Source organism: Anastrepha ludens, chromosome 4 (genome assembly GCF_028408465.1).
Source record: "Anastrepha ludens isolate Willacy chromosome 4, idAnaLude1.1, whole genome shotgun sequence".
Lineage (NCBI taxonomy): Eukaryota > Metazoa > Arthropoda > Insecta > Diptera > Tephritidae > Anastrepha > Anastrepha ludens.
The window spans coordinates 5,711,721-6,000,078 of NC_071500.1; the positions used below are offsets into that span (position 1 = coordinate 5,711,721).

The window sequence follows — 288,358 nt, forward strand, 5'->3', positions numbered from 1 at the left end:
CGTAACTAGTTGGCAAAAATCTATGACATACCATCAGTGTAATTAAATAATTTACTACTAGTATGTAAATAATAGTAGCTGTAGCACGTACGTAGAAATGCTTTTCTCAATTATAAGTATAAAAAATAGCGAATGGAATTCGCTAAAAAACAAAAAAAAAAAGAAGTAATATAATTTTTAAACAAGTGAACGGTAATGAACGTGACAGTCAACGTTTGTGAGACCTCGAAAGTCAGGAATTTAACGTTAGAAAATTTGTTGAAATTTTTCAAAAACATTTTTTATTCAAATGTTAGACGTGTGTGAATTTGCATTGAAAAATATTGACAACACAAATATATTAGTGCTTATGTAGATTTGTAAGCCAGCACAAAGGAGTGTAGGTGCATTTGTGTACTCATACGACCCGTCGCACCGAAACAAGTATGAGAAAATGACTTTGATTGAAGGTGGGTGGGTGACTAGCGCAATGTGTGTTTGCGTTGTTTATTTGTTCATATTTTTACATGCGCATACTAAATAACTTAACATAAATAACCGTTACACCAGGGGCTGGATGCTAATCTAGCAAAATAGCCGAAATTAAGTCAAACTTAAACGAACTCACGCCACCTAAAAATGTCAACAGCCAATGAGTGGCGATGGGCGAGGAGGGGAAATCGGCGTAGCTTGTTAGAGCGGAGAGGAGCCGACGCTATGTAGATTACGGTCATATTATGAAAATATTCACGCTCACACAAAAATTGCGCGGCCGGTTTAATTGAAAGATTGCCAAGCTTTTTTTTCCTAAGCACTTGCATGTTTTGCATTTATGCAAATTTGGGAAACAAAATAAATAGAAAAATTAAATTTCTAGCCTGTATGATCAGTATGATTATCTTGTGTATCACTGTCAACTGCTAGGCGGGCGGCTAGACGATGGGAGTTCCCATTATGTAATTCATTTATTACACTGAGATTTCAGACTATTTTTTTTGCAATTTAGAAAAAGCTTTTTATACTAAGATCGTATTGAATTTATAAAGTTATGCGCGAAATTTCTGCATAGTAATTAAGGCGGCCGCCGTAGCCGAATGGGTTGGTGCGTGATTACCATTCGGAATTCACAAAGAGGTCGTTGGCTCGAATCTCGGTGAAAGCAAAATTAAGAAAAATATATTTCTAATAGCGGTCGCCCCTCGGCAGGCAATGGCAAACCTCCGAGTGTATTTCTGCCGCGAAAAAGCTCCTCATAAAAATATCTGCCGTTCGAAGTCGGCTTGAAAATGTAGGTCGCTCCATTTGTGGAACAACATCAAGACGCACACCATAAATAGGAGGAGGAGCTCGGCCAAGCACCTAACAGAAGTGTACGCGCCAATTATTTATTTTTTAAAGCCCCAAAAACTCTTCATAAACCTTTTTTTTATTAGACGAGATCAATAGTACCAAGGCACCAGATACTGGGACTCTTATAGAAGTGCCTTAACGGCGTACAATAAGGAGCTGAGAAAATCAAAGAGAGACTTATGGAGTAAGCACTGTGAGGAGATTGAATCCTTACCAGCGGCTAGTAGACTTCAAAAGTCACTCAGCCAAGATCACACAAATGGCTTTTCTAGTACTTTCAAGAAGGCTAACGGAAGTTTTACGGAGAGTCTGGAAGAAACGGGACAGCTTTTGCTGGACACTCACTCTCCGGACAGTGTCAGTGTTGGTGGGTGGGGACAGTGCAGACACTGGGGACATCCGGTTTTTAATGTCTACATGCAGAGAATTCTGCCTTGGCCGTAAAATTTGTACGGTGAACAAAACTAAATGGGCGATCTCTACCCTTAGTCCATTTAAATCACCAGGTGTTGATAACATACAGTCGTGTCTACTACAGCACGGCGTGAATGTATTAGCACCGGTTTTAACAAATATTTTCACGATAAGCCTGGAATTTGGCATAGTGCCTAAAAATTGGAGTAAAACCAGGGTAGCTTTCATTGAGAAAACGGGCAAAAAGGCGGACACGGCCTTTCGACCCATAAGCTTAACTTCTTTCCTGCTCAAAGCTATGGAAAAAATAGTTGATCAATATATTAGAGATGCTTATCGTAGGGACTCGCTTCTCCATGTTGAACAATACGCTTACCAGTCAGGCAAGTCGACAGAAACTGCCACACATAGCCTTACGACCAAGATCGAAAAGGCGTTGCCTGGTATGGAAATTGCCCTCTGTACATCGGTTGACATTACAGGGGCATTCGACAATGCTTCTTTCAGCTCTGTTGAGGAAGGTATGGTTAGGAGAAAAATATATCATAACGTGGGTTCTCAATATGCTGAGGAATAGAACGACAATCTTTGAAACTGAAACTGGGACAAAAAGATTATGTGTCAAGTCAATCAAAGGATGCTCCGCAAGGAGGCGTTTTATCACCGCTAATTTGCCTATTGATCATTGACGAGCTCCTACAGACTGTCGATGATCTCGGATACGAAGTCAGAGCTTTGCTGACTATCTACATAGTTATCATGGTTAGAGGTAAATTTAACTCTACTATAACTGTAACTAGCTCTCGACAGTATGGTGATTTATGACATATTTTTGCATGAATTGGGTTACATACATACACATTACTTACTCGACGGCCGCAGTCCATTCTCTTAATAAAATGGGTTCAATGGTTACTGACGATTTTTGCCTCTTTCTCTTGGCCTTAAGCACATCATCATCACCGTTTGGCACTATGGCTTAGTGCGAATTTTGGCCTGCTGAACAAAATGTCTCCATTTGACCCGATCTTTGGTTGATTCCTGCCAGTTTTTTAATTTGAGTTTCCTCAAGTCATCCTCCAGTTCGTCAATCCATCTTAATGTTTGTCTACCTTTGCTTTCGTCATTAATATTTTAGCGTTAATTATTTCTCGTTGAGCTTACGTTGAGTTCATTCTCGTGACCTAACCATCTGATTCTTAGGGCTTTGATGACGCGCACAACATTTGCGCCTTTTATTAGTTGGTTCAGTTCATGGTTCCATCTTTTGCTACATTCGCCGTTGTTGTCTTTGACTGTTCCGAAGATTTTTCTCAACAATTTTTTTTCAAATATTTGCAGTTTGGCTTTGCCTTTTTCATTTAATATTCACGGCTCTGATGCGTAGCACAAAATTGTTCGAACTAAAGATGTATACCTACATCGTAATTTTATGCGAAGAAAGTTCGAGCGCTTGCAGATTCCGGCGGAAAACAATAGGAACGAACGGCGCAAAGATAGCCGCACAACCAAATGCGCGCCAAGGTGGAACTCTCTGCGAATGCATTGGCCTTTCAAGAACTACGTGCATATTTTCTAATCGCAGTTACGGCAATTTTTTTGTAATATACTCGTGATTGCAGGCATGCAAATACATCTCCGATCTCCACTTGGAGTTGCTTTAAGCACCGAACCGACACGGTAAAACTGGCGCCAAAGCAAGTGGTCTGTTGCTTTCAAAACTAAAACATTTTATTTTTTAAATGGATAATCTGGGATCTTTGTTCAGAATTCTGACCGAAAAACAAGTTAAACTATAATTTGAAGTACCCTTTATTTATTTATTTAAAGTGAGGAGGATATATTTAGCTAATTTTTGAGATTTTATGTCAATTTAAATTTAATATATTTCGTACGTTGCGACTACATTTCCAATTTCAGCTCAGACTACAGCTTAGCCTAATATCTGTACGTATGTATGCACCTAAATACATATACACATACAAGCACACACACACATATATATATACACATACCTGCATGATCGCTTATCACATTTAATTCAATTTAATATTGTACAATTGCAAATTTTTCTAAACAATTTAGTTTACATTTTAGTTTCGTAAACTGGCACAAATTTAGCATTATGCGTCAGTGTTAGTGTGCGTTCGTCTAATTTAGAATGTGGGTAACTACTTACATACATATTTCTAATTTATTTGTGCGTAGAACTTTTTTGGTGTTATTGCTCTATTTCAAGGGCCCCCGACTTCCGTTATTATCTGTACATGTTGTTGTTGTTGTTGTTGTCGAATGCTAACATATTCTGTGGCACGTTTACACTTACACTTACACTTATTTCTACCTATACGTGCATGGGATGTGTGTTTGTGTAGAGCCATTAACGTCAAAAATAAATGACACAGTAAATATTTAACTATTTTTCGCTTTGATTTCAAGTATTTGTGTTAAAACCAATTATCAAGTGTTATGGGTTTTATTAGTGGTAATTAAAATTTATGATGGTTAATGGGAATTTTCCTCTACCATACTTACAATTTGGGTAATAACTTTAGTACTCTTCATGCCGACCAAATTCGCCGTTCAAGTCTAATCAGGTGGAATATTACCAGATTTTTTTGGAGTAGGACGTAAGAAATTAAACTTTTTTTATATCTTTTACTTTGATTTTCTAAATAAATTGGAGCAAAATTGGCGAATTTGTGATTGCTTGAGCATCCACTGCTTCAGCCCGTTTTTCCATTACCTGCGCGACTTAAAGCGTTTTTTTGAAAATTATTAATTTCGAAGTCCGTGTACGCCACAGCTTAAATCTACTCGACGCTATCCCTCGCAGCCCTTCTTCATATACAATAATTCAAAGCGATAATAATTATTATACCTACACTAACAAATTAGCTAATTTTCGATCAGAACTCTATTTTTTTGGCTTACAAGTGCCTGAAAAATTTTAAAAATCAAAAAAGGGATACCTCGAGAAACATTTTTTTGAACAACTACATTTCGATTTTTTTGTTTCAGCTTATTCTGTATTAATTTTGAGAGGATAGTAAATTCAGACATCGCGGGATATAGGCAATTCCTTCTAGTGCTGTAGAATGCAGCTTTAAAATCGACAAAAAAATGATGTGCGTCGATCCTCCCTTCAAGGGTATTTTTCAAGACTTAGTGTATTGTGAATATCTGTCCTATGCATCAGCGGGCTGGAGGAGCAGACTCTCACTCGTGGGAGCCAGGAGGACCTTATCGAGACTACAACGCACTGTGGTCATCTGTTGCACCGGAGCTTTTTCGACTACTTCAGGCTCGGCATTAGATGCTCTGATTTGTTTGCCACCACTTGCTGCTTTCATCCAAGGAGAGGCCTTGAAGGCCATCTGCAGGCTGAAACTCAATGTGAACTGGTACGGTCCCTGTCCGGCATTGGACAACAGAGAAGGCATGGACTTCGATCCAACGATTCTCTCCATGCCCCTTGACTCCATGCCATCAAGAGTCGTACTCGAAAAGAGATACAGTGTAGTGCTGCCAGTGGCTCAGTTGTGGTCAAACTCAGAAAATGAGCCTGGCAAACACTGTTTTCGCATTTTCACGGATGGCTCCAGGACCGAGCATGGCTCCGGCTCTGGTGTCTACGTGGAATCCAGCAGGACAAAACTGCACTTTGCTCTTGAAATGCGTGCATCTGTGTTTCAAGCGGAGGTGTATGCAGTTCAAGAAGCGATGAACTTTGTTGTGGAAAAGCGATGGAGAGGCAGATCTATATGTGTCTGCAGCGCCAGCCAAGCTGCGCTCTTGGCCTTAGACAGCCCTCCAACCACATCAGGGGTAGTCGAGTTCTGTAAATCTAGGCTGAACTATGTCGGTAGACATAAAAGCCTGATGCTAACATGGGCCACGGGACACATGGGTATCGGGGTAACGAGATCTCTGACTCCTTAGCTAAGATGGGCTCTGAGGCCAACTTCTTTGGCCCACAGCCCGTTTTGCCACTCCCTTCTGCGGCCATCACAGCCACGGTTAGCAAATGGGTAACTACCACCCACAAGCGAGCTTGGCAAGCTGAGAGAGGCTGCAGATGGACTAAACTGATGTTACCTGTCATGTTCGATCGACTATCGCCAATCCTCCTGTCATTAAGCAGAAGGGAGTGTAGACAGCTGGTTGGACTGATGACGGGCCACTTTCTGTGGGCGAAGCACATGGAAAAGGTGGGCATCTAAGACAGCGCACTCTGCCCAGCTTGTGAAGAGGAGGATGAGACGCTGTACCACTTCCTGTGCGCCTGCCCCGCCTTCGCTCGAATCAGGTTTGAGGTCTTTGGCACTGATGTGTTAAGAAGCGACCAACTTGGCTCCTTGGCACCACAAGATCTACTAAGATTTCTTCGGAGATCGGGTTGATTTAAAGGAAATTAAAAGGGAGTCCAAGTGTAGTACGATGGACTTAATTAATGTCTGAGTGCTGCACTTGCTAGTTGTCCCGACAAAAAAAAAGAATATCTGTCGATTGTGGATGTTTTAAGTCTACAGCCACACTGATAAGATCCAATCAGCCTTTCACACAAAACACTCGTTATCGCCTATAAGGCGATGTTTAGAAGACAAATTCCGCGATAATTGGAACAGATTGCAGGATCAGTCTTCTTATGGACCATATTTTACGTAGGAGCTAATGCATGCATCTGCTTGAATAGCTCAGCCCGAAGTCTGTCGGCTCCTATGTCTTGTTGTTCTTTAGCTGCGTTATAACATTCTCACCTCGTCATGGACGGGTAGCGGAGCGACAGTCTCGTCGTCAAAGACTGGGGTATCGGGAGCTTCACATTCTCTGTGACATACGCCGCTGTCCTCATTTAACAAATTCAAGAAGTGTTGCCTCCATAATTTAAGCACGCTCTGGATATCAGTGACCAGATTGCAGTCTTTGTTCTAACGGGGAAAAAGCATGTGACAGTGGTCATCTTCAGTGCCATCTCAACTGACCGAATTCGGTCACTGGAATTCGAGCTTCAGAAGTTTTACAGACTAGAAGTCTCTATGAGGGCATCATTTTGGCATGTTCCAAACCGTGATCTCCACTGCATCTAAATGAACTGAGTCGACAGCTAAACTCATCGCATCTACATATGTAATTCTCATGTGAACACCAGCTAAAAGCGAATTCTTTGAGGCATGCGCTAAATCTTGCAGAACTGCCAAAATTATATATATTCCACCTATACTATTCTGAAAGGTTCCAACACACTCAGGGGCGGGATGTAAACTTCAGTTTACAGTTGAGTACTGTCTTACGCGTTCTCACCCGGCCGAGCTCAGACTGCCGCAAAGTGAAGTATCTGCGCAGACATTATTGGGGGTACTCTTCAATATAGGCATTCTGCAGATCGCGATTTGTGTAGCTGCATTGAAGTATTACAATTATTTATGATCATGAAATATATTTTTCGATATTCATGTGAGTGTATTTCTACTACGAAAAGCTCCACAGAAGTGCACTCTTCATATTGTCTCGTGGCAATACTTAGAACCAGTTATGTGGTCTATGTGAGATCGTTGTGGATCAGCTAATATAACTTATAAGTCATTCCGACGCAATGTTGATGTGTTTTCTCTTGACTTTTAATACCTCGAATTTCGTTGCGAATATCGCGTTTACCCAAATAAAATTTTCTCAAAGGTTTGTTATTCCCAAATTTTGGCCTCCGAGTCCTCAATAAAGAGCATTCGAAATGGTTAAAAAGCAAGGAAATCAGTCAATGAGGAAGAAACTCTTCGTGATAACTTTGTTTCTCACTCATCTCCAGACAATCCATTTCCTTGGGATATGCGCGCTGGGCTATTCAAGTATCATTGCCAGTGCTATAATAAAAATAAAGAACGTTGAAATTCTTGACACAATGAGGAAGATACCAATGAGGAGATCGTATTTTTCAAAAGCTCACTAAAAAATTGATGGTCATTTGCCTCATTCCACATTCCTCTTACGAGAAAATACTATGTAGATTAAGCAACTGATGAATTTTAAGAGATTTCCCAGCTGCGGTATAATCATAAAATTCTACTCATTTCGTAGTTATCCGTAATCCAAGGTTTTGAGTGAGTATGAATAAAGATTAGGTTAGGTTCGCTTTTGTGGCAGTCGGCTAAGAGTAGCCAACTCAATTAGACCGTGAAGACCCGTTTAGGTACCACTGTGTAACACGGGAACCTTACGGCCTATGTCTCATGGAGCCAGTTAGATTCTCTTATGAAGCGTAGGATAGGCTTCATCTCAACACCGGATAGTTCCGTGAGAGAATCAAAATGGTATTTTCCTAACAACCTTGCTCTACTCCTAGCTAAGGCTGGACAATTACCGAGGAACTGCTCTACTGTTTCTTCTTATTCCTCGTCTCTACAATTTCTGCAGTACTCATGCGAAAAATTTCCTAGCCTAGAGGTGTGCCTACAGAACAACCAACGGCCAGTGACATAAGCCACTGCCTTCGAGACGATCTCTCTTGAGAGGTTAAGCAATCCTCCTGATCTTTTCTTACCGAATTCGCCTGGTTGTAACACAAGTATCTCCCTCTCTCCATGACCTATTGGCCTCCTCACGAATATTGTCTTTTATCCTTAGTTTGTCAGTTGCCATAGGAGTTCCAATATTGCCTCTGTTTTCAAGCAGAGGAAGATTAGTACTCTTTCCGCTCCATATAAGGCTGAAGACGGTGCTAATATTATTTATAGCCGCCCGGCATTCCTGAGTAACCTTTGATCTTAGTATAACTGCCTCCATTGATTTAATGTTTTAAGATACACAGTTACCTCTTTTATGGCTAAGTTCTTATTGTTTTTGGAGTGATTGAGTATTTCTACTGAGATAATCCTAATTAGCGACCAGCACCGGCTTACTACCACTATTCTCGTGTGATCATGTCTTGTTTTTGTTTTTTTTTTGTTTTTTCGGTAAGTCAGATCCATTTTATGATTTATTGCTAAGACTTCTGCTTGGTAGACTCCAAAACGGTAAACCGGTTAATTACGATTTGCGCTCTTATGGATGGAAATTCGAGTGGCAGAGGCAGTCGTGGTTCTTTTCGTTCTTCAAAATATTTTGATAAGAAAACGTTTCTAAAAAGCAAATCGGTTAAGGGAAATAATATTTATATTTTATTATTTATATAATAATAGTTTTATTAATTTTTTAGATTTTTATAATTTGAATTTTGGCCTTCGACTTTTGATATTTCCTCAACTGTACGAGCTCCTAAATTCGAATTTTTTTTTAAATTCAAATTAAACACAAAAGTATTCTGATTTGGAATTCCTTATCTCTTGCCCTTTAATTTACGAACTATTCCAGACGTCACCTGCGTACATTTTTACAGATGCCGATTTTTAGGCGATGAGTTGAGTCATAATCGGTTATCTTGCAAAACTAAATTTCTGTTTGGTTTATTACATAAATCTTATATTATCATTTAGAAGGTACATAAAATACTCTATATAGTCTAAACAAGACAAATTTGGCAATTAAATTGCTGCAGAAAAACGTGAAATGATTTTTTCCGGAAATCTCGTCTGCAGTAAATGGAAATAAAAGAAACTCGTACATGAAAAGCTCTGTATTTATTCCCTCCAATTAATTTTATTATTACCTACAATCAGCATAAGAAACTCTACCAAGCTCCAGCTCTCCATTTATTTTGTCTACTCTTTACTTGTCCTCAGCATATTTACGTTTTTGTTATCTCAAATTGCTTTATGACATTTTATGAGAAATATTTTACATTCTTTCGACACTATCGGCAAAGCAATAGCTGTGCCTGAGGCGTGTGATTTAGCATTTCCAACATTCTCTAATCTGAGCATCTGAAATGCCTTATCACAACTGAATGCAGGCACGCAACAATCACCTGTGTGTCGCTCCACTCAAAAAGTGTATACTTTTTTTTTAGTACAGATGTAATTAAAATAATAGTATATTTACTGTCAAACCGCAAACACATACATGCATACTTAAATGGACACGTATGTTAACATATATACACCCAGCAGGGAAAAGCCAAACTGGAATGGAAACATTCAGATGCTGGTATTTAATAGAAGAAATCATACCGGTTCCTTTTTTAGTTGATTTTTTAGATAAAAAGAGGTTGTCTGTAAAGTCGGTTTACTGACGATAGTTTAACGTGACAACGTCATAAGAAAATATTGATGGAATGGTTGCAATTTTCAAAACAAAATTTTAATTTTATTTGTTTGATAGATATTTTGTATGGATATAGAGGAGGAGGTAAATGGAATTGCAATGGAATAGGTCAAGTTACATTTACACAAACGTGAACAATGACGAAACATTTATCAAATTCATGAAAGATATCTTCAATTTCGATTGTGCATCACACGTTAATAAGTCAACAACACTAAGAGGCACCATCATCGATTTGCCTTTTTCAAGACACTTTACACTCGAAACACTCCCTTTCATTTCCTACTTTTTCTATCATCGTCCTATTCTCAACAGAGAAATGGTTCATTACCATGCACACAGGAAGAAGGCGTATGCAAATACAAGTATGTGAATTTATATACCAACATATGCGCATATACATACATATATATGCTCACTCAAGTAGGACAGAGCCAGATGTCGAACGTTGCCGAACGCGGGGGCCGATTGTGCTCTTTGTCGTTCGTTCTGCGCTCTCGCTTGCAGTTCAAGCACATTAACTTACATTTGCTTGCGTACGGAATAGATTCGTATATTTGATATGTCCATATGATTTGTATGCATCTTTACATATAGATTTGTTCTTTTTGAAAATTGCGCGAAATTGTATATGTATATGCATGTTTATATACATATATTAGTATACAACATATCTTATAAGGTATGTGGTAAATATTACCATACATTTTTTCCTTCATATATAATAAAAAAATTAATAATAATAACATTAAACAACAAACTTGGTTTTATTTTAAATTCTTCAAGTAAATTAAATTAATAATAATCAATAAGAAGGCATATGCAAATACAAATACGTGAATTTATATATGTACATATGCGCATATACATACATATACATACATCACTTAAGTAGGAGAAAGTAAGATGTCGAACGTTGCCGTTCGTTTGCTTTGTTTGCTTTGTCGTTCGTTCCGCGCTTTCGCTTGCAGTTCATTCAAGGTAACGGCAATGAGCAAGGTAACGGCAAATGAGCAAGGTAACGACAAATGAGCAAGGTAACGACACATTTTTTCGTGCGTGCAGCCGGCTAAATCGAATTATAAGACGTTATCACGTCAAAAAGTTTAAGACTCATCTGTGGACGCAGCAATGTACCACCATGAAAAGAGGATTATGTATAAGTACTTATAGATGCTAAAGATGAATATATTTATTTGAAAAATACAGTATCCAAGTCTATCAAATAAAGGCAACAATTAGTTAATATTTACACCAAATTTATTCACTTTATTCTCGTGTGTAGTCTTGCATCGCAAGTCAGTAAGATTAGAGGAATGAATTTATAATATTCTTACAACGTAGATCTCTCAACAGACTATCATTTTGGAGTAAAAGTCCAGGACTAGAAGTACATCCGGAAAAAACGGATATTGTTTAGCAGAAGACATAAAACATCTGCTCTTATACAAATACCCCTAGGGGGAAACCCATTAGAGTAACAGAAAGGGCTAAATATCTAAGCCCTTTAATGGATAGGAAGCTAAATTGGTGGACTATAGTGGCAGATAAAGTACGCAAAGCAATGACGGCGTTGTACCCTTGCGGACGGCTAATTGGGAAAAGTGGGAGTTGAAACCCAGAAAAATACTAGGTTGCTCAATAAGTTTTGCGGTTTGATAAGAAAAACACGGTTTTATGGCTTGGAATGCACTTTATTATTCAGTATAGTTTTCCTGAACAGCAATACACTACTTCCAACGAGATTCCAATTTATGAAGTGAGAAGCTGGTAGGTCTGCAAAATACGCTTCCGCAGCTGCTATGATCTCATCATTTAATGAAAATCGCTTTCCACGCCTGATTTTTTTTGAAGTCTGGAAACAGATGGTGGTCACTAGAGGCCAAATATGGTGAATACGTTGGATACTCCAACAATTCAAACTTTAATTCATGGATTTTAGTTATTGTCAAATGTCAGCCTTGAAATCCAACGTAGAATCTATGGAACGATGAGCTGTATGAGCTTTACGGCGACATAGATATAGTGCAGTGAATAAAGATCCAGCGTCTACGTTGGCTGGGTCACGTCGTATGAATGGATACAAATGCTCCGGCTCTGAAAGTATTCGATGTGGTACCAGTTGGTGGTAACAGAGGAAGATAAAATCCTTCTCTATGTTGGAAATATAAGGTGTAAAAGAACTTGACTTCACTTGGTGTGTCCAACTAGTGCCGGTTAGCACGAGAAAGAGACGACTGGCGCGATTTGTCAAACTCGGCCAAAATCGCGTAAGCGGTTATCGCGCCAATTAAGAAGAAGAAGTTATTGTCAAAATGTGCTTGTGACTAGGTGCATTGTCTTGCTGAAAAATATTTTTTTCTTTTAATGTATTCAGAATTGATTGCTTTAGCAGTGTGCAAGTAATCCCCAAACAAAATTCCTTTCGCATCCTTTCGATTTCTGGACACGAACTCGTTTCGGAGCCAAAGAACCACGTACACACCTCTCTTTAGCCTCAGTTATAGATTTACCATTTTAGGTAGAACATTTTTAAATGAATTGGAAGATCTCAGTACTATGGAAATCGGGAATCTTCTAAAATTTTTGATAAGTACACACTGGGCTTAGGTGATATAAGGACAAGTTCCCCACGCGGCATCACCATGGGCTATGAGTCTGAGTGTGTACCACAGGGGGAAACCGCTTCAACCGAGCCTCACCTACACTTGCTCAGTTTAAGTTCTGAAACGTCAAAAGAAATAATTATTTCATAACATTTGCGTATGACTTCTTTCCATAAACTTAAATAAGGATGTAATATTCACCATTTTTGGCTTAAGTTTTTGCAAATACTCGAAGTATTTTTATTCTTTACTTATTCGCAAGAAAATATTCGCATCAACTGAACAGACACTTACGAAACCGAAGTTTAACTAGCAGTTATTTTATTCTTAAAGTTTCTTAAGTTCCCAAAGTGATTACCTTAAGTTTCATTTCTGTATTAGGTTTTTTTTAAAGAATTCGTAAAGCTGTTTATTTTAGACTATAAGTGGCTAGAATTTTTTTTGGCTGATATGAACTGGTACTTTAACTGACGCATTGCCGTCTAATTGACATTTCGTGAGACAACGCCGTGTTAAAAATACCGTTTTCTAACACGGAAAAAACTGGTTGAGTTGAAAAGTGAACTGGTAGTATTCTAGCTCATAACTAGTAATTTTCCCTGCAGGGCAGGTACTCTTCTACATGAAGGCGCACACATACACATTCGCTTGGGGTGCAAACTTACTAATGACTCAAAATAGGCGCTCTAACAAATGATGTCGAATTAAATGAGTAGAAAAATTAACCCATAAATGTCAAAAGAAAACGAAAATTAACTCCAATCTGCAAAGCTTAGTTGTGAGTAAAGTTGCAGGTGTGTGTGTGCAGCGGCTCTCTCTTGCGCCGATCGCTCACTCCCAGGTGAATAACTGAGTGAATATCAATGTTTTATTTGGATTCTGATTTTGCTTAATTGTTTTAAGTAGCTTCCATGCGCTGAGGTGGCTGGTTTGTTATACCACGCGCACTTGTGCACAAAGGTATTCTAGCTCTCTTCATATAACGGTTGTATGTAACAGAATAATGGAATAGAGACAGGCAATATAGACAAATACAGTGCGTTTCATAATTATGGCACCGGAAGCTTTTGACAAGTTGTGACAATTTATTGCTTCTGATTTCATCTTCTATATATATAAAAAGAAGTTACATTTCCTTGGTAATCTTATAACTCAAGAACGGGCTCACCTATCCAAACCAAATTTTTAGGCTTTATTTGGACTATTCAGTAGATGGTTTGTGTTTTGAAATTTTAAGAATCGGATACCAGGGTCTCGAGAAATAGGCCAAAACGTGAACCCGGGTAACCCTAGGATGTGTTCGTACAATATGGGTAGCAAATGGGAGCTGCTGATGATTCTATAGTATAGAGTATTTTTGATGCCGCTCCGTGACTAGGGTCTCGAGATATCGGCCAAAATGTGGACCCCGATAACTTAAGGATGTGTTCGTACAATATGGGTAGCTGTTGTGTTTTGAAATTTTAAGAATCGGATACCAGGGTCTCGAGAAATAGGCCAAAACGTGAACCCGGGTAACCCTAGGATGTGTTTGTACAATATGGGTAGCAAATGGGAGCTGTTGATGATTGCTATAGTATAGAGTATTTTTAATGCCCCTCCTTAACTAGGGTCTCGAGATATAGACCAAAACGTGGACCTGGATAGCCCTAGGATGTGTTTGAACCACATGAGTATCCATTGTAAGTTGTTGATAAATGCTAATGAAAAGAGGACTTTTCTTTTCGCTGGGTAACTAAGGACTCCAGATATAGACCAATTGGGAACTCGCCTTCAGGTTAAGAGATTGCATTCTTATGTACTACAACCAGTTAAAATGTTTTTAAAAATTGAGATCCGTTATCTACATCTATTTCTCGAACTTTACAGATTCAAGGTCAAATATACCATAGAACTGGGTCTTTGCTACCATTCCCAGATGGTGACCATCAATTTTTGCAAATATATTTTATTGGTGATGAGAATCGTGAATTAGATCAGCGCTGTGCAATTTCGACGAATACGAGAAGATCAATCGTGAATGAATTGCAAACAATGTTCCATCAACACAATGAATTGGTGAAATTGTTCAAAGTGGCACTCGATCTGATGCCCACCGATGGCCACAAAATCATAATAAAAGCCGATAAAACACCAATTGGGAGCACGCCAGATGATTCAATGTACCAACGATTGATGAAGTAGCTATTGTTGTTACAGTTTCAGCCACGAGATATTGTTTTGAGCAATAACAACGTATTTTAGAACTCCATCGCTGTTATGATGCATTGCAATACCCCATTTTGTTTTGGAGAGGGGACGATGGCTATCATATCAACATACCAATGATAAATCCAACAACTGGTACATACACATTTTATTTTTGTTTAAATATGATTTTTAAATAATTTTCATACGCTAATTAATTTTTGCATCGCAGGTCAAAAATCAACGAAAACCGTCAGTGCGATGAATTTTTATTCGTATCGATTGATGATTCGCCCTCAAGAAAACAATTTTATTTTGCGATGCAATCAACTTTCGCATTAATTTTTTATCGAATTGCAAGTCATTTTGGACGCAAATATAATAAAAATTTGAATTCTCCAGGAGGAACTGGAAAAACATTTTTAACTTTATTTATTTTAGCATAATTTATTTAGCGTAAAAAATTGAAATGGAAATTAAAGAGTCAAAGTTCAATTACAAGTTTTTATCGGCTATTTCATTTATATGTAGGTGACCACCACAATCAAATTTTAAAAAAGTACAGAAAAGGCTATTGTGACATCTTTAGAAAGTATGTTGAATGAAAAAAATCAACTAATTCAACTGTTTAAACATTTTACGAATTCTATAAAGAAAACTTAATATGAAAAATTTCTTGCGATATAAAAAAACATTTTATGTATGGTGGTGCGAAGCCCACTGGGAAATGCTAGTTTTTTATAAAAAATATTTTTATTAACTTATTAGTTATTTAATGAAACTATAGTTCATTCTGTTACGAAAACCATTTAAAACCTAGTTTCCAACTTTGTGGAATTAAAAACAAATCTACAATATAATTTTCAGCAAAAGTTCAATCACTGCAATTCATCATCATCATCATCATCATCTTTTGACGCTACAGCTCTTTGTGAGCTTCGGCCTGCTGTACATGCGACCTCCATACATCTCGATTGCTTGCGACATTTTCCAATTCCTCATCCCAAGTTTATTGATGCCCTCCTCTAGTTCGTCGGCTCATTTAGTTCTCGGTCTTCCTCTTGCTCTAGTGTTGTACGTTTTGGCTTCTACAATTTTCTTCTGCGCCCTCGTACTGTCCATTCTTGTTATATGACTCGGCCATTTTAACCGGTGCGCTTTGATGAAACTTATAAAATGTTCGCCATTTATATCCTGGTCTAGCCCGTCGTTCCAGCTTATGCGCCACTCGCTGTGATCTTTGATTGCTCCAATCATTTTAATTAGTATTTGAAAAAATTTGAGTATGCAGTTTTATAGTCTATTGAATATTTGTGCAGTAAAGTGCAAGTTGGAACTGGCTCAAAAATGGCCCTGAGTTTTTGGATTTTTTTTCATCTGACGGGTGTTTTCTTGTCTAAAAAAGTGGCGAGCCTTTTTAAATCGGGAAAATTTGAAAAATTAGCACTTCCATGCACACTTTTGGGTAAATGCGTGCAGCGAAAGCGATTTACTAAAAAGTGTCCAAACTTGGTGCACGTGTCCCCCATCGCATTTACACCCGACTCAAATATTTTGGAGTTCGGATAAAAAACAACGCCCACTTTTTATATTTCAAGTCTAAGTTTCCGTTCACTCGACCCAACATTAAATTTTACTTAAATATGCGCGGGTATATAAAGTTCGTTCCGTGCCGTGTTAAGCACTTCCTTACTTGCTGTATTATTATGTTTTGTTTTTTGATTATCTTTCTGTTAACTTTGAGTGGAATGTGCAATGGGGCGGCAGGTTTGTAAGATTTGCTAGAAATTAAATTTATTCTACTTTAGAAGTGCAAACAATAAACATCACACTGTGCTATTTAGTAACTCTGGCCAACCCGTTTGGCAAAACGTTTGAGTGACAACCAAAAACCAAAGGAAAAAGAAGTAGTGACTTAATTAAAAAAAAATTTAAAAGAGGCGGGCGAACTCGGGCGAAATTCGTTATATGCATTTTTTGTTTTCGGGTGAATTTTTTGCTTTTTCGTGTTTTGAATGAAATAATTGCGCGCGAGTTGAACGTACCTTAGTAAACAACAGGATGACTGTGGTCGCGACGAAAACGCAGCACAACAACACAACTAATGGCAGTGCACGAGTGGAGAATGTAAGTCGAACTTTGACAGTTAGAGCCAGTTGCATTTTTGACAGATAGATGGACAATTGCTAAAAGATGCCAGCCTTTGTGCATGTGTATATATGTGTGGGGAATGGGGCGTACACAACGTTGTTGCAAAATTATAAGACTGAAAATTTTAACAAATATCGGCTGCGAATGCCAACCGGTACGTGCTTCGATGAAACTTGATTCAATACTCGAGGGCCATGCAACTCTGGTATTGGCCAAACAATTTTAATAAAATAACGGTAAAACTTTGGAAAGTGAAAAGCGAAATGAGCGAAACGAATGTAGCAAAATTATAAAACGTTTCGAGTTTGTGCTATTAATTACCAGGGCAGAGCATTTTGCACTACCACTAATTTTTCAGGGGTAGTTAAAATAAGGGTTTCATTGTCACTTAATCTTGAGTTTCTCAGTGTTTTAACTATCCGCTTATTGCTTTAATTATTTAGTGCACTATGCCCAACCCTGTTAATTAGGCAGGATTTATTATTTTTGTTTGAATAATTTATTTCAGCTCTCTTAATATATGCACATACATAGCAGTTGGCACAAAATTAATCATCCAAAGTTGTTTTTGAATAACTTTTTTGCTAATAAAAAAATACATCTTCAGTAATGGAAATATTTATTTTGACATTTACGTGCTTCTGTTATATTGCAACTGTTCAGTTCAAAAGCGTCAAATATGAGGACTATGAATAAGTTCGTGCGGTTTTTTTCGAAATTTGAAACTTTATTGACGTAAAATGGTTACAAATTTAATATTCAAAATATTGTCCATCGCTTACTACTACTTTTTCCCATCTTTCTGGCAATTCACGGATTCCCTTTGTGAAAAATTCGGTCGGTTTTGCCGCAATCCACGAATCGATCCATTTTTTGACTTCATCGTAATTACGGAAGTGCTGGTCAGCCAGGCCATGTTGCATCGATCGGAAGAGATAGTAATCGGATGGCGCAAGGTCTGGACTATACAGCGGGTGGGGTAGGACATCCCATTTGAGCGTTTCTAAGTATGTTTTGACCTCTTGTGCAACATGTGGCCGAGCATTGTCATGTTGCAAAATAACTTTGTCGTGTCTATCGGCGTATTGCGGCCGTTTTTCTCGCAGTGCTCGGCTCAAACGCATCAATTGTCGTCGGTAGACATCCCCCGTAATCGTTTCATTCGGTTTCAGTAGCTCATAATACACAACACCCAGCTGGTCCCACCAGATACACAGCATAACCTTCAGGCCATGAATATTCTGCGCCGACGTCGATGTTGAAGCATGGCCAGGGTATCCATACGTTGCCCGACGTTTTGGATTGTCGTAATGGACCCACTTTTCATCGCCAGTCACAATTCGATGCAAAAAACCCTTTCTTTTGTGCCGTTGAAGCAGTTGTTCGCATGCCATAAAACGGCGTTCAACGTCTCTTGGCTTCAATTCATACGGCACCCAATGGCCTACCTTTCGGATCATTCCCATGGCTTTTCAACGTTTGGAAATGGTTGATTGATCAACTCCCAAAGTTTTTGCAACCTCTTCTTGCGTTTGAGCCGGATCTTGATCGAGCAATTCCTCCAATTCGGTATCCATGAACTTTGGCGGCGCACCCTCGCGTTCTTCGTCTTCCAAGCCAAAATCACCACTTTTAAAGCGTGCAAACCACTTCTGGCACGTTCGCTCAGATAGAGCATGCTCACCATAAACTTCCACCAAGATACGATGACTTTCGGCTGCTTTTTTCTTCATATTAAAATAATGAAGAAGAATTCCCCGCAAAAACACATTATTTGGCACGAAATTCGACATTTTCAAGTGTGGTAAAAATATTGTTGTTTACGCTTCAAATAAAAAACTTATACTGACGTTTGTGCCTTACGACAGTAGCTCTCCAATGAATGTTTGGAAATGTGGATCGATGGAATAATAATCAAGTTACGCCATCTGTTGTAAAACCGCACGAACTTATAAATAGACCTATTACGACGGTACTTACAATATAAAAAACTATAAACCTTTCGTTAGCGTGAATAATTTGTTTTAAATAACCTCTTTTACTAAATGAAAAAAACTGATTTTGAGTGATGGAATTCCTGGCGCATGCACCTCTTACGACGTGTTTGGACGAGCTGCTCCCGCTTTTTATAAAGTGCATCCTTATATTTTTCTACGAATAGCGGGATCTGCAGTTTTATGCCGCCTCCGAATGGCAGTTGGTTTTTTATGAAGAGCTTTTTCGTGGCAGAAATACACTTGGAGATTTGCCATTGCCTGGGCGAGAGGGGCGAACAAATCTTTTTTGTCATTTGGTGTTTCATGGGCGAGGTTTCGAACCCGAGTACTTCTAAATGTTAGTCACACACCAAACCATTCCGCTGCGATAGTCCCACATTCCTCCTAATTAGACTTAAAAATATGATTTTTTTAGAAAATTTTTCAAAAAATCACGAATTTTGCGTTATGTTGTTCTTAAATACCGACCATTTTCATAATAAGTTTATATCGTTTAAATCTATACATCTGTCTACCTTACAAATGCGAAGATGATATAAAGAAAGGTACCGTCAAGGAATCACTAACTACTGACAATTAGCCGTCACTTTTGAAAGACCCTTTATACTTATAAATGTAGGTATATGAATTCGTTTGTACGTATAATTTCACTTGTCAGTGCAACCAAATACAAAAGGCTGTGCTGCCACACTAGGAACGAAAAGCAAAGCGAACAGAACGGATCATAAATTGAAACAGATCGCTATCAGGATCACATCATTGTTGTTGCATTTGTATGCAATGATATGGATCCCGATCATTGACCAATGACCTAACGCAGCTATTATTGTTGTGTTGCTAATTGTTTTCACCTCTTTTTGCAAAATATTATTATTTTTTATTTAAAACATAACCTACATTTCTTTATATTACTTTAAAAATACAGAATTAAGAACAAAAATAAATTTGTATTCAGAATTAACATAGTCAAAATTCTTCATTATATTGTTTTGACAGAGAATACAAATTTCCAACCCAAACGAATTTTGAGCTATTCAGAATTTATTTCACATTTTTGCCGCAATTTTTACCCAATTGAATGTCCTAATACAGAATTTAGCACCTCTTTTATTACAGTATGTATATACATATGTACATAGCAGCTCGATCAAAAAGTTCCCTGGAATATATTCAGAAAATTCAAAATACAAGTTTATTCCCTCTAAAGGGATATTATCGTCTTGAAATACTCCCCATCAACTCCAACGCACTTATACCAGCGTTTGATCCAGCTCTCGAAATATTTCTCGAACTCTATTTTTGGTGTAGCCATCAGAGCCGCCTTGCATTTTTCCAAACCTTTCTTTCGGCTGTTTAAACGCATTCCCCGTAGTGGTTTTTTGCCTCTTTTAAACACAAAAAAAAATGCAGGGAGCCATATCAATAGAATCCGATGGCTGTTAGATGGCATTCATTTCATTCTTGGTAAAAAATTCACGGGTAATGATGCCACTGTGCGACGTTGCGTTATCAAAGTGCAAAATTCACGAGTTGTTTTACCACAAATTCATTCGTTTTCGGCGAATTGCTTCGCGTGAACGTCTCCGAACACCGAAATAATAGTCCTTATTAACTCTCTCACCTTCTAGCAAGTATTCGTGGTGTACAATACCGTTGTAATCCATAAAAACCATGAGCATCTCTCTGTTTTTTTATTTAAAGCGACGTGTTTTTTTTTGGTTTTCACTCATTTTGAGCTCTCCACTCCCTCGCTTGATGTCTGGATTGCATTTCGTACTCATAAACCCACGTCTCTCTTCCAGTAATGAGAGTATGACACGATTTGAATGATGGATTGAAGATGCATTTTTATTAACGAATTTCTTCAAAGCGAAATTTTGACATATTTCGAATTTCATGAAGTATAATTTCATAGTATAGAATTTCATCAGAATGTATTTGGATACAAAATATTGTACAAAAAAACTTTTATACCAAACACATATTTTATTTTTTATTCAGTGCGACTGGCATGCCATAAGGTGATATTAAAATATATATAAAATACTGCTTAGTTCTTGACATTGAAGATAAAAGATTAACATAATCAATCTGCAAGTGGAGAGACAGAGAGAGTTTTTCTACGTAGCTGCTTTTTCGAATTGCGTGAAAGCAGCGGACGCTCGTAAATGCTTACGCAGCTGCTTTATAGCAAAAAGGTTTATGAATTCTTCAGTTGTAAAAAGAAAAATCCGCATGCAAATGTCATAAACTTCAATTTTTGTTCAACTACTCTGAGTTTCAAACTCAAACAAATATTTTAAAAGCACTTAAAATATTTTAATCGTGAACATTTTCACCAGCCAAATGATGCCTACGTTTTCCTGCTTATCAGCGATAAGATGAGTTCACACATTTTCCATTAACCTACTAACGCCGTGGCACATAATGCGTTGACGGATTTCTTTGATTCTTCTCTGCACCTGCTACTTTTGTCCTCCATATGATAAAAGTATTTTTTTTTATAATATTCCATTTTTTTCCCCACACATCCAATTCGCAAACTGCACAAAGTACAGCAAATATTCGCGCACAACTAATGAAATATAAAGCAACTTACTAAAAATCTTAGATAAAATAAATTTACTGCTGTCTTCCGGCAAATGTTTTAACTAAAAATATTTTTTGCATCAACACGATGCACTTTTTTATTACTTTACTTTTTATGTGCCTTCAAAGGCTTTGACACAGCGAAAATGTCAAAATGTAAATTTAGTGGCAGTAAACAAAGTGTAAGGCCTAAATTCGACTGCCAGTGAAACGCACAAATTGTTGCTTCATAAAAATCGGTAATAGTTTGCCGTAGAAATTTTCGGAAAGCAGCCAATTTTCCTGCAATTTCTAAAGCGCAGCTGGCGGGAATGGGTTAATGAAGATAGTTTCAGTTGACTTGGTTCAAGTGTGTCATTGTGTGTGGCATTGAATGTCAAACATTTGCATAGATATAAATACGTTTGCTTACTACTTAAGGAGCAAAAATCGTGTGCCTTATTATTAGTCAGCAGATTTTTGACACTGCAGTGCGCCAATAAAATCTCAAGACAGTAAAACAATGTACTGTGCAATAAAACTAAGCAATAAACTCATACAAAAAAATTGAAAGGTACTTATGCATATAAGTACGTATGTATGTATGTATGTATGCATGCACCTTTCTATTAAAACATATTAAATGGGTAAGGAAAAACCTTCATTTTAAAAATAAAAGTATTTAAATTTAATAATTTGTTTTCCTAAAGCATTCAAATGGTAGGTTGGTGCGCCACAACGACAAAATTTGCCACAATTGCAATTTAAGACTTTCAGTATACCAAACCTACCTCCAACTGGCTATGTACCCATAACTTCAAGCATTCAATTGATAAAATCATCGGCACTAACGCTAATGCAGTTGGCCGTAAGTTGGTTGGTTGGTTGGTTGGTTGTTCGCTTAAACATGAATGACCTTTGAATTCTTTTTTGCTTGTTCGCTCAGTGCTTTTTAAATTTGAACATAATTCAGATTTGGTAAAACAGGTTTATGGCTTGGTTGGGACTTAATTCGTTGGCGTCGACGTAACATTAAATTATCGTAAGAACAATAATTGCATGAGAAATACAACTGTCGTGCCTAAGTACCCAGCAGGAATTCGATAGTGTGCTTGTAATTATTATGAATTCACATTCGAGACTAGCTTTTCCAAGCAATAATTTTTTGTATATCCTCTGCGTGTATGTGGCGTGAAAAACGTCTTATATTCTGAGATGGTAAAACTACGGAGCAGAGAGGTTTTCAAGAAGAACGCGTGAATCTTGAAATTAAATCTAATAAGTAGTTTAAGAGGCATTGCTAACAGATTTTTCTCTTTATTTCATCTGAATTTGATTACATTACAATAAATACACTAAGATTCACCTTAGCGAAAATCAGAGCAGGTTTTCTAGGTAGGTAGATACTATTTCAATTCTCTTACGGAACAGTGGTATCAAAACGGACCTGTAAGATCTAAGTGAGTTGGTTGTTGTTGTTGTTGTAGCAGCAAAACAAGCCCTGAAAAGATAGTGTATATCACCAGCCATCTTCGTCTAACTCATCTAAAGGCAGGCCCAGGAAACATGCTGTTTCGACAAATTGGATCCAGAGGGAGAGGGAGAGGGAGAGGGGTGTTCGCTGAGTGGGTTTAAAGGGGCATGTGAAAAGATGGTTAGTGTCGTGTGGGGTGCCTTCACATGCAAGACATATGCTTAGTATGTGGGGGTCAATTCTGGATAAGTAGGAACTTAACCTGCTACAATATCCTGAACATAATTGTGCCAGTGTTAAGTGGATCTCACGGGGAAGCTGGATCTCTTCATCTGCTGTAGGTGATGGTTGGACTCCGAGTACGACATTCGGTGGTCGGGAGCTTAAGAAGGGGGTGATGATTTCCCGGTGAATGTCGTTTATTGTCTGTCTAAACACTGTCTGGTCCAGTAGATGTTTGTTCGTTTTTGTCCTGGATCTCGTCGACGTAATTGAGGAAGTATATCCTGACGTGTCTGTGAGGCGGCTCTGCAAGGAGAAACCTATTTGTTGAGTAGTTTATTGTCCTCCTTTACTGGGAGCATCTGTGCCTCGTTGTGAAGGTGTTGAAGAGGGGACATCAGGAGGCAATCCGTCGACGTCCGAATAACAATGTTTTGGCAGTAAATTAGCCCTGCCTAGTGGACGGTTTATCATAAGTGAGTTGGCCGTATAGACCGATTAACCTAACCTAATCTAATGTTTGCCAATGAGCTATTCCTCCTCTTTTTGGATGAGCGCAAGCCAGTTGTGTTGGGCTTCAGACCGGCAACGGCAATCGGTGGTTTGTCTGCATACACCACAGATTTGACATAGATCGACAGAAAATAGTCGATCGGCCACTTGAAAAAAAAGACGAAACTTTCAAACTTCTCATCCAATAAACACAACGTCTCGCGGGCAGTGAAGAAATTGACGTACATAGCACTGATTTGGATAACTAATTTTAACAATTTGGTTAAATGATAATATTACGCCATTTTTGGGTGTTTGGCAGAGCTCTTCCATCTATTTGTGCTGTGCGTCTTGATGTTATCCACAAATGAAGGGACCTACAGTTTTATACCACCTCTGAACGGTAGATGGTTTTTTTGTGAAGAGCTTTTTCATGATAGAAATTCATTCGGAGAACAACTTTTTTCTATCGATTTGTGTTTCGTGCCTGGATTTTCGAACCTGTGCACCTCCGAATGGTAATGCTTTGTATGTAATCCGCTAAATTTCCTAGGGTTCGGTTGCAGGCCGGATGCAAAATACTCCAGCTACTATCAGAATTCGAGTGCATGTATATATATTTATTACTATATAAGTATATAGTCGTAAATCTTACATTTGTATTCATAGACATGTTCGCTTATAAATCGCTCCATTCGGCAAATGATTGTGATATTTTTTTTTAATTCTTGTTTTATAAAATATTTGTAAAGTAAATCAATTTTCAAGTCCCTTGTTTGTAAAGTTAGTAAAAAAAGTATCAGAAAAATGATTTGTGGGCGTGACCAGATTCATATAGAGAAAATGTGCCTACCAAATATTTGCCACATTGAGGGTTAAATAGTAATAACAAGAATATAGTTCAGGGACCCCGCCAGTTTATTGTGTGATTTGGATTTTTCTTCAACAAGTGGGATTGCGTTAAAATATCGAACCAAAAAAATAAAAAGAGTTTCAAAGAGTGAGCGTCTTTGGAGGGCAAAAACGTAAAAATTCAATAACCGGATTATAAAATGAATTACGCGGCTCACAACTCCGTCATTGTTTAGAATACAATATAAGTAATTAACTACACCTGTGTCCACAATATTATCAGCGCGACGAAAGTTTTGTTTATTAAATTGGGATCTGCTCACATGACGAAAAATTTGCACGTGAAAGCAACAACAAAGTTATCGAACAAGATTAGCGGCTAGCGCGTTCGGTTATATCTTATAAAACTCGTATAACTCACTATTTTCAATGCTGTCAAATCTCTTTCAAGAGGTATTAATTTAACCTCTTTTATACAGGGAGGTTTTTGTTGCTTTAACTGCTCGAATTCTCTTATGATGTTGCCGTCGCGTTCACATACCTTGCAATCGTTAGTTTTTAGGCTACATTTAGAAGAACGAGAGTCCAAAGACTATTAAGGGGGTAGTATGGTATTTTTATTTTTTTTTCATTTTTTTTTTTTATTTTTTTTAAATTATTCTATAACATCTTAAGATTATTGTGTGAAAGTTTGAAGTGCATTAGAGTAAAATTGACAAAGACACAAAGGATTAAGTATCTACCTCTCCAACCGGATTTCACGCTGTAAAAATCTTCACAAATCTTTAAACGCGTTTTTCTCACACTTGCCTTTTTTACGGTCGGTGTCCACTGTAGATTCATATCTACTGCACCGATTCTTTTCAAATTTATTGGGAGGTTGAATTAGTTTTAAAGGTGACACACAGATGGCGCTATTTATCACTTTATCGCGTTGGCAATACTGAATATATATTCATGACAAAGCCTCATCCCTAGGCTTTGTTTATCAGTATCTGTCATTTCGCTGAAGTATAAACAACGCAGAGTTTTCGTGCTCCGAGTATGTCAACTTTCGTGCCGTCGAAACGCAATTTGCGGGAAGCTTTGCTTTTCTGCTTCAATTTGAAAAAAAATACAGCCCAAGCCCGTGAATTGCTGCAGGAGGCCTACCCAGACCATACTCCGTCGATTTCAATATGTGAGTACTGGTTTCGACGATTCAAAAGTGGTGATTTTCACACCGAAGACAAGGAGCGTCTTGGCCAGCCCAAAAAGTTCGAGGACGCGGAATTGGGGGAATTGGTAAACGAGGACTCGTGCCAAACCCAAGAAGAGCTTGCTGAATCATTGGGCGTTGATAAATCAACCGTTTGCAAGCGTCTAAAAGCGATGGGAATGATCCAAAAGCAAGGACATTGGGCAAGGACGACTTTTTACGTGCGAATTGCTGATCGAGCGGCAAAATCGGAAGGGTTTTTTGCATCGGGTGGTGACTGGCGACGAAAAATGGATCCACTACGATAACTCAAAACGCAAAAAATCATGGGGTTTGCCCGGCCACGCATCAACGTCGACGGCCAAGCAGAATATTCACGGCAAGAAAATCATGCTCTGCATTTGGTGGGATCAGGTCGGCGTCGTATATTTTGAGCTGCTCCAACCGGGCGAAACAATCACGGGGGATCGTTACCGACTGCAATTGATGCGTTTAAGCCGGGCATTGAAAGAAAAACGGCCGGAAACGGTAAAAAGGCACGACAAGGTTATTTTGCAACATGACAACGCTCGGCCGCATGTTGCTCAACCTGTCAAAAAATACCTTGGAACGCTTGGCTGGGAAGTGTTACCCCACCCGCCGTATAGTCCAGACATAGCTCCCTCCGATTATCATTTGTTCCGGCATATGAGTCTCGATTTGGCGGACCAGCGGTTCTCCTCGTACGAGGCTACCAAAATATGGGTTGAGTCATGCATAGCCAAGCAGCGGCCAGAATTTTGGAGAAAGGGCATCCGGAAATTGCCCGAAAGATGGGCGAAAGTTGTAGCTAGCGATGGCCAATACTTCAAATAAAATATTTTGTACCGTTTTCTCACAATAAAGCCCCAAATCTTCGAAAAAAACCTTTAAAACTAATTCAACCTCCCAATAGTTTTTTTGTTTCTTTACTTTATTCACGAGGTAATGACGTCGAGTTTTTTTTTTTTTTAAATTTTGTCATATTTTAAAACAACAAAGTTTTCAAGTTTTTTTTTATGAAAAATCGGTGTTTTGACTTCAAAGCGCTTTAAAAAATTAAAAAAAAAAAAAAAAAAAAAAAATCGACGTTGTTACCTGCGAAACTTTATTAGCTGATGAAATCAATTTGGTTTTTTGATTTTAGTTGATCCAGTAATGAGTTCTGAGGGACACCGCAATAAAACTTTTTTATGAGACGTCCGCGAAGATTCGCTGCCACCAACTCATTTCTTCATAAAAATCAATGAAAATTTCACACAATATTCTTTAAATATGACTTTATAATGAAGTAATTTTAAAATTTTGAATAAATCAACTGTGTCGACAAAAAAAATTTCGAAAAATATGCTTGTTTTACACCGAATTAACCATACTACCCCCTTAACAGAGCACGAACTTCACAAGTAACGAGCTGAATCCACAAATAATTGCCGGTATGAACACAGTCGTATCAATACTCATCAAGAGTACCAAACAAATGTAATTTTTTGCAACACTTTTCCAATGCTACCAATAATAGTTTATTTATACCTGTTGCTTCAACTATTCTCCACTCGTTAATACAAGGCGAATCGCAGGAGTCTATTTTTTATTATTATTTTTTTATAAAACATAAAACATAAACATATAAAAAGCACACAAAACCCATATAAGTTACAAAGTTTGAACAAAATTAAAAATAAATCATCGAATCTTCATCAAAATTTCAAACTGTTGGGTTAGAGTTTTTAGAAAAATTCTGCAGTACTGAACTTTGACATACATACATAAGTACATATGCACTTAAACTCGCTGCTCTATTTCTAAGCTCTCATTTTATTTCTCCTTCTTCTTTGGCAAACCAGCATACAGGTAGGTGGCATCTGCACTCTCACCGGCTTAACATACCAAAGTATCACTCACTACTACATATGTATTTATAAACAGTGCTTTTTGTTGCAATAAATTATTATCTCTAACAGACTTAGCTGATTTAATTTCTTTTCTCACTATTACAAAGAAGACAAACCGCTGCATATACATACATACATACATACTTGCGTATTCAGTTAGAAAATTCTCATCCAGACGCCAGCGTGAATACATACATGCAATTAAAAAAGATTTTAGAGAGATGTTCTGAAAATACTTTTTTTTCTAAAAATTTTTCTAAACTGCTTCACCGAAATTGCAGAAATGACCCTTGTGCCAAAATTAAACTTTATACTTTTCTTTTATTTTTCTAGCGTTTGAAGTTTAATTTGGCTATAAATAAAAGGTGCTTTCACATTTTTCAATGCATCATTTTTCATTGAATAGATTGAGCTTTGCTAATATGAAAAGCAATTTCATTCAAATCACTTCTATAGCCGTACCACCTTAAGGCAACTCATATTGTTCGGCTGAGGTTTGATACTGAGCGGCAATCAGGATGTGGGAAGAAAATATGTAAAAAAATATATGATTTTAGAACAAAATTTTATATGGAGCGGAATGTAACTTTTTCTCCAGACATCTTTATCTAATCTTATTTGGCAATTACGCACATAAGTACGACTCTAAGTACTTATGGGAAATTCGAAATACTGAAAATATTTATTTAACTGTCAATTAGTATAAGTATTTATTTAATTTTCTGTAGACAGCTGATTAGCTATCGCTAGATCTGCTGAAATAAAAGGTGTGTAACATTTTAATTAATCATTTGTCAGTATAAAACATAAATATCTTACCTTGATGGCAACTGCTTATACGCAATTAAGCCGCAAACAAACTATACGCAATAACTTCCTATCTACATATGTACATGTGAATATCAAACAATCCATTAACAATTAAAATTAACTACTAATTTGGTCAACGGGTACATACAAACATACAACTGCACATATATTTGACATTAAAATGCCATTTTTGACATTTGACATTTTTATTTTTGATCAGCAGGGCGGCGTTTCTCAAACTCTCTACAGCCGAAGTATTGAATAATCAGCGTAACAAGTGGTCAGGTGGTAAATCATTTTAAGAACTGATTGCTGATACGCCACGTGACAATACTTTTGATAACTTTAGCATTGTTGCAATGCTCGAATAATTTACTACATACCATAAATATGAGAACATACGTACATACCTACATAGACATAATTAAGATATGAATGCTTTTTATAAGCGTGCGTAGCTACTGTTCAAATTTGTTGTTTTGAATATCTCGGAATTTCTTCTTGAAATTAAGGTTTGCCCTGCTTTCAATAAAAATGCAAACAGCGCAGCCTTTCTTCATTTTTTCTTTTCATTCGTATGGTAGGTATGACCAAATGTAGTAAATATGTCTCAGCTAAGCTCTCATTAAATCTCTATAGTGCAATAATAATTCCTCCCAAGTCTGCCGCTTGAACAAAAGTCATTAGAGGGAAACTACACACATTTTCCATGTGTTCCTGGTGGGCAGTGATGCTCCCAACTACATCCCTAATGGAAAGTCGGTCGAGATGAATGAGAGGCCTAAGTCTGTGTCTATGCATTTTAGACCAGATCTATCTACTGAACTCACTAGTGGACTGAATGATCCTATGACCTAATCTAGAACTTGCTTAAGGAAAAAGGAATGCCCATATACAGTGCGGAGTCGACTGATTTACGATTCGTTTTTTTCTTGGCCATCTCAGGGACCCACATAACATTTGTTATGCTCGTTCCCACGACAGTCGGCTTTACGCTATTGGAACGAGCCGTATTTATATCCGACTAAGGACTGCCACTTCAACAACATTCTCGATACATGCATGGGGAATGTTTATGCTGCTACAACAACAACTTAGTCAGCTTATTTGGAATACATGTGCAGCTCTACATTCAATATCTATTTGGTAGTAAGTTCTATTGCTCTTTTATTTCCTCATCAATTTGATTTTTAAAAGGGTCTTTAAAGTTTCAGAAGAAATTTACAAAAAAAAAGGGCGTGTAGCGTAGTACACATAACAGAAGGGGAACTTTCAAGGCAGACAAAGAAAGAGGGAGAGACCTAAGAGAATGAGAGAAAGAGAGAGAGGAAGAATATATACATATCTAAATAAATTCACAACATTTGCAGAGAATATGAATGGACAAATTTACAAAAAAAGGAGAAGGGTCGACCGGTGTAGGTAAATGCCGGACACAAACCGTGGCAACAACGCGTACTAATCCGAGCGTTTATCACCCGCACAAACGCAGCGATTCCAGGACCACAGCAACGGCACAAATTACTGCAGGGCAATACCAATAAATGGCACCGGAATGGATAGCACTTTAAGCGCCAAAAAGTAGGCACCAAAAAATGCCAAAAAAATGGGGACCAAAAAACGCCCCAAACAGTAGGCACCAAGGAAAATATAACGCCAAAAAGTAGCCACCAAAAATATATTTCCTACAAGTTTGCACCAACAAGCAAGCGTCAAAAAGTAGGCAGTGTTATTTCTCACTAGAAATTAGCAACCACAAGGAAAAACTCAGGAAAAATAGCCTAAAGTGGATCTAAGATATATATAGCTCTCTCTCTCCTTTTCCTCTACGTTATATCTTTTTTCTCCCTCGCGGAACGAAAATGCCCTAAACGTTTCATGGCCTTGAAATTTTACTCCCCATTCTCGCTCGTCCATCGACGCCTAAGAAGTTTCACTTCAAAAATTCCTGTAAATAATTTTATACACCCTATAACTTTATTTTGGATATCAAACGTGAGACAAATTTCCTGTTATTTTCATCAGTCCAAATAAATTTAAATATCCTTGGAATTTCTACTAATGAATTATTTCGAAAAAATATATTTTAAAGGCATAAACATCCTTATAGTAATTCAAACCTCGAGATCGTTCTTTTTGCCGTTCTTTCAAAAGCCGTTCAGCGCTGTGAACCAACTGTCAAAACTTCGCAGTATTTGCCATCGGGTTTTGAACTAAACTTGGCCAAAAATAAAATTTTCCGATACGCCAGAGCTGAAATTTTGCAGTCACTCTTTCATAGCCACAGTTGCTAATTACCACCTCATTGCATTGACGTAAAAAAGTGTGACAAGGCGGCTCCTGGAGCCTTGACTCAAACGACAGATGAGTGAGCGGTATGATCATAAAGCTATCACTTTGGTCAAAAACTTCCGGGAATATATTCAGAAAATTCAAAATACAATTTTATTCCTCTCAAAATGGGTATTGTCGCCTTCAAATACTCCTCATCACACTGGTATAAGTGTTTGATCCTGTCCTCAAAACATTTCTGAAGCTCTTTTTTCGGAGCCGTGCTCGATTAATCCATTACTTCCTTTGCGTTGTTAAAACGTAATGTCCGTAATGGTTTTTTTGATCCAATCAAACAGAAACAATCAGCAGGGAGCCATATCAGTTGAATCCGGTGGGTGTTAGATGGCATTTGTTTCCTTCTTGGTAAAAAATGCATTAATACTGATGGCGCTGAGCGAGGGTGCGTTATCAGGCTGCACAATTTACGAGTTGTTTTCTCACAAATCCTTTCTTTTTCGCCAGATTGCTTCACGTAAACGTCTCATAACGCCTGACCTTCTGAAAAAAATTCGAGATGTACAATACCGTCTGTTCTCATCCATGAAACCGTGAGCATCGCGGCCTCTTTTGACTGAAAATCACATGATTTTTTGGTCTTGATTCATTCTGAGCTCTCCATTCACTCGCCTGCTATCTGGATTACGTGTCGTACTCATACACCTACGTCCCGTCTCCAAACATGATGCGTTTGATGAATATTGGATAGGGTTCTGCCTTTCAAATTATGTCTTTGACGATCGCATGTATATCTCTTTTTTGCATGAATTCAGGTCTTTTGGAATCAATTTTGAAGCAACACAGCGCAAACCCAAATCATCCACTATAATGCCCTTAAGGGATCTATAATTAACGTTGAAGTCCTCTGCGAGTTTGAGGTAATTGATACATTTTTCTTTCACTTTTTTGATATTTTGATGAGTTTTCGATGCCGACGACCTGGCACTACATTCGTCATCCTCGATGGACTCACGATCTCTATTGAAGCGTTAATGCCATTCGTAAAAGGCCATTTTCTTTATAGTATCATAACCGAAACAGTTTCTTAACATTTTAAGGTTTTCGCATTATTGAATCCACTTTTAACGCAAAATTTAATACAAATTCGTTGTTGCAAATTCAAATACATTTTTAAAACTGAAAAAAATTGAAAACACGTGCAGAGGTAGATTTACGCAAGGCGGCGCAACTTTTACAAATGTCTAGCAATGGCGATAAAATTTTGTTAGGAATTTTAATCACAGATGTGTCGATCTAACCAAAAACAAAAAAACACATAGAACTCGAATTAGCTGACGTAGAGCGTCACCTGGCGTTTGTTCCAACTTTTTGCTCAAGTTGGTTTTCTGAGCGACTCTCGCATTATTGGTGGGTTAGTAGAATCAGCAGATTTTTGCTTTGTGAATGAGACTAGAAATAATGGCTTGAGTAGTTTGTTGAACTCTTCTAGAATTGCGCTTAGACGGTGGAGAAGCGTAAGGAGGCAAAACAAATATTTTATTAGTCATTCATGGCTTTAGTAACATAATGACACATAATCACAGGCAATTAAATATGTTTCGCTTTCTTGATATATAAGTAAGGTGTGTTTATTATTGTGCTGACGCTAACAATTTAATGATCAATTACATTATTTCTCTCTAGAACTATTTTAAACGAAATCAAATTCTTTGTATTGCATGACTCATAGTCGCAAAGTTATTGTCTAAAACATCCAATAGACCGACATCATTTAAGTGATAAAAATGTAAAATGAGATATGTATATTTGCACAATACCTTCTCAACGCTTGTTGCAGAATATATACCCAGCAGTAAAAATGCAGCCAATCTTAAAATAGCTGTAGCTCTACGAGCTCACCACTAATTTTCATATACAGGGTGAACGATATGAAGTGTTAGGTTCAAAACACCATAACTTTAACAAATTATTACAATTTTAACATATATTCACTTTAGCTCGATATGACACCTTTTGCCTTGATTATAGCCTTCAAACGGTCACAAAATGAGTTGCATGCTGCACGAATGTGATCTTGAGGTATTTTGGCCCATTCTCGTAAAATCGTTTTTTTGAAGTGTGGAACATGGTTTTTTAACCATTCTTGGTTCATACGAGCTTAATGCCGAGTACTGTTGGAATATCCATGGTATACGATCGAAATGTTTGCGTGTTCACGGCTCTAAAGCAGTTTCTCAAACGTTTTCCCGATAATAAGCCGCATTCACTTTGACACCAGGCTCGATAAAAACGATTGGAGAGCGTCCATCAGGGGCACTGCGGCCCAAACCATTACTTGCGATGGGAAATTGCTTCGAGTGGGCATACGTAGGCTCAAATTCTCGTATGAGCGTTCGGCCAAGTAAACACGATCGTTTTGAGTGTTTATGAACTGCTCAATTGGGAAATTTTTTTCATCAGAAATGTTAGGAAATTCGCCATGTTCGTGCAAGCGCAACAGCTCCTTTGCTCTTTCGAACCGAACTTTTTTTTGCTTGGGTGAAAGATCGTGTGCTTTTTGGAACTTGTAAGTCTTGACCTTAAGCTCATTTTTCAATATGCGTCGAATGCTGTCTTCCGATATTTTCAGTTCTTTGGCCATTTTTCTTCCACTTCGACGTGGATTTCGTTCAAGTCGAGCCTTCACTTTCCGAACCATTTCTGGCGTTGTTGCGGTTTTTTTTGGCCCACCTCCATAGCGTTTTGCAATGCTATCAGTATCATTGTAACGTTTTATAGTGCGATACACTAACATTTTATTCACTTTGAGGTGACTGCATGTATGTGAAATCTTGGTGCTTCCAATATGAGTTGTTATTTTATAATGAAACCAACTTGCGAATAAAATGAAACACTGAATGCATTTAACACTTATAAAACACTTAACAACAATACATTTTTGAAAGTGATAGACAAACATTTTCTGATATATAAATATTCGCGCAGATTAACAACTGATTCATCTATCCTAGTAGACTTCACTTAATCTCCGTGGATTTCCAGAATTATGTACGTACTTTAAATAGTTGAGTGCTCAGTTTACGGCGTCAATATAGATCGATCGCAATCATGAATCCTTCCGATAGTGGTTTTAATTTAGTAAGACTCCAATAAATGTATATAAATAAATAAATAAATAATTGGCGCGTACACTTCCGTTAGGTGCTTGGCCGAGCTCCTCCTCCTATTTGTGGTGTGCGTGTTGATGTTGTTCCACAAATGGAGGGACCTACAGTTTCAAGCCGACTGCGAACGGCAGATATTTTTATGAGGAGCTTTTTCCTGGCAGAAATACACTCGGAGGTTTGCCATTGCCTGCCGAGGGGCGACCGCTATTAGAAAAATGTTTTTCTTAATTTTGGTTTCACCGAGATTCGAACCGACGTTCTCTCTGTGAATTCAGAATGGTAATCACGCACCAACCGCCAAACAGTCGACTCATGAATATGTAATTGTTGAGAACGTCGAGATATCGATGTTGACGGCTGTCCAGCAACACTTTGCTCCATGACTTTTGCTCCATGCTCCATGCAAAAAGGTTTTTAAGGGGTGTACTATATAGCAGACCGCTATCCAGCTCTGAGCGAATTTGACAGATATGTCGACGTCATTCGTTTTGTGTTTCACTAAGCTACAGCTAAATGTTGTGAATCACAAAACGAATGACGTAGAATGCAAAGTTCCCCTTAAAATTTTAGTTTTTCAGCATACCTAATGAGCAAACATGGTATCTACATATAATATCTTCCTTGACTTTGCTCTACAGCAGCAATAGTCTCAGCAGAACGTTCAGTTTTTTGGTCTGGTAGTCCTTTTCTTATCCTCGAACGAACCAGTTTCTTGAAACCAATCCTTTGAATTGTCGACTCATTCGGATTATTTATTTCCAAAAAACAAAAAAAAGAAAACTCACGAACAAAAATACTTGTAAGGAAGGGGAAAGTGAGAACGCTAAATGACATTTCATTTTGAGCGGAAGTCGCAAAATAGCTGTTCATAAGCATAAGCTCTAACAATAAACAGATAAATAGTTGAATTAAAAAAAAATCTGTTGTGACTAATTTTTAAATAAAAACAAATTAACATAAGAAAAGGGAGCAGCTATACCCAGATAGCAGTGTAATTCACAATTCTTCATGCTTAACATTTTTGAATCGCGCTGCTGAAGACTTGCTTGTTCTTACTATACTATATTTACGTTTTGGTACTTTTTGAGAGATTTGCCTCTCTCAGACCGAATGTTGGCAAATTCTTAGTAATTTCTTTACAGGTTTTTTATTGGAAAAGTGGGAGTACAAATCTCATATTAGTTACTTAACATAATAATCAATAGTCACTAACATTAGCACTTCTATGTAGGCATACATAACTCTCTGTGCTGTATTGCGTATACATTAGCAGCAGCAGAGCGCTCTCATTTGGGATTTGCAAGTAAGCATCGCTGTTATGTGGTCGTGCAAGTTAGATTCTATAGGATTTTCGAAGAACTCGAGTTCCATTTAAAAAAAAACTTTAATTTTTTTTTTTCAAAATCCGTAACCAAAAATGAAAAACAAACAGTCGTACCGTTCTTGAGCTCTGTGAACAGAAAAAAACGACTTGCAAAATATATGAGTATATTAGTGTATAAGTTAAAGTAACACAGGCTGTTGTCCAAATTCTGCTTTGGCACTCAATTTTGTGCTCAAACTTAATTTTGTATTGATCGTACGTTTGCGTTACGATCATAGCATTGCAATAAGAATTCAGCAACAACATACCTATGTCCCCGCTTAGCGGCACCTTCGAACACGCGTTTATCGACACAGTTAATTTGCCAACAATAACTTCAGTTGCTGATCGAAGCGTCCCGCATTACAAAAACAAAATAGCTTCGGTATGCCTTTGCATTTCCCCAGCCTTTGCATTTCCCCAAAATAACGCCTCTTGTTATCCCGCTACAAGCAACGGAATGCGTTTGCACATACATACCTATTAGAGGTCTCCCAAAACGCACTTGAGTGATAGTAGGGCATTATAAGATTTGCCATAGAGCGAGTAACATCACTGTGAACTTTTAATAAATAAAAAAATAATACGAAATAAAAAGTGTTTTGTATTAATTTATATAAACGCGAATGTACCTCTATTGAATATAAATGAGGAAAAATTAATATTTAAATATGCATAGAAACATATATGCATATACATAATAAATTTGAAGTGTCTTTCTGATGATCAAAATGGTTGCTTAAGGTCAGTTACTTATTTATTGGCATGTAAACAAAACCTTAACAAATATTTTCAGCTTTTTTTTGTCTGTCTGCCAGTTTGCTCAGGCTGTTCTCCGAAATAGCTGATCCGATATCGACATGCGACATGTACGGAGTATATGAGTATTATTGGTTATCTTTTATTATGAAGATATGTCGAAAAGTTAGTTTTAAGGTCCGATTTGGCTCGTAACTAAAATATCTAAGATTTTGAGGAAATAAATACTTCTTCAATAAAGATTCGCCCTGGGGTCGGGAAATTTCGGAAAACTGTGTTTTATTTTATTTATTTATGATTTGATTTGATGCAAATTCAAAATACGCACTGCTTGTAAAAAATGGATTCTATTGGTGGCACAGATATTGAGATATGTATCTACATACATACAAAAATGCTCTAAAATTAGTATAATGCGCAACGTACTTTTGCAGTGTTGGCAATGCGTTCAGAAATGCAAATATGGCAGTACTGCAAATGCATCGCGTTCCAAAACGCCATTTTTGTATCAAATGTCACGCATTATTTGCAGGAAAAATTTTAATACTGCCGCTGATTACGCTAATATGATGTCTGATGAAAAGTGAGTATAAAACTAATTTTTTTAGCTTTTAATGCAAAGATATATTAAATATACGTTATTAAAACAATATTTTATTACATTTTGCTTGATTTTAGCGATTATCTAAGTACATCGGAAGTAAAGTTGCTTCTCAGAGTCCGACTGAGCATGGAAAGTGAATTTGCTTCAGGGAGGAGGAAAAAGAGTGTTTTGTGGAATAAGGTGGCGGAAGAAATAAAAAAAGTGAATCAAGATTTGAAAATAGACGGGCAAATCGCGCAGCGAAAATTTTCTAATTGTTTGAAAAAAATACTTTTTTTTTTTTTTTTTTTGAAAATTGGAAAAGTAATGAATTACAATCACAATAAATTAAAAAGCATTAGCGACTAGGAAAAAAAGATTTATTTTTGCGAATTTTTCGTTTTAATGAACATCTTACTATATGTGATCTTCTTTTTAGCTTTACACGTCTTTTTTCTTAAATTTACCAAAAAACTATCACTTTTTACTTCAAATATATCGTCAACAACTAAACTCAATAATACTTCCATTTTAGTGTAAAACGCGTTCATAAATGCAACAAATCTTTTTGCAAATCGTCAACAAATCTATCAATTGCATTACTTGTCACATTGGCAGTGTTGCCAGCGCTGCAATTACTGCGCATTTATAATGCGTTTCTGAATATACCCTAGCTTATCGCAAGTGGGATTTATTAACTCTAACAACGGAGAATCTCTCTTGCCAACTAGTGCTACTTGGGACTAAGTAGGCAATTGAGTGATAAAATCGTCTCTCGACGAACAAAACTAACACTCTCTGAGGCTCTCATCATGCCCGTCCTATCGTATGGCGGAGAAGCTTGGACGATGGCAACATCCGATGAGGCATTCTTTCGAGAGTTTGAGAGAAAGATTCTGCGGAAGATTTTTGGACCTCTGCACGGTGGCGACGGAGAGTGTTGCAGGCGATGGAACAATGAGATGTATGAGCTTTACGACGAGATAGACATATTGTAGCAAATAAAAATTCAGTGGCTTCGTTGGCTGGGCCACGTCGTCCGAGTGGATACAAACGCTCCGGCTCTGAAAGTATTCGATGGGGTAACAGTTGATGGTAGCAGAGGAAGAGGAAGACCGCCTCTACGTGGGAAAGATCAGGTGGAGAAGATCTTGGATTCACTTGGTGTTTCTCACTGGCGCTGGTTAGCGCGAGAAAGCAACAACTGGCACACTTTGTTAAACTCGACTAAAATCGCTTAAGCGGTTATCGCGCCAATCAGGAAGACGAAGTGAGTCATTTTTGCTCAAGTCTTAATTAAGCATATATTCTGGCCCTTCTGGTACCTGTCGCACCGGGGCTTGTTAACTTTAAAAAAAGTTTGTCCTAAGGCAATGCAATTTTAACTGCTTGATGTCAAATAAATCTTAATGAAATGGTGCCCGGCATAACATTGATATCAAATTTCACCAAGGCAGCAATTTCTATAATGCGCGTAGCAGAGGGGGGTAACAGCAAATTTATATTTTTGTTCTGCTCTTAATTTTTTGTAATTTTTTATTATTGGTTCACAATAGATTTTTTTATCAGGCTCATAAATAAAATATGTAAGAAATACTTTGCCTTTATGAAAAAATCTAGCCTAGACTTCTATAAATTTTCACCAATGCCTTTGATTTGGTATCTTTTTAAGTACAGGAGTAAGGGAGAGCTCAAACTTGGCGGTTTCAAATGGCACTGGTATGAGTAGTTTTAAATGGACCAGTTCCGTACATGCTTTGATACAGCCAGAAACTAACCACAATCAGAGTTGCAAATAATGCAATTTCAGTATTTTCGACTAATTTCAAGCTCAGCGGGTGTCCAACACACACACACATACGCTAAATCATACTTCCCCGCTATGCAAAGCGCGCGCACTATCAGCCCATCTATGTGTGTGTGCATCAATCCATCTGTGTATGTGTGTATGCAACTGCACATTTGTAAATTATTTCATTGAAATTATTTTTAATTAAATTAATAAATATTGACCTTCTGCAGCACTTCGCGGAATTCAAAGGTCTACGCGATGCAATGTGCTTTTAAGAGTCCTGAGGCCTAATCACCCAGCATTTCTTTATCTGACTGACCTATGCGATATTTTTAATTAACTGCTTGTCATATTTTAGAATTTTTCGCATTTCGGAGAAGAGTTAGCCGTTTGAAGCCTGAACTTGTAGTGGCTAATTGGGATTAGGTTTAACTTATCTGGCTGCTGACTGATAACACCTTCGCATGCCAGCAGATATCGCATTTCATTTACGATTGTCATACAAATCTCTGCGCATAATTTAAATAAATTGGCACGTCCGTGAATATAAACAAATTTAGTGCCACCACTCAAAGTGTTCTTGTCGGGTCGCGCACCTCGGCCGAAATCAGTCGCGTCTGTCAGGTTGCCGTCGAAGGTACCTGAGAAGTGCTGTCACTTTGCAAAATTAAAGAATTTCTATATCTGCAGTGATGGTGGCATGAGAATTATTTGAAGCGTATTTTCGAAATATTTTATAAAGTGATTTTTTATTTTTATTTTTTGAAGTGATTTTAGTACGAATTTCATAAAAAGCCGCATTTGCAATGGCTGAGGAGAAAGAGGTGAGTACTTTTGAATATTTGCTATTGTTGTGGGGGCAAAAAATCAACCAGCTTTCTCAGATTAATGGCAATCGCGGTATTGTGGCAACGAGAGCGGTATTGACTCAAAGCAAACTCAACAAAATGCAAGATGAAAAAGTGTGTAAACAATGAAGTTTGTTGAATTCTTAACGCCAATTGTGTGAAGCCTCATTCGTAAACATTTGTGCGGCTCATTACTGCCGTATTTGTGTATGCAGTTTACGGTGGGCGTTTAGTTGCCTGTCGCCTTGATAACATTTATAATGCAGGCACCGTGGCGCGAAATCAATCATTCAATTTTGTTTTTAAATAACTTTTTTCACTAAATAAAAAAAATATTTTGAGTGATGAGAATTATTATTTTGAACTTTACGCGTGTATACTGCAGCTATCCAGTTCACAAGAGTCAAAAAGGTGTAAATCTTCCCATAAGGTGGTTAGTTTTGTGCCACCTGTATGTGCATATGTATTATATTAAGTGAAGTAAAAAGTTTTCAAACTTTTTCGCCTTATTTCGATTAAACTAACATAGTAAATAGTTCCCCGCATTTTTCTGTTGAGTCTTCAAAATATATATATGACATAATATACTTACATAGAGACAAGAAGTGAGAGATGCTCATTTGTGTACTGTCAATCCCTCAGCTGATAGACGCAATGGCGAGGTTAGTGCAAGGTTGATAATTTAAGCTAATACATTGTATTAGGCGCCTTCTATTCGCCTCTTCTTTGCTGAAATTTGAAATTTGAAAAGGTCGAGCCAAGGAGCACCAGGAGATTTGAGGGCTCCTAAAACACTCAGGCTGAAAATCCCATTGTATTAAAAGCTCTGGAAAAGGGGTGGATAATCAAGGAGGGAAGGAGAAAAGTATCAGAGAAAGAGATAGGAAAGAATAGTGACCGAGATAGAGATAGTTAGTCCTGTGAGAATTTTCCAGATTTTTTGGCAAATCTGTAAATATTCTCCAATTTTAGAGAACGAATATTACTCATTCTCATGACATCGGAACCTAAAACTCGTAGCCGTACTCTAGCAAAGGCAGGACACTCACAGGGGAAGTGCTCAGTGCTATCCGCCTCCTCCAAGCATGACAGGCACACCGGGTCCTCAATAATTCCAATGGTGGTCATATGCTGACCCCATGGGTTGTGTCCTGTAATGATACCGACCATCAACCGAATGTCTTTTCTTCTAAGTTTTAGTAGAAAGTTTGACAGTTTTCTGTTCGGATTTGTCACAAAACACTTTGTAGTTCTGCAGCCTTCTAGACCAAACCATCGCTCTTTATGCAGATTGCCTACATAATCGCTGATATAGTTCATGATTCCTGCGGAACTGATCCCGATTATTCGCTCTGGCCCCTGTAGGGGCACCGCTGATCCACGGTTGGTCAATTCGTCGGCGATTTCGTTTCCTTGAACACCGGAGTGTCCTGGAACCCATATAAGTACAAGCCTGTTTCGTCTTGCGACAGAATTGAGCTTCTTCTTACATTCTTGAACAATCTTTGAGGTTTGCTTCGCGTTTTCCAGGGCCTTCAGTGCAGCCTGACTGGCACCGAAAACTCCAATCTGTTTCCCGCTCCATCTCCTCTCCATTATCCATTCGCCTACTTTCAGGATGGCAAAAACTTCTGTTTGGAAAACAGTTGCCATTTCCCCCATAGCATAGTGATACTTATTACTAACGTTTAAGTACCATCCGGCTCCACATCCTTTCTCATTATTGGACCCATCGGTAAAGAAAATATCCGTCAAACCTCCCTGCATGCATTCTGGATTGCTCCATTGTTCACGCAATGGAAATCTGACATTAAATTTCCTTCTAAATGAAACTGTGGGTATCAGGTCGTCTTTAGGTGCCAGAAACAGAGGATACTGCTCAGATAGCAACCTAAAGGCTTCTCTGTGTCCCGAAGTTACGTCTTCGTGCCAGAAACCATATTTATGGAGTCTACACATTGCTTTTATTGCTTCCTGTTGTATCTTCAAGTCCAGGGGGAGCAAATCAAGCATAGCATTTAGGGCATCACCAGAGGTTGTACTCATGGCACCCGTGATGCATAAACATACACTTCTTTATAGCCTGTATAGCTCCCGGATTGTGGACTTAACCATGCTCCGTCGCCACCATACCACAGAAGCGTAAGTGATGATTGGTCTAATAAGTGCTGTGTATATCCATCGGGCCACAGAAGGTTCTTCTTCTTTGCTCACTATGAAGAACAATTTGCATGTCAAAGCAACAACACAGTTATAGAATAAGCTTTACCGCTAGTGCGTTTAGTTATATCTCATAAAACTGGCATAGCTCACTATTGTGTCAATGCTATCAAACTCTCTTTTCTGAAATTAGGCAAGTGTCATATTATTTTCGATACCTGCAATTGTTTAGTTTTTAGTCTACAGTCAAAAACAACACTGAGTAGAACGAGAACACAATGTGTATTGATAGAGATAGAGTTTTCAACTTCCCATGTCAGAAGAAAGAGAGAATTGAAATGCGCTCTCCTTAATTTGTGATATTTTAGACAAATTTTAGCTCTGGAAAATTTTAGCTATGAAAAATTGTAGCAATGAAAAATATGTTAAAGCTATGAAAATTTAAAATTTATCTTTGTCTATCTTTGGCTTTGGCGGCCCACGTATCCGAATAGGTGGGTGCGTGACTGCTATTCGAGAGTGCGTAGAATTGAATCTCCGTGCACGAAACACCAAAATGATAAGCGATCGCCCCTCGGCACGCAATGGAAAACCTCCGAGTGTATTTCTGCCATGAAAAACCTCCTCATAAAAATTATCTGTCTTTCGGAGGCGGCATAAAACTGTAGGGTGACTCCATTTATGGAACAACATCAAGAGGCATACCACAAGTGGATTGAGAAGCTCGGCCAAACACTTAACCGAAGTGTACGCGCCAATTATTTATTTTTTTATCTGTTTTAATTTATTTGTTGTTTTACAAATTTGTTATTGTTACCTTCTTTTTATCTTATATATTTAAAAATAGGTTCATTATTTCTGATGTTCAATGTTTGAAAATTTAGTTTAAATCTTAATTCTTGAAGTTTTGTTAATTTATGTATTTGTATGTATATATGTATAAATATGCACATTTTGACAGCCCTCTCACAAGAAAAACCGTTTTGCAAATTGTCATGTATCGGTTTTGCGTACTTCGTTTGTTGCTTTTGGTCTATAAGCAGCACAAATTGTTTTTGTTCACCAGCTCCGACTTTTCACCTTGGCCGTTAATGGTACTGATGAATGTATCAAATTTTCTTTGAATCTGATTTTGAATTTTTGAAGCGTAATATAATATTTAAATCGCTCTATAATTCTCTTCAGTTAATATTTTGTGACAGTGGAAAAGGAGTAATTAATGAAATTGATTCCATAGATCTGCCAGAAAAGTTGGAAAGCTTGATGAATCTGTATTCATCTCTATTATAGAAAATCAAGCCGAGTTCAAGGTCATTAAGTTGTTCAAGGCCTTTCCTGAATGCATACTTCGATTTTCTTGCACTCTTTTACAAGCTTCTGCAATAGCATAATGTCAATCTGGGTGCTGGGAACTGGGTCATGGCACATCAGTATAAGGGACAGAGATAGGCCTGGATTAGCTACTCATAGCAGGCGGCCTAACATGCACAACTACAGAATACGACATTCGCTTCGGCCAACATTCGATGAACAAAGAACCAGGAAACAAACAACTGAATACTCGATATCTCACTTTACTTTTTCGGAAGACTTCCTTCTCTAGTCCCGTAATTTTTCTGTGTGTGCAGGGTATTTTTTTTATAGAGGGTGGCACAAAATTAATCACCCTATCGAAAAATTTATATTTTTGCAGATGGTGTCGTACTCATTTTTGTCACTTGTGAACTGGACAGCTGCGAAATACAAACAGACCAGCTATGGTGCGAGTAAAGGTCAAAATAAAGACTTCCATCACTGAAAATATTTTTTTAATTGACAATAGTAAAAGAGTTACTAAAAAATTGGATGATTAATTTTGCGCTACCTTGTACATACATACATATGAACATTGAGCTAGAAATTTACTCCTTTCTTTTTCACTTCATTTCGCTCATTATTTTTTATTTCTTCCTGATTACTGCGATTTGTTTGTTTGTATTTGCATCGGATTTTCTCGCGTCTATTCTTTTTTTTACTATAATAAAATTCGAGTGTCCGTTATGAGTAATGGCAGTAACAAAAAACAATAAACAAAAAATAGTTGAAGCAGAACAAGCTGATCTCATTGACAACATTCGTAAATGGTTAACAGAAATAAACAAAAACAAAAGCTACAATAAAAAGCAAATAAAACTAAAAATAAAAATGAAAGCTAGAAAAAAGTAGAATTTCCAAATTAATTATGATGTAATTTAATTGAAAATGAAAAATAAAATTATACGACAAAATGCAACCCTTGTATGGTTTCTTGGAATATTAAAATAATGCTGCCTCCTATTTGTGGCGTGCGTCTTGATAGTGTTGCACAAATGGAGGAGTCTACAGTTTCCAGCCGACTCATAACGGCAGATATTTTTTATGAGGATCTCTTCATGGCTGAGGGGCGACCGCTGTTAGAAACAACTTTTTCTTAGTTTTGGGTTTTCACCGAGACTCGAACCTACGTTCTTTCTTAATTCCGAATGGTAGTCGGCTACGGCCGCCCTTAATTTACTGCGACCTCCGATGTGGTCTATTGTGCTTGACCGAAGGCTTGTAATTGGAGGTATCCGATGTATTTGTGCACCACTTTACGCTTTTTGAATTTGGAGGCATCTATGGACTTAGAAAGCGGTCGTCGTATATGCGGCGATTTTCCGCTCCTTTTCGTATTGTTCGTTAATGACTTCAGTTCTTGCTTTTCATACGCCAAGTTTCTGTTGTACACCGACATAGTGAAAACAATTCAGAAGTTGTGGCCAAGATCCAACCGTTTACCGGCTCTCACCGATTTTGAAAGAATTAACGGATGTGATCGGTGTCATGACAGCCGTTTGATTACGAGAGAACTGAGATTGTGTTGGAATTGAAAAATTACTCGTTAGTAAACTCTGCACTCCGTTCACAATGAAAGTGCGACCTGAGTAAATCCTGCGGTACCACTCGACACATAGGAATGCATCGCTTCCAATCCGAAAAACTCATACCAGTCTTAAGAGAACTTCATTAAAAAGCAGCATTAAAAATTCGCAACACGTAACTGTAATGCTAATAATATATTAGGAGACAACAACAATAGTATTAGTTTTGATTAAATTTCCCAATTATTGAAGGAAAAAATACTCCAAATATGCAACACAAAACTTGGTTCTTCCACTCTTTTTCGACTTTCATCCAATTTTGAGAGGCGTCTGCCAGTCGAGGTTTCACTGTATTTGTATTAAAAAATAATAAACAATTTGAAAATCACTTTTCACAATTAATTGAATTTTAAATCACTGGCCCCACACACATTTTGCGAATTACAACTGATAAACAAAGTTTATTGCATTAAATTTGAATGGCCTCTACGTCACAGCCGTGTTTGGGAATTACCGAAGTACAACAACGCTTTCAAATAAGAACGTGAAATGTGTGTTTAATTGATTCGCACGTTAAATACACACACACACACATACGTGGAAAAGACGTGAGTGCTCTTACTTATTTACATAGGCACACACATACAAACATATGCACGCCAGCAGCTGTGACTTTCCAGTGTTTATGGCAATCAATCATTGACTGATTTGCGCATTTCGCTTACACACGTCCGCATGCGCCAAGGATACACTAAGTTAAAAAAAAATATTGTATATTGTTTTTATTTGCGGTTTTTAATTCAGGGGAAATGTTTTACATTTTTATTATTTTTTATTGTTAATGAATTTTTTGCTGTTCCTCGAAAAGTAGTTAACAAAATAAAGTGTAAATATGTTAATAAGTGACTGAGTGAGTAAGGCCTAATTGACAAAATTGTTCACGTTTTTGTGTCGGATTTTCAGTTATGAGTAAAAAGTATTATTCGACTAATCTAAATTCCACGCACATCGCACCCAAAATCGTGTTAATTCCCGCCTATTTGTCTGGTGTCATACTGATTTGCACACACACATGCATATTTATTTCCTATGAAATATGGTAAAACTAACTACCCAGCAGGAAAAAGTCATGGAAAATAGCATGGGAACATCCGAAATTTAACTGCCACTAATTTTATTCTCTGCACTATGTGCCCAAAGTCGGGGCTCTGGAATTTATAATAAATAATTTTATTTTATATTCATAAATTTAATAATGTAATATAATATAATACATATACTTAGCGCTTACACCCATCTTGGACGTTTGACCGAGCTCCTCCTTCTATTTGTGGTGTGCGTCTTCATGTTGTTCCACAAATGGAGGCGCCTACAGGTTCAAGCCGACTCCGAACGGCAGATGGTTTTTTATGAGGCAGAAATACACTCGGAGATTTGCCATTGCCTGCCGAGGCGCGACCGACATTAAAAACAGATTTTTTTAGGAAGTATTGTTTCGTGCCCGGGTTTTCGAACCTGTGCCTTTCCGAACCCATTCAGCTATGGTGGCCGTGAATGCCTTAAATTTTATTTCTGTAATTTTTATTTTAATACAGGGTGGCGCACGAATCGTGCTACAAAAACAAAACGTAATAACTTTTTTTCTAATCAATGTATTTAATTTTTTGTTTTTTTATTGTATAGATAATTCAATTTTATTTTATGTAACTAATTAGTTTTGAAAATAATAGAACGTAAATGACCTCCATGCTCATTCACGCATATGCGACACCTGATGAGAAAATTGTTCATTGCGCACTGAAGGGTTGAAGTCGGGATCGCCTCAATTATTGTTGTGATGGACTGCTTCAATTCAGTCAAATTACTTGGTTTTGCTTTATACACCTCTTGTTTGAGATAACCCCATAAAAAAAATCTGGTACAGTGAGGTCAGGTGACCTTGGGGGCCAGCGGAAAGTGGAATTTCTGGATATCAATTTATTTCTAAATTTTCGTTGGAGCTCCTCCATAACCGGTCTGGCTATATGTGCAGTTGCTCCATCTTGCTGGACCCAAATGCTGTTAAAAGGGATACGTCTTCGCCGCAGTTCTGGATAAAAAAAACTCCTTCAACATGTTTAAATAACGGTCCCCATTTACAGTCGCTGTTACACCGTTTTCTTCGAAGAAGTATGGCCCGACAATGCACCTTGATGAAACTGCGCACCACACTGTGACTCGTTCTGGGTGCAGTTCCATCTCATGGAGTATTTGCGGATTTGATTGACTCCATATACGGCAATTTTGCTTGTTTACATTGCCGTTTAGATCAAAATGGGCCTCATCAGACATAAACAAGCAATTTATGAAGTTGTTGTCTTCTTCGGCCATTTCAATAATTTTTTGGCAAAATTCCAGGCGAATAGGCAAATCCAGAGGGTTTAATTTGCTTGTGATTTGAACTTTGTACGGAAACAAGTTTAAGTCATCATGAACTATCCGCTGCAATGACCGTCTGCTAACTCCAATTTGCGCCGACAAGTTACTAGTCGAAACTCTTGGATTTGCCTGAATTGACGATGCTACAGCCGCGATTGTGGCTTCGACCCGAACATGGGGATCTCGATGGTACGGTCTGCGTGCGATGCTTCCAGATTCAGCAAACATGTTCACCAGCCTCATAATGGTCCATCTGCTCGGGGGAGTGCCGCCAAACTCCCGCCTAAATTCCCTTTGGACGGAAATGATGGACTGCAAAGCATGGTACCGCTGCACTATCCAAATCCTCTTTTCGGTATCCCAAGCCTCCATTTTTTGTAAATCTAAATACTAATCTGCAAAATAAAAATAAAAAAAGCCGATTACTCACACAGAAAAAAAGTTATTACGTTTTGTTTTTGTAGCACGATTCGTGCGCCACCCTGTATTTTTAGGATTTACTTATGGTGTAGGTTAGATTAGGTTAGCCAGGTTGCTTGTCTAAGACAGGACCTGCATTTGTTTTCCATTCCCTAACTAAGTAGCTTAAACCACTTAGATCTTCTGAAGAAATTAACTAAATAGTCCCTCCAGTGAGATATTTGGCAAATTTCCAGCCCTTCAAAGAGATAATCGCTAAGATATTTGACACGGCTTCTTTGTAGTGCAGGTCATTAACAGAGGAGGTGTTGTAGCGACTCAATTTCTTCTTCATCGCCAAAACTCCTGCAAAAGTCTTTGCAAGGTATACCCATTCTACAATAGTACAGCGATCCGTTATAACACCTGTGAGGGCGCTGGTATTTGATCTGTCGAATCCAAGCAGACATTTTGTTCTTTTAAGATTTAGTTTTGGCCAAAGCGCTGTGGAGACTCTGCAGTTAGTAGTCAGATACCACCTTCTATTAGTTTCCGCGATTACGCAGTGTACAGTTCATTTAGAGGAATGCTTATGCACTCGCTGAAGCTCAGGCTCAGAACCTTTCATTGCTCACTCATCCCGGATTTCATTTTCCTCCACTGGCCGGGCGTAACCGGAAACCCAACAAAGTGTGGAGTGTTGTGTTGTTGGATAATCGAGAGCGACCTCCTGCATGCTTTAACACTTCTTGAATTGATGAGCGCTGAGGTCAGTGCTTTAATTCGCTGTTTGACGATCATCAGAAATGGTAAGTTTTGTCAGAGCTAACTAAGTCCATTGGCCTTATCGTCTTTGCTGCTTTGTCTATTGCGTAGATCTCAGCTTGGAAGACGCTACACGGGTTTGCGAATTTAAGGGTGATATTTAAGGATAATCTTTCCGAGTACACACCCCACCCAGTTCCATTGTTCATCTTTGAGCCGTCAGTGTAAATATGCTGTAAGTTTGAAGCAATTTTTGAATGCTTAATCAGTTACTGTACCTGAAAGAAGTTTCACTTCATTTTAAGAATAAAAAAGTTCTGTATACACTTTTCAGGGAACTTATGAAATGGAATATTTTAAAATGATGGAATGGAAAGCGATGCATTTTTTTCATTTTAACTGGCTTAAAGCTGATTGGTTAGGGAACATATGCGACTAGAATTTTTTTGGACAGTATTAACTGGTATTTTAACTGATATTTTGCTGATGCATGACCGCCTGATTGAAATTTCGTAGGACAAAAATTCCACTCGCTAGCAAAAAAAAAAAGTGGAACATGAACTGGTTGAGCTGAAAAGTGAACTGGTATCATTTTAGTTCACAACTGGTAGTTTTCCCTGAAGGGTAAGTATTCACACACCTACATACGCAAGTGTGAGTAAGTCATTGTGCTGCATAATTGCGTGTGTGGGAGTTTCAAGTGCAACTGGTGCTGCCACCCTCCCGACCCTGCTTGCGTCAGTCTCGCCCATAGTTTTGCATATATTCTAGAGCTCAATTGCACGACTACAAATGTATTACATCACAGTTGCTGCATCTAAAAAAACGTTGTAATTGTAATGCTTAGTGGCAGCATATTGTGATAATTTAGGAATCAAGTGCAATACGAGTATAAATGCCTTTGTTAGATTTATGTAGGCGTTGGACAATTCTACTATTATTTGTTTAGCCTTCAAGGTCTAGAGAAATGCACTGGATGCCGTAGAGTGTGGGAATTCGAAAAGGCTGGTGATTTAGAAATTTCCTTACCTGACATGAAAGGTCACACATTTTTTATTGTTAATGTAGTGGCGTGATTTCTTCAACAATTCAGTTGTAATCCAGGCAATTTGCTAATAAAGGTTTTAAATGCAGGCAGAATTTCTATGCATCAAACATACACAGAGATTGTAGCGAATCAAGGTTGGATATGACACATAGATCAAAGTTGCTGCGAATAATTATAATAAATAAGACAACCGTGCCAGGAAGGCTAAAAATAGAATTTACATTATTACCTGAAATCTAATTGGATGACAATGAAATAACGCCGTATTGCCGTGGGGTATCTACTTTGTAAATTAACTGAGATTCTTAATTTGTTTTTTAAAGCTGTATGATAAGGCTCTAACTACGTCTACATATAGGAGATAGCAGATATCATGTAAATTACTATGGTACAGTGACTTATTGACCAGTTTTGACAACTTATTTGTCTCTTATTTATAATGTTAATATTTTTTTACAAACCATATAAATACAAATTTCAAAAATTTTAATATATTATATTAAATTTAAATTTTTTTAACAAATTATCATTAAAATTACATATTTATAATCAGAATTTTTAGAAAAACTTCGAATATCAGTGATGCAGCCAGCGGAGCGTTTTCCGTTAATTTGGGTAATATGAATAAAACTAGGCAATTTCGGTTTATATATTAAATTTAGGTCAACTTTATTTAACTGAAATATGCTCGCGTAAAGTAAAGCAATGGAAAAAGATGAGGAGAAGGGCATAACATATCTGTGTGTTTTGAAGCTGCACTTTTTGCAGCTATGCTAGCAGCGACTGTAACTAAAACAAAGAAGGTGGTGTGGGTGATAGAGAGAGTTTTTATAGTGTGAGTATGGAAAGTACGTGAGGAATGGAGAATGCAATGCGCAAATACCTTTGTTTTATTTCTATGCTGAGATGACTAGCAGCGAAGGCAACTGTTAGAAGGACAGATGTTGTTGAGAGATGAGTTGGTTTACAGTTTCTATTCAAAGATATAAATATGGGCAGCCAATGAGCTGCTAAGGAAACAGAAGCGCCGCTGAACATTGTTTTTGGTAGAGGTGTGGCGATGCAGTTTCATAGCCCATTGAATTTTGATATAGTAGAGCGCAAGTTTGAAGTAGCTTGAGCACATTGGTGCGTGACTACCTTTCGGTTTTACGTGTACGAAACAACAAAATAATAGAACAAGTTTTTTTAATAGCGGTCGCCTCCCAGCTAGTAATGCCCAACCTTCGAGTGTATTTCTGCCATGAAAAGACTCCTCATAAAAAATATCTGCTTTATTTTTGCTTTCTTTACTTATAAATTATACTCAGTTTCGTGGCAAATTTCGTTGGTTAACAATGGAGTGGGGAGCTAAGAAAAACCGCATTGCAGTGTTTGCACTACAAAAGTGTGGTAAAAGGGCAAGTGAAATTATTTACGAATTCCTAAAAAAACTTAATATTCCGAGAATGTTTGTTTACCGCAAGATCAATCCTTTGTTCGAAACGTGGTTCGAACCAGTTTAGCCATAAAAGCCGTTCGAGAAAGAATTCGCAGAAATCCCCTTAGAAAGCAGAAAATCTTGTCCAGGGAAATGAATGTTTCGATCAGATTCATGTCAAGACCAATTAGAGACGATCTCCTCATGAAAGTCTTCACTTGCTCCACTTATAACGCGCTTGAAGAAAATTGGATTCGACAGATGTAGGCAGGTTCGTCGGTGGCACGCGGTCAACGCAACGGCCATGAAAATATTCTTTTCACAGATGAGAAAATTTTTATTGTTGAAGAAGTTCTTAATAAGCAAAATGTCAAGATCAATGCTAAAACTTCTAAAGACGCAAAAAACGTTGTTCCAAGGGTTCATTCAGCGTGGCCACCATTTAGCCTTCGTAATGGTTTGGTGGGGAGTTTTTTGTAAATGCGTTATATCTCTTCATTTCTGCAAAAGAGGGGTTAAGACCGAGGCAAAAGTGTACCAGGAGAATGTGTTAGAATGCATTGTGAAGTGGTTGAGCAGTACTCGCTTCAATGGAGAGTGTAGATTACGCTCCAGCCCATAAGGCAAAAACCACCCAGCAGTGGCTAAAAACAATATTCCTCGGTTCATAGCCGCAGAAGATTGGCTATCTGTAAGCCCATATCTGAATCTATGGGGCTACAGTTTGTGGTCAGAATTGTAGAACATGACCTGTCGAAGACTTCACAGAAATTTGGAGAGTTTCAAGCGCTTTTTGGTTCGAGCAGCGACGCCAATATCCATGGGAAGCGTGCCTGCTGCAATAGCTGAATGGCCTAATTGTTTGAAGGCTGTAAAAGCAAACGATGATCGTTTCGAATGAAAATTGAATTTTTTTGTTTAATGTAAACATGATTATTATTTCATTAAAAAAAGTATTATAATTTCATATTCATAATGAACTTAACTTGTAAGAGAACTTATGGTAGGGCTAAGTATATATTATATAATAAAGAATTTAGTTGAGAAGAAAATTTCAATTTCGACAGTCAAATCATTTAAGAAGGTAATAAGCAATTGGAATTTGTGCACATAGTTCGTTCTGGTTCTGCTTAAATAAAATGGATGGTTGTGCTTTCTTCTATGCAAAACAAAAAAATTTAGTATTCTTTGCTACAACGAGCGCAATACAGAAATAACGGAAGAAGCGCCACATAAGAAGACTTTGTGTTCCGCGTGCCTCGTTTTTCATCCGTAGTTCCTAATCCTCTTGTTTCTCCGCTTTTGTTTCAATGTTTTCACAATGAACGGATTACTAGACATCGTTAAAGTGAGTCCTTTTCCTTCAAGGGTCAATCATCTACCCTAAGCTAACTCAATAAAATTTTTTTAATAATCTCTCGGTGTGGATGTATGGAAATTTCGCTACATGCCTGTAATCAATCGGCATTGTCGACCCATGCCCTGACTTCTACATATTTATAAAATAAAATAAAATAAATCAAAATAAAATAAAATAAAATAAAATAAAATAAAATAAAATAAAATAAAATAAAATAAAATAAAATAAAATAAAATAAAATAAAATAAAATAAAATAAAATAAAATAAAATAAAATAAAATAAATAAAATAAAATAAAATAAAACGGTACATAAAAAAGATTCGAACATCACTCATTTCGTAGTATTTAGCATTTCCCACTAAGCGTCCATCATCATTTGCTGCACTAAACAAAATCCTATTCATTCACAATTCAATTACTCTCTGGCGCTCTTGACAAATCTATAAACAAACCGAATTTATGAATGAAAACTGAGCAAGAAATAAAAGCTGTCGCCCCACATTCTATTCCAACTTGGTAATTAACCTATGAATCAAAGCATATCGCTTTGAAAGCTTGCGGTAAACGCATACATACATACATATATACATCCATTGGGTGCCTACCCAAATGCTAACAATGGCAAATTATCGTAGCACACTTTCAGGCGCAAACGTTAAACTGAGCAATCTACAAGTGAGGTGAATTTTAGCCAAAGGTTTGCTAGTCACCGTAGTGCGGAAGCGGATATGCATTGAGTGAATACATTTCATGGAATTGCACACGTAAGTTTGGACGTTTGTTGGCAGGAGTGAAAGAGGTTGATCTGAGTTTCTGTGTAGGCTCGTGGATGTGCATGCAAATACGAGTATGTAATATGTGTGAGTGATTATTTCGCTGTCCTTTGCTTACTGTGTGAAATGACTCTGTAGTGCTGCGATTACTTTCTTCATGCGGTTGCTTAGATGGTTGAGTTATGCATCAAATATTTAATTTTCTTTTCATCATCTTAGTTAACAAATTAAATTACAAGCACGATGTTTGATCGATTTAACGGTGTATTAAATTAAGCTCCCAGGATTCTTAGACGAGGTAATAGAAAATGTTAAACTCACTTAAAAATAGGTAAGGAAATGTTGGCTGCTATAAATATAAAATACTGAATTGTATCTAATTCTAATTGCCTGTACACATTGTTTTTGTTTTCTGTGTCCCGCTAATTATAACTACACTCTATTCCACTATCTTTGCTACAAATCCATACTGATTCATATGTACACGCTAAAGTTATTATTTACCTCACCTGCGCGATCTAAGTTGGAATATGTTGCTTTTATATGACGGCGCCATCATCTTTGTTACATTAATAGACTTGACCAAATTCAAAAAAAAGTTTCTTCGCTACGCACTCAGATTCCTTCATTTTGTTTATCCGATTCCATCCTTTATTAAGATGTGCCTTAATAAATTTGAAGTCTTTACAAAATAGAAGGAGTATCCTTTCACTCGCCTTTATTTTTTATCTCATCAGAGGTGTAATTGACTTCCCCTCATTTTAGAGTGCATTTGTTTACACATTCCACCATAAAAACTGCAGAGTACTAATTTAAACTTTCTATAGTGGGTTAGGACGGTTGAAGCCTTTTACACTCCGATACATAGAGTATTGAAAAAATTTAATAAAATTTCAAATTTTTTGGGTTTTGATTTTTCGTCTTCTAAACAAACTTTCAAAATGTCACTGAATGAACTGTATTTAAAAAAAAATTAATTAATATATCTTAATTCTATAAGAAATCATGTATTTCTTGATTAACAAAAAACACAAAAACAAAAATACTAAACAGCAAACGATAGTGAAGAGTTAGGATGATGCCCTCATGAGAAAGGTTATCCTTCTTCACTCTTTAGAACCTTGCCTAGAAATAATTTGTAAATTTTCTTGCTCATTCTATTGGATGTTAATAAAAACGGCCATCTATATAATTGGGTGAGTATTGTAGATGATGGAAAAGTCTTCAGTACGGACAGCCCTTATAACCGGTCAGCTGGACAAACTTCGTGCACACAGATTTTTCATTATTTTTCCACACAAATATCATCTCAATAGCCGGACGCTCTAATGACAGGGCGCGAACTATATGCTTTTCAATTTTCCATTCCATTTTCATCCAAAAATCTAATATAAACGGGGACATTTCAAATAAATCTCGAGCAAGCAAGAAAAATGCAGGCCTAGAAACGCATAATTCTCTTGTTTTAATTTAGCATAACTCCCGTATTTAAATATATTTTTTGCCTACAGATACAATGGCAGTAAGCCAACAACTTGATTGAGATGATAATCCAATATTTTTTAATTTTTATAGAAGCTAACTTTTAAAACAAGCAAGATTTTCAGGAACTAATTAGAGTATCCCCGACATTGATCCCGAATATGAACCCCACGGACAATCTACGTTAAGTTTTAGGATGTACTCGATTTCACGAATGATTTAGCCGATTTTCTCCAAATTGAAGATAATGTAGAAATTTGAAGGCGACTTAACCCGTTCCCTGTCCCAATACAAAAATGCAAAATTGACCGACAAGTCCAACAGGGGTTTTTGAATAATTTGTTTTTTTGTAGTCATAGGATAGCTTTAGTAATAATAATAATTAAAAAACAAAAAACGGATGTAGGGTATTTCTACCTGAAACACATATGGTCCATGAGCGTAGAGGGACATTTTTGCTTCTGCACGTTCATGAAACACATGTGGTTCATATACCCCCTGACGCACATATGGCTCAGGAACGTATCAGTGCTTATCAGGCGCACGTTTACTGAACCATATGTGGCTCAGCGGACAGGGAACGTGTTAAGTCATTCAGAAAAGTATGCAAGTGAGGCCATAACATGGTGCGATGAGGCGTTAAAACTTGTTGCGCGTTTGAAACAATTGGCCGACATTTTTTTTGTAGTTTTTTAACACATCGAAAATAGTCGAGAGTGATTTTAAAAATGAACGTTAACTTAATACAATCAATGTTTAAGCAATCACTATTACACAGTTTTTCCATTCAAAGTAATATTGTACAATGTGCGCTTACTTCTCTTGTTCGTTGATTGGCCGAGCTCCCTCTCAATATGTGGTACGCGTCTTGTTTTTGTTACATAAATGGAGGGATCTACAGTTTTATGCCGCTGCCGAATGGCACATGGTTTTTATGAGGAGTTTTTTTTTGGCAGAAATATACAAGCAGGGATGAGAGAGCGTGAATGCATATTCGATAATTGGGAGTACAGGTGCGGCGATGATAAACTATGAAGGAGAGGCGGGAACAGTTATTAACATTTATTACTTGCTATAACCTAATTAAATATATTCTAAAAACTGCAAAATAAAGGCATGAGATGCATATTATTGTAAAATGCAACAACTGTCAGAATAATTCATGAAATGCTGCAATGGGAAAACATAAAACAAAAAATGCATTATAATACTTTAATTATGACCTTCGAAATCAAGAATGCTAATGCGCGGCCTTATATAACAGATAAAGTTGAAAATGTAAAGGATGCACCAAAATACCACCTTAGAAATCCTAATGACTTCAGAATAAAATCAGAATAAAATTCAAGAGCACCACAGCGGCACAAATTTCGCTCTTTTAAAAGGGATTTCAGCTATTTAACAGCTTTATATAGAGAATATAAAGAATGAGCATAATATGAATATATGCAGAGAAGATTACGCAGACTATATTAAAAACTTATTAATCACACGGTCCTATCTGTATAAGGTAAAAATATTTAAGTTAAAATTGTAATATAATTAAGAATAGCTGTAAAAGAGAGTATAAAAATAATAATAAAGAAGAATAAATAATAATAATAATAATAACTATCCAAATCCTTTTCATTAACTGCCTTCAAAATGCCAATCGCCATATCCAATTGACATCGTCACACAAAGAAAATAGTTAAAATTGAATTTGCTGGAAAAAGTCCAGTGATGGCTGAAAATAAAGTGACTAGCTAATTTATATTTATTACTACTAATTAATATTTAAAGTTTTTCAGCCCATGTTTACATTATTTGCTATTGTAATTTAGTTTAAAAAATTTGTTCAAAGAATTTTCTAATATATATGTGCAAATAAATATAAATGCGCGCGACTTTCATTGAATACCAACTATAACGCACTTTTTGTGTAATCAATTGCCATTCAGGTGAAATCTAAACTTTTCTAGTTTTAATCAAGCAACGTTGTAATAAATTATGTAAAGAATTTAATTTACGTACTCACACATATACACATATTTATGTGCTCAGACTAGTGAAATCAATAAAGACAATAGAAATACCATGAAATTGAGCACATCTTTCTCTTCAATGATATGCCATTGACATTGAACCTGTAAATAGTCTCGGCAATTACAAACTGTTTATGAATTGGTTGGTGGTTGGGAGAAGTCAACAAGCGTTTTAAAAATGAGCCACTGAAAGAGATAAAAAATACAGCAATATTATTTGTTGCTCACCACTAGTGAGTGTAATTTTGTCTCACTTATCAAATATTGAAGCATTAAAACAAAAACTCTGTTTATATGCGGACCTCATGTAGGTATGTACCAAGGTGCATCTATGCAAGGTGGTACAGATTCCACAAATACAACAATTTAGTGGGCTTTTGTAAAATTCTGCTATTCTCTCTTGAAGGAAGAAGGGTAAAGAAAATTCAAATAATCTCACTTCTATCATCAGGCATCAATCAGCAGGTAAAACAACACCAACTTGTACAGATTCGCTTTGCTACTCGCATGCGCGTATATGTTTGCCATACAAGTGTGGGTGTGTACCACCTCATTGCTTACATTTGCTATTTAACAGAGTTGGACATCTTTGCACTATCACTAAATTGCGCTGCCACTGGCTAATTAAATTGCAAAAGCCATTATCACTGAAAATTTAGTCAATTCAAAAAAATTGAATTATCACAAAACTTTTAGTGCAGATTCACGCACTTGTAGTGCAGATTTTTTTCACTATCACCATATTTTCAATGAAACTCAATAATTAACTAAATGAATTTGCGTTTATATTTTATATCCGTTATTAGTTATCCAATACTTTGTTGGTGAAAATGCTTCTTGGTGTATAGGCGGTGTAATTAAAAGATGCCTTTAAACCAATCTAGCAAAATGAGTCACGACTTCTTGGTGCCAAAAGCAGAGTAATTTTTTTGGCACTCTCAAAAACAGATTAGGTGAACTATGTTATGCTTCAAGCTGGAAAGGTATACTTTTAATGAGTAATTGAAGAATATGCAACCTATCGCAGAAGCTATCGACTTCCCTCAAAGGGAACAAAATGTGTGCTTTAATTATTTTGTACCCGCTTTATTGCCCATCAAAATAAAAAGGGAACGTTTAGATTCCGAAAACTTCAAATGCAATCAAAGTTATTGCAAATGTTTGAAAAATAATAAAATTCAAATTAAAATTTTCCAAAGCCTTGCTGAAAAGTGTTGAGTCATACACTCTAGATGATGCCTGAGATAAAGTCAAAGAAAATGCGCTGGAGTTTAAACGGCAACCAGTATAAGAAGAAAGCAATTTGGTGATAATAAATAATTTCTCGAATTCGACGAGGAGCTCCCAGATTTTCGATGAAAAGAAACTAGTTCAGGACGTTTCTGTAAATAACTTTCTTCTTAGACGAAAAGCAATGTTAGACTCAGTAGCAAGCGAAATAATTTTGTACTTGAATGACTTTGTAAGGGGTGTTCGCATCGCTTTGCTATTATAAAAACAAAAAATTGTCAATCGATCGACAAGGCGAAACCTCATTGACGGTAATTTTGAAAAATTGATATTAAAAAGAGGAAATAAAAATTAATTATGTATGTCTTTCTACTTTTCTTCTTCTTCTTAATTGGCGCGATAATTGTTCAAGTCATTTTGATCGAGTTTAACAAACCGTGCCAGTCGTTTTTTTTCGAGCTAACCGGCGCCAGTTGGGCACATCAAGTGAAGCCAAACTCTTCTCCATCTGATCTTTCGAACGCAGAGGAGGCCTTCCTCTTTCACTGCTACCACCAGCTGGTACCACACTTTCAGACCCAGCCAATGAAGACGCTGGATATTTATAAAAAATAGTAAAGCGGCTCGCACGATCTTTCCAACATCAGGTTAAGAAGTCACAAGTCAGTGAGTCTCCCTGTCTTAAACCTCGTTCGGTATCAAACGGCTTAGAGAGGTCTTTCTCAATTCTGACGGCGCTGTAAGTATTAAGCAACGATATTCTGCAAAGCTATATTAGTTTCGTAACGATACTATCATAATTTCAGACATCACGGCATATAGGCAACTACTTTTCGTACTGTCGAATGCATATCGACGAAAAGATGATGTGTTTCACGTATTGCGTACAGTTCATCTTAGAACCATCGGTATAGATTTCGATATCGTATCTTCCAATCACTTTCCCTTCGTTCCATTCGGCTCTCGGTGGAAAACGTACCGTAAAGGCTTTCTTGAAGTTAAGGTCGGGGACTGTGTAGTCTGATCTGTTTTTGAGCATCGGGGATCCCTGTATCAGGATCTTGCTGTGACCGTTCGACCTTGTTGTCCAGCTTCCTATGACTCTGTGTCTCGCCGCGCTGCAGACGGCGATTGTTTTTATATGTAAATTTAATTGTAGCAGATGAGTTAGCACGTTGAGCTCTTCAGTAGGGCTGGTGCTAAGCGCTCCTGTAGTTAAAATGCACGCTGTTCTTTGTATCTTGTTCAGCTTGATTTGGTTGTATTTCTTTTCTGTTGCGGGCCACCAGACTAGTGCCGCATATGTTAGTTACTGATTTAAAATAAATATTTTTAGAATAATTAATTTTTTGATGGATGCCTGGTTTTTGACCACCGCAGCCAGTTTGATTTATGGTTATGCGGGATAACATTGGTTTACAGCCAAAGCAACCCGAGAACAAGACCATCCAATACCTTACAATATAAATCGATAAGTTTCATATTTCGAAAAAAAAAAAATTTAACTTTGTAAATATCTTGCAAACAATTAATTTTAACAAAAAATTGATGTGAGCGCAAAGGCACACATTTAATTAAATTCAATTTTATATGTATATTACTTGTTTTGATCGATATTATACGCTTTTTTGAGATATATATTTTTTTTCTAATCCAAATCCAATATTTGACGATATCTTGACAGGAAAAATGATGTGGTTTTTGAACTCAGTGCTTAATTTTTTATTTTATATTTTTGCGCTTTAATTTCAAATAAGTCACCACATGAACGGCTAAAGCGTTGCTCTCAATCTCTACCAAGGCATGCAAAGGCAGTTGGGCCGCTTGAGTACAGGCACGTGTGGGGATATCTTTGCAGAAGACTTTCCTTTTATTAGGGAAATAGAGTCTCCAAGGAATAAAACACACGACCGTCTCGTTAAAGGAAATTTTATTGTGAACGCATACTTAGAGAGAATAATTGAGAAGTCGTTAAGTAATTCCGTAGTTGAGGTGTAATGCAGAGTAATAAGTGATTAGTAACACTTATAGAACTCGTTGCCCGCACCAAAATCATTCAGATCCTTTACATTTATTGTATTTTTGACCACTTTATCAACGCCAGAGCCGACAGCCTCCAGGACGGCAACCAAGTTCTTCAAGGTCATCGCTGTATGCTCTGTTATGCGTTATGATACCAGCTTCAAAGTGTTTTTGTCCACGCCCATGCTGCTGCTATAGACTGTGCGATCGGCAACAACAGCTGGATTGTATGTCGCTACTGGTTTCGCAGCGTTGTTGGTGCTGATCAATTTTCTCACAATTCTACAGATATTGAGAGAGACATTCTAGAGAGATGGAGACTTGACACCCTGCACTTGTTAAACGTGGAGTACTGATTGAATTTTATTACGGAATTGTATGGTTTGCTTCTTGGGTAAAAAAAACTTGAATTAGTTGTTAATTTGTGTAACGAGTCGCAAAAATATTGTAATATTGAAATTTCTATTAGTTTTCATATTGTACGAGTATAAACAAAATCCAAAAATTATCAAAAATATAATTTAAATATTAAGAACTTCAATCATTGTTGTGTTATGAGGGCGAAAGGTTAAATTCCAATTATATTCAAACTTTTAAGTTTCATTTTGATGGACATACATACATACACACATATATGCTACAAGATAGTTCATTTGCAAATCGATTTTGTTACGAAACTTGGCAACTCTTTGCCTCAGACACAAACACAGTAACTTTTTGGAATTTTTGCAGTTCATATTACGGCGCATATTAATTTAACAATAAGAAATGAAGCTAAAAAAAGTAGCGAGAAATTGCAAACAATGCATAAATTGGTTTCAACTTTGTCAGCAGCAAAAGCAACAACAACGAATTAGCGCAATATGCCTTTTGCGCATCAAAATTGTCAGTTGGTAGCGTTGAAAATTGCCAAATGGCCGAATGGCACCCACTTTTTTGTTTTTGTTTTTGTTTCTGCCGCACGCGTCATACGCATTCCGAGCGTTTCAGTTTATTTCCAATACGACGATGATCAATTTATAGTAATCAAGCAATAAATTTAGAATATTTAAAAATGACAACGGCTGTGGTGGGTTGGGAGAATTCCACTTTTTGTCATATCGTCATCAACGAAAAAATAAAATAGTCAAAGCTGCGCAGTGCCATACAATCGTAACGGCATAATGACTTCGCAAATTGAGAGAAATGAGAAATGTCGGTGCTTGACATGTGCAATTGACTGTTAACGAAATTTTTATTTTAATAACTCTACGACTTACGCGAGTACATATGAACATACATACATACATTTAAATGTATTCCACACACACATACATATACATATGTATATAAGTATATTTCTTAAATAGTTCGCTATTGAAAAATTATCTATACATAAAAAAATGATAAAAATAAAATATTGAACATGCGCTTTTATATATTGTATTTTTTGATGGAGTACTAAATTAAGTACCCACAGCTATCAAATAAATCGGCAGCTTTTAGGTTGCAAAGTAATATTAGGTCATCCACTTAGTCCTAGTACCGACTCAAGTTCATGAGCATAAAATATTATAGGACACTACCACTACTACTACCTCAGCCGTATTTTACAGAAGTCGGTCGATTAACCGATAAAGAATGGTACTCCAGTTTCTTGCTTAACTGCTTGCTGCCAGACGTTCCGAATGATCTGCGAAGACGCGCGCACCGAAGATTATCTGTTGCTTGTGGCTCTGACGTATATATTTAACATAGCATCCCTGCAGGTAAATATGCTGGCGCCGAAATGTATGCAGAACTGTGACTTTTTCTCTTTGCTTCTCCTCTCTACATTCGCAGTTGGTGTTTTCTTGACAGTCACCCCTTGAACAGAATTGCAGCGAACGTGTTGAGGGGTACTCGCTGGTAAAATTAGAACACATTTGATAGCTTGAAATTGCACAGAATTGCGGGGGACGGATTTATTGCAGTCGGTTATTTTTACGGCGGCAAAATATTTAAATATTCATTTATATTTTCTCCGCCGGGTTGAATACTCAGGGTTTCTTTTCTGATCGCTTGATGACAATTTTTTTGTTTATAAGTAACAGCAGGCAAATAACAAGCAATTAATATTTGATTTGCGCAAGAATACCCACAAAGTATCAATAATTTAGAAATAAGTTGTTTGTTTTTTGCTAAATTAACTTCAATGAGTAGCTTCACAAATATAGTAAACGATTTCACTACATAATTAATTTTATTGTAACCTCAAAACGTCAGCTGAAAACCATCTCGCCGCAATAGTATTTTTCGTCTCCGTGGCATTGTGTTTAATCGACCGAATTTTCCTGCGCAAATGGATGAGCTGTTCACCATCCGTCAACCTGATATCCGCTGTCCGTTCCAATTCTGTTTCGGGACTAAAGAAGACGTTAAGAAGTTTCAATTGTACTCGGTGCATGTCTTTTTCGATAGTTTCAAACTAGCACTAAATTGATCAAATGAGATGCAGGTCTGCCCTGCTACTGCCATTTTTCTAAAATGACAAATTAGTTCTAATTAATATATTATTAAATTTTGTTTTCATTTGGTTGACTCTAAATTGTAAATTTGATAATTAATATTTTAACAAAATTTGAAAACTGACATAATAAAAGATTTATACACAAATTGGGAAACTGTTTACGGCCTCTTTCCATCACCAATGCTTCCAAAGCCATTGTAAATACACGAGACCACGTTAGTGGCAGTATTCCATTTTTTGACCAACTCTACGGACTTAACTAAGCAAGGAGTATTTTTTGAATGCATAGATCGAGGGCAGATATCGCTTTACTACTCTAGTACTGCACATTTTCTTATATAGGTATTACTAACCGTTATCTGTAGTACTAAGAGTACGGGGGGAAAAAATAAAATGTACTGCAGTGTTCTGCATTTCAGAAAGCGTCAACTGACTTTCAAATTAATGACAAGTATTTCATAAAACATTACAAGTATTTTGTAATAAACTCCTCACAGCAACCTCCTCCACAATAACCTTATTTACCTTAAAGTCCGTTAGTTATATTGAAGAGGGTGTTAAATGCATTTCAGTAGATATTTTATTTTTATACGTCAGGGGAAAAGCGCGAAACTGTCAGGGGGAAAAATTATCAAAAGTCAACGAATATTTTGAATGACCTCAAGCTTTGTACTGTTATACCAAAATTTAATGAGCTGTGCAATGAATTTTTTGAAGTGAAACTTCTTAGGCGTCGATGGACGAACGAGAATGGAGAGTAAAATTTCAAGGCCATGCAACGTTTTGAGCATTTTCGTTCCGCGAGAGAGAAAAAAGATATAACGTAGAGGAAAAGGAGAGAGAGAGCTATACCTTATATATCTTAGATACACTTAAGGCTATTTATCCTTATGGTTGCTAATTTCTAGTGAGAAAGAGAGAGTTGGTGCAAACTTGTAGGAAATATATTTTTGGTGGCTACTGCTTGGCGTAATATTTCCTTGGTGCCTACTGTTTGGGGCGTTTTTTGGTCCAAATTTTTTTGGCGTTTTTTTGTGCCTACTTTATGGCGCTTATTTCCGTTTCCTAGCTAGTGCTTGTGCGTACTATAAAGTGCTATCCATTCCGGCATCAGGTTTATTGGTATTGCCTTGCGGTAATTTGTGCCGTTGCTGCGGTCCAGGAATTGCTGCGTTTGAGCGAGTGATAAACGTTCGGAGTAGTACGCGTGTCCGGCGTTTACCTACACCGGTAGACACTTCTCTGTTTTTTGTAAATTTTATCTATTTGTATTCTCTGCAAATGTTGTGAGTTTATTTAGATATATATTCTTCCTCTCTCTCTCTCTCTCCCGCATTCTCTCTCGGGTCTCTCCCTCTTTCTTAGTGTGCCTTGAAAGTTTCACTTCTGTTATGTGTACGCTACAAGCACTTTTTTTTTAATTTTGCTTAAAAATTTTGGTGAAATTTATCGAATTTTTATAAATGTTGCACAAAGTTCAAGGGGTTGTACAATATTTCAAACTTTTCGGAGTATATGTAATGGATACTGACGTATAATGAACTATTCTGGAGTATATTTAACGTGATCTGAAACATGCGGTACTAATTTGAAGTACATTTAAACTATTCTAAAGTAAATTTAAAGGTATTCGAAATAAAATTTACCTATACTTCTGAAATACATTTCACACTTTCTGAAATATAATTCACTATTTTGAAATATATTTAATACCTTCAGAAGTAAAATGTTTTATGCTGAAATACTTTGGTCGCTTTTTGAAGTCCGCTTGAAAAAGGTTGTGGTACTGAACCGAAAATATGTGCAGCTAACTTTGTTTCCTGCAGGGATGCATGCCCGCCAATTGTTAGTGGTTGTGTGTATGGACATAATTGCAATACAAACATGGTTTCCTTTGCAGGATAATTATATGTACATACATTTCAACATCAATTTTGCGGAAAGTCTTTTATTTTACAGTAAATACTCACTTTACGTGGGTACGAAATGGCATAAAAAAGGATACTGACCAAATGAACAATGCGACAGTGGCGTATTAAAAGCAGCAGGTGTCCTTCTACTTAAACACATATATGTATACGAGTATATGTGTGCGTAGGTGTATCTAAAATCAAGAATGGTAGAATAGAAGACAATGCGGTTTGGAGATGGGAAAATGAGCGTAATTTCACCATGACATAACTGTAGGCGACCGCCTTGACCGAATGGGTTGGTGCGTAGGTTCGAATCTCTGTGCATGAAACAGCAAATTGATAGGAAGAGTTTTTTTCTAGTAACGGTTATCAACACACGCACCACAAATAGGAGCAGGAGCTCGGCCAAACACCTAATAGAAGTATAAAGAAGAACGAAAATTAAAAATTTGGTTAGGTAAATTCAAAAAATGGCAAAAATAGAAAGTAAATAGAGATAAGAAAATTGTTTGCAAGCCAAAAACAAAAAAAAACGTAAATAAAACTCCAAAATTGCGTAGGCGCAACAGTTGATTCCATTACATGTGCATTCACTGAGCGCCGCGTAGCGATCCCGCATATGCGCAATCTTCTGTATTTTCTTAACCATGGGTACCAATATGAGTATATGCACATACATTCATAAGTACAAAATATTGACGTCATCACCCAGCTAAAAATGCATTGACATTTTTGTTTAATGAGTGCTCTAAAATTGCTTTCTATCTCACATAATTAACGTAGATATATTAACCCAACACTCGTATACATACACAAAAGACGTCCGCATATACCCTGTTGGAAAATGCGCTCCACATTGATTATGCATTTTTTCCTTACTTCAGATTTACCTGCAGGGTAGATATTTGCTTCTTCAAAATAAGAAGCCGTTGGTTACGTGTATTTGCGAAATAATGCCATTGATATGAGCATGAGTAGGTGCTTCTATTTGGAAAGTTACTAATTAAATTTGATTCTATTTAATGCATGAGGCGGTTGACATTTTTTGCTCCTGCTTATTGCAGGTATGATGCATATAAGTATGTGTCTGTGCATATGCACATACACACATACAACCGTACGACATTTGCTACTCATAATTACTAACTATTGTTGTTATTGGAAGGCATTTGAGTATTCAAATTAAGTGCGATTATTTTATCGATAAGATATTGTCTGTGGCTTAGGACGGTAGCAGATAACTGTAAGGGATGACCGAGAAAAACAAAAATGACGAATAAAGATAGCTATTTTACTTAATATCAACATGACAGCTCTTAACTGGAATTGTAAAATATATGGAATTTTACCAGACATCCAGTCAGAATGTAGCAGAGAAACGTTTTAGAGAACCTAACCACTTTGCGGTCGTATATTTGGACATGTGTGTCGTATTGGTCGGAATTGATTTCCGTTGAAAGAGCAGTAATTCATGTCGTGCAGAATTATGATGGATAAACAAGATTTATTGACTCTACGCAGTATAAAAATAGGATGTTTCCTTTCGGTGGTGGCAAAGAGTAGACATACGGCGGGATGGTAAAAAGGCTTTGGTGACTGGGAATAGACATACGACCGCAAGGGGTTAATTTTTTTATATTAAATCCTTAACTTAACTTAACTTTACTAAACTTATCGTAACTTAACTGAACGTAACTTATCTTAACTTAACTCAACGTAACTGATCTTAATTTATCCTAACTTAACTTAACTTATTAACAACTTAACATATCCTAACTTAACTCAACTTAGCTTTTCCGAACTAAACTTAACGTAACTTAACTTATTATAACTTAACTCAACTTAATTTTACTAAACTTATACTAACTTAACTTAACGAAACTTATCTTAATTTATCCTAACTCAACTTAGCTTATTAACAACTTAAGATATCCTAACTTAACTCAACTTAGCTTTTCCTAACTTAACGTGACTTAACTTATAAATTATAATATAACCTAACTTTACTCAACTTAATTTTACTAAACTTATACTAACTTAACTTAACGTAACTTATCTTAATTTATCCTAACTTGATTTAACTTATTAACCTAACTTAACATATCCTAACTTAACTGAACTTAGCTTTTCCGAACTTAACTTAACGTAACTTATCCTAACTTAACTCAACTTAACTTAGCTTTTCCTAACTTAACTTAACTTATCTTATCTAAACTTAACTTAACTTCACGCTAGTTTGTCAGCAAATACAATAGTATATTTTTATGTACCATTTTGGCATACTCGTACTTTCTTACCTGCTCGTTTAATCCGTCTACTCTTTGTCTGCATAGCTTGCGTTTCCATGTATCCGAATACCTGAGTACAAGAGAAATATAAGAAACGCTTGATTCTTAGGCTTGTATGTATCTATGCAAGATAAGATTTCTTTCGATATACATATAGTACAACAATACACTTACCTTTTGTAAAAATGTGTGTATGCCTATACAAAGTTAAGATTGTTGCATTTTGGAAAACTAATTTTATTTCTTTTTTTATGCAAAATGATGCTGCACATTACATATTAAGCTAATAAAAGTACCAATACCTTTGCAATAATATTCGCAACCTTCACGATTCTGACCTTCTTTACCATTCCCATTGAAAATATTATTACTATCACTATTACTTAGTATATCGTATAATAAATATAATTTACATTACCATTACATTAACACTACTGTAAACAATAACCAATACTACTACAAATTCCAATAAAATTAGCAATATCAAAAAAGTTGCGGTTATCCACAGGAATTATAAAAATTTTTGTATTTTAAAACCACCGTGAAAATATTTCGGAACAATATTAAGATGTACACAGCTTGACTCATTTGAGAATAACTTGTAAAATAGTTTTGTTTTTTGAATAAAATTAATTTCAAAATTTTTTTTCCAAAAATTCGCGTTAGATGATGGCAGAGTTTAATGTGAAAAGATTTGTATAAAAATGTAAAAAAAATCTGTATCAACGGAACCAAAAGTTTTTCTCTTTGCAAGTGTAACTTTTTTGTTATTAGAAACATGCATACATTTGTCTGAATATACAGTTTCGCACAAAAGTTTAAGACCACTGTAGTTTATATAGCCTTCGACAATTTCAGAACAAAGTTATGTACATATACATATATAATTTTCCTGAACTTTAATGTCTCGACATTCTTGTCAAAGTATAAGTGGAGTATAAAGTGTCGTAAGTGGTTATGCATTGTGCTTGGAAGACTGTTACTCATAAAAACAGTTTTTTCTACAAGAAACGCCAAAAAGAAACTATGGTGAGTTTCTATGTTCAAGGAAAAGTGCAAGGAAAAATGTCAAAAATATATAAGTCGGAGTATCCGCTAGCAAGTCATGTGTAGTTCACCAAAGAGGAAAAGAGTAAACACAGCCTTGATCTTTTTTTTGAGTACAATTGAAATGAATTTGCTTTCGTCCGACTGAACGACATATGTATTTCCATTGATTAAAGTTGCAGGGACGATGCACACAATACTCAGCGATTTTTTGTACTTTTCTTTGCTTATGCCATAGGAAGTTCGCAAAGGTGCCTATCAAAAATGTCTTTGCCAGTGCATGTTGCGTATTGATCTTTAGGCACTAAGCAAACTTATTTTTAATCACAGAACGCAAAATCCGGCACTTATCCTAAACGCAGGTTTTGATTCATTGATCCTTTATAGTCGTATATTTTATGGTCTCATATTTGTCAAGTTTTTAAAGCTCACTTAAAAAAAATGTGTATATACATACACATGTAAGTGTATGTACATGTGAATGCATGTTTGTTATCGAATAAGTTAAGTCTGAGCTTTTCGAGTTACAGTTACAACAACATGTACGAGTATACTGCGTGAAACTCTCATTTGTAAACTCTCTCTCTATACTTGCAATGAAATGCACGCATACTTACTCGTATGTACATATATCTACTTGAAACTACAACAATATTAGATACTACGCAATTGCATTACCAACTTCTAATAACAACAGTTGTATATGAACGCGAAGGTGCAACAACAACCATGTGAGCCACCACTACTTTCACACGTGAAACAAAGTCGCTAAACACGAATAAATGAAACCTCAAACCGAATTCAGAAGGACGAAATCACAAAACAGTATTGACGTTTTGAACTGCTGACCGACTGGTCGTCCCGACCGACATTAAGGGAAGCAGAAAGCCCAACGGTGCGACAGACATGTCGATTGATGTAGCCGAAACGACAAACGACCGTTACATAAGGGAAGTCACAAACACATATACATTTGTATGTATGTTCGTGATGAAAGCAAATAGCCAAAGAAATGAATAAACGACGACGAAGAGTACAGACGCGAGTAAACGAAGGAACGAGCAGAGCGTCAGACCGTTGAACTGACTAATCAACTAACCAACCAACCAACCAACTGAACGGAGCTCTAGCGGCGGCAATGGTGCTTGTCTGTGTTGGTTAACTGACTGTGTTTGTCGGTGGTGGCGCTCCAGTCTCGGTTCTGGCTCTGGACTCTGGTTGCGGCTGGCTGGCGGGTTGAGTTCGTTCGTCGAAATGGCAATGTTGGCATTCTTGCTTTGAATGTTAAACAGTGCGGTTGTCTCTTTTCGGTACTCGTAGATTTACATGAGCAAAGCAACAGTTTTATAACAATTTTTTTTTTAAATAATAAACTACAACACTGCATAGTCTCAAACGCAAATACAAAATTTTCATGATCTGCAATAAAGCATTTCTAAATTCTAGTACTTAAAAACGTATTATCGATATAACCGATATACATATTTGTAATTTAGATATATATACATACATATATATATATATATATATATCTCACTAATCGAATTCTAAATGAGCAAAGACTGTTCGAATCGTATAACGATTGCATAGTTACCCCGTAAACGTACAAGTTTAGTCTGGAAATTTCTGAAACAGTTTGAAAAGCATTCAAAAATAAAACGTAAAGCCGACGCGTTTTCAAAAACCGTGTACGTACTTAAGTAAACGCGTAAGGAAAGCTCTGAATTGCATAGTGATATTTAGCATTTAGCAAATTATTCGATTAACCATTACGGAATTGTCGATCAACGTATAAGCAAAGGTCGGAATCGAGGTCGAAGAATATCGGATATTACTCGTGTGCGATTGAAGAGCTGTTACATTCACGATCATGAGTTTCCACAAGAGTGACTCACGCACGCCACTGGCGCCAACGGCATACACTGTAAGTACTTAGAAAATCTAAATTCGCTGGTAGTTGCTGGACTTCGCTTGGTCCAAACTGGAATCTGTTAACAAATACCCGGTTTGAGGCGATTTGGTGCGCTTTTTACAGCGTACCAATTGCCATTGGACGTAGGTAGTGCTGCAATGAGGTGTCTTGAGACAATGACTGTGGGTGGCGGGGGATGAGGTGAATGCGGCACTTCGTGCCGGTACATTAAATTAATTTTTTATGGTTTACAAGTTTGCTTCGAATGGCACTTAATGAGCGTTTTGTTCATTTGGGTTGCATAAGGAAAAGGGTGTGTGTGTGTGTGTGCAAAAAGCGTGAACGTTTATTTGATCAATGAAATGGGAAATGCTGAGTGGTGAAGTTGAATGAGGGGCAAATTTTATTACGTTAGAAAGGGGTAGGGAAATATAGTTTTTAGCGGTTTTTTATTGCTTGAAACACACCCGTTTAAGTTTACTCATTTACCTAGCTTTGCACGCAGTTGTCGAAATTTATTCAAAATCGTTCCAGTAGTAGTGAGTCATGCTATATTACCTCCCAATGGGGTCCCGACCCTTATCTTTTCCGATTTTACTGATTTCTGATTTCGTTTTTTTTCACTACCTCACTCGCCTTATCGCTACGCCCGGCACTTCCGCGCGCAAGTATCAGTCTGGTGATCTATTATATCTATAAATATATGTACATGCACGTATGCATATGTATGTATGTGTATATTGATATTGATATAATTAGCCAGGTTAATAATTGGCAAGGTCTGATTGCATGCCGTTTGTAAAAATAAATAACCAAAACACATTTGCGTTGCCGGCGCTGCCATAGCGATGTGCGCGTAATTAATAAACGAATAAGACACAAACGTGCATATGTATGTATATGTAACACACATACGTATGCACATGATATAGATGAATGAAAAAGCCACCCCTAGCGGTGCGCCGCAGCTTTTTTTCGGCTACTAACACTGCCGTGAGCGCACATCAAACCCAGTCAACCAACCGATGCGCCCAGCCACCCACTTTGAAAACGATCTATAAATTGCAAGTAGGTGTATATTTACAAACACATTCATATATGTATGTATGTGTGTATGCTTGCATTTAAAGTGTGTAGTAGGCCGCAACTACCCACTCAACATTTTGCCAACTACAACCCCCAAAAGCAAATGTCAGTCAACTTTGAAGCTACACACGCAATACCTACCCACAGCCCTTAGGCCCGCTTCGACCGAGTGTAGCTGATGCAACCACTGTGGGCTGATTGTTTCGGCAACAGCGCGAATATATGCAGTACATACACAGCTAGAAGCGCTGGATCTTTATTCCACTAACAAGTCATGCCTTATAGCTGAAAGTTTATGGAGTTCTGGCTTGAAGTTAGACGCTTCGGCAGATTGAGTTCATATTAATAAGTATATATGAATAACTATCTATTCTATTCACATTAATAGCTACCTATTTTCAGAGTGTTATGAAATAGAAGTACTACAAATAGATTCATTTGTGTCTGGGAGAAAATCAAATTTGAGAAATCAGTACATTTGACTTGGCACTGCTTACTGGCAATGCACTTATTACTGAGTTCTAAGTCAAAATTGTAAACCTAAACTGCATATTTTTTATTTATTTATTCAAATAAGTCAATAAAAAAATTAAACTCCTAATTTACTAGTTTCATTGTAATGATTGAAAGAAAAGGTAATATTTCTTATTTTTTACCGAGAAAGAATATTAGATAATGCTTAGAATTTAGTTCAATAGTTCAATAATTAATTTAGTAACCATTTGAAGCGGTTCTTGGTTGAAGAAAAATCTAGGCCACTATGATTTGAAAGCGAATTAAATTCTGTTAAGGTACTAGAAATCGGAGCATTGGAAGCACAATTAGTTTTAACCATCCCTAATCAGAAAATATCGTGATTTCGTAAGTCTAGCTGAGAAATATTGAAATTAATTTTCTCAAGTAGCAATCGGGAGTCAATCGCTTCACTTACAAATCGAAAAAGAGAGTGAGGGAGAGAATAGTCCCTCTAATGTCTAGTGTTTTTAGATTAATGAGCAAGCACCGACTTTTGGAGGGTGGCATTCTATTAGAGTAATTCAAAGAACGCAAAGCATGACGCACAACAGCTTTCTGGAGAGGCATGCCGAAAGCACTAGAGAGGTATAAAACAACTTTAGAGTATATGGATCAACAAAATCTCAAATAAAACGTCGAATGACAGCAAGTATAGAATATGACTTTGCAGAGGTGTGATTTAAATATCTTTGAAAAGAGAATTTAGAGTCAAATACCAGATCAATAATTTAAATTTAAATCACCCAGATCAATAATTTCACTGCGATTGTATAACTAGAACCACCAATGTGGTAGGAAGTGGGTATAAGAGAACAAGAACAAGAATTAGAATAAGAAACATAAAAAACCGGCTTCTATTTAAATCTAACTTATTTTTTTTACACCAAGCAACGACGTTGTCTTAATCAGATTAAAGATTTATAGAGTCTGCGATCCCCGAGTACAGTAACTACAGTATTAGGAGCTGCATATTGAATTTGAATTCTAATAAAAGACTGAAAAGTCTTACAAATACAAGCTCGTTCAAATAAAATAAAATAAAATAAAATAAAATAAAATAAAATAAAATAAAATAAAATAAAATAAAATAAAATAAAATAAAATAAAATAAAATAAAATAAAATAAAATAAAATAAAATAAAATAAAGTAAAATAAAATAAAATAAAATAAAATAAAATAAACTAAACTAAAATCAAATAAAATAAAATAAAATAAAATAAAATAAGCACATACTCCACCAAAGTATCGAAGTATGCAGCTTTGGCCATAGAACTGAAACGTATGTACAAAGCGAGGGAAGTGAATATAATTCCAATAATTATATCGTCCACTGGATTAGTGCCTAAGCATTTAATAAAAAACTTGAAGAAGTATGACTGCCAACACCTCTTAGAAGACATGCAGAAGTCGACCATACTGGACACATGTGCAATAGTTCGTAGATTTTTAAATATTTAAGCAATAGTAATCGCATGGGCGTAGAACTTGGACTACGCTCCACCAGAGCACAATCCCTTGAAAATTTTATCCGGGATGTGTAATCTCCGGCAATAGCCGAGATGGACTAAGCTCAAATAAAATCAAATAAAATAAGATAAGATAAAATAAAATAAAATAAAATAAAACAAAAAAATAAATAAAGTCAGTCAATTAACTGCTGCTTCATAATTGAGGCTAGTAGGCGTAACATTTTTGATATCAAATCACTGTGATGGCGCTTTGCTGACAAAGTCAATCAATCCCAGCTTATTTTCCTTTTCCGTATGTATTACTTTCTCACTTAATTCTGCGTGTACTCAAATTATCGGTACATAAATACTTCATTTCGTTCATTTTATTGATCTAAAAACAAATGCTGGTAATGTCCGAAAATTTGGCTTGCCAAAATTTCGCACTTATCATACGCTCGCATGCCCCAAAGTATTTTCTTTGTTATTTCACAATAATCCATATTCTAAAAGCTATAAAAACACGACACTTCAAGTAACAAAAAATAAACCAAAAAAAAAAAAAACTTTCGCTCTAACCCGTAAATAAATAAATCAAGTGTCATGAACAATTTCTAAAACAAACGCAAACAAACAAATATTCGTAAAATTTTTCCATTATTAATATTTTTTTTTACTACTGCTGTTAAATCTTTCGCATTTAGCATTTTTTCGTCGTGGTCTCACGTTACAGCTATGCATCATATCGGAACACCGCACGTTTTATTCGCTCATGTTGTACTGTATTCCACGCAGTGTAGCCATATTAACCCGCGCTCTTGCGTGTGCATGTGTGTATGCGTGTATGTGTAGCATTCATTCTATTGCATGTAGTGCTACAAAAATTGTTCTTCTTGCTTGAAAAAGCAGTGGAAATTTCCACTGTGCGCACTCTGCATTCAGTCTGTCGGTTCGTCGCACCATACCAGTTTCGTTTGTGGCTATTCGAGAGTAGTCGCTCTACTTCCTTGTCTTTTCACTATCGAAGTACAATAGTGCGAAAGAGACACACTGTTGCTGTATGTATATGGATATATGCAAGTAGAATTCTTGGTAGAAGCATGAGGCATGCTACATTTGTCATCGGGTAGTTATGTACGAGTATACCTTGCGAATATGTATATGTATGCAAACATTCTTCAATCTGATATCTCGTAATACTATATGCCGATTATAAATCAACAATTTGAATCGCATTCGCCACTGTCAGACATCTACTTGTATTCCGGCGGCAGTCGTTTTGAGCCACTGTTATTGCTAATGCTATTTTTGTAGTTGAATTTTTAGTTCTCGCTGTGCTGCCACACAAATATTCACACATGCGCACACATACACATACGCCCCAACACAGCTATGTATATACGAGTTCATCAGTGACTTTCGTTGTTCGACTACCTACCTCTCACTTTGTCAGCGATTTTGAACTACCAAAGTGCAACGTGAAGAAAAAATAAGTAAGGGAGCGCTAAATTCGGTTCGGAGCGAACTTTATATTATATACTGAACTTTGAGCACATTTAGTAACATTTATTTTGGGCTGACTGTTGATTTTTGGAATCATACTCATAGAAGATGAGTGTTAATCTTATAACATCTGACGGAATGGCGGAAATTTAGGAATTTTTAGTATATATAAATAGATAAGGGATTATTTGCATTTGGTGGTCTTTGGAGGTGTGCCGCCGAGGTCGTGGCGGCCATTTGGCCGATATTTTACTCCATACGTAATTGAGCCATACCAAGATTATCTTAATAAACAGAAATGACAACAATTTCCTAAAAAAATTGTGTTTTACTCAAAATCAACACCGGCCCACCTTTTATATAAATTTAGTCTTAATAATACTTATGTCGGATCGAAGGGAGGTGGGAAGTATCCACGTGTATCCAGTGGGCGTGGCGCCACCTAATTTCCAAAGTTTTACTTATGCCATTTTTCTTTGCTTGGGTTCGTTATTTGCAGAAAATTTTAGTAAGTTTGCTTCGTTTATAATAGAGACGTTACAATTTTTTTTAAATTACATCACATGGAAGGTATTAATGACCGAATTCGTTATCTTCAACACCAAACTATCTAGCACCAAGTGCCATTGAAATATGCATATTAATTTTTGCTCAAGTTTTCACGCGCAATGATGCACGGATCGTCCAAATCGACTCCTTTCTTCTTCGGTGGTAGTCAAACGGTGCTGGTCACTAATTAAGATTATTTGAGTGGAAATACTCAACCACTTCAACAACAACAACATACAGTGCGTTAAATAACTACAGCACATAAACTTATTAAGAAGTTTTGGCAATCTATTTGTTTGCTATTTAATTTTAATACTTTTTATAAAATTATAGTTCATTCTCCACTAAGGCAAAATATGCACTACAGTTTAAGCAGACTGATTTCAGTTATAATGGGACACTGCCTAATAGGCAGGCTCGCCTAAAGACAAGATCTAGACGTATAATTACAATGAGCTATGCGCCTAATTGTGTTCCACAGGACAACCGCTTCAACCTCACCTAACAAAAAAAAAATGTTAAAATGTCGTAAAATGTTCAAATCTCGAGCTTGCACTTTTATAGCCCATTGAATTTTTATATAATCCAGAATTTAAAGTGGCGAAAAATCGCGCTTATTAAAAAAAAAATGTTTGCTGACGGTGCTGTAAAGCATTAATTTTCATTAAAAATTATTAAAATTAAATAAGAAGCAAACGAATTGTCAAAGCTTGTCAATAAGTCACTGTGCTCTAGTTTTTTAACGCCCTGTATGTGCCTGTATCTACTAAACTCAATTATAATACCCTCTTGCACAAGTGTCCGCGGGTATAATCAGCGGCCAAGTGTAATTCAATTGTTTGCTTGCTTGGTTGGTTGGTCGGTTGGTCGGTGGCCAAAATGTCATTCGGTCAGTCGGCCGATCGGTCTGCCGTTCTGTCGGTCGAGTTGCCTTTGGGTTGCTTTGCTGCTTAGTTGGTCGACTTTAGCGTGCACATTAGAGCGCCGCACAGTTGGTTTGTTTGTTCATTTGCTCACTTCAATATTTATTTATTTTTGGTTTTTAATTTCATTAGTATTGGTGTTGTACTTACATTTATGCACGCGTGTGTATTAGCATTTTTTTTCTTTATGCCCATCCATTCTTTTCATACGTTTTTCTCCTCGTAAAACATTATGCGAATGAGTCGAAATTATTTCCATTTTTTGCTAAGTTCCGACCCGACAGTTAATATATTCGCAAGGCATTTTGAAGCAATTACTCAAAATAGGCGTCTCGTTTGCGTTTAAAAATATCCATATAAACTGAACTAAATACTTCATCATTTACTAAAATAACTACATTTACATGCCAGAAATGGATAGAATGAGCAGGAAAAAGGCAATACTGGTTTCAGCCGTAAGTAGTCCCTGGGTCACTGGTGGTGAAAGAAACAATTTGGTTTCGGGAAACGTTTTTTCGTTGCAGGGTTCATGAAGCAATAATTAAAGGTATTGTAAGATGTCTAATTTTAACTCTGTGTGGGCCATTTTGAGCTATTTAATAAATCCGTGCTGTCCCCTTGGAAATGCCTCCTTTTATTTCAAAGCAAATTGTAACGAAAAAGTACTCAAAAGCATAGAAATGAAAACGTTTGCTAAAAAGGTTAGCAGGTAATACTGTTTTTGTTGAGTCACTCAACGTAGGCAAAAGAAGGCGTTAAGTTTGTTCATGTCCCTAAAGACAAAATGGAAAGGAAAAGGTCGGGTAAAATCGTGAGGAGCTCTATTGAAACCGGGCGAGAAAGTATGCATGTATCACTTTTCAACAATCGATTTTGAGATCGGGCACATCGAAAGAGAGCGAAGTTGTCTAGTGATGCTCTTCCGAAGCCTATCGAAATTTTGCACTGCTGGAATGAACCCGGGACAGTCCATCCTTTGGCTGACGCTTCTGCGCAAACCGATAAAAATTTTTGGATTTAAAAAGTTTAGTTTTATTTAAACATTTTTTTTTATTTAAAAAGTGTAGTTGAATTTAAACGAATTTTGATTTATATCTTTACTGACTGTCGTGTGTTTCACCTGGAAAAAGAATTGACCCATCTTAAGGAACGACTTGTGAAACTGGATAAATTCAGCGACAGCCAAATACTTTCTGCGGGGCAGATTAAAAAGTTGGCATACCCAAGAAAAACAACTAATTGGGTTTGGACATAAAATTTTGTATGGCTTACATCGACCTTTTTAAATTTTTTACTATCTTTTCAGAAAGTAGATACACTCAAACTGCTTCCCTTACTTCCAAATTGCTTCAATGGATTAATAAGCATCCGAATTCAGTTGTCAAATTTTACACAACCTTTTATTATTGAATCGTGGCAGTGCACACTGGGCCAGAAGACCCGAGTGAGTGGCCAAAAATAAAAATTTTCGACTTAATTTAAACAGGAAATTTATAACATCATCTTATTTTGAGTAATTTTTTACACCAAATTATGAAGTTTCATTAGTTTTTATCAATTAGTTTTTTTTATGTAACAGTTCAAAGTCAAAGTTTTAGTTCGATTTTTAACACTTTCAAACAATGTTTATCAATAAGTTGTTGTGAAAAATACTACTCAAGATGTTATTATCGTCCATAACTTTTCTTTATGGATATCAAAAAATAATTTATAATTGAACCCATGTGTATTTATGTTGAATAAGTTTTTTTTTTAACATTTAATCAACAAAATCTGTTTTTTATTCATACATGACTTACTTTGAAAACAAAGTTTCCCGAAGTTCCCCTATCAAATGAGTTAAATTTTATGCCAAATTGTTCGTAAAGAAGTATTAAATAAGGTATATATGCGCCTTTTTGCGCCTTTTCATAAACATGTCTGAAATATCGATATTAGTGTGAGAGAAATCTCAAATAATTCTGACCCATTAATGTTTGAGCCAAAACTACCGAGGGAAAATCGAGTTTAATTCAGTGTTTGCATTTACTACTTCAGAGCAGCAGTAGTACCCCAAATAATGCTCTGCTCTAACTATGTAGTCTACAGAGTAGAGCTGATAGCGCACAAGTCAAACTAGGACTCCAAGCTATGACTCTAACTGCGCAACAGTCAGAGTCATAGTAGAAAAATAATTGCGTCGTAGTTTTACACAGGAGCTCATAGTCACTAAAATAAAATGCGCAGTAGACCAAAAACAGAGATTAAACTTTGTCCAGAAAGATCCAGAACTGTCCAGTACCTCAGAGAGTGAGAGACTCTCAGCAGATCGTTCGGTCAATGTGCGCCCCCACCCCCGTTTTTATTTTGTACACGAAAACTGCGGAGCGACTGTTTGCAGTACTACGAAGTCATTTCGCGATGTCATATTTTGAGCGAGAGCGAACAAAGTTCAATCTCTGTTTTTGGTTCAATCTCGATTTTATGACATTATATTCGTAATGTGCATTGTTCTAAACCCCTAGATTCTGAGTTTGAAGCAAAAATACGGATTTTTTAAAATTCATGTCCGCCATTTTGGATCCGCCATTTTGAATTTTTTAATTTTGACTTCAGATTCGCATTCATAGAGTTAAAAAACTATAATAAACGTGGTTTTAATCTGTTTTATGGCCTTTGCCTAAGAAAAAAGAGTTTTGGCCACTCACTCGGGTCTTCTGGCCCAGTGTGCAGTGGTTGTCGTTGCTGCTATTGTAACAACAATAAAACCAGTTGGTCGACGGGCCTGTTGCGTCGTCAACGACATTTCAGCGGGCTATTCTGATGTTGCTTCACTTAATTTGATTAGTAGAGGGGACCTTGTTGGGATGACTCTCGCGAATAGTCTAGAATACATACAGCTTATGTTTTAAGTTTACCATTTCACAAGCCATCTGAAAAGTGCAGACATGTGCTAGACGAAGAAATGATGTGTAAAAACGCAAATCGCTGCACATAAATAAATCACAAATTTTATGTACATTCGAGTATATCCCCACCTTACTTTTCTAAGTGCTAAAAATAAAACTCTTGAAATGAAAGAAATATTGAAATGATGTAATCCAAGTCGGTACTTGTAATCATCTGAATACAATATTTACATAAGTATTTCACCCACACACATACATTTACTGGCTTGGCTAAATTTAAATGGAGATATATAAACCCGTTAACAGTTGGTTTATGAGACATAAAATGTTCTGCTAACGACACAATACTCTAAGTGCCATTCAGTTGCATGTATTTGTAAACTTGGGCTCGTAAAATAATTTATTTAACATTAGCAGTTTTTGCTTCCAAGCCATTAAATATTACTTTATCGCAAAAATTTAAAATTGTAAGTCAAGTTTTTCTAACGAATTCTCCCGCTACGAGTATGAATAATTATTACCTCCAATATTGCGAAGAATTTAGTACTTGGCCGGCAGAAAATACTAAATTGACTTAAGTTACTTTGTCAAAAATTGTCACAGCTGCAATTGCGTACACTGGTCTACGAGGCATGTGTTTTGGCGTCCCGTGTACCGCCATGACGAATGTAATTACATGCAAACTCGTAAAGCGATAAAAAGAAGTTATTGACTTATTAAAGTCTGCATGTTAAGTGTTTAAAGACGAGGTTCATTATTTTCATTTTTGCAATGAAATAGGCTGGAGTCAAATATAAATTATTCTGAGTATTCCAATATTTCAATAAATCCGACGCCGGAATGGAAAGCACTTTATAGTACGCACAAGCGCTAGCCAGGAAACGGAAATAAGCGCCAAAAAGTAGGCACCGAAAACGCCAACAAAATTGGGACCAAAACGCCCCAAACAGTAGGCACCAAGGAAATATAACGCCAAAAAGTAGGCACCAAAAATATATTTCCTAAAAGTTTGTCCCAACAAACAAGCGCCAAAAAGTAGGCAGTGTTATTTCTCACTAGATTTTAGCAACCACACGGAAAAACTCAGGAAAAATAGCCTAAAGTGGATCTAAGATATATATAGCTCTCTCTCTCTCCTTTTCCTCTACGTTATATCTTTTTTCTCCCTCGCGGAACGAAAATGCCCTAAACGTTTCATGGCCTTGAAATTTTACTCCCCATTCTCGCTCGTCCATCGGCGCCTAAGAAGTTTCACTTCGAAAAGTATGCAGAGCGGAACTGAAGCTGGTTTGTGTTTGTTTTGTGTCAAATGCCAGCGATCGCCGCTGTTCAAAGTGCAACCTTTTTTTCGAATTGTAGTGTGTCTCGCTTTTGTAAGTACCCATTTACACAGGGAAAAATTTGGTAGAGAAACATTTTGTTCCTGGGAGAAGGGCGGATATTGTCAATAAAATCCTTCAGAGATGAAAAGCATACCGATCCCAGGCAGTTTTAACGAGTTCTACTTAGAGTAGGGCAGTGGCAAAGGAGGTGTTCTAACGTACTCCTTTCTTCTTCGCATAAGTTACACGCGTTGTTTTGGATCAATTCCATTTTAGTTGCGTGATATGGAGTGAGACAATATCCCGACAGTACTCCAAACAATATTTTGCATTCCTTCCTTGGGAGTGATAAAATAAAGTTGGTTGTTTTCGTGTTGCAAGTTCGTAGCATTATTTTGGCAAATATGTGGGAGGTCGTGGCTTCCCATATCTACTGTGCTTCCAGAGTTAGTGCCTCGTCTAGTTTCAAAATTGGGAGTGGCTGGTATATGTTCGACGTACTCTTGATATCCAAGCGGGTGCCTGCATTAGCAAGCTCGTCAATCCTCGCATTCCCTCTATTCCCTTGTGCCCTGGTACCCAGTAAGTTGTGACCTGTCTATTCTCGCAGAGTTCGTCCATTTTGGAACTACAGTGTTGCACGCATTCCGAGCTAGTTATTACAGCCATTCTTGCTTTAATAGCAGCTTGATTATCTATGAAGATGTTTGTGTGAGTATCGAGGGGAGTAAATTTGAACACTAATTCAGCTGCTTTGGTTACAGCATAGATTTCAGCTTGAAATATGCTGCACTGATTAGAAAGGCGTTATTTGACTTTAACAGCAGAGCAGTGCATGTCGGGTATTTTCTAGTATTATTCATACATATATTTTTCATATACTATACATTTTTTTTCGGATGAGCGTTACAATCACTGAACATTTTTAATGAAGCTCCCCCACCTCATTGAGTTTGGTTAACTCCATTATCCAAGAAACGCATATAGTTTTGTGTATACATATATGTATGCGTTAAAATTTTTATATATGTAGCTAGTCGATTTTCCCCCTCGTCTACTTGCGATATGCAAATTTGCGCCATGCTCGTGTGTCTTCAAATGTTAATGTAAACACTGAGCCTGAGCTGTATTTCGTGTGAACAGATTGCATTTCTCCACTTCGGATTTCCCCTTCTGGATCACAGTGTTCGCCCATGGAGTGATAGCGTGAAAAATGTAATAAAACAAAATTTATACTCACATGGCGTCCCATATATAAAAAAGAGGTAATGTGAACTTGAAAGAAATACATAGATAGAATTTTAAAGCAAGCTGTGACAATATTTTATTATTGTATATTAAAATACATATAAATGCAAATATTATTAAAATTAAGATAAAAAAGCTGTTTTAAAATAACTATTTATAAAAATAAAATAATGATTGGAGGTAAAATTTATTACCATCACTGTAAGTTATAAAATACAATACAAAAAACTAAAATAATACAACAAATTTAAGTGTAACGAAAATATTTGATAACAATTGTCAATTCATTTATTTGCTTTCTTCTACATGCATACGCCCATAAATGTGACGTACATACATATGTATGTGCATGTTTATTAATTTTTATTCTCACCAACACGTGAAGATGTTCAATTTTCAGGTCTGCTTCTTCAATTTCATACTCAGTTTGGCTATAAATACTGTAACAGATAATTTTAGGCATATAAAAAGCTGGCATTCTTTCTTGAAAATATGTATGTACCTATATGTTTGTAGGCAGCTGAGCATCAAATGGGTGCTTATATTATATTATCATTACCACTCATCACAAAACTGCTTAGCAAAGAACTCATATTTGTGCTAGCCTCACGAAAAAACTGAGTACTTTCCTCTTGCTATACTGTACCACCTTGATCAAAAAGTTCACGAAACAACCACCAGGTAAAGCTCTAAGTCCACTGATTTGAGTTCTGTTGTTGTTTTGTCAGGTTGCCACGCCTGTGGCCTTTGCTTGACATTTGTATAAGTCACGTGGAAAACACGTCTTTTCAATCGATAAAGAGAGCGATGCTCGTAGTTTCTATGGATTACAACAGTATTGTACGCCACGATTTTTTCCAGAAAGTCAGACAGTTAATAAGGACTATAATTTGCGTTTTATAAGACGTTTACGTGAGACAATCCGCCAAAAAAGAGAGGATTTGTGGGACAAGAATTTGTGGATTTTGCACCATGATAACCCACCGTTGCACAGTGCCATCATTATCTGTGAATTTTTGGCTAAGAACGAAACGAATACCATCCAACAGCTATCAAATTCGCCTGTTATGACTCCCTGCGTTTTTTTTTTTTGTGTTTGAAAGACTCAAAAACCACTACGGGGAATGCGTTTTAACAGCCGAAAGGATGTAATGGAAAAATCAAAGGGGGCTCTGATGCCTGTAACGAAAATAGAGTTCTAGAAATATTTCAAGAGCTGGGTCAAACGCTGGCATAAGTGCGTTGCAATTAATTGGGAGTACTTTGAAGGCGGTAATATCACTTTTGAGGAATAAACTTGTAGTTTGAATTGTCTGAATATATTCCGGGAACTTTTTGATCAAGGTGAGATACATATGTATATCTTTTCCCTCATAGTAATTTAATATTGTAAGTGAGAAATATATCACATTGCTCTAAAGAGGCAAATGCAAAGGGATAACTGTTTATGTATGTATTTGTATGCTTAAATGCAACTACAGCTGACTAAAACTGCTCATTGTTGTCATCACAAATATTTCCGTGTCTAAAAGGTTCAGCAGTGTCTTGTGGGGTACCTGCACATAGAAATTAGGCTGCTGTAAAAAGTAGGTCGGGTTCGGGAAACTGCTTTACTATTTTGTATGACTTCTAAATTTTTACTTCAATAGAGTCATAATCAAGAAAGAAATTTGGTTTAGATAATTATGCATAAATAACCACAAGCTTTGCTTTTAATCTGTATAAAAAATTCATGGCCATATCTATTAACAGTCTCTCATTAGGCGAAAATATGCCTTTACTTAGGGCAGCATAGCAGATTGAAAACTTTTAAGCCGTTTTCTCGATATTTATTTTTTTTGTATTATGACACTCGTGCAGTAAATAAGTGATGTGTACTTAGCAGACCGCCATTTTCAATTTGTGGTATGTAACTTGATTTTGTTGTACAAATGACGAAAGTTCCTCGATGCCCACCTGTGCATTAGTGTGGCCAACATTAGACCGGGTTGTGCCGGCGATTTGTTCACGAAAAAACTGAGATTGTCTTGTTGATATACGAAAAAAAAATCAACACAGTTCTCGCTCATTGTGCTTTTTTGCCATCTGAACAACGATTGATCGGGCGAATGTGTCAAAATGTGTGTGAAATTTGCGGGCAGTTCTGTGGCCGCGATGCCGGTGACGTGGTAGCCGAATTTAGTCTCACAATTTTGCTTCGCATGGCCAAACCTAGTAACCTATTAACCTTGGACAGTTCTATGACCTCGCCGAGATGTTTTTTCATAGCAGAAAAGAGACGCGAAGAGTATTCAGATATGTGAACAAAGTCAAAAGTTTGATTGAATGGTTTTTGGGCCATGACCATTCATAGCAACAAAAACAAACAATGAAGCTACTTAGATTACTTCTCGATTCCAGAGACTAGAATGTGAGACGAATTGTGGTAGTTTGCGCTCCCGAATTTCTGAACATTTGCTTCTTTTTGTGAGGTTTCACTGTACATAAGTGGGGGAAACAGAGCGAGGCACGAAGTTGAAAATTTAGCAGATCTGATGACAAAGCATTTGAAGCCTTTTTCTAAGAACAAAATAAAAATTTTCAAATATTTCTTCTATTCGAATTAATAGTTTGTGAGCTACAGATATTTCAGATCAAAAGCCGGGTAAAGAGTGGAAATGTATAAACAGTTGCCTGTCAGTACTTAAGTATGTAAATATTTCTGAATTGGATACGTACTGTTTTACTGCTGGGTGAATAAGCTTATTGTCCACTGATTCATTGCGTGCATTTGTTTGTTTATTCGCATGTGTAGAGGCTCAATTTACAAGCGCACCCGCACTCAAGTATCTGGAAGTGTACGTCAGCAAATGCCGATGAAGTTTTGTTTTTGTTTCCATGTAATACATTTATGTGTGTTGGCATGTATATGTGTAGGTATGCATGTGGGCTAATTGTGTTTGCTTATACATTAGTAAATGTGCCTGTAATCAATTTCCTTGTTTGCTATTGTTGCATTTTGCCCCACTATACGACTTTTGCACTGCAACACCGTTGCATTGGCATTCGCTGTCAATTCTTGCTCGTTATCTTCCGGCGTCATTCCGGACAGTAGCAATCAGTGCAATATCGCAATGTAACCTATATACGCACATACATACATACGCACACGTTGCACACATTGGCCCACTGAATGCCAGTTACTGTTGATAATAAAAAGGCGTCGAAATTGGATTGCCCGCAGATTTTCCTTCCGTTTGCACGAAGGCGCGAGGTTCTTAATCGTCTGTCTGCCTATCAATTGACACGAGTAGTTGATATTTTTATAGCTGCTGTTATATGTACGTATGTATGTATGTATACGCAGTTATGAGTATGATTTGATCGCAATTTTAAGTGCTATTATACAACTGGCGTACTAACATAGGTACATATGCACGCACATACACATATACATACATATACACCAAGCGAAATTGCTATGTGGGACACTGAACAAAAATTGTTTTGCAATAAAATAATCCGAGCTTAAATCTCTGTACCTTTCGGCGTAAGGGCAGAAAACAAACGTACGAATAAATCGTTTTAAAGGATTTATTTCAGCCTTTTATTGCAAAAATTTAATAATTTTCAAGGGTGTAAAAGGGAGTAGATATTGGAAGAAAACTAATATTAAACTTAAGAAAATAATAAGTCTTTAGAAAACAATATAAAATAATATTCAATAGCCCGTATGTTCTCCGTTGTTTATTGCAACAGAAACTAGTCGTCGAATTTATGAGTGACTGAAGCACATCAATGCCGACTTCAGGCTGTCGAAAGAAGAAGAAGAAGTCACTAGAAGCGTCTAACTGCCACGCTCGCACATTTGGAGAGAAAGTGTTCAATAGTGTTCTTCTCTGAAAGGTCCCCACAGCTTCTGCAATGGGGGTGAAATGGTAAACCGAGCTTTTCCGCGTATTAGCCGATGGTCCAATGGCCGATAAACACAGCTACGAGTTTGGAAATTGAATGACGTGGAGTCCTCAGGATTTTCAGAGTCCTCCGTTTATTTTACTGGGGCCACAGGGTTCGCGAAATAGCACATGAAGAAATGGAGCTCAATTTTTGTTGCGTTTTCCTGAGAAATAAGTTGTGAAGTTCCCCTTTAACAACGTCTGGGCGATGCCTATGAGCGGGTAGAAGGCCTCTGACACCAATTCAGTCGACCCGTTCCTGACAACCTCATCAGCAATTTCATTCCTCTTTATGTTCCTATACACTGGAACCCAGATCAGATAAATGTTAACTGCACCCCATGAGATTTGTTCTCCTCCTTATAGGAATTGACTAGTGTGGATCTGCACCATGACATCATTAGAGCCTTAATCGGGGCTTGACTGAAAAACATTAGCAGTATTCGGCAATTTTAAGGAATAGATAAATTCGTTTATCCCCTGCTCCTACTTCCCCTACTCCTACTTCCGATGCCATCTTGGAGTCGTCAGTGCAGACAGAGGTGCCAGCTTCGATGCAGATTTTCATTTCGTTCCAATCCTGCCTATTTGGAAAGATTGCCCTAGCACGATCCTCGTACTACAGTTTGCGGATAGAGCGATCTCTCCGAAGTTCCGAGAAATACTGCCTAAAAACGATACTGTGTTCCTTGAGAGATTGCCTCTCGAGGCCAGCCTCCTTTAAGGGGGAACACTGTGGAGCCAATAGCCAATGCGATAACGAAAATTTTGAAAAAAAAGAAAATTAAAATAGGTTCATTATTCTTCGAGAAATCGTTGCCACCGTATCAAAAAAAAGAAAAACGCGTTTGAAATAAGGCATCGTATCGTAAGCGCTACGGGGCCGAACCGACGGGCGCTCACTTAAGTGCACATAGAATCGGGAATAAAGCGAATTTCGCTTTAAAAGTTTTACCACATTTTCTTGAGTAGTTATATAATACTAACAATTTATGCAAAAAAAAAATCGATTTTTTTGAGTTTTCTCAGCGGCGTTCCCCCTTAAGTTTATTGCCCTTTGAGCAGCGATGGACGATTAACGTAAAAGTCGTAACTCGTTATTTTCTGTGTTCATTTTATGCGAAATTAACCTACTTGGGGTGTTGCAACGGTAGCTAAAAGCACTGAAGGTCACAAGAGAGCTTCTAATATCTCTCGAATACTTCTGACAATCATCGGGCCCATAGAGATACAATTTTTTTTTTCATCGCTAAAAATAATGGATTCGGCGGATTCGAGTCCAGCTGCTTTGTGGCGTGTTGTAAGCTTCGGTACAGCCAGTCAATTTTGATGTTTAAATTCGAATCTTCACTTAAAATTTGCTGTATTCTTCTCTTCGTCAAATTGAGAGAAAGTTCACATCTAATTTGGTTAGGGCTGATGTTTTTATTGACAGCTTGGTTTTGGACCAGTTCTTTTAATTTTTTCATATTTATTAGTATTTATCAAAAAGTTGTGGATGGTATTTCTGTTTCGACTAACTTTTAGTGCTCTTTTACGAACTGAGGTTCCTGATTCACTTTAAGTTATAGAAAATTATGAAATTGGTTTGTCCTATACTAATATACTTGTACATACATATGCAGCTATTTCGCTTAGTGCATGTATGTATGTATGTATACAGTTCATTAGAATGTCTCCAATATTTCTCCGATTGAAGTAAGCAAATTGCATTCATAGAAATTAAAAATTTTGCTTTCTGATGGAGATTAAGAGAAATTATTGCATAAATATGCATATGCACATTTTAACATTAGCCGAGAACAATGCGCCTCGTAATTTGCGACTTCCGAATAATATTTATTTTATTTTGTTTTTACTCGACTTTCTTACAGACATTCCCATGAAACTGTAATTATTTCACAGTTAGCGGAAATAGTCTACGACTAAGTAAGCTAAAATTGGGCTGCATATAAATAGAACGTCTGTATACGAGTATTTATATTTCACTCGTACGAGTAAGTGCTTCGGCGCATACACACATATATAAATGCATACACGCACACACACACAAAAGTATGTATATCCAGGTGTAAAGCAGTTTAGATAACTACTGCATACAATTACAAAGAGATATTTGCGCAAAAAGCAGCTTAGCTCGTTAAAGGCCACAATTTTCACCTATGAATAAGCAATGGAGGGGGAAAAGAGCGTGAAATTGCATGTGACCTTGAAGTAAAGCGCCACGTGATTTTTTGTTTAGTTATTAGAGTTTTAGAACTGCCATATTTATGTGGAATTATCGAAAAGGCATGTTGTTGTTGTTGTTGTTTGCGAGTATGAACAGTAATGCATTTTAAGCTAACTAATTTGAAACAGCGACAGCTGCAAACGAATGTTCTTGCATATAATAAATGGGCTATTAAGCCAAGGTTCGATCCCAAATCAAACATTTAATATTTTTCAATAGTTTTTATTTTTCAAAGAAAGCGTAAACCCTTCGCTTAGTTGTGGACTATAACTCATTCCAATGTCTGGCTTGGGTGATTCTACAGCTGTATTCGAGTTGCTACACTTGAGACTTGCGATAAGTTGCGCATTATTGATTCGTTTGCGTGGACCCGACAAAAATATGGTGAAAATACTTTTAGAAGTGTGTCCAAGGTCAGACCGTTAGACGACTCTCAGAGAATTTGAAAAAATCAGCTGATTTGTTTACGAGTGAAATAAGCGGGTAGAATTCGATTGCTGCGTACCCGCTGATGTGGCTCGCACAATTTTCGTTTTTTACTATAGCTGAAGGCCAAACCTGTGGTGGATGATAGATCGAAATTCTGAATTTTTTCCACCATCGTGCTAATTAAAGTTACTTTCACAATTTTGTGTTTTACTACCTGGCCAAACCTGGTAATCTATCATCCTTGTTATAAATGAAGGATTTGTTTGTGTTGCTTGTATTCCAGTACAGTTCATCCGATTGCGATGGGGGGGAGTTATTATGAGCGTATCTCCAAAGGTGCCTACTAGATGGGCTCTGGGCCTAGATATTTCAGAGGGATGCCGTGTTCGGAATTTAACGTAGATGGGTTGACCGTAAATTGCGTGGATTCTACGAAAAATGTACAGCTATTAAGACTTGCTGAACTTTAATGGAAACTTTGGAAACTTTTCTGTGCAAAATTAGTAGCAGCTAAAATGTCATATATTTAATGAAAATTAGTTGTGTAAAAAGTGGGCATTAAACCATTCATGAGCGTTAATATAAACATAAATGTATTTATAAGTACAATATTGTTCCGTCAAGCGCGTTCTTAGAAAGGGTTTACGTTTTTTTCCCTTTGCTTATACTCTGAGTCCATGTTCAAATGAATCGTTTTGTTGTTTGTCATCATTCCTGCAAGAAGAGTGATAATCATTTGATATTGACGAAAATATTCAAAAATGCGCAGAACGAAGCTTCTATCACAGTCTTAATACCAAAGTGAAAAAGTTGGTGGCAACATTTGAATACGCGTGATTTTACATCTCCTTCTAACTCAAAGATTTCGCCGACAAATGAAACATACAGCTGCACTGCTCACTCGAGTGCTTCTTTGTAGTCAACGATGGTTTAAATAATTATCACATATGAAAAATCTCAATTGCAGTAACTTTTAGTCTAAGTTGACTAATCAAACTTGCTGAAAATATCCATTCAAGTACATGAAAATCGTACAATCATATTTTTTCGCTCTATTTTCTCAATATTTTATGAATGAAACTTGAATAAAATTGCAAAAAGATTAAACTAGAAAAAAAATTATATCCATTCTTTTCTTCCTTTTCCTATTTTCTCCAAATATGCACGCGGAAATTTTGAAATCGTTTGCGATTTGTTGTTGGAAAACCCCTGGCATAAAAAACGATACATAAAAGTTGAATATGAAATTTATAAAAAAATGGTGTTACGAACTTCTGTTTCTCCCACCCCTCATTTCATTTCTTCTTATTCTTATCTATTTTGTATTCCGTTTTTAAATTTCTAAATAATTTAATATTTTTATACTGGAGCAGGCTCGCGCTTTTATGCTTCATAAAACATTTATCAATTGTAAGTTCATCTCGTATGAGAAATGCAAGTCTGGCAAATGCATTCTCTAGGTCCCTCCTTTACGCCAAAAATGAAAAAAAAAAAAAAATTTCTGATAGCGGTCACTCCTCGGCAGGCAATGGCAAATCTACGGATGTATTTCTAAAAAGAAAATAAAAACACCTCATAAAAAAAAATATTTCCCGTTCGAAGTCGGCTTAGAACTGTGGAACCCTCAATTTGTGGAACAACATCAAGACATCACACCAGGTGTGGCGGCCAAACGCCGAATAAAGGGGATAGGAACCAAGTGGTAAACATTTTAAGAAGTTCACAGAAAGTTACCTTTCCAAATCAATCGAATCTTTTTAAGGTTATGTTGAATAATGATTTTTTTTTCAATCATACCGACAAAAATGAAAGTAAGCTGCAATGTTGGGTAGGCAGATAGGTGTAATAAGGACCACGCCGACACTCCCCAAGTAGCACTAAGGGGAAGTCAATTTTACCACTGATAAGATAAAAAATAAAGCCGAGTGAAAGAATACTCCTTCTATTTTGTAAAGACTTCAAATTTATTAGGGCACATCTTAGGTAGGTAGTGGAATGGTTGAAGTGCACCTGGCACTCCTCAAGTAGCACTAAAGCGACGTTTTGATACTATTATGCGACCTCCAACAGGCAGATATCTACGGCCAGCCAGAGCGGTTGATGTAACGGAGAGGATTGCTGGAATTTAGGTTGGCGCACTGTCCCAGTCGAAAAGAGGAGCATTGCTGGTTAATTTTTTTACCAAACCTCGAGTAAGAAGTTTTACTGTCCAAAAAATTCATTCACTATCGACTGCTTGCCGCTCAAGTCGCTAAAACATGCTTCACAATGCGGAAATGGTGAGATAGCCCAGACATTACTATGCATTTCTAAGTATTGCCTGTACCGACTGTTAGCAGCAACTTATCGTAAGAGGACACTTGTCGTAAGAGGAGTAACTTCACTGAATTCTTAACATTCCGGTAGCATATCGTACGATAAGTTGTGCCTAGTATCGATAAGTTGAGGCTACCGTTGACGGCACTACAAAGCTTCTGGGCGCCTGCTATTTGAAAGAGATAAAAATAACTACTTAAATCCACTTATATTTTCGATTCTCTTCTCCACAGTGAACGGTGAGGAGGTGTTTGATTGAAATTACACTATTCAAAGTTTGTTAGCAGCATCAGATGAAATATACTCGTAATTGAATAGTCAGCTCCTTTATTTTAAAATTTTCTCTTCGGCTTTTTGCGCTCACTAATTGGCTCGCTTCAATTCGAATTAAGTCGCATCGTTTTCTTTAAGAGAACAAAGAAACAATTCGTTTGTAATTTCATATTCCGCTATTTTGTTTTTGTATAAGTACTGCACAATAACATATAAGTAACTATAAAAACGTACATATGTATGTGTATGTAAGTGAGAAGTTTTTTGTTTATTTAGCTGAAATGTGCAGCTATTTAGTTTTTTTTTTATTTTATTAAGTTTTGCATTTTAATGTGAAATTTGTCTGTTTTTGTTTGGCTTTGTAAAATGAGTTGGTGAGCTGGTGACCACTTTTATTTGCGACGTAGTTTTGCTATTCCAATTGTTTTCGTAACTTACATTTTTATAGTTGTTTTGAGGCAGCACCACTTCTGGCAAAATATAGGAGTGCAATAAAAATTAGTAAAATCATTAAAACTACAGCTAACTGACAGTTGAAAGCGCTCTTTCGAATCAAGGTCATTCCTATGGGACTAACTAAATAATTTTCAAATTAAGTGCATGAAAAAAATCTATTTCATACTCGTCTATAGTTACAGGGTGATCCATCTAGAGTTTGATATTTGAACTAACGATTTTTTGGACATCAGAAATTTAGTTTGTGGTTCAACATTAATAAAATATGCCGGCTTTTGCTTGAACAAAGTTAGAAAATATTAAATTAAATCGAATAGCGCAAATAGAATAATCAAGAGATGTCGAATTGATCGCCAGAAAACTACAGTTTAACTACTGTGGCATTCGATTCACCAACACCTGGGGCGAGTAGTGAAAAAAGGGATTCCATGAATTCAGCGTTGCGAATGATTTGGCAGCACTGCATTATCTGCGGTTGGACAAGCATTTATGTTTCATTTCATTGATTTTTCAAAGCATTTCGCCTGCCAAAATTGTTTTATCCCGCCGTAGGACGGTCAAAAGACCAGCATTCTGTCCCGCCATTGCTTTTCAAAGCATCCTGTCTAAAAGTATATAAGATGTAATAAAAAATATCCCTGCTTATACTTGGAAGCACTGGCCAAAGCAAGTATTATATCGCTAAACTAGGTACATATATTTGATCCCTTTTATTCCTATATGGAACATAAGGTGATTTCGGAAGCAGTTGTCTTACGGAAAAGGTGAAAAAAATTCAGCAGAGATTACTGCTTGGCTGCCTACCAGGCTGCCAAGGCTTGCGGAACCTTGTTATTTTGAAAAATGTTGGACTCCATTGTAAAGTGTATTTCATTTGCATTCACTTTTTTTCTAATCATTTTGTTATTAAACCATAAATTGTAATAAAAACTTCTGTCTTAGTTTCTTAGCACTTAAAATCTGCTTTGTGTTTATTAAGCAGAGAAGCGGTAACTCGAGTACTAAAATTCATAAATGACATTCACCCTGTTATAAACCAATTAATGCAAATACAAAATGTAATTTGGTTCAAACAGGAATCTAATTGGACCCAATTGGCGTTTGGCATAGTGAATGCCTTTGGTGAGTTGTAGTGCATGAATTGCACCTTCTCGGTATGAAGAGTAGAAAACATAGTATCACGATTTGTCATTTTAACACTTTAACAGCACTGGGGCATTTATGACGCACCTATAAAAATATACATAAAACAGGGTGTGTTACTTTTTACTGTGGTTTGTAATTTCCTAGAAGCTTCTAGAAGCTCGGAACAGATGTATAAATGAACACTATTTATTTATTATAAATTTACTAAACTAAAATACACGCTGGGAGACAATCGCCACCTCTGCATGTACGAAGTGTTATGTCTTTCGTCAGTCCTTATTAATAATGCAAAATAACCATCTGCAAATTGTATTATTATTATTTTTTGTATGGAATACTCCTAGAAAGGTTTTTCTTCTGGCAAGGCTCTGATAAAAAAATAAATTAATTATTATATTTGCTGATGATAACTCCATGTAAGTATATACATATATAATTGGCACTTACATCCGTATTGGGTGTTTGGCAAAGCTTCTCCTCTTATTTGTAGCGTGCGCCTTTATGCCGTTCCACAAATGGACGGACTAGCAGTTTTAAGCCGACTTCGAATATTTTTTATGAGGAGCTTTTTCATGGCAGAAATACACTCGGAGATTTGTCATTGCATGCCGAGGGGCGGCAGTTATTACAAAAACGTTTTTTTATCATTTTTTCATGCGCGATAATTGGAATCTACCCTCTCCCGAATGGTATGCACGCATCAATCCATTTGGCTACGGCGGACGTCGCAAATATCACCCCGAAAAATAGATTTTTCTTCTTGTAATGTCTCTGAAATGACGTAGTGTGAGAAAAATCTTAATACTAATATTTTTTTTGATCCGCTATTCTTAGTTTTCATCTTTTGGAATGTTTTGGACATAAATACAAAAATTCTTCTGTATTGTTGGGGACTAATCACAAAATACCTAAAAAATGTGCTTTTTTTATTTGAGTTCTTCTTCGGATACAATTTCATAATGCGCATGCAAGCACAAACAAATCACAGTGGTTGCGGCGCATTTATGCTCATTTTTGTTATTTTTTATGTTACTTACACTTTTCCTTATCCATTCATTACCACAAAAATGGACTGTCACAGGGCAGATGAAATATGATGCAGAAAGGGCGATACAGCCTTTGCACGTATTTTGCTATCTACAATGTAATGCTGCGGTGGCGATTGACCCCAGTACTTGCTAAACTCTAATTACGAAAAGCGAACTCCTATCAAGCGCACTGAAGGGTAGCTGGCGTTTTAGGAAACTTCATAATTTTCAAATTGAATGGCTAATATAGAATTTCTAACACTGATGCTGAGAACTTATTGTGAGAATGTAGTTGAAATAAATAACAAAGAAATATGATGAAACTCTATCATCTTTTTCAAATAATCAAAATGAGGCAGAGTGACGCTCGTATATTTCATATGTGTGCAGTTGGGTAGTGACAATGACTTCCCTACTGGTACTCAACTAGGACTGCATTTGGAATATTTTATAAAATAGGGATTTGTGCTTACGGAAAACTTAGTGATGGCGTATTTAGTTTCGGTAAAGGCAAGCCTTTTTTGAACTGTTGCAGTATTTATCTGTTATTATTTCACTAATTTAAGCTCATCACTAACACTTTAGTAATAAATATATTTAGCAATGATACTTATATAAAATTAATGAAAAAATTAGAAAAAAAGTAAAATGGGATTTTGAATTGGTTACGATTTCACCCTTAACGCACTAGTATGCATTAGTATTGATAGGCAACACTTTTCCAGCAGTGTAAGTTTTTCCTGCAGGGCAGCTTATGAGATCAGTCTACTGCGCTCATACTGCAAACATACATGCGAGTACTTTGTATGTATGCACATTAGGGATGCCCATCCGGAAATCCCGGGCTTCGGTGTTATTAAAGCATCTAAAATGGGTATTACTATAGTTTATATGAACAAAGGGCTACTATATTAATTTTTTTTCAAGTAGGATTTTATGAAAGATTTGGAATAGAAAAAAGTTTACATTGAAGCGAATTTCTCTCCCTTTTGACGAACAAAAAAATTAGTGTGCAATACCAGAATATATGCTAGTTTTATCTATAAAATGGAATTTTCCTCGCGAGGTTTCATGTGTAATTATAGTAAGTGTCGATAATTTCAACTTTAAATGCTTCGGAGAATTAGTGTGCAGGTACATTTTAAATAATTATAATACACCAAAAGTTCTCGGGTTTTAGTACTTGCATTAGTATTTTTTTAACTCAAACAGAAATTTGAGGTTATGCGTGAATATTTTTTCATCTCATCAATGCTTTTTAACTTAAGTTCAAGTAAATATGATTTAAAAATTGCGTCATTCTATAACCTAGTTTTAAATTTGAGAAACGTTTGCTTTTCAAAAAAAGTACAAAAAAAGTGTTAAAAAAATTTCAGCAAAATGAAATATGACGTGCTGAGATATTTGGTGATGAGTCCCGGAATTTCGGGACTACGTGAAAAATATTCACAGCAATTACCGTCAATATTGACATCCCTAATGCGCGCATGTGAATGTCAGGGTCACGGTTGCTCATACGCCTCGTTGAGCGCGCTTGGCGCTACGTTCGTTTATTGTGATCGCGTCTTTCGTATGCTTTTTGTTCGTGTATGTTGTGAAAGAATAACATCAATGGGAGAATTGCACATAAGCACATCCACGTACTATGTGCATTACGTGCTACATGTTGCATATGACAACATTTTTGAATAGGGGAAAAATATTTTAACAGCTTCCAAAAAAACACTTATTGCGTTCAAGTGGTCGTTTTATTTTTGTGCGTTGTTCTTTTGAACTCGATTAATGCATATATAAATTTTTATATAAATTAATAAAGTTGAATATCAAGCATAAAAAGTAACTCGAAATAGAATAAAAGTTTGGCGGATTTATTTAAAATTTATTATTAATATTAATTAAAAAATTTTAAAATATTTTTTTGTATGCTTGAAAGAAATTTTTTTTATTTGCTATTTAAAATACCTTAATTTGATTTATATGTCTGTATATGTGTTAAATTTTTTGCTGCTGTCTATTGCAATGCAATTCCTGTAAGCTGCATTGCGTTTTATACGCCCCACGCCTTGGTAATGTTGCCCACTTCAGTTCGTATCAGAAGAAAAATGTAGCCTTGCCTTAATATGGCAGTCGGTAATGCTATTATTTTACTCACATTTACACATATGTATTGTTGTTTTTACTTAAATAGGTATGCACACATTTACTCTATGTTAAAAAACTCAAAATAACAAAAAATAAAAAGAAAAATTAAATTTTTTTTATAAATACAATGCAAATTGAAATGCTGCAGCTTGGCCAAAATCGAGAATTCTAAAAGCTGTTTGACGCTTTTCGCATTTCATTGTACGCTCTGACGCATTTCCTTGCTGCTGTACACTGCTGAGTGAGCATTAACGTCACGCGGTGCGCGATGTGCTATGATTTCCATTTCCACGTCAAGTGGGACAGCTGCTGACAGCTCTTGGAGGAACTCATAACCATTCTAAACCCTTTCTATCTGCTGCAAACATATCTACATATATAAATACAATGTAGACATCAAATAGAATTAAGCAATTTTTCTGAAATTTACAACTACAAAAACCTGTTGGTCACCAATCACGGTTCGATCGCATCGCATACCCATGCCGCTGGCACGAGCTGCAGATCCACGGAGCACTGCTGCTGCACATTCAGTGATCATTCACTCATTTGAGTTTATTGTTTAGCCTTTCATTTTCTTTTGCTAGAGAAATTCTCGTTTTTATACTCTATTGAGTTTAGCTGAGAAAATTTCGTGCTCGTACATAAAATGTGGTAGCGAGTCTTGCCAAGAAGGTGACAGTTTATGGTATTTTATATTGCAGTTTAATTGACATATTTATTACATTGTTTGCTGCATAGAGCGGGATAGCGAATACCGGTTATGTGATGAGTAGTCGGTTCCACATATTGAAATGATTATTTTTTTCCTTGCAGTATTTCGAGCACTTGCGGTCTAGCAGTTTGCTCCTCTTAATGATTATAGAAAAGTGGGCACTCACAGTAGGACTGCGCTTCTGTAGCAACATTATTGAGAATTGAATTCTGTGTGGATCCATCACAATGCTTACATAATGTATCGATCCACATATGTTAAGAAAGAAACTGAAACTTAAAGCGATACTAATAATGAATGAAGTGTTCTTTCTTCGGCTGAGGTCTAAGCCATTTCTTAAAAGTCCATTGTTGCCTGCTGAGGTTCAATTCATTTATTTCTAAATAATAGGAATATCTGCTTAAAAAATTTAAAATTCTTACAAAATTCATATTATATTTCATTAATTTAATTTCCAAAACTGAATTATTTATGCACTTCTATACTATTTTTCTAAACGCTACAAGCCAGCCCAACTCCCATCCATTTCCTTAGAAGAACTCATTGCATGAAATCAACTTCAAATGTCATAAGAAAATAGGTGGTTATAAATGTTTATTATCTTTTAAGCGCAATTTTCAGTTTCTATCTGCCTTTTATATTTAGTTTAAATCATTAATGCGAAATGGTCTAATACTTTTATAAGCTTAACGGTGCTGTGTAAATTTATTTCACAGCCTTAAATATTATTTCAATGCATCGCTTTTTAAATCTTTAACACTGAAAATAAAACTTCAGACAATTCCTATGATTTTCAGTGTAGAAAGAGCTTTTGGCTCTCTGCACTGATAGGTGTAAAAGCTTTAAAAAGCTTCACCCGTAAACTATGTTTTAATCCTCATTGAAGTTGTTCATACATTTATGCTGGTAGACATTTACTAGATTGCTCAATAAGTTTTGCGGTTCGATAAGAGAGAGCGTTTTTTTGTTACTTTGGCTCACTCTCCATATGAACGTCTGTGAAGTTTCATTTCAATCTGCCAATTGCTTCTTTGTTTACAAGCCATTTAGTATCGACGTATCGCAGTATTTTCGACAATGGAAAAAATCCGGTATCGTGCATTGATTGATTTTGTATTTTTAGAAGGTTGAATTATTACAGTAGAAAGATGGGTTGCTGAATTTATACCAACACAAGTGGTCGTACAAACCTTGAAGACGATCCACGTCAAGGCCGTCCAAAAACAGCAACAACAACAGAAATGGTGGGAAAAAAATTAGGATATCGTATTGGAGATTTAGTAGGAGCCCAAAGCATCTCATTGGGCACTTTCATTTTTATTTTGACTGAAGTATTGGGTTCCAGAAAGCTGTGCACGCAAGGGGTGCCATATTCGCTAGCAATGAAAAAAATCACATTCGAATGCGACTTTCTCAGCAACATTAAGAGCGTTTTCGAAAGGATAAAGTGGATTTTGTGCGTCGATTCATCACTGCGACTATGGATGAGACTTGGTTCTATCACCATAATCCTAAATCAAAACCAGAGGCAATGCGGCATTAGCATCAGCTTTTTGGGATGCGAAAGGAATTTCGTTTATGGATTACTTGCAAACTGGTAAAACAATGAATTCTGAATATTATTGTAGTCCTTTAGACCAAATGAAGGAAAAAATTCGTTGAAAAACCACCAATTTGCAGATGAAAAAAATTCTTTTCCTCAGGACAATTCACCGTGTCGCAAGAGCATTTTGACAATGGCTAAAATCCATGAATTAAAGTTCGAATTTTTGGAGCATCCAACGTATTCACCAAATTTGGCCCCTAGTGACTTCCATCTGTTTTCAGACCTAAAAAAAATTCAGCATTTTCCATCAAATTATGAGGTTATTACATTTGAGGAAGCGTATTTTGCAGCCCACTTTAGAAATGGAGTTCATGAATTGGAATTTCGTTGGAGCAAGAGTATTGATGTTCAAGGACATTATACTGAATAAAATAAAATTTTGAAAATTTTTTTTGAAGTCTGCATTAAAGAAACAATAAATTAAGTGGGCCCTAAAACTAGGCAATATTTTCCATAAATTTATACTGCTTTTATATAAAGAGTTGCATTATTAGGGTGTTTTTTTAAGGGCTTAACAACTTAAAACGATAAATCTGAACAGAAATATTGTTGGAATATATATTTTTACTATAATCTGGTAGATAATTGCATGACATTTATTTTCTGAATATGAAATCCCGCATATGTGCGCTGTGGCTGTGAGTTACTTGGTCCATTCGATTAGACCGATTTTTGAATACTTGGCTTCAATGGCCGCTGAACTATTGCAATTAATCGATTATGCCAGTGTCGTCGATGTTCAGCTGATTAATGTTTGGAAACAAAAATTTTGCCAGCAAAGTTCGATGGCGCTCACCATTCATCGTAACGCCTACTACTTTCCTTAAAAATCTCAACATTTTCAAACCGAACTTATAGTGAAATTAGTCAATAGTGTAAAGGTGCTGATACGTAAACTCGAATTAACTGACCCAAGTTATCTTACCAGAGTACAATACAAATGAAAACTCAACCGTACGGAATTTTTCTGTAGCTATAGTTTGTGGCTCAGAAATCTGCGAAATGTAGATTTCATCCAAGGCACACTGCTGATTCCATTGTTACCTATTTACAATAGATTCTCTATTCTTGCACGTAATAAAAACCGAGCTCGGTGCAAGTTTCGAGGTTGCCGCTTTGATTTGCTCTGCGCAATCCAAACATAATTTCTAATGCTGATGTTTCCGATGAAATTTTATCACGTCGTTAGTTCCTTTACCGACTGTTTCCTTTTCTTCATTAGCGTATTCAGGTTCAACAATCCATTGCTCCAACTCAACTTCTTGCCGCTCATAAACTAAATAGAGGCTTTAGAGGTTGTCTGAGATTCTATTTAGTAGGTACAAATTAATACACAGAACTTTTGATTTTTTCTCAGTTGAACCAGAGTTGCTCACTATGTTCATATGTGTTTGTGTGGGTTCGATGCTTGCTGCGGACATCTACTATTAGTACCCAAAAAAAATATTTGTCGTTCGCAGCCAACTGCTAACTTCGGAACGTATTTCGGCATTAAAAAAGCTTCTCATAGAAACCATCTGTTACTTCAGGCGTCATGAGACTTCAGGGCACTGCTCATATAGGAAAAACACCTAGCTGCTCATAAAAAGCTGGAGCTGAAGCTTGGCTCTTGAACCTTTAAAGTATGCTTGCGCAAGTCTTATGCAAAGAATTAAGGGATTTTTGCTCATTCAATCCGCTTTAGTTCTGAAAGCCTCCATTTTTTCTATTAAAGAAAAAAATTGTTTAGTTTCTCGATTTTCTTTCCATCGCCCCTCTGCTGATCACTGCACCTAACGTTAATCTCGAATTATACGCTACACTTACTTGCACATAACCGTGCCCACAATTTTCGTTCACCCGCGCTGAGCTATTGTTGTTTGCTTTTGTCTTCCCTTAACGCTTACGCGCTCATTTGGGCAGTTGTTTGCAAGTATTTAGTCTGTATTTATCCGAATTGAATAGCATTATAAAGTGGAAGCACATTGTTGGGTTTTGAGCGGCACGGTCGCGAGCTCATTTTGCACGCCCGCGCGGTTGACGATCTACCAAAATGTCAGCGCGACAATTTGGCTGTCAGTCGCACTGCCAGTTGGCGGATGGATGCTCAGTGGAATGTGCAAATTTTGTCGACGATGAAATCGCTGCTCTGTGCTCGCTCATCAGCGCAGTTCCACTCACGCTGAAACAGTCGAGGTCAGATTTTCCGGAAAGACGGTACTTGCACTGGTGGTGCGCACCACAAATAAGAAAACGAAAGAAAGAAAAAAATACACAAAAAGCAATAAATAATTCTCCCGCGCAGAGCGTCCGCGTTATTCTCTAATTGAATTAATGCATAAATGTAATTTGTGAAATTTGTAAATCAAACTAAAAATTGCACTTGAATTTGTTAAAATTGGCGACACATTTCGTTCAGTCGCTTGCAATTGTTGTTTGTATGCCAATCGTCTGCTTGGCGTTCACAGCCACTGGTAGTAAACACTGGACGCGCGTTCTTTTTTTTTGGAATTTTGCCTAAATTCCGCGTTCGAACGCGTTTATGTCGCACAGTTTTTCGCGCTTAGCACCGGTGACCAGCGCAAGCGTTCAAACTGAGCTCGTCAAAGCCACCGATTCCGCAGTACTCGCAACACGAGCTGCAAACGTTTACGACTGGCGGCAACAAATACGGGCACGACAGCGGCGACAACACAGCGAATGCGATACGAAGGCATAGCGGCGGGGGTGGGGTGCGTGACGGTGGCGCGGCGAAAGCCAGGATACGCGAAACGCGTCTATCGCCAGCAGCGCTCAGCAGACGTGAACTGAAGATGGCTATGCGCAATGGTGCCGCAGCTGGTGCAGGAGCGAGTAGTTCTGGAGGACCACCACCAGCGCCTTCGACGGGCATGGGAACGGCAAATTTGTTGCGTGTGAGTGGAACAAAAGATTAGTGAGTGAGAAGTGGTGGAAAGTGCACACAAGTCAATGTTTGTTTATGTATATAAAAAATTTATTAGTTTCGCAAGTGCTTTGTCAAGGTCGTCTGGTCGTTATGTTAGCATTAAAGCTTCATACATGGCAGCGGACATGACATTGAGAGACAATAGTACTGTTATTTTGTGAGTGCAATAACATTCTAAATCTTTTAAAATCTTTTAAAGATGTTGCACGCCTGCCGAGTTCAATGGACTTTCCAAGTCAATACCTATGAAACCGAAATTTTTTCAACTAAAAATAGACGTGTGTTATTCGATGCTGGTAGTGCATATTTTAATGAAAGTAATGACTATTGCTCGTACAATTTTTTTTCTTCGTTCATTTGGATCTATCGGGCCAAGAAAACGATACTATCCTCTCCTAGCAAATGAGTAACGTTGGCAAACCTCCAACCTTCTATTCAGTTTATGATTTTTTTTTGCTGCTGAGCATATTTATATCTCGACACTCAAAAAACTCCTACCTTTCTTGGCCCGTTGCCAAACGAAAATGATCTGCACTTCTTGCGGACTGCGTCCCTCGTGTCAGTACATACGCTGCATGAGGCAGTGCTACACAACTATGTGTCTCTACCATTTGCCTCGCAAACTTTTTTCGGCGTGTTTGGTGGGAAGTAAGCAGATGTTGCCTACTTCAGTTTTCTGGGTATTTTCGGAGCAGAGCATAGTTCGAGTCAATTAATTATTGCAGTGAGCGTTGCGCAGTTAACCCTGGCTTTAGAAACGTTTGTCAAATATTAAGATGATAAAAGGATTGAGTAATAACACTATGCAACAAATTGATTTTTTTATATTTCACTGGGAGATTGGCTCGTGGAACACCAAAAAGGATTTTAATCGTAAAAATTTTCCATCAGATTTGAGAAAATTTTTCACAAAGAGCTTGGCTTTGAAATTATCAACCAAATCGACCGAAACAAGTTTACCTATTCTAGGTAATAAAAGCAATGTTGCGTAGTGTAATTAGTGCCTTCTTGAGAAAAGCTTGTTACGAAGCGGGTGATGCCAACAGAAGTCTAAACCTAATAATATTCTTCTAATATTTGTTGCAAGCGCCATGTACGACGTTCCCACGACAGTCGGTTCTACGTAACCGGAATGACCCGGATTTATATCTCTCCAAGGACTGTCACTTCAGCAGAATTCCCAGTATATGTATGGGGTATGTTTATGCTGCTACAACAACAACAACAGTACGTTTGTGCGAAGATCTCGCGGGCCGGAAGAGCATGCAGGTCTCCTTTGATAGCTACATGCACTTCTAGAGCGCTCAACCTCCAGCATCTCTGTTTTAACCGCGGTGCTATTATTGAGTTATATAAATTAAATAAATAGGGGCACGTAACCCTTCGCTTAATAATACAATTTAATGCAGGCACAATTAAGCGAACTGTCGTAGTACCTTACCGTCTCTTTAGTACCTTAAACGAGAAGGCAAACGAGCTGGCAAGAAAGAGTACCTCCGTACAACTTTCACTGATCTGCAAGAAAATACATGCGCAGTTCGCGTTCTGCAGGATCAGAGCTTGGGAATTTCTATCAAATCGAAATCAAATTCAGGTGGGCAGAGCGGGAATGTATCATAACATAAACAGGGATGTATCATAATATCCTGAGCGTTGGAGTTACTTACATCGCGTATTCTTGTGGACTTGACTTCTTCCACAATGACAGCTGCTATGACGAAGCAGGTCCATACACTATCAGACAGCTGCATACAAACGTACATACCTACTGTTTTGTATTGTGCATGAGGAGGCAAAGAATTTTTGACATCTTAGCATTTTAGGCGAACTCAGCGTAGCCACAGATTTAATGAAATGACAGCTGTTGACACCTATTTTTTGACACCTCAAACGAGTCTAAAGATATGTAGGGGCTTTGCACCAATTTGATTTCATAACTGACTTGATTGCAGATCACCGCGTACTTGGAAAAATGCGCAACACTCACTTCAACCGAGACTTAATAAATACTTTTTAGCACCGCAAATCAATATTGAGTAAAACTTTCTTAATATGAAAAATAAATACTAATTTTATCCTCTTGCGGTTATTGGTTGAAATATTTTGTTGACTAATGGATTTTCTCTAATTTTGTAGCATTCAGTATTTCAAGTATTATTGTATCACGCGCAAATCTGTTCGATTGCATTTTTCTAATTTTTCATGCAAATTAATTATATCTGCTAGCCGTTCTAATATGCATACATACACACATATATGAGTATATATATATTGAAAATAATGCACAAACACACACACATACATATGTACCTAGCTTGTATCACAGTCGATATTGAAACATTCATATGCATGTGTGTGTGTGTGTGTGTGTGTGTGTGAAAAAACCTTTGAGCTTCTAACAAGCTAGTAAATCAGCGTCGTTTAGCTGTGCCACTCACTGAAGCGTGCGCCTTCTGAGTCTCGTGAAGTGAGTCTATTTCACTTTACTATTTTGCATTTCAATTTCCGTGCTACGCTCGTGAATTCTATTTTAATGCCGTGCATTTCACATTCAGAATTAGTTTTTTGTTCTCTAAGTCTTTGCAGGCGCTGCCAAATCATGTAAATGCTGCTCCGTGCCCACACACAAATATGCACATGCATACATACCCATGTCCGTATGTATATGCATAGCCATTGTGTAGTGAATGAACTTGAATTGAAAAAAAAGATTTGGAAAAAAATAAATAAATAAATAAATAAGGAATGCGAAAGTTTGCCAATTTTTCTCGTTTACGTTTTTTTTTAATTGTGCAAAAATTTTCAGAGATACTAATCGTTTAATTTTTGAGTCGGTTATTTATGAAAATGTATTCAAATGGTAAATAAGTTGCCACAGCTCTTCGGTTCACAGTATTCGCATTAATAAATGCCTTCATAAATATGTACGCGCGTTAGGAAGGCGAACAAGAAAAAAAAATTTAAAAAAAATAAATAAAATAAAAATTAAAATGAAAAAAAAAAAAAATTTATAAAAACATAAATAAAAAAAGCTCATCAAAACTAATATATTATTTAAAAAAAAATGCTTACAATTTTTTATAGTGGCTCTGAAAACTCTAAAAATAAAAAAAATAATAATTTTTAAATTAAAAGAAAAAATATAAATTTCCTTATTTTTAATTTTTGGTATTATTTTTTGAAGATTTATAAAGAAAAATTAAGAGACTTAATATTTAAACGTTTTATGCTAAATTTATGGAAAAGTGTGTGCAAATATTAATTAAAAGAAATAAAAAATTATGCTGACCTCAGTTTGATCTCGTCAAGCTTCAGATTCGATCCTTAAAGTATCTACCTTTTCTTAACATTACTCAATATTCTTATTGCACTTTTTCCAGAAAGTTTTAGTTTCTAAGTGCAACTTATAAAATTTCCGAATCTCAATTGAAATTTTCTGCTACTGTTAAAGATTTAGAAGTAAGTGTCGGTTCAAAAGTCACATTTGCAACCCTTAAGAATTTTGTATCGACTAACTGCTACTCCAACTCGAAGACAGTAAAAGAATGTATCGACGTTCTGACAGAACTATCACAGTACTTTGTAATAAACCTGCTTTGGGTGCCGGGTCATAGAGACATAGAATGCAACTGCAAAGCAGATGTACTAGCGAGATTGGGTACCACATTACTGATCCAACTAGTCAACGCGAACATACCTATACCTTCAGCAACTTGTAAGATGCTTATAGGCTTATAGATAAACACACTATCAGTGCTGCCAACAGGCTATGGTCTCAGCCCCTGACCTGTGCAACTAGTAGAATGACGTGACCGGAAACTAAACAGAAAAAATATAAGAAATCTTCTCGGGGTCCTAACCGGGCATTGTCGGATTGGCCGGCATGCCAGCAGACTGGGAGCGCCCTATAACGACTATTGCAGAAGCTGTAACGACATCGAAGAAGAAGAGACTATAGAACACTTGCTATGGTGCATGGCTCTGGATAGAAGAAGGTTCAATATTTTAGGCAAAAGCTCCCTGAATAACTTGGCAAAAGTAGCCAATATAAAAATAACAAGTCTTGTTGGATATATCAAAGCCACAGGTTGGTTCAATGAGGACAATGTAGAGTGAGGAGAGGGGACAGCCCCAGTGGTATCACAATGCGCCTACAGCAGGCCTAGGTACCTACCTATTTCTACTCCATTTTGGCATTTCGACGCCGGAATAGTTCCAGTTTTTGGCATCCACATACACATTGATTTTAATCTTTGTCATCTCCGAAATCTACAATTAATAAATCTATAATAAAAAACACATTCTAACAATATTTCTGTCTTTACATTGTATTATCTTTTAAAGATCTAAAGCTCTGGAAAAGTATCAGAAAAAAATATGTTTTTGGAAAATCCTAATGTATGTTTACATGTGCATACATATATACGAAAAAAAAAATCATTTTTGGACCATCCTAATGTGCACCTACTTGCCCATTAACATACATATAGAAATTCATGCAAATACGCAGATAAATTTGTTTATTTATTAACATCGGGCAACTGTTGAATATTATAAGCAGTGGAGAAAAAGTTCTAGTGTTTACTTGGCTTTCATTCAATTGATAGAAATTTTAATTTCATTTACTTGTTTTCTATTTTTCTGATTACTTTTCTTATATGTACATATGTACGTGAGTCTCTAAATTGATGCTGTGACGCCACAACTGTGCGCTCATTATTCTATTATTTACTATTTTGCTGGTGGTCAGCTGAATTCGACGCATTTATAGTAAATGGATGTTTTGGCTTAAGGTTTCTTTTTTTTCCTTTTTTCTCTTGTTCTTCTTTTTTACTCACCACTGGGGCTTTGTTTATGCACAGATATGCTATTTTTTATTTTTTGTTATTTGTTATTCTTCTAAATTTCTGCGTGTGGGCGGCTTGTTTCTTTGGCATGTGGTTGACCGCCCGAAAATTTCCATTTGCGCTAATTTATCATATATTTTCGCAAACAGATTTTCTTCGACACATATTTTTCAAAAAAAAAAAAGCATTCATACGTCGTAAAATAGATGTGTACATATGAAATATTATTGCCTTTCAACGTCTAGGTACAGTATATACGTGTATTGTAAACAAATACATACATATGCATGCATCTGTAGGATATTCTAAGAAATCAGGGTCGCCTTGATACGTATACGCACCGTATGCCGGCAGCGAGACACAGTGGGAGAAACAGCAAATGAGTGAGACTTTTTTTGCTTTAGCGCCAAAATGAGTGTACCTCTCATGAGTTGGAGCAGCATTCGAAAGGAATTTAAAAGATATTTGAAAATTATGTTCTGCGACAAAAAACCCAAAAATATCTTTTTCGGGCTCTCACATGACTGGTTAAAAAATAAATATTTATATATAAAATCTCGTAATCCATATTTAGCTGGCTCAAAGTTTGGCATACTTTTTCTCATAAGATGTGGCGTGTCATACATACTTTGAAAGGGATAACAAAATCTTAGGATGTATTATCATATAGTACATATATACAAGGTGGCGATCATAAAAATGTCAGCAGCTGAATAAATCACACTTTCTAGCTTTAACATTTTTCTGCTATTGCGCAAATTAGTGAGAATATATAATATAATTACCGTTGAATTCTGTTAATATGGGTATACAATTTTAGAAACAATTTGTTTTTGCTTTTTTCTCACTATATCTGTACTACTTATTACATTATTTTTATTTTTTCCACATTCATTTTTTTTCATTTTTTTTATTATTAAATAATTTTTTTATTTTTCTTTTATTATTTAATTTTTTTTATTTTTTTTATTATTAAAAAATTAATTAATTTTTTTATTATTAAATAATTCTTTTATTTTTTTTATTATTAAATAATTGTTTTTAACATTAAATTTTTATTTTAGTTTTTTTTTAAATAAAATAATTTTTTTATTTTTTTTATTATTGAATAATTTTTTTATATGTTTTATTATTAAATAATTTTGTTAAGTTTCTTATTATTAAATATTTTTTTTATTATTCAATAATGTTTTTATTGTTTTTTATTATTAAATGATTTTTTTTATTTTTTAATAATTTTTTTAATATTAAATAATTTTTTTTTTTTTTTTAATAAGAAATAATGTTTTTTATTGTTTTTATTATTAAATAATTTTTTTTATTTTTTTTTTATTATTAAAAATTTTTTATTGTTTTTATTCTTAAATAATGGTTTTTATTTTTTTAAAATAATATTAAATGATTTTTTTTTTATATTTTTTATTATTATATATTTCTTTTATATTTTTATTATTAAATATTTTTTTTTTAATATTATTTATTTTTTTTATTATTAAATCATTTTTTTCAAGTAGCAATTAACGTAGTTTCTCAACATTTTGTGAGAAATTCATCATTTTTTATGCCCGCTCATATCCTTTCAGGCACGGATTCGATGAGTTTCTGCAAAAGTGATGTTGTAATATTATGCCACTCACATTCAATTATTTTGTTCAACTTAGCAAGAGTTTTGGGTCTCTACTATCTTACCTGCATCTTCATGATTTACCAAAGCTTATCGATAGGATACAATTCCATTCTGACCCGAAAATAGTTGATTTCATTAGTATTTTTTATTAACTAATAAATGAATAACAAAAAAAGAAAGAAAAACAAATCTGGTATGTTTGCGCCAGCTGTATGGAAGATGAGGTGGAATCATCTCAGCACCTGCTCCTTAGCTGCCCAGCTCTCGCGGGACTAAGATTCAAGCATCTTGGTTCTTACTTCTTTTCTGCACCTGCTGAACCTCATCAGCAGTATCACATATACTCAACCCTCCCCACCTCTTCTTTTCCCTCATGCAATGGTATCACAAAGGATGAACCAAACTTCTTTCGTCCAAGTGGGCCCACTCTCTGGGCAACCATTACTACCCAACCTAACCAGCGCTTTTGCTGAAAAAATGTTATATTGCAAAAAATCCCTTTAAATTTTCCTATGCACTATTCCACCTCATGTAAAAATAAATGCACATTTCTTCTAATCCGATGCGCTTAGTAACTAGATAACGCCATAAGGAAGAGCTGCCAGTAATTTACGCATACTTTCGTACCTAAAAAGAAAAAAAAGAGTTGTTTGGATGATGACACTCTACCAATAAACGAGTGATGTATCCATGAAATATTTTTTAGTAGCCAACTTGAATGTTTAAAAATTAGCTGTTAACAGGTCCTCAAAAATCTGTCTAAATAAATAAGTGATACTTGAAATAATGGAATATTTAGTTCAAAATGCGACTGCTTCTCAAGTACCCGACGCTTGTAAAGTGCAAATATGTTACTGTGCATTTTTATTTCAAGTGCCAACTCAAGTGCTCTCATTGATTGCCAATAAGTATTGATTTAATTGGTTTATTTGCCGCCTTGCAGTCTTATAATTAAAATCCACACATATTTGCTGAGTTATAAGAATTTTATGAAACGTAAAGTTGGATTAAGAAATTAAGAAATTCTTTGGCCATAGTCGAGACATAGTGCAGCGCATAAGCAGTAGGTACACGAATTCACGTGCTTGTACGTATGTGTTCTTGAGTGCAACATTTACGTATTTCGTATCTATATTGGCAAAAGAAAAGCCGAAACTTTTCACTCATGAGACGAACGCAGACGATGTACGAAATTTAAATTCGAAGATAAAAAATAAATGTAAAATTAATGATTTGTGCCATAGGCATGTGCGAGTATGTGTGCGCATAGAATGTAATTAAAAGATCAAAATAAAAATGTTTACTTGTTGTATTTGGCGTGAATTTAACGATTTCTTTTCGCTCTATCCAAATATCTTTGCAGAAAATCCCGACAGTATCGGCGAGCTATGACAACGAGACGCACACCGGTTCGAGGAGTAGCGCGATCAACTCGAGTCAGCCAAAGTATGTTGTTTTAAATAGTGACCTTTTGCATACGTACGCATATTTTGCTAAAGACTTATATTTATTGACCGAAAAAAAAAATAATTAAAAATTAACTATAGCATTATTGTAGTTTTGGTGGTGGTAATTTTTATAATTTCGTAGTATTTTCGTGTTGTGAATAAACTTGAGATTACCTAATTACATATATCAAAATGTATAAAAACATTGAAAATAATTCATCAACAAACATGTTTGAAATGTACACTTCTTCGAACAGATTCATACGTTCGGATATGGTTGATGTGCCGGCTCAGCAGGCCGCCGGATCCACGTTACCGTTGGTGTTGACGCGAAAAAAAGGCGACGAAGAGGATGTCAATTATAATCCGTTCGAGCACCGGAAAGTGGATCATCCCACCTCGTAAGTATTGCCTTTAAGATTTTATCGAATGTGCTTTATGTTTTACTTTGTGTTAGGGGTGCAAAGGTTGAGGTTTGAGCAGAGATTCCTCGATACCAGTATTTGCAAATACATAATCGATACTTTTTTCCGGAAGCAAAAGTAGTTTTTTACGCGATGCTTTTTTTGATACTTGTTTGCTATATATTCACCTTAAATTTATTCCATAATGCGAAGTAGGCCATGAAACTAACTTTCTCTTTGCTCTTACTTTTTCGTGTTTACTTTTCTTGTAACTTCAGCGTATAATTGATTTTGGAAGTTCACATTTTGTCATAGAAAATTATCACTTTTGGAGGAAACACAAGAACATTTTTCGAGACAGCTCCAAAATTTTAATTATAGTATTGATGAAGAGAGCCGCTATCTGAATTGTGGAATATCTAATTTGAAAGTAAGTGCTTTAGAGGAATGGGAAAAAATTAAACTTTCTTTTCCGTCCATTTATAAAATTCCATGTGCATATTCAGTTGTCGTGGCATCCTTAACCCTTTGCGAAATATTTTTCTGGAAAGCAGGAACTAAACTTCCTATCAGGCAAATATTTAGAGAAATTTGATTTTGCGTCCTTAGTTAATGAGAATAATCTTTTTTATAAGGCGAGTTCGCAAAAAATTGTTTAGGTCTCAAAAAATACGTTTTCTCTTATCTAATTTCTGTATAGCCTTTGAAGACTTTGATGACAGAAAAATTATTTTTCAGCCGGAACATATGCGCCTATTTATGGTATAGTGCGCCCGTTCGTTTTCAGCAGCTTCATGTTCATCTTAAATAATAAAAAAATGGTTATTCATTTTCACTTTTACCCTTTTTATTTTAATAAAAATACTTCCGACCACACCGCAGCAGTTTAATTTCAAAAAGTGGTGTGTTTGTTGACTTTCGCGGCATGAACAATTTTTAGAAATACAAAGTTACTTTACAAGCAAAGTGTGACTGTTTCTGTAACTACATTCCGAAAATCTCATGTTTGACAGACTTTCTGAAAGTACTTTTTTTGAGACGTGCGATATCACCAGCTGCATTATAATTTTTATCAATATAAAGAAACATTTGTTGTTGTTATAACAGTAGAAACAGTAACAGTAGTCCCTCTTAATTTTATATGTCCTTAGTCCTTATAATGTCCTTATAAATTCGCGTTTATCCTATAGAACCAACTGTTTTGGGAATAATGCCGAAACCTTCGCAGAGTAGGAAAATATAACTTTTGTAGAGCTCAACCAGAGAATTTTCGTTACTCCAAATTATTAAAAGCCCCTTTTATTGAGTGAGATAAGATCTGTTTGCAAAACCTACGGCTATGTGAACTGAGAGATTCCTAAATCATTACGAACGGCATGGAATCGACTGATTAGGCTCATTTTGTATTGAATCATTTATTCATCATTGCGGTTTGTTAAGTATTTCAGTAGACCGGTGCTTTACCTGACTGACACAGAAAGATTCGGCAGCAAATATGTTAACCCTTTCGCGATATTGTTGCCATATGGCAACAGTAAACTTTAAAAGGCCGTCAACACTCTCTTGTAAAAAATATCAACTTTTTTGTTACATATTTTCAAAAATTGAAGTTTAATGGTTAAACAGAAATAAAATAAATAATAACCGCCCATTATACATATATCGGTAATACAACATTTTTAAAGAAAGCCTTCTGGCATATAGCACTTCACTCTGAAATTTGTATTTTGCATTTTTAGATTTTTGAGGCATTTTGGGCAAATGTTTGCAACAATTTTTGAATAAAGTATATAGAAAAATGTTCAATCTGTCATTTGGCATATAAATATTTTTTCGCTCGCAGCTTTAAAAGCTGTGCTAATTTTTAAAACTAAGCTTGTTGTCATTTCTCGTAAGGTGTTAATTTGCATTAGATTGCAGAAGAAGTTTATTTGCGATTGAAGCCCATACAAAACATTTGTTGCCATATGGCAACATTAAAAAAAATAGCACTTAACAAAAAAAAAATAAAAAAAATACAAATTTTTAATGTTATTGGTCCTAAAATAAATACTCAGACAAAAATTTGGATTTTTTGGATGGCGCAATAAAAAGATGTAGCGAATCCATCACTGTAGCACGCATAGCCTGGCTGGTGAGGCAATTATTACGATCCACCCAATGGTAAAGCCATGTTGCGATCACTGACTAAGAATTGCTCACGTCTGGCAAATCAAATGTCAACCATTCTCGCCATCCTGGCAGGTATGGGAGAGGTAGTGGTTTTATTGTTTCAAAATTCTTCCTTTTTCTAACATACTTACATATATGTTTTCGTTTAACTCCTAGTGGGTCATAAGGCGTAGGAGCTCTTCTAAGTACAACAATTATCTTTGGATGAGTGAGAGAGCAAGCAATTTGGAAGATAACATAAAGGCAAATACTTCAATTCTATAAATAAAAAAATGAGGTCCAAAACACTCCTTACTTACACCCCTTACTAGACCTTGCATGAGGATTTTTTCCTGGCCATTTCACAAAAAATTAATTTTGATAAAAGAATTTTCGTTCTCTTCAAAGATTGTTAAATGCTCGGGACGATATATTTAACGGTTAACTGATATGCATTTTACAATAAAATCTCTGGTTAGGATTAGAGTAAAAAATATCACAGTGGATCAGCAACGGTCTAAGTGAGTTGGTTTAAAACCTACTAGACTAAAAAATTATGTGATGAAATTCATTAGGGCGAGGTATATATATGGAACATTTGAACAAAAATAGTTAAAAAAAATAGTGAATTGTTTTTTAAACATTGCCATAGATTCTGAACTACGTAATTTAACTTGCGTAGGCAAAAGAAAAAAAAAACAAAGATAGTTAAACAGCATTAAACGGTAGGAATAATCGATCGGCTTGTAAAGCTCGATTAGTAAAATTAACTTTACCGGTTGGTTGTGAAAACAGACGTTTCAGAACATAAGCTTCACATAAAATTATTGTAGAAACTACAATTCTAACTAATTTCAGTCCTACTAAAAACTAATAACTTAACATTTGAATCCTGAAATATTTCAGTGAGCGAAATCCCACAAAGTAAATTTTTGCAGATCATTTGTTAGGGCATCGCTGTGGCCCGTACCGTATTTAGAATTTTTTTTTATTTTAATAAGAAGTTTTAATATCGTTTACTTATAATGGTGTCCGTAATATGCTTATACTTTTAATGTACGAAGAAAAATAGGCTAGAAAGTTCCGACATATAAATAGTTTGAGGCTTAGAAAGCATTTTTAGCTCTGGTTTTCTGAACTCAAAGAATATTTGCAATATTTGAATGCAGCAAACCAGAGCCCAAAATGTATTCCAAATATGTTTTTTTCGCATGCTCAAAATTCAAAAAGAAAGTAAATATTGTTACGAAATTTATTAAATCAAATCGGATATGGTCCGATCTTTGGATTGCGCCCTCACAAAATAGCAGCAAATTCTGTGTCTATGAAAATATATATTTTTTCATTTGCTTTCTAAAATTACTGAGATCTGTTCTGGTTTTTATGAGGTTAATTTTTAGCAAGTGTAGTAATTTCTCATCCATGTACTTGTTGAAGCTACAGTGCCTTCGCACTGTATGCAATACTGAATATGAAGATCTTTTGTAACTCCAAAGTTTAAAAAAGTTAATAGTTCTTGCCAGTTAAAGAGTTATCTGCTCTCTTACAAACAATTTCAGTGTTACGAGATCTCAAAGTGTCAGTCTTATGGCGTTGGCTCACACATACATATTCGGTATTATAGTTACTTATGTACTCGTATGTGTGTACATGAAAAACTTGCGAACAAATGGGCGAAAATTCTCAACATCTTAAGCAAAAAAAATTTTTTTTAATTAACGCGATTTTTGAGTGACTTCAAACGTGCACTTTGTGAAATTTAATGAGCTACAAAACTGCATACCTAGAAATTTTCAATAAACAAAAGAGGTTTGAAGTTTTGCTGGCAACATTGTGAAATTTGTTAAAATTTTTTTTTTGCGTTTTAAGCAAAGTGTGAAACTATGACTATGATGCGTTCTTTTTTTTATAGTAAGAACTACAATTTTAATATATAAAAAATAAGGGAAAATTACTTAACATGACAAATATTCTGAATACCGTGGAAAGAAAAACTGAACGCAGACTTTTACTGGCGTATGGCAGCGCACCTATACGGTTAATGCTCACATACATATGCACAATTTGGCAGACAATTAATCACCAATTTTGTTTTTGAATCACTTTTTTACTAAATAAAAAATAAATTACTTTATTTTCTATTACTTACCTGTCTGTATACTGCAGCGGTTTAGTTCGCAAGTGTCAAATATGATTGACGTAGGACGTCAATTGTAAAAATTATAAATCTTACGATAGGGTGACTAAGTTTGCGCCACATTGTGCGTATGCAAATTTGAATTAATTTTTCTTTATTTGCCATCGATTCGGCGGTGTATTGAATGCAAATGTTTGCGCTAAATAAAATATTATTTGATTGAAGTATTTAGTTTGCCTCAATAACGCAGATTCCTTCGCTTTTATTGCTGTCTTCGCAACGATTGTTTGCTAAACATAAATAAAATCTGTGCACTTAGAAAGGAAAGTAAAATTAAAAAAAAAAAAAAATAAATTCTTACAAATACAACCCTTGCAACCCTAGATAAGAAAACGTCAGTCAAAAGGCTAGAAAGTAGTCAAAGAGTTCCTAGCCTCAAAACAACGTTAACTTCGGCTGTGCTATGCTGCATTTATTGCTAATTGACTATGTATTGAATGTATATAAATACCTATGTATATAAATATATATATATGACTAGCCACCAAAGCGGCGCTAAGATTGAGGGAATCATCGATGCTCATGCTAAACAACCAGGGACACTCAAGCATACTTGGTATGCTTCCTGGTATTCCTAATACCACTGAATTTTGTGACTCGGTGAATACTTACCTAGGCAGGCCTTATACAGCCCACTTTCCATCCAGCGAGGACTGGAAAAATGGTCTAATAACTAATGAAAACGGGGCCAGTACATAGACTGAGGGTTCAAAACTCAATGATCAAGTGGGAGGCTGTGTATGCCCCGAAACTATAGGCACCAATTTATCCTTTCGCTTGCCTGATCTTTGCAGCGTATTCCAAGGCGAAATCTGGGCAATCGCAGAAAGCCTTCTAGTGCCAAATAAAAGTGTAGTCACGGTGAGAGAAACCTTCATTTACTCCGACAATCAGACAGCTCTGAAATCACTCCTATCACATAAAAACTCGTTTAAGACAGTAAAAGAGTATTACAAATTATTAAAAATACTTGCACAGTATTTTTCTATTAATCTACTCTGGGTGCCCGGATGTAGTAACATCAAAGGTAACTCTAAGGCAGATAAGGTAGCTAGATTAGGCTCCTCGCTCTAAATTAGTCAGATAAAGATCCACATACCTATACTCATGGCGACATGTAAACTTTTAAACAGACACACCATTACTGTTGCAAATTCCAATACGACACAGTTAAACACCTGCGCTATCAGTAGACAAACGTGGCCCGAATGGAATATGAATCGCTCTAAGAGGCCATTCAAATTAAGTAGGAAAGACTTGGGACTTGTAGTAGTTGTACTATCTGGGCACTGTCTAAGAGAAAGACATGCCAGGAGATTGGGGACACCATCCAATGGTTATTGCAGCAGTGTCAGGATATAGAAGAGGAAGAGACAGTCAAACAGCTTGGTCCCGCATGCACAGTTGAGACTGCTCGATTTCGCTTTTCTGAGCAACATTGCGGATGTTGCGAATTTTAACCTAGCCAGATTTTTGAAGGCCGCACAATGATTTAAAGAGGACCAAGTAGAGTAGGGAAAGAATTGTTCCGGTATCCTTCTTGGTAGCGCAAGGGTCCTCTAATTAGCCTAGGTGCGTCGAAGAACAGTCACTTCCCCTAACCCTTACCTATATTTTGGGGAAACAGATAGTATTGTAGTAATCAGTTTTCCTATTATTTTTACATACAGACAGACATACAAATTGATAATTTAAAATCACTTTTGCGCTCAATAAATCAGCAGCATACGGCGCGAAAAATTTCTAGCTGCCAATCTTTTTGTCAATGCTCGTTCATTATCTTGAACTTCAAACAGCCATTGCCGTTGAAGCGGTGAAATTGCTAACCTCGATCAAGCGTTGCGAGATACTCAAGCAAAAATAAATTGTTTTTCAAATTATATATGCATGTGTGTGCGTTTGTACATAGAAAAAATGAGACCGGTAATTTTCCACTTGAGCAATCGTTTTTATTTAAATCCTACTCGAAAAAGTCACATACTTACATACGTACATGTAGAGATAAACACGCAAAGGTATGTTGTAGATCGCGACACGACGTCAGCGGAAACTTTTTCATGGCGTCTTCGAAAATTGGCACAGAATTTGGCAAATGTCCTTGGTAATGAGACAAAAAATATTCGGTTAGATGTCGTCGCCGAAAATAGTCAAATAAGAAGAGAACCGCAGAGAGCGCGAAAAACTGCAGAGCAAAGGAAACGTAAACACAAAGGGGAACCCTAAGTACTCATGCATAGGAGTATGCATATACATAAATAAGCAATTTAGCCATAAAGGTACATAACAATTGTAAAACCTAATTATCATACATACATGAAAGATATGAACCCTGCAGGGAAAAATACTAGTAGTGAAGCAAAATACTGTCAGTTCACAGCTTATCAGCTCAACCAGTTCGTGTTCTACCTTTTTTGTATGAGAGCAAGTCGGCGATATCCTAGGAAATGTCAATTGTACGGCCATGCTCAGCAAAATACCAGTTTATTCTAGTAAAAAAAGAAGAAGAAAAGTCGAGTACAATATATTTCTGAAATAATCAGCTTCAGGTCAATGTTTCAAAATATTCTATATTATTTCATAATAAAAGCCTCTTCGATTCGCCAAGCTTTGGCAAGTGGCGAATAGATGAAAGCACCTGGTATAACCAGACATTTGTTGATAGCACTGGAAAAGAGCTTCCAAAATTTTGCTTGGAAGCACTTAATGAGTACTAGTAAGACCGCATTCAAACAGGTAAACATTTCTTGCTTCAACTCGTTACTTGTGGTGCTCGTGCCCTGTCAACATTCTTGGTGTTCTCGTTGTTCTCAATGTTGTTGTTGACTTTAGGCTAAAAACTAACCATTAAACACCTTGCAATGAGTACGGCGGGCAACAGCAAAAGAGAATTCGCAATGTTGAAGCAGCATGAGCGCCGTCTAATGAAATTCTCTTGAAAGATAGTTTGCAACATTGAAAAGAGTGGGTTATACTGGTTCTTTGAGATATAACCAAATGCGCTAGCGGCGAATCTTTATTGCTGTTTTCACATGCAAATTTTTCGCAAAGTGAGCAGCGCCCAAAAATAACGAGCAGAGAAGTGGCGTATCGAAGGCGCCTAAAAGTGTCTACACAATGTGTGATTTCTTTAAATTAAATGAAGCTTACTTAAGGCTAAATATTTAAAAATTGTTGAAAACTTACACCATAAGTAAATCTAAAAAAAAAAATAAAATAAAATAAATAAAAAAAAAACCAATGAAGAAATGAAATTTATTGTATTCAGTTTAGAAACTTTAGGAATAATTTTCTTTTTCTTGTTCACTCCTCTCGGGCGCATAGGGCCTCGACAATACTCAGTCTTGCGTCGGTTTCGTTAATATATTGTACTTTTGACTTCCGACAGGGTAGGTGATTAGATTAGCCTGCCTCTAGATATAAAATTAAGGCTATTTTAATTTCGGACTAATATTTTATGTTTCCGTGCAGCGAAGATTTTTCTTCAATGATCCTTCTTTTATTCAATTGAAGTGCTTTTCTTAATTACTTTCCCGATTAATCAGCGCTGGTAAAGTCATCTACAAAAGGCTGAAATAAAATACATATTTACATTTATTTTGATATAATTTAAAATTCATTACCCCAAAACGGCATAAACATTTTTTGTTTCTTAAGCATAGTACTAAGTTCGCTTTTCACGTCAAACCGCTGTCAAAATCCATACAAATTGGTTTACCGTGAAATATGCGTGAATTTTCATTTGCATTTCACGGCAAAGTAGTACTCAGTTCGCGCAACATGTCAGCAACATGATGCCAGCAACATGGTTCCTGCAACATTTTTTCACACCAATTTAAAATGCACCCATCATTTAAAATTGAGCGAAACTGACGTTCGATAAAATTGACAAACTGTCTAGAATTTTGAAATTTCACAAATCATTGGAACGAGTAAGTTTACTTAAAAATATCAACTTTGAAAACGTAAATCTACCGTTTCTCTATTTTGTGTACGAGTATAGTGGAAAACACAGCAGCCACCACAAAACGGGTGAAAATAAATTGAATAAAGAAGATCAATGTAGCAAAATCCGTTAAAGAGAATTAGTTATAAAGGGTGGTTAAATTTCAAGGGCCGATGTTGAATGTGAACCATGCCTAAATGTCAACGACACCGTTGGACTTCTTTCTTTGGGGTTATTTGAAAGAAAAGGTGTACATCGATAAGCCAGCAACAATTCAAGAGCTAAAGGATGAGATAATTTGGCACATTAACGGCATAGAACCTCAATTATGCCTCAGCGACATCGAAAATTTGGACCATCTGATGGAGGTGTGCCGCCGAGGCCGCCGAAATGGCAATAATTTCCTAAACAAATTGTAGTTTATTCAAAATCAACACCGGCCCTTGAAACTTAACTACCCTTTATTATTAAGTTTATAAATACCTTTTCTTACCAACATTTTCCATTTGCCATGCATCTTGCTGGCGAAATTTCACGGCTGTGAACTTAGTAGTAGCCTTTAGGCTCTTTCTCCGTCTATGCTGTACTTCATTATTATACCGGTGCTAAACATGCTTTTAAGATTTTTGCCGATAGAATGCTTTAGAATGAAGAAGTCTGCCTTCATTGCAGAAATCTGTCAATGGTAAACTTAAAACATAGTTTATACTTTACATTCTGTATTTTTTTAGTGATTGAAACTAATACACACACACCATCATAGTACGTTTTTCCGGTACCACCTTTTCATTCACCTTATTGAAACCTTCTGTAGAGCTCGACCCTGTCGTGGAATCTCGCCGAATCAAAAATCTCAGGCCATCGCGATGCATTGGCGCTTCCATAGGCGAGTCTTAAACTTTCTTATCTAAAATGAAATCAACTAATTTGCAGACAACTTGATCATTCTACCACTGGGTTTTTTTCTAGTCAATGGGGAACTAGTACGATTTCTTCTACTAAATACTAGTAACTCAATTAGCATATTTCCATACCAGTTAGCTTTTTCCTGCAGGGAATTTCTCAATGTGCATATGTATGAGTTAGCGCCAATCCACCAGCTAAGGGCGATCACTCAACTCTCACACTCTCGCTGGCCGATGATCAAATTTGGCACTGAACGTTTTTGAACTTTGCGCTTTCGAGCTTGACATTTTCATATGCACTTACATATCTAGACTTTCAGACAATTAGCCTCGATATGCAAGTATTATTGAAAGGCGCCAGAAATAGCTAACTAAATCGGGTTGAGAGAGGCTGACATCATGGGATGATCACGGGCTACGAAACGATTTTAAATAATGCGGCTTACGTTAATTTATTTGGTTCCTATTTAATTTATCTTTTTTGAAATTGTTTTTGTTTTTTTTTTCTTTTAAAAGAAGACATGTCTAAATATAAAATATGTGTTGTCCATTCCCGTGAATTCTTAAAACATTGACGTAAAGCATTGTTTTGTACACCTACAATATTGTGTTTAGCCAAAATATTTGTTTTGTTGGCGCCTATGGCAATTTTGTTCTTGGCACGATGCCCTTCTTACATATATGTACGTATGTATATAGGGTATATATATAGGTATATGTATAGGTAAATAAATAAATTTTACATACATCCCTGTATGGATGTTTGGCCGAGCTTCGTCCACAACTGGTGGTGTGCGGCTTCATGCTGCTCTGAATACGCAGAGAGCTATACTTTTACGTCGTATCCACAAGGGAGATGATTTTTATGAGAAGCTTTACATGACAAAAATGCACTCAGAGTTTTGCTTCTTCTTGCCGAGGGATGCTCGCTATTTTAAAAGTCGTTACCGGTTTAACGTCCCCAGCGGGACCTGAACCAATCGAATGTTACTTGTATACAAACCAATTTCGCCAAGGCAGTCGGATTTTTATATACTTATGGTGTATGTATGCTTGTGTACATACATACATAAAAGAATATCCGTCTATATTTTTCAACGATTTTTATCTTGCTAGAAATATTAAATTTTCCTAATCATTTGGATAACCATTTTTAAATAGCTGCTTGGGCTAGGTTGTGGTAGGTTAACCTATCAGCTCACTTTTCTAAGATCTTTTTGCCGGTTTCTGGGTCTCTCTCACAAATGGCTTGGCCAATATTAGTTTGAAGAAACTTGATTTTATCTCGGTTTTTCGCATAATCACCAATTCACAAGAGATGTTTGTCTTCTGCATAGTCAGGCGTGGCTCGCATCGGCTCAGAAAAGCCGCACGTGACCGTCGAGATGGCACGTCCTCAGAGAGGCTGTTTGGTATGCACTTTGGGACGGTAACATTATTGGCACATTCTTCCTTGAAAATGCTGCTGCAAGCGCCATTTCGATCAACGGTGAGTACTGTAGAGTCTTAGACTTGGACTTAGAACAACTTTGGCTACAGCAGACTGGCGCGCCATGCAACACAGCATTCTCACAACCGATCATTTGCGCGACAAGTTCGGAAATAGTGTTAGCAGCCGTCTTGGCGCTGTCAGTTAGTCACCTTGGGACTGCAATTCGGTGTCGTTATACTTCTTTTTGGGGCCCACCGTGAAGGAAAGTTTTTATGCGAACAGTCCATTAATGCTTTAGACCCTTAACGCGAATATCGAGCAAAACATTCATGAGATAGAGCCAGAAACTCTCCCCAAAGTTTTGAAAAACTGGGTCAACAGAACGTGCTACTGAGAATTCAGCCAAGGCACCTACATGAATGACATGATGTTCCATAAATAATGGGAAAGTTTCCTTTTTCGAATAAATGAACAATATAACGGGTGGCGCAAAATTAACCATTCAACTTTTTACTAAAAAAAACAAATTATTTTGTATGACGGAAATCTTTATTTTGACGCTTACGTGCTCCATTGCTTGCCTGTTTGTATGCTGCAGCTGTCTAGCTCACAAGTGTCAAATATGATTGCCGTAGGGCATTGACATTGAAGAAATAATCACTGAAACTAGGATAACCTGGGCAGTAAACACGTTCAAACCATTTAAATCACCGGGCCCAGATGGATTATTCCCGGCCCAAATACAACATTCACTCAACTACATCATGGAGTGGTTGACGGCCATATTTAAGGCCGCTCTGAAACTGAAAAGTGTCCCATCAACATGGAAAGAGGTAAAAGGGGTCTTTATCCCTAAAGCGGGAAAAAGTTCACACACAACACCTAAGGATTTCAGGCCAATAAGCCTATCCTCCTTTCTGCTAAAAACTTTAGAAAGAATTTTAGAAGAGCATATTAGGGCTAACATCAGCCCTAATAAGCTCAGCATCTCACAACATGCGTACTGTAAAGGGAAATCAACTCAAACAGCACTCAACTCACTTGTTACAGAAATCGAGAAGTCAATGTATAATAAAGAATTCACACTGGTAGCCTTCCTAGATATCGAGGGCGCATTCAACAACATCCTACCGGATACCATAATAAAGGCACTGACGGATTTCTCTGGCGCTCTGGTTGAGTTCATCAAAAACATGCTCTTGAGCAGATTTGTGATCGCAACCCTAGAGGCCTCAGAGATCAAGAAAAAAGTTAGCAGAGGAACACCTCAAGGCGGTGTGCTGTCCCCTCTCCTATGGGTGCTGGCACTTAACTCATTGCTAAAGAGCCTAGAGGAGAGAGGACAACACGTTGTAGCATATGCGGACGATGTTGCAATGGTAGTAAGGGGGAAATTCCCCAATACACTCATAGAAGTCATGCAGGATTTACTAAACATGGTTGAAAACTGGTCAAAAGCAAATGGGCTAAGCGTCAACCCCAATAAAACTGAACTCATCCTATTTACCAGGAAGCATAAAATTCCAAATATAGCTCCTCCGACCCTAGGTGGAACGGCACTGTCATTTAGTGATGAGGCCCGCTACTTAGGTCTAATACTAGACCGAAAGCTAACATGGAAGGCAAATGTCGAAGATAGAGTAAAAAGGGCGACAATAGCACTATACTCTTGTAAACAGCTGATAGGACTAAGTTGGGGTCTCTCCCCATCTATCGTATACTGGCTTTACACGGCAATTGTCAGACCTATCCTAACATACGGCATATTAGTATGGTGGCCAGCTTTAGATAAATTGTACATTAAAAGAACCATGGCACACGTACAAAGAATGGCCAGTCTTTGCATCTGCGGGGCCCTCAGAACCACACCCACAGATGCACTAAATATCATGCTTAACATTTTACCAATAGAGCAGTACGGTAAGCAAACAGCTGCCAAGGCAACTCTCAGACTAAGAGAAATCGGCCTACTCAGAACGAACCAAAGAGGACACTCCTCAATTTTAGAACAATTCCCCTGCATTCCCAACACAACGGATTTCTGTAGGACCAAGGACATCAATTTTAATAAATCCTTTGTCACAGTATTTCCTTCCAAAGAGGAATGGGATAACGGGCTCATTGTTAAGATAAATGACTTAAACATCTACACAGATGGCTCAAAACTGGATAACAAAGTAGGTGGAGGGGTCTACTCCGACAAACTCGGAGTATGCCAATCATTTCGCTTACCTGATCATTGCAGTGTATTTCAGGCGGAAGTCACTGCCATAAAAGAGGGGCTTAAAGAAATAAAAACGAGAGTATTATCCACAAATGAAGTCTTCATTTACTCGGACAGTCAAGCAGCAATAAAAGCGCTGGAATCAAAAACGCACTCGTCAAAAACAGTTCTAGAATGTTTTAAACTACTAGATGACGTATCTAAGTGCTACAAGGTGCACCTTATCTGGGTACCAAGCCACAGGAACATTCCAGGAAATTGTAAGGCGGATAAACTTGCAAGAGCCGGTACAACGCTCGATCTCGAACCGGATAAGGCGCTGATACCCATGCCTATAGCCACTTGTAAATTACTTATAGACAGGGAAACCATCAAAAAGGTAAATACAATCTGGCAAAACCTCACAACATGCGAATTAAGCAGACAGACATGGCCGAACTGGAACAGCGGTCGATCGAAGATCTTGCTAAGATTCAACAGAGAATCTATAAGAAAAATGATAGGTGTTTTAACAGGTCATTGTTTAATAGGCAGCCACGCTAGAAGGTTAGGACTACCTTACTTCGATTTCTGTAGAAGCTGTCTAAATACAGAAGAAGAGGAAACAGTCAGACACCTTTTATGTGAGTGTGAAAGCCTAGCTAGGAGAAGGCTGCGCACCCTCGATACAGCATTTCTAACCGATGTAGCGGATATAGCCCATCTAAAACTAACGAAGCTCTGCTCGTTTATTAAAGCAACCGGATGGTTTGAAAGGGAACACGTAGAGTAAGGATAAGCTCCAGTGGTATCACAATGGACCTGCCGAAGGTCTAAGTGTGTCTTACGACAACCACCCTACCTACCTACCTACCTAGGGCGATATTTGCAGATATTATAAATCTTTCCATAATTGATTAATTTTGCGCCACCTGTTACCAAAACATTTGATTTTTCTTCATTTTTCTAATCTAAAAAAAAAAATCACTATATGGGTCACCCTGTACTCTGGAGCTGGGTTTGAACGACATTTTCTCTTCTGAGCGAAGATTACCGATATACTCGTAGAAAACTTAAGAAGAACCAACGGTTTTTACAAATATAGGATAAGCAAATGTTTCATAGTTTCAAATTAGATTTAATACAGTTTGTCCACTCTTTTCTTTTTTATACCCATTTCGTATCTTCGCTTTTTATTTATACACCAATACACACTTACGTTTTAATAGCGCAATGTTTTAAAATATTTACTTACATATTGATTTTTCCCTTTCTTTACAGCGACATGGAGACCTTAATGCACCTGCTGAAAGGTTCGTTGGGCTCGGGTATTCTTGCCATGCCCATGGCTTTCATGAATGCCGGTCTATGGTTCGGTTTGGTGGCCACCTTTGCTGTTGGTGGTCTCTGCACCTATTGCGTACACATTCTCGTCAAATGCGCGCATATCCTTTGTCGGCGGCGTAAGATTCCCATGATGGGCTTTGCAGATGTGGCCGAGCAAGCCTTTCTCGATGGCCCGCCCGGTCTGAATCGCTGGTCTCGTTTCATACGTTTCATGGTGAATGTCTTCCTTGTGCTCGACTTAATTGGCTGCTGTTGCATTTATCTGGTATTTGTCGGAACAAATGTGAAGGCGGTATTGGATGAGTACATGGCCGAAGCGTTGAGTATACGCTTGTGGATCGTCATCGTTACTTGTCCGCTACTGGTTATGTGCTTGATACGCAATCTGAAATTCCTTACACCATTTTCGATGATCGCCAACGTGTTGATGTTTATTGGCATCGTGATTACATTCATTTATGTCTTTGATGATTTGCCAGCACCCGAGGTACGTGATGGCATCGTGAATGTTGTGCAATGGCCACTCTTCTTCGGCACTGTGATCTTTGCGTTGGAAGGTATTGGTGTAGTGATGTCGCTGGAGAACGACATGAAGAACCCTACACACTTCATTGGCTGCCCTTCGGTGTTGAACATCGGCATGGGTGTTGTCATTTCGCTATACACATTGGTTGGATTCTTTGGCTACTTGAAATACGGACCAGAGACACAGGGCAGCATCACGCTGAATTTACCCAAGGAAGACAAGTAAGTTGCTTGTAGAGATGCATACGCCGGAAATGTGAGTCTCTATTAATTGGATATTTGTTTGCTTACAGATTGGCGCAATCTGTGAAGTTGATGATTGCTATAGCGATCTTCTTCACCTTTACGCTGCAATTCTATGTGCCAGTTAGCATCATTTGGAAGGGCATTTCCCACAAGATCTCCGAGGAGCGAAAGAACATCAGCGAATATGCGCTACGTATAGTCTTGGTGGTGAGTGTAGCCTCAAATTGCATAGCTCTTGCAAAAAATAAATGTATATATGGTCTAAATATTTCCATCTTTGTTACTTTAGATTCTTTGCGGTGCAATTGCGGTGGCGTTACCCAATTTGGGTCCCTTCATTTCGCTGATTGGCGCTGTGTGCCTGAGCACGCTCGGCATGATCATACCGTCGATCATCGAGTTGGCTGTGTACCACGAGGATCCCGGCTACGGGCGTTTCAAGTGGCGCTTATGGAAGGACATTGGGCTGATTATTTTCGGCATAGTGGGCTTCGTAACTGGCCTGTATGTGAGCATACTCGAGTTCCATGCAGAGTTCAGTGGCGACCATGTTGGCTCATAGACGCTGCTAAATGATGACCTGCAGTATCACAAAATCATAAAGTTAATAATAAAAGATAATAATAATATTATATAATATACATACATACATACATATATACATATGCATATAGTGTTAGTGACGTAGCGTAGTTTAAAGTTTTTAACACAAAAGGAAAGAGAAAAAAGAACACAAAAAAAATATAACAAAAACATAAAAAGAAACATTTAAGTTAACACATTTCAACAAAAACAACACCAACAAAAAAAGCACAAAAAGAAAAAACTCAATTTAGAATTATAAGCGTGGAAATTACAATAACATTTAACTAAGAAACAAAACAGAAATCTTGCACTAAAACCAAAAACCTGAAAAAGGAAACGAATTGAACAAATTACCGTTGTAGTTTGTAGCGAGAATGCAATGGGCTGAACTAAAATATGGATTTATCGTAGTAATGTAAGATTTTTATTTAGTTTGTAAAGAGATATATATACAAATGCGTGTAGAATTTTAATTTCAGTTGCCGCCCAACCGTTGCTGAAAGTGGCGCGGCAACCGGAAAGTGGTAACAAAATAGTAATAATGTAGTATTTTTTGTTCCTTCGCCGGCTGCGTCCAACTGCGCCCGGCTGGCGAACACCAATTGGTCTGTGAAGCTTTTTCTTTTGCAAAGAAACAAAGAATTTATTATTATTTCAATTCATATTAATTTACTAAATATTTAAACGAAGTATTCACTTTGTGTGGTTTACGTGGCTGTTAACGCAGACTGTCAACTGATAGTTTGCGGAAATGAAAGAAGAAAAAACAAAAACAAAATGGTTATTAAAATGGAAAAATGCTTTAATTTATAAAGTACCCAATAATTGTAGTCGAATTGTGACTGTACAGTGATTTTATTAGTGTTTAGGTTGATGGCTATTTTTCGTTGCTAGTTCAACACACATGCACATACATACATGCATACACACAAGCATTGTTTTTACTATTAAATGAAACTTAATATATTTGCCAGTTGTAAGCATTGAAAGTGGCTTAGTAAAGCGAACGCATCTACGTACTTCGTTTTCGAGCCGCTTTTCCGTTGCGGATGCGCGGCCACTTGATAAATTGACTAACTAATTTTAAATTACCTACTAAATATTGATTGCTGCTATGTTCCTAACACTGAAACAATTGTGTTGTTGTTATTTTAAAATACAACTAAGTCATTCATCGGTTACGTCATGTCAAGCCATTCAGCCTTATCGCGAGTTCCATGTTGAGTAATCAATCGCAGAAAATAACAAAGCCATACAAAAACAATTTGTACAAAAAAAAAAACAGTTTTGTTTATGTTTTGAATTGTATTTGTAATTTACGGGCATGGTTTGTTCACATGGAGCTCGCGCTAGCGCTGATTTGCCACTGAATGCTGAATGAATAAGTGGAAACACAGCCTTGGCATAAAGAATTTCATTTGAAAAAAAAATCAATTTTACATTTACATATAAAATATAGTAAATGAAAAACTAAAAATACCCAATTTTACATATAAAGTGATTTTTGAGCGTTTTACAAATGAATTTCCATTGGCAATAAATTTTATGCTCACTATAAAACTTGGTATGTACGCATAGCGATATGTATGTACTCGTATTTATACCCATATGCGCGCATTGTATTATATACTAAGATGTGTGTGTACATATGTACCTACAACGGCGAACAGTTTTTAAACAAAATTTTTCAAAATCGTAATGCGTTGATACGCTTTTTTGTATCATCGACATTTCGCAAACAAAGCTGTGCTAAATATATTTTTTCAAAAGTCAACACAAACACTATAAAACAAAACTTTTTCATTGATTGTATGTATTTTAATTACTAAACTGATTGCAAGCCGATAATAGATTTATTGTTTTGTTTCTTGCCTCATAATTTTTATCATCGGACTTAATGCATAAATAAAAATTGTAGAATTATCGCTCGTAAAATTATTTCTCGTAAACAATTATTTCCCGTAAAATTATTCAATTTTGCTCCAATTTGTTATTACCGTTTCATTTATATTTTGCAACCAATACGATTTTAAATAAAATTAGTTTTAAGCCAACACAACTGGGTTTCTTTTCAATAAAAAATGGTGGGATTGAATTTGCGCTCATTGAGATGCACTTTATTGACTGTCCATTCGAACTATAACTACATAATTCGCACACTAAATACAAAAAAAGAGTTACAACTCGTAAAATTGCAAATGTTCAGGAGCGGCCAAAACGAATTTCTCTAAAAATGTTTGTGATATTATAATCAATGCTACGGGCATAAATAAGAGGACCATCTGGAAAGAAAGGGCATTTTCAGTAAGGCAATAAGGGGACAGCTACCTGTAAACGGCCATATTTTCCTTGATTTTTATTAAAATTATTTAAAGTGAAGAAGTCAATATAGTTTTTCAAAATTGGCATACAGTTTATTCATACTAATATACATTTTTTAAATTTATTTTAATCATTTAAAATGGCGAACTTTTTATCAGTTGATAAACAAAAACAGCTGATAATTAACGTCAACATAGATTTTAATTAAGTGTATACCTAAAAGTATACTACAAAAATTAAGGTGTTATAATATTGTATAACAGTTTAGAAGTTCAGAGTTGCCATCTGTCCAATAGAACTTATTAAAATAAAAATTTGTAAACTTTACAATTAAAAAAAAAAAAAAAAATAAAAAAAAATAAAAAAAAAAAATTATAAACATTAAAAATGACCCAAACACCACCTCCAGGAGGTGGAAGGGCCGCGGAACCATCTATAAGTCGGAGTGTTAGAGGTAATACTAACTCAGAGATCGACGATTTAAAAAAGAAATTGAAAGAACTAGAAAAGCTTTGCCTCCAATTAAAAGTTGAAAACCAAAAACTCAAAGAGGAAAGTAATATTTCAAACTCATCCAATACAAAACAAACTTCAAACATAAATCCGGAACAGTATGAGACTGATGAAGAAGATCTTGCACGGGAAACCGACTGGATCCTTAAAAAAAGCAAGAGACAAAGCAAAAAACGAAAGGCTGAAGAATCTCCTGAAATGGAACATATAAATAGTTTTCCACTGAGAATTCAAAATGCCACTGTCATAAATCAAAGTAAAAAGCGTGACCTTCGGCCCCCACCAATTATGGTTTCAAACGTCGAAAATTATCAGGACCTTAGAAACCTTGTTCAAAAAGCAGCCAAAAGTCACTTTGCTATAAAACTTTTAAATAATGAAACATACAAAATTAATGCATCATCAAGTGATGATTACAGATCCATTACAAAAATGCTCACCATTTCAAATTCATCTTGGTACTCCTACGAAGATAAACAAACACGTCCAATAAAAGTGATGATCAAAAACTTACACCATTCATGTACCCCAATTTCGATAGTGGCTGACATTAAAGAACAAGGCCTTAACATAACGAATGTCGTAAACAAGTTAAAATGGAAAACCCGCGAACCACTAAACATGTTTCTTGCCACATTCGACTCCACCGAAGACATCAAGAAAATTTATGAAATTAAATACATTCTGCATTCTGTCGTTATAATCGAACCAGTTAAAAACTCCAAAGCTATTCCACAATGCAAAAATTGCCAAGCTTTTGGCCACACAAGAAACTTCTGCGGCAAATCACCCAGATGTGTCAAATGCAGCGGAAAACATAAAACTATCGAGTGTACTAAAGAAATGGATGAAAAGCCCAAATGCTGTAACTGTGGTGAAGACCACCCGGCCAATTACCGTGGATGCGTAATTGCGAAAGAGCTTCAAAAAATGCGAAATAAAACTGGTCAGAAACAAAATACGGCTACTGATAATCAGCCTAATAATATACGTCCTGTTAATATGACAAAACATAATAATAGCCAAGCAATTTTACATAGTAATCGGAATAAACCAACCCTCTCCGATGTAGTAAAAGGTAAAGGTAGTGAAAAACTGGTTATAACCAAAACCCAAACAAAAAGTGAATATATTCTCGCTCAAATCCTTAATAAATTAAATAAGCAAGAAGTTTTTAATACAGACCTCCAAAAGAGACTAAATAATCTCGAACAAAAGTTAAAAACATTGTTATGATTGATAACCTTCGAATTGTAGCGTGGAACTCGAATGGATTATTAAAAAACCAAAAGGAACTCGAACTACTTTTAAATATAGAAAAAATAGATATTTGCCTAATATCCGAAACACACTTTACTACACAAAACCACATTTCCTTCAAAAATTATAATGTCTATCACACAATACATCCAAACAATTGCGCAAGAGGAGGTACTGCAGTAATTATTAAAAACAGTTTAGAACACTACGAAGAAAATAAAACTAGCTCTGACATTCTCCAAACAACAACTGTTTCAGTAAGGTTAAAACACCAATATATGTCAATCACAGCTATTTACTGTCCACCGAGGTACACGATATCATCTGACGACTTCAAAACTCTTATTAATATGCACAAACGCAAATTTATTATTGGTGGAGATTTTAACGCGAAAAATACTTATTGGGGATCGCGCCTTACTACAACCAAAGGTCGGGAGCTACTTAAAGCGGCCCAAGAAACCGGATGTGATTTCATTTCTACTGGAAAACCAACGTACTGGCCAACAGATGTAAACAAAAAACCAGATTTAATTGATTTTTTCATGGTCCGAAAAGTATCCCAAAACTTCGTCAAAATAGAAGAGGGATTAAGTCTGAATTCTGACCATTCCCCTATATACTTGACCATAAGTGAATCAGTTGTTGAAAAAGAACCAAATCTGACTCTGTACAACAGATACACTGACTGGGCTTCGTTTAAATCAACACTTAGCACCGCAATGCATTTTTCTGCACCAATATTGACAGCTGAAAGTTTGGAGGTTGAGATCGATTCTTTTACGAAGAAAATTCAGAAAGCTGCTTGGGAAAACACGCCGGAATTGAGGCGGAAAACGATAGGCACCAACTACCCTAAAGAAATAAAACTTCTTCTTGTAAAAAAGAGAAAACTTCGCCGGAAGTGGCAGCAAACTCGTTCACCTGCAGATAAAACGAAACTCAACAATGCAGCAACTGCATTAAAAAAAGAAATAGCAGTTATTGAAAATGAGTCAATGCAACGTTACCTATCAGAGCTTTCAGCTGATAAAAAAGATGACTATTCTCTCTGGAAAAGTACAAAGTATTTAAAACGACCAATATGCCATGTTCCACCTATTAGAAATGAAAATAGTACTTGGGCTAGAAGCGATGCAGAAAAAGCCACTGCTTTTGCGAAGTATTTGAAAAAAACTTTCACACCTAATAAGAGTAACTACGACTTAAACTCCTGTGGTACATATGAAAACCGTTCTGAAATTCCACAAATTACATTAAATGAGCTCAGAAAGGAAATCAAGCAACTTAAAGATAAAAAAGCTCCAGGCTTCGACCTTATAACTGCAGAAGTTTTAAAACAATTGCCAAATAAAGCCCTAAAACGATTGGCTTATCTTTTCAATACAGCTATTAAACTAAAATATTTTCCTGGACTGTGGAAAGTTGCGGAAGTTATAATGATTCCAAAACCAGGAAAAGATCCTCACGACGTGTCTTCATACCGTCCGATTTCTCTGTTATCACAAATATCCAAGTTGTTTGAAAAACTAATATTCCTCAGGTTGAAACCCATTATTGAATTAAAAGATCTAATACCTTCTCACCAATTTGGTTTCCGAAGTAAACACTCCACGTTGGAACAAGTCCATAGAATAATATCAGAAATCGAAAAAGCATTAGAGGAAAAGAAGGTATGTTCAGCAGTTTTCCTCGACGTCGCACAGGCGTTCGATAAAGTATGGCATGAAGGCTTGATTTACAAATTAAAGACTTGCCTCCCATACCAATATTGTAGTCTGCTGGAGTCATATATTACTTCAAGATATTTAAGAATTAAACAGGGAAAGGAATATTCTGAACTGGTTGAAATAAAAGCCGGCGTACCACAAGGTAGCATCCTGGGTCCAATCCTGTATATTCTTTATACCCGAGATTTACCACTAATGGCAAATTGTTTAACTGCCACCTTCGCTGACGACACTGCAATTTTATGTGTTGAAAAGACAGAAGAAAAAGGAAGAAAAGCTGCAAGGAACCTTCAAACTGCAATCGACTCTATGGTATCATGGACGAGAAAATGGGGAATCAAACTCAATAACAGTAAATCCATTCACGTGAATTTTACAAATAAAATTACAAAATACCAACCAATAATGATTTCTAATGAAAAAGTCCCATTCGCTAATACTGCAAAATACCTAGGTATTACCCTAGATGCGAAGTTGCGATGGAAAGAGCATATAAAAATAAAACGAAATGAGCTTAACATCAGGCTAAACAAAAGGAACTGGCTAATTGGATGGAAATCGCATTTATCCATATCTAACAAATTATTGCTCTATAAACAAACATTAAAACCATTATGGGCCTATGGTGCACAGCTTTGGGGTTGCGCCAGTGAAGAAAATATCAATGTAATACAACGCTTTCAAAACAAAGTGCTGAGAATCATCGTTAAAGCACCCTGGTACGTCAGAAATGCTGATATTCATCGGGACCTTAAAGTTAACACTGTAACTGAAGAAATTAAGAAAATAGCAGAAGCGCACCAAATTCGACTTCAAGGGCATGTAAACGAAGAAGCTAGGAGCATCCTTAGTAACCCGTGCCCAGTTCGAAGATTAAAGAGGAAAAAACCACATGAACTTGCTGGCTATTAACAGAAAATAAGAAATATTGTTTGTAATTTCTTTTTATCAATTGTAATTTATTTTCGAATCAAACTGCTCGTTAGTTTCTGAACTAGTTGTAGTGTAATTAAACATTGTAATTTACTTATTATGTTTGAAATAAAAAAAATAAAAAAAATAAAAAAATTAAAATGGCGGATGTGCATTCAATTCTTTCAGAAAGGTCGCAGCGGGGCTTCTCAATCGGCGGGTATTGTAGCATTGGCGTCAGTGACCTGAATACAAAAAACCAAAATTTTTTTTGATTATTAATGTCATAATTTCTATATGAATTAAAAAAATGGAAAAAAATTCGCGGAATAAAATGCTTCACATAAAAGAAAAGAATTTTGGCCCGAATTTTCCTATTATTTTTGCTTCGAAAAAATTATTTTTTCGATAAATTTTCGAAAGCTTGTAAATTCACATAGAAATATATAATATATATACATATATATATACAGTGCACTCGCGGTAACTCGAATAGCCGCTAAGTCGAACGACGTGCTAACTCGAACACATTTTTTCCCCTATTGACTTCTTTGTAACTCGACCAATAAAAAAGCGCTATAACTCGAACAAAAAAACAAATTTATTTGTACACACATTCTTTTCAAACATGTACATTTTGTACATAGATACATATGTAATAGTATATGTATATAAATTATATGTATACTAGTGTATTGTCCATATGAATATTTCGGCGTTAATATCCCGTTAGTTTTCTGGGAACAACATCTTGCATTGACCAAATTGCTTTAAATTTGTCATTTGTAGTATATCAGTGCACGTGAGTAATGGATCGTAAAAGGTTGAAGTGTTTAACATTAAAAGAGAGGGCTGAAGTCCTTAACAAAATTAAACGTGGACGTAGTGTTACTTCTCTAGCGAAGGAATATGGGGTAGCCAAGTCCACCATAAGTCTTATAAAAAAGAAAGATAAGGCAATTTATGGCTTGCACTAACGCTACCGGCAACCATAAGCTTAAACTTCTCGTTATTGACAAAGCAAGAAATCCTTGTGTTTTCAAAAATTTTAACTGTCCGGTGGAGTACAAAAATTCCAAATCAGCCTGGATGACTTCGGCGATTTTCAAAGACTGGTTTCATAATTCGTTCGTGCCGCAGGTAAAATCCAGATTCATTAAAACAATTTTTTTAACCAAGTTAAATGACTTTAATAATTAGGTAAGAAAAAATTTGAAAGATGGGGACTACCTGAGAAGGCTCTTCTTCTAATTGATAATGCCCCATCACATCCCAACGAAATCGAATTAAAGTCCGAGGATGGTTAAATTTTAACTATGTTTATGCCGCCGAATGTGACACCATTGATCCAGCCAATGGACCAAAATGTAATTCGTATAACGAAACTATGCTACAGAAATTTTCTACTGGCTTCCATTTTCAACAATCGATCGAAAAATCGATATCGATGACTGTTTTTTTAACATAGCACACTCAATTGATAAGTCGAACAAATTCGATAAATCGAACAGCGCCTGTTTTAATTAGTTCGAGTTATCGCGAGTGCACTGTATATATATAATTGGCGCGTACACCCTTTTTTTTGGGTGTTTGGCCGAGCTCTTCCTCCAATTTGTGGTGTGCGTCTTGATGTTGTTCCACAAATGGAGGGACCTACAGTTTCAAACCGACTCCGAACGGCAGATATTTTTATGAGGAGCTTTTTTTCATGGCAGAAATACACTCGGAGGTTTGCCATTGCCTGCCGAGGGGCGACCGCCAAAATGGTTTCTCTTAATTTTGGTGTTTCACCGAGATTTGAACCGACGTTCTCTCTGTGAATTGCGAATGGTAGTCAATTTTTTTTGACCTAATCTTAAAGGATTATACTAACATTTTATGAAAAAAAAAATTTTTTTTTTCGAAATTTTACAGGTATATGCGCCTTAAGAAGTCGTGCTGGCAGCCCTATCGTTTTGATGATTGATACAACTGATAGAATTGCTGACAAATTGCAAATAGGTTTGTTGAGTACGCGTTCTCTTCCATTAAAATTGAAATGTTATCAAAGACGCTCTCGATTCGCCACTTTTCTGCTCACTATCCCTAAGCGCTGTTCACTTCATGAACAGTTTGCATGTAAAAGCAACAACAAAGTTATTGAGTGGGTTTCGCCGCTGGCGAGTATAGGCATACTTCATGAGTGATAGGGAAGGAGATTACGCCTTCCGAATTCGCCGTATCGTGCGTGGGTACGCGCGTGGGATGCTGCGAAACATGTCGACAAAAAATTTTTAACAACTCATTTAATACCGGCTGGAATTTTTTTGTGTATTGTTGACATTTAGTAGAATAGAAAAAATAGTCAGCTGCGCCGTAGAGGGGGGAAAATACGTCAGCTGAACAGGCGAACTTGGAAAATAAATTAAAAAGCAAAACTTCCTTTGCCGATTAATTGTTTTTACATAATTTTTGACACATATGAAAACATAATAATGATGATCAGCTGCGTTTATAGTGGTGGGAAGACTGTCAGCCGAAGCAAGAATGTATCATTGCGTTCAAGCCTCAAAGCCTCTTTGTAAATTAGCAGAAAGGAAAAAGCGCAGTATTATTTGTATAGGGTGGGCCATATAGCGTTTGCTTTTTGAGCCACCTATTTTCTGAGAATGGTAACACAAATAACATGTCAAATGTGTTCATAATTTACTTAAAGGTTTGACATTTACGAAATGGGACGCTATACGCTTGAACAAAATTGGGAAATATTGAAAACCTATTTCCAAAGTGGTGAGTCTTCTTCTTCTTCCGCGGTTACAGTAAATGGCGAGCGTTACCGTGACATGCTCAACGAGTTTTTGTTTCCAAAAATTGAAGAGGATGACAGGGACGACATTTGGTTTCAACAGGACGGTGCAACTTGTCACACTGCCAAAGCCACACTCGAACTTTTGGCTACCGTTTTTGAAAACCGAATAATCAGCCGAAATTCCGATATCAATTGGCCGTCTCGGGGCTGTGATTTAAGCCCGTTGGACTATTTTTTGTGAGGAGCCGTTAAGGACAAATGCTATGCGAACCATCCAGATACGATTGTTGCTTTAAAACACGAGATCGAAGCTGGCATTCATTAAATTGGAGCCCAAACAATCGAAAATGTGCTTAAAAATTGGGTTGATCGAATGGCCTACTGTAAAGCCAGTCGTGGTAGTCATTTGAACAGTATTATTTTTCATTCATAAATGACAATGTTCAATCTTTAAAATAAAATAAAAAGTTTGAAAAAATAATGATACATTTTTTTTTATAGCCGATTCAAAAAGCAAATTTTACAAGGCTCACCCTGTAGCTTCAAAAGTGAAAGATGAATTAACGAATAAGTTTCAAAATACTCGTATATTAGTACTTCAGCTGCCAGAAGAGTCTGAAGAGTCCAGCTATCATGGAAGAGTTACTAATAAATTGGTAAAAACGAAAAACATTTTTTTTTTGGTTCAAAGCAACAGTGCTGAAATAAGAAAATTTATTACCAACAGTAAAACATGGTGCAGTTTATTGATTCAACAATGGATACGCTTGCTTATTTGGGTATTTTAAAATAAAATTTAAAGCAAGGCGAAGAGATGCTGTGGTTATCAAATGAATATTGCTTTTAACAAGACAACGACCACAAGCAGACGGCTTATATAGTAAAGTTATGATATCTCATCAATGTTCCCAAAATAGTGCCAACTGTTCCGCAATCGTCAGATTTAAACCCTATTGAACACTTATGTGCGCTTCTGGAAAGAACTCCAAATTAACCAAAATTAATTTCTAAAACTTAAAGATATTTTTTTCGTGTTACTTGTCGTATTGATAAAAAAGTAATTTCAAAACTTAAATTTAAATAAGTTATAAACTTAAACCATAAAATTTAAACCTTTTAAAGCAGAGTTTGAGTTTTTGTAGTTTATTCTTTGAATGCTTACAAGTAACTGACAATGAGTTCAAAAAATGGAATGTAATATAATAAGTGGAATGTGGAATGTACAACAATTCAAGGATGTATCAAAAAGTATTAGTATACAAAAATATATATATAACACAAGAATGATAGAAACAAGATTGCGCCCATCAGAGCGTACGTGACGTCACGTTTGCTGAGTTGTGCAGTATTGCCAACCATTTGCTCTTCGCAATAAATTTAGTGCTTTTTTATACCGAAAATGCGAAAATTTCGAAGTTTCGTGTTTGTTTCTTTTTGCGTTTAATTTAAAGCTACCGAAACTGTAAGTTAAAAAAAACTGTATTATTAAAGAAAGAATGTTATAAAAGGTCACTCTGAGAAGGTTTTAGTGCTAATGAAAATTAGTTGATTCTTATAAAATTTAGTATTTTGAAAAAATGGTGGGGAAAATCTTAAATATTTTGCAAATCATATTAAATTGTTCAACCAAGTCGTGGATCTGCACATTTTATAGTGTCTAATATTGTTGCACAGCCGCTGATAAGATTGAACAATGTGTGAATGTGGATTTTAATAGTGCTGATGGAGTTGCGCCAGGAGAAGTGCCTTGAACGGATGGTGCCACTGGATGGATGGCGGAGGCAGTGTACTCAGTCCGTGGATCGGTGCTCAGTTACTATTCCTATAGATATTTTAAAACATTTAACTTTAATTTAATGAAATATATTAAACATATGTATGTATGCTTTATTGAGGTTCTTACTAGCACAATTTTTCACTGCACATTTCATGTTTTCTTATTTTTCACTTATACGAGTACACTTTCACGAATTATCTTATTTTTGCGTAAATATTCACTAAAACGTTTTTTACCGTTTCTTCTTATTAACGCACATTTCAAAGAAGAAACGAATATTCATAAACATCAACAATAACCGCAATCATGGGCAATGTGACCAGATCTCTGAGAAGACTTTAGTGCTAATGAAAATTTTTTTACTCTTATAAAATTTGATAATTTGAAAGTGCAAATTTAATTTTTGGCTCCATTTAAGGTTATGCAAAAATATTAAATGCCCCTCTCTCAACTCTTCTTAAGATTGAAAGCCTTTTTACACATTTTAAAAAGCCTTTGAATATTTATTGAATGCGGATTAAAACCATAGGTGTAATCGTTTCTTCCGGTCATCAATCCTTAGTGAGACATAGAACATTAAGAGTTATATTCATTGTAAAAATAAACAACAAAATACCAGAAAATACTAAAGAAACCATACTGACATTTTTACAAAAAGAGTACCTTATCTAGTTACATAACCTCAAATATAGCAAAAAAGTCGTTCCCTTAATAAGAGTAAAGACGTTCTTAACAAAAAAAACTCATAAATTAAATTGTACATAAGCATAACACATTTATTTAAGAAAAACGCACATTCTACAGACAATTTGTCACGCATACAAAGTTCTTTAAGTAACACAATAAAAATTTCGTGTTTTATTTTCTTTAAATGGGCATTTAGTGCGTTTTTATATCCAAAGCTAGGCAACTCTGCAGTAGCGAGAGAGAGATTTGACTGCCGAAAGCAGAAGAACACCAACAACACCGGCAATCGCGGGCAATGCCACCAGATGTTAAAAAAAAGTAAAGCTAAATAAAACTGAGTGAATTATTTAAATAATTATTAAAAAATGTATATTTTACAAAATTATAAACATGACATTTTAATAAGAACAGCTAGAAAAATGTCATGAAGAAAGAACTAAAACTCCGAGACAAAAAATAATAAAAATAACAAAAAAAAAGAAGATAAATCGAGTTACGAAAATGGTAATCTGGCCATACTGGAGCTAAAATCACGTAACTAGTTGTCAAATTCGCTGAGCGCAAAGTAACGGGACCACGATGGGCGCCATCTCATTATTCTTTGCATCATGTATATAACACATATATAAAGACTACATTGGTAGTGAAAACTACTTCGTTGAGCCAACAAAACCCATACAATTTTTGATTATCATTTATATACATAAGATTAGAAAAATTAAAAAACGAAAAAAATATTCATTTTGTCGGAATATATTGGAAGGAAAAACTCGGTATGTGAAAAAACTATACCTTTGGTTTGCAAGGCAAGTTTCCACATATAACTACTTTTGCTGCGGTACATTTCTCTGAAATGTGATTTTCTTTCTGCTGGGTTATTTATTATTTTTGTTCTAATGTGAGCCTAAAAGTATGCAACAATTTATCCGAGCACAGGGGTACAGGCATGGACAACAAAGTTCCGTGCGCGTGTTTAGTTTAAGCATTCGGTAAATTATAATTAATAATAATAATTAATACAATACCCTCCCCAATAGTCTTAAAATAGTTTCTCATATTCTTAAGTAAAATAAAAGATTTAGAAAGATAATAAGAAGGTTGTGGAATATATTTATAGTCAAAGTACACATACAAATACATTCGATTATACAGCTTACAAATTAAAAACAAAGAAAATAAGTCCATTTTTTAAAAACATACGCAATTTATTGAATAATAAAGCAGAACTATAGCTAACCTTAATAGCGTTGACTCCATTTTGCATGACACTTTTTTTGTTCTGAAATGAAAGGATCGTAGCTTAAAAGAAATACAGGCATACAAACTATACATACCACACACACATACATATGTATGTATACATGTCAATCAAATCGATATTTGTCGAGACTCGTAAATTTTTGCGTGCAGCAGCAGTGTCAACATTTTTATCTTATGTTTTTATTGATTTGAAAATTCTTGAGAAAACTCCCCAATTGAGATTTTATGAACCGAAGTCCATCGATATTATATATACCATGAATTTGGAAGGATTCACTTGCAATATTGTTAAGTATCTGATAATTCATCAGGGCCCATAATTTGGGCAGAATAATAGGATTGTTGAAACATTTGTTTTGTTGTTTTTTCGTCATTAGATGAGCCACTTCCGCTAGCTTTGAGTTCGTCTACTATTAATCCTATTTTTGTTCAAAATACGGAGTGAATTTTTTTTTTCTCATTAACGAGTTCTGCTTTCATTTTTGAGAACGAATTGATCACATACAGTTACTCACTTAAGTAAATATAGACCACCTCTTTCTGTGAAAAATATGAAAGTTAGCGCGTTTCACAATGTGTAATCCTACATTTTTACACATAGCTTGCGCAAATTGGAAAAGAAAAGAGCTTTTTGATGATTTTAAAAGCTTGATAATAAAATATTACAATGAAAATAAATCATTACGCGAAATCGGTCGATTAAATAAATTAAATTAAAATAAAAGTGCGGGAAACACGTCTAATAGGCCGTGTTAAAATAAAAGTGACAGGAAAAATTGCGCGATCGTACGCACAATCGGAACAAATCCTAAGATGTGCCCCAAATTGAAATATGAAGTGGAAAATTAGATTGGAAAGCAATGCAGGACTTAAACTATACGCCGAGCGTTGCATAAAGCTGGTTCTCATGGACTTAATATTAGAAAGAAGTCTTTCGTGTCTAGGGGCAATTGGCGTAACCGGATCGAGTTTGCAATATAACATGAAAAATGTGTGTAAACGTTTTGAAACAAGGTAATATTTTCAGATGAATGCAAATTTAATATTAATTGATCCGATAGTCATGAGGCCCTATACTACAGGAATATGGCCAGCACTGTTAAGTATTGTAGGGGCTCGTGGATGGTTTAGGGATGCATGGCGGCTAACAGTGCGGGAATATCTGTGTTTATCCAAAACATTATAGACCGATATGGCAAAGCGGTATAAGAATGAGCATTTAGGGATCATTCATATTATTTTCATATATAATTTAGTTTCTTTTCTTTTCTTTGAAGATGATTTTTGTGTTCCTGTTCATGTGAATAAACACCATTTTATTATAATTTGTGTTATTCCAAGCAATCAAAAGCGGAAATAATGCTGATATATGTAGTGTATACTTACCTAAGTGGCCAACTGTATGGAGGAAATAGTCAAAGCGTAATGGCGTTAGTTTAATTCATATCGTTGAATTATCTTCGCCTGCAGCTTTCTAAATCATCCGCTTTGCTTCGCATATACACAATTTTGCTGGGAACGTTTGACTTAAAACGGCCTCTAGTCGATGAATTTCATCGTTGAAATGTTTCTTTCCAGCAATGCAAAGTTGAGTGGTTTAAGTATGTCTTAAATTGGAAGCTGATAGGTCTACTGTAACGGGTAGACTCTTTCGATACAAGAGATTTCAATCGCGTAGTGCAACGTTTAGTGACGATTTGTTACCAGGTCGTCCGAAGAATGTATTATTCGAAAAAACATCGATAAACTGTGTGAATTCATTAAAAATAATAACAATTCGCCAGTGAATATCTTTGAAATGGGATTGGGGATCTTTAGGCCTTTACAAGTTCAATTCAAGATTTGTGAAATGCAATCTGATAGATGACTAACAAATAGATAATGCGCCAATTCCTCGCTGACAATTTTTTCTTCAGACCATTCGCAGTGTTCACCTGATTCGACACCCTGCAACTTTTACCAATTCCCGAAATATCATTTTGCGATGAAATGAAAGCGTTTTGAATAAATTCAAGCTATTCAAGGCACTGCGACTTCCATTCTAAATAATATTCCGAAGAAGGTTATATAAGGTGTTTTGCTTAAAGAGCTCGAGAACTTAAAATGATATTAAAAAACAGAAATATTGTTACAATGTAACTTGTTTTATTATTTTAGTTTTTGAATATGCCGGATGCATATAACCCCCGCGAATATGAGTTCAATTCAATTTAGTCTAATTTTTGACTGCTTTTTCCAATAAATCTGGCCGTAAGGCGTCAATGGTGGCTTGAATATTGCAATAAATCGATTGTTAAGCGCGCTGTATTGTAAGCTGTGTCGTTCTGTCGATGTTTAGCTAATTAATTTTTAGAAACAAAAATTCAGTCAACATGACTTCATAGCGCTCTGCACTCACCGTAATGGCAGCTCATTCCTCATTACGAAAGAATTAAGCGCCGCTGATGCCGACATTGCTCCACGAACTTCTCGAAAAAATTATTTTTTTGTTTTGAAAGTAAAGTTTCATAGTTTGGAAGCGTTGTTCTGGCGTTGAACAACTCATTATGACTTGCCAAACCTTACTGAAATTCCAGCACTGTTTGCCATTTTCAGCTATCACATCACAGTTATCGATATCGACACCCGACATGCACTTAGATGGCTCGTTCGACAACTCGGAAAGGCGTGCAAATGGCGGGTTGATTAAGGGGGTATTCTGGTCTAGACGCCTTAATTTCAGGTATTTTTAGAACTAAGATTAAAAAAAAATGAAAAGTATTTTTACTATTCATTTTTTTATGGTTTTAATTAATATTGGAAAAGTAAAAAAAAGTAGTAAAAAAAAAACAAAAAATTAAAAAATCGTGGAATTACAGGTTGGCGGAGTGGGGGCTACATAAAAAACGGTGCTCCATGGTTGACATGATTCCAACCCTTGTAGTGATCTAAAACAAACAAATTAAAAAAAAATTCTTCATTAGTTAGGATGTCGTTATCGGACGCCAAATCAAAGAAAAAACAAACAAAAAATTTACAAAATGGCATCAATTTGAAAAAAAAGAAAAATAATTTTTTTACTCTCTAAAAAATCCTTTTCAAATTTTTTAAAAATATTTCAAATTTAAGATTTTCAAAATCCGAGACAAGCGCGATAGACAGATGTGTAATAAAAAATTCTTATTGAACTTCAAGGCGATCGGTCAAGTAGAACTTGAGATATCATGACGACCATCTCAAAAAAAGAAAATCACGTTTGAAGTTTGAAGGGCATATTTTTGAAGGTAGAAACTTTGAAAATATGCAAAAAAAATTGATTATTTCAAATTTCTAGACCAGAATACCCCCTTAAGGGTAAATCATCCTGAAATTTAAAAAGATCGATTCCTTTTTTTGTTACGTTTTAAAATAGATATTTTTAGGAATATCTCTATCGGAAACCAAAAAAATCTGAATAATTAGAACAGTTATGATTATTTGACGACAAGTCTGCAAGAGAGCGCAGAGAGCTTTTTGGCAAATTACGAAGGACTTCAGCCGTGATTAAATCAAAGCCAGCTGACTTTTTAAGCTGCATTTTTTTTTTCTGCTAGTGTAACAGGAATAATATATTCATCGTACTGGGGGCAGTTTCCAATAGGTGCCTCCATCAGTGCATTCATTGGAGCTAAAGGTGTTTTCCAAATATATTCGGCCTTTTGCTTGTTTGCCTTACTCCAGTTTCTCTCATCAATTTTAACAGAAGCCCTTTGTTGAATTGGTCAAATGAAAAATTTAGTCGCTTTCCATAACGAATACTCTGTGCTTTTATCAGCTGCGAATCCAGATAGAAATCGATTGAATTCATCATTCATTATTTTTAAGCAACACAACATCACACTTTATTGGGCCCCCGGCCACTCTGGAGTGGAGAGAAATGGAAGAGCGGATGAATGTGCAAAGAAAGACTCTGAGCTTGACATTCAGCGAGTGGTAGAGGACATAAGCATTCCTCTAAACCATCCGCATACTGCGATTGACTTGAGCGTAATCGAGGAAACCCATAGAAGGTGGTCTCTGACTACTAACTGCAGGGTCTCCAAAGCGCTCTGGCCAGAACTGAATCGTAAAAGGACAACATGTTTACTTTGATTCAACAGATCAACTACCAGGCTCACAGGTGTTATAACGGGTCACTATTCCATGGGCACCTGAGCGAGTAGAATGGGTGTACCCCACAGTGACTTCGACAGCAGTTGTGAAGATGAAGAAGAAATTAAGGGGGAAGTCTACTGTGACAAGGGAAAAAACAGGCTTATTTTCCGGATTTTATTTCTAACAAAATATTGCTCGTACATAAAATCTATTTAAACTCTTATCTTTATTATATATTTAAGTTTTTGAAAAAAAAATTTTAAGTCAAAATATTCAAAATGGCCGCTGTGGCACTTCTGCAAGCGCAGGTCCGCTTTTCTTAGGTGCCTAAACGGTGTACATGAAATCTTACGTTTCGGTGATCTAAAACAAAAAAACAAAATATTGTTATCATATACATAGTATTGACTCTCGTCTGACGTAGGATTATGTCGATACAAAATTTTGGCGTTGAAAAAAAAATTCTTGAAATTTTTTTCTTTTTTTTTGCCTAAAATTGATGTTACTATTGTTTATAACAATTTAACAAATAACGATATCAAAAAAATCCTATGTCAGACGAGAGACACTATTACAGAGAATATATAATTAAATTTTTAAGCAGATTCATTTATCAGAACTCGAGATATCGTGTACACCGTATACAAAAACTTAGTTTCGAGAAAAATGCGTTTAAAGTTTCAGTTTTCAGCGTTTAAAGCTTTGGAGCGCTTCGGGAAAAGGTCGAAATTTCAACGAAGAAAAATTTAGCCAGCTGTAACACATATTGTACCTTATTTAAGAGGGTTCAAAGTATTTTTTAAGCTAATAAAAAAAAAATCGATTTTTTGAAAAATTCACAGTAGACTTCCCCCTTAAGTCGGTACAACACCTCTTCTGTGAATGCTAGGCACTTCCAAGAAACCGTGCGAAATATCTTGGCGATTATCTCTTTGAAGGCCTGGACAATTTGCCAAATGTCTCACTGGAGGAACTAGTTATATTCTTAAAAAATCTAAGTGGTTTAAGCAGCTAAGTTAGAGGATGGAAATCAAATGCAGGTATCTCAATGGGCCTTAAGGTCACTGAGTATTTTGTTTTAGACAAGCTTGGCTTTACCTTACTTAACCTATCATTTTTAAATGTTTTGATCGTTGTTTGTAGTCGTTTATTTTTTTTAAGTTCTATTTTTCCAGCGTTACCGTAGTTCCCGTTTTTCTGCTAGTAAGTTTCTGATAAAGGGTGGATACTTTTTTCATTAGTAGCCTGTTTTGGTGTGGGTGTACTGTCCTACTCTGCCAACTGAGGTTGGCACTGCGTCGTCGAGGTGCTCGCTGGCGGTTATGTAGTTCTATGTGTCTAACTGATTTGCTAAAGCTGAAGTTGAAAATATTTCCAGTCCAGGTGAAGCATTGACTAGCGTTGTTGCCTTTTGGTTTTGTGCTGTATCTTGCGATTTTACTAGGTGTACAAGTGAGGGATCCGACCTCATGCCAAAACTTCAGTAACACACAAATGGGCTGTCTGAATGTTTTTGTAGACGATAAATCAAGTAAATTCGGAATTTTCTTTGCGTCCGCTGGCCGGTAAGTGCGTTTACCAGTTGAAATTGAATTACAACTTGAACGTTGCGCCAATATAATAGTAGCAATAAACTCGAGTAAGCGACTGTAATGCTCGACCACGTATGTATAAATATAAAAATGTAGCAGCCTCTAAAATAAATAACGTTCTATGTGGGAGCCTTCGATACAACTGGCATTCAATACAAGCATATTTGGCTAAATTCCTCTATTAAATTTCGCATGCTAATAAATGCAGACACGTGCGTGAATATCACCTTCTGCGATTTGCCCAAAATTTTATGCAAAATTCAAATTTCAAATGCTATAAAAACAATGCAATCGTCGATGTATGCAATTCTACGCCGGTGCATGCGCATGCGCCTCGGCACCTACATCCACACCGCGCAGGCTAAGTTCATGCCAATGTTGGCAACTAAAATGCGCGATTACAAATTGACCAACACCCAAAAAGGAAGTGAAAGACCGGCATCGTTTTGGAGAAGCTTCATATTTGGTTAGTCTTCAAGGGTTGTGTGTCCCTGCCACATGCAATTGCGGGGGTATTGCCATTTAATTGATATGGAACGTACTTGTGTGCATACGGTTTTATTGCACTCACACATACACACACACACACAGGCACATATGCAGTATGTACGTGTGTGTATGAATGAATTTACGTAAATCTTTAAAAAAGTGTCTTTTATGGCGCTTCATAAATATCGCCAATCTGCCGTGTGGCAACACCCACACCATTGTCACGCAGACGACACTTGCAACGCAAGCTGCTGCGGCATAAATCATGCACTCCACCAAGTAATGCGAAATCGTTCTTATTAAGCGACAAGAAAGCTGGTTTTGAGGCAACAACATTCATGTAAATGCAACAGTGTAGCGTGAATTACAAGTCGAAAACGCTTAATGCCACAGCGTCGCACAAATCGGTTGCAACTCAATCTCAGCTGGATGAGTCTGTTGCGTCTTTGCGATTTATAGTAGGCTCAAAAATAAACACATCACAGTCGTTGCGGCCAATGGGATTAACTCATATTTGCAACGACGCAACTTGCCATGATTTACTGCACGCCGGCTGTGCAACATTTCACATTCAAATCGATGCAATGCACAATCATTTCAGTTGCAAAACCGCGTGGCCACATCCAGTCCACCTTCGCAGTTTTCATTGCGACAAACACAAGAACAGCAACGCGGTGAGGAGCTCGAAGTGAAGGGTGCGGAGAGGACAGGAAAGGACGTAGAAGAAGAATCGCAGACAATGCTAAGGAAATTGTAGCAAATATTGGCAACATTTGCGAAATTCATGATGATGGTGGCGATGTGGCTGTGAATGCGCATAGTTTTGTTGTTGTTGCAGCCATTGCTAATGGTGGTGGTGGTGGTGGTGGCGGTGGTAGCGTGAAAGGTGTACGAATTACGTCTATTGGACGACGCCTGTGCGCCACAATGCCTATGAACGTTCGCATAAGCAGCTAGCGACTACTGCAGTAGGGTACCTTAGAGGCTTGCTACTGCGCCACCGCCTTGCTATGCACTCGTGCAACATGTGGGGACGTTGTGTCAGTCGCATGCACTTCAGTAGGAGTTTTGCCCGGCAGGATGCAATTGTCCGCCTAAAAGCCACTCATTGTGTGCTGCAATGCTGCTGCAAGTATGCGCAAAGCAGTTGCTTTTGTTGCTGCTGAGAGACTTGACTTGTTGATTTATAGGCGCAGGTAGAACACCGTATGAGAAGCTTCTACATTTGCGTGGTTCGGTGGGCTCAGTTGGCTGCGATTTGGTATTTTACTTGAAAATGCACATTTTGTTATCTTAATTTCCACTACATCCGGATTAGAGTATTGACATTTTCTTATGTAATGGCAGTTTTGGTTTTTTCTTTTCATTTAAAAACGAATCGAAGAAATTCAACTCAATATATATCGACTAGAAATAAATATTGAGCAATCTTATTGAAACTGTTGGTCCACTCACTTGAGGATGAACGTTGGACGGCTTACTCTTCACTACCACTCTGTCAGGTAGCAAAATAATCCACCTGCTTTACTTAATATATTTATAAATGATAAGAAAATTTGGTTTGCCCGTAATTAGGTCATCTATCGATTTAAACTTCAACGACTAAGCTCTTCAACAGACAACAACGACTAAGCTCAATCAACAGCAAAGAAATTGTGATTTCTACATCCAAAGCAACATTTGCAATTCAGCTGCTGGTGCCCTGGTCTATGTTTTTTATATACAGATACCTTAGAGGAATTTTTGCTTCAAAATTAAAGATAATTTATTTGGAAGTCATTTTTATTTGCTCTCTGCACCTGCCGTGCACGGCATTTGCTATATGGAAACAATTCGCAACACCCCGAAGGAGAAAAATTATGAAAAATAATTAAGATTTTTTTACAACCTCAATCTTGCACTTTATTTAATTTAAAATTTAAAAAGCTATAAAACTGCATACTAAACATTTTTCCAGGCATTCTAATAAAAAACCTTAAAGTTGGGATGAAAGTTGTGCGGAAATTTTCTACTTTTTTATAAAGTGTACAAAAGGACTTATGTGGTTTGTGTAAGACAATGAGCTGCACTTTTATAAAAACATAATTAAAGTTTAAGCAAAAAAAAAAAAAACAAGAAGAGAATTAGTCAAAATTGGTGAAAATGTTGATGTGCTACTGTTTTGCCAATAATGAGTTTTAGTAAAGGGTGATAAGTATGGATTTACTTTTTCCAATGGTACTTTTCCAATTTTCTAAATTCATTTTTTTCAATCATATTACGAAAATTGACGCTCTGTGAAAAGTGTTCATCGCGCGCTCAGTCCAACTTATGGCGTTCAGCGACGAGGGCAATTTTTGGGTTAATGGCTACGTCAATAAGCAAAATTGCCACATTTGTGCTTAAGAAAATCCCGAAGCCATTTAAGTACAGCCATTCCATTCACTGAAAACAACCGTTTGGTGCGGCCTATTTGAGAAGGAGGAGTAGGCTGGAGGAATAATCGGGCCATATTTCTTCAAAGACGAGGCTGGCGCCAATGCAACAGTGAAAGGCGAACGCTATCGCGCCATGATAAACGACGTTTTGATGCCGGAAACTGAAGCCCGTAAATTTGGATCCAATAAGACGACGCTATTTGCCGTACAGACCGTGAACCAATAGATTTACTGCGCCGTCGTTTCAGTGAGCAACATACCTCTCGACTCAGACTAGTGTTTTGGCTACCAAGATCGTATGATATCACGCTTTTGGACCTTTATTTGTGAGGGTATGTAAAGTGTAAATGCTTTGTGGATAAACTAGCTTCAATTGTGGCATTGGAAGCCAACATTTAAGTTATTCACGAGGTACCGAGCGGAGTCCTCCAGCGAGTCATTCAAAATAAGTGTTCACGGATGTCCGAATTACGGTGTGTTGCAGCCAACATTCGAAAGTTATTACCTTAAAAAAATAAATGTCATGAATGGGCCTACATAACAGTAACAAATATTGCCCAATCAATTTGAATGTTCGTTATTTTATTGCAATTTAAAATTCGATTTCTTTTAAATTGATCACCCCTTACTGGGAAGCCAATATACTTCTGCATCCGTTTGAAGCAATTTTCAAATCACATTTGCCAGTCGGAAGTGAATACTTTCAAAACAAGCTATTTAAAGGGTTCAACAGCTTCTTTAAGGGCTGAAAAATATTGACCTCGCATTTTACTTTTGATGTTCGGTAACAAAAAGTAATCAGTAGGTACAAAATCAGAGCTGTATGGCGGATGACCAGTAATGCGGTCTTTTAAGTATTCAAGAACTTTATTGTATGCTCCGATACACGAGGGATCGCATTGTCTTGGAGAAGGATGATTTGTCTTCCACGTTTGGTTTTGTTTAATTTTTCGAAAACTTCTGACAAACCAATGGTTATGTACCACTGAAAATTGACTATTTTAAGTTACCTTAGTGGTATAGTTGCGACATGAGTACATTTTCTAAAAAAAAAACAGGACTGTTTCGTGTTTCTTTCGCAAATAGCTTTTGTTCGATTAAGCGCATCGTGGAATACCCATACTGTCGATTGCTATTTTTCCAGCTCATGAGCATAGATCCAAGATATGCCACCTGTTATGATATCATAGACGTGCTTTAAACCACTGCGGCTGGATTTTTTCAACATTTCTTTGTTTAATCAACACTACTTTTTTGGGTAATTCTCCAATTAAGCCGGATCTAAAGAAAACATATCTTCTTAACGAATACTGATGCAATGCTGAATTTGTGTCAGTCTGATTAATGTCACATGACAATCTTGCATTATCAAATGACACACAGCACCGATTGTTTCTGGCACAACAACCGCTTTTGGACGGTTTTCACGAAATTTATCCTGCAAGGACCGACGGCCACGTTGGAACTCGTTGCATCAACGTTTAACAGTGGCTAAGTGTGGTGCTTCAACGCCAAAAGTAGAAGTAAGTTGATCACTGCTCTACTGGCTCGATAATCCACGTGGAAATCGTAATAAATCATTGCATGGAAATTTTCATGAGTTAATTCCATTTTTTGGGCGATATGAATTTTTTAACTGTATGAAAACAGAACAAATAAAGCTCGCAAGTGAAAATGTTATATGTAGACTTGGACAAATTTTCAAAAATTCGTCCGTTGTGATACCATAGAGGGGAGAGGAGGAGGGAAGGAAGAAGGAGCCTTGGGATTAGAGACGATGATGACCATGAATTTATGACAACGCCGAAAGTGGCTGATTTCCATTCGTAATTAGCGGCAACAAGCTGCTGATGAACTTCGCCAGATTTGTGATATTTACATAGACCCGCTATATCCGCAGGCGTAGCGAAAAAATGAGATCCCAGATGTCTAAATCTTTGCCAGTCGAGAGCAGGGCAACTGAGAAGAAGGTGCTGAGATGATTCCACCTCGTCCCCCAAACAGCTTCTGCAGAACGGACTTGAGGCAATCCCAAGTCTCGCCGCATGAACACCTAACGGACAATGCCCGGTAAGGATACCCACCAAATTCGAGAGCTGGGGCTTTCTTAGCCTTAAGAGTTCCTTCGAGTGTCCCCGATCCCAGAAGGATCTTGCGATGTTACACGTTTGCTCACTAGGCCAGCGCTCGCTGTGTTCACTCGAGGCCTATCTTTCTTTTCTTTAAGGGAACCCCAATCCTCTCATTTCGCGACGAAACCGTCTCTAAAGTTCCCTGTCTAGCCAGCTCATCAGCCCAGCAGTCTTCCTCTATGCCGCTGTGACCGGGAACCCAATTGAGCCTGATGTCGAAGTATTCGGATGCAATCGAGAGAGAAGCCAGACATTTCCCGATCAATCTCGAACGCACAAAAAACGAGTCCAAGGCCCCAACGGTAATTACCAAGGGAAGCAACCAAGCCACTGCTTCCTTAATTGCGGATACCTTCGCTTGGAAAACACTGCAGAGGTCCGGAAGCCTGAATTTCTTACAGAATACTTCTCCACCAACCCTTCCGTCCAACTTCGAGCCATCCGTGAACATGTTTGCCATGTCTTGCCGCCAAATGTTACACCCCGCCCACTCATCCCTTGAGAGAATATGGGTAAAAAAGGTCCGCTCGGACCTAGCGTGGGATTACAGTGATCCATCACCATGGGAATGAACTCAACATTTTTAAGAATGCTAGAGTGTCCGTAACTCAAGTCTAGGTTATGGCCCGAACACCTTAATCTGATTGCGGCGCAGGCAGCGGTAGTTTTTCCTACAATGTCCACGGGTGCCATATTCAGCATAGCGTAAGCGCTATAGTAGGAGTAGTACGAAGCGCAGCTTCTTAACTGATACCATCCTTTCTAGCGAGTTCCACCAGACAAGGACTCCGTACAGCAAGATTGGTTTTATAATCGTGTTATAAAGCCAAAAAGTGACTTTAGGCGAGAGGCCCCATCTTTTGCCGGTAGCGCCCCTGCAACCATACAAGGCGACTGTTGCCTTTCTAATTCTCTCCTCAATGTTTCGCTTCCACGTAAGACCTCTTTCAAGGATAAGTCCCAGAATCGTTATATGTAAGTTTATGCTAAAAAATATCAATCTTTTTCATTGCTGTAATCGAGTTACAGCTAATTATACGTTGTGTAGCAAAGGAGTAACCCCCAGGTCAGAAATGCGATGTTTTGGAATGTCTCCACATACTCCAGCGCCTTCTAGTGGGTCTACTACGTTTCATAATAACATCTATTTTGCATTAGTTGAGACATATTTTGAGCAGGAACCAAATTGGACCAAATATGCGGACTATAAAACGAAGTGTGTTTTAAATAATGAGACTGATTGTGGCATAGAAGAAGTCCGCATATCTCAAAAGCTGGCGGTCGCTAGTTGTTTTGCGTAAAATCGACTCTCTTAATAAAAAAATCGAAGCCTATAGGTATATACATATTTCTTGGTTCGCACTAGGGTTGCCTTTTTCTCGCCTCACTCGGAAAATATTAAGTGCAACAATTGCAAAGTCTGTCAAGAGGCTTGCAGTCAGGTACAGCATTTCGGCGCTAGATCATTCCGCTTTCTATGGCGGAATCTGGGTTAAGAATAAGCGCGTGGAACAGTGGGAAATTTCTTGCAAGAGTTTAGATATACTCCTTGTTAGAATCCCTGTTATAAGACTGTGGCTTATTCGTTTCAATGACAAGCGTCCAAAAACCTTTCAAGTATTCTTATGAAATTTCTTGAGGATTTTTTATTGAAATTGGATTTTCTTAAAACAGTACGTCGCTCACATTGGACTTGAAAAAACTTATCTATAGTTGAAGTCTAGATTCGCAACTCAAAGGCTGTGCATAATTTTATGTCTTCTTCAATGTCACCGTTGGGAGTTGACCGCTTGCATGACCATTGACTACAACACTACCCCCAATGGAGTTAGACAGCAAATCTAAAGGTTTATTCAACTAAAAAGATATACATGCATGTTGGCGTGCATGTTAGTGTGTATGTGTGTGTATGAAGAAAATATGTAACCAATAGTATAATAAGACATTGCAATTTCCCATTGAAGCACTGCCAATCCTCTACTCAAAAAGTCGCAAATAAATTAAGTAGTAACAAATTCTATGGCAAATCCCCAAATGAAGTAACAAAAAGAGACCTAATACCCAGAGATCTGCTTTGTTCTACAAATTGCCACTGCTGTCCAAGCATTCACTCTCAAGCAAAGAATTCGCTGCACGCCCATGCGCCCATGCAAGAGACTAGCAGCCGGATGCAATCAAGCGCCAGCTACCAGAGGAGCAACCGTGCTTGTGGCATCGGTGTGGCGCGACAGAGGGCGGCACTCCAGCAGCGCCTTTCTTTGGCAAATTGGTAATAATTTTTCAGCTTAATCCATAAACATTGCACGCTACTTGAGCCATACAATGTCGGCTGACGTTAAGATTCTAATAAGTAAACTGAAGTGCATTTATCTATCAGCTCAGCGGCGAGTGGCAATAAAGTTAAGATGTAATCGATGCATCTGCCACTGCAACAAGTTCTGGGACGGCGACTGCGACTGCTGATGCGACGACTGATGTTTTTGTGCATTTGTTGGTTTTAAGCGTTGCTTTTTTTGCTTTTAAGTTGGTGCACTGAAATAGGGGAGTTCGGGCGGAGCGCTGGAAATTGACTCGATTGGCATTCGGCTACCAATGGACTGTGGGTTCCTTATGTCTACACACATACATACATATGTATATACATAGCAAAATCGCATAACTTACAAAATACAAATTGCCGCTAAGTAAGTGAAATCAATAATCTAACAATCAGTATCCTCAGTGGAACGAGATTTATGTGCTTGGAATATTTACTCCACAGTGAAGAGGTGAGAGTGTTTGTGTGTATGATTATGTATGTATGTATGTATATATACTCACGTAAATGTCTAATTAAGTTTACGCAGAACGAATACTTTTCGAGAATTAAAATTTTACGTTGAGTTTTTCTTTTAATCTTTTGCACATATATGTATGTATGTGTAAGTCTTACAAAATTTCAATTCACACCCTGATTCTCACCTGTAAAACGCTTTTCCTGAAAATGTGAGCAATTGATGGAGGCAAAGGTTAATCAAACAGGTCAATGGGATTACAGGCACATGAACAGGCATAAATTAAATAGATTTTACACGGCAAGAAAATTATGGATTCAGTAAAATTCGCCAGGACACAAGCAAATACCCGGCACGCACGTCCATTGTGTTTTCTAAAGGGGGGTTTAGTTACAAGGACCGCTGTTGATTTTGAATAAAATACAATTTTTTTAGGAAATTACAGCCATTTCTCTTTATAGCTCAATTACGTATAGAAGAAAATATCGGCCGAATGGCCGCTGCAACCTCGGCGGCACACCTCCATCCGATGGTCCAAATTTTCGATGACGCTGAGGCATAATTGAGGTGCTATGCCGTTAATGTGCCGAATTATCTCATCCTTTAGCTCTTGAATTGTTGCTGGTTTATCGACGTACAACTTTTCTTTCAAAAAATCCCAAAGAAAGAAGTCCAACGGTGTCAAATCACATGCTCTTGGCGGCCAATTGACATCGCCGCGACGTGAGATTATTCCGCAGTGGCACCCTCCTATTGAAACCACATATCGTTTACATCCATATCTTCCAATTCGGGCCATAAAAAGTTCGTTATTATCTCACGATAGCGAACACTATTCACAGTAACTGCCCGACCGGCCTCATTTTGGAAAAAATACGGCCCATAAACCGCACCAAACAGTCACTCTCTGTGGGTGCATTGGCTTTTCGGCAATCACTCTTAGATTACCGTTCGTCCAAATACGGCAATTCTGCTTATTGACGAATCCACTGAGGTGATAATGTGCCTCATCCCTGAAGATGATTTTCTTCCATGGTTCAAATTGAGCTAGTCTGAAATTGGAAAATTTATAAAAGCCAAGTCTCCAAATCCGAATTTCACAGTCGGTCAGTAAATATAGGGGTTTTCAGTAAGAGCGCTTCAACTTTTGAACTTTTTTGAATAAAACACAAACGGGTTGACTTTTTTAACTAATTTTTTTTATTATCGAGTTTGAACATATACATTTAAGTATGAAATTCTATTTCTTTTGCATGATCACCACGTGCACGTTTTACGAAGTCCAATCGTTGAACCCAATTTTCGACCACTCTTTTGCATAAATCGGCCGAAATTCCAGCAATTTCGCGTTCAATATTGGCTCTCAAATCGTCGCCGGCTTGTTACTGTAGACCAATGACTTCACATAACCCCAAAACGGGACGGCTTGATAAATGGACCGTAATGCTCTTAAAGTAGCAGCAACAGAACGATTATTTTCATAAAAAATTTGCACGATTTGCAATCGTTGCTCAAGTGTGTAGCGTTCCATGATGAAATGTATACTAATGAAGTTTACAAATGACAAGCGAAAAATAAAAAAATATTGCGTCGTTCGCCCTCCCTATCGGAAAAAAGTTGAAGCGCACCTATTGAATAACCCTATAGGTTCCGATGTTAGCATCCGAGATGTTTCTTACAGCAAGTAGCGGTTCCTTGCTTGCAGATCTCGAAGAATATTTGCGTCTCAAAATGGTCTGGCGAGAAGCTTCATGGGAAATGACAGCTCCACACTCTTCCTTGAGTCTCCTTGGAAGAGTTCTGGTTAATCTGAGACTGATCCGGGGATTTTATCAAGTTTCCGCACCATTAATCGCTCTGTACGTTTAGTAATTTTTGGTTTAGCGCTACCTCCGCACTTTGTCTCTAAACTTCCTTCATTTTCATTGTCAAGAATTATTTTTTTCGATGTAACATAGTTGTATTATTTTGCATCCAATGTAAATAAGATATGGGAAATTTATCGGATATATGCGAATAATTGAAAGTATTACCAATTCTTCATGAAATTTTATTACCCAACTGGCTGATAGAGTGGCTGATAATTTCATTTGCCTCATTTGTGCTGCTTTGGTATGGGTAAGCGTATGTTGCGGTATAAAGTTAAATGCTTATAAAGTGCAAATAAAAGGTACACGTGATAATACAGTGAAACCTCGATATAATGAGAATGAAGGGGTTGAACAAATGCGGCTTTATTTCTATAGTTTCGTTATATTTTTAGAATATCAAAACCTCGATACAACGAAAAATAAAAAAATTATGGAAAAATTTCGCCATAAGTATTTTTAGATTAGATTAGATTTGTGGGGGCAGGACAAGTCCAAGCACTCAGTCAGTAGACCATTTTACTACACCCGGATAGATATCAGTAGAAATAATAGAGATAGGAAAGATAAAACGGTGGATGGTAAAAACGGATGAATTAGTTTGAGGTCACTCTTCCACAAATCTCTTGGATTCATTGATGAATTTTAAGAGTTCCGGAAGATCGCAACCCAATATCCTAAGTCTGATTCTGGAAAATGCTGGACAGCTATAGAGAAAATGCTATGCAGTGTCGTCATTCTGAAGACAGGATAGGCATATTGGGTTGCCCACGACCCCCATTTGGAGAGAATACAAATAGACACAATTTACAACAAACGGAGATAGGTCGAACCGTGTAGGTAAACGCCGGACACAAACCGTGGCAACAACGCACACTACTCCGAGCGTTTATCACACGCACGAACGTAGCGATTCCAGGACAGCAGAAACGGCACAAATTACCGCAAGGTAATACCAATAAATCCCACGCCGGAATGGATAGCACTTCATTGTACGCACAAGCACTAGCCAGGAAACGTAAATAAACGCCAAAAAGAATACACCAAAAAAAACAAAAGCCCAAAACAATTGGGACCAAAAAAACGCCCCAATCAGCAACGCCAAAAAGTAGGCAGTGTTATTTCTCACTAGAAATTAACAACCACAATGAAAAACCTCAGGAAAAATAGCTTAAAATGGATCTAAGATATATATATATTAATATAAGGTATAACTCTTTCTCTCCTTTTCCTCTACGTTATATCTTTTTTCTCTCTCGCGGAACGAAAATGCCCAAAACGTTGGCCTCTCCATTCTCGCTCGTCCATCGACGTCTAAGAACTTTCACTTCAAAAAATGTGTTTTTAATTTTGATAATTTAAAAAATGCGCCAACGTTGACCCTCCCGAAAAATTGGATCTGGACGGTGTTGTCGATTTTGTCTCTTCTATTTATCTGAAACACAAAAACCAAAAAAATTATTAATCAGTATGACTGTAGCTGCAGTAGAATAAAAAAATTACAAAATGGAGCGGTTTTGAATTTGACAATCGGGTTTGTTCAGTTTTTTAATCAAAAAAATACGAAATAATTGAAATAGAAATACGATTCTAGTATGGGCGGCAGCCATTGATGTTGTTCATATATTAAAATTTCAGACGATTCGGTTCAATAGCTTTTTTGTTTTTTTTTTTTGACAACACCAGACCGAAAAAAGTTGTTTCGAGATAAATCAGTTTAAAGTTAAAGGTACAGGAGCGCGCGGACCGCTCTCTACTTAGTTAAAAGGCTGTAGAAGCTATAGGTTTGGGAATTTTCGCATGAAAATTTCACAGTATATTCTTAAGATACCATACTTTCGAAATATTAAAAAAAAAAGATTTATTTTTTTTTAATTCTAGACCACCGGCCCCCCTTAAAACACTACTGAAAATGTGCACTAAACGCATCAGACTTCGTTATGTAGAGGCTTTTGTTAACGGGACTTTTGTTGACGGTTATAGGTCCAAAGGTTCTCATATTCAAAATTTCTTCGTTTTATCTATGGAAACTTTTTCTATGGAAAAGTTCGAAATAATGGGGTTTTCCTAGAGGAATGATCCACAAGTTTGTTATATTGAATTTTTTATTTTGTCAAGGCTCGTTATATCGAGGTTTCACTGTAAGAATAAGTTTGCATAAGTAGTTGTATGTATGAATGTATGTATGTATGAAAGTAGTACCACCATATAAGTAGATATGTAAAAGTCTTTTTAAATAAAAAAAGCTTAAAGCTTGACTGCTGCTTTCTTTTACACTTTTGCGCTCATTGTTATTGTATTGTAAGTAAATAATTTTTTTTAATTTTTTATTACTGAAACGCGTTCTTTGTCTGTCAGCTATGCGCCCAGGCGTACGTGCTAAAGCACTTACGATTATTTTCGCATATTCTGACAAACACACATACATACATACATGTGTTGGTACAAATAACATGCATGTGTGTATGTGTAAAAATTTTGCCATTTGTTTGCTGCTCACTCATTTCGGTTGTACATTGCCTACATTGTATTTGCCACGCAGTCGTCAATGAAAAATTATTCACACGCTGAGCTGAGCCACCAGCTATCAGCCGCCAACCGCTGTCGAACCGAACCGCAGAAATAAGCAACAATTCTGCAGTCGCCATGCGTCGACGCGCTATGTTCCGGGAATGGGTCGGTGGTGCTGGCTTCCTGGCAGCAGCTTAGCCACTGAGTGCGGCTGCCATGCCGGTGCGCAAGTCATTTCTCAATTCGTCTGCGCCTATGGAGTTGTGCATACCTACACATACACATACATACGTACGTTGGTTCTTTTGCGCGGTTCGTTATTACGTCACACATTGTGATTATGGCAATTTTTCGCCGCTGCTGCCGCCAATCTGGCACTTCTACTGCTCGCGGTTAATGCTATGGCTGCTTACGATTTCTCGTTACGTACATACGAGTATGTATGTATGTATGTAAGCCCATCCATCCTACTACCTTAACATTCCTTTACATTTCAATTCACTTCAAAATTCGAAATTCTCTTATCTCAGGTGTGCATTCAAATCCGCGCTTAACTGTCCATTTCGCTCCGCTCAGCTCGACCGCTCGTTCGCATGCGATCCGCCTGCTTGTTGCTTTGATTGCTTTTGACATTATCATCATCGCTCATACATACATATATATATACATACATGCGTGCACATACACATGTTTGCAAACGTGTGTGCACGCAGTGAGGATTCTTAAACAATATTACGTGTAAGTATGTGTGATCGTGTGTACTTATGTATGCATGTACGTATGTAAGAGCTTCATTTGCCGTGGGTGTAATTTTCCCACGGTTCGCTTCGCCCAACGGATTGAGAAATCTTTTCGCAAGTGACTTTTTATCCACCACCACTTGAGTGGGCGATTACGCGGCTTGCAATTTGGCGGCTTGCAACACCTGAGTAAATAAATAAAATAATCAAATACTGGCCCTTTCGTGCCTTCAACGCCAATATGTGTTTTTGGTTTTGTCGATAATTTGTGATATACATACGTACGTGTAAGTTGCGTGTGTGCATGTGTATGTGCGAGTGTGTTTACGATTATGGGTGTAAGTATGCTTTGAGCCTTTTTGCAGACGTGCAATGAAATCGTGAGAACGAAATTTTTTTCAGCAATTTTTCACTGCCATTAATGTCAATAATAATTTTATAGATTTTCGATTTTGTGTTATCAATCAATGGTAGCAACAACAAAAATGCCATGCATACTCGCATAGCAAGAATTTGGGCCAGTGGCAGTGTTACAGTCAGCAGCACAATGAAATGCCTGTATTGGAAACTGTTTAATTGCTTTCGCTGGCGCAAAACAAATATTTGCATATGCACATATGTACATACATACATATATACATATTTACATATACATGCCATGTAGGAAAAAGCCAAAATGTCAAAACTAGCATTTTCTGGTTTAAAGCTAATCTGATTTCGCCAACTGCGAACTACTCCACTACTCCCGTTGCGAATAGCGACATCTGTCTTCGGAGAGTGGTCGTAACAAAGCCGAAAAGTAACTGTTTCTCGCACATAACATAATGTCCGTGCCTTCGTAAGTGACTTAGGCTGCCGTTGCAGAATGCTGCTGGTTTGAGCAGGGCTGGAGAATGATTTGTTTTTTTGTACAAGACAATAAATAACTATAATTGAGTTTAAATAAGAACTAATTTTATTAATTTTTGAATAAATTTATTCTTGGGAACCCAATATCAGAAAATATTATCTAGAAAAGTTGAGACTTGAGTAAATTGCCTAGCCTATTCAAGTAAAGTGGAAAGTTTATGAGACGCCATCCTCAGACATTTTTCGTCGCAAAGTCGAAAAACTCTTTGTAAAAGCTGCACTTTTGATAAATAAACAATTAGCAGAAGTGATTGGATTATCATCTACGACGTGTGTAAATATTCTCCATGATCACTTTCATGTTTCTAAGGTCAGTGGAACTTACGCGCCGAGAAACCACACAGCACTGCAGTAGCAACAGCGTGTACGGTATTCACGCGAAGTTTTTCAATCTTTCCTGAGAAGTAAGTTGAGAAATTATCCTTTAACAAAAGTCAGCTGAATTCCGACGACCAGGTAAGAGATCTCTGAGACCAATTCAGTCCCCTCCTGACAAGCTCATCAGCAATTTCATTTCCCTCTATGTTTCTCTTTCCTTGAACCCAATATATTTGATCACCTCCTTATAGGAGTTGACTAGTGTGGATCTGCACCATGGCGTCGTCAGAGCCTTGATCGCAGCTTGACTATTGATTACAGAAAACATTTTAATATCTACCTCGCTCCCACGTTCTCTGCCTGAAAAATACTGCCAGTATTCGGCAATTTTTATGAAGTAGATATATTGGCTGATTTAGAGAAAATCCCTGCTCCGACTCCCGATTCCATCATGGAGCCGTCTGTGAAGATAGTGGTACCAGCTTCGGTGCAGATTTTCTTCTCGTTTCAATTCTCTTTACTTGGAGAGATTGCCCTATCTAGCGAGAATCGGAATTGATATATGTGTCGGATTGTTACTTCATACTATACTAGGATTCGTCACATTGAACTTGAATCGAAGCAAGAGTATATTTATGAAGAGGTCCTAAGTAGACCATTGCTTTTGCAGAGCTCAAAGTGCCACAATGCACTAGGACGATGATAGAAACTACTTTTTTGGGACTCATAATTCTTCTCATCGGCATTAAGGAAACAAGATAGAGGAAAAGGAATTTGAAGTGTGTTACTTCTGCATGACAATGCAACAATGGCTTAAGAGTCATATTGCAATACTTGACTTCGCAAAACTTAATCACCTAACATAAACACCAGATTTACCCATTCCAGAAAGATATTGATTTCCGTAAGTGAAAAAAGAAAATTAGGAAAAAAATTAATGTTAATGATGGAATGAAGTCGGCTATTTCTAGCTATTTTGAAGGATTAGATGAAATATTATTTTATGTGGTATTAATAAAATCAATGAAAGATCTGAGGCGCTTCTTAAATGGGTTAAAGAAAAATATATCGGGAACGAAAAATAATTCAATTTCATTTCATTTTAAATTTATTTATAAATAAATTAATAAGAAACTTGCACTAAATCATGAAAACTAGATTACAAATTACTTGCTACTTAAACTAAGAGTAAAACGATTGAAGCACTAAATGCCAATCTAGGTAATGAAAACTTAATATCAACTCTCTTTGAGATGTTATTAAACTCCGAAAGCGCTCTAAAAATAGGAGCTACCTATTATCCGTTAGTTAGCACTGGCAGTGCCAAAATAAAACGGAGATTGAAAACCAAAGATTCTATGAGGAACACTAAATCGAATCTGCTCGAGCAGTTGAGGAAAATCACAATATCCACAAACCAAGGCGAAAAGAAACATCAGCAACCGAATGGTGCTTCTTCTTTCTGAGGGCTGTAAGTTTAATAGTTGACGGCGAGCAGCGTAAGATGGAAGAGGGTTGGAAAATGCTTGTCTAAAGAGCAATTTGAAGGATTTTTCTTAGACTGCTATAAAGGGAGCTTCCGATGATTGAATTTCACCAATTCACCAGGAAATTCTTGAGTAGCTAACTGTTTTATTTCTTATAAGTTGTTTTTGATTCGCCACTTCTTTGCTTGCTTAACAAAAACTTGTATGGAAAAGTAACAGCAAAGTTCGTCTCATCTGAGATCTTAGCTCTAAATTTAGTACCAGTTCCAAACTATGGATAAAGGGATGAAGTGGACGACAATTCAATTTCTAGGGTATCGCTGTGCCAAATTCACCTGCTGCTTATATGGAAAAGAGAAGGAACTCGAACTAGTCATTGTGCTAAATTCACTCGATGTGCAGTTCGTTACTAATGAACATCCCTACAGGGTATTTATGCTCATATTTACTTTGTCACTGTAAATATTGTTTCACTCGTCTGATAAGCGACTTGTAAGCGCTCAACATTCGGGCACTAATCCTTGCGGCTACTTTTCTTACAGATCCACAATCTATTTGAGGCCAGCAAATATGTAATTTAAAAAATGGCTTCAACTTGACCGCTAACTAAGTACATACAAATGTGGAGACAGTAAATATTTATAAGGAAAAAAGGTCAACAATCACACAAAACCAGGTTAGGTTTTAAGGAATAGTCAGGTTGGAATAGTGAATTGAATGAAATCGAAATTAAAAGTCGTGTGAGTGATAATCCATGTATGTGTGTGCAGCAGTCAGGGTATGGAATCAGCTACTTTAAATGTTAAACCATTAAGTTAATCCAATATTTAAGTTTTCAATTTTCAATTCGAAGAGAGAGAAAGTAAAAATAATGGAAATTATAAAGAGCTATACTGCTGGGCCAGAAAATATTACCATATTTAAGTGTTTGATAAAAGTTGGGAAAATATTTTGCAGCTAGTACATACATATATAATATATTGCATCCTTGTACCTACAGACATTGAAAAATACTAAAGAACGATTCCCAGTTCTCTCCATTTGAGATTTTTTTCAATAATATCCCCTAAATGTTTTACATCTTATGTTTTTTTTTTAATTTAAAATGTTTTTAATCTGATACACTGATACGTTTTTATCTAAGAAAAACATACAATTCGAAAAACCTTTGAAAAATTCTTTAGAATTTAGCAAAATAAAAGTCAAATCATAAAAATGCAGGCGAAATGGAGAAAATACATTAATATCTATTATGTTGAAAATTCTTTTTGATTTATTACTGCTGCATGGCGCCTTTTCATCGACATTAAATCTCTACAGCTACAACGGGAATGGATTTCCATGCTGCTTTAGGCTTTTCAAATAATTGATCAAAATTTGTGATATTCTGCGTACTGAAAGTTTTTTCTACGTCGTTCTAACGATGTTCTATTGGTTTTAAGTCGGCACTCAAAGATGGCCAATCCAATCTGAATTATCTGAACGTACTTGACCGCACCCATATTTCCTTCAATACCATGGATTGGCCCGGAAACTTTTCACCAGAAGCAGCCCCATACGATTAATGACCCTCGTCCGTGCTTTATGAGTGGTGAGTCGTACTTGAGGTCGAATGCTGCACTTTTTGGCCGCCGCACGTACTTTCTACCGGATAGTTTGGCGGCGGTCTAAAGAGAGTTTAATATTGTGGAAATAACTCTGGTAAATTATGAAATATCAGTAGCAATTCCTCTTTTTCTGACTGCCCTAATATGCGGAAGGTGTGCTGATAAGTTTCACTCAGCAATTCTTATAAAAATATGACTGCGTTCCGGAATTTAGTTATATAGTAGAGGAAAAATATCTCAGCCTAGAAAGAGGCTGACGTTGAAGGAAGTGTTATAGAGCGCTACACTGACCGATATTGAATACCTGACTCCTTAAAAGTAGCCAATATAATGCATGTAATGTCACTCAACCTTGTGACTTTCGGCCAATAAGCATTCTGCCATCATCGCCGAAGGTATGTGAAAGATTGATACCAAAATGAATAATGGGATACCTACTAATCAAAGAAATGAACTCATTTCGGAATATCATTTTGATTGTCGATGGGAGCATAGCTCTTCAATTGCTGTGCTGAAAGTCGTGGATCATATATGTATGATCATTCTTTTATAAGGCCGACCACACCACTCTCAAGTAATTGGACTTTTCCAAAGTACTTAATACTGCTTGCCATAAAATACTTTTTCCAGAAACTTTACCAAAAGTGCACTATTCTGTATTGTGCTCAGATATATATTATATATATATATATATATATATATATATATATAAATACATATAATATATATACATATACATGTATATATGTATATAATTGGCACTTACTTGGCAAATGGTTTTTTCTTTAAGAAGCTGTTTATGGCAGAAATACACTCGGAGGTTTGGTATTACTTGTCGACGAGGGTCCGTACTTCAGAATGGTAGTCATGGACCAAGCCATTCGGCTACGGTGGCCGCCTGATTCTACAGAGAACATAGTTTTTAGAATGAATGAAGATTTAGAACAATTTATCTATTTTCAAAAACTAATGGGATTAATGCGAATGCATCCAAAATCAAACCTTATCTCACAGTTAATTTAGCATAGACGAAGTTTCTCTTGTTATATGGAATGGGACTAATGTTAGGTTTGAGAAAGTTGTTATAACTCTTTGCTTGAAGTTGAATAGATCTCTGGCATGCGTGGAACATATACCCGTAAAGGCCTCTATCGGTAAGTCATACCTTGTACTGAGATAACTTTGGAAAACAGCTGCTTGCATTCTTCAGGACATTAAACTTAACTTAAACACTGTAATTATAAAGGGTGGTTAAATTTTAAAGGCCGATGTAGAATGTAAACCACACATAAAGGTCAAGTTTTTTTCGGCATTTCATTTAATATTTTTAAATTTCAGACTAATTCAATTTGAATCATGGAAAAATACATAAACGAACAACGCCTTAGAGTTATTCAGGCTTATTATGAAAACGGGCGTTCAAATCAATCTTCAGTGATGAGGCACATTTTCACCTCAGTGGATTCGCCAATAAGCTGCATTGCCGCATTTGGGCGAATGATAATCCAAGAGTGATTGCCGAAAAACCAATGCACCCACAAAGAGTGACCGGAAAAATTTATTCGCGATGAAGTCACGCAACAAACCCAAAAACCTATAGGTTTACGACATGTTAGAACGGCTCTTCGGGGCTATCCGTCTGCTAACGGGCGAGAAGATACTTCGGATTCTTTTTAGAGCTATCGTCAACTCGAGACCCCGCAAGCACTTGACTCGTATTGGACGTGCCGGAACTGTGGTCAGGCCGGTGCTTGTCAGTGCCTCTTATTAAAATTTCATTATAAAATGAGCTCCCAAAATGCGTACACATGACCAGAGAGGCCACGACGATTCTGTGTGATTTTCTTCCTAACAAATGAAAGCCGTTTATGTAATATCTCCTGACCGACCAGTTCACCCGATTTTACCCCAATGGACTTTTTTTGTGCGGGTACCTCAAAAGTAAGTGTGTATCCGACCAAGTGTGTGTACCAAGAGTGTATCCGACGACGTAACTGTCAATACTTAGAGGAAACAGTTTTTAACAAATAAAATCCGCACTTGACTTATTTGCAAAATAATAGGTATTGAGATAATTATTCTCAATTTAGCTTTCAATTTGTAATTCTGCTAACGAACACTGCATTTGCATGACCCGTGTACGAGCAACTTTCAGATAAGTTGATTCATTTCGAACAAGGGGTAATACGGGAATACCTTTTTTTATTGATAAATTTGCTCATATTTATTTATTAAAATTCCCTCTCACATGGCATCGAATAGGTGAAACAGTGTAAAGCACAACCCATCGCTGCACTTTCGAAGCTCCGCTTGAGCGATCTTTTATGCTAATTATATTCGGTGGGCATCGTGTTGCAAGTAAAATGTGTTTTAGAACAAAATCGAACAAGTGTTCATTTGCTGTTGAGGATATGTATGAACTATTGTATCTAGGTCCCCGGCGTAGCTTGAATGCTGAATTGTTCTTTGGAGCGGAATATTTAGTTGGAAATTGAAATATTTATGTATTTTTTTCGGCTCCTTTCTCAGCTTTTCATTATCATACATTTATATTCGCGCAACGCGACAGCGTACAAATTGTTGCAAAGATATCTGTCACCTGCTTAGAAAGTACGCCACATGTGGCGCTACTGTTATACCATTGCTATTGTTGTTGCTGTGCTGCTGCTGTTGTTTCAGTTTGTTGCATTTCACCGCTGAATGTTCGCTGTCAAACTGAGGCGATACAACACGAAATGTGCAGAGCGTCTGCAAGCTTTTTAACAAAAAAAGAAAAACAAAACACGCTGACAAATCGCCGGATAAGTGATCACCTGCAAAATTGCAAATTATGAAAAAATGACAAATGCGCATTGCCGTAAATCTTTCAATTTAATTTGATTCAAATGCTGTGCGAGTGTAAAGTGTAATTTTATGCTGACGACGACGAGGCAACGCATTAGCAGCTGGTGCACAGGTCAACGCGTAGCGCCGACAAAAGTTGCATGTGGGGTCCGCAAGCGCCGAGCATTATGGCTACGATGTGTGCCGACTAACGCTAGTGGCAACGATTTTAAGCACTTGCCACACGCTCGTTGAAAGTACAGTGCAGAGCGGTAGTGAACGCCTCGATCATCACTTAGCCGTTGGAACGCCATTGGATCGCGCGCTCATCCGTTCGTCATTTCAAATTCTTGTCACACTCGTGTAATTGCTGCTGTACATTTCTATATTGACACAGATAACTGCACTTGCAACAGTGATTGCGGTGGTATATACGCAAGTTTACCTGCGTACAGCCGCCAATGGTCCACGTAGCGGCCTTTGGGTGGGAGCGCGACGTCGGTGGCGACGGAGAAAGCCACAACATTGATTTTAATTAATATTAATGAAATTTGTCGGCAAGAGACTACAATGCCTTATAAGTCAAAGCGTGGCGCCCAACTGATACTTACAATTGTGTTTGGGTGTATGTGTGTGACATGCACAGAGATACCTTCTGTGGACGAACCGCTACTGCTCCACGCAGGCTTGCATACATTTTGTCAACCATTCACGTAGCCATGAGCCCAGCCACTCGAGCCAATCAAGCCATTGAGCCAATCAGTCATTTAGTCAGTTGAGCGATCGGCAATATTGTTGGTGGCAGTCTTAGGCTGTAAACGATATGATATTGGTGTCACTTGACTTGGTAATTTGTAGGTGACCAAGTCGCTGTTGCGGAGCAAAGATGACATGCAGAACCTCCTTGCCATTTCTCTTGGCAGCACCAGTCCACTATAAGTGACAAATGCATAAAATTTCTAATCAACTCAAGTACGCAGAATATTTAATTAACAACCAGTGCCCTTATTCGGCAAGAGCCTCACACGCATGTGGACTGCATTTCGACTCAATCTAGAAGAAGGGCCAAAGCACTTGGCCGGAGTTTGCAGACCTCAGATATTAAGTACGCGGACATGAAGAACCTACTAGCATTCATATTAAAAATTAATTATTAATTATTAGAAAGGAAGTTGCTATCAACTTTTGCTGCTGTAAAGTGTGACCAGATAGCAATGATAGTTTTTCCAATTGTCATGCTTCCGTAACCGTCAAATTACCAAAGGCATCCAGTTATGAAAATATGCAGTAAGGGTTGTCATTTCATTTTGAATCGTTACAAGCGTAATGAACATGCGGAAATTACTAAAAAGTACTAATGAAGAGTACTAAAGCAAGTTGCAATACATAAGCGTCCCACCAAACATCAATGCATTCACAAAAGACTGATTATTCGGTTTATTGCAAAACGACATCATGGAAAATGAGAAAGGAGGTACGGTTACTGTAAATGGCTCTCGGTATAGAGCATTTTTAATCGAATTTTTGTGGCCAGAGCTCGACAACATTGATATATTCGAGTTGTGGTTCTCACCAGGTGGCGCTTCATGCCATACAAGTGACGCAACGCTTGAAGTTGTTAAGGAGAAATTTGACGACTGGGTCATCTCATCACGAGCGTTCACCAATGGACCGCTTATTTGCTCTAGGGCTACATCGAGGACCGCGTACGCACATACAGTGCCGCTCAACAATAGGTTTGAAAATTATTTCTTCTATTTTTTCTTCTCTCTTTGTTCCCATGACATTTTTTCCTTCTTTCGTTTTTGTTTTGAACATTCATTTGTTTATGACAAAAAAATGTAACGGGTTCTATGCCACGGTAAATCAGAATTTTGCTTTCATCGTGAAATTCGCTCATCTGATTAGGTTTGACAACATTGATTTCACTTTTTGATTGACTGCGTGATTGAAAACATATAATTCCTTTGGTCTACTTAAATTTAAAGTAATTGCTACCATTTTTTTTAATATGGGTCGGGGAAAATCTTTAACCGATTTTGAAAAAGGTGAAATTAAAGGCTATATTGAATCTGGCCTAAAACATAATGAAATAGCAAAGAAGATTGGTCGAAGCCAAAACGTGGTACGCAAATTTTCTTCCTAATGAGGCCGATTACGGGGAAACAATGAAAGGCGGAAAAAAATATGCTACAATGGCATCAGAGCAGCGACTAAACCTTCGAACTGCTTCGAATTCCCACCTCTCTGCCAGTAAAATCAGGGATGATAGCGGTGTAAATGCTAGTTTGGCAACGGTAAAATGAGTTACTTGGAGAGCTAAGCACTTAAAGAGATTAAAAATAAAAAAAAAAACCTCCTCTCAATGATGCACGGAAGGAAGCGCGACTTCGGTTTGCGCGGGATCACATGACGGAACAAGGAGTGGAAAGCTGTGGTCTTCTCCGACGAAAAAAAGTTCAATCTCTACGGACCGGATGACTACAACTATTATTTTCACGATATGCGAAAAGAGGAATGCTTTTTGAGTCGTCATCACTCCTGTACAGGAGGTGTAATGGTTTGGGGAGCCATATCGTTTTATGGAACTTGCGAGCTGCAGTTTGTTTCATCAAAGATGAATGCAAATGCCTACAAGACTGTGCTCCAAAAGGCTTTTCCCCAGTTTTCCGAAATTTTTGGACCTATTCAATGGACGTACCAACAAGACAACGCCCCCATCCATACAGCCCGGATTACAAAACAGTAGATTAAGGACCAGAATGTCAACTTGCTCGACTGGCCGCCATACTCCCCAGACATAAATATTATCGAGAACGTTTGGGGACTTTTATCCAAGAGAGTGTATGAAGGGGAAAGACAATTTCAAGACTCGGCGGTTGAAGCGATTAAAAACGCATGGTCAACTATTTCACTGAGTGAAATTGAAAAATATTACGATTTTATCAACTCGAATGTTTGAAATAATTAAGAATGAGGGTGGTCATACCAAATATTAAATAATGCAGAAATAGTGTCTTTTATTATTTAAGTTACCAAGTGCCATGAAATATTTCTGTGAATAATTTTTTTTTATAGTTTTGTTGGTCAAACCTATTCACTTGAGCCAAAAATAATGTAGATTTTCAGCTGTGTTTTTGAAAATATAATAAAAAAATATAAAAACCAAACAAAAACAAAAAACAAACTTTTGTATTTTATAAATAATTGATCGTTTTACTTAACAAAATTTATTTGGTTTAAATCTGAGTGCTCGTTATGAAGATATTATGTTCTAAGTCTAAAAGAGAAGTCAAACCTATTCAGTTGAGCGGCACTGTATTGGATCGAGTGCAAGTCAGGTACCGTAACAATACATTTGGTTCAGCGCCAGAAGGTGCGTACGGAATTTGAGGTCAACTTGAGGGTAAGACTAATTAGTTTTTATTTATTCATTTATTTTAGTGTAATGAAATTTCACCAATTAACTTATTGTAGATATATATAAAATAATATCAGTAAAATTTCTAGTAGCTGCAATGACATCCTCGATCCGTATCCAGAAACGATTGCTTGCCCGCATCAAATGCGCCTTATGCACATTGACCATAACGGTTTTAATTGCAGCGAGAGATAAAATGGTGTTTTGGGGATGCTTATAGGCTTCGCGCTAAACTACGCCCCATAAGTAGTCCAGGGGAGAAAGGTCGGCGGAGTTAGGCAGCCGAAAATTCAGTGTTATGTGACAATGAAAATTTTCAGTCAACCAATCTTGTTTCGCCATCGCTTTGTGTGAAGGAGCAGATAAGCAGAGTCTTGCTGAAAGATGTATGGGCTGTCACCGCTTACACTATCAATCCAGGGTTTCACTACTGTCTGTAGAACCTCGATATATGCAGCAGTATACACTCGAAATCCTTAAGTAAGGAAGTGTGGTGGCATGACATGTCCTTTGCTGCTCACAACACCTAAAATCGTATCAGTGGCTGGAACTTCATGTGCATGACAGCAGAAAACTTTGGTAATTTTGCAGTTGTTCTTTGGGTCTTGGTAAAAAAGTTTTTCGTCAGAAAAAAACCGTAACATCTCAGACGGTTCAGGGTATTTAATTTTGTTTAGAAGTGATTATGATCGAATAATTCGCTTTTCTCGTGTTTGGTCCAACATAAACTGTCCATAACAGCGGATAAGACCCTCAGAATCATAAAGCTTCCTCACAAGAGCTTCATTGATATTTGAACTACATGTAAGAGCTTAATGTAATATAATATAACTAAATATGAGTGTGTTACTATTGACCCATAAATTGCCTTAATTGCCAAAAACTTACTTTAAATAACGCACAATAAAATTTCGCGCTTTCGCACATTTGTATGCACTGTATTCGTAAACAAACCGCTACCATGGCATAATCACTTGGTGTGCTAAATTTTCGTATACTCGTATCACTAATACAAGCTAAATTTTGTTAAACACATCCTTGGTGACGTCAGCCCATCAGCTGATTCCGTCAAATTCGCTTAGAGCCGAATAACGGTCTGTTGTCCAATACATTTCTACAAATCTTTTCACCATGGCTTCAATGTGCTTTGCTTTTATCCAAAACTGTATCAGGCCTACCAGACTACCAGCTTTTGTATTGCTTGACATTACACAGCAAGTAATCGATTCAGTGGCATAAGCCATTTCACACTGCCTATTTTGTATAGATTGAAAAATCTGGAATCAACTCAAAATGATAAAATTTTGTAATGATAGCTGACTGGAATAAAAAAAAATGGGAAAATGCCGAATACTTAAGCAAATTTCTATAGGTGAGCTTTTATTTAAACAAAAAACAAATAATTGTATCAATAAGTAAATCAATTATATATTCGCCGTTGCTATTTACAATCTCTTCCCACCTCTCGAATAATTTGTTGATGCCGTTCCGCCTACAATCGACTGGTCTGGTGTCAAAAAAGTTGTTGAGCCAGTTTTTAAAGACAGGGAGCGGAAAAGATGGTAATCGATAGGTGCAACATCCGGAGAATACGAGGGATGCTGAAAGATCTCCCATTCGAGCTCTTAAAGTGCGGCTATGACGACTTGTGCAAAATGGGGCCTGGCGTTGTTGTGAAGAAGTATGGTTTGACTATGTCGATCAGGTCTTTTCAGTCGAATAGTCTCATTCACGCGGTGTAGCTGGGCAATGTAGAGCTCCTCGTTAACCGTGACATTCTTTTCGAGCATTTCCCAGTGCACCATGACCTCCCCGTCACACCAAACACATATCGTGATCTTCTTTGGATGAAGATTCGGCTCGATTCTCGGCTTTGGCGTATCTCCGGAGGTCATCCACTCTTTCCTTTGCTTCATATTGTTGTATAGGCACCATTTCTCATCTCCTGTGGCGATGTGGCACAAAAAGCGCTGTATATGACCATTGCTCGATGAGGGGCTGGACGCTGAGTAGCAATTTGAAAGCGACTTTCTTTGCTTTTTTCGTTGAGCTCGTGAGGCACCCACGCTCCCAATTTTTCGGTAAATCCCATTGAATGAAGGTGATTAAGAACCTTTTTATGCTCGCAGTTCATTTTTTCCGCCAATTCACGACTGGTTTGGCAATCGTTCTCGCTCAAATGTGATTTTAAACCTTTTTTTCGAATTCAGATGGCCTCCCACTGCGGGACGTGTCATTGACATCATAGTCGCCATTTTTGTATTTTGGAAACCATATCTGTGATGTAGATTTGCCCATGACACCTTCTACATACTCGTCGCAAATGTCCCGGGCTGCTTCGTAGCTTTTCGACCTCGATGGAAAGGAAAGACGAGCAGGTGTCGGAAATGTTAATTTTTGCTTGCTGGGTATTCCATTTCTAATCCTCAAAACGAATAAAAAATTAAATAACTCAAAAGTACAATTAACATAGTTTTGTAGAGTAGAAAGAGTTCTATCTACTTTGCCAAGTAGCCCACAAATCGTTGTAAAATAAAAGAAAACATAAAACGCTATGAACTTATTCCCCAACCTAAAAAAGGGTGGTTAAGTTTCAAGGGTTGGTGTTGATTTTGAATAAAGTACAATTTTTTTAGGAAATTATTATCATTTTTCTTCGCTATGATAATATTGGTATGACTCAATTACATATGGAACAAAATATTGGCCAAAAAGCCGCCGCGGCCTCGGCGGCAGACCTCCATCCGATGGTCCAAATTTTCGATGACGCTGAGGAATAATTGAGGTTCTATGCCGTTAATGTGCTGAATTATCTCATCCTGTAGTTCTTGAATCGTTGCTGGCTTATCGACGTACATCTTTTCTTTCAAATAACCTCAAAGAAAGAAGTCCAACGGTGTCGTTGACGTTTAGGTGTGGTTCACATGCAACATCGGCCTTTGAAATTTAACCACGCTTTAGTTTGTATTTTCTTCAGTTTTTCTAAGTAAAATATTTACATGCAAGGTATAGGGTATGTATATGTGGTAGATATAGGTATGTGTATATGTATGGGAACATGCGCGAGGTGGAATCCTCTAAGTACTAATGACGTTTATTGAGCAGTGCAAAGAATGCGACTAGTTTAAATTTATGCTTCTCCGTTTTTACTTTATTTTCCACATGTACCCACTGTCGTGTGAGCTTGCAATATCCTTTACAAGGTCATCTTATCGAATTTTACACCTGACAATTTGCTCAGCTCTCAAAGCGAACACTACAAACACCACAAAATGCCAACTACGTATCTGGGATCTGGTTTGCTGGCGACAGGCGACACAATGAAATTTGAGCAACTCGACAGTGCAGCTGAGTGCAGGCGTAGCTTGGCTTCGGATGGTCGTGGGCGCAGGCGTAAACTGACAGAAGCGAGTGCGGACGCAACTCAACACCAACACTTGGCGATTTCTTATCTAAAGTGAAAATTTATTCATTGTCGTCATCGTGGCACTGCAGAAGGCTAACACTAACCTTGTTGGCTGCCATTCGAGTTGTTTTTGTTTGCTATGAGCTGCCTTTGCATTTGCTACCATTAGTGCTTGCAACGTTTGCTGCATACGTAGTGCTGTTGCAAGTTGCTATAGGGCTTGTGGCAGTTTGTTGTGTCTGCAACATTAGTGTCAAGGCGAGCAGCTGCTGGAAGAACAAGAGCAAGCACAACAAGTGCAACAAATGTGGTGGAAGAACAAGCATCAAGAAGATGCAACACTCCGGGAAGTGTCAGCGAGGCAGGCGAAGGAGTTGCTGCTGCGCCTGTTAGTTCTTTGCAAACGTGTGGCACCACGAACTCGGGCGTACGTCCTATTACTTGCGCCTAATTAAGATCTGCAAACATAATGTCGTAAATTAAGTGGCGGGTGAAAGGTTAGACCAGCCCAAACCACTGCAACAGGAACAACAACAATAGCAACAACAACAGCGCCACAATCTCCACACGCAACAAATAAGGTAGGCATACAAGTGCGCAGGCATTTATGGTAAGTGTAGGCACATACATAGAGGACAGTGGCACAACTGCGCTTGCCGCATTCCCAGTAGTGGCTGGCGAGTGTCGAAAAACAATTGTTGGCAGCGCAAGTGTTCGGGAGTTACAACGTGGCAAGTATTTGCTGCTAACTTGTGCGAGCACTTTGTGTGTCTGCAGCGCATTGTTGTTGCCTTGTATGGCTGTGGCGATTAGTTGCTGCAGTAGCGTGGGGATGCAGGTGGTGAGCGAAATTTTTAGCGCGCGAAGTAGGTGTGAAATGGACGTTGCACCATCGATGTGATGTGCAGCTTAGCACTGTGCTTGTTGTTGCAATACGATTTGGCGTTCAATACTCGTACTCGGCTGGCACTCGCACAATGCGTCTCTGCTGTGGCAAGTGGTACACTGCAACATGTTACAGAATTTACCGCATCGTGTCCCATTAGCAGCGGTAATTCCCTCATTAGGTGGACCAGCCGAGGCAGCTACTCGAAAGTGGCCTAGAATGGGAGAATGGGAGGTTTGGTGCGTTGAGGTCGCCGCCGCTGCTGCTGCTGCTGCTACTGTTGGTGTTGGTGGCGATGGTGTTGCCACACTTGCCAACGCTGTTTACGCGTCGCACCCAACTCCGTTTTGATGAGTTTACCTCCCCACTTAACGCTGCCCTGGAATTTATGCTGATATGGTTATGGTAATGGATGTGCGAATGGTTGCTTGGCTGAACGGTTGAGTGGCCGAACGAATGGACAGTGTAACAGTTTACTGATGGGCGGTCGATGGTTCGCATATGGGTTGGGTGGTCGGCTGTGCGGCTGCTGTGTTTGCATTTTGACCGAACATTCCAGCCTTAATACCCTGCACCCCCTTAGTTTTACACCATACCTGCTGGCCACTTGCCAAGCAGCGACGTACGCGGGTTTTCCTTTTGCCGCTTGCCACTTTTGACTTGCATTGCAATTTACGCTTGTGTGCCTGCATTGTTGCTGCCTCATTATGTTGCACGTTGTATGTATGTATATCTGTGCTTATTATATGTTGTGTGCTGTTTATAATGGTTGCTGCTGTTTGAACGGCTGTCGAGGCCAGAGGCCTTTCGGGTCGTTGGGCTGTTTGCCATTGATGGACTGCAGATGGACAGTTCGGATTGCGTAATTTATTGTTTGCCTGCGCTTGATGAAGTGGTGTCGGTGTGCGTTATTGACATGGTCATTGGGGCCTTCAGCAGTGTGGCAACAACAAAACCAAATGAAGCATGCCAGCTGCAGTAGTAATTTGAGCAACACCTTCCCAGAATCACTTACAGACAACAGCAGCCTCTAAAGCGGTGGCAAATAAATTGAAATGTGGACTTAAAGCGGCGACTAGCGAAGACCCAACGCACGTAGTGGGTGGCGGAAGCCCAAATCTGCAACCAGCTAGTCGTAGCACGCAGTTAGGCAACCAGATTAACAAGCCGGACATGCAACTAAAATAAATTTGGCCTAACAATACTTGCACACACACACACATACACACACATAAATACGGCGGTATATTAACCGGGTTTTGTTGGCTGCGCTGCATGTCAATCCTCTTTAGGGAAGTTTAGAGATTGATGGTTTGAGTTTTTGCTTAAATAAATCGCTGCAAATGCCACAAATGCCACTGGTGGGGTGCAACATTGCTCTTGCAGCGCATCATTGCAATTCCAACTTATACATAGTTAGTTATCTCGCTTACTGTGGGCGCTATGCGCTGTTGTGGGAATTGTTATACGCTTCTGCATGCCCGACAGTCGACAGCAGCAGCTGCTTGCCACACCATACTCGTAAATGTTGCAAGCAAGTATTCCCGCTTTAAATGGTAAATTATCGTTTAATTAGCTACGCAATCTACATATAGCACAAGGTGAGGCAGGCGAGGCAGGAACGAAATGCGAGACGTGCATTAAGGTTCTGTAGGAAAACTCTAGAATGGGGCAAAAGTTAAAAAAAAAAATTTGTGAAATAACCTTAGAAGACAAAAAAGTTTTATATATAACAAAATACTGCTAATCAAGTAGCTAAGCTCCGTTGCCCTCCCTTGGGACATAGTATGGGGGACCTGGTATACTGCACATGATTTCCAATAGCGGTTGCCTCTCAGCAGGCAGTGCTAAGCCCACAACTGCATTTCTCTATTTTCACTCAAATACGCATTTGATTGATTAGGTAGATCAAAACTTCTTGTAATTCCAAACAAATTTCTTATAGTAGGTTGTTCACTCAGTTTTGCGGTTCGATAAAAGAGAGCGTTGCTACTAATCAAAATTTTAACAATAAATTCGGAATATTATAATAACCTTTTAGACCGGCTGATGAAAAAAATCCTGAAATAAGACCCAGTTTGCAAGAAAAAAAATATTATATCGAATTGTTGGAACATCCACCGTAACCACCAGATTTGGATCCTAGCGACTTCCATCTGTTGCTACATCTAAAAAAATTCATGCGTGGAAAGTGTTTTTCATCAAATACAAGGTCACAACAGCTGTGGAACGTATTTTGCAGCCCTTCCAGATTCTCACTTCAGAGATGAAATTCATAAATTGGAATATCGTAGGAACACAAAATTGTGTTTTTCTTATCGAACTTCAACTTATTGAACAACTTAATATGATTTTTAAGAAATATTTCTCAATATGGTCATTATTACAATTAGTTCTTGACACTTTTTATTTATCTATTTATTCAAGAGTTCAAACTGACTACTTAAACTAAAGAATAACAAAATTATCTAATCAAAGTGCAGACTCAAGTCTAATCAAGTAGATTTGGTTAGCGTAAGGGTAATGCAAATGGTCGCATGCCTACAAATTGCTTGTGGAGGCAACGCCAACGTGTTTTGAGGCGTTTACTGAAGAAATATAGAGGCAATGAGAGGACTTGTGACTGGTCTCTAACACCATCACACAGAGGCAACAATCTTTCGTCAACAAATACCTCCGCATTATCTGTAGAATATTCTGGGCAAACACCATCAACAACGAAGAGCTAAGGAGATCAACGAATGAATAATCCATTATAAGGCATATCAAACGCAGGAAGTGGGGATGTATAGATCGTACGCTTAGAAAACCACTAGATATCATCACAAAAATGGCACTGGATGGGATCCCGCAAGGGTCAGAGGTTGCTGTCGGCCGAAGAATGCTTGGAGAAGGTCGCTGTTGCGCGAGCTAGCAGATGCCGACAACACATGGGACGGCGCAAAGGCAACAGCCCCGAATTGTGCAGGATGGAAGAGTTTTTGAAAAAAGAAGATTGATCGTGAAGTGTGCCGCGATTTATATATGTATTGCAAGGGTAATGTTTTCAGAAAACTAACCCGTGTTGTTGGAATACATTTGCTAGAAAAAGTTAGAGAAGCTGCGCAGTAAAATGCCTTCTAAACAAGCTGTCCTCCCCATGAAGACATAAAGTTCGTGAAGCTAGGAAACGCCGTGAAAATTGAATTACCACCAAAAAGCAGGAAGGCTTCAAACTGCATGCTGAAGTAGCTGCACAAGCGGCGACAACAGGTAAAAAAAAGTAATAACAAATACAATAATACTATAAATTATGCCGAAAAGTGTAAGATATATATATAGATAAATATTAAATGAAAATAAAATAAAATAAAAAAATATATATAGCGTTCAACAGGATAGAAAAGTTTTTCTTTGAAACCGAGAAATCAAGAATGTAACCTACCATCTACTCCTGCTCCTAAATGTGCCTTAACATCTGTCGAATATCTATTTTCACTTTGTCCCGTTTTCTCACGTAGGCACCTTGTTACCTTAATATTTATTTATTTTTTAATTTTTTTATCAAACTACGATATGACAGCTGATGCTAAGACAGTGATCGCAGGAAGTTCGGTAAGACAGATATAAAAGTCAAGTTCGCGTTCCTTACCTGATATTTCTGTTTTAACAGAGCCTTTTTAACATGGAGATAGAACTCGAAATTCATTACGATTTCTCATCAGAATTTCACTTTATACTTTTTTTATTACTGGCCCGAATCGCAAAGATATTCGCAGAGATACTCATTATGGCAGGCATCGTCCTTTCGGTCAGTAGCCAGTAAAATAGTGCAAATGCGTTCGTTATCTGTTGAAATGAAATTGAAATTTGAATAGGTCGAACCAAGGAGCACCAAGAGATTTGGTGGCTCCTAAAACATTCAGGCTAAAAAACCCATTGTATTTAGAGCTCTGGAAAGAGGGTAGATAGTCAATGAGGAAAGGAGAAAAGTATCAGAGAACGAGAAGAATAGAGACAGAGGCAGAGGTTAGTCCTGTGAAAACTTTCCAGATTCTTTGGCAAATCTGTAAATATCCTCCAGTTTGAGAGAACGAATTTTACTCATTCTCATGACATCGGAACCCAAAACTCGTAGCCGTGCTCTAGCAAATGCAGGACACTCACAGAGAAAGTGTTTAGAGCTATCCGCCTCCTCCAAGCACGTCAGGCACGTTGAGTCCTCAATGATTCCAATGGTGGTCATATGCTGACCCCATGGGTTGTGTCCTGTAATGATACCGACCATCAACCGAATGTCTTTCCTTCTAAGTTTAAGTAAAAAGTTTGACAGTTTTCTGCTCGGACTTGTCACAAAACACTTTGCAGTTCTGCAGCGTTCTAGACCGGACCATCGCCTACATAATTGCTGATGCAATTCATGATTCCTGCGGAACTGATTCCGATTATTGACTCTGGCTCTTGTGGGGGCACCGCAGATCCACGGTTGGCCAATTCATCGGTGATCTCGTTCCTTAAACACCGGACTGTCTTGGAACTCATACTCATTGTTCTGTCTTGCGACAGAATTAAACTTATTCTTACATTTTTGAACAATTACCGAGGTTTACTTCGCGTTCTTCAGGGCATTCAGTGCACACTGATACTTATTACTATCGTTTAAGTAACATCGGGCTCCACATCCTATTTCATTATTGGACCCATCGGTCAAGAAAATATCCGTCAAACCTCCCTGAACGCATTCTGGATTGCTTCATTGCTAATGCAATGGAAATCTGGCATCAAATTTCCTTCCAAATGAAACTATGGGTATCAGGTCGTCTTTAGGGTCCAAAAACAGTGGGTACTGATTAAAGATTTCTCGTAAGCTGTTAATAATTCTTATAATTATAATTTTAGCCGCCTCGGAGCTGTGATTTAAACCCGTTGGACTATTTTTTGAGGGGAGCCATTAAGGGCAAATGCTATGCGAACCATCCAGAGACGATTGATGCTTTAAAACACGAAATCGAAGTTGGCATTCATGAAATTGGAGCCCAAACAATCGAAAATGTGCTTAAAAATTGGGTTGATCGAATGGCCTACTGTAAAGCCAGTCGTGCCAGTCATTTGAACGATATTATTTTTCATTCATTAATGACAATGTTCAATCTTCAAAATAAAAAAAAAGTTTGAAAAAATATTGATTAGTTTTGTTTTTTTATAGCCGATTCAAAAAGCAAATTTTACATGGCCCACCCTATATAACTGTTTTCCTTTACCATTATCCTAATGGTTCAGTGTTAAATTCTTGCGTTTGATGCTTATAAAGTTTAATAAAGTTTTGGTGGAACTAATTTTTGCTGGATTGTTTATTCGCATTTTAGTTACTTGTAATTATATCTAACTTAAAAAGTTGCTCTTCAAATTTCCTAACAGCCATTTGTTTACACTCCGATCCAATTAAGCACCTTCGAGCGCTTTCGCAAATATTTAGTTAAGTGTTTGTGTTTGCTGCTTGCTGCTTGCTGTTTGTAGCACTTGCGACAAAACATTTGTAATTTATTGCGTAAAACACGACAATCTAACGACAATGACAAGAAGCAGAATAATGGGAAGAAAAAATAAAACTACAGCTATGACAGAGATTTTTGCCGTACAGCTAAAGACGATGACGCTTAGGATTTCTGGGAATTCTATACTCATGGATCTCTAATAGGCAATGCGTTAAAGTCATACCACGCGCTGTTGCACGCATTAGAAGCGAGTTGCACGCACCAAGCGGTTTGTGGTTGATGGCAACTGCCAAGAGACTGACAACACGTGCTCCCCGCGCGTGCCAGCCACGCCAATGACATCTTCAACGTCCACGCCAATATCAATGCCAATTTTACAATAGTTGTGTTGTTGGTCCAGGTGTCAGAGCCAAGCAGACGCACCACACCGCACCGCATTGCGCCGCAATAGCTCATTGTCTCGGTGAGTTCAAGAGGTTAAACGTTTGTACACAAGTTGGCCAACGTTGCCGCTGCCGCTGCGGCTGACGGGAAGCGAAAAATGTTGCTGTGGTGACTCGTCTATCGATCGCTGACTCAATCGACGCTGGCCGATCGCTAGCAATAAAAACAAATCAACTGGCAATGGGTGCCAGAGAATAGGCAGCAGGCAGACAGCAACGGTTAACATTCTGACGCTTCGCAAACGAATTACTGCTGCCACTTCTACTGCTGTTCATTACAGTGGTGATTGGTGATTGGTGTTGTTGCAACACTGTTGCTTGTGGCATGTATCAATTGGACGCTGCTGCGCGATTTGACATCCTGCTGCGCCAAAGCAATGAGTTTTTCTACACTCGCACTTGCACTTGCCGCTCGGACATTGAACAGCAACTTTTATTTATTTGCTTTTAATTTTTTGACTCTTTGAGTCATGCAACATTTTGCATATGCCACACGATTTGCACGCAGTGTAGTTGTAGTACGCTCGTTTTGTGGCTGACAATGACTTTGGATAGCGGGAATCGCCTGTTTCGCATACGAGCTATTCTGCCTTATGTGGCGTTGGTGGTCAGTTGAGTCAGCTGGACGTTCTGGCAAATACAATTATGGTTGCGTATGATTGATGGAGCTTTCAGATTCGCCATGACGAGCAATTGGACAATTATTTACGTTTATTAGAATGCCTTGCAATCGAATTGAATTGAAAGTGAACATCCAAAATGTTGAGCTGATGGGGGAAGAGGAGATGAGAATTTCTTTGGAAGAAAATAATGCAACGTGGGAGCTTTGATTCATAGAAAGGCCAGCCTATGCCAAGAGATGGTAAATTTTATAAACAATTGGCAGGATAGACAACTCTAGCAAGCCTTTCAATTAGTTCTAATAGTAATTTTATGCACTTCTGCAAATACTTATGTGTTTATAGCCGCGCCCTTGTTTGCAAGAGTATTTTAATTCTGTTCACTTAACGGTTGCATGCAACAGAAATCGAGTTATATATATATACATATATTACATAAAAAGGCAACTAGGTATCACTTTTGAAAGACCTTTATATATATTAAAATGATAAGAGAGTAGTTGATTTAGTCTCGTGCGCCCATCTGTCCGCCTTTGAGTACGATAACTCGAACCAAAAAAGTCAAACTACTCACATTCTATTTATCTAAAGTAATTTGGTATTGAAAATGCGCGAAATCTGACAATAACCGCTCCCTCTTCCATTTTTATTTTATTTTCAAAAAATAGAAAAGAACGTCATACGTCTGTTACAAACGAAGAAAAATTACTCAAAAATGGTACAAATAATATAATATAGACCGCCTGCGTCGTCAATGGCAGCCTCAAGACGATTGGCGATCAACCGTTCCAGAATTTTGCCTGCGGTGTCGAGCATGCAAAGGGGGCGGTAGCCTGTAGGACCTTCCGCAGGCCTAGATCCTTTTGGAATCAGCACCAGTTTCTGTAACTTCCACTGAGTTAGAAAGGTGCCTTATTTTAGGCATGTGTTGTAGAGATCTACAAAAATGTCGGTATGACTTCGAATTGCCACTTTCAGTGCCTCGTTGGGGACTCCGTCTGGGCCAGGAGCTTTATTGTTTTTGATCCGTTTATTGATCATCAGGAGCTCGTCTTTGTCTGTCAACTGCATATTTTGGTCCCCCTCGCAACACCTTTCCAGAATATACTTTGAACATAAGCAAACTATTAAGGGAAGTAATTCCAAATACAAAAAAATCAAATCAACAAAAAACAAATCGTAGGCTCGGAGAGCATCTTGTAGGGGGAACAACATTGCAACCACATTACGCAGTGTGGCCGGACACGTTGTTGGGAGTGGCCTGAAAACTTTCAGTTTTTTCATGACTAGCCTATACCCGAGTCCCCAAGGGTTACTATCGACTTCATCACATAGTTGAAGGAAACATTGTCGTTTACTCCCTTTAATTGCCTTTTGCAGGGCCTTCCTTTTTTGCTTATACTGAGGCTGGTTCTCTTGGAAACTGTGCGTGCCCCTAGAACGTTGATAAACTCGCCTTGCTCTGTTGCACTCTCTACGCAATTCCGCAATGTCCGCTGTCCACCAGTAAACTAGTTCACTGTTATGTCTGTATGTATACTCGTGCATTTGTAGTCACATTTGAACTATATCGCCGTTATTATTGACCAAATCTGTAAAAAAGAAAAAGGCACAAATGGTATCTTACCTGTATGTGTTGTGTTATGTTATGCTGCGCTATGTTATAATATTTTATTCACATTTGAAATTTAATATAATATATTCGTTTAAAACTGTGTACACACGAAACGTAGACTTACGTTATATGAATTTAAATATGTGCTGAATATCGCTGTGCTTAAATGTTACCTATGGACAAATCAGTTGTTTATCAGACGGATATTTTCCTATGTGGGTTGCAGATAAAAATCTAGACGTGTTGCATTATAACTTGCCATGCGAATTTGCGCTCTTGGTTACCCATTGCAAGTTAAAATTTGTTGAACTGTGTAATTACTCGTAGATGTACATCTCTGCATTGCAATCGATTTCATTAGATAGTAAATTTTTCCACTTTGATTGGATCCCTGTATGTGAATAAGTCCAATATGTTGTGCATGTGTATTGTACCATAGGTATAAATATGCACATGAATGTTTGTAGTTGTGTTCACCGCGGCAGGCTGGTGCACTCTGTATTTCACTCAACAGCCGGAAGAGGAGGTGGAAGCGATTTTTCCTTCGTTCTTTCTGCAGACTTTTTTCTGCAGCTTAAATTCTCTTCTCAAGGCGCATATTTTTTCAACTCGTTCCATTGCCACACCGCAATCCACATAGTAAATCAAATGTGAAGAGCAACCGTGCAACATCTCCCGCACAGCAGCATATTACAGATGTATATTTTGTATATTGTATATTGAGGCACGCACGCACATATGCACACACACAGCAGCGATATAATTGCAGTGTGGCAAGCAGTTGCGGCAAATCAAGCCAATCGGTTGGTAGTGGTGGTTATTGCGGCAGGAGGCAGTGCTGCTGTTATTGCCTGGCCAGCAGCAATAAGTTAATGCAGTCATCGGCGCATCCGCGTTCACATGAGGGTGGCAGTGGCGGTAGCCGTGTGGAGGCGATGCGTCGCTGCTGATGACGTTGCAAAAAAGTGGGAGGATGCAATGAAGTTTTCGATTTTTTCTGCTTTGCTGCGCTCACGTACACTTTGCTTTTGGCCAAAGGCATTTTGGGCCACTTTAGAGGGCTCGCAAAAGACCGCAATGCACGGCTGCAAACAAATTCGAGGGGAGCGAGATTTGCAGCTACTTTATTACAGCAGGACAGGATCAACGCTGCAAGAAATTTAGAAAATGAACAAAAAAGGCTTAGTAAGTGGGCGGGCTCGAGAGCAAACCAAAATGGAAAAAATAAACAGGAAAGAAAAAAATAAACAAAAACGCGGCGTAAGTGCAGCCGCCGTAGGCTAAATTGGCCTCGATTAAGGCCAGCCGGACGAAAATTGTGGTGGACGAGTGGCGTTGAGGTGCTGAGCTCAGCAAGCTTTGGCAGGGCACGTCCTCTTGTATTCCTCAATGAATTACTGATCGCAGACGTAAAAGTTGAATTAAACATTTTGTTCTTATGCTTTGTTGTTGTTTTTTATACTATTTTGTTAAGTGGCCTGAGCAGGAGCAGCCGGATGGGCCGACGCTGCTTGAGTGCAGCATATGCTGGACCGCGCGAGCCAACAGCCGCAGTGGCAGGTATCCTTTTGGCGGACAGCTTCTGCCACAGCAGCTAATTGCATTTGGCGGGCGGTTGCGGTGGCGGTAGTGGTGTATTACCATCTCAGATGCATCCACTCTGATAGCACTGCAATAATGAAGTTAATAATCAGTTCCCCACAAATATCATCTTATGCGAACATTTGCTAATAACAATCTTTGGTGGTAGTGTTGATGTTGTTCTGAATTTTTGGGTCAGTTAATGCTTGACGGTGCAATACCCGAGTGTCTTGAGGCGTGTACTAATTTTCTATTTCCGCTTGGTTGGCTTATTGAAAAGGAATGGGAAAGTTCGACATAGAAATATTTGCGCTCCGCTACGACAAAGCGCTCCGTTGGTAATTATTCAGCGAACATAATTACTCACTAGTCAATTCGCTGTTGGATGATCCTCCAAAGTTGCTGCACCATTATTAGCAAACAATTTACAAATCAAGCGGTTCTATTCAAGAAAAAACTGGAAACTTAACCGCAACTTAATCACTTTAACCCGCTGGCTAAGCGCTTTTATGCAAATAGCTCCTCAAATAAATACATAAACACCAACAAATAATACATACACACATACACACACGTACACCATTAGAGCATCCCCATAATGAAGAGTGCCCATTGCCCAGTGGCAATTTGAATTCCGAAAATCTCTTAAATTGATATTTAGCCGCAAAACTTTCTTGGAAATTAAAACAAGCAGCAACAACAAACAAACGAACAACAGCAGGAAAAGCAAAAACAACAACGAAAGCGAACCCTTTGTGCGGCTCATAACCACATTTTAATAACACCAGCAAGTCCCATAGCCATTCAACTGTCCGCATTGCGAAAGCCGAAGATTGTGTGGGCGTTTAAGCTTGAAAATTATCTTGCACGGCACAAGCCGGTCGACCGTCCTGTGTAGTTTGATTTGCAGTCAGTAGTCTGCTTGGTTTGCCCTTCAGCTAGAAAGCCAGCCGCTTCATGCCGTTACCCGCATTGGCCAGTGAGTTTCGTAGCATTTGTGCGACTCCTTGACTTCTACACTGACACGTCGTTGCCTACACCTACCCATTCCTCAAACGTACATAACTCTCTTTCATAAATACATAAGTACATATGCGCGTGTGTATTAGGGCGGAGCATATTTTTCAAGATCTCATTTTTTAACTTCTAATTCAGAAGAATTTGAACAGGCGACTGGCCAATATTTTACGAAATCAGTTATATTTATATTCATATGCGCTAACAAATATCTGGCATGCGCTGCTCTGACACCGAAACTTTAACTCATTTCGAAGTGAACAATGCTTTGAATTTTTCGGTGGAACGGCATTAGCAATTTTCCAAGCGCAGGCATTTACTAACAAATATTGACTGCTGACTTGTAGACAAATATATATATTTAGGGCTTTCACCCTTCTTTGATTGTTTGGCCGAAACCGTCCTCTTATTTTTTGTGTACTTCTTCGTGTTTTCCCACCTACATGGAGGGACCTAAAGTTGTATGCCGCTTTTGAACAGCAGATGGTTTTTATGAGAAGCTTTTCCATGCAGAAATACCCTCGGAAGTTCGCCAGCAGAGGGGCGTCCGCTATTAGAAAAAACTTGTTCTGTCACTTGATGTTTCACGCCCGAGGACTTCAATTTGAGTACTATCAACCTATTCAGATACGGCGGCCGCCTGACTAGTATGTTGCATAAATTCTGACTGTCGTAATCAAGACTGCCGATTGATATGGCACCTATGAGGTGCTGAATGTGGGCAAAGAGTGGTCAAATCCACCGCTTAGCTGTCTGTAGTCTCCCCTTGGAGAAGTGGGATTCGAATTAGTTCAGCGATCAGATTAAGTTCTCTGAGTGAAAAGCTTGATGGACAAGGTCCTTCTGGTCATAACAAAATCATTTTCTTTAGTTCCATTTCTTCCTTACAAGGCAAGAACAAATTTAAATTTAAAGGTTTGCTTTTGGCTTGAACTAATATATAGCATTTAGACGCGGCTTAAACTTTTTTCAATTTGCTGAATCACATTGAAAAAAATTAATAAAAGTTAAGCTATCACACTTTTTAAAGACTCTTATTTACTCCCTTACAAAGCCGGCCCACACTAATCTCTATGCATACTTACATATGTACATAAAATCTCCAGTAGTTCTACATATTTCGACTGGCATTTAATACAAAGACATTCTTTTGTTCTGCTCTGATTCAGCTGAGCTTTAGTTTTGATTTTAACTGAAATTATTCACTTTGGCCGGTGGGCATTGGGGGCGCATCCGCTAGACAATGATCTGAAGTGCGCACGCATGCTGTTGTTGTTTTTTGCTTTTTCGAAATCAGTGGGCTTTAGAGGAGCGCAGAAGTGGTGGGTGACAACAAACAACAAAACGAAAAGTAAAATGCATGGAAACAATTGTTTTTATTAATAAAATTGGTGCCCTAGAACAAAGATATACTTTATTAAATTACACAAAAGCACTTCGCACAGAATGGAAGAGGCTTTCGATTTTATGGTGCAGGACTTGCATCATAATTCTTCGGTTTCTTTGATACTTTCGCCATTTGGTGGCGGTGTCGCATTAAGTAGCGTTTTTTAAAAACCTTTCAAAGTGTTTTCTAATCTAGGCGTGAAATTTGACTTCGGTTTTCGGTAAATTATGCTAATTTAGCATCTTTGTGGTGCTATGCGAGGGATTTTAAAGACTCATTCTAAACGCGTTTTTGGTTTGGAATCCAATTTATGCTTCTCATTCAAATATAATTCAAAGCGTGCAACAAAATTTTATTTGATTCCCTCTGGAACATCTTCATTACTCTGATCGACTACCATCCTACCGAGCTCAGTGCACGCTGATAAATCTGGGATTTACAGATAATCCCTTTCAAAATGAAATCTGGCATCAGAAAGTTGTTTATCATGGCGCGATGACGTTTGCCAATCAACAAGAAATATGAGCCAGCCAATAGGCCACACCAAACACCAAGAGTTTTGAAGGCAAAAACAAAAATCAAATTCGCACAAAGAAGAGTTTCTGAAGACGAAAATAATAGTGTATTATTTTATTATTAAAACAACCTTTAGCTTAAACGAATAAAAGTAAGAAAACTAAATATTTGGAGGTTATTAAAATATTGGGTTGGAAACTAAGTAATTGCGGATTTCACTCATAGATGGCTTCAGTTGAATTTTTAGGTCTGCAGACGTAGTACAAATGTAAAACACTTTTTATTATTTGATAGTTGGCAATTCAGCTGTCAATCAGTAAAAAAAGTTTCGCGATAGGCTGCAAAGTTTTCGTTTGGTGTTCGTTGAAAAATGGAAAATCAAAAGGAAAATTTTCGTCATATTTTGCTTTTTTATTTCCGCAAAGGGAAAACCGCATCGCAAGCTCATAAAAAGTTATGGGCTGTTTATGGTGACGAAACATTAAAAGAAAGGCTGTGTCAAAATTGGTTTGCCAAATTTCGTTCTGGTGATTTTTCACTCAAAGGTGAAAAACGCTCTGGTCGTCCAGTTGAAGTTGATGGCGCCCTAATCAAATCAATAATCGATTCGGATCGTCACAGTACAACACGTGAGATTGCAGAGAAGTCTCATGCATTGGAAATCACTTAAAACAACTCGGCTACGTTCAAAAACTCGATACATGGATTTCTCACAGCTGCGATTTCGTAAAAAAAACGTAATGAGAATGATCCATTTTTAAAACGATAACTCAAACAACATCAAAAGCAGATATTCATCAAAAGAAGGTTTTGTTATCATTTGAACTCTTACCACCCAACCGAACGATCAATTCTGATGTCTACATTGAACAACTAACGAAATTAAACAATGCAGTGAAGAAAAGCGGCCCGAATTGACAAATCGAAAAAGTATTCTATTCCATCATGACAATGCAAGGCCACACACATCTTTGGCCACTCGGCAACTATTATTGGAGCTTCGTTGGGATGCCCATAGAGCCCTGGCCCTGCACCATCTGATTACTTTTTGTTTCGATCTTTACAAAACTCCTTGATTGGTAAAAATTTCAATAATGATGATGATGTTAAATCGTACCTGATTCAGTTTTTTGCAAATAAAAGCCAGAAGTTTTATGAACGTGGGATTATTATGCTGCCTGAAAGATGGCAAAAGGTCATTGATCAAATGGGCAATACATTACAGAATAAAGTTATTTAGTTCCATGAAAAATCTTTCTTTGATTTTCTAAAAAAAATGCGCAATCCGCAAATCCGACTAAATGCGAATGTCGTGATTTACTTAGAAATTCCACAAGTCAGTTTGACTTAAAGTATTGTAAACTCTTTCTGGTTTGTTATATCCTCCTACCTCCAGTCGGAGTTAGAAGAACTTAACTTGCTAGAATAGAATTGCGTAGCCCTTCAAAGAATCTCACAGTTATAAGTTACATATTTTCAGCTTGTCACGCAAAGTTAACAATTTTCAATGCAAAACGCATTTTGCCGAACAACTCCCTCTCGGCTGCATTGAAGTAGAAGGATTCACTTGAGGATATGATTGGCTTTATGTAAATAAATGTACGGAGGTCTAAGTACAAACATGAATTGTGTTAGTTTGAGTTTGCATGTGACCGATTTGACCTCATTTTGTGTGACAACTTATGGGACTGCGTCGAATGCGGCTGCAACTGCTGTAAAAGTGCCAAATGCCAGAAACACGCAATATGCCCCACAGCGAAGACACGAACAAAATCAACAACGACTACAATAACAAATAACACCAACATTTTGAATTACCTAATCAACAACTTTTGTAGGAGTACCAACTACAAGCACTACAACAGCAACGCACTTATTTTGCCACGTATTTCCTTGAATTCTCATTCCTACCCACATCTACATTACCATCCTCATTCACATTCACATTTTCAATTTCATTTCATTTTATTTCTCTGCACTTTGCCTCTTTCCGATTGAATTGAATTCGCTGCGCTGCGTTGCGAAGAATATTTTATGCAAAGTCCGCATTACAAAAATCGAAAGCAGCAAAATGTTGATATCAAAGGTGACAAAACAAAACAAACTGTATGCGTGCGTTGGTGCAATGACAGTGCGAACAATAACCCCGAGCACCCGCACCAGCCGCGCACGCTCACTCGCACCCTCACAGTCCGCCATAAGCATTTACTCGTACAAATACAATGTCGCCATTGCTGAATATTGATTGCGAGTGTTTGCGAGTGGCTTACCAGAGGCTCATCATAGCAGCTAATAAGGCGTGCGATTGGCACCGCGAAGTCCACTTTCCATAGCTGAGGGCCGAGAAGGTTCAATGGCGGTCTCTTAGGTGCACATACACATATAAATCGATCTATAGTCTCCGCGCATACATATCAGTGTGGTGGCGGAAATGTTACTGATGCAATAATGTAACAGATAGTATGAATATGTAAATTTAGTTTTGCTTTTTGCTGTCGAAGTTCAAATGTGACACAGTGGTTAACTGAAAATTAACAACGGCAGCGAGGAGTCTCGATGAATACTTAAAAAATACATATAAAAATATAGGTGCGCAAACATTCTAAACATTTCAGAGGCACGATGCCGTCAATAAAGGGGGATCAGATTGGAGTTCCTTTTTCCAATAGGGGGTTTTGACCGATCACGGGTGACTATTGAAAAACTAAATACATAATTTTTTTCAGTATTCATTGACGGAATGACTTACGCATCAACAACGTGCAATCGTATTACGAAAATCGACGCTCTGTGAAAAGTGTTCATCGCACGCTCAGGCCAACTTATAGCGTTCAATAAGCAAAATTGCCACATTTGTGCTGAAGCAAAACCCGAAGACATTCAAGAACAGCCATTACATTCACTGAAAACAACCGTTTGGTGCGGCCTATTTAAGAAGAAGGAGGAGGCCTTATTTTTTTCGAAGATGAGGCTGTATGTAACTGTGAATGGAGAACGTTATCGCGACATGATAAACGACGTTTTGATACCGAAAATTGAAGCCCATACATTTGGTTCGAACAAGACGGTGCTATTGGCAAACAATGAATTTACTCCGTCGTTGTTTCGGTGAGCAGCGGATTTCGTTTCGGTGGACTAGCGGATTGGCCACCAAAATCGTGTGATATCACATCTTGGGACTTTTATTAGTGGGTGTATGTAAAGTCTAAATACTTTGTGGATAAACCAGCCTCGATTGAGGCATTCTAAGCTACGATTTCTAAAGTTATTCACGAGATACCGATCGACCGAGAGAAGTCCTCTAGCAAGTCACAGTAAATTGATGTTTACGGATGGCCGAATTTAGGCGTAGTTGTGGCCAGCATTTGAAAGGGATTATCTGTAAAAAATAGGTTTCATAAGAACCATTTTCACAGAAATAATGAATTTGAATTTTCGTTGTTTTATTTCAATTTAAAATCCGATACCTCTAAATTGATCACCATTTATATTATTTTTTGGCTCGAGTTATCGTGCGCACGGACGGACCGAGGAACAGGCAGACATGTCTAAGTCAACTGCTCTCATTATTCAGAACATTTTAGTATACATATTTCTATATCTATTTTGATTCGTTTATCCTGTTACGTACAACCGTTATTTGATCAAAATTATAATATCCTTGGCCAGTATAAAAGTTATAATGAATGCTAAAGCGCATTTCTAAATAATAATACCTCATCATTCACTTATTGCCAATTATTCTAAAATACTAGGTTGTTCAGTAAATTTTGCGGCATTTCTACTAGCCTAATTTTTTATTTTTGTTATATTGGTATACTCTTCACATGAACATATGTGCAGTTTCATTTCAATCTGTCAATTCATTCTTTGATTATAAGCCATTTAGTACCGACGTGTGGCAATATTTTCTACAATGGAAGTATCAAATCAAATCAAGTACCATGTGGTGATTGAATTTTTATTTTTGGAAGGTTTAAAAACAAAGGAAGTTTATGAACGAATGCTGAAAGTGTAAAAGGTCCTTTCGCTATCATTTGGTACAATAGATAGATGGGCTGCTGAATATAGACCAACACAAGTAGTCGTACAAGCCTTGAAGACGATTCACGTCAAGGACGTCCAAAAACAGCAACAGCACCAAAAAAAAGGATAAAGTGGATTTTGTGCGTCGATTCATCACTTGGGTCTACCGCAATGATTGTAAATAAAAACAAGAGGCTAATGAGTGGTGTGAACTTGGTTCTTCGGCTCCGAAACGAGTTCGTGTCCAGAAATCGGTCAAGAAGGTGTTAGCATCATCTTTTTTTAAGATGCGAAAGGAATTTTTTTTGTGGGTTACTTGCAAACTGGTAAAACAATAAATTCTGAATATTATTGTGATCTCTTAAACCAAGTTAAGGGAACAATTTGTTGAAAAACCCCCAGTTTGCAAAAGAAAAAAGTCCTTTTTCATCGTTTCACAAGAGCATTTTGACAATGGCTAAAATCTATGTAACTTCCATCTGCTTCCGGACCTAAAAAAATTAAAGGGTGGAAAAAGTTTTTCATCAAATGATGAGGTCATAACAGCTGTAGTAACGTATTTTGCAGAGAAACTGATTTTTCCAGCAAAATCATTGGTAGAGGATTTTAATACGATTTTATATGGCTACCGTGGAGATCGAACTCTTTTTGGTTAATTAGCAGTAACATTTCTCAAAAATGGCACTATCACTGCTAAAACATCGAAATCAACCCTGTATTTGGAAATTTGTTTTCTGCAAGTCGATAATTTGAACTTTATATTTTAAGTAGTCACACTTTCCGGGGTACTTATCAAAGTGAAGCAAGCGTTCTGACAATCGTTCGAATTGATTGGAATTTCGCTAGTTGCTTGGGGGTTTTTTGACGCCATATACTTTACTTACGTGTACGAGTATATATGTAAGTATGCTCGTATGTGCATATTTCTGTACGTATTTTCATGCGCCGCATTCGTAGTGTAAACTTTGTTGCGTGCATTTGCTATGCGGGAGGTCATCATGGCAGCGTTGTCATTTCATTTGCAAACCAACGTACACAAGCACAGGGCATATTTTTGCAGTCATTGCTAAACATTTTGTAGCTGTTTACTGGGTGTTGTTGTTGCGCATGCATTTGTAATAGGAAATTAGCATAGAAATGTGTAACAGTTAAATTTGCATTTTGCAAAAGAAACTTCCGGCGCAAGCCGACTTTGTAAAAAATTTCTTTCAAGCAGCAATACTCGTAGGACTGGCAGAAGAAGGGAGTGAACGACGAAACGACAGCAACCCATATTCATTCATTCAGTTGTTACTGCTGCCGTTGCTGTTGTAGCGGGCATTAAGATTCACCAATTGGGCCACAAACTTCGCGTTTATGTGGCAAGCGCGAGCGAATTCCAACAAGCAAACGCCAAGATATGCGCACTCGCGTCCACTTTAATTGCCAGGCGGGACTGCGTCTGTGGCATTGCAGCAAGCCACATGCAACATGCAACACACGAGCCCGACATTTCGGTATTCCCGGCACATGTCATTGCGATGCGGCGGCAATCATCATCAATAGTTTAACAGTAAGCGGCTGATCAACGCCATCGCCAGCGCAATCACTTTGGCAGTCAGCATCAGCAACAAACAGCGAGCAATCGTCAGAGCAACACCATTACTATTGCCGATGCTAACGCCAGGAAGGCTGTGGCAAACATTAGTGAAAATATCGGTATGCTGAGCATGTCACATGCTGCATGTTGCACCGTGTCGCAACCGCGTAAGTGTGCTTGTTTGCTGCGCCAGGAGTTGACGCTGTGGTTGCGGCATGAAATTTACGTATGCGCATATGTTTGTATGCAGCAACTGCGCCAGCGATTGAGCGAATGTCTGGCGAATAGTCGCGTTTAATTATGCGGCATGTTGTCCAGTTGAGGCAACAAAAATAACAACAAAAGAAATTGCAAAAATCAAACGTTATTGGCAACTACATGCGCCTAGTTGTTGTATTTGTTAGCTGTTCTTGTTGCTCTTGTTGTTGTATTAACAAATATTGTAAACAATTGTCGGCCACAAATGGCAATCATCGAAATCGATTTTCGGTTTGACACAACAATTGACATATGATTTCGATTTGTAGACATTCACGAGCCGCAGCAAGTCACCAACATATTGACAAACTCGAGTAGGTTAACATAAGATTTACAACGCACACAACAACGCAACAACGCAAGAACGCAAAAACGGTTACGTACATACATACATATATATATTTGTACAACATCTGATAGCAGTAATGACAACAGGTATGTTGATGACAACAGCAACTAGAAGTAGTGACAACAATTGCTGTTAGGCAGTTGTTAATGTTGTTGTTGTTGGTAATATGGTTCAGAGAAAAAATGGTCATTGATGACTGATTGGCCACTACTCCCTGGATTGATAGTAGGTAGGCAAATAGCAGAATGTTACGGTGTGAAGGGCAAAGAGGGTCAGTCAGAATTTGGGTCAGTCAGTCAGTGATCTAAAATGGATTTAGCATCTGTGTTTGAGTAAACATTCAGCGGGTCAGTTTTCCTTTTGTAAATGCCTTCCAAAATTGGAGTTGGCCAGTTAAATCATTCGAAATGTGATGACGCTAAAAGCTGCGCGAATTGAACAGGTTCGTGGAAGATATACTTTAAACTAAGGCGCCAGTGAATTTGACTTAATTGAATATTTTGATATTACTTGAAAGTCTCTTTTTCAATATATTATAATTTTTTTTTCTTAATTGTGTAAGACATGAGCTGCAAAGTTTCAGTCCTAACACATAGATGGCTTTAGTTTTATTACATTCACCTCTTTGTCAGTTAGCAGTAACTTTAAAAAGACGGCTGTTAAAATTTCACGATATTCCATTTATTGGTTCGTGAGTTATTGCGCTAAGATTTCTGCAACTTTTGTTACTTTCAAAAAGAAAAAAGATGGAAAACACGAAGCCCCTGTTTTAATTTTGCACTGCTTCGTGATGGAAAAAATGCCGCTCAAGCGAAGCAATGGTTTGAAAAGTGCTATGGGGACTCCGCTCCGTCAGAAACAGCAATAAAACGAAGGTTTACTGGCTTCAAACGTGGTCGTAGAGACGTCCAAATGAGGCGGTAATGCCAGAAACATCAAATAAAATCCGCAAAATCGTTTTAAATGACCGAAAAATGAAGTTGCGCGAGTTAGCTATCAAAATGACGCGTTGGCTTTATATTGCATGAGAATTTGACTGTGAGAAAGCTCTGTTCAAAGTGGGTGCCGCGTTTGCTCACGCGCCGTGCCACAAGTCAATCAAAACAATGTTAAAACTACATGAATTGAACACCCACCGTATTCGCCAGACTACTGGCTGTTCGCAGACCTAAAAGAAATGTGCGGCGGTAAGAAATTTCGCTCGAATGAAGAGGTTATCGCTGGAACTGAGGCCTATTTTGAGGCAAACGATAAATCGTTGTATTGAAATGTTAGAGTGGCACTGGAATGAATGCGTTGTTCTTGATGGAATTACGTGGTAATGAAATAATTTTGAAAGGCTCTCCAAATTGAATAGGAAGCAATGGTTTTAGTTGAAGAAGTGCAAATGACTTGAATGTTTCGGTATGACAAAGCTTTTTCTTGACAAGCTATGGTAATAACTATGTACATACTTTCAAACAAGTTTTTACGAGTCGAAAACGCCAACTTTACTCTAACGGTTGGACTTTCGTTTACACCGACGGATAAAAAGATTATACAAATACGGCGTATGCAGTCGTTTCTGACAATTCTTGCATTATAAGCAAAGGGTTGCTATCACCCTTCTGCTCTATTTTCTCAGCTGAAGCCTATGCTGTGAAAGAAGCAACAAAATGGGCGGTAACGTCAAAAGGACCGATATGCACCGATTGCCTCTCAACAATAATGGCGATACAGAACCCAAACGACGTAAGTCCGCTGATTGTATGTATTTGAGGTACCCTGATTGCATATAAGACTAAAATAAAATATGGGTACCGAGTCACTGCGGTATTCACGGCAACGAACGATAAGGAAGCTAAAAATGTACCGCATATGCCCTGCTACTACGTAGAGGCAAACGAGAAAAATGATATATTACGCTATATTTACAAAATATATCTACGGTACACATCCTGAATACATGCCCAGCACTCAGCAAGATCAGGGGAGAAATATTTTCATCGAACACGCCATCAGAACTTTTAAAAGCCCCTACTGCAGAAAATATTTCAAGAATATTCAAATATATCAGCAAAGCTAAATTAAGTAACAAAATTTAATGAACTTCAACTATCAACTTTAATTTAGGATACACAAATTATAATTATTTACACCAATACCAATTTAGTAGCATGTAGGCATTGTAAGCAGCTGAAGGCATTGTTGCTAGTGCAACCACAAATATGTAATATATTTATTTTATAATATAATAATATAATAAATAAATAAATAAATAAATAAAATGCATGCTTTCACATGAAAAAATTTTTTAATTTACTTAAGAGTCAAAGCGAAACACGACGGGTGTTAGTATCAAAAAGTGAGGGCAGTAGGTGCACAATGAACAACAACTACTGTATCACTGTATATACTCACAAGTATGTTGCCCATAGTATGTCAGTGAATAGATCCAGGATCCACTGTCAGTGTGGCATACACACAATCGGCTTCAGTTACCGTCACCAATTCCCGATTACTCCACCAAATTATTCCTAAAATTTTGCCTAAACCACTGAAAGCTTGATTATTTTTTTACGAAAAAATAATTGCTCAGAGATTAATAGTTCAGAAATATATGTATCATCGAAATTTGTTTTCTGGCAGTCTTACTAGTTTTACCTTAGGTAGGCAGGTGAAATGGTTGAAATGCCAGTCTGGCACTCCTCAAGTAGCACTGAAGCGCCGTTTTGATACCATTATGAGATCTCCAACAGACATATATTTACGACCAGCTAGTTCAGACCTAAGTCCAATGGAAAGCCTCTGGAGCATGCTAAGCAAGCAAGTTTATAAAAGCGAGCCAGAGTTTTTGATGTTATGGAAAATATTGTTGGAATTTAGTTTGACGTACTTCCCAAGGCTGTCGAAGTAAGGAGCACCCAGTGACCTTAGACGTCTAGCTGCCAAACTCGGGCGTTTACAGAGAAAGTGCTCAATTGTCTCCTTCTCTGAAAGATCCCCACAGCTTCTGCAATGGGGGTTAAATGGTAACCCTAGCTTTTCCGCGTGTGCGCCGATCATCCACTGACCAGTAAACATAGCTATGAGTTTGGAAATTGCATGGCGAGGAGTCCAAAGGACTTTATCTCATAAATCTTAAGAAAAAAATACAGTTGGACTAACGAATACCATTGAATGCTTGCAAACTATTAGTATACCACAGGTGGAATGGCGTATAGCCAATAATGAAATTGGGTTGCTAATGAGTTGCAGGAATAGCAAAGAAATTTAAGGCTTTCCTGAAATTTTTATATTGTAATGCAAGAAATTGTATTGCTCAAAATGCCTCAATTTTATATGTTTTGACTCATCAAGGTATTAATATTTATTTCTTCAAAATATTCAACAAATTTGAATTCGCCCCAAAATTAACATTGACAGTTGTGATCAAAATTTGTTCGTTCTGTGTGATTGTTAGCGTGTGTTTCAACAGAAAATGGTTGACGCCAAGTAATCGTGAATAAATTTACCAGCTAATTTAATAACAATTCTTCCCCACAGCGCAGAGGATGTCTATGACCCCTACCAGCATCGTGTCGTTGAGAATCCGATGAAGTTCGTTTTGTATACCGTTTATTTTATATTTGTTGCAATAATAATTATTTTGGAATGCTTGCAGCAATTTCGAGGTGTATATTAGCTTGTTGAAAGCCTCCATTGGCATCGGTTGCTTGGCCATGCCCAAAGCATTTCAAGCTGCCGGCTGGCTCAACGGCTTGATCAGCACTGTAGTCATTGGTTCCATTGTCATATTCGCGTTGCACATTTTGGTATCCGAACTCGTTTAGTTGTAAAATTCAATAAATTGTGCACAGAACCGCTTTCTTCCATCTCTGCAGTTGAAAGGCATGCACGAACTCTGCAAGCGGAAACGTGTGCCCCAGTTGAACTACCCCGATTCGATGGCACTGGCTTTGGAGGCTGGACCGAGGTGTTTGCGATTTCTGAGCAAAAGAGCGCGGTTAGAACGAAAATGGTTTTGCTTTACAAGTTTTGGTTTATTAGTTGCATATATAAAATTTAAGTGATATATGTACGTACGATACTTTTATGCAGTTCTACCATAGATTTCATTTTGGCCTTCTATCATTTTGGAGTTTGTTGCGCTTACGTGGTTTTCATAGCGGACAATCTGAAGGAGTTGATCGACTTTTACGGCTATACCATCGATATTCGATTTTACATATTCGCTCTGGCAGTGCCACTGGCGTTGATTTACTTAATACGCGATCTTAAGAATCTGGTGCCCTTGAATGCGCTTGCGGATGCCATGACTTGCATTAGTATGGGTAGATTTGGAGTTAGAAGTATGAAATGAAATGAAATGTTAATTAATTTGCAGGTTTTTGCATACTTTTCTATTACATCTTCATGGATCTGCCGCCGCTGTCCGAGCGCAAGCCCATTGGCGACATAAAAAGCTATCCTTTGTTCTTCGGCACTGTGCTCTTTGCAATCGAGTCCGTCGGAGTGGTCTGTATCAACATGGTTTTATTTTTTTTTTTTTTTGTGTGGAATAAGTTTTATTTCAATTGACGCAGATAATTTCCATTGAAACTAAGATGAAGACACCCAGGGACTATTTCGGCTTGTGTGGCATATTAAACATGGGCTTAGGCACATCTCTATTACTATACACCTTGGTGGCTTTCTTCGGCTACTGGCACTATGGAGATGCAGTGAAGGACAGCATTACTTCAAATCTGCCATTGGACGAGCTGTAAGTAAGTTTTAGGGTATCACGCATTTGCTGCAAGAAATTCCAATGTCACAAAGCAAATATTGAGATACCCTGCTTTAAAGTGATTAATTTAACAAATGGGCTGAAAAGTCCGATGTTCAAAACATTTAATATTCAGTCTATCTAATATTTCAATACCACTTTCGTACGAACGATTTATCCTTTGCCTCAAAATATGCCTCAGTTCCAGCGATAACCTCTTCATTCGAGCGAAATTTCTTACCGGCGAGCATATGAGCAAACGCGGCACGCACTTCGAACAGAGCTTTCCTATAGTCAAATGCTCACGCAATATAAAGCCAATGCGGCATTTTGATATCTTTACGATGTCAGCTAACTCATGCAACTTCATTTTTCGATCATTCAAAACGATTTTATTGATGTTTCTGGCGTTACCGCCTCATTTGGACGTCTCTACGACTACGTTTGAAGCCAGGAACCCCTCGTTTTATTGCTGTTTCTGACGGAGCGGAGTCCCCATAGCACTTTTCAAGCCTTTGCTTCGTTTGAACGGCATTTTTTCCATCAAGAAGCAGTGTAAAATTAAAACACGAAGTGCGTTTCCACCTTTTCTTCTTTTTGAAAATAACAAAAGTAGCGTCAATCTTAGCAAACTAACTCAGGAACTAAGAAATGGAATATCGTGAAATTTTAATAGCTCTCTGTCTAAGATTAGTGGTAATCGACAAAGAGGAGAATGCAAGAAAAATAGTGCCATACTCGTATATGTGTTAGGCTCGGGACTTTTCAGCCCAAGTGTTACTACTCCTCCCTAAGTAAAAATTAAGGTATATTGCCCAAAAGTAAAATTTCTTGGAAATTGTTTTACCTGGGTATTAATTTTCTCGAGAAATAAATTTTCCAATTCTAAGTCCCCATGGAAAATTTTTTTGCGAAGTATTAGAAATAAGAAGCTCGATAGTAATTGCTGATTTCTGCATTTTTGACAGCTCTAAGTTGTTTCAAATAAATTTGAGAAAAGTGGGAGAAACTAAGTCAATGTATTAAACAATGGATGATATATATTTCCACATACGAGTATAACTAATATTATGAGTGGATTTAGCCCTACGTCTTTATAAATCTATTGTGCCCCCTTGTGCCCCTGGCAACTCAAGTATTCTGTACTTCTCTGAGCTCAACTTCCTCAATTAATTTTAGTATTTGGCCTATTTTATTGAGTTTTATTTCCTCCTCTAGCAAAATATATTTCCCCAGGTGTTTGTCACACTTATGTATCAATGCTGGACACGATGCTAGCATATGCTTGGGGGCTCCATCTCCTCCCGTAAAAAGTGAAATTTTCATTTTCAGGTTAGAAAGAGGTTAATTCAATATAAAGCGACCTGTTAGAATTTCTATGATGATTCTAAAGTTATTCTTATTTAATTCCCCACATCCCTCAAATCGGCTTAGGTTAAAGCTATCTATCATTGATTTTTATTCCGATAAACCCAGTATATTGGCCCAGAGTAAGAAACGGCTGAGTTGAAGAATCAGATGCAGGCACAAAAAGCTTTAAGAAGGCATATTCGCGATTAAATTAAATTGCTAGCTTTTGGCTTAAAAATAAACTCTTAGCATTGCTCTCTGCTCTCTATGGGAAAATTTAAATTCTTACATTCTTGTCAGTTGCTGTCACACAATGGGCTGGAGGAAATTTTATTTTCTGGTATCACAATCCTCCTTTTTTGCATTTGTGCTACCTACTTTTTTCCAAAATACAATTTCATTTTACGAAGTTCTTTTTTCAGGAGGAAAAAAAGAGAAAAGAAAGAAGGAGAGGAAGGAAAAAGAAAAATTTTGCGAAAATTTTTACTCGTTTTCAGAAACGGGCTGAACATTTTTTTTCTAAAGATTTATTGTTCACAGTTGCCGGGGTGCATTTTTTACGCAGCAACCAGCTAGAAGGCTGTAATTTCTGCATACTCATCATAGAGAATATTATTTCTGGATGAAGACCTTTTTCCAGCAAAGCATGCAAACACATATGAGTTAATTAATCAATCACTTGTGTATTTTTCTAGATTTCCCCGCCTCGCCAAGTTAATGTTCGCAGCGGCAATATTTTTTTCATTTGCCTTGCAAGGCTACATAACAATTGAGGTATGTTGGCGTCGATACTCGGAGTATCTGAACTTGAAGGAGCCACATCCATTGGAATACGTGTTACGCGTAGCAATTGTGCTGGGAGCAGGTGAGTGCGTTCCTATTTCGTGAAAATCTGTGAATTCTGTAGGCAGCCTATTGACTAAATATGTTTTAATAGGGGCATTGTAATTTTGTATTTCTATAAAACACCGAATAATTGAGCTATCGCGATAAAATTCGTTCCAAGTATAGCAAATATATTATATTAAAACGCGGAACTAAGTAGCACTCATAAAACTAGCGCGTGAAGGTTGCACCGATGGATTAGGTGGCGTCAATGTTCTACCACTTATCCACACTTATCGACCGAAGCATTGGCAATTTCGTGATTGATATGTTTTCTGAGTTTCTTTAACAAATTTTTTTTATTTTTTATTTATTTTTTGTTGTTTTATGAGTAGTACCGATCCCAAAGTACCGATCCCCCCGGTACCAACGTCAAGTATTTCGACGGGAGGCGGTTTGAGCGTTGCACTCAACGTCAGTTACTGCTCTGATGCAAAATGTCACAAGGTGCATCTGCCTATTACCCCCACTGTTAAGTCATATCTGAAGAGAACCACCCCTGTCGGATCTATACGCCCCCTCCCCCCATGCCCCTGTTCGTTACCATAGAAAAGTTTGCTTCTAATAGTAGTCTCGTCAGTTTACCTGCGTTTTCATCTCTGGATAGATTTGCTGCTTGACGATCTTATTTGGCATTCGCGCATCCTTCTTGCCTTCTCGCTATGTCGGAGTTGCTGCATTATTTTAGTAGCCATGTGCTGGGCTTTGTTCGAGTTGTCCTGGCTCTTCAACATCAGTGGCACTAATTTCTCGGAAGTGATGCTGCTGCCAAGGCTTTCTTCCAGTTTAGCCCTTACGTGAGAAGCACATGTTTTGCGTCCTCCCCAACTGCTGGTGTGCACTGCTAGCAGTATGGACTTTCTTCGTGTTCAAAGCGGTGAAGGCACGCTTTAAAGCAACCATGAACACTTAGGATTTGGCAGAGATAGGAGTATACTCATCCGTGCTTTCTCTGGAGCCAAGCTTCAACGTTGGGGATGAGACTGTGGGTCCACCTGCCTTTATTTGCACTGTCCCATCGCGTCTGCCATTGATCCGAACGAAGGTGGTTCAAAGTATCTGTATGCAAAATTCCTCACAATATGAACCATTTCAATTGATCAGAATGGAGTAGATCGTAAAAATTCCGGTCACGGTAGTAGTTTGTAAAAATATCCAGGCTAGGGATGCCTATTCCGGGATCCCCCAATCCATATACAATATATTTTTAGCGTTGCAAGTTCCTGTATAACTCCATTTTGTAGCGCTTAAATCTGGAGAAAGTGTTACTGCCGATCAATTATGATAGATCGATTAAATACATCATTAATTGAAAGACATCCAGCGATTTTCAATAGAAAAGGCGTTATTTTGCATGACCGCACTGCGCAAGTACAGAAAAAATATGTCAGTATAAAATTAATGGATTGGGGTGGGATGTACCTACTGTCTGACCTACTATACTCGCCATCGTATGTGCCATCGGAATTGCGTTTATTCCAATTCTTATCAAACAAAAACTTAAAAAATTTGCTTGATATGAAAAATTCCATTCCCAGATATTTTATCGAAAAACCAATTGATTTTTATCGATTTGACATTGAAAATTTGCGCACTAGATAGCAAAAGCTTGTTGCAAGGGTGATCATTGAGTAGAAAGATGTAAGAAATTATTTACTGTAAAAAAATTTATTTATTCGAATTCGCTGTAAAAAAATAGTCCCGGCCCCGGTCCCTCAAATATACTACAAATTTCTTTTTTAATTTTATTAGATTCGTTAGTGTCTTTGCCCTTTAACTTTCTCCTTTTAACATTCTCCTCTGTGAATGCAGATGTCGATACCGATCCCCAGTGATGGTTTCGCTTGGTTTTAACAATTCATAATAAATAATACCAACTTGGTCCCAACAAATACATAGCATAACCTTCGCAGCGTGAATATTCGGCCGAGGCGACGACGTAGAAGCATGACCGGACAGGCCTCATGACTTTGTTGCTTTGAATTGCTGTAATGAATCCATTTTTCATCACCCGTCACAATGCGGTGAAGAAAACCCTTCCTTTTTTGCCGCTCGAGCAGATGTTCACAGGCGAAAAAACGACATTCAACATCCCTTGGTTTTAAATCATAAGGAACCCAAGTCCCCTGTTTCTGAATCATTCACAAAGCATGCAATCACTTGGAAATGGATTGGCGGGTAACTCCTAATACTGAAGCAAGCTCTTCTTGCGTTTGACACGGATCCTCATTGAGCAATGCATCCAATTCAGCGTCTTCCAAGGTTTTTGGCCTTCCTTCACGCGAACGGTCATCAACATTAAAATCACCGTCTTTGAAGCGACAGAACCAATCTCGGCACGTTGTTTCACTTAAAGCAGCATCTTCATAAACTTGCGCTTCAGTCGCGGTTTTTTTCGAATGAAAGAGGGAAATCAACACTTCCCGCGATTACGATTATTCGGCACATTTTCATGAAACCAAAAGTATATGATTGAGCAGTTTGTTTACCATATGTCTAAGTCTGGTTGCGCACCTAATAATATTAAATACCTGTATCCTAGTTTATCTAATTTTCGTAATACAAAATGCATCTAGTTAGAAAAAAAATAGGCTTATTGATTTTGTAAAATGTGGGTGAAGTTTTGACGTTGCAAGATCAGAATGAAACATTTAAACGTCGCTTGTCATTAAATCCAAAATTGCAATGCCCCTGTTGAAAAACTCGTTAGTTTTACTAATATATTGTAATATATGTATGTAAGTACTTCTATATGCATTTCAGTGCTTGCGGCCTATATGAGCTCCCAACTGGTACTGATACTCTCGCTCGTTGGCTCGTTTTCACTCTCCTACCTGGGGCTAATTTTCCCCGGTGTGCTGGATTTTTGCTTGCGCTACAACATGGGATATGGACCGTACTACATCTACTTGTGGCAAGATTTATTTTTGGTAATCTTCGGTGTGGTAGGTGGCTCCGTGGGAACTTGGTTTTCGCTCATCGACCTCCTTCAACACTACCAGCTTGAACTGTGACGAACCTCACACAAACATACATATTTGAGTGGGCATCAGAGCCAAAAACAGCAGCATTCACTATATGTAAATAATAATAGATTTGTAAGCAATTAGAAGGTACGTGCACTTATTCGCTCATTAGTAAAAATCAATAACCACCCGTGAACAGCTCACCTGCATTGGAATCCACGTCATTTGAGTGCGAGAAATTCATTAACTGCATTTCTTAGCAGCGTTTTCGCACCAGCAGCAGTGACCCGCACTGCTCGGCGCTTACCCTCTGGTCATTTGTCCACTTTGGTATGTGTGCAATTTCCATGCCTTCGCTTGGCTGCAGCGAGCAACGTACAGTGCAAAGTGCGCGTGAGTATCGTTCGGTGTATCGCATAGATACTCGTACTACATGCACGCACTTGTTTGTTGCTGAGATTAAAATGTTTTGCTAACGGATAAGGCGAGATTCTGCGACTAATTAGGCGATAGCTCAATTAAGCTAACAAGGCATTAAATGAACTGAATTTACGTGAACACATTGCTCTAGAATCGACTGTGACCGCATCGTTGACGTTGAGCCCGTTAACAATCTCTTTCATGTATGCATATATGCACGCATACACATGCACAATATTTGTTTAGTATTCGTATATACTCGTATGTGTGCCGGTGCGTTGTCGCTGCCCTCAATATGTCGGCTACGAAAGTATGAACGCGTGCGCATGCGCCGTTGTTCACGACTTCTCGGCACCCATTGCAGCAGCGCGAGCATGCGTCCACTTGGCAAATGCTTACGAGTGTTGTCTAGCTCCTGTAACGTCGCCAAGTTGGCTTGTGGGCCTTTTATGGCAGCAGCGCTATGGGCGAATTTCACCAGAGTGCGAGTGCAACAGCAGTGGTGCCCCTTTTGCTAATATTGACGGCGGATGCGCGTAGTATCCAATTTTCAATTTCCGCTCGCTTGCCCTCGCACCAGGAGCACGTTCGGTCAGTTTAAGTGAATTAAAATTTTATCTTGATCGATGTGTGTGTAAATTTGCTGGGGAACAACCTTCATTGCGCTGCTCTGGACATGATTGTTTGTGTGTTTGTTTGTGTAGATGAGTGTGCAGTGGACTTTCAAGAGGTGATTTTATCAGTTACGATTGCTACGTTTTGGACTGAAATGACTGGATTGGATATAAATTTATATGTTTATACATACATACATACATACATACACACATATTTATTTCTCTAATATACATTTATAGACAGGTGTTTATATGTATGCGTGTTATGACTTCAGTTTTCTTGTTTGCACTACAAATCATATCAATTTTATATGATAATATTCCATATTACATAGATATTTACACAATTTAACGGTCACTTCTGTCGATATTAGATGAAGGAGATATTTCGATCGACATTAGTGAAATCGAATAAAAAAGTACGCCTTTTGCGTGAAGATTTTTTTCTACATCTAAGTAGGTGAGGTGTTTTCTTTGATGTGCATAGTGAAAAATAATAAAATAAAATTAATGGGGCTGGTGTAAAAAATTGTAAATGCGGCGTTGAGTAGGACAATGTTTTTATCGTCACAGGCATCAATGCGCGAAAACAAAGCTTTTTTGGTCTTAACCAAATTAGACTTTCCTCTTTCCACTTTTTCGCTAAATAAAGGAGCTTCTAATATAATTGCGGGTATATAGCAAAAGCATAATTATTTGTTTAGGTTATCGCTTCATAAACTCTTCTACAGCAGAGAAAACCTCTCTCAGCTGCTTATTTATTCATAGTTTTAGCGAAAATCTAGAGCCACAAAGTAAACTTAGGAAATTCCGGAAACACCAGACTCACTTTTACCGCTGAAAAAACAGCATTATCTGTAGAAATAATAAATAAAGGACCGAAATCTTTTTGTAAGTCCAAACTTAATATTTTAAAACTGAAAACAACAAAAAAAAGCCGAAAAAATGGTTAGAAAAAACAGAATGTCGAAAAAAATATTACAGAAATTTTTCTTAGGTTTGCTCTCTCTTCCCGGAACTTCTCTCATTCTGTTCCATCGTATAAGCCCCGCTTACTTCTAATTCATTTTAAAAAACTGCAATGTTGAATATGGAGTTTGTTTAACATTCTTCTTCTTCTTGATTTTCGCGATAATCGCTTGCGCGCCAGTCGTTTCTTTCTCGTGCTAACCGGCACCAGTTGGGCTCACCAAGTGAAGCCAAGTTCTTCTCCACCTGGTCTTTCCAATGTAGAGAAGGATTCCCTCTTCCTCTGCAACCACGGGATGGTATCGCATCGAATACTTTCAGAGTTTTTGTTGCTATTCGGACGATATGGTCCAACCAACGTAGCCGCTGGATCTTTATTCGCTGCACTATGTCTACGTCGTCGTAAAACTCATACAGCTCATCGTTCCATCGCCTGAGATATTCGCCGTTGCCAACGTGCAAAAATCAAAATTCAAAAATCTTGCGTAGAATCTTTCTCTCAAACCCTCCAAAGGACGTCACATCGCATGTTGTCATCGTCCAAGCTTGATAAGCGACTCCGCACTTCAACATATCTACTGGCGCGAAATTTAGGCCTCCAGCGTGCCAGTTAGGTCTTACATAAATCCAATAACGATTTTGTCAGTCTTAGAGTTAGAGACAATGATGGTTTTACCCGGCCAGTACATTTCTATGTCCAGTCTGAGAATTTCAAATGGTCGCCCCAATCTGAGCAGAAATAATAAAACTATACTTGAAGGCGTAATGGAAATTTCTTTGAAGAAATATCGATAATTTAACTAACTTGGAAATAAGCGAAGTCTTCTTCCTATATTCTGTGCTCTGTAGGCGTACCAATCACGTAATCTTAGTGTTCCTCAAGTGTCGTGAATCACAGAATTCGTTGACATAATACACTAATTTTTTCAAGCTAAAGTGTAGAAAAAATAGTATCAGTTTTCTTAGCTCAACGGGAAATTTAAAGAAAGAAGAGAACGTTTTTCCATCTGAGCCGATGTTCGTGAACTGGGTCATATTAGTAGAATGTCAAAAAATATACCCAGCATATCGCATAACAGAACAGCGGTGGAAAAGCTAAGCAGAGGAAGTCCGTCATAAACGTCCCAATTGGAAGGAACTGACTAATGATCGAGTTAAATGAAGGAGTGTAGATGCGGGAACTATGGCCAAAAGCCAAAGTCTGTGAAGCTAATGGTGATGATGATGTACGTGAACTTTAAATTAAGCAGATATCACTTAAAAATACTTTGTTTATATAAACTTGATGAATTTTACCAAATACAAAAAAAAATATATCCCGAAATGAGCCACGCAATGAGCCCCGAATTTTCGTGACTTAATTGAAAATATCTCGAAATCAACAATTACAGAATACTGCTCAACTTTCTCTAAAGAAAACTGAAGAATTTGGCCAAATTCTCTGAATGATCATTAGAATCACAGAAAGGCAATGTGTTCTGCTTACTATACATTCTTGAAAAAGATGTTATTTCTACTCAGAAGTAAGTAGGAAAACAAATGGACCCAAATAGTTTTAGTTAAACACGGATCAGTTAGGCATTTAATCCCTGCCGAAAATTCCGCTAGTCGGTATAGTTTGCAACCTAATGATTACTCAATTGGACCCAACATTAGGTGTTCTCTTCTTCTGTATTTATGCGTACTTTCCAATATCATTGAACATTTTAGTACGCCAAGGGTCCCCCATACAAAAACTATCGATTTGGATACATGCGCCCGTAATTTACATCTATGCAGATCCCACCTAAGAACCGCTCTAATATTTTTTTACAAAATTGTCAGCCTCGATTTTTTCCCACATATAAAGTATGATTTGGCACAGCGAATGTGAGTGTGCGTGTGTGCATTGACCACAGTCGGTAAACCATAAAAGCACATCAATGAATTCCTACTATCAGCCAATATCTAAAATTCTTCAACGTAGGGCGACAGTTGAACGCAGTTCGTATTGAGGCGACAGTGGCAGGCGGCAGCGGTCCACAACAGTAGCAGCAGCAAACAGTGGCCGCAATTATAAAAACCGCCGCCAAACTGCTAACATTACCACATTGCTGACGATGGTTGAGGCTGAACGGGAGTGCATTGAAACAAAACTTCCAGATGCAATGACAAAAATTACTGAAATGATGCGCGGGAACGCATGCGCCCACTGGCAGCACCGACTATTGGCTAGTGGCAGCGGTGCGGCCCGCTTTGATGTGTGCCGCCCGCGCGGCCAACGATAAAATAACAAAGGCGGCGATGGAGCGATTTAGCAAACCGCCAACAATGCGCCGCAATGTGAATAACATCAACAAACTGTGGCAACTAAATGACAATGACGCGAACGAGACATTTACGAAAGCGAACGGGGGCGCAGCAACTCCTGCGACGTTATGTGCGACACTTGGACAAGGGGCCATGGATGAGCACAAAACAGTCGCAGTAGCAGTGGCAGTGGCAGTATTAAGTAGTGTAACTACTTGCGAGCTACCACAACTATTTACTACTACAATTGAATTGTGCGGGTTGTGCAACGTTGACAAGTGCATACCGAAACACAGAGCAACATCGACAACTGGCAGCCACGGCAGCTAAAGCAGCCAACCAGCAGTGAAAAGGTGCAGTTGAAGCTGTAATGTTGACAATGTTCGGCAATCAAAATATTTCTAGGCGGCAACGTTGGAAGCTGACTTCAGCTGAAAGTGTAGCTTTTGTTTCAAATTGCACGGCTGTAGAATTGCCTTGCGTTCGGCTTCGGAGTTGTTGGCGGTGTAGGTAGCAGAAATTGAAATATGTCATATTGACAGCTCTTTGGATTGGTGGTTGTAAAATACTCCCCTATATGCATTGTTCATAGGACTGCGAATGTTGGTAAGGATAGTAAATTTTTGATGAGAAGCTATTAAGTGTAATTCCAGTGGATAGTTGATGGCGGTCAATTCAATAGGAACGACACTTCGAATTGCAATTTGTGGAATTTATGCTGATTGAGAATGTTGCGCTAGAGATATTGGAGCTTTATGGCTGGAATTTTAAGAAATTGGCGGTAAGGTTTTCTTGTGAAACTTCTAAATGGAGTAAGGAAGTACCTAGTTCTGTTCAGACCGCACTTTACATACCCAAGTAGGGCTTTCTGTGGCCCCATGTTCTGGCTAGGAAAGATACTAATTTGTAAAGCGACTTCAGTTTTTTTGGTATTCAATTCATTGTCAAGGAAATAAAAAAATAAAAATGCTGCCTGCTAATTTTAGGAACAAATGAATTCATAGACAACAGAGTTTTAACGTTTAACATCAGACGGGCGGATGGAAACTTAGTCCTCACATATAAAAGGTGGGTATAGTTCTTATCTGATCTCAATAGTACTTATGTCGGCGGGGAGCAATGCGTTTACATAGCTTGAGCGATTTTTATTAAGTCGTTATCGAGATATATGCAATTGCCCAAAAGTGAGTGCGGCACCTACATTTTTGCAAAATTCTATTTGTGTCGTGTTTCCTTTTTTGGATTCATTATTTGTATAAAATATGAATAACTGTTCAATCTTTTGAGGCTCTCCACGGATCAAACCATTTTTTGATGTCTTTATATGAATGCAACTGCTGGTCAGCCAGACCATGTGCTATCGATCGGAACAGGTGATAATCGGACGGCGCAATATCTGGAGAATATGGCGTGTGGGGTAGGATTTCCCATTTTAGTGTTTACAGGTAGGTTTTAACGCATTCGGCAACGTGAGGTCGAACGTTGTCATGCTGTAGAATCACATTTTAATGCTTCTCCGCGTATTGCGGCCGCTTCTTGTGCAGTGCTCGGCTCAATCGCATCAATTGAAGTCGATACCGATCCCCAGTGATGGTTTCGCTTAATTTTAACAGTTCATAGTAAATAATACCAACTTGGTCCCACCAAATACATAGCATAACCTTCGCAGGGTGACTATTCGGCCGAGGCGACTGGGCAGTTCCCATGACTTTCTTTTCTTTGGATTACTGTAATGAATCCATTTTTTATCACCCGCCCCGATGAAATGAAGACAACCCTTCCTTTTTTGCCGCTGGAGCGGTTGTTCACAGGCGAAAAAACGACGTTCAACATCCCTTGGTTTTAACTCATAAGGAACCCAAGTCCGCTGTTTCTGAATCAGTCACAAAGAATACAATCGCTTGGAAATGGATTGGGGGCTAACTTCTAATACTGAAGCAAACTCTTCTTGCGTTTGACATGGATCCTCATTGAGCAATGCCTCCAATTCAGCGTCTTCGAAGTTTTTCGGTCTTCCTTCACGCGGAGGGTCGTCAACATTAAAATCATCGTCTTTGAAGCGATGGAACCAATCTCGGCAAATTGTTTCACTTAAAGCAGCATATCCATAAACTTTTATAGCTCTCGATGCGCTTCAGCCGCCGTTTTTTCGAATGCAAGTGGAAAATCAACACTTCCCGGAAATGTCGATTATTCGGCACAAAATCAAACATTTTCACAAAACCAAAAGTATATGATACCAAAACAAAATCACTAATGTGTCGAAGCAGTTTGTGTACCATATGTCTGAGCTTGGTTTACGATGCTTAGGTTTTGTTAAAATGGACTAGCACACACTGCTGGCGGCATCTATTGACAGACAGCGGGAACTTAGTTGCACACCTTATACAATTTAAAGCCGACTCCGAACGGCAGATGTTTTTTTATGAGAAACTTTTCATGCAGAAATGTACTCGGGGGTGTGCCATAGCCTACCGAGGGTCGACCGCTATTAGAAAATTTTTTTTCTATCATTTTGCTGTCTCGTGCACGGAACTTCGAAGTTACGCACACTCGAGTGGTAGTCATGGACCAAGTCATTCGGCTGTTGCGGTCAACCCTATTTTCATATATACTGCGTTAAATAACTACAGCGCTGGTATTTATTGACAAGTTTTGACAATTTAATTGTTTCTTATTTAATTTTTTAGCTTTTTATGAAAAAAGAACCAATTGAACCCAAGTTTGAAAGTGTGTGCAAAGTAAAAAAATTAACAATTTTTTTTTTAATTTTGCTTTATTATATCAGAAGCAGAATAAAACGGCCTACTCTACCAGCAAAACAGAACAAAAAAAAAAAATAGTAAACATAAAATTTGTCAAAAATCAAAGTGAATTTTTAATCACTTCAAACTTGCTCTTTATTGTGGTAAAATTAAAGATTAAAGAAGATATAAAACTGTGTACTCTAAATTTTTCTAAGCCATGAAGATGAAATAATAAATAATATGACCTTCTTAATAAGCAAAGGTTTTTATAGTTCGATTGAAGGTAAACAAAAATTGTTTCTCGAATTGTTTGAATTTGCTTCCTTTTCATGCCTACTGTAGATATCGCCGATTTTCCACCCAAAGTGCTTGTGAACTCACTAATTACCTACTAAATACATAAACGTATATGGGCATATTTAACTTATGTGAAAAAATCTAAGCGTATTCGCCGCTTACTCTCCTAAGGAAATATCTATGCCACCTACAACAATTGACTTCAGTACCTCAATCCCATTCGCAGCCGATTCAACGAATATTTGTCCAAATTTCACACAATCACAAACGCAGACACACGAATAACTTTGCCATCGACCACAACCAGAACCAAGAGGCAATAAAGTTTTATGCAATTTCCAGTGCTGCACCAAGCCCCAAACCATCTCCTCGACGACTGTGCTGCTGCCTTTGCTGCCGCTGCTGCTTACGACTAACAAAAGTTTTGTTTAATGGCCAACAACGTGGTACTTTGCTGCTTTTCCACAGAAATCACAGCTCATAAGTTAAAAAGTCTGTTGAAAAGTCACTTCACTGCCATAAATAACGCGAACGAGCGAAAAGGCTAGCCGGTTGGTGTGGTGGAGGGCGCATGAGCGGGTGACCGCAAATTCACAAATTCGCATACGCATGCGCATACCCATATGCCACATGCCGCACATGCCACGCCGTGGAGCAGCGAGACAACGAGGCAACTACTTAAAAGGTTGTCGGTGCTGTGGCATGATAATGGCGATTGGTTGGCTGCTGCTTGAGAGTGCAACAAGTGTTTGGCTGCTGCCTTTCTTTGCGCTCTTTTCATTTAATTTTTGAATGTGCAAATGGACGGACGGATGGACGGATCAAGGCATGGCAGTACACCCGCACCTTGGGAATAGGCGAATGTGAAAAAAGTTCGTAACAAATTCTAGTCGGGCACACACATCCACGCACAACTATCAATAGGCAGTGCTGCTCAAGCGCACAAACATACATACATACACACATTCAGTTTGCGTGCATGCTTGTTTGTTTGGTGGCTATGTGAGAAGTGGCCAAAACTCGTAAAACTGTTAAATTTATTATGGGAATGTGAACAGGTTTGTGGCGTGAATGAAAGCGCGTCCCAGAAGCAGGCCACAAAATGCGAATGAATGTGCGGCGAACGGGTGGAGGACCGCGCTCAGGTGAACAATTCCAAAAAAAGAACTACTCACAAGACGAAAATTTGCCAACCAACCAACCGCAAGCCGCAGATCCGGCTGACGTGGACGTGTAGATGTGTACGTGAACACAATTCAGTGCGGCCCTAGTTTGTTTCCCAATGCGGGCATGAGCATTAAATAGTAGAAAAAAGTATTTTCCAATAGCGATTGCCACTCGGCAAGAAAGAGTTAATCTCAGAGCGTATTTTTGCCACAGAAAAGATTCTCACAAAATTCATCCAGATTTTCCCCAAAAATCGGGTAAGAAACTCGGCCCAACTGGTCACACGGGTACATATAGTATATATGTATGATACATACATACCATATATATATATGTGTATGTATATAACCACAAAGAACCCACATGTGAATCGCAAAATACAAATGTGTCGAAGGCTTTGACTCTTTCTTTGTTCAGCATACATACTTATGTACTTACGAGGTCTTAAGTGGGAGCACACATGCAGTTAAAGCGGGCATGGACATACATACACACACATGTGCGTATGTAGGTGAGTTTAACTTTTGGCAAATTGTTTGCAAAGTGTTCGTTCAATTTGCTATTTTCCCGTTGAGTGAGTGCGAACGAAGTGCTTTCGAATTGCAATGAAGCACGGCAGGAAGGGGCAATATTGTTTGTGGGTACATTTGAATGTATGCATGTGTGTTTGTGTGCTGTGAAAAGTTTTCCATAACATTCAATCAGGTGTTGCAAGGTGTTACTTTTATTCTGCGTGCACTTGGCACATTATTCTATTAATAACTGCCTAGAGATGGATAGTTCGCTATTGAAGATTGAAAAGATTGAAGATTTAGCTATAGTAGGAAGTAACTATTTCCAAGCTTTAAGATTTCAAATCATTGATTGATGTTGATAGTAGCACTGTGCAACATAATTTTATTTTTGCGATATCACTTTGAAGTGATTAGCTGCGTTTGCTAGCTGTGCGCGCTGAATTCATATTTACCTTCAAAAATCTTTCGTTAAGTTGGAGTTTTGAAAAAAATTGGCGCCAATTGTCCAAGGCATGTCTTTAAATGACAGAAATGGGAGTAAAGACGTTTGTGAAAAGAAATTATTTAAAATTAAGTAGAGCTGTTACTACTTTTCTAGATGAAACATCTCTATTTAGACTTTCACCAACACTATTCGAATGGTTGGCTCATTTTGTGGGATTAAAAAATAGGTGAGCGTTTACAGCTTTTCAATGATACTTGCACTAAATGGATAGGCCATTTAAACCCACGATGTACAGAATACAAAGAAGGTCCCGTTTTGAAAACCAGTAGCCGTAGTCGACAGCCGATGAAGTCGTTGCTGCAAATAAACCAACAAAAGAAGGAGAATTTTTGTATATGTGAACATTCAGTGAACGACTTGGGAAATACTGTGATTATAAAATTTGGAATTTTATTTTTAAATAAAATAAAATATTGAAAAGGAAGTGGCGCATTGTAAATTGTGAAAAATAATATTTGTTTAATGTTTCTTTTGATTTTTGCCGAAGACGCTTTGGTAAAAAAGTGTAGGTGCGTGTGTATAGCTTCTTGTATAGAGTGGGCCATATAGCGTTTGCTTTTTGAACCACCTATTTTTTTGAGAATGGTAACACAAATGTCATGCCAAATGTGTTCATAATTTACTTAAAGGTTTAACATTTACGAAATGGGACGCTATACGCTTGACCAAAAGTGGGAAATATTGAAAACCTATTTCCAAAGTGGTGAGTCTTCTTCTTCTTCCGCGGTTACAGTAAATGGCGAGCGTTACCGTGGCATGCTCAACGAGTTTTTGTTTCCAAAAATTGAAGAGGATGACATGGACGACATTTGGTTTCAACACGACGGAGCAACTTATCCCACTGTCAAAGTTACACTCGAACTTTTGGCTACCGTTTTTGAAAACCGAATAATCAGCCGGAATTCCGATATCAATTGGCCACCTCGGAGCTGTGACTTAAGCCCGTTGGACTATTTTTTGTGGGGAGCCGTTAAGGACAAATGCTATGCGAATCATCCAGAGATGATTGATGCTTTAAAACACGAAATCGAAGTTGCCATTCATGAAATTGGAGCCCAAACAATCGAAAATGTGCTTAAAAATTGGGTGGCAGTCATTTGAACGATATTATTTTTCATTCATAAATGACAATGTTCAAGCTTCAAACTAGAAAAAAAGTTTGAAAAAAGATTAGTTTGTTTTTATAGCCGATTAAAAAGCAAATTTTACATGGCCCACCAACTATAGATATTTGACAGTTTCCATTTTTTTCGCTTAGTTTTCTTGTCTGTCACAGCGATTTGGGATGGCGCAATTTTGGCCAAGGAATAGAGCCCATGGACCGATTTTTATGATGGTTTGGACTCCGTGTGATAAAAATCATTTGTAATCTTTTTTTTCACTTCGAGTTGCATCTTATAAAGTACAAACCTTTTTTCTCCCGATTACTTCCTTGTTGAGCATAGCGCCTCCACAAGGCTTCTCCAGCGTACGCGGTTAGATGCTATAGTCTTAGAATTGTATCAGCTTTTGTTTATAGGATAATTCATGCAGGATGGATAATTTCGAAGTGTTCTTTGGTCGGCCGAGGCTTTTGCTACCCGCGGCCAGCTTAAACAAAAAACAAAAATACCATTTCAACAATATTTCTGTTTTCTATTATCATTTTCAGTTCTTAAGCGTGTAAAAACAACGCCCAATACTTTTATATGCAAAAGAAAGAGCGAAAGTAAAGTCATTGATAAACTTTTTCTCTAAATTGCGATATGCTAAAAAAAATCTCTGATACCGGCTTCGAGTGGGGCACATCACCAAAATCTATCGAAAGCAATTTATTTGCTCTTGGTAAAAACCGCAAGAAGCTTAGCTTAATTCATTGATTCAAATAACTAAGCAGAATACAGTTCGTCACTTTTCAAACGAACTTTAGATTATGATCATATTTTGAGACAGGCTAAGAAAGACTAGATCTGTAGTAACTTGATTGAATAGGAAAATTATCTAACAAAATCCGCTTATTGGTCTTGTGCTAGGATCGTAAGTTTTGCAGTATTGTAAGATGAGTCCGTAACAGCAACCTTGAATAAAATCTTCTCTGCATGCTTGGCACTGGCCTACGCCTATACACGCTCTTGGAGGGTGAGGGTCGCCTTCATCCCAAAGGTTGTAAGAGACGACTACACCAACTCCAAAAGCTTTAGACCCATCAGCATGGCTGAAAAGTCTCGAATGACTGGTGGAATTGCGCATACGTCAGAAGTCGCTGAAGGCTCATCCTCTGTCTCCATTTCAGCATGCCTATCAAAGTGGGAAAATCCGTCGAGTCGGCACTGCAAAATCTTGTTGTTAGGGTAGAGCTGGCCATCGACAGGAAGGACTACGCTATGGGCATCTTTTTAGACATAGAGGGGGCGTTTGATAATGCCACTTTTGACAGTATGTGCAGCTCTGCTACTAGGCACGGTGTAGACCGGGTGCTAGTGAAATGGATTCATTCGATGCTGGCCCAAACAATAGTCGCGTTACGGGCAGAGGAAGATCTGCTGGTGTCATCCGGGGTTAATAGAGGTTGCCCCCAAGGCGGCGTGCTGTCTCCATTGCTCTGGTGCATGGTAATCGATCCTCTACTCAGCACCTTAAACGATTCGGTAGCCTACGCACAAGCATATGCGGATGATGTTGTCTGTTTGGTAACAGGCCCTTCGCAGGAAAGTGCAGAAAACTCTGGAGCGGATTGACACTTGGTGCTGGGCGAAAGGGCTATCGGCAAATCCCGCCAAGACTGGTAGTCCTCTTCACCAGAAGGAGGAAGCTTGATAGACTCGTTCTGCCTAAGCTAAAAGGAGTCACAATCTAATATAGCTATCCAAAGAAATTAAATACCTTGGAGTAATTCTCGATAGTAAGCTCCTATGGAAATCAAACGTTGGAATGAAGACATCCAAAGCACTGACAGCTTTCTGGCAGTGCAAAGGTTTCTTTGAGAAAACGTGCGGTCTTTCTCCTAGCAAGGTCCTATGGATCTACAAGGCTATGATAAGACCTATTATCACCAATGCATCAGTTTTCTGGATGAGTAGTCGCTCTCTCAAGGGAATTAGGAGGACCTTATCGAGCCAGCAGGACAAAACTGCACTTTGTTCTTGGAAAGCGGAGGTGTATGCAGATCAAGAAGCGATGAACTTTGTTGTGGAAAACCGATGGAAAGGTAGATCTCTATGTGTCTGCAACGTCTGCGCTTATGGCCTTAGACGTCCCAACCACATCAGGGGTAGTCGAGTCCTGTAAATCTAGGCTGAACTATATTAGTAAACATAATAGCCTGATGTTAACATGGGTCCCGGGACACGTGGGTATCGTGGGTAACGAGACCTTTGACTCCTTAGTTAAGATGGGCTTCGCGGCCAACTTCTTTGGCCCAGAGCCCGTTTTGCCAATCCCTTCGGCGACCATCAAAGCCAAGGTTAACAAATGGTTGACTACAACCCACAAACGAGCTTGGCAGGCTGAGAGAGGCTGCAGATGGACTAAACTGATGTCATGCCCGATCGACTGTTGCAAACCCTTCTGTCATTAAGGAGCGGGGAGTGCAGATGGCTGGTTGGACTGATGACGGGCCACTTTCTGTGGGCGAAGCACATGGAAAGGGTGCTCATCTCAGACAGTGTACTCTGCCCAGCTTGTGAAGAGGAGGATGAGACGGTGAACCACTTCCTGTGCGTCTGCCCCGCTTTCACTTGAATAAGGTTTGAGGTCTTTGGCACTGATGTGTTAAGAAGCGACCATCTTGGCTCCTTGGCGCCACAAGATCTACTCAGATTTCTTCGGAGATCGGGTAGACTTAAAGTAAACTAAAAGGGAATCCAAGTGTAGTACAATGGACTTAATTAATGTCTGAGTGCGGCACTTGCTAGTTGTGCCGACAATGTCAAAAAAAAAAAAAATTTAGATGACAATCCACAACAATTTCGCTTAAGGTATTAATTCTGGAGGTATATATTTCTCAGATAGTTGTGATACTAGCACAAATGTGATAAAGTTTTTCGGTACATAGAAAATAGTGCGCCGAGCAACACTAGCGTTGCTGAAAATATTTGGACAAGTTGTGTTGAACATTCAGTTACTGACTGCGTTGATTTACATGTAATTGGTGCTTTTTTTAGGAGTTTGGTCCGGCTTCTTCTACAAAATCGATAAGCGTCGTGATGCTGTTCTATAAATAAAGGTTTTTTCAGTTTCCCGCGAACTCCGGAAGACAGATAGTGTTTATGAGCAGCTTTTTCTTTCAGACATATTTACTTTCGGAGGGAGTTTAGGAAAATCTGTTTGCTTTCTAAGCCATGCATGATTTTATAATAGTTATTGAGTTTTTCAGCAATTTTATTTCGTTGCGCTTGAAGTTAATCGAAAAATGTCTGACGGCTCTCTGGTTCACACTCGTATATTGGATGGACTGACTACGGGCTAGTAATGCTGCAAGAGCCTTTCGACCACGTTTCGAAAAGATTTCTTGATGTAGTATTAAATGGCTACTATGAAATCCGCGCGGTCAACCTCGTAATTGCTCTAAATACTTACTGTGGTAGTGGCCTGGAGTATTCAAAAAATCATCTTTTCCTCAGTTCCACTTCTATAGATCTAGCCGAGACACGCAGCGTTTTTCTAACTAATCGAAGACCGTTACCGTTCACATTTTATTCTGTATTAAAAATCAGTAATTATCAGGATTGCGCGCAATAAAGCCAAAGCACACAACTGAAGCTCCTAGAACAATCACTTGCGAAGTGCACCCGTATGTCGGCGTGTTGCTTGTGGGTCTAGCGACAACCACAAAACAGCATGTAGCAATTTGTTTTTGCGTTGTTGCAGTTGCAGGCACGTCAACATCAAAAGAGCGACAACAATAACAATAACACTATTCCAAAGGAAAAACCGGCCAATGCCAAAATGCCGCACTGCCCGCACATATCGACCCTCGTGGCATGCCGACATGTTGCTGCTGCCACATGTAAATTGTCAGAGTTTTTTAAAAATCAATTGCGGCAACTGACACATAGCAGTGCGCGGAACGACAGCAAACCTTGCGACACTGCGCAGTAAATGCGTTGGTGGTCGCGTCGTCGAGCATCCAGCCGACCTTGAGACCAGGCATCAGCAACAGCAGAGGCTATTTAGTTTATTGCGCATGAGGCAGCGGAACAACAAGGCGACGCGTCGACACTTTTGGTCGCGGGCGTTCGGACCATGCCACCGGCATTTGAAGTTGCAACTTGTACATCGTTGACGGGCAACATGGTTTTGTGGGCGCGCAACATGATCACCATGAGCCGAGCGATTCAAGCGATTGCACAGTATAGATATAGGTACATAAGTGCGTTTCTTGGTGCGGTAGGGGAAGCTCAAGAATATTTCATTGATGCTGTGGTCGCAGAAAATCGTAGTACCGCAAGTGGTAGGCGACAATTTCGCCGCAAAGCTGATTGTTGCTGTGTGAATGAAGTGGGTGCGCGGCAACTCCGTGGAAAATGCATTCAAATGGTGGAATTAAAATATATTTACTGCGTTCTAATGCATTTTTATTTCTTTCTAATGTTGCAGATAGCCATGTGGCAGTCGTTTGTTGTCCGCGATCAACGCTTTTATCGCACATCAATGTCAAAATGCAAATCGCAAACTCGCATTCACATTCCCGAAATGACGCTGGTTCGTAGTTATGTTTTCATGTGTGTGAGTGTGGGATTCTATTGGCTTATGCTGATGGGAACATGAGCATTTGCGCATGCGCAGCTCAGTGCTGCTGTCACTTTGCGGTTACGCGCGCGCGCGTCGCTACAGATTACAACACAAATAAATTACTTGCCCAGCCGCACATCTCCTCTTCCGCTTATCATGGAGTCGCGCAAAGCAAAACATTGGCACGAAAAAAAACAAAAAAAAAACACACAAGCGGCGAAATGTGATATTTCACACGATTTATGGTTACAACATTGTAAACAACGAATACAGCAATAGCAACAACCACTACTGGTGCGACTGCTGCTCAAGTGCCGAAGCAAAGCCGAAAAGGCAACGATGACAATGACAAGAACAGCAGCTCTGGCTTGAATGTGTTTTTTGGTTGTGGCTTTTGTTGCTACGGCGACACCGTCAGCAGCTGCTCTTGCCTGTTGATGTTGTTGCCAAGGCGCTGGGTGTTGACTGTCATCAACGCTTTGCGACAGTATTTTAGATTGACGGACCCACGTTGCAGTGGCCATTGCGCTGTGGCCGCTGAAGGCAATACTTAGTAGCAACGTCAGCAGCTCCCGCAGGTGTCACTCGCTGATGTTACTGCATCCTAAACATCGCAACCACCTTCATCGCATTTCCGTCGACCGGTGGTTGGCTCGAGTCGGTTGGTCAGGCAGCTGACCAGAGCTGGTGTACATGGTAACCGTCGGCGATTTACTTAGTATAGTCACTTCGGATGTGTTAAGACGATTATTTGGTGTCTCTGCGGACAATTTCAGATAATACGGCTTTTAAGTTTTTTGTTTTTGTGTCTTAGGTGCTACAGTTTATGTTGCGTATGGTGGCTGGTCACTCAATTGCCGAGATTGCGTCACTGTGAGGTGGGTAGGAAACTTTTATAGGATTTTAGGAATTTTCGGAAGCTTGCAGATTTTAGAAATATGGGCTAAGAGCGCAGAATAGCTTAAATTGGTTAAATATGTTGGTTGTTAAATTTGTACTGGGTTTTTGTTTTTTTGTAATCAGATCGTGTGGATTAAATTTCAATTTAATTAGTATAAATACCTCACGATTTATTAGCGAGCATAAAATGAAAAAAAAAAAATTAGTAATTATATTGCGCTCAAACATGGATCTCGTAAATCAACTTATAGCTGCAAGTTGAAAATTTGCATAAAGGGTTTGATAGTTGATTTTACTCGATTGGGACCTTCGTACCTTAATGGCACTCCCCGTTTTGCCAGATCGGCTCCAGTTTTTGATTCAAAGTTATTTCAAAATTTGCTTAAATTTTAACTGGTTTGTAATTAACGCTCACTTTCTTAAACTTATTCTACTAAAATTTTGCACAGTACTGTCTTTTTTATGTATATATGTTTACGACGACTGAACGATGACTGTTACGATGATGCTAAGCGCTTCGAACTGCTGGTGTAGTTCATCAGGTTTTTAATATGAAGGCCTGCTATATCAGCAGGCGAAGCAAAGAAATGTGAGACAAGTTACTTAAATCTTAGCCCCGAGAAAGTAGAATAGCTAAGGAGAAGGTGTTGAGATGATTCGACCTCATTCTCCATACAGCTAACACAGAAAGGAGTCGACGGAATGTCGAGCAGCAACAGGTAGTCAATGGCTTTCACTTATTTTTACATGGTTCGTCGAATCAAGCTCTCCATTTATGTCACTTATTCGTTGCTTTGTAGATAACAGCGATAAAATACCATCTACATCGGGACATCTATTCAAGTATGCGACGGAAAATTGATCGAAACCAAGAATTTAGTGCATCATCGGGCTTAGATCCTGAGTATTTAGAGGAAAGTGGTCACGAAAAAGTTTCAGAACTGTTGATTGATACCTTTGATGATGAAGAAATACGTAGACACTTTGAAAGGCTTTTCTTCTAAGACGTTCGATAGATCAACTGAGGCTGCTTTCGTTACCTACGCATGCTGCGATGCACTGCGATTTCAGAATAATTTAGTTGATATTACTTTATTTTGCATATCACTACATATTATAAAACAAAGTCGCTTTTTCTGTCCCTATGTCCCCTTATACGCTTAAATCTTTAAAACTACGCAACGGATTTTGATGCGGTTTTTTTTAAAGATAGATTGATTGAAGAGGAAGGTTTATATCTATATAATGTGAAGAAATATATAAAGGGGGCGTGGCAATCGGTCAAAATGTGGCAAAAACATAATTTTTTTGTTTTCACGGCAATAAATCATGAACGAATCAACCAATTAAAATGAAACTTTCTTGAAGTTTAACTTTGAAATATTTACTTTCGTTCTGTATCAAAAAAAAAAAAATTGATTTATTTGTTATTTAACCAAAATTGTTTAAACAAAAGCAGCTCTTTTTCCAAAAAAAAGCTGTTTGTGTGTGTGTTCGCTATCAACCGAATGAAGCAACAGGCGTTAAGCGATAATCTCACCACACCTCATTAATGTTGAATTACATCGTATGGTGACGTATGTATGTATGTATTTACGAATCGCTCGCATTATTTCATTTCGGACATATGTACATATGTATCTATGCATGTACTGAATTCCATGTAATTATATGTACATACAATTTTACAGCGAAATAAAACGCTATTTTCAGGTTCTATATTAGTAAATCGCACATAATTAAAATACAGTTTTTGAATAGTTTTTATTGATTCGGAGCGCGTTTAGTTTGCTATCAATTCCATACAATAACATTTTTTGCCATTTACTTTTTACGACAACTAATAGCTTATTTTCGAAGCGATTTCAACAAATGGGTACAACATTAATCCTTATCCAATTAAATACCTTGAATACATTGTTGTTTTCATATAGATCTATGTATATGGCTCTTTACAGCATATAATTAAAAACAATATTTTTCAAGATATTACAACAGTAATTAGTAATTGAGATCTACCGGAAAAATTGCGTTAGCTGTTGCGTCATCCGGCATTGCCGCTACTCTTTTGGAAAGAGGCCGAACCACACACTCTACAATGAAGCACCCGCTGAAAATCGCCACCGATGATGATAACAGCGTCTGTAGTGTTTCTAGACAGAGCAATACAGGAAAATTGATGCGTGACTGCTCATTAATAGTCTGGGACGAAGCTACCATGTCAAACAAGACGTCTGTGGAAGCACTGGATAGGACAATGCGCGATTTGCGCAACAAAAATGCACCTATGGGTGGATGTACAATTCTGTTCTCAGGAGATTTCCGTCAAATCCTACCAGTTGTGACTCGAGGAACACGTGCTGACGAAATAAATGCTTCGCTAAAAAGATCCCACCTTTAGTCGTATGTCAATAAAGAGCTTAAAACTAATATGAGGATTTCGTCATCTTCCCTGAGAACAGGCTATTTCCAGAGATGCTGCTAAAAGTTGGCAATGGAGAATTAACACAAAGTGAGGGAAGGATTAACCTAGAAAACCTTTGTGTTTTGATAGACAACATCCAAGAGTTAGTCAACAATGTCTATCCAGACATTGATAACATAAGTTATAAGACAATATCTTGGTTTAAAGAAAGAGCTATTCTATACGAACAAGTAGATAAAGTAAATAACTTGATTATTTCAAAGATTGATGCGCCGACGAAAATATACTACTCGGTCGATACTGTTCTCGATTTGGAAGAAGCTGTTCAATTTCCTACAGAATTTCTAAACTCTTTGAAACCGTCTGGACTCCCTCCTCACAAAATGGAGCTGACAATAGGTTGTCCTGTTATTTTATTAAGAAACCTAAGTCCACCTAAACTTTGCAATGGCACGCGTTTGCTGGTAAAATCACTGAAAACTTTCATAATAGAGTGCACAATACTCACAGGATGTGGTACCGGAGAAGATGTATTGATTCCCCGAATCCCTCTGATACCATCGGATCTACCATTCCAATTTAAACGCTTACAATTTCCGGTAAAGACATCTTTTGCAATGACCATTAATAAATCTCAGGGTCAAACCTTCAACGTTGCAGGCTTAGATTTGAGTGTTGACTGTTTTTCACATGGCCAACTGTATGTCGCTCTTTCAAGAGTAACCTCTAGAGAAAACATGTTTGTATTGTCTAATGACAAGAAGGCTATGAACCTTGTATATAAAGCCATTCTGTAATATAGTAATTGTTGTAAAAATAAAATAAATACATATGTAAAAATGCAAAAACTTAATATGCAAAAATGTAGGGTATGAATTTAGATATCCCAAAGATAGCAGGAAATCTTCATCAATATAAAGAAAGGAGAATTGTTTTACTCCAAATTTAACGCGTGCGGGCCACGGGCAATAATGAATAAGCCAAAACTACTGGATCGATTTTAATCATTTTTTCAGTGAGTGACATAGGGTATATATTTTATACCCGTGCGAAGCTGGGCGGGTTGCTAGTTCTTTATATGAATTTATGTGTTTGTATTGTTTGTCGTTGAATTACTTTTAGAAATCATTCCTACCGACTCCATGCGCTGTTGATCATTCATAATACTCACCCATACATCCATGCATATGCCTATGCGGGTATGTGTATGGGTAAGCATCTTTGTGTAGGTGCGTTTGGCTGCGTGTTGGCGTTGGAGCTCGAACGCAAATACAAATGTGTGACCTGCCTTAATGTACCCAAATACATACATGCATATGTGCATGTGTATGTATATGTTTATGCTTGCTGGTGTTGGTGTTGGTGGCGTGGCACCATGTGTGTGGCTTAGAGTTAATTCCCCGGTGATAACTAATGAGACCACACACATTGCCTTTGTTTAGCCACTGGCTGTTGCCGCTACTGTTACTGTAGTTGCTGCTGTTGTTGCCGTTTCTTTGGGTACTTTTTTCTTGTCGCCGTTGTACATATTCACTTTTTCATACCCAGTTGTTAGTGATGCAACAGCATGAATTTGCTATTGTTTTTGTTGTTGCCGCTTTAGTTGGTATTCGCAGTTGTGGCGATTGCAATTGTTGCTGTCGCTGTCATGTTGACATTGTTGCCATCACATTTATGTACATACAGGCATAAGCACATGTGTGTGAGTGTGTGCAACTAAAGTAAACAAACCTTTTGTGTGTGTGTACGCAGTAAAAGTTTGTGGGCCTATTTGGCATGTGACTTTGCTCAAGTTGGCAGCCTCCTCCAGCACAACGGTGTTGCCTCCCATTCAGCAGAGACGTTGTGTGCGCATAAGTACATATTTATATCCAAAGTCCGTCAACCGCCTGCTGCCAACCTCCAGTCGACGTTCGCGCTGCGTCTATTTACCTTTTTGTGCCACAACTCACACAGCGTTCTGTTCCCATTTTCGACGCGCGCGCCCGCTGATGCTGCTGACCGCTGCTATTGCAACATTTGTTGTTGGCTTCACCACCGCCGCCATCAGCAATGGCTGATTACGTGTTATTTTTGCATAATTGTACAGCGTGATTTTATGCACGTTTCGATTTTTTGTTGGCCCGTTGATGATGTCGCCGCTCCTGCTGCTGCTGCTTTTATGTTGCTGCAGTTGCTCCAAATATTGTAGCTTATCGTTTTTACAACTTTGGTTTCCTAAGTTGACAAACCGAATTTGAAGCGCGGAAAGTCTTTAGCCGCTTGACTTAAGCCTACCTGCAGCAAAATGGCTTTAATGGCCGACCGGTGCGCCAATTGTCAATTTAGTAATTTTAACAGTAGTCCCGTATTTGAGCCGCACGTGCCGCACTTCCAATGGCAGCAAGTCAGACATAGCCAGCCAAGCGTCTAGACGGGCAGACGTAGTAGCAAACTGACAATAATAGCCAGCAACAGTACCACTAATAGCATTTATCGGCTATTTACTGTTGATTCGCCAGTTGCTCGGGTTGTTGCTATTAGCTGAGCTTGTGGAATTTGTTGTACTTATTTCATTTATGTGCATGTGTATGTGTGTTTGTACATATTTTGCCGTTTGCTGTTTTTTGTTTCGCTGCGTTTGTGACAAGTTAATGAAACTAAATGAATTGTTGTGGCCAGCTGTTGTTCTCCTTCGTTGAAATGCCTAAGGCTGGCTCGTGCGCATGTATTGGTGCCTGCTATATACGGCTTGGTTGGAGCCTCATTAGCGAGTGTAACATACTTTCCTGGAGAGATGTCACAGCATTCCGATGTTGTGTCGGAATCGCATTTATATGGTCGGATTTTATTGTTGGCTATAGATTCTTTCTAGATTAATGATGGCCAGTGGCAGCCTCATTGATTATTTACTATTTTTATTGCTGTCTATACAGCGTAGACAAAGGTACCTCAACCCATTTGCATGTTTGCCGGCGTAGGAAAACTTTTAGAAAAGATATGAACTGAACGAGAAAGGGTTAACAGAGATAAAATAAAATAAATAAACTGAGGAATAAAATGGTTGAGGATTTTCAAAATTTTACTAAGATTCAACACTTCGAACATTGATAGATTTTTAAGCTTGAGAGTCCAAACAATTTTATCTATTTATTTCAGTTTTTCAGCTGTCAAGCAATTTTTATATATACTACCACAAAGTTCCCGGAACAACCGTTAAGTGACGCTCTAAACCAACTGATTTGAGTTTTTCTTTTGTTAGGTTGCCTGTGATTATCATTCGCATAAACATTTTATCGCCAAGGCTTGACATTTGTAAAAGTTACGCCGTGTTGAGCAAATCCACCTCTGCACGTGTTTTCGATTTTTTACGGTTTTAAAAATGGATTTGAGTTTGCAACAACGAGTTTGTATTCAATTTTGTGTTAAAATCAAATTCAATGGTGCGAAAACTTTAGAACTATTGACAAGTTCTTTCGATAATGCTACTCTAGAGACAACAACCATTCACGAGTGGCATGAGTGGTTCCAGTAAATATCGTGAGTTCATCGAAGATGCCAAATGTAGTAACAAGAAAGGTGGTTAAATAATCTTAAATAAACCATCAGAGAGCTGGCAGATGACTTGGATATTCCTTCTAGATCCATTCAGAATATTTAAGTTAATGATTTGATTTGCACCGTGTTGATGCAAAGTTGGTTCTAATGGTCCAACATTTCATGTAAAAGACGCGCTGATATCGCCAAAGACATGATTTCTGAGGTTGAATCCGACTCAAGATTCATCAAACGCATCGTTACTGAAAACAAGTCGTGGGTGTATGAATACGTCAAGCAATCCATACATCATGCGAGTGATTAGAGAGCTCCAAATGAACCTAGACCAAGAAACCACGTCATTTTCAGTCAAGAAAGCTAGGCGATGCTCACGGTTTTTATGGATTACAACGGTGTTGTATACTACGAATTTTTGCCAGAAGGTTAGACAGTTAATAAAGACCATTATTTGGTCGCTATAAGATGTTTATCAAGAACGAAATGAAAAGCAGCCAACATTTTGCGGAGTACTTCAAAAGCGATAACATTACTTTTAAATGAACTTGTATTTTGAATTCTCTGAACATATTCCTGGAGTTATTTTATCAAGGTAGTATTTGAACTTTTTTTGGGGATACTACCCCACAAGTGTATTCTGTGCCCAAAAAAGTTTAACGTCTATTTAAAAAGTTTTTTTTAATAGTAACCCTTTGAAAATTACCATTAAGTTCAAGTGAGACAAATGCACTTTTCCCTAAATTTGGTTTAAACGTTTAGGGAAACAATGGTGGAATTAGTAACAACCCCATCAATAGATTTAACCGTCGTTCGGCTGCCAGATTTCTCTAAAGGGAGTCTCATTTTCGCCGTACTAGACAGCTATCTCATTAATGGCTGGAATTTCAGCCTAAAATACGCTATAGGGATCAAGAAGATGAGTCTAAATGCTTACTTTTGGCTTTTTACAGTAGATGCCAAATCGAACTTCATCGCCAAGCTTTGATCCATCGGTTAAGTAAGCAGTTTTTTTCAAACATGTAGGTCTCTATATGGTAAGCTCATTCACGTCTAGAATTCTAGTCCCAAATAACCTATTGAAATACGATTCAACAAGATTTAGTTGCGGCAAGTCAAGCAGCAGTGTTACCTGCATTCTGTTTACCAACCAAGATAAGGGAAGGTAAGAAGAAAAGAGTATTTAGAGCATCAAAGGGTGTGGTTTTAAGAGCGCCGCTGATACATATAAGCGCTATACGTTAGACTTTTAAAATATTGAATGTAAAATAGTTAAAAATTTAGCTAAAGAGAAAGTGTGGTAGGAAGTACAGAGGTGATGTAGAGAAATGTTGAGGCATAAATTATAGAACTCAGTCTAGGAAGTACAGCAGGTCTACAAACTCCAAATTGTTACTGAATGAATTATTTAATTTAATTCTAAGGATTCTCTAATATTGTCTCTATGTAAATTATGTGACATGTAACATTTTCTTTCATTCATTACAATGAAGTAAATGAGTAAATCATAAGTTGAATTTATTTTTGATTGAATTATTTTGCATTAATCGATTTTTCAAAGTCTGTAAGGAATATTGCATTTTTAGAACCTTAAATGAATAAACAAATAAATACATAAATTGCGTTCCATATAAACCGATCTAACCTAATGCGTTTAAGTGTAAGTATTCGCAATGTGTCTATGTATATGAAATGTGTAAACATTGACTTGAACTAAGCTTTCTTGCGCATTTATTTACTTTAGCTCATATCAGTTTTTTGCCTTCCTCGGCCCTCCATAGAATTATTTGCTGAAAATTTTTGTGAGGAGGGTTAAAAATTCCCATGTAGTTGATAGGAGGTTAAAATCTACATAAAAAAGCAAAATTATACCTTGAATTCTACTGCGGAAATCTGAGGACAAAAGGTTCATTTGAAGTCGTTTTATTTATACAATTTTTACTAATTTTCAGCCAAAATTTTAAACTTCAAAAAGATAAAATATTCGACACTTTTGACTACTGCCTTCGGTAAAGTCTGGTTGGTTTGGGAGACAATTGCTTTCATAGTTGTGAGCTCTTGTTCGGGTTGAGCAACTACTACTATTGGGAACTTTAAAGAAAACAAAAAAAAAATTACCTCGAGAAACAACTACTTCAGCAAATACATTTTAAGTTTTTTCTCCACTTCGAAGGACTCTCTTGCAATGTGGAATGCAGAGCGAAAAATTACAGTTTTCCGAACCGCCTCCCGAAATCTTTCTGGCACTCATTAAATTTTCAATATTTTCACTGAAAAATGAGGAAAATATTATTCAAAAGTTTCACCACTATAAGGAAATTAACTAAATAAATTAACGCTATTTGTTTTAGCAGGGAAATTTCTTGAAAACTATCACGTTTCACCCGAAATTGGATCTCCCGGCCTGCCATTATTCGCTTACCGCCTAACCACCCTAAAGAGAGGTTTGGGAAAACGAGCGTATCAAATTTTTAACAGTAAGGAATTACTGTTACGGAATTACGAAATTACTTTAAGTTTTTTAAATTACAAAATGGACAAAAATATTGAAATAAAGTGAAAAAATGCTAAAATGTTACTTGACTTAAATATTTATTATAAAAAATTCGTTCTAGTATCAAAAGGCTTAATGGGACATTTGTGCTAAAAATATGGGACATGCGGTGCTGAATGTTTATGATGTGCTACAACTAGGAGGAGGCCAAACCCCTAACAAAAGTGTACGCGCCAATTATTTATTTATATCTTTATATATAAAAATGAATGTTTGTCTGTAAGTCCTCGATGAATTCAAAAACTACTGGATCGATTATTATAAAAATCGGTATATATATGTATTTTTCCACGGAGAAGGTTTGTAGAATATGCTCATTGATGCCACTCGTCACCAGGTGGTGCTGCAGAGTAGCAACTTCTGCCCCGTTCAATCGATTGTCATGGAAATCAGTATGATCATGTATTCTTACATAGAGGAAACGAATATGACATGTGGCGAGCTCATTTTATTGTCTGGTGATTTTCGACAAACACTGCCCATTATACCACGTTCAACACCCGCTAATGAACTCAATGCATGTCTTAAATCATCAGTTTTATGGCGTCATTTACAGAAATTGACTTTGAAAGCTAACATGCGTGTACAACTACAACGGGATGCCCCGGCTGGAAATTTTGCAAAATAAGTATTGGATATTGGAAATGGGTGAATGGAAATTGATGAATCTGTATCACTCTGCCACTCAATGTATCACCCTGCCAGCAAATTTCTGTAAGATCACAGAAAGAATCGACGAATTGGTGCAAAAAGTTTTCCCAAACATTGCACAAAACCCATCGGTGGCTATATTAGCAGCCAAAAACATTGATGTCAATGCCATCAACTTCACCATTCAGCATGGAATACCCAGCGAAACGACAAGATATAAGTCCATGGATACTGTGGATAATCAAGACGAGATTGTCAACAATTCAACTGAATTCTTGAATGCGCTTGATTTGCCAGGCATGCCGCCGCACGTTCTTACCCATCATTCTTCTTCGAAACATAAATCCACCACGACTTTGCAACGGAACCAGACTCTCAGTCAAGAAAATGATGAACAATGTTATCGAGGCAATAATTTTTACTGGAAAATTCAAAGGTGAAGACGTACTGTTGCTACGTATCCCAATGATCCCGACAGATATGCCATTCGAATTTAAACGTTTACAATTCCCGGTGCGACTGGCGTTCGCAATGACTATTAACAAAGCACAAGGACAATCGTTAAAAGTGTGGGGATTAAATTTGGATAATCCATGCTTCTCACATGGATAGCTCTATGTGGCTTGCTCACGTGTCGGAAAACCTTCTGATTTATTCGTCCACACACCAGATGGAAAAACAAGAAATATCCCACAGCACTTCAACAAACATCGAATTGAAACTAAATTTTGTAATGTCACAATTTTTTCGAAATAAACAAAATCAATAAAATGGTTTAGAATGAATTGAATATTTGTGTACTGATTTTTCTTTAAAGTTATTTTTCTTAAATTTATTTTAGTTGTTGGCGTAGCAGCGCTCGCCGGGTACAGCTAGCATCAGCTTGATTTATTTTTTTAAATGCACTCCTATCTGCAAAAATGGAAGTGAGCTGGGATCTGATACTCGGAATATTGTACGGAGGTAGTCAGTGAGAGCAAGGACGCTGCCCTGTGGACTAACAGTCTTATTTAATATATTCGTTTCCTTATTTCCAATCATCTGTGAGAAAGATAAATCTCAAGTATGCCATACAACTTGATTATCTCTTTGTTTTACACCAAAGTCATTCATGCCAAATTTCATCGGGTGTGTGGGGTAGAGTGTCCCAAAAAAATTAAAGTGTTCTTTTTTTAACGCATACCCTCTTATTTTGTTTGAATGGTTTCAAAACATCTAAAAATAAAGTTTCGTCTATTTAGAATCACGGCAACCCGTGCCGAGTTGCGCGGAAACCTAACGGTACTTGTATAGTACGGCGCGCGCGAACTGTCGGATTGATTGCGTGTAATTACTTGTTTGTTTTATTAGTAATCGCGGGTTTTTCATGTAGTCAACATGCCAGTGGAGTTACGAAGTTCCAGAAAGGAGATATTTTTAATAGGGGACGTAAAACATCAAATTACCGGTTCTAAACTTCCCTCTAACGGGCAAGTACTGGCAGTTTTGTCCTATAATATTCGTGAAGTGAACTTAAGTGTCAATGAAAGTGCAAATCTCACAATTCATGAGTGCATTATTTATTGGGAAAAGGCACGTATACCGACCAGATCAATATCTAACTGTGTTAAGAAACTAGTTAACTTATACCAAGTTTGGAGAGAATTGCAAAAAAAATGCGAAAAAAACTCAAGAAGTGTTTGAACAGCGTCGACAGGAGTTTGTTTCAAACTTAAACAATTTGTTTGACATCGCACATGCCAATGCTCTTCAATCGATTAAAATAAATGAAGATAAGATCTTCTTGCAGCGCCAAAGAGAACTAGATCGGCCCGGTTACTTAGCCGGAGTGGACAAAAAACTAACAAAAAAAGAGGAAAGGACGCGCCTTAGAATCATCGAGGAGGAAAAGCGACGTGCTAAAAAGTTTTCATCCTTAGCACCATCCACATCATCTGGCGAACCACCACTAGAAAAGTCATCTTCTGATTCTGAAATAATAGAATTAGAAGAAAATAGGCCCAGCGCAAGAGAAGCCTCCTCTCAGCCCGATAAAACTTCTATGCGGAAAAATATCATAACTCCCAAGTTAGTTGCCGCATTAGACAGGTGTAAGTTAAGTGTGAGGGATTCTGTCTTTATAATTGAAGCTACTATTGAGGCTCTGGGGCACAATACGGATGAATTCCCTATAAGCAAGTCCTCTATCCATAGAGTTCGTACGGAAATGCGAAAAGAACGGGCTGAAGCTATAAAAATTGATTTTCAAAACCAGGTCCCGGACACGGTAACTGGGACGGAGAACTGTTGCCAGCTTTAGATTCACGTAAAAGTACCGGTAGTTATTACGTACGATAATAAAGAACAAATTATTGCTGTTCCTAAATTGGATAGCTCGACGAAGGGAACAGGCAGACGCAGTTTGGGATGCTATTACGAACTGGAACCTTGAAGACAAAGCGCAGATTCTCTGTTGTGATACTACTGCTTCTAACACAGGCCGCATAAATGAAGCATGTGTGCTTCTCGAACAAAAACTGGGTAGAGAAGTGCTTATTTTTGCTTGCCGTCATCACGTTTACGGATTAGTACTTAAAGGCGTGTTTGAAGCGAAAATCAGTCAAGTAACTATAAGCCCAGACATGCCATTATTCAAGAAATTCCGAGAAAACTGGAAAAATATCGATCCTGAGAAAAAACAAAGCTGTACAGAAAAGCTATCTTGTTTTAATGCTACGGAAATTGACAAGCTGCTAGAATTCTACAAAACTGAATTAACCAAAGAAATCGTTAGAGATGACTATCGCGAATTAATTGAGCTTTCAATTATATTTCTTGACGGAGATTCAGAGAAGAAATATAAGATTCGGCCTCCAGGTGCTATGCACCAGGCTCGATGGATGGCGAGAGCCATTTATTCATTAAAAATATCGTTGCTTAGCTCTCAATTCAGAATTTCAAACAAGGATAAGGCAGCTCTGTTAGACGTATATCTGTTCATCGTGACATCCTACGTAAAACCCTGGCTCCAATGTATTTTAGCAGTAAAGGCGCCGTATCAGGATTTGTGTTTTTTGAAGGCCATGAAAAATTACGAAACAATAGACAAAAGCATTTCAAAAGCAGCTTTGCAGAAGTTTTGCCAGCATTTGTGGTATTTGACAGATGAAGTATCTATTCTGGCTTTATTTGATGATGATGTCGATCTAGAAACTAAAGTAAAAATGAGTGCTAACTTAACTAGAGAAAACCCAACAGCCCACAATAAACGTTAAATTGCATCCAAAGAAGAACTCTGTGGCCCACTTTTTGGTACGTTAATTAAGCTTTGATTTTGTTCTATGACTAAGTTTGCTAATAGGTATAATTGATAACTGATCTGTTTTAATTTCAGAGAGAAAAATTGATGACTTCGTCTCTGTCAAAAGCAAGTTCTTGTTTAATCGACTCCAGATTGCCGACAGTTTTCTGAACAAGTGCCCCCCTTCGTGGTCAAATGATGATTCGTTTCTCGGGCTAAAAAGAAGCTACTAGGACTGAAAGCAGTTAATGATACGGCAGAAAGAGCGGTTAAGTTAATGCAAGACTTCCATGGTTTGATCACTGTTCAAGAGGAGCAAGAACAATTTTTATTACGTTCCGTACAAGAACACAGACAGGTATATCCCGACTGTAAAAAGCAAACTTTGAAAAGAAAATTCGATGATTGATGTCCTTTTAATATATAATAAAAAGAAAATAAATACGAAATATGTGTTTTATTTTTATTTATTTAATTAATCTAAAAATTCAATTAAATCTTTCTCTATTGTGAGCCTATAGCTTTCATACTAACTTTTAAACTTAAATTTTGACATCAAGTCGGCACGGGTTAATGACATCCGACCTCAATAATATTTTATATTCAAGTTTTTAGAGTCAAATGGAAAGAAATAAAGGGTATGCGTATTGAAATTCCGAAAAAAAAAATTCCCACCTGTAGCCTGGGACACCCTAGTGTGAGGCATATGAAATAATGCAAATAAGCGGCTGAAAATTAGAATACCAGCAGTAGTCGAAATTAAAAAAAAAACACAAACAAAACTAGTAAATACAAATTAACGCGCCAATAAGTACTTTGTTGTTTTTATTTCACTTTAAAAATATCAGCTGCCTGTTGGTAGACCCCTTATAAGTCTCTTATCCTCCGCCTACGTGTAAAATTAAGTTGCAAAATCCTGGCCACTATAAAAATCTAGATAAAAGTGGAGTAAGTAGCCGTGCACCTCAGCTTAAACGTGTTTTCTTTCTAATAAAATACTCACTTTTCAGTGTACCTACTTCATACATACGCACATTTATTTGATCGCGATAATTTCTCTATCTGCTCTTAGAGATCTGAAAATGTTTTTACGGCTCATCAATTTCCACATTTTTATTGCCCATAATTTCCCCAATTACAAGCCACTGTACTTTCTAAAGGCAGCCTAACTGTCATACACTTTAAGTATACCAACATTTCTCTGTAGTTGCAGATTTGAGGCAAATGTGCTTAGAAGTTGCTGAAATTCAAGTGGAAAATAGTAATAAACTTCAGCATCATCAACATTACGTGTCGTTTAGCAACTCCTAATTAAGCGATTGCTTTTCAATTTGACTTTAATATCGATGAGCTCTCAAGTACCGGTGCAACGGTAGCCGCAAGTAGCTCATGACGCAGAGATAGTAGTAGCAATGTCCAAAAGCAGCAAAATTATGAACTCATCATCTTCCTGGCTACTGTACGTACATACACACATACATGGCTCTCATGCATGTGTGTGTGTGTGTGTGTCTGCAGAGACACCTTCTCGCTCCGAAATTGGCCATAATCAGGCACACATCCTCTGCTTTTCTTACATTTTGCTTCATTAACTTTTTTATCTTCCATCTCATCGTCTGGAGTAATAATTAGAAGCAGCTGTTTACTTGTATTTGTGGTCTTAATAAAACGAGCAGTAGCGCAGTAGCAACAGTAGTAATAATAATAATCAGCAATACTAGTGCAGTATGGGAAATGAAGCTATTAAAATTTTACCTCGCAGATATTTAGTTACGGCTGTTCGGTTTGTGAGCCGAATGAAAGACTTAAGCGACGAACTTGCACAGATGGAGTATACCTACATAGGTATGAGTGTGTATGTGCACATCTGACAGCTACTAGCACGCAGAACAGTTATACTCCACGCTACTGTGCGGCTGTTCATCTTAAGCACCCAATGTGAATCGATTCCAATTGGTGTTTTATTGTGTGGCCATAATGATTTCCAATTGCCAATTGAATGCTGACAGTTGGCACGTCCAGTTCGCCTTGACATTTCAATGCGCCACTCAGCGCCCATCTAACAAGAAACATTGCCATGCTCATACACTTATATATGTATGCGTGTGTTTGTGTGAGTTAGTGTGCTTCTCACTGTCGGCAAACGCGTTGCTGTCACTGCTCGCATTAGAAAATTTCAATTTCACACTTTTGCAACAGCAAACGGAAAGCCAACAAAGGAGCACAAGCAGACGTGCGAGTAGAAGCAGGAGCAGTGCACAAACCAATATGCAAGAAATCTCAGCTTGGCACGTTCCTTGCTGACATGCTGATGGACATTTGAATAGCTGCACACTGCTTAGCGGCTGCTGCCAGCATCACTTAATTTTACTTCAAGGCTTCGATGCGAGAGTGCAGTGTGTGAATGCGAGAGTGAGTCGCAATTGAAAAGTTTCTGTTGCTGCTGCGGATATGCGTTGCATATTTTAAGTCAAGATTTGCATGTTCTGATTGTTACATGGTTGTTGACACTCTTACACACACACTCACACACATGCAAACACATACACTTCTTACACGTCGTAAATCGTTCAATACATCGCTCGATCCATTCATAAGTTAGCTGGCTGAATTTCTGTTAGACGGTTGCTGTAAGAGTGCGTGAAATTTTTATGCGCGACAGAAAACATTTGTCGATGCTTGATTATGTCCACCGAAAATGTGCTGGCGATCAATTTTGATTTTAAAAGTGACAATTGAGATTGGGTTTCACTGGCAATATTTATATCAAATTGTCGGAAGCAAAAGAGAAATTGTCGCAAAATAAAATATTGCATGAAAATCGGGGAAAAATCTGAGCATGCACCGAGCTTTTCAGCTCAATTCGGCGGCTTATACAAAATGTGTCAAGATATACAAATGTATAAGTAACAAGTATGTATAAGTGATTATATCAATATCCATCTATAACCCTAGAATATCATTGCATCTTCAGTTTGTGCAAAAATTAATAATATTAAAAATTAGGGAAAATATTTCATCTAAAGACTTTTGAAGAGATATTCTAGCAAATTTATATACCTACGCTTATAAGTTTGTATCGGAAACTTCGTATGGAAATATTTAATAACACCTGAGCATAAAAGTTCCGGATCTAAAACGAGAAAAACGTGATTTCTTTGTTCAAAATTAGAGTTATTCATCAACGTAACTTTCATCAAGAATAACGCAATCATTTCTGCGCCACTCCAACATTTTAATGTCACTTTTTGTGGTCACTTTCTTACCGGCCAGCATTTTTTAGGTCTGCATACAGTCAGTAGTCACTGGGAGCCAAATCTGGCGAATACGGTGGATTTGGGAGCAATTCGAAGTTCAATTCATTCGCTGACTTTGATGCCTATTTTGAGGAAAAATATAAATCGTTCTACAAAAGTGGTATTAATTATTAGAGGGTATAATTGCGTTGTTATGAATGGGAACTACTTTGATGAGTAAACTGATTTTGAACAAAAAAATACGTGATTTCTTTGTTAGACCTGGGACTTTTCAGCCCATGTGTTAATTTGTAATCTGCTTTCCATATGATTGAATCAATTTTGGAACATCTTAGCCCTGTGGTATCTTAAGCCATTCCTATAAATAACGTTTCTGAGCCCTGCGTTGGCTACATCAACTAGTTTGTTGATCTCTTTCGAATAATAGGATTTGGCCTAATCTGAAAAAGAGCCATTCGTTTCTGCAAACACCTCCTCGTTTGAATAAAGTCTTTTTGCCGCCAGACATTTCCTCAAGTTGGGGCACAAATCATGCTTTCTGGACACTTGATCCATCCATGGAAAGGTCGGCTCATTGGAAACAAGTTCCGTTAATTCCAACTTTTTTATAATGAGGTATGCAATGTTATCGGTCGTGTCGGGACTATCCAATTATTCTCGCTATCGTAACTCTTTGGGAAATGCTAGCTAGCAGCCCTTTGCAAAACATGAATTCCATCTAAATCACCACATCATCTATACTAATATTATAAAGAGGAAAACTTTGTTTGTTTGTTTGTTTGTTTGTTTGTAACGAATAGGCTCAAAAATTACTGGACCGATTTTAAAAATTCTTTCACCATTCGAAAACTACATTATCCAGGAGTAACATGAATTACATTTTATTTTGGAAAAAAATAGGGTTCCGTAAGATATTTGGATTTTTCGGACACAAACTGAAAAAAATCTTATATATAAAATAAAGTCAACTTTTTGTGTGTGTTCGCTAACCGGCCGTGTCTGCACCGAATTAAACCAAACTTACACACATTGTTAAGAAGGTGTTGAAGATGGTTTCCGTATAGTTTGGATACCTATTGGTGGATAGGGCTCGAGATATAGGTCAAAACGTGGACCCGGGTAACCTTCGGATGTGTATGTACAATATGGGTATCAAATGGAGGCTGTTGGTGAATGCTTTAGTTCAGAGTATTTTTCATGCCGCTCCGTGACTAGAGTCTCGAGATAGAGACCAAAACGTGGACCCTAGAATGTGTTTGTACAATATGGATATCAAATTGAAGCTGTAGGTGAATGCTTTAATACAGAGTATTTTTCATGCCGCTCCGTGACTGGGGTCTCGAGATATAGGTCAAAACGTGGACCCGGGTAACCTTTGGTTGTGTATGTACAATATGGGTATCAAATGAAAGCTGTTGATAAGTGCTTTAATACGGGGTAATTTTCATACCTATTGATGACTAGGGTCTCGAAATATATGCCAAAACGTGGACCCGCCGTGTCTTTGCACCGAATTAAACCAAACTTACACACATTGTTAAGAAGGTGTTGAAGATGGTTTCCGTATAGTTTGGATACCTATTGGTGGATAGGGCTCGAGATATAGGTCAAAACGTGGACCCGGGTAACCTTCGGATGTGTATGTACAATATGGGTATCAAATGGAAGCTGTTGGTGAATGCTTTAGTTCAGAGTATTTTTCATGCCGCTCCGTGACTAGGGTCTCGAGATAGAGACCAAAACGTGGACCCTAGAATGTGTTTGTACAATATGGATATCAAATTGAAGCTGTAGGTGAATGCTTTAATACAGAGTATTTTTCATGCCGCTCCGTGACTGGGGTCTCGAGATATAGGTCAAAACGTGGACCCGGGTAACCTTTGGTTGTGTATGTACAATATGGGTATCAAATGGAAGCTGTTGATAAGTGCTTTAATACGGGGTAATTTTCATACCTATTGATGACTAGGGTCTCGAAATATATGCCAAAACGTGGACCCGCCGTGTCTTTGCACCGAATTAAACCAAACTTACACACATTGTTAAGGAGGTATTGAAGATGGTTTCCGTATAGTTTGGATACCTATTGGTAGATAGGGTCTCGAGATATAGGTCAAAACGTTGACCCGGGTAACCTTCGGATGTGTATGTACAATATGGGTATCAAATGGAAGCTGTTGGCGAATGCTTTAGTTCAGAGTATTTTTCATGCCGCTCCGTGACTAGGGTCTCGAGATAGAGACCAAAACGTGGACCCTAGAATGTGTTTGTACAATATGGATATCAAATTGAAGCTGTAGGTGAATGCTTTAATACAGAGTATTTTTCATGCCGCTCCGTGACTGGGGTCTCGAGATATAGGTCAAAACGTGGACCCGGGTAACCTTTGGTTGTGTATGTACAATATGGGTATCAAATGGAAGCTGTTGATAAGTGCTTTAATACGGGGTAATTTTCATACCTATTGATGACTAGGGTCTCGAAATATATGCCAAAACGTGGACCCGCCGTGTCTTTGCACCGAATTAAACCAAACTTATGCACATTGTTAAGTAAGTATTGAAAATGGCTTTCGTAAAGTTTGGTTGTAATTCGGAGCAGTGTCAACGGGTACAGCGTTCTTTTGAGCCAGCCATAATGTCGTTTACCTTTGTAACGCTTGGGGCGGAATTGAACTGTCAAATTGACAGTGTGAGTTACAATGTGTCAATATTTCTTTCTGATTTGGATGCCATAAGGAAAAAACGTAAGTGCAACATGTAAAAATTGTTTGTGAATTTTTTTGGAGTGGATTTTGGAACAGTGAATAATTTCTTACGAAATTTGAGAATTTAATGTGAAATCCGAATGAAATTATGTGTTCGTGGAAAAAACAATTTTTTTCGTTTTTTTTTTTTGAAAAATATAAATGGATAATGGTTAAAAAAGCTCAAATGCTTAATAAAACATATAAATTGAAACGAAAAATTCATGGATGATCAGGAAAAAAGACGATTGTTTATTCATTTGCGTTGATTTGAAATTTAAAAACAATCTTCTTTTTTCCTGATTTTCAATTTATATTTTATATTTACTCAAAAACAAATAGAAAAACAAAAAATATTGTTTATGCCAAAGCGCTTGAATAAAGAATAAAGAAATAAATAATATGAAAACCATATATTTTCTGTTCTAAACCATATCTATTCTATTTTAGTGTGCCCAGCGAAGGGGGCCGGGTTTGCTAGTAAGAAATAAATCTTTGTAAATTCTCCACTCATCGATCTCGGATTGCGTCAATTACTCTATCATGTCCTGACTTAAGCGGTATGTATTCCATGTCATACTCGTACTATCATAGTCCTGAACATACCGAGGGAAACTCTTTAGCGGGTTGTTGCTCGTAAGCAGACTATTTGGAAAATGAAATGTTTTTTCTATAAATTTTACTTTTTCTCCACTTTTACTCAAAATTTCTAAAACTAGCAACCCAGTGATTGCTAAGGGAGCCGATTTATTAAGAGAGAACAAAAAGCTGCTTACTGAGCAAACCTTTTATCATTGAATCATGGGCTTGCAGAGTATTTTTTTTCATTTATGCTTCGTCATAGTTTACAATTCTTAATTTACATGAAATTTAGAGATATCATGGCAAACTAATCTGAGAAACTTATCTTTTTATTTTCCACAACCTATCAGAAAAATGCTAAGGGACTCCAGATATTAACTTTTCCTCATTTTGTTGTGCTGTGTAATACATTTAGGATACTAATATTAATAAAAATATCAATGATCATCTTCAGAGTATTACGAAAAATGGTAAGTACAACAAATAATAATAATAATAAAATACCCCAAAAGTTTTGCTTGTCTTTTAAATTATCAGCGGGTTATTAAATTAAAAGGACAAAGGACACTTAGCTGCCTACTATAACGTTCGCAAGCTCTTAAACTTGTAATATGTACAGAATAAACCTAAACCAAATGATTCCAAAAGCGCTATTTTAGTTCGTGATATATGCAGAACAAGGCTGATTTAAGGGTTCAGTGTGAAATTTAGTAAGCTTTTGGATTTTGATTTCCACCAAGTACCCAGCAAGTCATAATAATTTGCATTATCATTATCGTAATAATGAGACAGCCTGCAGTGAGGCCCTTTCCCATTCGAAATTACTTCAAATTACATGCTTAAAAAGCTCATATCCTGGCGAGCTGTTCATTTTGTAAGAAAAAAAAATTATATAAATAAATAGAAAAAAAAATACTTGTGAACGTTTCTTAAGTTTCCACTTAATTATCAGTTGCTACTGTGCATTTATACATTAATTTCCATATGAATGCGCCATGAATTTCGTCATAGCTTCCGCAGACAAACAGACGGAATCACGGCATGGTATCGGCATCGGCATCAGCATCGTCTGTAACCTAAAGCGGAGCGTAATAAAGCGCAACGAATACCGGATGTCAGCACTTTTTTGTTGTTCTTTCCACATGAAAGGGCTGTCAAGGTAAAGGTGTTAAATAACGTAATTACGGCTAGTGCGAAAAATGTAAGCGATCCAAGCAACCAAAGGCACGACTCGCCTCATAAGCAACACCCTTGCATGTGAATGTGTATGCGAGCATAAAAAACTATAGGGAAGAACCAGAAAGGTATTAAGAAGAAATGTGCATGAAATCAGATATGAAAATTTGATTTATCAATATTCGCGCGCACCCCCACATCAACTGAGGCAAAATCGAAAAAAAAAACAAAAAATGGTTTGAACAGTCTTTGAGCTATCGCTTTTTTTTCGTGCTATTGCTTGAATAAAAAGCGCGCCAACTCTTCTGGATTCCCTCAGCCGTTGCCATAGCCAATGACACGTGCTACCACAGGCCTGCGCTTGCGCAACCGCCAGATCTGCCAAGGAAGCGTAAGCAAACACCCTCGCTACCGGTAGCGCCGGCTATACGATAGCATGAACGCATCACCTGAAGCAAAAGTCCTATTTATGTAAGGGATTTCCTTAAGCTGACAATGCAGGAATTGCTGCTGCTTCGCTCAGTTCACGTACTCCTGCTGCATCAGCAGTTTTTACATAAATATTCTGCTTTGTCCTCGAAGCCATCAGCGTTGTGCCTTGAACTCTCCTTCCCTCAAGTATCCTAACTATGCGTTTCTACTGTGATTTCGTTTTCTTAATTTTTTTCGGCTGGCCTTTGTGTTATGTTGTTGAAAATTGCGCGCGCTCGTTCCATTGCATTATTGTCGGCCGGGTGCGTTCAACGTTTTTTTTTTGTTTGTTTGTTACTTTTCTCAATGTGTACTCAGTTGTCTTGATTGGGCTCTTAAAGGTTTTGTTGTTGTTATTGTTGCTATTATATGATTTTGTCATTGACGTTAGCAACTGCCGTGCGTTTTCTTGTATGTTTTGTTATGGGCATGTATTGGTAAAATATGTGGCTGATAGCGCCGAAGATGAACAAATTTGCTGATTCAGCGCAGTGTCGTGTTTCCTCAGTTATGGGCACCCACATGCCTGTATGTAAACATTGTAGTAGTCAACGTTCTTTCGCTTCACCGTGTTAACATGACTCCGTAATTAATTTGAGTGGTTGTGTGTAGCAGCGATTATGGCCGGGTTGGCATTTAGACAGATGCAGCACTCCATGAGGAATTAAAAATAAGCAAAAAATAGTAAACTCCAAGGATAAGGTAGCTGATACTTATGATACCCGATGCGGGAGAGCTCCAACTTGGCTCGTTGTGTAATTTCTTCTAAAGTCGTGCTACTAAGTGCGTACTGAGGAGGCAAATTTTAGGAATGCATTCCTAATTACAGCGCTGTTAGTTCTCTCTTTACTAAACTGGATAAGGAAGCGGGGATAAGATGAATGGTGAACGGGGATAAGATGAAGTAATTTCTGTCATTAAACAAACAAGCAAACAAACAGTCGGCGCACCCGCGTATTGCCACTCATGCCACAATTGACACTTATGATTTTGAAGTTGTAAAAGTCCTTTATTTAGGAGTTATCATTAACACCGGCAATAAAGCCAGCCCAAAAATCCAACGAATTCTCTCTCACCAACAAAAGCTACATTGGACTTAATAGGTAATTGAATAGTAAAGTCCTCTCTCGACGAACAAAACTTTATATGTGTAAGATTCTTTATACGGTATGTGTAAATATATGTGTATGGATGTTGTTTGTTTTGGTTATACATTTTTTTAGATAGGATACATATATAAGTACACTTGCGCCCACTAATTTACTTTCCTAGTCACTTTATCTTTTAACACAATATGAGTAATATTTTTCATGCCAAACTTTTTTGTTAATTTTTTATAAAAATATTGTTCAGAAAATGTATAGTTTAAACCTAAGTCTCAAACTAATTGTAAAATTCGAAAAAATATTGTAGCAAGTTTCAAAACATTGTTATCCAAATTTTAAATTTTTCAATCAAAATCTTTAGCAAACTTCTGGGTATGCAGTTCTATAGCTCATTCAATTTTTTATACAGAATTAAAAGAAAATATTCTCAGTGATGGCAATCTTTATTTTGACCTTTAGGTTAGGTTAGGCTGAAGCGGTTGTCCTGTGGGACACACTCAGGCTCATAGCCCATTGTGATGCCGCGTGGGGAGCTTTACATATTTCTCCCAAAACCAGTGCGCGCTTTTCAAAAATTTTAGAATACCTCCTATTTCTGCGTAACTGAGATCTTCCAATTCGATAAAAATTTGTCTGCCTAGATAAGCAAATCTCCGTCTGGATAGAGCAGGCCAATGGCACAGAAGGTGTAAGATTGTCTCTTCCTCTTCCTCATCAGGACTGACTGAAATCCGTTATGACTGAAATCAGTGTGCTAAGACTGTGTTTATTTTGGCTTAGCAAAGATTCTGTGCGCTTAGCACTAAGAGTCGGCCACAGTTGATGGGCGATTTTGCAGGTGGCTTCATTACGCCATCTTTCGTTTGCTGTCCTTACGATTTCTTCAAGGATAAGTAGCTTACATGTTTGCAAGGGTATGCCTATGCCATTTTCTATTTACTCATCAGACAATTTAGTGCCGAGTCTCGCTAGTTCATCTGCTCTACAGTTATCCTCAATGTCGCGATGGCCAGGAACCCATATTATCCTTAGGCGAAATGACTCAGCCATCTCGTTAAGAGATGTGCGGCATTTCATGGCTACCTTGTAGGTTGTCGACTATTTTGTGAGGGATTTTATCGCCGCCTGGCTGTCAGTGAAAATGTAGATGTCATTTCCGGATATCGCATCACACTGTGACAGTGTCGCGGCTTTCGTTATTGCTCTCAGTTCGGCCTGAAAGACACTACAGTAGTGGGGGAGCCGAAAACTGAAGGAGATCCCCAGATGCTCGGAGTATACACCTCCGCCCACCCTCCCCTCGAGCTTTGAGCGATCTGTGTATACATGGGTAGACTTGCCCTGTCCCACTCTTCCCTTGAGGGTAGGAGGGACGTGAACGCGGTAATGGCAAGTGTGGGTGGGTGTGGATACTCCACCAATCCGGGAATTTCCGAAGTGCCAGCCAGGATTTTGTCATGCCCGTAGCTCTTATTTGACCACTTACTTAGAGTGTTCAGCCTTATTGCCGTGCTACGCGCGATATATTGCAGATCTACCGGCAGGAAGTTTAATGTCGCCAGTTATGAGAACAGATGCTAGTCTCTGACGTCTTTGACCTTTAAGTGCTCTATTGCTTGTCTGCTTGTTTGAGCACTGTAGCTGGTTTGTTCACAAATGTCAAATACGAATAACGTACGAAGTCATTTGCAAAAATTATAAATCTTCCGACAGGGTATACATTTTAGTTACTCTGGAGTAGCCAATGAAAGCAGTGTTTCATCGCAACCTCTTTCCCAATACTGACCAGAAGGAAATTTTTAATATCGAGGTAGATTTGTGGCTTATTCATGTCTTAAGGCCTGGTCAAATACTCATTTTTTATAGATATTTTTTAGGAATTTTTTTTTTAAGAAATACCTTCGTTTCTTTTCAGCCCTAACTTTCCATATTACAGCCTGATTTCCACCCGAAAAACAAAGCTTTTTTTTCAAAATTGCACCATTTTGTTATTTTTCAAGAAAAATTTCCAATTGTAGCACCTGCCAGAATGGCAAGCCTACAGATTAATAATCAGTTTAACTCTTTCGTTACAGATGTGCTGAAGAGCCAAACTCCTGTTGAAAAGCCACCTTTTCTTTAAGACGCTTACTTTGGTGCCGCCCTACTATAAGAAAATATGTAAAAAACAAAATTTTTTTTTGTATACTATTTGATGTCAATAATAACATAGTATAAAATCAAAACGATCGCATTTTATTATCTTAAAAAAAAATTCCTAAAAAATATCTGTAAAAAATGAGTTAAGGTTCCCCCTTGCCACTGTGTACTCGATTGGGTACAGCCCAAAAAATGCATTTCTTTGATTTTTTTTCGTGTTTTTCTTTTTTAAGGAACTTAATTACACTATTTCAATAAACGTTTTATATACGAATTAAAAAAAAAATTGTTTTATATAAGGTTGGGATTTAATGGGTTAAGGGGTTACATGGGTTTCGTCGGGTAAAAAAAGGCCTATTTTCAATATTTTTTTTTCGGGGTAAAAAATTATTTATTTAATTCAAACTTTCTTTTGTCTTATAGATACATATTTAAAGAATAATTTATGAAATTTTCAAAAAAAAATTAAAACTCCTCCCTTGTGACGTCATTTCCGGTGGCCCCTCGAAAAAAGGTGCGTCCGCGTTGTCAGCATAACTCCTGACAGGCTCATCAAAAATGAAAAAACAAAAATAAGTGTGTTAGTTAAGACCATAAACTCGTGCTTGAACGAAGGAAAGAAAAAAAGAGTAAAAATTGGGACTTTGGCAGACATTTTTCCAAAAAAAATAAAATTTCGGTCAAATTTGCTTGACATTTTGTTTTTTTTTAAATAGTTGTAATTGAAAAAAAAAAATCCTTCGTTCAAGCACGAGTAAATTGTATTTCAAACACCTGTGTAGAGAGAAAAACGCGTAAAGTTTTGAGTAAGAATAAAAGTGGCTTGGAGCGCACACCTTCTAAAGGCTGTATCTCCGAAACTATTATTCGGATCGACTTGAAAATTTAGGATAATATTCTTGAGATGTTGTAGAAAGTAATATGCAAAAAACAAAATCAATTTTTTGAAGCCACGAAACCCATGTAACCCCTTGAGAACTAAATTAAATAGCTAGTTTATTTGATAGATAATAAGACTCCATAAGTGACTTAATCAAGGTCTCTGTTAGCATCGCAAAGTCAAGGATAAGACTTCCTGTAAGCCGATTATGTGAGGCATATATGTGAGGCTTTAGCCAAATGGCTTGGTGCGTGACTACCATTCGGAATTCAGTGAGAACGTAGAGTCGAATCTTGATGAAACACCAAAATGAAGAAAAAGTTTTTTCCAATAGCGGCAGACAATCGCAAACCTCCGAGTGTATTTCTGCTATGAAAAAGCTCCTCATAAAAATATCTGCCATTCGGAGTCGGCTTGAAACTGTAGGTCCCTCCATTTGTAGAACAACATCAAGACGCACACAACAAATAGGAGGAGGAGGTCGGCCAAACACCCAGAAAGGTGCGCCATTTATATATATACATGTTAGGAATACATTGGTTTTCATACGACGGAGGCTTACTCGAACTTCGAACGGAGTAAGGCATTATATAAGATGATTCTAGTGTATAGGTCTTTGAAACCACTAACAGCGACACAAAAAAAATAAGTTAGCATATGATTTCGGAATATTAGAGTTTATATGGATGATGAACGTAAAATACGAGTCAAAAATAACATGAAGATTACGAATTTCGTTGACTGAAACAAGAATTGCATATGGGACTTAATAAGGGGAGGAAAGGGGATTTATGGTCTTGCAAAACGTCATTGGATTAGACTTAGATTTATTGGAGGCTGGCACCTCGACCTCATGGTCTTTTCTCCCTCTACTCATCACAGTACCCCTTCCAGACCAAGATTCCTTATTAAACTTGAGATAGAGTATTCAGATTATTATCATACTTTCTTCTAAGAGATTTTTATAGAAAATTTGCTACCATAAACGAAAAGAGGAAAAATGGTGTAGCCCAGAATTCTTTAGTTTTGTAGTTCATCCAGTCTGCTGGTTTGATTGTTAACACCAGTCTCGTATTTCGCCTGAGTCCCTCACCAATTATTATTTTAGCTATAATTTTATGAAGATTGCGTGCTATGGACACCCTTTAATAAGCCAACTGAATAATTTTTCAGAACTTGAAAAGGTGCTGCAAGCGTTTATTCAATAAGTTTGATAGAATTTGGTGTTGTTGGTGAAATATTCTAAAAATTCTTAAGAGAAAAATTTTTTTTTCTGATTACCATAACTTTGAAAACCAGTTTTCAATTTATTCTTTTATAGTTTTTGTATTATTGCAAAGCATACGCTTTTGTTATTTCAGTAGTTTAACGCACACATCTGCAACATTTATTATCCCACTTTGTAATTAATCAAAATTTCTGCCAACTATCCTGCGCAATACGAAGACAGCACGCATTCTTATGGATGAAATATTATTTTTTTCTTACAGCAGAAAATGCTTAGGTACTTGCGCGTATCCCAACCACCCATCCATCCATCCCATTCAGAGCATGTCTTTTGTGTGTCGATTTGCAAAGAACCAACAACCAGTCAAACTTGAATAGCCACGCATGTGCATTTGTTATGCTTCAGAAATTATTTTCACAAGATTATGAAGACTACCTACACAAAGGAAACTTATTAAAACCAGGCTTCCTTGAACGGCTGCTTGAAGGAGGGTTGGACCAAGAGGGCGAATCTTTTGGTAACCCCACCGCAAACACCAGTTTTGGAAGTTACCACCCCAGCTGCTTGGTAGTTAAGAGAAACGCGTACGTGGCTGGGACTATACTTAGCAGCGCTGTTCTTTTGTTCTCTTAGCTTCGTCTAGGTTACCTAGCAACAAGGTAGGGTGGTAGCTGACGTAGTGAATGGGTGATCGCGTCGTTGATCACAACGCATTTTATGTTCGCCATCGTTGATATGCTGACACTTCTAGCAAAAAAAAGTGCGTACTTTTCTAAATGAGAAACCTTTAGAAAAATATAAAAGATGTTAAAATCTTAAAATCTGCTTTATGTGAGGAGCAACGCAGCTGCCACTTTCAATGGCTGGTAGTGGGCATTAAGGATTTGGACTGCACACGCATATACACGCATAAATAATATTTTATTTCATCATTTCAAGCCTGAAGTAAGCCATTTTGTTATTGTCAGGCGAGTTACTTGAGTGCGTGTTTCTGTTTTTTTGCAGTTAGTTTATCAGTATTTATGAAATGGTATAAAGAACGGGGCAGACATCAAATAAGCACGACATTTTGATGTGTGCTTCAGGCGTAAATATTTTCAAAATTCGCTTTTAATTGAAATACACCCCGCGGTAATAAGAAAATTACGTACCAGCAAATGCTTGCGCTCACATACACATCCATACCGACATTGGCCTTTTGTTTGTGCGCTGCAAAATAACCATCATCAACGTTGGATGGCAGGGAAAAGCGAAGGATTGAAGAATATATGTCCGATTGCTTTTATTTCATTTTAATCCATTTGTTGAGTTTGAACATTCCGTTGTACGGTGCGGCTCACAAATCGCAGAGACATAAATTTCATGTGCGCACATTTTTCATACATACGCACATATACATATGTATGTACATGTGCATAAGAAATGTGCACTCATGCATATGTATGCAGGCCCGTTTATTTGCAATGGAATTTATGTATAACGGCGACGCGGGCAGCTCACCCGCAACAGACTTGAATTTTGTAGCAGTTGATTCGATTTAAGGCACTGCGGAAAATGAAAGCGAATTGGGGCGAATGAAAAATTATGTCATTTTTATTAAGAAAAAAATGAATCAAATAGTCATGGCAACATTTTTTTATATTTTGGTATATTATATATACATCGGCTGCTTTTTTAGCTACATGAGAACTACTGATATCGGTAACTATGGTTTGACAGTTGCGAATGGCAATTTGTGTTGATATTTTCGTCCAGTAATGTCAGAACAACGCTTCCAAATTATGGAAACTTTCTTTGGAAAAAAAAAAAAAATAGAACTGATTGTGAAACTCATGGAGCACTGGCGGCATCATTAGTCCTTATTTCTTTGAGGAAGGACCTGCTGTGGCGATGAATAACGAGCGCTATAGAGCCATGCTGACTGAATTTTTGTTTTCATAAATAAATCGGCTAAACATCGGAGATGGAAATATTATTAGTGACAAGCAACGGGTGCTAGAAAGATGGAAACAACATTTCACCTCAATGAAAGTCATAGGAATGATAATGATAATAACAATGAAAGAGAGGAGATCCATACAGCTGAAGTATTGATTGACGGACCTAGCATAATTGAGGTAACCACAGCAATAAATAAACTAAAAACCAATAAAACAGGTGGTGAAGACGAAATCCCGGCAGAGCTCATAAAATATGGGGGGCAAGCCTTGCACAAGCAAATACACTATCTTGTAAAACCATTTGGGAAACTAATAAAGTACCAAATGAATCGCTAACGAGTGTAATATTAGTACCAGTACATAAGAAGGGCAATAAGACTGAATGTCAAAATTATCGATTGAACGTTGGTTACAAAGTGTTCACAAATATTGTGTACGAGCGTATCAAAGTTTAAGGGTACCCGGTGGTCTAGGGCACGAAAATTTCACCTATTTTCACGATTTTTTTTTGCCATTAAAAATTTAAAAAACGATGTTTCAACTTTTCGGGCTTATTAGTACGTTTATTGAGCATACAAAAAAAAATTTTTTTTACTTTTGAAACAATATTTATTATTATAAAAATGCCGCTGAAGATGACCCTCTCGAAAAATCGACCCCGGACGGCGTAGATGATTTCGAGACTTCTACTCATCTGAAACACAAAATTCAAGAAGATTATTAATCAGAAAGAGTGCAGTTATGGTCGGAACTAGAACAAATCGAAAAAATGAAAAATTGACAAAATGGCGCACTTTTGTAAAAAAAGTTCGTAAAATCTGGTTTTTTTCACTAGTTTTTTTTTGGACCGAATGTCCACGCCGAAAAAACTAAGTTTATGCTTCGCTCAGCACGTAATATGGATGCCAACAATCTTGCCATAGATGATTTTGTTTTTGAAAGTGCAAATGAATTCAAATACTTAGGATTCGTTCTATCAGCGAGTAAAGACACATCAATTGCAATAGATGAAAGAATTAAATCTGCTAATAAGACGGAGGATGCAAATATAAAATTGTTCAGATCAAAGGTTTTATCACGAATGCAGAAAATCAAGATGTATACAACTTTGATAAGTCCGGTTCTTACTTATGGTGCTGAAATCTGGACACTGAAAGCTAATGATATAAATCAGCTATTGCGATTTGAAAGAACCATAATGAGAAAAGTCTACGGTCCTATTCGGCTTGAAAACCTTATTCCGGATAGATTGGCCACATCATAAGAATGTCCACCGAAAGAGTCCAAAAAAGGGTGTTTAATTTGCGTCCAATTGGAGGGAGAAAGAGAGGCCGATCAAGAAAGAGATGGCTTGATGACGTAGAAGCACACTTAAAGGCGATGAACGTTCGTAATTGGAGAAATGAGGCAGGAGAGAGACTGAATTGTTAGTAAAGCTATGGTCCACCATATACTGTGAAGATAAGAGAGAGCGAGAAACATCAGAGACATTTAGTTCCAACAAGATGGTGCAACTTGCCATACAGCGCGCTAAATGATTCCCAGATTTATTGGGAAAAGCGGTTGAAAATTAGACTGAAATGGACCATACAACTCGCAGTCGCGGCGGACATATGCCGTATGTTATATTCAGGTCATGAAGTTATCTTTTTTATTTGCTTTGTTCACTCCTCTCGGTAGCATAGGGCGTCGACAAAAGTCTTCTATCGTACACGGTCCTGGGCTGTTATTTTTGCGCCGCCGCATGTGATTTCGGTTTCTGCTAGCTCGCGCAACATCGACCATGGCCAAATATTCTTTGGCCGACTGCGACCTCTCCTACCTTGCAGGTTCCCATCCATGCCTTATGACTACGTTGGTGGTGAATGGATCGCTGCTATTGCCATTGTAAAGCACTGCCAATTCGGAGTTCTCATAAAGGTCTCTAATGACGCGAATTCTCTTAGCGGGAACTCCCTTTCTACTCTAAACCAGCCAGTTTGCATCTTGTTTGTTTGAAAATTAATTATCTATCAGATAAAAATAAATATTCAGTCCAACAACACTTCTGGTTTTTTATAATCATTTTATTCTCAAGCTCTCAAAAAACAACCAATAGCACAGACCTGCCACCAATTGATTACCTTCTGTGCCTGTCAATGGAAAATGTTTTGCTAGTGAAAAACTCGTCTCAAGAGAAGCTTGCGAAAATTGCTTGTGCCAGTTTTTTCCCAATAGGGACAAGAATTTCTATGAGAGAGGCCTTCGAAATGGCAGCAGGTCATGTTGTTGTTGTTGTAGCAGCATAAACATTCCCCATTCATGGCCGGTGTATGCTGCTGGAGTGACAGTTATTGGCCGGATATAAATTCGGGTTGCTCCCGTAACGTAGAACCGACTGTCATGGGGACGGCAGCAAATCATCGCACAAATCGATACTAAGTAGGGCCTTCAATATCATGGAAAAATAAAGCACCTTCTTTTACTTTAGTCTCGTACACTAATGCCTCCACCCGATTTCCCCAAAATTCTTCGCTGTGTATTCGTCGCTCTCGCCTTCGCGTAACGCATAATTTGCTGTCGTACATTCAGTCCTCGTTGCTGATTGTTTGTGCAACACGCGCTCACCACTGAGTATTTTAGACTTAGTTTGTATGCGTAGGCTTAGTGTGGCATTCACCAGCAAGCGGCAACACCGTGTGGTTATGTCATTAAATTTAAGCATTTTCGTTTAGGCTATTGTCCGATCACTGTTCATGCGCTAGTGTGAGTGCGTATGTGAGTTTGTGGCAACCCTATCATTAGGCGATCTGCTTCAAGTGAACAGTGCGTGCCGGACGCCCGAATGTGCACACAGCCACAGACAGCGCTCTTGGTCCCACCGCCGCCGCTTCTGTTGCTGCGGCTGCTGCTGTTGTTGGTGCTATTATTGCAGCGGTTGCTAATAGTTGCGCATAAATATTTATTGCCAAACATTTAAAATTATAAGGATTTATTTTATTGTGGCATTGTGTTGTTTGCATGCTTCTGTACGCGTTTGTATGTATGAATGTATGCATGCCAGTGTTTGATGTGATTGCTGCGTCTACCGCTTGTGGCATCTTCTGTTGTCTTTACAGCTTGATTCGGCATTTTTTAGTCATTATTTTAGGTTTATACGTATTTTAGATCTGTTATTTTATTTTATGTTTTTGCTCGCTGCTCGCAGTGATAAATGTTTCCTACGCATTTTTTGCGCCGACCGTCGGCCGTTGGCCGTTGGCTGCTTCTTCCACACTTGTTGCATACTTGTTGGCTATTTTGCTGCATGCCCCTGCGGCCCGCTTATATAAATGCAAATTTAATTGCATTGCCCCATTCGCATTGATGATAATGAATACTTGCGCGCACGCGTTGCTGCGACGCTCGAGCGGTACGCAATTTAAGTGGGCGTGCCCGGCGGGGGCATTGGGCCAAGCGCGGCCACAGCAACCGGCCATTACTTATTCTATTTCTTCCTCCCAACGTGCGGCCTTCTGTGGTCACTGGAACTGGACGAGCGCAAAATAATGAAAAAAAAACGAACACAAAATGATTTTTGATGTGTGTCATTATACTTGCGTGGCAGTCATAGGGCAGTGCTGGTGTTGTTGGTGGTGGTGTAGGTTTCGTTATGCACAACGTAAACGTTTTAGAGAATTCTAAAGCGTCTACAAAACATTTTAACGGTGCTTTGAAATGATAAATAAATTTTTCTTCAAGAGATTTTTTGTTTAAAAAGAATGGGTGTTTGCGATTCATACTTACTTTTGCATAACACAAAAAGGTGCACAGTTATATGCGGTATACTTTTTTTTGCTGGTCTCGAATTTCTACAAATGCTTTAACGGTTTCGTTTTTCTACCATTGCGCCACTCAGTTTAGGCGCAAATTTTGTTTGGTCCTACAGTTTCATAAAATTTCATTGAAACCACTAATTTTCATTTATCTATTTTTTTATTTTTATTTTCATTTTTTTGATTTTTTTTTGTAAATTATGTGGCATGCCACCTATGCTGTTGCAAGCCACTTGTTACAAAAACCTAATTTTCTTCCAATTTTCTCACTTTAATTACCGCAGCGGAAAATGCAATTAGACTGCAATTACCACGCGACGCAACAGAATGTGGCCGCTAGCCAGATGCTGCAACACGCCTGCATGTTGCACTACTTTTCACACAGCGGCGGCCTTCAGCCAACAACCGGACGAGTATTTGTGCAACTGTTTTCAAAATTATTATTCGTGTGTGTATATGCATGTATGTGCGTGTGTTGGTGCGTGCAATTGTGCCCGACCACATTATTACGGACATCCAAACACACGCACGCTCGACCTACCGGCACGCCAGCTCGCAGCTATGAACAGCAGCAGTCGGTTATAGTTGCCCCTTCAGTAGCCAAAACTGTTTGGCCTCACACCTTTTGCCTTTACTGTGCTTTGTTGATGAGGTCCTTTACCTCAGTTCTGTCTACGGCGGTGCACGGCAGGGCGCGTGTTGCATGACAGCGCCAGCGTCAGCACTCCAGCAGGCAGTCAATCTGGCGGACTGTCAGTCAAAATGGGCATATTGTCATTCACTGTCAGCTGCGCCATGCACTCGTTGCAATCTTCTTAGACCAGTTAATTGTCGTCTGCTCTCTGCTCGCCGCCTTCCACCTCTATTCGTTTTGTTCCCCCCATTCTTCGTTTATTCTTACATTTGTTCCTCCGACTTCTGCCGCAAATGCAGTTTCTTTCTAGTTTCTATACTCTGCTACGCCTGCGTGTCGATCCTTCCTTCCGCTTGCAGGTAACATTTGGCAACAATGTCATCCGTCCCGTGGCTGCTGCCGCTCCACTGCCAACGGTAATTTTTATGTTTGTTTGTCCTGAACTGTCATTAGAGAATTCTTTGTGCGGAAGCGAAACTATAATCGAGGTGTGGAAGAAAAATTAGAATTGTTAAGAAACTGTGAGGGTGCGAACTGAGGGTACTCAGCTGTGAGCGTTTGAATGTAGTTATGCTGGGATTTCCCTTCAACAGCTGTTTAAAGCAATGCGTTGACGTAGATTACCAAAAAAAAGAAGCAGAACGGAATTGACCAGAAGCATTTCTATTTTGCAATTTAGGATACTTTGCGAATCGCTACTGGAAAGAGATTTGTTGATAAAATTTATCTCTATTTTTCTATCTACGTTCTTTGTCTATCTATTTTTAAGTTATATTAAGGTAAACTGAGAGATCAACATTACAGAAGTGACAGTAAAAGAAAACCGGAACCTCACGAGGAAACAACACTGAACTAAATCCGGTGTAGGGCTCTGAAACTCAAACTCCCCCAGTAAAGTGGTCTCAGAGGAAATTATTTTTGCTATTAGAAGAGGTTGGTTATGATGTGGCTCTTGACTGGCAGCCCTGGCTGCTTTCCGGGCACATTTGCGGTTGGCTTGGGCCGCCAGTGTCAGAAAATTTAAAGATCTCATAGCAAGGAAAAGAAAAATTATATTTCCCATCCAGAAAAGAAAGAACTTTAGCTCACAGCATATGCTAGATCGAATTCAAGGTCAAACGACCCGACAGTAGTTAGAATAGATGCGAAGAATAAGCTTAAAATATTTGCCCTTTAGTACATGACACTTGATGCTGGGAACCACTTCTTAAGGTGATACGCCTGATATGGAAAACCGACAACATAAAGCTGTTTGTGGTAGTAGACACACAAGCTTCAATGGGGAAGCAAAAACCTAAACTACAGAAGAGATGCTCTTTTTTATTACAGTACTTGGGTAATGTCCACATAGCGCCCTACGCCGATTGAGAGAGCGTAGCCGAGAGGCGTAGAAGAGAGTTAGCGTAACGATATCTCAACTTTTAACCCATCCCCCTATTTCTCTCTTAGTTATTTAAGTATGAGTTCCCATCATTTCGAAAAACTCCCAGCGAGCCATGCAGCTTGATTGCTCTAAAAAGTTATTACTAAAATTTCGTTCAGTAGGTTTATGATTATATAAAACCTTACGGAGTAGAAGCACAAACTTCATTTAAGTTAGAATGCAACCGACCGCCTAGGCCGAATGGGTTGGTGTGTGACGACCATTCGGAAGTGCGTAGGTGCGAGTTTCCGAGCATGAAATACCAAAATGACAGAAAAAAATAACAACCGTTGCTCCTCGGCAGGCTTTTACAAACCTTCGAGTGTATTTCTGCTATTAAATGACTCCTCATAAAAAGAATCTGCCGTTCGGAGTCGACTTAAAACTGTAGGGCCTTCCATTTGTGAAAAAAAATCACCAAAACTCACGCCCTAAATATGAGGAGCAGCTCGGCTAAACACCCAAAAGATTTCAGATTCCAGAAAATAGAGCTTGAGCTCTAACGAGATTTTAGGAAAGCAAAATCTGTCATAAATCATGGATCCTAAATACTCGTATTCTATTGAGTTCAATCTTGTTATAATGAACAAAATAATGATAATAATAAAATTAAAAATAATTATAACAAAAAAATAAAAATAAAAACCATAGGCAGAAAAGATAACAAAATATGCGGACCTTGACGTCATTCGCCAGTGGAAGCTAAGGAAGGTGTACATACTACCAATTATCCTCACAGCGCATGAACTTGTGCATACAAATTTAGCACGCAACTTTAAAACACTTCAACTCCCAGAATCTCTAATTCTACTTAATTCCTGCCCGAAGGTTCCAACAGAAAACGTTTTTTTGTTTGTAAAGTTGTTAATTATTTTATATCTCTAATTCTAGTATTTTGTACTTAATATAAATTATGGCCTAGCAGCTAAGCTGCCACCAATTATTGTAAATTATTCCTTTTTTGGGTTGCAATAAATAAATAATAATAATAAACTACTCTGCTATTGCTTTTTCTTCTACAAAATCTAATATTGCCGTTAAATGGGGAGAAATGGGAGAAAAAAGTGCAATTGCATCATATTTCTCTTTACAGCCTTTAAGAAAATTTAAATAAAATACACATTAATGTATTAAATGAATAATTCATTTCAATTACCTTCTGCTTTTTTCTGCACAAATTTGTTGAATTTATTTCTTTTCATTTTGTAGTTTGCACAAAGATTCATGTAGCTGCTAATAATTTAATCAAATGCAACCACAAAATGCTTTACCTGATTCATGCACTAATCGGCTTCTAAATAATTGCAATTACCAGCATAAAATGCAATGAACTCTGCTCGGCAGCAACAACAACTGTGTCTGTGAATGTTTTCGGTCATCCTTCCATCTTCTCTCGTTACCCTGAGCGCCTCTCCTCTAGACACATCTTCCCTATAATCTTTGACTGTTTCTACGTCTGTTTTTCCCCAGCTGCCGTGCACAGCTGTTCGACAAAGACAAAACTTTTGAGTTTTACTACTTAGTTGCGCATAGAACTGCAACAAAGCCACATGAATACACACACACACACATGCATACTTACTTATGCATAAAATCTTTCGTAAATTGGTGGCAGTTCTTTGTTTTTGAATTTATGACTTTTGCCACCGATGTGTTGTTGCTGGAAGTGCCACATTTGAGGCTTTGTATTTATTTGTATAAAATTTGCATGGCCAATTCTACTTAAATACATGTGTGTGTTTGTGTTGTGTGTATACGTGTGTGTGTACACCAGCGCCTGCATATTTGAGTGCAACAGGTGTTTGCTTTTGCCTCAACTAAATAAATCTCAAATGAATTAAAAGCTAAGACCTGTAAAATAAATAAATTTTCTCAGCGTTTCTGTGTTCAAGTGTTTGCGTTTAGAATTAATGACAGGAAAATAAACTTTCAAGGAAGTTAAATAAATATCATAGCTAAGAGTGGATGAAGCCAGAAAAATAATAATTGGAATGGAAAATATTGTAATTGAAGTACACCCAATTCTCTTTTTACACGAATTTGATTTAACGCGAGTTAAGAAGAATCAATTTTTTACGCGATTTTCAATATTTTGTAAATTTTGTTTCGTGTAAGATAAGAGCAATTAGTACATTTTAGGACTAACCCGAACTAATTTCGACTGTGCATTAAAATTTTAGTATAATATTTAGTTCACGTGTAGCTGGTTAACAAGTATTGTACAAGCTGGCGCAAAATCAATCATTCACTTTTATTTTTGAATCATTTTTTATAGACAAAAAAATTGTTTTGAACTATGTCAATCTTTATTCGATGACTGACGAACGAAGCCGTTGGCAAAAATTATAAATTTTTCGATAGTTGCAACATTTTTCGAGTGGCTGCAACATTTTTTTAATTTGAATTTCAATTTTTATATTGGGTATGGGAATAAGTTTCCGTCCTTTCTTAGCCAAAGTTATAAATTATTTAAGCCATTAAATAATATATGATATTATGTGAAGTAAGTGCCATTGGAAACTACATCTTCGCTTCATCTTTCAGGCAGCATACGGATTCCTCTGACGAAAAGTTCAAGTTCTTTTGTTTCATTGAGCCAGTTTGCAATGCTCTCGTAAGAAGTGAACCGCTCTCCCATAAGGGCTGACTGCTTTGATCGAAACAAATGGCAATCCGAAGGTGCAATGTCTGGGGAATACGGTGTGTGGGGCAAGATTTCCCAATTCAGTCACTCTAAATATTTCTGGACCGATTTAGCAACGTGTGACCTGGCGTTGTCATGCAGCAAAATCAATTTGTCTTGTGTATCGTCCCATTCCGGCCGCTTTTCTTTGAGAGCTCGATTCAAACGCGTTAGATGCAGTCGATAACGATCGCCTGTGATGGTCTCAGATGGTTTAAGAAGTTCATTATAGATGAAATCCTTCTGATCCCACCAAATGCACAACACAACCTTTGAAGCATGAATATTTTTTTTCTGGCTCTAAGTTTTTCGACACTTTGGGTTACATAATCGATACATTTTTCATCGCCAGTGACGATGCGTCGCAGGGAGCGACATCAACCTGAAGATCCTCTAATTTGTTGAACAGAAACACTTACAAGTAGAAGGAGAAGCTCAGCCAAACAGTCAATTGCCAATTATATACAGTCACTCACCGCTTATTTGATACAGAATAGGATTTTTTTTCTGTTCTGAATTTTACAATATTTTGCCAAAATGGAAAAACAGGGTGTGCAGATATTTTGTTTATCTTGTTTTATTTCATTTATCAACATAAAATACAAAAAGTGTCCTCTATTTCATTGTAAAAAAAAACACATACAGAGTATTCATGGCGCAGTTTAAATGATACAGTTAAAAATACTGCTATTCTCGACCTTGCGTGTACTTCTACAAATGGAACCATCCTCCCCAAAAAACTAATACGGTTTTGCAAGATGACGTTGCTCAACACCAGCAGCGCCGTCAGAATTGGGAAGGACCTCTCCGAACCATTTGATACCAAACGAGGTTTCAGTCAGGGTGACTCGCTGTCGTGTGATTTCTTTAACCTGATGTTGGAGAGCATCGTACGAGCCGCAGAACTTAATCGCTCATGCACAATATTTTATAAGAGCGTACAATTGTTGACGTATGCCGATGATATCATCCCTTCCAACCGCGCTGTTAGTTCTGACTTTTCCAAACCGGATAAAGAAGCAAAGCGAATGGGTCTGGTGATGAAGGAGGACAAAACCAAGTACCTCCTGTCATCAAGCAAACAGTCGGCGCACTCGCGTATCGGCACCCACGTCACTGTTGACAGTTATAATTTCGAGGTTGTAAAAGAACCAGCATTAACACCGATAACAATGTCAGCCTTGAAATCCAACGTAGAATCTCTCTTGCCAACAAGTGCTACTTTGGAGTAAGTAGGCAACTGAGCAGTAAAGTCCGCTCTCGACGAACAAAACTTACACTCTACAAGACTCTCATCATGCCCGTCCTAACGTATGGCGCAGAAGCGAGGAAGATGACAACATCCAATGAAGCGACGCTTGGAGTGTTTGAGAGAAAGATTCTGCGCAAGATTTTTGGACCTTTGCACGCTGGCAACGGCGAATATCGCAGGCGATGGAACGATGAGCTGTATAAGTTTTACGACTTTGGCTGGGTCATGTCGGCCGAATGGATATAAACGCCCCGGCTTTGAAAGTATTCGATGCGGTACCAGCTAGTGGTAGCAGAGAAAGAGGAAGGCCTCCTTCGCTTTGGAAAGATCAGGTGGAGAAGGGCTTGGCTTCACTTGGTGTGTCCAATTGGCGCCGGTTAGCACGAGAAAGAAACAACTGGGGTGCTATGTTAAACTCGGCCTAAATCGCGTAAGCAGTTATCGCGCCAATTAAGAAGAAGAAGAAGAAACAATCAACCAATATGTTTATTTAAAACTTCTGTAAGTCACAAATAATAGAAACATGGTTAATATATAAACGTCCCCACATTGTTGAAACTCCTGCCCAATCACCGGGTTTGAACGTCATCGAAAATTCGTGGCTGGTTTTGATGACAAATATGTTATATAAATGGCGCGTACATCTCTGTTAGGTGTTTGGCTGAGCTCATCCTCCGATTTGGGTAGTGTGTGTTGATGTTGTTGCACAAATAGAAGGACTTATAGTTTTATACCACTTCCGAGCGGCAGATTTTTTATGAGGAACTTTTTCATAGCGAAAAAATATAAACATAAATATTTCATGACAATTAGTGAACCAAACATCCATGGTGGCGTTTATCCAAGCCACTTCTTAAGAACTCCAAATTTGCCGTTTGAGTATTCCATTCGTCACAGTAAGCGTCTTTCTAAGCCCTTGTGGCAAGTAAGTCGATACTTTTTACTTTGTTCATTTTAGTTAATTATACAGACAGTAATTCTTGAATTTCAACTAACTGAATTTCTAAAACAATCAACGCAATCAGAAGCTAGGAATTTTACAAGTAGAACTGCGAGGCTGCATCAGCGGCGTTGATTTCCACCGAAATTAATTGACATACAAATATCAGAAACTAATATTATTGTAATTTTAATGTTAAGCCAGTGACGATTTTGACACAAAACATATTTCGGCCTTAATTTATGAATGTGTGTGAGCTTGGGCGTAGGGCTATTCACTGCATTCACTCCATGGACTACGCCCGCATATCGAATTTCACTTTTACCCGCTTCTACAAAATATTTGAAATCATAGCAGAATACAGAACGAGCAACGGTTTAGTGCCAACGCATTCTCAGCGGTATCTGGCTCACTGGCCATTTGCATATTGTAGTTGTAGTTGAATCAGAAATCAATTTAACTGTGGCAGCAATAAAATTTAAGCCCACCAAAAAAACCAAATACCAAAGTGGTCAGTGAAGAGTCAATGAAGAGAGCTGCTTAAAGGCCCAGAGCAGCGAGGGAGGAGTTCGAGGGTGATGCGACCGAATGTAGAGTTCAATATAAAAATTAAACTATTAAAATATTTAAGAAATCATTTAGCTTCAATCGGCATAAATGGCTATAAGCGATAACCGTATAATTCCCAACAACGTAAAAGCCACTCTTACATTGTTGGCCAAGGCGGCGGCTGTAGTGCTACACATATGTGGATATTTATATCTACACAAACATACATACAACATTGAATTCACCTGCGTAAAAGTGTGGGAAAGAAAAGTTGAAGTGATTTGAAGTGGAATAAGACTCAAAATGCCTGTGAGCAACGGGCAAAATTCAAATGAGCCACTCAATCGTAAATAAAAGTTATTACAGGGTCGATCTTGGCACTAAGATCAGCTAATCTCGAAATGTTACGCATGTGGAGCATTGCATACGCCGCACCGAAATCTCGGCCCAAAAATAAGCACCAGCAGCCGCAACAGCAGCAATGCTCCGCGCTCGGCTGGGTCTCTGTGCTTTTGGTGTTGCTGAAGGCGGCGTAAGCAGCAGCTGGTAGGTGCCTCCGCAGCAGTTAGTTGGGATGCAACTGTGACTGCCACTAACATTATTGCTATTGCTGTTGTAATGAGACTTACATATGCCGCTTTGGCGCTTTCCTATGCAAGAGTGCCCGTGTGGCATACTGATAGCTATGCCGGGTAGAAAATAGTTACTTGAATAAAGTCAGCAGAAATGAAGGAAACAAAAAGAACAATGAGAACAAAACCGAAAAGAAAAAGAAAAAACTATATTGTAAAATAAAATTCCCAAGCTGCAGTTAATCGCTATGTTGAATGAAAAACTTTAACTACTCAATACAACAGGCTGATCGCCACTAACAGCCAGCCATCCAGCCATTCAGCCGTCAGGTTAAACCGCCAACCACCGCATAGCTGGCAGTCAGCATCCCGACTTTCCCTCTGATTGCCACACTACGTGCCACATTTGTAGTTAATTTTGATTTCATAGCTCATTCGAGCCTCCAGCCACCAGCCCCCAGCCCACAGCCCGCAGCGTGCTGCTGCTGTAGTCGCGTTGCATCCGCTGGCTAACCATCCGCCTTACCTGTTTGTTGCCGCTGTTGATGGAAATCAATTTCCGAAATTTGTACTTGCGGTGCTCTGAGCTGTTTCAGTGTTTATTGCTCGACTTTTTACTGCCGCTGCCGCTGCCGACCGATTTTTGCTGCCTCGTTCTACTTTTTTCACTTCTATTTTGTTTCATTCTTTGTATGCTATTCTGCCGCAATCTACAATTGTCTGGCCGGCCATAGCAGTTCATTGATGAATTCCAGGTAACTTTGTTGCCTCTCGTCTATAGCAACAGGTGTCGCGGTGCGGGTGGTGGTGGTGCCGCTGGCAATAATGTTGGCATTGCAGTTGTTATTGCTGTTAGTACTGCTCACTTCCAATGCTTCTGGTTACAGCTGATGTGCGACTGATGGTGGCGATGACTGCGGTAAGTGACTGTATCGTAAATCTTTGCTCACCTCACCGCAAGCGCGCCGCTCGAGCTCGTCTAATAGAATGAACTGGTTTCATTGATTGTGCCACTTGATTGCTGCAATCAGCGGCATGAATTCTTCTGCTTTTTTTCTATAGATTTCGCTGGTGGGTTGGGGGGTAATAGCCTGTGGAACGTTCAGTATTCTGCACCCGCCGCAAAGAGCGCCGCAACTTCGACCGGAAATAACTATTTTATGTCGTCTTGCCAATGGGGTTTCCACTGAGAGAAAATTGATGTTTGTGTGATTTATAATATATATACGCCTATGCACAAATGTATGCATATGTATTGTAGGAATCATTATGGAATTTCGAAATGGTTTATATACTGCGTATGTATATTTAATTTCTTTATTGACTTGATAATTTTGATTAATTGAATTTTTAGTTGAACCTTTTGTGGTTTCTTTGCAGTTGTTGTTTTCCATAAACACTTCACAGTAGGTTAGTATAACTTTATTCAAACAATATATTCGAAATAGATGTGGACATATGCCTCGTGCGTCAGTCCGACCATGTGCTTGGTAACTTGAGAGAGAACTAAAAAATCTGAACAAAGCATGGCCGTTGCACTAATACAGAAGATTTAAGTTCAAATTGGATCTCAAAAACGGACATGAATAGCGACAAAGACAGAGACAGAGACAAAGAGAGAGACAGAGAGAGAGACATAGACAGAGACAGAGATAGAGATAGAGAGAGAGACAGAGAGAGAGACAGTGACAGAGACAGAGATAGAGATAGAGATAGAGACAGAGACAGAGATAACTAGTCCTGTGTGTATTTTCCAGATTCTTTGGCAAAACTGTAAATATCCTCCAGTTTTATAGAACGAACTCATTACTCATTCTCACGACATCACCAAATGAAACTATGGTTATCAGGTCGTCTTCAGGTACCAAAAATAGTGGATACTGCTTAGATAGCAACTTGAAGATTTCTCTGTGTCCCGAAGTTCCGTCTTCGTGTCAGAAACCACATTTATGGAGTCTACACATTACTTTTATTGCTTCCTGCTGCATCTTAAGATCCAAGAGGACCAAATCAACCATAGCATTTAGGGCATCACCAGAGGTTGAGGCATGTGCTGTATAGTTCCCGGAGTGTGAACTTAACCATGCTCCGTCGCCACCAGACCACAGAGGCGTAAGTGATGATTGGCCGGATAAGTGCTGTGTATATCCATAGGACCACACCAGGTTTCAGACATCAGGTTTTACCAAAGGTTCTGTGGCGTTGCTAAAAAATCCTTAATGCGTGATTCACCTTCAGTGGAAATTGTGCCTCCCAAGTCAGCTTCTTTTCCAAGATTCTTCCCAGATATTTAACTTCATCGGAAAGACCAAGTGACACACCTTTCAGTGTTGGAAAACTAAGTCCCGCCAATTTCCCTTTTCTCGTAATCAAGACAATGGTGGTTTGGTTCAAGACTTTTTCCATTCACCGGGATCATTATATGTAACAGAACTCCAAGCTTTGTGGTCCCTGGCAAAATCGAGGCGGCGTTCTCTGCGAAATTTACTTGAAGTTGATTTGTTTTGTAATTTGTTATGCTTTAGATGTGGCGCTTTTAGAATAGCTCTGCGAACGGTGGATTTGCTGCGTGAAGCATTTGCCATTTTCTTAATGTTTGCTGTTGGAAGAGCGGAATTTGATGCAATATAAGAACTTTACGGATTTCTGTCGGTGTCAAAGCCATCGTAGTTCTGTCTTTGTAGTTCTTACCATAGTAGGCACCTCATAGAATTAGTCCTGTCAAGTTTTGATTTTTAACTTTTCTAAATAGTCATTAAAAATATCACTGTCTTGTTTGAATAGATCAGCTTGCAGTCCGTCGGCTGCCGTGGCTTTGTTATGCATTAGCCGCGTTATCGGTATTCTCCCCTCGTGATGATCGTATAGGGTAAAAAAAGCCCACTCTTGATGGCTTGGGGGATCGGGATCTTCACATTATCTGTGACATGCCACTCTTCAGCAAATTCGAGTTTCCCCTCCATAATTGAAATATGCTCTCGTGGATGTAGGTCACCGAATCACCGTCTTTGTTCTTGCAAGAAAACGCCCCAACCTTCGGTAATTCGCGTAAATATCTAATAGAATGTCGAAGTGCAAACCTCAAATAAAGCTAAATCTAAGCTAGCTTTATTCCCTTACCTTTTTTATGCGCTTTTACAATTTTTAGAAGACTTCTCAAACTGACCTATGCCGGCCGTGAAGCTGCAATCTGCATTATTTCAAAAGTAACTTCACATTTTTGCCCTCGAATTTTCTTTTAACCCAAAATCTTTGCTAGTTCGCCTACAAATTTTCCACAGTGTATAAGTGCACATATATAGGCACTACACACACATACACATGTACATGGCAAAGGATTTTCTTTTGATTTGTAATTCATTGCCGGTATTTTATTGTGATATTAACCCATTTCAAGAGCAGCAAAGAGCCACTCGTTCTCTTCCAGATAAATGAAGGCATTTAGATAACAACACGCAGACCAGGCGTACAGCGCAGCCGGACTTGTAAGTCAACAAGCAACTTAGCAAATCAAGCGAATCACTGACATCGCACTTAATCACACACTTACATACATACGTACATACACATATTTACTTGTTTTTCACAACAAATATTAGCATTTATGCGAGCTGTGTTGCATTGTGGGCCTTAATGCCTTCATGAAGTGTGTGGCACAGAGGGCTACAGCTGCCGAAAGGGAGTTCATAATTAATTTTATACGTGGGAAATTGCAAAAAACCCACTTACAAACACTGACAGTTGTAACAGTAAATCTCGTTGAAAGATAGCCAAACGGGGCTGCAGAGTGCGCGGACCCACTGATGAGGTAAGCGTACGGGCAATGCGGTTACTGCTGGTGTCGGCGGCGATGGTGTGGCAATTTATATACATTGTGCTTGTGTGTGTGTATGTAGAAAGTGTGGAAAGCAAAAAAGCAGAGCTTCGCCTAAACAAACAGGTAATGCTGGGTTGGCAACAACACTAACTATAATGGTAACAAATTTTATGCGGAAATTATTTATTATACGCTTACATGCTTTTGTGCGCTTTACGGAAGCTGTTGAGCTGCCGCCTTCTGCCCTCCCCACTCGCTGCTGGTCATTGTGCGCTCGTTATGTATGCCAATCAAAAGCGGACGCTACTAAAGCGGACCGTCCATCAAGCGAGGCGCTGGATGGGCGCATGGATTGTCCAATAAGTTTCTTGGTAAGCAACCCACGAGACGTGTTGCCGCGGATGTGTTAACAAGTATGTGTATGTGTGTGTGTGTGTGCGTATACGTTGACTATTGTAACATTAATTGCCACCAAACATACTAAAAATAAGTGGTAGCAGTGGCAACATTCGCTACAGCAACACCAACAACAGACACAATTGAGCGAGAAAATTTAGTTAATTTAATCGTTGTCGTTTATTATCTATGCCCCTTTAACTGCTGCTTTTTGTTGCTTGCGTTGGCGCAATAATCACAATATATTGTTGTTGTAGTAGCTTTGTTTTATCTTCTCCTGCTGCCGCTGCTTGCCGTTGACTTGTCACTCTCCAATGTTTTGGGTGGCCGTTCGCTCATTTAGCGAGCAAATGAACAGCGAAGCCGATTTCGAAACAACATCGCAATAAAATTCAATCGCATACACACATAAGCACACACACACACTTGAATAAGCGCACACAAAACCAAGTTAAGTATCAAAATCACAGCTTACGAATCGCGCTGCCAGCATAAATGATTTTAGCAATAGCAACAACAATAGCGTATGTAAAGTCACGGCGATACAAATTGTCCGTCCATTCATTCACTTCATTCATTTGTTTCTCATTCACTAATTTCACCTCAAAAACATCTGCAAGTACAACAAATACATACTAAACAGTGCAAGGTTTTCATTAAGATTTTTAATTTTTTACTGAATGATTTTTTTGTTGTTGTCGTTACTGTCACTGCCGCGGATGCTTAGTTAAATGGGCACGCTGAAAGAAATTTGCAAGCGAGTTTCCTCTTTTCGGCTCCCCACTGCTTCTTCTTATTCTTATCCAGACTTTTACGAGTATTTCTTTTTGATTGCTTTTTTTTATTGGTGACTTGGTGACTTTTGTTTGAAGAGTCTGTGGAAGATTTGTTGGACGATAGTCGGCGAGTTAGTCGTTGGTATTACATAAACGTTACGAAAATATGGAGCGAGCATTTTAACAAGACAACAACGAAGCGAAAGACGACAAAAAAGGCAAGCAACAGAAAAACCAAGTTTAAAAAATAAATACTTGGCACATCGCGTGTGAACTTTCAAGCCACACAATAATAATATTTTTTGTTTTTTTTTGTAATATTACTTAGCTCTTTTATCAGCAGCAGTAGCCTACATCGTGAAGCTATTTACATACAGAAAATACCGAGAATCAATCAATAAAACACAAACTTTTTGTATGCCTTCAATTTTCCTCGTGTTATTTCGTGGTCTCCGTTTCAGGATTCTGTTTGTTCAAGTGCGTTATTCGTAAAGTGCCTGACTCGTATGTGGCCACCCATCTCCATTTTACTTTGGCAACTCATTCGATTCTTCTTCTTCTTGAATTGCGCGATCACAGCTGTTCTAATTTTGACCGAGTTTAATAGAGTGAGCCAGTTGTTTCTTCCACGTGCCAATCGGTGCCAGTTGGATAGACCAAGTGACGCCAATTCCGCTTCTTCTGCTACCACCAGCTGGTACCGCACCGTGTAATTTCAAAGTCGAGCGTTTGTATGTATTTGTTCGATATGACCCAGCCAACGAAGCCGTTGGATCTTTATTCGCTGCACCATGTGTTCCATCGCCCGCGATACTCGTCATCGCCAACGTACAAAGGTTCAACAATTTTATGCAGAATATTTCTCTCAAACACTCCAAGGTACATCTAATATTGTCATCGTCCAAGCCTCGTTCCGCGTTTATAAGGTGTTAGTTTTGTTCTTCGGGATAGGACTTTACTACTCAATTGCCTATTAAGTGCAAAGTAACATTTGACATTCTTATCGGTACTAATCTGACATTATTATCCGTATTAATCTTCTTTTTCTTCTTAGTGTCACAGCCCTTGGTGAACCATTGCTTTCTTCACAGCTTCTTGCTATTGATCTCGGCTTACGGCCACTTCCCTCCAACATTGTACGTGCATTTTCTTAAGATCAGCTTCCACATCTTCTGGCCATCCTTTCTTCGGGCGCCTCTTATTGGGCGAAGATCTAGTGCCTTTGTCGTTGAACGCTCCCTTGGCATACTAGCCAAATAAATTAAATAATAAATCTTATTATATTTAGTTTTTTTCTTAACTATGTCTTCTAGTTCGGCATTGTGCCTAATACGACAAGTGCCATCTGCCCGTCTAAGCGGACCATAGATCTTTCGGAGCACCTTTCTTTCAAAGCACATTAGCTGTTTTCTCTCGTTAGCTTTCAGCACTGGTCGTGCTTTATACATTCTTAATTTTTGCTCATGCGATATTTTAGATCTGAGCAATCGGTGTTAATGCTGGTTCCTAAATAAACAAGGTCTGTTACCAGCTCTAGATCATAAATGCCACCAGTCCCGTGGGAGCCGATACGCGAGTGTATCGACTATATGTTTGATGGCATCAGATGCTTCGTTTTGTCCTCGTTCACGCCCATACCAATTCTATTTGCTTCTTTATCCAACTTAGAAAATTCAGAACTAACGACGCGGTGGTTAAGGCCGATAATGTCAATATTATCATAGCCGTATAACAAATTTAGACATCGCGTCATAGGCAACTCCATTTCATGCTCTTTCGATTACATCAGTAACTTTTTTTCTGTCTGAACTGCATTGAATTTTTAGGTTACTCCACACCTACTGATGAGGAATGAAAATTGAAAATGTTCGATTTGCATAAATAGCGACGAGAACTGCATGCCTCTTAATAGCTTGAGTTAAGTTGGAGGCTTCCTGGTCTTATTTGAAAAGGAGCAAAAAGGAAAATAATCGATTTGGGAAGCATGTCCTCAACTACACTAAATACCTTGTATATCTCACTCACTAAAAGATATAAATGTTGCTAAGTCTGAGTGAAAAGTTGCAGTCCAATTATTCCCATCCGGGAATGCGAGAATCAATAAAAAAAGAAGAAATGCATTGCTTTCTAAAATATCAAACTAAATTTTATTTCAAACTGTTTTTTTTTTTCGAATAACAGAAACATCTTCTGTTTTGAAACAAAACATTTTAAATATATGTAATATTAGGTGCGCAACTAAGTTCCCGCTGTTTGCCAATAGATGCCGCCAGCAGTGTGTGCTAGTCGATTCTAACATAGCCTAAACGTGATAAACCAAGCTCAGACACATGGTAAACAAACTGCTTCGACACATTAGTGATTTTGTTTTAGTATCATACACTTTTGGTTTTGTGAAAATGTCTGATTTTGTGCCGAATAATCGTCATTTGCGGGAAGTGTTGATTTTCCTCTTTCATTTGAAAAAAAAAGCGGCGGCTGAAGTGCATCGATACAAAAAGTTTACGGAGATGCTGCTTTAAGTGAAACAACGTACCGTGATTAGTTCCGAAGCTTCAAAGACTGTGATTTTAATAATGACGACCGTCCGCGTGAAGGAAGGCCAAAAACCTTCGAAGACGCTGAATTGGAGGCATTGCTCAATGAGAATCCGTGTCAAACGCAAGAAGATCTTTCTTCAGTATTAGAAGTTACCCACCAATCCATTTCCAAGCGATTGCATGCTTTGGGAATGATTCAGAAACAGGGGACTTGGGTTCCTTATGAGTTAAAAGCAAGGGATCTTGAACGTCGTTTTTTCGCCTGTGCCAACTGCTCCAACGGCAAAAAAGGAAGGGTTTTCTTCATCACAGCGTGACGGGTGATAAAAAATGGATTCATTACAGCAATTCAAAGAAAAAAAGTCATGGGGACTGCCCGGTCATACTTCTACGTCGTCGCCTCGGCCGAATGCTCACACTGCGAAGGTTATGCTATGTATTTGGTGGGACCAAGTTGGTGTTATTTATTATGAACTTTTAAAACCAAACGAAACCAATACTGGGGATCGGTATCGCCTTCAATTGATGCGATTGAGCCGAGCACTGCGCGAGAAGCGGCAGCAATATGCGGAGAGGCATGAAAAAGTGATTCTACAGCATGACAACGCTCGGTGAAATGGGAAATCCTACCCACCCGTCATATTCTCCAGATATAGCGCCGTCAGATTATCACCTGTTCCGATCGATGGCACAGGGTCTAGCTGACCAGCAGTTACATTCATATGAAGACATCAAAAAATGGCTTGATCCGTCGATAGCCTCAAAAGAGCACAGTTTTACCGCGACGGTATACGAGATCTGCCAGCGATCAAAATTTTCTTCCTGCCATTTTGAGAATGAAATGTTAAGGCAGTAGGGCGCCCACATTAGGAAACGGGACATAGTCAAAATAGAAATTTGACAGAGGTTAAGACAAATTTGGTATGTGTAGTTGTGAGATATGTAGAGAGAAAATATTTCTGAAATAAAAAGCATTAAAAATGTTTCACTAAGGAAATGTTTGTATGTATATTTAAAATAAAATAAATATCCATAATTTCAATACCAAAGTTGATTGCATGAAATATTCACAAGCGAAAAAAATGGCGAAGGCAAAAATAATGAATAAAAATAAAAAGCGCCACACAGTAGTCTCTCAAAGTGACAGCAGCTGTCATATGCCATGACATTTGTCACTAAATTAAATGTAGCAGAGCCAAAATCGTTGACATCCGCCAACACCAACATTGTTAGTAAAATAGCTGCATATGTACCTACGTCTGTATGTATGTAAATAGGCGGACGACTCATTAAAGGTGAACGCGATTTTTGCGTTTAGCAAATGGAACAATAAATTGACTAAATGCAAATCAAATATATGTACCTCTACACGCGTATGTATGTATGTACGTAGCTATGTATGTATATATTGTATATGTGCGTGCATGTGAGTATATACTTACGTAAAAGTCGAATAGAATAACAGAAATACATTTGTAATTCCCTAATAAGACTCTCAATGAATAACAACAACAATAACATAAACAACAACCACAGCAGAGCGTTATAAATAAAAATCCCCCACAAATTCATTTCATGCATTTGATTTGCATCTTTAATTGAAATAACAGCAAATAGCGCATGCAACAACAATCCCATTCAACAATCAAAGGTAGTGGCAGCATTGAATAGATGCAGCTGCACCACGCTGTTACAACAACCACTACTACAATGCCACATCGTTCGTGTATTGGCAACAAAATATAGCAAAATCAATTGGCATTAATCGTCAAAGGTTGTTTGCGGCTGCAGCCAAAGCGGCTAGGACAACAACAACAACAGCAATAATAATAATAATAAATGTCAATTGCAATGCACAAACATTTGCCAATAGATATGCAAAAAATAACACACGGACACACTACCAACAACAATTGTTCCCACTCACTGCCGCCATTTGCGAAGTTTGTTGAATGTTGCAAGCGAACTTCACATGTGGATGTATGTATGTGTGCATATGCATATGAGTGCAAATCTAATATAAATGGATGTGTTAATCTGCTATGTGTGCATGTATGTAAGTTGCTTCGGGCGCAGGCGTAAAGGTACTCTGTAGCTACCCTGTGGGGAAAAATGCTAGTTGTGCAATAGAATATCACCAGTTCATATTCCAGTGCAAGCCATAGGTGTTCTATCCTTTTTCCATGTGAGCAAATGATATTTTTATCATGACGATGCCCTACGAATCGTCAACTGTCCAGCCATGCAACAGCAAAATACCGCTTAAGATATCAGTTCACTTAGACAAAAAATATTCTAGCCTAATATGTTTCTAACCAGCTGTACACGTGTTGAAATATTAAGAAAACATCCATTCCATTCCAACGTTTTAAGGGGTTAGGGGTAGTCAGAATTTTCAAAAAAATGGATTTTCTTTTTTTCATTTTCTTAAAGTAAAATATCTTAAAAATGAGTGAATTCGACAAATAGTTTTCGAGTTATTCGACAATTGACAAAGGGCGCTCGGGCGCTCCGGAAACGATACCAAAACTTTAAATGCATTTTTTCCAAAACTGTGTTTTTTGAACTGGTGATTACTGTAACTTAAAAACCGCTTGGTAGATTTCAATAAAATGTATACTGCTTTTGAAAAACATAAAAAACGCGTGCCTGATTGAAGGATTTCTTTTTTTTTTTAATTTGGATTTTTTCTTTCAACAATTAATTGTCGGGTATTTTTGCTCGAAAGTCTGAAAAATCTGAAAAGAGCTTCGATCAGTCACAAGATTAAATTATTAATAAAACTAATTTCTCTTATCCGATTGATTTTAGATGAATCTCCAAGGGCTTGTGATGGTCACCGCAAGAGACTTCTACAGAAACGGACTCCCCACAAACAGCGATAACTTTTAGAATTATAATTTTTTTTTTTTTTTGAAATTTTACTAAAGTCAAGTCGAAACATGATTTATTAATGCTATCTTCTTATTTTTGTAAAACAAAGCAACTGACTAGCAAAAAGAAATGATTGAAAATCATCATTTTTGGGGCCTCTGACTACCCCTTAAAATATTCTATACCATAAAAAAAAAAAAATGAAACCTCTTTCTGGTTCAGTAATTGGTAAAACACTCAAAAATTGTTACAAACTTTTACTGTAAGTAAATCCTAAACAAATTTTAAAAAAATATTTAAAAAAACTAATAAATAAATCAAATTCACTTTCTATTCACTTTAGAAAGATATAAATAAAATTGATGCTAGTTAAATTTCGAGTCACAATAAAATAGTTCGGCTGCTAAGAGGATTTTTCTGCGATGGTACTTTGGACCATTGCAGTGATCTTCTTATTTATTTGTTTAATTGATGAACGCTGGTGAAGCCTTTTATACATTCTGAAACACACCCCTGCTGATTTGGACAAATTAAAGACTTAATCACAAAGCTCAGCTTAGCATTGGGCGCGTGCTTAAAAATTTTAGAAATAGTCAATAGCTTTGATAGAGGCCTTTAATTTTTAACGCCATTTTTTTGCCGTTATTAAAAAAGGGCATAATGGAAGAAAGCTTCCATGCGTTAATGAAACTCCCCGAAGATGAAGATTTTTAATACAACTTTCAGATGATAGACCCAGGTTGGATATTTTTTATCAAATCTGCTGGAAGTCTAACAGCTTCAGTTTGAGGGGAAGATTTCAGTTTAATTAAATCTTTATTAATATCCTGAGGAGAAAGACAAAAAAAAGCGGCAAAGGTCAAGGCATAATCTATGCCAGAGGAAAAGTCGCACTGAAGAATAAGTCGATATCTCGACATTCTTAAAAATTAGGCATTCACGAATCGTCTGTTTGGCGGATTTTACCTGTAGACGTGCTGATGGTGGATGTCTAAATGCCGTGATGCTTCACTTTTAATTGTTAAGAGCCGTATTTTGAATAAAAATAGAGGAACCTCGAAGAATCTAAACTTATTATTTTTATTTGGAAACAGCACGTCGACGTGCCGTTTTAAACTCTCTTTATGTAAAAGCTCATTACCCAAAAAAACCGCTTGGAAATTTGTATGTGTCCTGGGCTCTTTTTCAGGGGTCCAATCTAAGTTATACTCTAGAATTATATCGGTGCTAAACACGCTTTAATTTGTCGAAGATAAACTCTGTATTTCGTTTTTTGTGGTCAACGGTTGCCCGGCACCACTTTTTCATTCATCTCATTTAAGTCCTCTTTAGAGAGCGACGCTGTCGTACAATCTTGCTGAGCCAAAATTGTCTAACCAGCGCGATGCATTAGTGCTTTTATAGACGAGTCTTAAAGTTTCGTATCTAAAAAACAATTCAATTAATTTGTAAAGAAATTGCTAGTTTTTTTCTAGTCTATCACGAACTGGCATGATTTCTTCTATTAAATACCAATACCTGCCCGTTTGGCTTTACCCTACAGGGTAAATGGCAAATTGCCACCAACACGAGCTGACAATTCTTCATGGCATATGTATGTATGTATGTATGCATATATAAAATGTACGCATTCCATATATTCAGTTACTTAACATGATGTAAATAAAGTTTATTGCCGATTTCCTTTATTCAAGGAAAATTATGCGTTTTCATGCAATCGCCACATTAAAAATTAAGTGACGACGCCACGCAGGCGCACAGACAATTCGCAATAGGCCAACAATTGGCTACATGAGAGACGCATAGATTGTTAGCTATGTCATACATTTATGCTTTTTGTTAATTCTTTGTTTCAACACCTTAGCATTAACTTTATGAAGCGATTTTGTAATCGAATCATATCTCTTTTTTCGAATTAAAAATCTAAGTATAAATAAATAAAACTACAAGCCGCTCAGCATTAATGCAGAAAACACAAAATATTATTTTAGAGAACATCGTACGCTTGCATGAAAATGTCTACCAGACTGAATAAGTTGAAATATTTATCTAAGACATTAGCAGAAGCATTCTTTCAAATATGGATTACAGATTATCAATTTATGGATGAAGACCTAATGTCCTCCGTAATGTGCATTTCGGCTGCATTCGGACTCTCCCAACCATCGCATCGTCTTGAGATTAGTTCTCAAATTGCTACCCACAAACCTACTTTTTCAACTAAATCCGCTAAAGAACGTTGCCTGTCTTTGTGTATAAAGCTGGATATGGAAATTTTGTAATGAAACTGGCAGCCAAAGTCCATCACAGTTTCAGTCCCATTCTCCAAGCCGTCGCCTGCGGGTGCATTCAAAAACGACTGTTAACAGAAGGGTTTAACAAGCTAGATTTATAGTCCGGGAGCCAGGGGGCGATTTTGGACTGCGTACCGTTAAATTCTTGACTATACTTCTGGTTTAGCTTTCATGAATAACGAAAGTGAACGTCAGCTAGCGCACCCGCGGTGGGTCTGATTGTGGAAGGGTACGAAACGTGTCGAAAAAAAATTTCTACCAACTCATTTTATGCCGGCTGAAATTTTTTTCATGTTTTGATGATGCATTCTTGCTTCGGCTGACGGTCTTCCCACCGCTATAAACGCAGCTGGCCATCATTATTATGTTTTCATATGTGCCCAAAATTATGTAAAAAAATTTCCATCGGCATAAGTAGTTTTACTTTTCGATTTATTTTACAAGTTCGCCTGTTCAGCTGACGTATTTTCCCCCCTCTACGGCGCAGCTGACTATTTTTTTTTATTCTACTAAATGTCAACAATACACAAAAACAATTTCAGCCGGTATTAAATGAGTTGTTAACAATTTTTTTCGACACGTTTCGAAGCATCTCACGCACGCACGTACCCACCGCTACTAGACCAGCTGACGGTTGGCTTCGTCATCCATTGGATGGCGTCTGCCTTCAGTATTAAAATCAGTTGGCATGAAATGATGAGGTCAATATGAGTCCTGGCTCCCGGACTATTAGTCTACTGGCTTCCAGTATTTATTGATTGATTAAAATCTGTAAATATTACTACTCGTAGAGGTTTTTCATTCCCATGTAACCTTTGCGGAAAATATTTTGGCAGGGAGTGCACCGAGTGCTTAAAGCGTGCGCTGAATTATTGAGCTACCATCTCTTTCAAATCATACCATAGATTTTCCATACTTACGAGCTTTTTAAAAGGACGCAGGATGCCGTTCTTCTGCTCCAAGTACCACTTTAACACTTCTGCACTTCTTTTGGTTTCAGTCACCGTTCATAGTAGGAAATGTTTTTTTTACAGCTTTGAGAGCAAATATTAAAAGTACGAAATATTTTGAATAAGGAAAGGTTTTGGGGAAAAATGCCATCTTGGAAGATGAAGAATGAAAAGGCAACTGAGGAAGGCCCCAAAAATATGATATAAGGAGGCTTAAGGTTGAAATGTGGTGTAGTACACTATAGCATGACACAGCATAGTGCAGCATGGCATGGCATTGCATAGCATAATATGGCATAATTTTGAGTAGTATAATGACATTGAATATCATAGCATAGCACAGCATAGTAAAGCATAGTGCAGCATAGTATAGCATAGGATAGTAAAGTTTCTTGTAAGGGATTTTGCAACAGGTGTCAGTATAGTACATAATAGCATGGCATGGCATAGCATAGTACGGCGTAACTTTAAATAGTAATAACAACATTGAATATAATAATATAGCATAGTGTAACATAACATAGAATGGAAAATTAGAGTGTGGCATATCATAGCATAGCACAGCATAGTGCAGCATAGTGCAACATAGCATAGTAAAATTTCTTGGAAGGGATTTTGCAACAGGTGTCAGTATAGTACAGCATAGCATGGCATGGCATAGCATAGTACGGCATAATTTTGAGTAGTATAATGACATTGAATATCATAGCATAGTGTAACATAACATAGAATGGAAAATTAGAGCGTGGCACACCATAGCATAACACAGCATAGTACAGCGTAGTGCAGCATAGTGTAACATAGCGTAGTAAAGTTTCTTGAAAGGGATTTTACAACAGGTGTCTCTATAGTACAGTGTAGTAACTGACATAGCATAGCTTGGCTTAGCGTATCTTAGCATAATCTAGCATCGCTTAGAATATTAATGCAACAGGCTATGCGAGAGTGGCTCAATAAGCGGGATTACATAAAGAAAAACGACCAGCATTCCTAACTTTGGAGCCAACAATTTTGTAGATTCCACAATAGGTGCTACCTATGCATGTGGTTTTCTGCTAATTTATTATGATATGGAATTGATTTGGTAAACTCGAGTAAGCACCAATTTCATGAGCAACTTCTATATATGAAAGTGATCGCAAGTACCTTGAAATGGAGGTTCTCCGGTTTAATGAAATGAGAACAACAGGGCTCATCTGAGACCTTAGCACTTAGTTTCGTTTAAGTTGCTGAAGCGACTAATTCGGATTTAAAACCATATTTCGAAAACTGTTTGAAATGTTCTTGAACTGTGCGATAATTACAACTGCGTTAAACGATTTTAAATATAACTTGGAGTACAATTGGAATGACCTTATTGGTGTTAAGATACTCAAGATTCCTTTGTATACATACGTACATTCCTCTGGATGGGTAAAGCAGCTGCCAACTTAACTTCTTCCCACGATCTCAACTCACACAAATATTTATATACCTGGGTGTTTTTGAATAAGTATTTATCCTTGGGTCTACGTAAATGTACATTTTCTCAGTACAATACCTTCATTACTGCAAACTTCACCTATTCACAGCTTTTCTTTTTTGTTCAATACTCGCAGAACCACCACGCAGCGGGTGGAAGGCTTTAGGGGCTGCCAGGGCTGCATTTGATTTAAGGATTTCAGCTAAACGCCGCAGACGTCAACAATAATCGAAATCAAGAAATTCACAAATGGACTTTAACTGTGCAACTGCCACACAAAAAATAACATTTCAGCCATGTCAATCGGGAGGGTAAATGCCCTCGTCAACGGCAAAACAATCATTCTGAGTAACTCACTAACAAAAGGCGTAAAGACGCATTACACACACAAATGCGCATACAGAGACATCCCCCGACACAATGGGGTGCGGAAGTGCAGTAGAAATGACGACGGTAGGCAAGCCAATACTCACACCAAACATCGCGCGAAAGGTAGAAAGTTAATGTGTTTTCCTATGTCCAAGACTTCACGCGTCGGCATGAGGTAGCGCTGAAGAAAGCGTGGAGCCCTACTTAAGCTAAGCGCGCAGTATGCGCGGCGGGATGAGTGAGCATTGCTTGCGGCGTCGGAAGAACTGAAGATTCCAGTAGTCAGCCACGTCAGAAGCGATGTTGTATGAATTCATGTTTTTGTATTTGGCTATGCGAGTTACCAAGTCAACGCGCACTGCGCCGCCGCCAAATGCATTCAGGTATGCAGCGGATGCAGCAGTAGCAGCAATAGCCGCGGCCCACTACGGCATAAAAGCGCCTCGGGGTGCGCAGCGCATTGTTGCTGTGCCTCGCCTGATGTTTAGTGCATTGTAATGAGGTTTCTCAGTGCATAGCGGTACACACACACACACACCCGGCTTGCATGTTTATGCATTCCCATTGTTGTACGCCCTATTGATTGCGCTTTGGCTGTTGTTGTGCAGTTGCTTCTTGACATCACTGATTGTTGCTTGTTGACGCTGAGAAAGTTTTCTTGCGCACTTCAAAAGTAACGGTATTAAGTGCGTACCATTCGCCGTTCCATCCCTAAACGTTAAATGCGCAGAAGTGCCAAATACGCACCACATCACTGCTCGCCGCCTCTTCTCTGCCTGTGCTGTTGTCCTGTGCGCAGTTCGCGATTCATTTTCGCGCTGTTGTTTGCGCAGCCGCATTGGCAACAATAAGCTACAGCCTGCCGCTATGACGTCTCGTCTTGTTTGATTTTACTTGGCGTTTCCCGCCAAAAGTTAGGGGGTTGCACGACTGCGCTGAGTGTCTTTCTGGTGGTGGATGGGGTGGGTTGCTTACCTTGATGAATTCACGCATACATTCATACACACATACACATGTGTGTATGTACCTGGGAGTCATGTACCTATTTGTTTGTCAGGCAGAGAGGGTGATTTGTTATTTGTGATTTGTGTGCGGTGATTTGCGTTTTTTCTGCGCGTACCTCGATGCCATTTGTTCATGCGTTGCCCTCGGTAGAATTGTTGGACACAAATTATTCGCGTTTTGCAACCGTGGGAAGATTTTTCTTCAAGCTGCGTTGTGTTGTGCCGAAGGGTGGGCAGCGCAGGCAGGCGGTAGCGGCGTTTGTATGCCACGGAATTCCTTTACATTGATGCGTTGGCATTGACTTACTGTTAAATACTTGTTTTTCGGTTGGCGGACATCTGCGCATTTTGCCGATTCAAAACTTCAATAGGGTGTTGGCGGTCGAGCGAGTTGTGTGGCTGTTTTTGTCTCCTGTCCCAATCAATGTACAGTAGCAGTTCGCATATTTCTTTGAAGGACTTATGAGAGTTTTCTGCAGAGATGAATGGTGTGCGATGGATGCGAACTCTGTGTGGCAAATCGCTTCTGACTAGAAGATCTTCATGGCGGAAACACACTCGAATGCCTTGCCTTTCTATACCGATTAGCAAAACCTGTCAGAAAAAACTTCTTCATATCTTCAGTCGACTGTGCGGAAGGAAGTACAGCAAGCCGATTTCAGACAATGAAACATACATAGAAGGTGAAACGCCAGTTTACATGTCTTGACAAAAGTGTTGAAGGGCTTACCACTGATGTGTTACGCCCAAACACACTCAAGTACGGCGTTACCAAACTCACATTCACACAGAAAGACCCCAGAGAGTTCAAAAAGCCAATAGACGTGAATTAATATTATGGATCTTGTATCGGGAGGCTCCAATGGTATGCGGCCGCGTTCGGGGAGACCAAATGGGGATCAACTTGCGTCGGCTTCAGATTACTTCGAGGTTCGTACTTCGATCTCATAGTCTTTGGTGTTCTCTACTCATTGCAGTACCTCACCAAAACCCTTATTAAACTCAATATAGAGCGAGTTTGTATTGAGCATCGGCTTTGCAGCGACCCGTCATCGACACTGTCCAATATCTGTTTTACCCAAAGTATTTATGAAAAGTTCTTATACTTGGCCAGAAGAATCGTATAACCGATTTCTGATATGTAGAGACTGAATCACGTTTGAGAATGTTGGTCTTACTCCAACATAACCCGAATCATTTTCTTTTTATATAGTCCTTGATATCATCAATGAATCCAAAAGATTCGCGGAAGAGTGACCTCAAACTATTTTTTCAGTCTTACCTTCCATATTATCTCTGTCTCTCTATTCCTTCACTGTAATCTATCCAACTGTAGTATAATGATCTTCCTGACTGAGTGCTTGGTCGTGCCCAAACCTCCAAAAATCTAATCTAATCCCTTGATCCACTAAGCCCGCCTGTTTTGCAATGTGCAAATAATTTTAGTATTTCGTGCAAAGATTCGCATATTTTTTCCTGTGAAAATAAATTCAAGGAAGAAGTTTATGTCTGGCACAGAATATGCGATAAATGACTGTCTGACCTTTTTTGTTTTTGACGAAATATTCGATGATGTTTTTGCGTAGCGCCAAGCTCAGTTTTATCAATATCGTGTCGAATTTTATGTAAGGCTTTTTCTTCGAATATTGACCTTAGATAATAGGCTGCTATAGACTTTTAATTTCCAAAATGCTGCGTGAAAACGTAGGTGGTACCCACTTGCCTACCCGGCAGCTGATGAATAGCCTCGATTTTTCCAGCAATTCTTAAAATTCATTTAGCGGGGATTTTTTAAATATTCGTGTTTTTTACCACCTATGAAATAATGTTATGGTAATTTCAATATAAGCAGTATGCACTAAAATAATAAATAGTAAATACTAAGTAAAAGCAATTGCTCTGCTTTGTCAAGAGATTATTCATCTTGTGTTGGTTCTCAAGAGGAATATCAGTTAGGGAAGCTGATATTCTCAAGCCTCTGTTAAACATCAAAGCTGTAGGGGAGGATGGCAATTCTCTAAAATATATCAAGTCGTGGCCACCTTTGGAGTTTTATTTGTGGGGGTATGTAAAGTCTAAATGCTTTGTGGATAAACCAGCTTCAATTGAGGCATTAGAAGCCAACATTGCTAAACTTGTTCACGAGATACCAACCAAAGTCCTTTTTTTTTTGTCGGGACAAATAGCAAGTTAAGCACTCGGACATTAATTAAGTTCATTGCACTACACTTGGATTCCCTTTTAATTTTCTACAAAATCCCCAGTCCTACAACGAGTCATTCAAAATTGGTGTTTACAGATGGCCGAATTACGGCTCAGTTCGTCCATTAGTTGAAAGGGATTATCTTCAAAAAATAAATAACGTAAATTGTTCTACACAAAAATAATAAAGAGTCGAGGACAATTCCCCAATCAATTTCAATTTTCGTCGTTTTATTTTAGTTTCAATTTAAATTAAAAACCCATACCACTAAATTGATCACCTTTTAGAAATATATTGCTAACCTTATTCAACGCAAGTGAAAATTTAATGGTGGCACCAATTTCCGTATTTATACAGAATAACAGCTTACTTTCTCCATTAAAATCTGGCTTTAGGCCAAATCATAGCTGCTAGACAGCGATGGTAAAAACATTGGACGATATTCGAATTAATTTTGACAGTGGTGACTTAAGACTTCTTTGTTTACTTGATTTCTCTAATGAGACGCATTTGATTCAGACCATAAACTGCTTTGTAGAAAACTTGCTTTGTAAAATACTATTTTGATTTCAAAGACAGTTCCGTGAAGCTTAAAGACAGCTATCTTGAGAATAGAACGCAAAAAGTCAAATGCAGTAAATCAATGTCCTTGTCTGTCAGGAATTGTAATTTCATGTACAAACTCCTAATGTGGAGAACAATAACTTTTTGATAGGCTGATACCAGTAATATCACGGAGGCACCATAGTTTAGTTGTGCCAAAAAACCAATTACTTAACCTACTCCACGCTAGTTTTTAATTATGCCGTCAGAGTCTGGAATTCAATTCTTGAGTCAATAAAGGCTGGGCGAGACAGATTCAGCTTCAAGACACAAATATCTAAATATTCTAAAAAAGTCTGATGATAGGATAACATGGCATTACACTTTCCTTTTTCTTCTTGTGCACAATCTCATTTTATCTTTCACTTTCTTTTCTATTATTACTATTATATTGTAATTGAAATATAATTAAGATTTCAATTGATTACGGTTAAAATTTTACCATGTGAAAATTTATATAAGTCGAAGTACACCTAAAAGTCTTACTTATGCTTATTTTTCAAAAGTGCCTTTCTACGTGAGCAGGAACAACAAGGCCTAATTGATTTTTGGAGAGCCCAATCGGGCATGCGGCAATCGAAAAGACTCATAGATCCAGAACGGATAAAGGCAGAATAAATCCTTAACCTAAGTAGAAAGGCCATAAAACTTTTCACTGAACCACTAACAGGACATTGTAAACTTCATTATCACATGAAAAAGAGAGGTGTGATAGAAAACGATTCCTGTAGACTCTGCAAAGAAGCACAAGAAATAGCAGAACACGTTCTATGCGACTGCCCAGCAGTGGTACGACTCAGACTAAATAAACTGGGAAATGGGGCTATACATCCAAACCTCCTGGTAGAAATTAAGCCTACAGCAGTTTTAGGATTTATTAACAGCCTAAAACTGTTCGAGTAGACTACATGCCTGCACAGTAGATCTATTCAGGTCGCAGTGCACAAACAGCCAATCAATAATAACACTGTGCAACAAATTCAGGTTAGCAAAAATTAGGTCCATTCTGAGAGTGGCGGGTGAAAATAGAGGCGAAATTAGAAGACCCGTATCGCGCCGTTTTTTTATGTTAGTTCGAATTTTTTTTTAATCGGCCTTCGAAGTTCGAAATCGGAGCAAAATTGTTTATATGGTTTTTTGGCTATAAATCGTCGACTAATTGATATTTTTTCAATCTGTAAAAGCCAAATTATTGCTAGAGACCTGTGCAACAATTACAATTTTTGAAAAAATTGATTTCGAAAATGTTTGTGGTACTTATGAAACAATATACTGAAAATCGGCATCTGACTGCAAACTTCGAAGGCCGATTAAAAAGAAATTCGAACTAACATAAAAAAACGGCGCGATACGGGTCTTCTAATTTCGCCTCTATTTTCACCCCCCACTCTCAGAATGGACCTAATTTTTGCTAACCTGAATTTGTTCCACAGTGTAATAATAGTCTTACTTTGTACTACATGAATAAGTAAACAAATAAATATATAATATAAATAAAATGTCATACAATCTGGAAACAGGTAAAAGTATGCCACATTACACCGTTACTCATTTTTGAAAAACATCGGAAGAACACCTACGGACATCACATGGTAAAACTTTTAAAAATTAAACAATTTTCCGAGGCGCCTTATCTACGGGCGCGGTCTACCTTGTGGGTTCTTTGACTTTTGATGATGAGGAAATGTGTATGTGGCTCCAATTCTTTACGTGATCATCTATTGGTCGCGCTTCGAGTGACCAATACTTTATTTGTTTTAATAATAAATAGTAACATAATAATTTATTTAAGCAACTAGGACAACTTTCCCGATACCCTATGTGTAAAGGGTGTTTCAAAAGATGCGCTTAAACTTTTTAAAATAAAATATGTAATTTATATTCTTTCAGGTTTCACCATTTTTATTCAAAATACGAGTGAGAAATTCATGAAATCATTTAAACGTCCTGGATGAGCACATCTACAGGTAAAATCCGCCCAGCAGCCGATTCATGAATGCGCTTCAGCAGCAATATTCTCAACAGAAAGTCCAGTTTTTGGTCTGACAGTCTTTTTTTTCGCGCCAGAACCAGTTTCTTGAAGTGTTTTCACCCATCTTTGAATTGTCGACGCGGACGATTATTTTCCCCAAAAAATAACAAGGTTTGCGATGTGTTGATGCGATGTCTATAGATTGGCCATCTTCATAATAAGTTTCAATAATTTTAACGAGCGCCAGTAACATCATAAAATTGTACATCTGCTTTGTCTACTTGACAAATGTAAAAGATGGCATAAAAAAGTTACCTTCTAGGAATTATTCAGTACTGACATCTAGGCGCTACTTTTGAAAGACTCTTTAAGACTCTTTAATATAAATAAAGTTCACATAAAAGTTCTTGATTTAAAAAAGGTACCGCTAGATAGCGTCTCTTTACTAAAACTAATGCGATTTTGCGTGAGAAGCGTATACAAATAATTAAAATGGCTTTGCCATGGCTTTGAAAAAAATCATCTTCTCCGACGAAGCTCATTTGCATTTGAACGGGTAAGCAAACGAAAAAATTGTCTTATTGGGACAAAGGAAAATCCATGGCAATATATTGATATGCCTCTACAATCTTCTCGTATTGCTGTTCGGTATGCTTTGCGCTCTGGTGGTGTCAGTGGATAATTTTTCTTCGAGAATGCAGCTGGAAGTGCGCGTACTGTCAGAGGGTTGTGACATCGTTATGCGTTTTTTTGACATGTTTTTGATGATGGTATGGAGGTATGTGGCTCTGCGGCTGCAAAAGCACGATGCGTATTTCATACATAATTTCTTGATATTCTGCTACAATAAAATTTGGCATGAAATTTACGAGATATGCACAACTCGATTCCGATTTGTGACTAAACTTTATCGAAAATTTCACCAAAATAATCAAGATCTGGGAACTACTCGGTGGAGACATTTAGAAAATATGACTTATCTTTAAAAAATTGTACATCTTCTGCTATAAATACATACATACATATGACTGTGAATGGATAAGGAATTCTTATTAATAATATGCATTTAATTTGAATTATCAAAATGGAACTCATACTTGGCTCCAACATGCAGATACGTCGGTCATTTGAAATGCTCGTACAAAGTCAGAGATGTGGCACTGCTGGCGCTTATCAAGGTTATACTTTGCAAGTGGCATCTCTTGAAAGAAAAAGGCGGAAACTTGCCAGATCGGTAAATTTCCTGGTGTTTGGCGTTCGTTTGGAGCGAGAAAATTGAATGATTCTTCTTTTCCATCAGCACTCTCCTCAGCAGTTGTTATCGTAAAATTAATGGAAATAGGGTTCCCACTCGTTTCACATTCCCCCTATTATCCAGACTCCCTCGTATCCCACTGACTACTATTTGTGCCCCAATTCGAGGAAATGGTGGTGGTAAACGATTTTATTCAAACGAGGAGGTGATTGCAGAAACAAATGGCTATTTTCAGACTTGTACAAATCCTATTATTCGGAATCAATAAACGAGAAAACCATTAGACGAAGTGTATAAGCCTAAAGGGAGACTACTCGTATGGCGAAAAGTAAAAAAGGCTTACCCCAAACAATTAAGTAGTTTTTAATTTTACACAGATTTTTCATAGGACCCTTGTAGTTATGGAATTATTAATTTTAAGTTTAAATTGTTTAATACCTCTTTTTGAAATTGCTTGTTTTTGGAATCTCGTAAATAATTGCGAAACCCGAATTAACCCAAGTACGCACAGGTTAGGGTTGGTTACGGGTGTTGCCACTCTCCATAAAGATATAGAAGGAGTCCATTAAGAACTGGAGGCCCTTTGTGATAGCAATACTTTGCCCCAAGTTCTTTCTCTGATTTCCACTGTGGAAACCACTGAAGCCACTTCGTCACTCGGATAAGCTATTAAATGCTGGGGATGGCTGTTGATGGCTGTTGATCCCATTCGAATTATATGAATTAGACATAATTTGAAGGGGCCCGCATCTCAAGTTTCCACGGCCCTGAATGAACATAACAGTAAAACCATTCAATATGGCATGAAAAAAAATTTAAAATATTTATAAAAGTTTTTTCGGTTTTCAGTTAGTGTAGCCTAACGCAATTCGAAAAGTGTGATGCCTATTATCATTTTCTAGTTGATGAGTATTGCTTGTTGTTGTGTGAGCAACTTTGATTTTGTCTGCGATGTTAGGAGTACCATATATGGGCAACACTAAATCTTACGCGTGACTTCCAAAGTTTTCGAGACGCGCAAAAATTGCAAAAAGTGCCTTTCATCAAAATACTAACCAAATCCTCTTTTAAGGCTGTCAAAGTTTAGAGGTTTTCTTTTTAAAGCCTGTTCACCTTTAGTCTTTATTCACTCCGAATATGGTACTCTAATTTGAAATTTAAAAAATAGGCTTTTTGTGGATTTATTAGTTCCTATTAAGTTAACACTTTATTTAATATTAATGTGCATGAATAAATAAAGCTTTTTAAATGTGTACTAATTTTTCGATATAATATAACATCGACAAAAACATATAGTTTGTACTACCACTGTACCAATGAAATATAATATTTTTCAATAGTTAGATGTACTTATACATAACTCATCATACATCCACAAATTTCAGAAAGCAATAAGTTTCACACTTTTTGTCCACTTCTGTAAGTGAATCCGTACATTTTGACACATTTTTGATATCCCTCCCATAAGTGAATTGCAACAGCATCGACTGCATTTTAGTTCACTTCGATCTCCGAGCATTTGCCAACTCCGTACAACTGTTGCATCGTATTTGCTGTTGTTTGCTATGCGTGTAGGAGTTGTTGTGCGATTTGGTTGCCACCTCCACGCGAATCGGTGCTATTTTCGCCCGCAAATCGGCATTGCTGAGCAGAAACGATTCCAAACTGGGAATGGCAACAAAAAGCATCGGCCGAGGCTACGAAGAGCGAAGCTAAATTTGAACAAATCAAAGCAATAGAAAATCACTTGAATGGGAGTGCTATGCAGCAGCAACAACAATTCAAACCCCTACATAAGCTAGCGAAGCGAAACGGCCAGCACAGAAATTAACGCGCTTCTGGTGCAAACTCCGGCGGCTCTGGCGATTGTTGGTTGGCAGTTGGCGGTTGGCGGCCCCCACGCCATGCTACACCATTTTTAACTACATGCATATGTACATATGTATGTTTGTATGCTTGTACGTATACTTCAATTCGCTTCCAGCTTGTTCACACAGATTTTCGCTCATTGTATTTTTTATACTTGATCTTCTTCATCTTTTTTTCGTCGGTTTTCTGCCTAGTGTTGCTTCCTTTCTTTTTCTCTACTTGTTTCAGTTTTATTGCTTTCTTTCTTGCGCTCATTCGTTTGGTTTGTTCGTTGGCGGTTTTGTTGTTGTCCAACATGTAGTTATTGCCATGTTTGCTTGTGTGTTTGTGCAACAACAAATACACAGTCAGCAGAAACAACAACAGTGCTTGAAAATTTTGTACGAATCGCGTATTCGCGTTTTTTCGTTTCGTTTATTTTTCCCTGCCCACAATTCACCAATACAAACTCAGCGCACAAAAAAAAAACAAAGAAAATTGTACACATTTACAACAAGTATGTATTGTAGAGTCAAATTCACATCCACACACCCATACACAAACTTACACACTCACTTTATTATGGAAGTGGAGAGGGCGCTTTTTGAGCTGAGCGGGAGCATTAGCAGCGAATGAGAGCAATAAACAAACAGCAGCGCCACCACCACCACCAAAACAATCTCAAGCATGTGTTGAGTGTGAGATTGTTGTCATAAAGAAGAGCTGCGCGGCATGGCATGCGGGCTGGCTTCATTCAACTTCAAGTAGTTGGTGTCCGGAATCGCACGTGCTTTTGTAAACATTCCGACACAGCTGTGCTCAAATCAACATTCGCTCACACATACATTGCCACTTTTGGGGAGAGTCATTGATAGAATGGCGAGAACGAGTCTCCAGAGCACACTTAAAATGCTTGCTCACTTTTGATTGTGTGAGCGTGACAGATAATTTCAGAATATTATCCGTAGAATTATCTGACGGGCGGATAAAATTGTCGGAAGAATTTACGTGGGTTTGACAATTCTGCGAAGTGGGAATCGGCATATCTCAGGGCTAGTGTGGGATTGATCCATTTTTAATAGGTTCGGACCACAACTACTCTTCGACAAGCACGTCCAGCGGTTTGCACGGCGATTGAATTCGTTGCGATAATTAAGTTTTGCATTAGGTTTACGTCTGTTCCAACTATGCTCGCATTAATATCCGCATTAAATGTAGCTCCGCCGATAATGAGGATGTAAAATCTTGTGTAAAACGATTTCGCAATCGCCCGCTTTATTATAATTTTAATCAATCTCGAAAATTACTGTATAAACCGAGCCCGTCTATTATTAGTATTATCTACATCCTCAGCCAGTCAAACAAATAAAAGAATAAATATTAGAGTAAATTATTAGACGACTTTTGTTTAAAAAACCAGTTTCCATAGTCTCTAAAATGTTTCATGAAATAGTTTTCATTAAGAATAATCCAAAAAAACACAGCCTTACAGCAGAAACTCGATACTTGCACACCACGATACTTCCGACACAATTTTTTTCCATTGCGTACTGAGTACTTTCGACATTAGAAAATGTTTACTTCGATACTTGCAACATTTTTTGGTTTGTGCATTTTTAACGTTGTATTTTTGAGAATAAAGTTTGGGGAAGTATCTTCGATGTCATTCTGGTAAAAATTTTTTTTAATTGAATCAGGTGATCGGATTTAGGGAAAATACCGTTTAATTAATTTGCTGAGGAAATGACAGTTTTGCGTTAACTTTTGCATGCTGTGGTCTCAAAGATGATGGATTTGTACTGATAGGATTTGTAAGGATGAAGTAATTTGTATGGAGGAAAACCTTAATAATTACATTTTATTTTCGTTGATGTTGTCGTAAGTTTGGCCAAAGGCGTACAAGTCTTGTATTGGTTGATGAATATTTGACGGAAACTGAACTACACAATCCGATCCACAGGCAATACAAATTTAACAGAAAAATGCATCCATTCTCAAGCCCTCTGGATTTCTGGAGAATGTCAGTTCTTTTACAAACAGCGTCTGTTCGAAAAGTATCCATCATTTATCATCGAACTTTTCAACTATTCACTGATATTTATTTGATTCTCCAAGGTCAGATAGGAGAAATATAAAGCAGACGGTGCCACGCAAAAAAAAAAAAAAAATCAAACGGCTTTAATATTGTATCGACCTTTCGTCCTTTTTTTTGAGTTTTGCATAGTTAGAAAAATGCTATTCGGATGAGTATTGCTTCTTTTGCTGCTCTATTCTTGTCAAGTTGTTATCTTGAGGTTGTTGGCAAGCTGCCGAATGCTTCCGTAAGTGAAAGGAGTTGTCGTGTAAAGCAATCATTCCTTAAGGGCGGAGCCTGCTTTAGAGGCTTCAAAAAATCGATTTTTTCGTGGAATTTTTTGGAAAGGAAAGAAATATTCGATTGAAACGAAACTTTCAGGTTTTATTCTTATATATTTCAGCAGTCCTCTCAAATTTTTTCATTAAAATATATGTCATATTGTGCCTGGTACAAGCATTTACAGTGTACATGTGTCGTGCGGCGGGAAAGATGCAGGTCGCAATTTTCATCTGAAACCAAAAAACCAAAAAAAAAATTATTTTAGTATAGTATAGCTTCTAGTTAAATCAAGAAAATTAAACAAAAAGTGAGAAATTCAACAATTTTTCGCTAATTAAAAAAAAATTCATTTTTTTGGAAAAACAAATTCACTTTAGATCGTTTAAAATGTGGGTTAATTATAACTTTCTTAAGGTGGTTTAGGTTCAACTAGAAGATAATTTAATTCCGAATATAATCAATGTTATCTCGTTTCGATAAGACGTTTAACTTTTTCCCTATCTTTCCCGCCAGTGAGGAAAAATCGTAAAAATAAAAAACCGAGAAATCGCGCGTCAAAATTTTTGTATACCTATACCACAGCCAGGTAATATATACGCTCGAATACCTGCTCAATGCTTGCTCACAATTTCTTCTGTAACTCAGAAAATATTTTGAATTTGCGTCTGAAATTTTGAGATAGTTTGGGAAGACATTTATGCACAAAAAAAATTGATTTTTTGAGGCCTCTAAAGCAAGCTCCCCCCTTAAAATAGAGTCAAATTGAAAAGCCAACGTTTTCATCTGGTTTTTATTTTGCAGTGTCCTTTATGTGATCTTCGGTAGCCACAGAATATTTAAAAAATATGCAATGGGCTGGTTGGAAATTAAATTTATAAGCCGAGCATAGTATAAACCTTTGGGTGCCTGTATGAAATACAGTAGCCGCTCGAGGATGTCTTCTCTTTGAGTAATTGAAAACAAATTACTACTTTCACATAAACAAGAAAAAAGTGTATTGTTGTTACTATTAACCCTTTACCGCCCCTTTTATTTTATTATTTTATTTCCAAATTAACTATTTAATATATTTCAAACAACTTAAACCCATCAAAAATATATTTAGCTATAATAAAACGCAAAAAAATTGTTTTTGATTTTCTGACATTTCGATATAACTTCCCTTTTGTGGAAGTTTGTGAAAAAACAAAATTGCAATGCGAGTCATTTATTTTGAAAAAACCATTACAGAGTAACGCGTAAGTACTTTTTGACACAAAAAAAATTTTCCTGGAGTCGATATACTCATCTTTCTTTTATACTTTAAACTAGTTTTTGTAAAGGATGGTTAAGTTTCAAGGGCCGGTGTTGATTTTGAATAAAATACAATTTTTTAAAGAAATTATTATCATTTCTCTCTATTATGATAATACTGGTATGGCTCAATTATGCATAAAATAAAATATCGGTCAAATAGCCGTCGCGGCCTCGGCAGCACACTTCCATCCGATGGTCCAAATTTTCAATGACGCTGAGGCATAATTGAGGTTCTATGCCGTTAATGTGCCGAATTATCTCATTCTTTAGCTCTTGAATTGTTGCTGGCTTATCGACGTACACCTTTTCTTTCAAATAACCCCAAAGAAAGAAGTCCAACGGTGTCGTTGACGTTTAGGTGTGATTCACATTGAACATCGGCCCTTTAAATTACCCTTAAGGTTCCTTAAAAAAAAAAATTGAAATCAATGAAAAGTTTAATGTCTAAAAACCTGAGTTTTACGTTCTGAAAAGCTGTACATGGTCCAGCGCTTCCTCATCTGCTGAACTGTTGAAATTGTTGCCGAGGTGGGATATGGGCTGAGAAGCTGATTGCAAAAGATATTCGTGAATTAAAAGAATGTGGACCTGCCTTAGGCGTATGAAGCATTTGTGGGTCCCATTAAAGTGTTCTTGTTTTAATATTCAACTATTGTCAACTAATTATTAACTCCCCTTTGGGCACCCGGGTCTGGCCAGACGTTTTCGGCTTTGGATGTGATGTGAACATCTTTTTAATATTTGACTTGAGACTTGGAAGCTGCCTAAAATTTTTTTTTTTTATCGATTTACGGATATAACCTTCTAAAAATTATCTTTAAACAGGACGAAAAAAGGTTAAGCCCGGGTGCCAACCGAAGGTTTTTAAAAAGCTGTTCAACGGAGAGCTAATCAACAAATGGAGAGAAATTTTTAGTTTATCGTAATTTTTTTACTTATTCTTATATATGTATACTTATATATTTTCACATATACAAGGTGGCTCAAAATTAAGATTTATAATTTTTGCAAATGGCGTGGTACGCTAATCGCTTTGATACTTGTGACAGCTGCAGCTTACAAACACACAAGCAATGGAGCGCGCAAATATCAAAATGAAGATTTCCATCACTCAAAGTAATTTTTTTATTTCGTAAAAAATTATTCAAAAACAAAATTGATGATTAATTTGGCGCCACCTATATCGCATTGCAACCTCTAAAACAGTTTCTTGTGCTCGATCGCGAGCCTATAATTATGGGCTTCTGATGAATTTGAGCCAGGCCTTTTTGTTCTGCATCATCAATGGATTTAGAGCCTCACTACTAGTTGTCTCTGTTCCTGTCCTTGTCTTGCGCGAGCTGCACATTCGCAAGGGACGGGCTCAGAAGTTTCATCTTCCAGAGACTTTCGTTTATACTAAGGCTTTCTCTATTTCCAGGAATTCAATTTTTTTCTTCCCTAAGACATTTGCACACACAGAGAAATGATTTCGTTCTCTTCGGCCCGTTTTCCCTCCTATTCCCCCTTTGCAATAAAAAAAGGTGTCTTCTGACTTACGACACTGGCCATGTGCCAATTCATATGCTGTTGATTTTAAAAAAGAGTCAACAAATCGACATTCCATGGCTTCTTTGCATCGGGTATTTTTAGAGGTTGCTGTCAAAGGAATAATACATTTAATGACGATTGAGTAAAAACGTTAACATAAATTGAATTGTTCGGAATTGACTAAAACTGCACGAAATGTGAGCAGATTTAATAAACTGGCACTAATTTCTTAGTTAACTTACTTTCCTGTGATTCAAGTACCTGCTGAATGCCTCAAAGTCGCTTTTGCAGAAATTAAATGAATTGTTGAACTAAAGCAACAGTGTGAGTCATTATTTTTAGTATTTTAATATTTATATATTAATGCAAGAGAAGCGAATAAGTTCTTTTTCTAATTAGTCACGGATTGGACTTACGTTCAAAACGAAATTGACTTATCTGGATATGTATGTACATATGCATGTATGCATGCATGGACATTTAGCTTTTCATAGACCAAAGTGGATCATTTGCATTAGTTAATTAGCTCAGTGCAAAAACGCTTTCACAGCTCGCACCAACAGTAGCAAGCGAAGAAGTCAGAAAATGCAATCTCAAAAGCGCTGCTGCAACTGGAAGTGGGAGGTGCATAATGTACTGAAGCTAAAGCAACAACAAAAACAAAAATGTTAAAAAGCAAACAAATAAAAATCGCGGCTCTCAAGTCTCATTCTCATTGGCATATCTCTTGCAATTAGAAGAGGCCCACGCAGTTGCAAAAACAGCAACAACAATCGAACAGAGCCATTCAAACACAGCAAATCGACCAAGTAAGTGTTAAGCCAACAGCTTCGGGTGTCGAATGAAACAACAAAAACTCCAGTGAACCTCGCCAACGCCAAAAAGAAAAAATCAAAAAAAAGAAAATACAGAAAAATCAAAATAAAATGGAGTGGGAATATCAACAAATAAATTTGTGAGTGGACAGCGGAGTAGAAGCAGAGCAACCCAACCAACTATGTTTTATGAACGTAACGACAACGGCAGCAACAATAACAATGCGCCGAGTAGGAGGTAGAAGCATTTCTGCAACAGTGACAAATCCATTGCAGTTGCCCGTTTTGCACGTGCTTTTGCATGCAACAGCAACAGAAATAGCAAAAACAACGAGCTACATAAAGCCTGGCAGTAGCAACAATATGTGAAGCAATGCGAGCCAGAAACCAACAACAATCATATTATCCGTGTGTTTGGAATATCTGTGTGAGTGGTATTTGGCACTATTGCTGTAAACATTCGAGAGAGATGAAGCAGACAGAGAGAGAGAGCAGCTGCGCTCACTACGCCATGCCGCGCAAGTATGTGTATGCGAGAGCATTTTTTTCGTTGTATGCATGAGTGTTTCGGTTTTTTGTGTGATGGCATGCATGCATGAACGAACATGCGCGGGTGCATTGGTAAATGGTGTGAGTATTTAACACGCATACACAAGCGCGCACTCAGCAATGAGAGGGCGCTCCGCAATGAGCGATAGTGCACACATGTGTGTGTGCGTGCTAGCCGTGTAGGCTGTATATGCAGCGCATTCTATTTAGAAAGGCTGTTGGCTGTTGCTGTTAGAGGCAATACGGGGAGCAGGCAGCGCAGTATCGCACCGTTGAGATACATCGGCTTGTTAGTAGCGCCAGTATCGGTTGAACGTCAGAACCATACGCGTCTTATTTGATATTTGTAATTTTAAGTGTTGTGTCGTGTTTGCGCCGCTGTCACAACAACAAAGCAATCCGTACGTCGCAATCGGCGGCGAACGCGCCACAAATTTATGCAAATATCGATCGTTCGGGTTAGTAGTTATAAATATTTCGTTTGTTTCGTGAACTTTATCAAATAAGCAGAAAAATATTAAACAAGCCGCAGCTAAGCCTGTTAAGTGTGAAATTTCGAAACTTCAAATAATGCACCAGTATGTTTCGCCAACGGTAATTTGTGTAAAGTTAATCAATGGGGTCTAGAGTTCAGGGATTTGAAGCGCTTTGCGTTGCACGAAGATACCCCAATCCAGACCAAAAACGAATTAGTCGCCTATCGCTGGACGGATCAACAGGAGATTTAGGCGACTACAGTGACGAGACTTTCCTCGCTGCTGCTATTGCTAATGGAACTGCTAGTATTAATATTGCTGTTGTTGTGGGAACTGCAGCACCACCACCAGCATTCTAGTCGCTCAGCTGTGTTGTTGTTTTTGCCGTTTTGAGTTGGTGGTATTGATGGCTGCTGGTTTCGACTCTGTCAAACTTTCGGCAACCAAACGTCAGCCCGTCCGCAACAGCAACTGCAACAACAAAAACAACAACACCGGTCATTTTTTGTTTTACCAACGTCAGCATTGCTGCAGCTGTGGCATGCCACAGCATCAGCACTCTGCTGCCTGTTATTTGTCATTCACAAGTTGACGGTGTTGGTCGTTCGCTCGATCAGCGGCTATTGGTTGCGCATAACGAAATAACAACAACAACTACTACATTTAGCATACAAAACTGCATAGACTGCCACTACATACAACAACAAAGTAGCGGTGCGCAAGCGATAGCGTCGGTGTAGCATGCAACAACACACAAAAATCAGTAATGACAGTGCGTGTCTGCGTGCAACAGCTACTAAACAAAGCAAAGAAAAAGCAGTGAAGCATGAAAAACGATCCAAAACGTGTCACGATCAAATTATGAGCATAATAAATTATTTAGTGAATGACAACAATGACAACAACACCAGCAGCAGTAATCGATAATGGCAACAAATAGCAAAAGCAGCAGCGAATCGAAGTACATAAACGAAAGCGACAGCGCAAATTAGTGCGAGTGAACTTTGAAGAAATTCACAAACCAAAAACACTTTTATGTTATTTACTGTTATGTTTCTTGATAGCAAATAAATCTTACTTTTCGGCGACCAAACGTGAATAGTTGAAAAAAAAAAAAAATCAAGTAAGTGGATTTTGCAATGAGAAAAGTTTATTAAGTAGTAAAAATCAGCAAAAAGTAGAAAAAAAGGGAATGAAAAGACTTGCAACAACCTACGCATTTTAAAAGTCTATTAAAGTGAATTTAGTGCAAACAAATTGGATATTCGTACGTGTATTTGGTGCTAAAAGTTAAACGTCTGAAAAAAGTTAAAATTAAAAAAAAAAAAACAACAACACCACAAACTCAGTCTAAATTTTCCAGCACAGCAATGCGAGACCTTTAGGCAGAGAACAACAATTTCACGCTCAACTTGAGGTAACAAGAAATAAATAAAAAACTACAACAACAACTCGCTGTAGACGCTTTTCCGCAACTACTTAAGGCTAACAAATATTTTTAGTAATAATTTTTAAAGCCAACAAACAATAAAGTATAACGCTTACTGCTTAACCATTTACTATGAAACCTTTTCGGATACAAAAATATTACAAAAACAGTAAACAGTAAAATAAAAGCTTAGAAACCTAAAAACTACTACTCAAAACCACAACAATTGTCTACAATTAAGGAAATTATTACTTTTGCTTGAAGACATTAAAATATTTACAAGCTGCAACTAAGCTTCAACTTCAGAATTGCAACTACAACTACAACTACCACAACCACATAAGTACTACTACTAACGCTTTTGCCTACCAACACAAAACTTACCAATAATACTACTATTTAATAAGTAACTAAAAAGTACCTTTTAACAACAACAACTGCGCCAACTGCAACAACCAAACTAGCATAACAAATGCAAAAAGGGAACGTACATATTTCAAAAATAAGCGAGTCCCCCACTACGGCTACACTTAAAACACAACTTGGCTGCAAAGTAATTAAAGAACAAAAGGAAAAACTAAACATTCGTCAACTAAAACTGATTTTTATTACTCTTTTTACTACGCTTAACAAATAATCTAGCAGCTGCC

General features: G+C 37.8%; 2 protein-coding genes and 1 long non-coding RNA gene across 7 annotated transcripts; all 3 read left to right on the plus strand.

Moving 5' to 3' along the window:
• Positions 1–16,528: 16,528 nt before the first annotated feature.
• Positions 16,529–123,686, plus strand: LOC128861047 (proton-coupled amino acid transporter-like protein CG1139). 4 transcript variants are annotated; one of them, XM_054098929.1, is made up of 6 exons: positions 16,529–16,859; positions 107,366–107,448; positions 107,708–107,851; positions 121,967–122,779; positions 122,851–123,010; positions 123,093–123,686. In XM_054098929.1, exons 1-6 carry the CDS (start codon positions 16,794–16,796, stop codon positions 123,363–123,365), a joined length of 1,539 nt encoding a protein of 512 aa, XP_053954904.1. In that variant the 5' UTR covers positions 16,529–16,793; the 3' UTR covers positions 123,366–123,686. The 4 variants fall into 4 exon arrangements, with proteins under 4 accessions (XP_053954904.1, XP_053954906.1, XP_053954905.1 ...); XM_054098931.1 differs by lacking the exon at positions 16,529–16,859 and adding an exon at positions 38,993–39,189; XM_054098930.1 differs by lacking the exon at positions 16,529–16,859 and adding an exon at positions 68,197–68,854.
• A 68,713-nt stretch (positions 123,687–192,399) lies between these two features.
• On the plus strand, positions 192,400–199,106 carry LOC128861434 (proton-coupled amino acid transporter-like protein CG1139). The gene is made up of 9 exons (XM_054099571.1): positions 192,400–192,469; positions 192,521–192,574; positions 192,639–192,789; positions 192,859–192,980; positions 193,076–193,302; positions 193,362–193,492; positions 193,561–193,739; positions 195,788–195,957; positions 198,741–199,106. The coding sequence occupies exons 1-9, from the start codon at positions 192,456–192,458 to the stop codon at positions 198,989–198,991; spliced, it is 1,299 nt and encodes a 432-aa protein (XP_053955546.1). The 5' UTR covers positions 192,400–192,455; the 3' UTR covers positions 198,992–199,106.
• Positions 199,107–286,117: 87,011 nt separating this feature from the next.
• Positions 286,118–287,650, plus strand: LOC128859855 (uncharacterized). Of its 2 annotated transcripts, none has more exons than XR_008454196.1 (2): positions 286,118–286,397; positions 287,344–287,650. It is a non-coding gene; the product is annotated as an uncharacterized LOC128859855 (long non-coding RNA). The 2 variants fall into 2 exon arrangements; XR_008454197.1 differs by having other exon boundaries at positions 286,118–286,381.
• Positions 287,651–288,358: the final 708 nt, after the last annotated feature.

Bases quoted from the DNA above. Each gene is read 5' to 3' on its own strand.
- LOC128861047 (XM_054098928.1), top strand. From the start codon at position 99,395: ATGGCTATGCGCAATGGTGCCGCAGCTGGTGCAGGAGCGAGTAGTTCT. The intron at 107,852-121,966 runs GTAAGTATTGCC...CTTTCTTTACAG, and splicing joins AAAGTGGATCATCCCACCTC to CGACATGGAGACCTTAATGC. The intron at 122,780-122,850 runs GTAAGTTGCTTG...GTTTGCTTACAG, and splicing joins AATTTACCCAAGGAAGACAA to ATTGGCGCAATCTGTGAAGT.
- LOC128861434 (XM_054099571.1), top strand. The intron at 192,981-193,075 runs GTTAGAACGAAA...ACTTTTATGCAG, and splicing joins TTTCTGAGCAAAAGAGCGCG to TTCTACCATAGATTTCATTT. The intron at 193,493-193,560 runs GTCTGTATCAAC...CAATTGACGCAG, and splicing joins CAATCGAGTCCGTCGGAGTG to ATAATTTCCATTGAAACTAA.